This window comes from Salmo salar, chromosome 23, assembly GCF_965601325.2.
Source record: "Salmo salar chromosome 23, fSalSal1, whole genome shotgun sequence".
Classification (NCBI taxonomy): domain Eukaryota; kingdom Metazoa; phylum Chordata; class Actinopteri; order Salmoniformes; family Salmonidae; genus Salmo; species Salmo salar.
The window spans coordinates 11573597-11795483 of NC_138313.1; the positions used below are offsets into that span (position 1 = coordinate 11573597).

At 42.7% G+C, this 221887-nt stretch overlaps 6 protein-coding genes, 1 long non-coding RNA gene, 1 other non-coding gene and 1 pseudogene across 13 annotated transcripts; 3 read left to right on the plus strand and 6 right to left on the minus strand.

Moving 5' to 3' along the window:
* Positions 1-42085: 42085 nt before the first annotated feature.
* On the minus strand, positions 42086-61946 carry LOC106584050 (uncharacterized). The gene is made up of 6 exons (XR_001323682.3): positions 61833-61946; positions 58736-58762; positions 58288-58378; positions 56099-56180; positions 44868-45251; positions 42086-44751 (listed from the first exon to the last, which is right to left on the minus strand). It is a non-coding gene; the product is annotated as an uncharacterized LOC106584050 (long non-coding RNA).
* Positions 61947-81930: 19984 nt separating this feature from the next.
* LOC106584051 (G-protein-signaling modulator 2) lies at positions 81931-109798 on the minus strand. Of its 2 annotated transcripts, none has more exons than XM_082967913.1 (14): positions 109621-109798; positions 91873-92094; positions 90902-91037; positions 87702-87790; positions 87379-87502; positions 87086-87201; positions 86690-86845; positions 86327-86435; positions 85840-86011; positions 85352-85428; positions 84014-84211; positions 83599-83761; positions 83072-83304; positions 81931-82849 (listed from the first exon to the last, which is right to left on the minus strand). In XM_082967913.1, the coding sequence occupies exons 1-14, from the start codon at positions 109647-109649 to the stop codon at positions 82670-82672; spliced, it is 2004 nt and encodes a 667-aa protein (XP_082824039.1). In that variant the 5' UTR covers positions 109650-109798; the 3' UTR covers positions 81931-82669. The 2 variants fall into 2 exon arrangements, with proteins under 2 accessions (XP_082824039.1, XP_014024342.1); XM_014168867.3 differs by having other exon boundaries at positions 87702-87841.
* A 1214-nt stretch (positions 109799-111012) lies between these two features.
* Positions 111013-121878, minus strand: LOC106583993 (syntaxin-binding protein 3-like; annotated as a pseudogene).
* Positions 121879-132509: 10631 nt separating this feature from the next.
* On the plus strand, positions 132510-138312 carry LOC106584052 (fibronectin type III domain-containing protein 7). The gene is made up of 12 exons (XM_082967849.1): positions 132510-132526; positions 132760-133017; positions 133353-133613; positions 134306-134563; positions 134831-135089; positions 135382-135668; positions 136019-136276; positions 136455-136712; positions 136902-137156; positions 137462-137722; positions 138042-138071; positions 138234-138312. The coding sequence occupies exons 2-12, from the start codon at positions 132798-132800 to the stop codon at positions 138263-138265; spliced, it is 2379 nt and encodes a 792-aa protein (XP_082823975.1). The 5' UTR covers positions 132510-132526; positions 132760-132797; the 3' UTR covers positions 138266-138312.
* A 23875-nt stretch (positions 138313-162187) lies between these two features.
* LOC145850487 (uncharacterized) lies at positions 162188-163595 on the plus strand. The gene is made up of 2 exons (XM_082968311.1): positions 162188-162388; positions 163283-163595. The coding sequence occupies exons 1-2, from the start codon at positions 162199-162201 to the stop codon at positions 163429-163431; spliced, it is 339 nt and encodes a 112-aa protein (XP_082824437.1). The 5' UTR covers positions 162188-162198; the 3' UTR covers positions 163432-163595.
* A 4713-nt stretch (positions 163596-168308) lies between these two features.
* Positions 168309-173972, plus strand: LOC106583999 (coiled-coil domain-containing protein 17). The gene is made up of 4 exons (XM_014168729.3): positions 168309-168525; positions 171252-171474; positions 171727-171837; positions 173457-173972. The coding sequence occupies exons 1-4, from the start codon at positions 168338-168340 to the stop codon at positions 173601-173603; spliced, it is 669 nt and encodes a 222-aa protein (XP_014024204.2). The 5' UTR covers positions 168309-168337; the 3' UTR covers positions 173604-173972.
* A 1980-nt stretch (positions 173973-175952) lies between these two features.
* On the minus strand, positions 175953-188666 carry LOC106584054 (histone-binding protein N1/N2). Of its 4 annotated transcripts, none has more exons than XM_014168869.3 (15): positions 188474-188666; positions 186982-187026; positions 186701-186814; positions 181576-181656; positions 181088-181206; positions 180383-180730; positions 179987-180033; positions 179803-179870; positions 179626-179699; positions 179219-179407; positions 178606-178775; positions 177278-177376; positions 177070-177147; positions 176496-176615; positions 175953-176148 (listed from the first exon to the last, which is right to left on the minus strand). In XM_014168869.3, the coding sequence occupies exons 1-15, from the start codon at positions 188530-188532 to the stop codon at positions 176104-176106; spliced, it is 1656 nt and encodes a 551-aa protein (XP_014024344.3). In that variant the 5' UTR covers positions 188533-188666; the 3' UTR covers positions 175953-176103. The 4 variants fall into 4 exon arrangements, with proteins under 4 accessions (XP_014024344.3, XP_045561925.2, XP_014024346.3 ...); XM_045705969.2 differs by lacking the exon at positions 188474-188666 and adding an exon at positions 188228-188434; XM_014168871.3 differs by lacking the exon at positions 180383-180730.
* On the minus strand, positions 178877-179012 carry LOC123729965 (small nucleolar RNA SNORA16B/SNORA16A family). The gene has a single exon (XR_006761660.1). It is a non-coding gene; the product is annotated as a small nucleolar RNA SNORA16B/SNORA16A family (small nucleolar RNA).
* Positions 188667-196408: 7742 nt separating the features above from the next.
* Positions 196409-207769, minus strand: LOC106584055 (aldo-keto reductase family 1 member A1-B). Of its 2 annotated transcripts, none has more exons than XM_014168872.3 (9): positions 207636-207769; positions 206486-206587; positions 206205-206324; positions 200488-200639; positions 200035-200230; positions 197918-198117; positions 197322-197394; positions 197060-197146; positions 196409-196749 (listed from the first exon to the last, which is right to left on the minus strand). In XM_014168872.3, exons 2-9 carry the CDS (start codon positions 206579-206581, stop codon positions 196684-196686), a joined length of 990 nt encoding a protein of 329 aa, XP_014024347.1. In that variant the 5' UTR covers positions 206582-206587; positions 207636-207769; the 3' UTR covers positions 196409-196683. The 2 variants fall into 2 exon arrangements, with proteins under 2 accessions (XP_014024347.1, XP_014024349.1); XM_014168874.3 differs by lacking the exon at positions 207636-207769 and adding an exon at positions 207176-207430.
* Between the last annotated feature and the right edge of the window lie 14118 nt (positions 207770-221887).

Sequence of the window (221887 nt, forward strand, 5' to 3'; positions counted from 1 at the left end):
CCCTGTACTCTGTGGGAATCTCCCGGTGCACAACACTGCTTCGGGGACATTCCCAAAAGACAGCCCTCATCATAGTAGCCCTGTTGAGTGGCCCATCCCAAGTGGTAACATTACAATTATAAACACCTTCAGCAGTGAGTGAACATAGAATTCCAGATGATCCAGTGAAATTTGAGCTGTAAATGGTTTTGTAACTTTTTTGATTTAATGGGCGTTCGTGTGGCATTTTTGTTATGAACTAGGTTCATTACAGTGAAGCTTCAGGGTACAGAGTTTACCACACCAGTACTTCTGGTGACTGTAGTACTACTGTAGCCTGTGGGTATGCTTTTTATCACCCTGTGAAAAAAATCTATAATTCTCCCAGCGCTTTTGATTCAGTCTAAATCTAGATTGACATTTCAGCCCTTTTAGAGCAAGCCAAAGTTTTCATAGAGAATATCAAGTTGTATATCATTTCAGGTTATACTGTATTACGTGCTTGTCTGAGTGTCAAGTAGGCAACAGTTTGTCTCCGTGCCCTTAAGAAAGTTTTAAAGCTGTTATTTCAAGATATATAACTATGATGTAACTATATGAATAAGCAGGTAAGTGTTATAAAGTATTGTAAAGGTACACTGTCTACCAGCTCTCACAGTCTCACATCAGAATTTGATGTTCATCCATGTTTCTCAAACGTCAAATTTCAAAATGTTTAAGGTTAAATTTAGGCATTACCTCAACATTTTTAAGGTTTGGATTAAGTTCAGGCATTAACTCCAAATTCTTAAGGTTAGACATTAACTCAGAATGGTTAAGGTAAGTGTTAAGGTTTGGGATAGGCTTAAAACTAAAATATCAAAAATGACTTTCTATCACTGGATTTGAACTTGCAACCTTTGGAATCGGAGGCAGATGCAAGACCTACTTGAAAGTAACAATGCTCATTGTTGCCCATAGTGGCCACTTTCCATGTCATCTCCTGACGACCTCAGACATAGATGGATGTTGAATACGGACTTGTATCACGGTTGACCTGGCTGACACTGTCCTGTACACAGAACAATTTACTGATATCTTCCACTTTTATTTAGGTACAGTAGGCTACAGTTGGCAGACCCATAATCAAACATCAAAATTCTATTTTAAAACTATTTCCTAAACTTATAACGTTTGATCGCTTCCCCTTTGAAGTAGTTTTCTCTGTCATCTTAATGAAATAAGCAAATTGAAACTCCGTATGAGGAGACAAAGACCAGGTAGACATAACTCTAGTTTGTTTTGTCAGTGAGGGCCGCAGCCGTCACTTGATATCAGCCCGTCTGTTGGAGTGAACTCATCTATCTTTTGATCATTTTCTGGAGGGAGAGGGAGAAGGAGAGAGAGCGATATAGGTCTCTTTGAAACTAGGCCTACTCCATCCGTGTCCCTCAACCTCCCTAAACCCTCCTTAGATAAGCATCAGTGGCTACATTTAGATAGGCAGCCCAATTCTGATATGTTTTCCACTAATTAGTCTTTTTTACTTCAACTCTTTCCACGGCAGATCTTTTTCAGAGCTGATCTGGTTGATCAAAAGACCAATTACTGAATTTAAGATCAGAATTGTGCTGCCTGTGTAAACTCAGCCTCTGCGTGTGTTGCTTAAGCAACCCTCTCTCTCAAGGAGGAGAGGAGAGAAAAAAAAACACAACTTCAGTTAAGTATATTCTCAGAAGTCTAGAACAGGATTATTATACACTGCTCAAAAAAATAAAGGGAACACTTAAACAACACAATGTAACTCCAAGTCAATCACACTTCTGTGAAATCAAACTCTCCACTTAGGAAGCAACACTGATTGACAATAAATTTCACATGCTGTTGTGCAAATGGAATAGACAACAGGTGGAAATTATAGGCAATTTGCAAGACACCCCCAATAAAGGAGTGGTTCTGCAGGTGGGGACCACAGACAACTTCTCAGTTCCTATGCTTCCTGGCTGATGTTTTGGTCACTTTTGAATGCTGGCGGTGCTTTCACTCTAGTGGTAGCATGAGACGGAGTCTACAACCCACACAAGTGGCTCAGGCAGTTCAGCTCATCCAGGATGGCACATCAATGCGAGCTGTGGCAAGAAGGTTTGCTGTGTCTGTCAGCGTAGTGTCCAGAGCATGGAGGCGCTACCAGGAGACAGGCCAGTACATCAGGAGACATGGAGGAGGCCATAGGAGGGCAACAACCCAGCAGCAGGACCGCTACCTCCGCTTTTGTGCAAGGAGGAGCAGGAGGAGCACTGCCAGAGCCCTGCAAAATGACCTCCAGCAGGCCACAAATGTGCATGTGTCTGCTCAAACGGTCAGAAACAGACTCCATGAGGGTGGTATGAGGGCCCGACGTCCAGAGGTGGGGGTTGTGCTTACAGCCCAACACCGTGCAGGACATTTGGCATTTGCCAGAGAACACCAAGATTGGCAAATTTGCCACTGGCGCCCTGTGCTCTTCACAGATGAAAGCAGGTTCACACTGAGCACGTGACAGACGTGACAGAGTCTGGAGAAGCCGTGGAGAACGTTCTGCTGCCTACAACATCCTCCAGCATGACCGGTTTGGAGGTGGGTCAGTCATGGTGTGGGGTGACATTTCTTTGGGGGGCCGCACAGCCCTCCATGTGCTCGCCAGAGGTAGCCTGACTGCCATTAGGTACCAAGATGAGATCCTCAGACCCCTTGTGAGACCATATGCTGGTGCGGTTGGCCCTGGGTTCCTCCTAATGCAAGACAATGCTAGACTTCATGTGGCCGGAGTGTGTCAGCAGTTCCTGCAAGAGGAAGGCATTGATGCTATGGACTGGCCCGCCCGTTCCCCAGACCTGAATCCAATTGAGCACATCTGGGACATCATGTCTCGCTCCATCCACCAACGCCACGTTGCACCACAGACTGTCCAGGAGTTGGCGGATGCTTTAGTCCAGGTCTGGGAGGAGATCCCTCAGGAGACCATCCGCCACCTCATCAGGAGCATGCCCAGGCGTTGTAGGGAGGTCATACAGGCACGTGGAGGCCACACACACACTACTGAGCCTCATTTTGACTTGTTTTAAGGACATTACATCAAAGTTGGATCAGCCTGTAGTGTGGTTTTCCACTTTAATTTGGAGTGTGACTCCAAATCCAGACCTCCATGGGTTGATAAATTGGATTTCCATTGATTATTTTTGTGTGATTTTGTTGTCAGCACATTCAACTATGTAAAGAAAAACGTATTTAATACGATTATTTCTTTCATTCAGATCTAGGATGTGTTGTTTAAGTGTTCCCTTTATTTTTTTGAGCAGTATACATTACATCAAGTATTAATTAGAAAAAAAACACAGCATAAAAAAATCTCTCTGGTCACCGTTCAGAGAAGCAGAACTGGCACTGCGGGATGAACAGTGGGGATGAACCCCAGCACCAGTTCTGTTTACCAAAAGTGGCCTACTAGCAGCGGCATAACGTAGTTTCTCTGGACCGCCAAAAGGACAAAGTTTGCCTCCCTAAAATATCATCCAATTTCATGAAAAACCAGATCAAAGTATGATGACCAAAGTATGATTTTTTTTTTGCTTCTCCATTGATAAAGTTTGATCATAAAGTTACTAGTCCCTTCCCCCATGTCAAATACTTGCATTCAGGAGGCGGGATTATTAAGGGGATAGGGTGACATCACCCGCTCTCATTTTAATACACCAATGGTAACATGATATTCTCTTACCTAATTTAAACAAGTACAGCCTTGTAACCAACATCGGAGAAGCCATGTTTGAGGAGGGGCATGGTTTATGTAGCTAGATAGCTACTCTACTGGTGCCAAAATTTGACTGTGGGTGTCAGCAAATAAAAGTTTACACTATTCATATATGGCAAACACTTCTATGTCTTCCCGTTGATCTTTGTCTGGTGTTAGCTAGTTACGGGCTAGCTAGGTCTTCAGCCAGCATGGAACAAAAGAGGGGAAAAGATCATTCAAAACTCTGACACAGTTGTCATGTCAACACATCCGTCAGTGATGATGTAAAATGCATCACTAGAGACATGCCAAACGGGAGATGTATAAAAAAATATGATATCAATAGCTATGTTTCCATCCAATTGGTGACAGATTTTCATGTGAATGTTCTAAAATCCACATAACTGATAATAATCCGTAAGTGATGACGTAGAACTTTTTTGCTTAAGTTTTCATGTACCGAATAAAAGTCTAATAATGTTCCATCGCTTTTTCAACTCTACTGATAGTTTTGTTAAATAGCAAATATGCCTAGTCTGGTCTTGACACGTGCTCTAGCCAACAGTTCGCAGATACAGTGCGGGTAGGTTAGTCTACATGATGACATTATTATGGAATATTTACATTTTTCAAATGGCAGTCAAGCATCGATCATCATGTCACCACAATAAGACCCTCAACATTTATTGGAAAGGAGCATCAAGCTCATACAGTGCACTTTCACCATCCTTTGAAGTTCAGCATAACTTATTTCATCTGTAGCCTAATAAACTGCATGGTTTCCCAAGTCGTAGTGGGAGGAGCACACACCATATCATCGCGCGATGCCCCCCAAAAATTCTCCCAAAACATTATGGGTGGTATTTCAGTCAATCAAACGGCTATTTTACATGGGAATCAGAATGACTGTTCAGGACCTTTAATACAGTGCTCCATATACAAAATCTTACATGAAACAAATTCTGTACATGGAAAATATCATTGTTGAAAGATTGCATACACCTTAGTGCTAGTTAGATAACCAACTCAGACAATGTTGTACCTTTGATACAGGAGAACGGACTGTCGTTGGATAGGCTAGCTAATTATTCCCTGTCAGAGGTAAAATTGTATGTCTACCATAGACCATTTAAAATAGAACAACACTTCTACTCATGGGTGGCCAAAAATAAGTACTGAAAGCCACCCTCCCACTAAGCCATGCCTCAAATATAATGTGCCTCTATCATAGACCAGTTAAACTGGAACAGAAATTCCACTCACGGGTGGCCAAAATTAACTAACTGAAAGCCACTAAGCCACACCTCCAATATAATGACCCAGTGTGCCTTGCCTTTGTCGAGTGAATTGTAGAGTTACAGGCCACATCACGCCTGCAAGTAGGGTTGCAGGATTCGTGTGACTTTCCCAGATTTCCTGCTTATTCCCTTCCAATTGGGATTTCTGGAAGTCCTAGGAAATGTGGAAAACATATTAACATTTTACAACCATACCTGCAAGTCACATTATGCTGGCTTACAAAGTGAAGTGAAGTGTAATTGCTATTAGAATCCAACCAGTGTTATGATATCCAACAGTACATTTTTATTCAAGCGCAACCTGCATTCAAAATTGTGAGGAAACTACTTAAGCCATTTAAACTGGGCAACCATTTCAGTAACAGTTTCAACAAATCTGACTGATTGGATTAGTTTAGATACATGTATGTTATTTATCTTTGTGTAGCATAATATTAATAAATCAATCAATCAATGTACTTGCAAAAGCACAGACTGAAGAGGATGAGTTGAGGTGCCCTAATGACATAGGTGTAAAGTAAACTTTCACTCCCTCCTCTCTACATTCTCATCTTCTGTCTCTGCTGCTAAAGCCACTTTCTACCACTCTAAATTCCAAGCATCTGCCTCTAACCCTAGGAAGCTCTTTGCTACCTTCTCTTCCCTCCTGAATCCTCCTCCCCCTCCCCCCCCCCCCTCCCTCTCTGCGGATGACTTCGTCAACCATTTTGAAAAGAAGGTTGACGATATCCGATCCTCGTTTGCTAAGTCAAACGACACCGCTGGTCCTGCTCACACTGCCCTACCCTGTGCTTTGACCTCTTTCTCCCCTCTCTCTCCAGATGAAATCTCGCGTCTTGTGACGGCCGGCCGTCCAACAACCTGCCCACTTGACCCTATCCCCTCCTCTCTTCTCCAGACCATTTCCGGAGACCTTCTCCCCTTCCTCACCTCGCTCATCAACTCATCCTTGACCGCTGGCTACGTCCCTTCCGTCTTCAAGAGAGCGAGAGTTGCACCCCTTCTGAAAAAACCTACACTCGATCCCTCCGATGTTAACAACTACAGACCAGTATCCCTTCTTTCTTTTCTCTCCAAAACTCTTGAACGTGCCGTCCTTGGCCAGCTCTCCTGCTATCTCTCTCAGAATGACCTTCTTGATCCTAATCAGTCAGGTTTCAAGACTGGGCATTCAACTGAGACTGCTCTTCTCTGTGTCACGGAGGCTCTCCGCACTGCTAAAGCTAACTCTCTCTCCTCTGCTCTCATCCTTCTAGATCTATCTGCTGCCTTTGATACTGTGAACCATCAGATCCTCCTCTCCACCCTCTCCGAGTTGGGCATCTCCGGCGCGGCCCACGCTTGGATTGCGTCCTACCTGACAGGTCGCTCCTACCAGGTGGCGTGGCGAGAATCTGTCTCCGCACCATGCGCTCTCACCACTGGTGTCCCCCAGGGCTCTGTTCTAGGCCCTCTCCTATTCTCGCTATACACCAAGTCACTTGGCTCTGTCATATCCTCACATGGTCTCTCCTATCATTGCTATGCAGACGACACACAATTAATCTTCTCCTTTCCCCCTTCTGATAACCAGGCGGCGAATCGCATCTCTGCATGTCTGTCAGACATATCAGTGTGGATGACGGATCACCAGCTCAAGCTGAACCTCGGCAAGACGGAGCTGCTCTTCCTCCCGGGGAAGGACTGCCCGTTCCATGATCTCGCCATCACGGTTGATAACTCCCTTGTGTCCTCCTCCCAGAGTGCTAAGAACCTTGGCGTGATCCTGGACAACACCCTGTCGTTCTCCACTAACATCAAGGCGGTGACCCGATCCTGTAGGTTCATGCTCTACAACATTCGCAGAGTACGACCCTGCCTCACACAGGAAGCAGCGCAGGTCCTAATCCAGGCACTTGTCATCTCCCGTCTGGATTACTGCAACTCGCTGTTGGCTGGGCTCCCTGCCTGTGCCAGGGAGCCCCTACAACTCATCCAGAACGCCGCAGCCCGTCTGGTGTTCAACCTTCCCAAGTTCTCTCACGTCACCCCGCTCCTCCGCTCTCTCCACTGGCTTCCAGTTGAAGCTCGCATCCGCTACAAGACCATGGTGATTGCCTACGGAGCTGTGAAGGGAACAGCACCTCCATACCTTCAGGCTCTGATCAGGCCCTACACCCAAACAAGGGCACTGCGTTCATCCACCTCTGGCCTGCTGGCCCCCCTACCTCTGAGGAAGCACAGTTCCCGCTCAGCCCAGTCAAAACTGTTCGCTGCTCTGGCACCCCAATGGTGGAACAAGCTCCCTCACGACGCCAGGACAGCGGAGTCAATCACCACCTTCCGGAGACACCTGAAACCCCACCTCTTTAAGGAATACCTAGGATAGGATAAAGTAATCCTTCTAACCCCCCCCCCCCTTAAAAGATTTAGAAGCACTATTGTAAAGTGGTTGTTCCACTGGATATCATAAGGTGAATGCACCAATTTGTAAGTCGCTCTGGATAAGAGCGTCTGCTAAATGACAATGTAAATGTAAATGTAAGTAACAAACAGTACCCCCAAGATAGGTAAGATGGTGGATTGAACACAGCGGTGCAGATCGCCTCAAGATAAAAACGTAATATTCAATATCTGTATGTTAGACTAAATATTAGCACTTTACACTCTCATGGGTAATAACATTTCAATCTGGATAACAACACACACAAGGCTATAAAAATGTATCAAAAATGTTACGAAAACAAGCAATACCCAAACATGACGGAGAGTAAACAAGGAGAACCAATCTCCAAAAGAAAACCCTACTCCTCGACGAACACAGACAATGTATGCTTTCACCACCGGGAATGGTAATGGTGGAAAAAGATCTGTTAAAATTGATAAATGACAAACGGGGCATACTTGAATTAGTCAGTAAAGATATAAAGGAGTTGAAGGCAAAGCTCAAAGAAACAAACAAGCCTTAAGGGACAGTCAATAAGATTGAAAAGGACGTTAATGAACTTAAAAAAGGGAACATCTTTCTGTGAGAAGCCTTACTTGACATACAGACCAGATCTATGAGGTTAAATCTGGTACTTACTGGTATCCAAGAAAAAGATGGCGAAGTTCCTGAAAATGTTGTGAAGGAAATCTTTCTTTACCGTGCTTCAAATCCCACGCAAAGCTGTCGACAAAATCCAACTCGAACGTGTACACCGTTTCTGACAGAGAGGACAGGAATGCCAAAAAGATCAAGGACATCAACCACCCGAGCCACGGCCTGTTCACCCCGGTATCATCCAGAAGGCGAGGTCAATACAGGTGCATCAAAGCTGGGACCGAGAGACTGAAAAACAGCTTCTATCTCAAGGCCATCAGACTGTTAAATTGCAATCACTAACCGGCTACCACCCGGCTACGCAACCCTGCACCTTAGAGGCTGCTGCCCTACATACATAAACATGGAATCACTGGCAACTTTAATAATGGAACACTAGTCACTTTAATAATATTTACATACTGCTTTACTCATCTCATATGTATATACTGTATTCTATTCCAATGTATTTTAGTCAATGCCACTCCGACATTGCTCCTCCTAATATTTAGATATTTCTCTATTCCACTCTTTTACTTTTAGATTTGTGTATTGTTTTCAATTGTTAGATACTACTGCACTGTTGGAGCTTGGAACACAAGCATTTCGCTACACCCGGAATAACATCTGCTAAATTTGTGTATATGACTAATACAATTAGATTTGATTTGAACTGCATATTGATAACCAAATGTTCCGAGACAGAAAGACTACTCCATGGCTATTCTAAATATTACAAAATTCCCATAGAGGAGTCGAATAATGGAACACCCAGTACTAGCCATGGTAGGAATTGTAATAAAATATATACATAGAAAAGTAATAAAATACATACATAGAAAAGCAATAAAATACAACATTTGTTAAAGTAATAAACTACAACTACACCATACAATTTTTTTACTAGAATAAATTCATTTTCTGAACACCCCACAACATTAACTACATATGAAACCTTAAAGAAAACAGATTTTCCCACCTCAGGCTTTAAAGCCCTTTTATTATTGTCCATCTTTGTCTGATATGGAGACCAATTTTCTTCAACCCCATCACAGACAATATGGAAGTTGTCTGAATATGATTATAAAATATACTTGTTATAAAATCAACATGTATCTAATGCTCATGTGCACCCCAAAACCAATTCAATGATTATAAATATGAAATGATTTTGCTATATTGAACCCTGAAATAGAAACATTATGTGTCAGCGGGCTCATCATTTAAAAAAAAAAAATGCTTTCAATTCAGAATTTTAACATAAATCTAATCTCCTTGGGATTGTCCTTAACATTTCAGACTGAGCTCAGAAAACATCAAATTCATATTTATTCATCTTTGCCATTTTTTTGAACAAATATTGTCATTTGACGGGATTCGGACTAGGGTGACGGGGTTGAATACTGTAATGGGGTTGAAGAGACACATCGGTTTCCATATTAACTAGTCTAGTTTACTGTCAAAATCCCTCCATGATTTACCCCCAAAACATTGCATTTTATTGTATGCAACCATGTAATAAGGGCATTAGATATATTTAGAATAATCTGGGTTTTATTAACCGAACTGCAATAAATATTGAAACAAATAAAAACACATCAGGCATTAGAGTAATTAATAACATTCAACAGGTTTCATCAGAAAAGTTCAACGCGTCATCAAACTGTAGGAAAAGTTTCCAAGTTCAATTAGAACACTAGAACAGCTGTAACTACAGCACTAGTGTCAGCATGACTATCCTTCCTCTCAGGAGCTCCATATTCATTCATTCATGGTTTTCTTCCTGAGAGTCTGGCCCACACATCTATCTCAACCTCTACGTGGCGGGATGTCACACGCTGTGGGGGTGGAATCATCTCAAGGACTTCATCAAACTGATACCAGTCGATGTCATCTCGAGAAGGCCAGAGAAATCTGTTTGGTCCTACGCCATGCACACATTTCACTTGTACACTCATTTCATCCGTGCCGAGGATGATGCCTGGATAAAGGTCATCATCACATTACACTACAAACCACTGCCCAAGAAGACCTGGATTTCCCCACTGGATTTCGTCCACAGGTTGTGGATTTTCCTCATTGGCTGGCTGTTCTGGATCAGCCAGGACCTTCTGCCTGAAACTGAAGTGCTGTGTGTTAAAGCATGTACAGTTTAGGTCCTTCTTTGTTGAACAAAGGCAGCTGACATCATGAGACATCAGTTCACCAGGAGCAAGGGTGATGACCTGGTGTATTCTCATGGTGGAGGGCACTATTTTTATTGGGCTTGGCATCATCTCCATCGAACGTTCAACATCGGAACAGCTTCACTGATGTGTCTGTCTCACTGAGGGCATTGTAAAGCTCCTGTGCATCACTGATATCACGGCCCTTAGCCACCAACCTGTCCCCCGTTCTCTTCAACGTTCCTCCCACACCATCAGGAGCCACTTTTCCTCGGCATGACTCAAAAAAGTTCCATGTACCAACTTTGAATCCACGTTTGTGTAATTCTGTTGTGAAAAGCAGAACGTTGCCTCTCTGCTTATACTGTGCGCAAGGCTAAAAAAGTGCAGTACAGACACTTGTGGATCTAGAGCGACTTAAAGGAACAACTGAAGTTAAGAGCCTTGCCCAGCTCTCCTACCACTAGGTTACCTGCCTTAAAATATATTTTTTGTTCACATGGAACACATTACAGCATGTTTCATAAGTGAATATACACAATATATAATGTATAATATATTGAATAATTCATTTGTTTAGATGCAATATTCATAAATAAAGTAAATAACTCTACCCTGTCACAAATTTACAACCCCGTTACGATGAAACATGTGACAGGGTTGAGTGTGTCGGGGTTGAGTTTTTTTATTCAAAATGGCCTCTGCTCCTCTTGTGGTGAAGGACAGGAGACCGCATGGTGTGCATGAAATTAATAGATTGTATATTTTTTTCATGTAACTGGGTTGAGTTGGTCAGCTCGACGATCCCCACCTGACTTTAAAAAACAACAAACTACAGATATAAAAGAATGTGATTACTTGCCTGTTTCTGTACCATGCAGTTGAAAATTGTTGAATGATGTCACTTCCTGTTGATGATGGCACATAAGGGTGGACTGATCATTTTTATTGGCGGAGTTTTGTTGGCGTGACTGGGTTGAGTGTAGACTGAGGGACAGAGCTAAATTGTGTGATTTTAATCAATAATCATGCATTTATTTGATAAAAATACTTTCTCAACAAAAGAACACAAATATATGTTTGCATTAATGGCAAAAGTTATGAATTATGTGCACATATTAATATTAATTCCCCAAGTAAAAATTAAGTCAAAGGCCTGGGGACATGACACAATTTTTAGTGTTGGTTAAAAAATGGATTTTTTTATAATAAAGTTTAAATTAATGCTATGTCTATTTCAATTCATTATACTGGACATTTCAATTTATATATAAAATCTTTTAACATTTCATTTTGGTGACCCAATACTTGAAATATAATATAAAAAGTCAGAGGGACTGAAATATTACCCGAGCCCAAGAATTACCCATATTTAATGCAAATCAAGGTGAGGGCGATTGATCTGCTTCTGTTCTGTGAATGGCACTGTGTGCTCTTTTCGAAGGATGGGACCCGGTTTATTGGGGGCCCTGGGATCCAGGGGGATGTGGGTGGTCTGGGATGACAACCGAACTTGGGATGGGGAGGGGTTTTAGTGGGTGGAATAGTGGGGAAAGACTCATGTGAAGGCCCAATTACAGAGGAAGAACTATATTGTCTTGATGCACTGATTCCATGGCACATGGTTTATGAACTGACACGCAAAACGATGCTGGATTCAAAACTTTGAATTATTATTCAAAATTATTGCAACCAATATAATGTTATATATCTGAGGGATACAACCTTCCCAGCTCTGCAGATTTTGCTGCGAAGAGACAGAGTCATTAGATCATTTAATTTGGTACTGTCCATATGTAGCTCGTTTTTGGTAACATGTCCAGGAATACCTGACGAATAGCAAGATTTATCTGGAGCTAACTCTGCAGAGAGCACTACTGGGTGATTTGAAAAGTCATAGTCAATCGATCAATAATATAACAATACTTTTAACAAAAATATTTATCTTTAATTTACAATCTGTAGAAACTATGAGAATAGAAAGGTTCAGAACTTTTGTCAAACATCACAGCACAGTTGACAAATGTATGGCAAATAGAAATCCAATATGGATGGTGTTAAGAGATAGATGGGAGGGGTTGAATGGAGCTGGAAGGTGGGACCAATAACAACAAGATAACTAATGTAAAATATACTGTATCTGTAAAATATCTATAGGTTCAGAATGTTTGTGAAACAGCACAATTTAAAAATATGTGGCATATAGAAATCAAACTGGATGGACATCAGAAATAGATGGGAAAGATTGAGGATAAAGGAAAGACAGGACTAAAAACAAACAAAATATAACTATTGTAAAATAGAATGTGTCCGTAAAATGGAAATAGTATGTATAAGCTGGAAGTAGAAGCCTATGTGTTGTTGTTCATTAGATTACTCCAATTAGGGAAGGGATGATATGGTTAATGGAAAATAATAAAGGAAAATATATTTGAAAAATATATGTATATATATATATATGTGTGTATTTATATGCATGTATGTACATGTATGTGTATATGTATGTATATTTATGTATATGTGTGTATGTACAGTAAAAGTCAGAAGTTTGGACACACCTACTCTAATCAGTTTTTCTTTATTTGTACTATTTTCTACATTGTACAATAATAGTGAAGACATCAAAACTATGAAATAACACATATGGAATCATGTAGTAACCCAAAAAAAGTGTTAAACAAATCAAAATATATTGTATATTTCAGATTTTTCAAAGTAGACACCCTTTGCCTTGATGACAGTTTTGCACACTTTTGGCATTCTCTCAACCAGCTTCACATGGAATGCTTTTCCAACAGTCATGTAGGAGTTCTTGTTGGCTGCTTTTCCTTCACTCTGCGGTCCAACTCATCCCAAACCATCTCAATTGGGTTAAGGTCGGGTGATTGTTAGAAGGCAGGTCATCTGATGCAGCACTCCATCACTTTCCTTCTTGGTCAAATAGCCCTTACACAGCCTGGAGGTGTGTTGGGTCATTGTCCTGTTGAAAAACAAATGATAGTCCCACTAAGCGCAAACCAGATGGGATGGCGTATCGCTGCAGAATGCTCTGGTAGCCATGCTGGATCAGTGTGCCTTGAATTCTAAATAAATCACAAACGGTGGGAACCACACACGGTGAAAACCACACAAGCAGAGATCATCCGTTTACCTGCTCTGCGTCTCACAAAGACACGGCGGTTAGTACCAGAAATCTCAAATTTGGACTGATTAGACCAAAGGACAGATTTCCACCGGTCTAATGTCCATTGGTCCTGTTTCTTGGCCCAAGCAAGTCTCTTCTTATTATTGGTGTCCTTTAGTAGAGGTTTCTTTGCAGCAATTCGACCATGAAGACCTGATTCACGCATTTATTTGGGCTGCAATCTGAGGTGCAGTTAACTGATGAACTTATCCTCTGCAGCAGAAGTAACACTGGTTCTTCCTTTCCTGTGGCAGTCCTCATGAGAGCCAGTTCCATATTAGCGCTTGATGGTTTTAGCGACTGTACTTGAAGAAACTTTGAAAGTTCTTGACATTTTCCGGATTGACTGACACTCACATCTTAAAGTAAGGATGGGCTGTCATTTCTCTTTGCTTGTTTGAGCTGTTCTTGCCATAATATGGACTTGGTCTTTTACCAAATAGGGCTATTTTCTGTATACCACCCCTACCTTGTCACAACACAACTGATTGGCTCAAACGCATTAAGAAGGAAAGAAATTCCACAAATTAACTTTCAACAAGGCACACCTGTTAATTGAAATGCATTCAAGGTGGTGGAAGCTGGTTGAGAGAATGCCAAGAGTGTGCAAAGCTGTCATGAAGGCAAAGGTTGGCAACTTTTAAGAATATTAAATATCAAATAACACTTTTTATTTGTGTTATTTCATAGTGTTGAAGTCTTCATTATTATTCTACAATGTAGAAAACAGTAAAAAAATAAAGAAAAAACATGGAATGAGTAGGTGTGTCCAAATGTTTGGCTGGTACTGTATGTATGTATGTATGTATGTATGTATGTATGTATGTATGTATGTATGTATGTATGTATGTATGTATGTATGTACAGTGCATTTGAAAAGTATTCAGACGCCTTCCCTTTTTCCACATGTTGTTACGTTACAGCCTTATTTCAAAATGGATTACATTTTTTTCCTCATCAATCTAAGCAAAAACCATGCCATGAGGTTGAAGGAATTGTCCCTAGAGCGCCGACACAGGATTGTGTTGAGGCACAGATCTGGGGAATGGTACCAAAGAAAATCTGCAGCATTGAAGGTCCCCAAGAACACTGTGGCCTCAATCACTCTTAAATGGAAGAAGTTTGGAACCACCAAGACTCTCCTAGAGCTGGCCGCCCAGCCAAACTGAGCAATCGGGGGAGAAGATCCTTGGGCAGGGAGGTAACCCAGAACCCGATGGTCACTCTGACAGAGCTCCAGAGTTTCTCTGTGGAGATGGGAGAACCTTCCAGAAGGACAAACATCTTTGCAGCACTTCACCAATCAGGCCTTTATTGTAGAGTGGCCAGATGGAAGCCACTCCTCAGTAAAAGGCACATGATAACCCGCTTGGAGCTTCCAAAAGGCACCTAAAGGACTCTCAGGCCACGAGAAACAAGATTCACTAGTCTGTTGAAACCGAGAATGCCGAGCATCACGTCTGGAGGAAACCTGGCACCATCCCTAGGGTGAAGCACGGTGGTGGCAGCATCATGCTGTGGGAATGTTTTTCAGTGGCAACACTGGGAGACTAGTCAGGATTTAGGGAAAGACGAACGTAGCTAAGTACAGAGAGATCCTTGATTAAAACCTGCTCCAGAGCGCTCAGGACCTCAGATTGGGGTGAAGGTTCACCTTCCAACAGCACAACAACCCTAAGCACACAGCCAAGACAACGCAGGAGTGGCTTCGGGAAAAGTCTCTGAATGTCCTTGAGTAGCCCAAGCCCTGACTTGGAGAGACCGGAAAATAGCTGTGTAGTGATGCTCCTCATCCAACCTGACAGAGCTTGAGAGGATCTGCAGAGAAGAATGGGAGAAACTCCCCAAATACAGGTGTGCCACGCTAATAGCGTCATACCCAAGAATACTTGAGGCTGTGATCACTGCCAAAGGTGCTTCAACAAAGTATTGAGTAAAGGTTCTGAATACCTACAGTTTAAGTCGGCAGTTTACATACACTTAGGTTGGAGTCATTAAAATTCGTTCTTCAACCACTCCACAAATTTCTTGTTAAGAAACTATAGGTTTGGCAAGTCGGTTAGGACATCTACTTTGTGGTGACACAATTGTCTACAGACAGAATATTTCACTTATAATTCACTGTATCACAATTCCAGTGGGTCAGAAGTTTACATACACTAAGTTGACTGTGCCTTTAAACAGCTTGGAAAATTCCAGAAAATGATGTCATGGCTTAGAAGCTTCTGATAGGCTAATTGACATCATTTGAGTCAATTCAAGGTATACCTGTGGATGTATTTCAAGGCCTACCTTCAAACTCAGTGCCTTTTTCCTTGACATCATGGGAAAATCAAAAGAAATCAGCCAAGACCTTAGAAAAAAAATTCTAGACCTTCACACGTCTGGTTCATCCTTGAGAGCAATTCCCAAACGCTTGAAGGTACTACGTTCATCTGTACAAACAATAGAACGAAAGTATAAACATCATGGGACCACGCAGCCATCATAACGCTCAGAAAGTAGACGCGTTCTGTCTCCTAGATATAGATTAACGTACTTTGGTGTGAAAAGTGCAAATCAATCCCAGAACAACAGCAAATGACCTTGTGAAGATGCTGGAGGAAACAGGTACAAAAATATCTATATCCACAGTAAAAACACAGTTTTATATCGTAATAACCTGAAAGACCGCTCAGCAAGGAAGAAGCCACTACTCCAATACCGCCATCAAAAAGCCAGACTACGGTTTGCAACTGCACATGGGGACAAAGATGATGAAACAAAAAAAAAAATGTTTGACCATAAGGACCATCGTTATGTTTGGAGGAAAAAGGGGGAGGCTTGCAAGCCGAAAAACACCATCCCAACCGTGAAGCATAGGGGTGGCAGCATCATGTTGTGGGCGTGCTTTGCTGCATGAGGGACTGGTGCACTTCACAAAATAGATGGCATCATGAAGAATGAAAATGATTTGGATATATTGAAGCAACATCTCAAGACATCAGTCAGGAAGTTAAAGCTTAGTTGCAATTGGGTCTTCCAAATGGACAATGACCCCAAGCATACTTTCAAAGTTGTGGCAAAATGGCTTAAGGACAACAAAGTCAAGGTATTGGAGTGGCCATCACAAAGCCCTGACCTCAATCCTATAGAAAATGTGTGGGCAGAACTGAAAATGTGCATGCGAGCAAGGAGGCCTACAAACCTGACTCAGTTACACCAGCTCTGTCAGGAGGGATGGGCCAAAATTCACCCAATTTATTGTGGGAAGCTTGTGGAAGGCTACCCGAAACGTTTGACCCAGTTAAACAATTTAAAGGCAATGCTACCAAATACAAATTGTGTGTATGTAAACTTCTGACCCACTGGGAATGTGATGAAAGAAATCAAAGCTGAAATAAATCAGTCTCTCTACTATTATTCTGACATTTCACATTCTTAAAATAAAGTGGTCATCCAAACTTACCTAATGCAGGGAATTTTTACTAGGATTAAATGTCAAAATTGTGAAAAACTGAGTTTAAATGTATTTGGCTAAGGTGTATGTAAACTTCCGACTTCAACTCCCGTTAAGAGTGGGCTCCTAATCTCAGCTCATTACCTGTATAAAAGACACCTGGGAGCCAGAAATCTTTCTGATTGAGAGGGGGTCAAATAATTATTTCCTTCAATAGGACGACTATTAATCACATTTTACCCAAAGTCCTGCTTCCTTCTGATGTTTTTTGCTGGTCTTTTCTTCCTGCCGGCGGCAGCCCTGTTACTTGGAAGCTCATCTGAAGCCTGTAGAGCATATCTCTGATAAATCACTGACAGATTCCTCTGGTAGCTAGCTGTGTTCAGGAGCAGGTTGGTGAGATGAGAGGAGGAAGAGAGGAGGAGTGGAGAGGGGGTATAATTAGAGAAGATGAAGAAGATAGGAGATAAAGAGTAAAGAGTTGAAAGTAAAGAATGGAGAGAGGGGAGAACAGAGAAGGGGTGTGATGAGAGGGAGAAGAAAGGATGAGAGGAGACAGGGTTATATGGGGAGACGATGAGGACAAGAGGAAAGGGAGAGAGGAAAAAACAGAGAAGCGGCGCTTCTGATCCTGTGGTCGGTGCCACACAACATAGAGTAGCCCTGCTCGCTGTCTCCAAACTGGCCCCTCAACTATCCCCTAGCCTCTGAGGCTCCGCCACCATTTGTCTGTCACTCAGGACTAGTAAATTTCATTTTAATAAGGCTAATAATTCCTCTTAGAGGAATCACCCCTCTCTATCCCTCTCTATTTTTCTTTCCTCCTATCTCTCTCTATGTCTCTCTCTCCCTCTCTCTCCCCCTCCCTCTCTTACTCTCTCTCCCTCGCTCCCTTCTTCAGGAAAGCAATCTCCTTTCAGTGTGAGAACAGGATGAGGATCAGCGTTGGCTTCGGTGGGGATGAAGGAGAAAGCAAAGTGAACGGTAAGCTTTAAAATATCCCTTGACAGCTGCGTTGGTCTTTGTCATCGAGATTTGGACCCCTACAATTTGCAAGCGAAACATCTCAACTAGCGTCCACTTATTCACCACAAATTCTGGCTTCATTCCTTTCTCATACATTTGCCCCTGGCCTGATTGATACAATATTGGTTGTGGTGATGATTCAAGCCTCAGAGGAGGAAGTGCAGTGGTTTTGCTATTCCAGAATGCCTAGATGACACCACCCAGTCTCCTCTCAAAGTTCTGCTTAAATCGTCTCAGATCAGGTTACCCGGAGCGCACTGGGACTGTAAGGCAGGCGCCCACACACACACACACACACACACACACACACACACACACACACACACACACACACACACACACACACACACACACACACACACACACACACACACACACACACACACTGTGTGCCTCAGCTGTCAGCTTTATGGTGGATAGAGTAGGCCTAGACTTTAGTCAAAACTCAACATAGCTTTAAAAAGAGAAAATGAAAGGAGTCAAGAGGTAACAATCCATTCCAATACCTTGGCCACCTGATCTCTTATGGGTTCAAAGGTCAACTAATGAAATTTACCTCCCATCCCTGAGGGGGCTTTAGAGGAAACATGAGTGATTTATGTGTGGCAGCAAATTCATGATCAGTCTGTAAAATCAACTTAAGTGTTAAACACTTTACATTACAGTGTTGTTATTACTGTGTAATTACAGTACAATGTAAACAGTGTTGGCTGAGGGCTAGGGTTTAACCAGGATGTGGACATGAAGGTAGAGTTAGGGTTAGGGTTAGGGTTAGGGTTGTGGTTGACGCTAGGGCTAGAGTTGAACCAGGATGTCAACATTAAACTAGAGTTATGGTTGTGGTTGAGGCTAACGTTAGGGTTGAACCGGGATGTGGACATGAAGCCAGGGTTAGGATTTCCACGTCCTGGTTCAACGCTAAGCCTAACCTTAACCACAACCCAAATCCTAACCCTAACCCTATCATCATGCCCACATCCTGGTGTACATCTAACCCTATCCTCAACCCTAACCCTAGCTTAATGTCCACCTCCTGGTTCAACCCTAACCAACCACAACCCAAACCCTAACCCTAGGATGTGGACTGGGATGTGGATATGAAACTAGAGTTAAGGTTATGGTTGAACCGGGATGTGGGACATAAAGCTATGGGGGTTGCACAGGGAGGTCTAAATCTCTCTGCAAAAGGTCACTCCACACATTTCACACATGTTCATCTCAGCTCTTAGGCCCAGCTGCAGGGGCTATAGAATGTTTTTTATCAGGAATACTTGTCCTTGGAGAAAGTCATACTGAGGGACATGGGTCTGAGATCTGACATCCTACCCTAACCCACTGTTCAGTCTGACACCTTATAAGACACCCTGTGACCAGCAGGGTTGGGGTCAACTCCATTTCAGTTCATTTAATTGGAATTTCAGCTTACTTGCTGAGTTGAAATGGAATTGATCCCAATCCTGGTGTCCAGTGTTCAGTCTGATGTCTGATGCTTTCTGAGACCAGTGGCTCACCACCCACACCACTCATTTAACACAGTGCCACAAAGTGTCTATTCGATTGAAAATGTCATTTGTTACACTCTATATTTTCTATGTACACTATTGAAATCTGGATTTGTTTTCATTAAATTGTTCAGAAAACTGTGTGAATCTTGGTTTGCTTGCAGGTACATGCAGTGAAGAGAGAGCTTCCTCATAAATAATGAGTGAGTTTTTCACACATACACACATGTCTGCATAGCCATGGGAATTAGGGGTGCTGAGGGTGCTGCAGAATAAATAAAACAAAATTATTTCACAAAATTAGTGCACTGGGCCTTTACTAATTCTGTATTAGCGGACCGATATAGCCATCTGTAGCTTGGGAAAAAAAATAAAAAGAATTGCTTGAACTTTTTATGAATTTACCCTATGCAGGGGCTGGGTTTGAGATTGACAGTGATGCTTTTGGGAATAAATGGGGTGAGTTTGGTCTGGTTTGTTATGGGGGCACTCTTCCCTGGGGGGTGAAATAGGGAAACTGAAAAGAGAGGGACAGGGTTACATTTGAGGTCGAGATGGGTAAACAGCTCCATAGTCACCAGTGACAGGCGGTGGTTACCATGAAAGACACTGGAGGGAGGGAGGGAGGGAGGGAGGGAGGGAGGGAGGGAGGGAGGGAGGGAGGGAGGGAGGGAGGGAGGGAGGGAGGGAGGGCAATGGATGGATTAGGGGAGGGAGGGGATACTGCAAAATGCGGGGGCAGCTAGCTTTTGCCAGGTTGTCACGCCATGGGTCCGATACCATCTCTGAGCGAGCATAAAGAGGGAGAGGGAGAGGGAGAGGGAGAGAACGCAAGATAAATACACAGAGTATGAGAGAAAGCATGGAGAACACCAAGGTAAAGAATGTAAGGGATAGAATGTCGGACAGATGAAACGCCACACAGGGGACTTCACTCTCCATGACTTACTCACACGGACCTGTCAGAGAGAGGAGGTGGAAGGGGTGAGAGGGAGGAGGAGGGGTCAGTGAGGCAGGTGTAGGGGGGTCTGAGGGATGGGGCAGGCAGGCAGGCATCCATATGTCCCCCGAGCACCAACAAGCGAAGGGTGACAAAGGACCCCTCATATTCCCACCACTCTGTCCCCAACTCTCCCTGGGACCTGATCTGACTGCTGCACTCCCAGGCTGGCTATTGAATGTGCTCCAACATACATATATCTGTGGTTGTAACACAGTTATAATCTGCATTAATGCAGTTATGACACTGTTTCATAAGTTATAGTTGAGAAGCTCATGAGGGGATACTTGACTAAGCATACACAGGTTGGTGGTTGTAGTTTTAGAAAGTATGCATTGTCAAACTACATTGTTAAACCTACAGTCAAACACAGAAAGTATGCTGTAGCTGCTATCAAGATGGTCACGCTGTAGCCCTCACAGAACAGTAAACAACAACTCTCATAAACCCTTTGAACTCGCCAGAATCCCCCCCCCCCCCCCCCTCCAGAGAAGGAGCGTATTCATGTTGTCAGATTTTCCTCAGTTGATTTCTTCATCTAAGCATCTAAGCCACAGAGATTTCCCAAACATAAAAATAAGAGATCTGTAACTGCGAGACATCTGAAGAAACTACGGGGGGATGCTTTCCTTGCCTGGCCTGGGCTGCATTCCTATTTTATCACCGCTGGCAGCCTCTTGAGGTTTCTCCTCCAAATCCTGGGAAACAACGCAAGCAGGTGCTGGGCAGGAGGCCTGTAAATCTGATCTGTCAAATTAAGCCATTGGCTGGGACATTGTGCTGGCCTGGCCCTCGCTGCTAGCTGCTCTTAGTGGGGGTGTGGGGGTCCAGGGAAGGGGTAGGGAGGGGGTGGGGGGTAGAGGGTTGGGGGTTTCACAGGGAGGTCTAAATCTTTCTGCGAACTCCACACATTTCACACATGCTCATCTCAGCTCTTAGGCCCAGCTGCAGGGGCTAAAGAATGTTTTCAAGAGCCCACACACGTAACGCAAACACTTGCACGTCCAGACACACAAACACGCGTTTATCTTCACACACGAACATACACTCACTTAACACGTTTATTTTTACACATGCACGCACACACACCCCTGCTTGAAGTGGATGTGAACACTAAAGCGGCAGCGTGAAACCTCACATGACAGGAAGGCAAATAGGAGCGGATGAAAGCAGAGTCAGATGGAGACCGCAGTGCTGTGCTGGTAGGAGGACAGCAGGAGGTCACATAATGCCACAGTGTTGCCATGGACATACTTTCATCAAGAGACTGTTCTTTCTCACACCGCAACAGTGCTATGGTTGAATTTCAAGAGGTCTAATCTTGGCCCAAACCATAGCTTCATGTCCCACATCCCGGTTCAACCCTAACCTTAACTCTAGTTTCATATCCACATCCCAGTCCACATACTCCTTAGCAACAGGCCAGGACTAGCAAGTACAAATTCAGTGTGTGGTGTGAGTGAGAAAGTGAGAGAGTTTTTTTTTAATAAAGAGCATTTTGAATTTCAATCTTATCAGGGACAGACGAAAGAAAATCTAAACACATTTCTGAAAACAGTAATTACTGTGTTTGTTTTTACATTCTTGAGGTTGGCGTCTATGTAGCCTAGTCGTAAAAGTATTTGGTCTAGTCGGAATTTAATTTGTGTGGTTGTGTCTCCAACTGAGCGTAAAACAATGGGTGGATGAGAGAGATTTGTTTGAATTGAAAATAAATATATTCTCTAGCCCTAAGCTAGTCTTCGATCATCTTGACATTCATTTATGCCATAACAGTCATTTCGTTCTGTCTATTTGAGAGGAAAGAGAATAAATGAACATCATCTCTGAGCCAAATACGGTATAATTTCTGAACAAAAAGGATAAACGCAGGTTTCAATCATAATCACTGTCATCTTCCCTTATTGTTCTACAATGGTATATGGTTAAGATTAGCAGACATTCCATTTTGGGGTGGCAAAGATACATTAAGGTACAATTTGGGGGATGATTTAAATTGTGTTCCTTCATATGAGTTTAGGTTCTATCTCTAGGGCATCAGGCTGTTAAACTCATCCAGATTTCACAGTCTCATGTCAGAATTAGACATTCATCCATGTTTCTCAAAAATCAAATTTCGAAGTTGTTCCAAACGTCAAATCTCAGAGCGTTTATGGTTTGTTTATGCATTAACTCCAAGTTTTTAAGGTTAGGGTAACGTTTAGACATTAACTCTAAATTCTTAAGGTTAGGCATTAACTTTCAATGGCTAAGGTAAGGGTTAAGGTTTGAGACAGGCCTAAAACAAAATCTTGAACTTGCAAGCATTTTACGGCCATCCACAACACCCTAGCAAAACCGAAACCTACTTGAAGGTAACAGCAATCACTGTTGCCCCTAGTGGCCGGTTTCCACGTCATCTCCCGTCGTCATCAGACATGGAGGGACGTCGAATACTGACTTGTATCACGGGCACTTGCCTGGTTAAACAGCCATCACTAGCTGGCCTTGAACCTTAGAAACTGTCACTAGCCGGCTATCACCCGATACGCTACCCTGCGCCTTAGAGACTGACTGTTGCCGTAGGTACACAGAGTCATTTAACACTGGTCGCGTGAATAATGTTTACATAATGGTTATTGTTCTGAAATAGTTTCTGTAGTTAGATACAGATAAGATGAGCATTCCTGCAACATTATTCTGTTGAAATTGTATTTTATTTCTGAGAAATTAAGCTTATTGATTACTCACTTTATATGTACATACTGTATTCTCGAAATAGCTAATCCTATATAGCTACAACTGTACATACCTTTTTCCTACTTATACAGTCCACTCCCCTTGACTTTTTCCACATTTTGCTTCGTTATAGCCCTATTCTAAAATTGATTAAATAGTTTTTTCCCCTCATCAATCTACACACAATACACAATAATGACAAAGAAAAAACAGTTTTTTAGACATTTTTGCAAATGTATAAAAAAAATTCAACTGAAAAATCTAATTTACATAAGCATTCAGATCCTTTAGTCAGTACTTTGTTGAAGCACCTTTGCCAGCAATTGCAGCATTGAGTTTTCTAGTGTATGACACTACAAGCTTGGCACACCTGTATTTAGTGTGTTTCTCCCATTCTTCTCTGCAGATCCTCTCAAACTCTGTCAGGTTGGATGGGGAGCGTTGCTGCACAGCTATTTTCAGGTCTCTCCAGAGATGTTCGATCGGGTTCAAGTCTGTGCTCTGGCTGGGCCACTCAAGGACATTCAGAAACTTGTCCCAGAGCCACTCCTGAGTTGTCTTGGCTGTATGCTTAGGGTCGTTGTCCTGTTGGAAGGTGAACCTTCGCCCCAGTTTCAGGTCCTGAGCGCTCTGGAGCAGGTTTTCATCAAGGATCTCTCTATACTTTGCTCCTTTCATCTGTCCGTTGATCCTGACTAGTCTCCCAGTCCCTGCCGCTGATAAACATCCCTACAGCATGATGCTGCCACCACCGTGCTTCACTGTAGGGATGGTGCCATATTTCCTCCAGACGTAACGCTTTGCATTCAGGCCAAAGAGTTCAATCTTGGTTACATCAGAGCAGAGAATCTTGTTTCTCATGGTCTGAGAGTCTTTTTTTTAATGTCCAAGCGAGCTGTCATGTGGCTTTTACTGACAAGAGGCTTTCATCTCTCCACTCTACCATAAAAGTCTGATTGGTGGAGTGCTGCAGAGATTGTTGTCCTTCTGGAAGGTTCTCCCATCTCCACAGAGAACCTCTGGAGCTCTGTCAGAGTGACCATTGGTTTCTTGGTTACCTCTCTGACCAAGGCCCTTCTCCCCCAATTGCTCAGTTTGGAGGCCAGCTATAGGAAGAGTCTTGGTGGTTCCAAACATCTTCCATTTAGGAATGATGGAGGCCACTGTGTTCTTGGGGACCTTCAATGCTGCAGAATTTTTATGGTACCCTTCCCCAGATCTGTGCCTCAACACAATGGACAATTCCTTCGACCTCATGGCTTGGTTTTTGCTCTGACATGCACTGTCAACTGTGGAACCTTATATAGACAGGTGTGTGCTTTTCCAAATCATGCCCAATCAATTGAATTTACCACAGGTGGACTCCAATCAATTTGTAGAAACGTCTCAAGGATGATCAGAGGAAACAGGATGCACATGAGCTCAATTTTGAGTCTCATGGCAAAGGGTCTGAATACTTACGTGCATCTGCGCTCATTGGACTCACCTGGACTCCTTCACGTTTTGGTTGCCTTCCCTATGTCTGTCTGTTTCCTCTGTTTCATCCCCGTGTCAGCATTATTGTTGTTTTGTTTTCCCTTGTCCAGACACTGACCGTGTTCTGTTTCATGTCTGTTTATTATTTAAATGTTCGCTCCCTGTACTTGCTTCTCGTCTCCAAGCATCTGTCCTTACAGTAATGTAACAAAATGTGGAAAAAGTCAAGGGGTCTGAATACATTACGAATGCACTCTATAATGTCTATTCTGTCTATACACACCACATATTTATATTTTGGATTCTGACATTTCTCGTTCTGGTATTTCTACATTTCTTGTTCCTTCTTTTTTTTCTTACTATTTGAAATGCTTGTGTTTCTAGCTCCAGCAGTGCAGTTGAACAGTACAATAGTAATACACAACAACAACAAAAAGAAGAAGAAACAAGAAATGTAGACATTTAACTGCACTGCTGGAGCTAGAAACACTAACATGTCTCTGCACATGCTTTAACATCTGCTAATCTGTGTAGGTGAAAAAATCAACTTTGATTTGATTTGAAATGGTTACAGACTAAGTACTGTTTAATGAGAACGAGTGATTTACAGGGGAATATAACAAACCTCTCAAACAGCAAAGGTTGCTCAACAACAACTATGCTCACTAGACAGGTTGTTTAAAAAATGGGCAAGATCTTTTTTGCGGGTACAAAAGGTGAAATCTATGTATGTTATGCAGTGACCTTTGTTGAAATCACAGCCATTTGCCTGCCTTTCAGTTTTCACAGTTCTCAAAGTTTCCCACGCAAGCATCAGATAATGGATCTGATGGCTATGTGAAACCAGTTAGTTTGGAAAGGAGTGCTTTCCTTGGTCTGAAAACCACTGCTTTGCTTCAGTCCAAAGCAATCAATCTCCCTCTGATAGACTATTAGGTGGATGTCAATATTACACACTGTATATCTCTCCAGCTCGCTGCTACTGAGAATGAAATACCCAACAATGAAATAGTCGTGAGAGAGAACAGATTCCTGCTTCTCTCACACTCTGCTTGACTTTACAGAATTGGAGTAGCTAAGCACATCTGACTTTGGGTCGAGAAAATATTTTTGCAAGACATACAGTGTGAAGCAGATTGTCATCTTTATTAACTAATAATTTAAACATGCTGAGAGCAACGTGCTGTATAGGGAGCATATTTCCATTAATGTACAAACAAATAACCTCTGTCGACCCTGAAGCTATAGTGACACGAGACACAATTTATTATTAAGTAATCACATTACTGTGCCCTGCCAAAACGAGATGAGGGAACCAATCTCCTGTAATTGGCTATAAATTGCTGAATGGCTCAATACTTTAGTAGTGAGACTATTGTTGTATAGCAGCCATCTATTCCCAAGATAGTCTATGGCTTGTTTTGTTTCTTGACTGACCTCACCTGTGCTTAAACAAACTACATTATGATTAGGAAGATACAGTAATAGGAGATACTGTAGGTATTGTTTGAGACTCCACAGAGAACCCTTACAGAAAAAAACATGAATTTCACATGTGATTTCATGTGAAGTTAATGTGACAACATGTGAGCACATGTGAAAACATGATCTCGTGAAACGAATGTGAAATAAATGTGACACATGGGGATGCAAAATGTTAACATGTGATACCATAAAACTACACGAGACAACATTTGAGCACATGTGAAAACATGATCTAATGTGAAATAGTTCCCGATTTGTTCCTGGGACTTCCCCAATAACGTTTTTAGGATGTTCTTAGAACGTTATGTCATGGTCTCCTGGAGGTTTTTGTCTAGTTGCTGTAAAAAAAAATACAGTAAATCTACAACAAGTTACTGTGTTTTTACAGCTAAAGTAAGGTGTTAATGTTAATGGAAAGATTCACCCATTTTGAATGTTGTATTGTTTTTGTGCATTTCTGAGCGATGTTCTGTTCTATCGATTCCCGGGGTCATTTCATGTTTTCATGTGTATCTGAGCTATTTCTGTTCAAGCAAGCAAACAATGTTCTGATATAATGTAGCATTGAGATAAAGCTGCTCTCACTACACTGGAAGTTAATAGGAATACGACTTTGAGATTGCGAAAACGTCTATCATACATGTCAGATTTCAATACTGTCTTTTCTCGAATGAGCCATTGATCATATTTTTGCGATATTCCTACCTGGAGAAATATATAATTTAACAGGGTCCACCACATTTCTCCTATTTGTCTGCCTCTTCAGTCCAGGGTGCCTTGCATGGTGCCGTTACATGGACGTTGCCAATGTCAGACTCCACTCTGTGAGGCACATCGAACTGCAGGTTGAACATGGTGAGATTGTGGACTCCTAAATTGATAGTGCAGTTCGTTTAGGTGATTTCACAGCTAACTAGCTACTTCACATGCTGATATTGACTTTTGTATTATTGTGTATAGCTACGTTTGCTAGTTAGCTCACCAGCCAGCCCAGAGAGAGCATTGCATTGTAGGTTTAATATAATAAGGTTGCTACCAACCAAAGGCTAGAGCTGCTGCTTTCAAGGAGCGGGAGACTAATCCGGACGCTTATAAGAAATCCCGCTATGCCCTCAGACGAACCATCAAACAAGCAAAGTGTCAATACAGGATTAAGATTGAATCCTACTACACCAGTTCTGACGCTCGTCGGATGTGGCAGGGCTTGAAAACTATTACGTACTACAAAGGGAAACCCAGAAGCGAGCTGCTCAGTGACGCGAGCCTACCAGACGAGCTAAATGCCTTTTAAGCAGACCACCATAGTTCCTGTGCCCAAGGAAGCGAAGGTAACCTGCCTAAATGATTACCGCCCCGTGGCACTCACATCGGTAGCCATGAAGTGCTTTGAAAGGCTAGTCATGGCTCACATCAACAGCATCCTCCCGGACACCCTAGACCCAATCCAATTTGCATACCGCCCCAACAGATCCACAGATGACGCAATCTCAATCGCACTCCACACTGCCCTTTCTCACCTGGACAAAAGGAACACCTATGTGAGAATGCTGTTCATTGACTACAGCTCAGCATTCAACACCATAGTGCCCACAAAGCTCATCACTAAGCTAAGGACTCTGGGACGAAACACCTCCCTCTGCAACTGGATCATGGATTTCCTGACGGGCCGCCCCCAGGTGGTAAGATTAGGCAACAACACGTCTGCCACGCTGATCCTTAACACTGGGGCCCCACAGGGGTGTGTACTTAGTCCCCTCCTATATTCCTTGTTCATCCATGACTGCGTGGCCAAACACGACTCCAACACCATCAGTAAGTTTGCTGACGACACAACAGTGGTAGGCCTGATAACCGACAGTGATGAGACGGCCTATAGGGAGGAGGTCAGAGAACTGTCAGTGTGGTGCCAGGACAACAACCTCTCCCTCAATGTGAGCAAGACAAAGGAGCTGATTGTGGCCCCCATTAACATTGATGGGGCTGTAGTGGAGCAGGTCGAGAGATTCAAGTTCCTTGGTGTCCACATCACCAACGAACTACCATGGTCCAAACACACCAAGACAGTCGTGAAAACGCCACAACAAAACCTTTTTCCCCTCAGGAGACTGAAAAGATTTGGCATGGGTCCCCAGATCCTCAAAAGGTTCTACAGCTGCACCATCGAGAGCATCCTGACCGGTTGCATCACCGCCTGGTATGGCAACTGCTCGGCATCTGACCGTAAGGCGCTACAGAGGGTAGTGCGAATGGCCCAGTACATCACTGGGGCCAAGCTTCCTGCCGTCCAGGACCTATATAATAGGCGGTGTCAGAGGAAAGCCCATAAAATTGTCAGAGACTCCAGTCACCCAAGTAATAGACTGTTTTCTCTGCTACAGCACGGCAAGCGGCGCCAAGTCTAGCACCAAAAGGCTCCTACCCTTCTAGGACCAAAAGGCTTCTACCCCCAAGCCATAAGACTGCTAAACAATTCATAAAAATCGCCACCGGACAAATCCCCCTCTTGTACACTGCTGCTACTCACTGTTTGTTTGTTACCTATGCATAGTCACTTCGCCCCCACCTACATGTACAGATTACCTCAACTAGCCTGTACCCCTGCACACTGACTCAGTCCCAGTGCCCCCTGTATATCCTCTCCAGCGTCCCGTCCCGTCTGCGGGATCAAAATCCAGGGAAAACTCCTAGCGACATTAGCATAACGAAATTTAATTTTTATTTTTTTCAAATATAGGACTGTCTCATATCGTTTTATAGATACACCTCTCCTGAATCGACCCACGTCGTCCGATTTCAAAAAGGTTTTACAGGAAAAGCAAATCATTAGATTATGTTAGAGGAGTCCATCGTAAAAGCAGCAACATAGCCATTTTCCGACCAACCACATGCATCACAAATAACCAAAAAACAGCTAAATGCAGCACTAACCTTTTACAAACTTCATCAGATGACACACCTAGGACATCATGTTACACAATGCATGCATTCTTTTGTTCAATAAAGTTGATATTTATATATGAAAACAGCATTTTACATCGGCGTCTGGTTGACTAACTATTTTCCCGTCAAATGCATCCAGGGAAACAGGGATACAATTTACTGAATTACTATTCGAAAACATTTTTAAAATGTAATATTGTCATTCTAAGATTTATAGATGAATATCTCTTGAAAGCACCTGTCATACCAGATTTAAAAATAACTTTACTGGGTAATCACACTTAGCGATAAAAGGGGATGCGATACTCAGAAAATGAGCTAGTAAATACAGCTCGGCGCCATCTTGGAACAATCGCATATCACATCTAATGTTGTATAATATTGTCAATAATCCCTTACCTTTAGTTGTCTTCATCAGAAAGCACTTCCAGAAATCCCAGGTCCACAACAGATGTATTTTCGGTCGAAAAAGTCCATCCTTTATGTTCCATTAGCTTGCTGTTGTTAGCGCGTCTGAATGGTGTATCCAAAAACTCTGCCGGGCGCGCCACAGCCGTTTCGAAAAGAAAAAAAAAATTCTTCCCATTTAGGTTCGTTCAAACATGTCAAACGTTGTATAACATAAATCTTCAGGGCCTGTTTCAACAAGAGAGCCAATAAGATTCGAGGGGGATGATCGCATTGTGTTTCAAAACGTTTCCAAAGGTGGGGGTAGACAGGGCCGCCGGCGTCATAATGGTGATGGCCCTCCCCCTGTGACCAATTTCCAACGCGTCTCATTCACTGAGTTTCGACAGTAGAAGGCTCAAAACACTTTGTAAAGACTGGCGACATCTTGTGGAAGCAATAGGAAGTGCTCAATGAACGATGGCTCACGGTGTGATTAATAGGCAACAACGTGAAGTTGAGTCCACAATTCAGAATTCCACTTCCTGTTTCAATCGGTCTCGGGGTTTTGACTGCCATATGAGTTCTGTTATACTCACAGACACCATTCAAACAGTTTTAGAAACTTTAGGGTGTTTTCTATCCACAGGTATTAATTATATGCATATCCTAGCTTCTGAGTTTGATTAGTAGGCCGTTGAAAATGGGCACGATTTTTTTCCAAAATGCGCTGTGGCGCCCCCTATCCTAGGGTAACGTCAAGAGGATATAGTCTCATGTTGCTATTCTTATGCTGTTACTTTTTATTATATCTTTTTATTTTAGCCTACTTGGTAAATATTTTCTTCTTCTTGAACTGCGCTGTTGGATAAGGACTTGTACGTAAGCATTTTACGGTAAAGTCTACACTTGTTGTATTCGGCGCATGTGTTAAATAAAGTTTGATTTGATTTGATGGCCACCTTATCATCCCCAGCTTACAATTGGCTCATTCATCCCCCCTCCTCTCCCATGTAACTATTCCCCAGGTCGTTTCTGTAAATGAGAATGTGTTCTCAGTCAACTTACCTGGTTAAATAAAATAAAATAAATACTTTATGGAGTTCAAAATTACAATGTTTGTCTTTCATAATTTGGTCAGATACACTTGTATGTGTAATGTCAGCGTCTGTTGCTGGTATGTCATGTCTAAGTTTGCTAATCTTGCCAATGAAAAAAAGTATTAAAGTAGTTGGCAATATCAGTGGGTTTTGTGATGAATGAGCCATCTGATTCAATTAATGATGGAGCAGAGTTTGCCTCAACCTTTTCACACGTACCAACAAACAGGTGCGATCATTCTACAGTGGTCCCTGCAGCGAACGTTCATACCGGTGTGATTAGAATGCTTATTTAAAATGCCCAGTTTCAATCGACGCAACAGTCAGCATTTGAGCTAGCCACACTGTTTTTTTCACACAAACATTTTGCACAAACACAGTCCTTACAAAGTATGTCCTAAATGTGACCAATTTATTTTGGGATGCAATGTTCAGACATTCACAGAAGTAGCAACAGTATACACAATCATCTAAACTGAAAAATGTAGGCTACATTAGTCCTAGCGCCAACTGAGGAAAGATTGACATAACACAAGCGGTCATATTTAGAGAACTCTCGGCTGACAGAAACCACAATATGAATTAGCTAATAGCAATTACTATTTTTTTTGTAATTATTTTTTTAATTCATCACGTCACAGGTGAGCTCAACATTGATCGAAATAATTGAGTAAAACAATTTCTAGAAATCAAAAGTAATATGACGATGGGTAGTTTGTGCGCACTGCCATGTTTGTTTTTTCGTGTCAACCAAAGACAATAAGAGGAGACAAGATGAGTTTGGTCTGTTTGCAGTATGCATGTTGAAGGGGGTGTGTCGTCTACGATCATTCGCTTCCCTTCATTCACTTCTGGAGGTTTACTCGAAAAATAAGTGAACCATTCCTGCACCTCATTATAACATCTTTGGTCTGACAGACATTTACGTGACACACAGAATGCATTGTATAATGCCAACAAACATGGTGCCACATATAGCTGGAAAATAGCTTAGCATTAGCTCATTATAATCAGTACAACAAAATACCCCAAAAATATTTTACACAAATCATAGGTGTCCATTGCAATCTATGCAATAATCGGAATGCATTATTTGTCACCGGTACTTGAAAACATGTGAATAAAACTGTAAATACATTATGATCCATACATACATACTTACTGTATGGTACAATAGAAACGACAACACGATATACAGAAAATAAGGCACTTACTTTGATAGGAATGCACACATGTCCAAAGTTATTATTTGTAAGGAAAACAACAATGCTAGCGCCAGCCAAAAAATGTGCCAGTTCCTGCAAGACTGCGCAAATGTCTGCATACTTGATGTGCAGAAAAAATGGGGAAGGGCTCTCCTTGAAAAGGGACACTGAAATTGGCTACTTCTATGTGAATTAATGAGGAAGCGGAACACACCGCAATTCAAACTGTTGTTTGAAAATACAACTTGTTCAAAAATAATTTGAAATTGACAAGTTGAAACATAGCCTATAGATATTTAGCAGGCAGTGAGTGTTAACGGTTCTGTTGCGTAACAATCACATTTTGGAACAGTGAGTTCATTCTGATATCACATGCATAAAATAACTCACGCTGGGGTGACCGTTAGAGATATTTGAAACTCATGTGTGAAAAGGTTAAGGTGCTCCAAAGCTTTTTACTGTCATTCTTTATGTAATTTATCTTTGTTTCTTATTGTAGTTTCTTCTTCTTTTTATTCAGTTTAGTCACAGGATTTCTCAATTTGCAGCATATTGATTCTGTACCAGTACCCCTTGTATATAGCCTCGCTATTGTTATTTTACTTCTGCTCTTAATTATTTGTTACTTTTATTTCAGATTTTTTGTTGTTGGTATTTTTCTTAAAACTGCATTGTTGGTTAAGGGCTTGTAAGTATGCATTTCACTGTAAGGTCTACACCTGTTGTATTCTGCGCATGTGACAAATACAATTGTATTTTATTTTCCATTTCTTTTGCCTCATCCCTCTCAACCATACCATTTTTTAATTCCTCATCAATCCACAGGGATTTCAGTTTTTACAGTCATTTTCTTAATGGGTGCATGCTTATTAGTAACTGGGATAAGCAATTTCATAAATGTGTCAAGTGCAGCGTCTGGTTGCTCCTCATTACACACCACGGACCAACAAATATTCTTTACCTCAACAACATAGGAATTTCTACAAAAGTTATTATATGACGTCTTATACACTATATTAGGCCCAGCCTTTGGAACTTTGGTTTTCCTGTATATGGCTACTATATTGTGATCACTACGTCCGATGGATTTGGATACTGCTTTCAAACAAATTTCTGCAGCATTAGTAAAGATGTGATCAATACATGTTGATGATTTCATTCCTGTGCTGTTTGTAATTACCCTGGTAGGTTGATTGATAACCTGAACCAGTGTCACAACTTCCACCGAAGTCGGTTCCTCTCCTTGTTCGGGCAGCGTTCGGTGGTCGGCGTCACCGGTCTTCTAGCCATCGTCGATCCACTTTTCATTTTCCATTTGTTTTGTCTTGGTTCTTATTTCCCTCATTAAGTGTTGTGAATTTAACCCTCTGTTCTCCCCCATGTCTTTGTGTGGAATTGTTTGTTGTAAGTGTTTGTGCTTGTGCACATGCTTACTGGTGCGCAACGGGTTTTGTACCCATGTTTGTTATTCTTTATGCCGTTGTTTTTTTTCGATTGAACTGCTCCGGCTATTACCTAGTTCTGCTCTCCTGCGTCTGACTTCCCTGCCACCAGTTACGCACCCCCTTACAACCAGGTTGCAGGCACTAGTTACAGTTTGAAGCTTTTTCTTGAGTGGGCAGCCTGATGAAAGCCGGTCAATATTTCAATCACCCAGAAAATATACCTCTCCATTGATATCACATACATTGTCAAGTATTTCACACATGTTATCCAGATACTGACTGTTAGCACTTGGTGGTCTGTAGCAGCTTCCCACCAGAATGGGCTTTTGGTGAGGCAGATGAACCTGTAGCCATATTAATTCAACAGTATTTAACATGAGATCCTCTCTAAGCTTTACAGGAATGTGGATCTGAATATAAACAGCCACACCTCCACCTTTGGCATTTCTGTCTTTTCTTAATTAATTTCCCACTGAGCAAACAATTTCTGAACGTACAGTATTCATATAAATTCATTTTACACAGGTTTTTGCTTTGGCAGACCTTATTTGTTTTATTGACAACCTGACATTTGTCAATAAAACTCATGAAGGCAACTGTTTATGTCAAATTGTTTGTGTTCTACTTGTAGCCCTGGATGTCCTGAAAATATAATGGTAAAACACTGTGTTGTGAGGCTAAATTTAAGGGCTGGACAGATAAAAGAAAGTCATTCAAAGGAATAACACAAGGTAAACTGACCTTGGGCTCAGTAACTTAAAGTGTATTAATTCCATAACCTTCATCAAAGCTGGTTTTCTTGTTGATGTATCACCCAAGACAAAGGAACATCTTTTGGCCCCAGGGGCTTGGCAGCATATTGCAAACAGCTGACAGTCAACAAAGCTATTGGCCCTTCACTATCAGAGCCTTGTTTGGTTCTGTGACGGATCGTTAAAAACAGTGTGAAACCAGATAAGAGATAGCCGAGACGGTGTGGGCGGCCATGCCCCACTGATCACGGCGCTCCCTGATCCAAAGTAGAATCTGAGACAGTGCACACTCACACACATCATACACAAGCAGGTCATATGCAATGTACAGACACACACTCACACACACTGGAAAACACAATCCAAAAATAGTGTGTGCCCTGCACGGTCCATTACAAAGAGTAACCAGTCTCGTATCTGTTATATCTTTTATATCTTTCTCCTATGATTCCTGATTTAAAGACAGATTTTTCGGGGGCTTCCTGCCTTCACAGTTCAGTGTTCTGCTCACCTATGTTGCTTCAAGGTGATAGAAAAAAGGGTGGACATGAGAAGAGGAAAAGAAGACTAACAGCAAGAGAAATAAACAGAGGGAAGAGAGATGCTCACCTGCATTTCTACCTGTATGGTTGTCACAGGTGTTGTCTCGCAGGCTGAATTTCAAAGGGTTGTACTCTGCGTCGGTTTTGATCTTAGGCAGGGAAACCTGACATAACAGAGAGAATAGGCTTGACATCTACCTAATACCTTTAGAGAACTGTCAAACACACAGTACATTACTAAATCAGGCATATTTCATATATATTTGAAAAAAGAGTGAAACACTACTATCTTTCATTATGTTCTACTGTATTTGTAACTCAGACAGATTAGAAGTGGAGGGGAAGGTAGATGAGAAGGTAAGAATGGTTGACATGGGGGTTGAACCCTGGTCTCTGGGTTCACATTATATGTGCCAGGAGTGTTACCACTAAACAACAGGGTTTGTTAGAAACCAGTAATGCTACAGTATGTTATGCTGTACCCTGAATAGTGGTTTCCAGGTCGAGGTGCTTGAAGGTGTTGGGAACTCTGTGAGGATTCTCCAGGGGTTTCTCCACTTCCTTCCTCTGGTCGGCCATGGTCTGGGTTGCCACCCTCGGAGCACAGATGTCCCAAAACATCACACTGCTGGTGTCAGAGAGAGACAGAGAGACAGACAGAGAGACACAGACACAGACAGAGACAGACAGAGGGTAATTCAGTATTTCTTTTAAATAGGATGATTGTATTTAGTCAGATATTTTATGCTTATGTCACTTTGAGCATATAGTGTACCAGTCATTATCATGACACAAGGCGAGACCCAGATGCAGATGGTTGGAGTCTTACAATATTTATTAATCCAATTGGGTAAGGCAAACCAGACAGCACAATTTTCTTTCTTTTTTTATTGACGGATAGCCAGGGGCACACTCAAACACTCAGACATAATTTACATTTGTGTTTAGTGGGTCCGCCAGATCAGAGGCAGTAGGGATGACCAGGGATGTTCTCTTGTGCGTCAATTGGACCATTTTCCTGTCAAAATGTAACGAGTACTTTTGGGTGTCAGGGAAAATGTATGGAGTAAAATGTACATTATTTTCTTTAGGAATCTTTAGGAATGTAGTGAAGTAAAAGTTGGCAAAAATATAAATTGTAAAACAAAGTACAGATACCACAAAAAACTACTTAAGTAGTACTTTAAAGTTGTATTACTTAAGTACTATACACCACTGACCCTCTGAATATATATTCCATCATTGTTCTCCATCGGTACCCCCATTCTGGAGACCTTATCACAGAGAGAAAGAAAATGAATAAATATCTACTACATCACAGCACAGACTAGCAATTTCAGTCCTTGTCATGGTAAGTAATGCTTTCTCAGTTAGGGTTGAATCATCGTTCTAATAACAGAGCACTTGGGAGCATAGAATAGTGTGTGGATCTATTTTTGTTCTAGAGTAATGCTATCCATCCCTCCATGTTTTTAAATCAAATCAAATGTTATTGGTCGCATACACATATTTTTCAGATGTTATTGCTTATGTGCTTTTTATAGGGCTAGTTCCCTAGGGACACTTTAATGATTGCCTGGTTTTACTTAAACCACAGAGCGTCCGTGGATATTAATGAAACGTTTTACCACATACACACTTAACACAAAACAAGAGCCACACTTAATTAGGTAGTAGAAAATCCTTGCCTAATGAACTAATGTTCACTCCATGCAAGCATAGAGCATGAAGAAAGGGTTACCTTGTAAGTCTCCATTGCTATTATTAATGCACATACAGTACATTGTGTTTCAAAATCTTGCCTAACACCTCTTCTCTTCCTTGGTAAATGAAGCTGTGTGAAAGGCATGTAGCTAGTGATATCATTAGACAACAGCACTATAAAGTCATCATGACAAGTTACTTGAAGATGTGTCACCTGGTATTATATGCTCTGACCTGTTAGGGAGGCTCGTGTTGACAGGACCCCTGATGTAGATGGACCACAGTAATATGTCTAAAAGCCAATTGTGACATTCACCCTTGACCTGTCCTATAAACCTCTTACTATAGCCCTTCTCTGCTATAGCTGCTTTCACTGATTCACTATCTGAGATCCTGCTAAAATGAATTGTATAACGGTCAAAGTGCTTTTACGTCCGATTGGATTGTACTTTATACCGTCTCATCATTCCAAAATTAGACTCAGAAATCATTAGGTCGGTAAGAGGGCCTTGTTGACCCTTTTAACGTAAGTGTTTGAATATCATGCGTAAATTAGGGGTGAAAGCTTTAAAGCGTCGGCTTTGTGTTGAGTTGAGTAGTTCTCCCATTCTCTGGTATTTTGGGCACTTTGTTAGTGTTAGTGTTTAGATCTGATAAGGTGGGAACCGAGTGAGTTTGAAATGAGGAAAACTTTCAAGAATGTTTCATTTAGAAGTAGAAAAAAACACATCTAAGTCAAATAGCCAAGCACAAAGGACATTAGTATTTTCCCATGGTAAGAACCAACAAAAATGATAAATGTTTTTACATGATCTAATAGAAGATTTGTATTCTACAGTGAAAGCAGCATCCTGTCAAACTGTAAACTGTGGGAGCAGATTCTGGCCGGAGAGGGCCCATGGAGGAAGTCTGGTGAGGACCGGGAACGCTACCGGGGAACACGACTGGCATTTAAGCCCGAGAGGCAGCCCCAAGAATTTTTTTTGGGGGGGCACATGGGTAGTTTGGCTGGGCGAGGTTTGAGCCCCAGGCCAAATCCCCGTACCTTTTCTGGGCAACCAGGGAATGGACAGGTCCCGGGCTTCGGAGTAATGGGTACTGTGGCGAGGCCAAGTATTTTTAGGCCGGTACGCACAATACCAGCGCCCCGCATTTGCCAGGAGGAAGTGGGCATCCAGCCAGTTAGAGCGATGCCAGTTCTGCGCTCGAGACCACCAGTACGCCTCTACGGTCCAGTGCGTCAGCCCAGTCCGACTCGTCCTGTTCCCGCTCCCCGCACTAGCCCTGAGGTGTGTGTTCCCAGGCTGATACCTCCAGTACCAGCACCACGCATCAGGCTTCTAGTGCGTCAACCCAGTCCGACTCGGCCTGTCCCCGCTCCCCGCACTAGCCCTGAGGTGCGTGTTCCCAGGCTGATACCTCCAGTACCAGCACCACGCATCAGGCTTCCAGTGCGTCAGCCCAGCCTCGAGAGTTCGGCAATAGTGTGCGGTCCAGAGTATCCGGCACCAGTGTGCGGTCCAGAGTATCCGGCACCAGTGTGCGGTCCAGAGTATCCGGCACGAGTGTCTAGTCCGGAACCGAGGGAGACTGCCTGCGACCCGGAACCGAGGGAGACTGCCTGCGACCCGGAACCGAGGGGGTCTGCCTGCGACCCGGAACCGAGGGGGTCTGCCTGCGACCCGGAACTAAAAATGATTAACTATGTATTTAATGAGTCTGCCTACAGTGTGGAAAGGAAGAGGTCTGCCTACGATCCGGAACAAGGGGAGTCTGCCTACGGCCCGAAACTAATCAAGTCTGTCTGCATTCTGTAGGCCGGAGCCAGAACCACCTCCTGTAGGTGGGTTGGGGAGGGGGGGGGGTGTAGCCACCCTCCCTTCCCTCCCTTTAGTTTAGGGGGATTTTTTTGTTTTTTTTGTTTATTTATGAGGTGCATCCGGGGTCTGCACCTTTAGGGGGGGGGGGGGGGGGGGTACTGTCACGTCCTGACCAGTATAAGTTATTGTTATTTGTTATTGTAGTTTGGTCAGGACGTGGCAGAGGGTATTTGTTTTATGTGGTTCGGGGTGGTGGTTTATTTAGTAGGGCGTTTGATTTATTATTTCCGGGTTTTGGTGTTCTTGTAGAAGATTTGTATTCTACAGTGAAAGCAGCATCCTGTCAAACTGTAAACCTGTCACGTCCTGACCAGTATAAGGGTTATTTGTTATTGTAGTTTGGTCAGGACGTGGCAGAGGGTATTTGTTTTATGTGGTTCGGGGTGGTGGTTTATTTAGTAGGGCGTTTGATTTATTATTTCCGGGTTTTTGGGTAATGTTCTATGTTTGTATTTCTATGTGGTCTCTGGTCTCTTGTATTTCTATGTCTGGTTTATTGGGGTTGGACTCTCAATTGGAGCCAGGTGTTTTCTCGTTGCCTCTGATTGGGAGTTCTATATATGGGTAATTGTTTCTTGTTTTGCCTGTGTGAGCCTGACAAGACTGTTTTGTTGTTCTTGCGTTTTGTTTTGTTTGGTGTTCTTGTTATTTAAAATAAATATCAAGATGAGCATCCACATTCCTGCTGCGTTTTGGTCCTCCATTCCAGACGACAACCGTTACAAAACCACAATGGCTGTCATTACTCAATACTTTTGAGGAAACCCGTTGTACTTAATATATCTGAGTACAGTTACTTAAAGTGATTTTGTATTCTTTACTCAAACCGATAGTCACTGTGACCCTATAGGGTGTCCAAATTTGAGTTGTATCAACAAAAATGTAACGCTCCCACCAAGCCACAGATCCAATATAATTTCCCAGTGTGCCTTGCCTTTTCAAGTGAATTGTAGAGTTACTACCCATGACTGTATTTGTTAGTGACAGAGATATGGTTCTGTGGCCTTCATCCAAGGTGAACATTATCGTTGAACTCTTTATGACAATACATAACGCGTAAGGCCTTGTTGAGGCCTAGCTTTACTCTAGTACAGTGCCATGACATTTCTGGTTTATAGGCCACATTAAGCATGCAAATAGGGTTGCAGAATTCCAGTATCTTTAACCAAAATTCCCAGATTTTAATCTTCCAACAGGTATTTCTGGAAAACCTGGGAAATTCACCAGAATTCCACAATCATACCTGCAAGTCATATTATGCTGGCTTGCAAAGGGACATGTAATTCCAATTGGAATCCAGCCAGAGTTAGGATATCCAACAGTTGGAATTTTTATTGACCTGCAATCTTCATACTGCCAGAGACAGGGACAGTGTGAGGAGACTAGCTAAGCCATTAAAACTGGAACAACCATTTCAGTAACGGGTGCAAAAAATCCAACAAAATGAGTGGCTCTGTTTAGAAAAATGTATGTTATTTATCTTTGTGTAGCATAGGATTATTCAATCAATCACTCAATGTACATGCAAAAACACAGATATTAAAAACAATTCCTGAAAAAATGAACCTACAGTAGAGCATGCTGGATAAAAATAAATGTTATCCTGACTTAAAAAATGTACTTGATGTGACTTCTCATTTAGTTTTGAGTCAGTACCATATAAACATTTTAAGTAATAATTACTGTTCATTGACTTTGAGTTCAACTTACTATAAGTATTTGAGTTAAACATGCCTTGGGGTTTATAGTGTGGTAGTCATACAAAACAGCAGAGAACAAACCGCAAACTGCAGGATGTCATACACACTGAAAAGGTCAATCAATAGTCACCGTAACATAATACTATGGAAGATACAGAGTTGTAACTATAATATAAGCCACATTCTGGTTTGAATTTCCACTCGTAACAAAACAACTAAATGTACAGTATTGAATTCTCTCTTTAGAATAGATATTTATAAATACTTTATTGTAACAGAATGATCATTTCTATTCTATTATATTCCACCAAAGACAGAAATCAAACACTGTAGTTAGTTGCTTTGTTAACAGTGTAAATTAAACCAGAATGTGGTTTATATTACTGTACATACTGCCTAAAGCAGAGCATGCGATTAAACGTTTTACTTTGGCGACCACAGTCGTTGGCTCTGTTTCTCATGAGGGCTGAGATCACTGGATTATTGGAAAGAGATCTAGACTAAACAGTATAGCTGCATGCTTGGAGATGCTGTATATATTACTGTATGTCTACTGGATGGGCCTTGATGTATGTCACTGGATTCATCCCAAATGGCACCCTATTCCCTATACTGTGCACTATGTTTGATAAGTTAGTAACAGGTGCTAGTAAGAGCATACCTTTCAAAGCACTCATCGTTAATTGGCCTTTAGCTGATAGAACTAACACTGTTCGTTCTGTCAACACATAGGGGGAAATGTAATCAGATGTGTGTTTTATATCAGCCGTGTGTTTGTGTATGTGTGTGTGGTATCGGCTGTAACAGACCAATCAGGGGCTTAGTTAAGAGCTGGAGTGAGGTGTGTGTGAGTGTTGTTGACTCTGGATACTGGATGTTGACTGGAGCAAACAGAGCCACAGTGAATGAAGGGAGAGAAGATGCAGGCATTGAATTGAATAGCCCTGCTCAAGGGTTTTAGCCTTATGGTGGTTACATGCATTTATTTTCAGTCCTGTGGCCTTCACCAAGAGATATCCAAGGTGAATATATGTAGTTCAGCTAGTAATTTAAATACATTTAAATACAAAATCTTGGTAGTGTTTTCAGTAGTTAACTACTTTTTTGCCATGTAGCAGAGTAGCTCAATACTGGCAGTATGTACTGTAGCGCTTTTTTGCTAAAAGTGGGCAAGAATGTAATTTTTTGGGGGCATTAGACCTGCCTAATTCTCACCTAAAACATAGTTTTTGTGGTTAATAGTCTAAATTACACATTCTGTTAACGTCTGACTCTAGAGTGAACTGTTCTTGCAATCAGTAGTCTATGGCATTTCAAATGTAGATATCATTTATCATGAAGTAGCTTCCCCAACACTATACATACAGTGTTTTCAGAAAGTATTCATACCCTTTGACTTATTCCACATTTTGTTGTGTTGCAGCCTGAATTCAAAATGGGTTAAATCATTTTTTTCCCCTCACCCATCTACACACAATGCCCTATAATGACAAAGTGAAAACATGTTTTTATAAATATTTACAAATGTATTGAAAATGAAATACAGAAATATCTAATTTACATAAGTATTCAAACCCCTGAGTCAATACTTTGCAGAAGCACCTTTGGTAGTGGTTACAGCTGTGAGTCTTTCTGGGTAAGTCTCTAAGAGCTTTCCACACCTGGATTGCGCAACATTTTTATTTTACCTTTATTTAACTAGGCAAGTAAGTTAAGAACAAATTCTTATTTTCATTGACAGCCTAGGAACAGTGGGTTAACTGCCTTGATTAGGGGCAGAACAACAGATTTGTACCTTGTCAGCGCAGGGATTTGAACTTGCAACCTTTCGTTTACTAGTCCAACACTCTAAACACTAGGCTACCCTGCCCTATATTTTCCAAAATCCTTCAAGCTCTGTCAAATTGGTTGTTGATCATTGCTAGACAACACATTTCAGGTTTTGCCATACACTTTCAAGTAGATTTAAGTCAAAACTGTAACTCGGCCACTCAGGAACATTGACTGCCTTCTTGGTAAGCAACTCCAGTGTAGATTTGGCCTAGTGGTTTTGGTTATTGTCCTGCTGAAAGGTGAATTCATCTCCCAGTGTCTGGTGGAAAGCAGACTGAACCAGGTTTTCCTCTAGGATTTTGCCTGTGATTAGCTCCATTCTGTTTCTTTTTTATCCTGAAAAACCATAACATGATGCAGCCACCACTATGCTTGTGCTTGAGTGGTACTCGGTAATGTGTTTTATTGGATTTGCCCCAAACATAACACTTTGTATTCAGGACAAAAAGTTAATTGTTTTGCCATTTTTTTTGCAGTATTACTTTAGTGCCTTCTAGAAAAACAGGATGCATGTTTTGGAATGTTTTTATTCTGTACAGACTTCTTTCTTTTCACTCTGTCAATTAGGTTAGTATTGTGGAATTTTACATTTTAGTCATTTAGCAGACTCATATGCAGAGCGACGTACGGTAGTGAGTACATACATTTTCATTCGTACTGGTCCCCGGGGGAAATTAAACCCTGGCGTTGCAAGTGCCATGCCCAACCAACTGAGCCACACGGGACCACAACATTGTTGATCCATCCTTATCAACATTGTTGATCCATCCTTACCGTCTCCACACATACGTGTGGAGTACAGAGATAAGGTAGTCATTCAAAAATCATGTGAAACACTATTATTGCATACAGAATGAGTACATACAACTTATTATGTGACTTGTTAAGCAAATGTTTACTCCTGAATACTTATTGACTTAGACATTTCAGCTTTACATTTTTTATTAATTTGTAAAAATTTCAAAAAACCTTAATTACACTTTGACATTATGGGGTATTGTGTGTAGCCCAGTGACACATTTGTTTTACCCTAATACAGTGCCCTGAAGCTCATAGTTTACCAAACACATCAGGCCTAAAAGTTATGTTGGCTTGCAAAGGATGTGCAAAGGATGTGTAAATCCTAGTGCTGTTAAGTTTGATTCCTGAGCTGAGATGCATGCGTTGAAATCGCTGAGCAGTGTACTTCAAAGCACTTGATCAATGGTGTTTCATTTTTTTATTGTGAAACAAACAAGAAATAAGACAAAAAAACTGAAAACTTGAGTGTGCATAACTATTCACCACCCCAAAGTCAATACTTTGTAGAGCCACCTTTTGAAGCAATTACAGCTGCAAGTCTCTTGGGGTATGTCTCTATAAGCATGGCACATCTAGCCGCTGGGATTTTAGCCCATTCTTCAACTCAAAACTGCTCCAGCTCCTTCAAGTTGGATGGGTTCTGCTGGTGTACAGCAATCTTTAAGTCATACCACAGATTCTCAATTGGATTGAGGTCTGGGCTTTGACTAGGCCATTCCAAGACATTTAAATGTTTCCCCTTAAACCACTCAAGTGTTGCTTTAGCAGTAGGCTTAGGGTCATTGTCCTGCTGGAAGGTGAACCTCCGTCCCAGTCTCAAATCTCTGGAAGACTGAAACAGGTTTCCCGCAAGAATTTCCCTGTATTTAGCGCCACCCATCATTCCTTCAATTCTGACCAGTTTCTCAGTCCCTAACGATTAAAAACATCCCCCACAGCATGATGGTGCCACCACCATGCTTCACTGTGGGGATGGTGTTCTCTGGGTGATGAGAGGTGTTGGGTTGGTGAACACCAAACATGTTTGCTAATTTTTTTCTGGCCACTCTTCCGTAAAGCCCAGCTCTGTGGAGTGTATGGCTTAAAGTGGTCCTATGGACAGATACTCCAATCTCCACTGTGGAGCTTTGCATCTTCTTCAGGGTTATCTTTGGTCTCTTTGTTGCCTCTCTGATTAATGCCCTCCTTGCCTGGTTCGTGAGTTTTGGTGGGCAGCCCTCTATTGGCAGGTTTGTTGTGGTGCAATATTCTTTCCATTATTTAATAATGGATTTAATGGTGCTCTGTGGGATGTTCAAAGCTTCTGATAGTTTTTATAACCCAACCCTGATCTGTACTTCTCCACAACTTTGTCCCTGACCTGTTTGGAGAGCTCCTTGGCCTTCATAGTGCCTCTTGCTTAGTGGTGCCCCTTGCTTAGTGGTGTTGCAGACTCTGGGGCCTTTCAGAACAGGTGTATGCATACTAAGATCATGTGACACTTAGATTGCACACAGGTGGACTTTATTTAACTAATTATGTGACTTCTGAAGGTAATTGGTTGCACCAGATCTTATTTAGGGGCTTCATAGCAAAGGGGGTGAATACATATGCATGCACTACTTTTCCGTTTTTTATTTTATATAATCTTTTTGAAAAAAAGTATTTTTTTTTCATTTCACTTCACCAATTTGGACTATTTTGTGTATGTCCATTACATGAAATCCAAATAAAAATACATTTAAATAACAGGTTGTAATGCAACAAAATAGGAAAATCACCAAGGGGGTGAATACTTTTGCAAGGCACTGTAGATCTTTTTTGGCTACCCAGTAGATTAAATGTAATTCCTGTTCATCAGTTTTGTTGTACTGTCAAGTACATGCTAAGGCTGGATGCAAAGATTTGTAGTTCCAGTGATGTTTATAGAGGTGTATGTGTTACCACTTTATTACTATATGTAAACAGCAATGTTAATATTATTTATATTATACTGTATATTAAGTTAAACCATGTACACATTTCAATCAAGTTAAAAGATAATCAATAATTCAGTAAATAAACAGTTCAATAAATAATAAGGAATTACATCAATAAGTCATGAAATCATAGCAGAAAAATCTAATCAACTGCTCATCAAAAGGTATGCTGAAAAAAATGATGAACACCATAGAAAAATGTATATTCAGTGGCTGGGTGGAGGTGGCAGTTGTGGTGGCCAATGCTGTGTCCAGGGTTGACGAAGGGGCTGGTAACCATGGCTGGGTACCGGGTCTGTAGAGGGGAGGAAGAACAATCTGTGAAGTGAAGGTCTGTGTCTCGTTTCGTGGTCTGGTACTGGAAACCGGGAACTGAGTTGATGCTGGGACTGGTGCTGGAGGAAGTGCAAAGGCTGGACGCTGGAGGACAGAGGGAATAAACAGGGCTTAGACCCACCTGGCCACGGAGCACTCACAAACAGGTGGGAAGGGTGTTCAGTGTGAGTGCATCCGTGGGGGCAGTTCTCTCTACGTACCTTGTGGTATCTATGGATGGATTCCCTAGTGGGGATGTAAACATGAACAGCCATCTGGAGTGTGTCTTTCTGTTCTGATGGTATTTTCAGGGTCATGGTGATGGGTTACTGGGGTTGAGGGCTTCTGGCGGGTAGTTTATGTTATTCGGTGGTTCTTGGCTGTTCACAGGTCTTGGCATGCCTCACCACTGACTGCCTGGTGGCCCCCTGAACTGTCTTGGTGGAGGGATTGAGGGTGATATGAGTGGTGAAGGTGGCTCAGAGGGTCCGGGGGGACTAGACTGTTACCTTTCCTTCGTCCCCAGTCCTTCAGGTGTCGGAGAGGTCCATGGACTAGGGGAACAGCACCAGCCGCAGTCAAGCCACTGTTACTAGCACTGTCCCCTAGTCGGTCGAAAGAAAATAAAATCAAAGAGAGAGAAAAGCGTGCAGAGAGAGGAACACAAAAATGTTCAGTTTAGTAACTTAAACAGTCATTCTGATTCACATGCAAAATGTCAAAACATATGAGAACATTTATTTCTCTCTCATGGCTAACTACCAGGAAGTTGAAAAGACAGGCTGAGTGGGCGGAGACCTTATATTCATCAGCTCGACTGACAGCTCTTTGAAATGCCTATGACAAGAATAATGGATGTGGTGAGCATAGTTGCAGGAAAATCACCTCAAGCAACATTGCATCAATGATGACAATTATTTATTTTTTATACATTTCCCGTTTGGCATGTCTCTTGTTCAGCGGTTCACAGACGCAATGATGGATGTGTTGACATGACAACTGCGTCAGAGTTTTAAACTACCCTTTCCCCCCATTTTGTTCCATGCTGGCTGAAGACCTAGCTAGTCAGTAACTAGCTAACACCAGACACAGATGAAAGGGGAGACATATAGGTATCTTTGCCTTGGATAAATAGTGTCGCAAATGGCTTGGAGATAATAAGCTATCTCTGCACTTAGGGAAAACTGAAGCAATTATTTTTGGATCCAGACCTAAATTGTGTAGGTCGTCTGAAATCAGAGTGGAGTTAGGGGGTGAGGTGCTGACTACTAAAACCTCTGTTAGCTACTTGGGATGTATCCTTGATGGAAGCTTGGAAGGTGTGAGCATGGCCAATAAGATGCTAGGGAAGGTTAATGCCAGGACTAAGTTTTTGGCTAGAATGTCCAAGCTGCTTGATAAGGACTCAGTGAAAGTGCTAGCCAGTGCCCTCATTCAATGCCATTTTGACTATGCTAGTACTTCCTGGTTTGGGGGCTTATCTAAATGTATGAAGGGGAAGCTCCAGATAGCCCAGAATAAGCTGATCAGGGTAGTATTGAAGGTGAGTCCACGTACTCACATAGGCAGGAGCTGCTTCCAGGAACTAAACTGGCTGCCTGTTGAGGCTAGGGTGTCCCAGAATAGACTAGGTTTGGTTTACAGGAGTATTTATGGTCCTGCGCCCAGATATCTAAGTGATTACTTTCCTCGTGTAAGGGATGCACACAATCACAGCACCAGATCAGGTGTTGCTGATGTGTGCTTGTACAGGTTCAGGAGTAATGCTGGGAAAGATACTTTCTTGTATACTGGAGCCTCAGAATGGAATGAGTTGTCTCTGCCCATAAAAACAACATCCTCTCTGGGCAGCTTTAAAAATGAAGTAAAAATATGTTTGATGTCTTCTGTGCCAATATGAATAACCCCTATGATGTAACTGGAATGATGAGATAGATGTTCTTCTTCTCTGTTTTTGTTTTATTATTTCACTGCCATACTGTGTTCAATCTTGTCTAGCCATCTTGTCTCAAGAGGACCACAATGGAAATAAGTACCAGACTGTATTGTGTGTTATCCTCAATGATTTTATTCATGTTCATGTATGGCTTTTTTAAGTTTTATGTGTGCTTCTTTTTTTAAATGGTCAAATTAATAAACTAAACTAAAACTTTTAAAACGTTGAGTAGTTAATCTATTTTCTATACAATTGGCTGGAAACCATCAATGCTTGATGAAGGTTAATTTCCATTTCAGTACTTCTCAGATGTTGGAAGTACTTATTTAAATTAGGTAAGAGATTGTCATTATCATCTGCCCTTAACCAACACAAAAACATCCTGTGGCGTTCTGCATTAGCATCGAACAGCCCCCGTGATATGCAACTTTTCAGGGAAGTTAGAAACCAATATACACAGGCAGTTAGAAAAGCCAAGGCTAGCTTTTTCAAGCAGAAATTTGCTTCCTGCAACACAAACTCAAAAAAGTTCTGGGACACTGTAACGTCCTTGGAGAATAAGAGCACCTCCTCCCAGCTGCTCACTGCACCGAGGATAGGAAACTCTGTCACTACCGATAAATCCACTATAATTGAGAATTTCAATAAGCATTTTTCTACGGCTGGCCATGTTTTCCACCTGGCTACCCCTACCCCGGTCAACAGCACTGCACCCCCCACAGCAACTCGCCCAAGCCTTCCCCATTTCTTCTTCTCCATAATCCAGTAAACTGATGTTCTGAAAGAGCTGCAAAATCTGGACCCCTACAAATCAGCCGGGCTAGACAATCTGGACCCTTTCTTTCTAAAATGATCTGCCGGAATTGTTGCAACTCCTATTACAAGCCTGTTCAACCTCTCTTTCGTGTCGTCTGAGATTCCCAAAGATTGGAAAGCAGCTGCGGTCATCCCCCTCTTCAAAGGGGGTGACACTCTTGACCCAAACTGCTACAGACCTATATCTATCCTACCCTGCCTCTCTAAAGTCTTCGAAAGCCAAGTCAACAAACAGATAACCGACCATTTTGAATCCCACCGCACCTTCTCCGCTATGCAATCTGGTTTCCGAGCTGGTCATGGGTGCACCTCAGCCACGCTCAAGGTCCTAAACGATATCTTAACCGCCATCAATAAGACACAATACAGTGCAGCCGTATTCATTGACCTGGCCAAGGCTTTCGACTCTGTCGATCACCACATCCTCATCGGCAGACTCAATAGCCTTGGTTTCTCAAATGATTGCCTCGCCTGGTTCACCAACTACTTCTCTGATAGAGTTCAGTGTGTCAAATCGGAGAGCCTGTTGTCCGGGCCTCTGGCAGTCTCTATGGGGGTGCCACAGGGTTCAATTCTTGAGCCGACTCTCTTCTCTGTATACATCAATGATGTCGCTCTTGCTGCTGGTGAGTCTCTGATCCACCTCTACGCAGACGACAGCATTCTGTATACTTCTGGCCCTTCTTTGGACACTGTGTTAACTATCCTCCAGATGAGCTTCAATGCCATACAACTCTCCTTCCGTGGCCTCCAACTGCTCTTAAATACAAGTAAAACTAAATGCATGCTCTTCAACCGATCGCTGCCTGCACCCGCCCGCCCGTCCAGCATCACTACTCTGGACGGTTCTGACTTAGAATATGTGGACAACTACAAATACCTAGGTGTCTGGTTAGACAGTAAACTCTCCTTCCAGACTCACATCAAACATCTCCAATCCAAAGTTAAATCTAGAATTGGCTTCCTATTTCGCAACAAAGCATCTTTCACTCATGCTGCCAAACATACCCTCGTAAAACTGACCATCCTACCGATCCTCGACTTCGGCGATGTCATTTACAAAATAGCCTCCAATACCCTACTCAATAAATTGGATGCAGTTTATCACAGTGCCATCCGTTTTGTCACCAAAGCCCCATATACTACCCACCACTGCGACCTGTATGCTCTCGTTGGCTGGCCCTCGCTTCATACTCGTCGCCAAACCCACTGGCTCCAGGTCATATACAAGACCCTGCTAGGTAATGTTCCCCCTTATCTCAGCTCGCTGGTCACCATAGCAGCACCCACCTGTAGCACGCGCTCCCGCAGGTATATCTCTCTGGTCACCCCCAAAGCCAATTCCTCCTTTGACCGCCTCTCCTTCCAGTTCTCTGCTGCCAATGACTGGAACGAACTACAAAAATCTCTAAAACTGGAAACGCTTATCTCCCACACTAGCTTTAAGCACCAGCTGTCAGAGCAGCTCACAGATTACTGCACCTGTACATAGCCCATCTATAATTTAGCCCAAACAACTACCTCTTTCCCTATTGTATTTATTTATTTTGCTCCTTTGCAGCCCATTATTTCTATTTCTACTTTGCACTTTCTTCCACTGCAAATCTACCATTCCAGTGTTTTACTTGCTATATTGTATTTACCTTGCCACCATAGCCTTTTTTGCCTTTACCTCCCTTATCTCACCTCATTTGCTCACTTTGTATATAGACTTATTTTTCTACAATATTATTGACTGTATGTTTGTTTTACTCCATGTGTAACTCTGTGTTGTTGTATGTGTCAAACTGCATTGCTTTATCTTGGCCAGGTCGCAATTGTAAATGAGAACTTGTTCTCAACTTGCCTACCTGGTTAAATAAAGGTGAAATAAATAAATAAATCATGTTACCATTGGTGTATTAAAATGAGAGTTAGGGTGATGTCACCCTATCCCCTCAATAATCCCGCCTCCTGAATCCAAGTGTTTGACATGGGGGAGGGGCACAGTAACTTTATGATCGAACTTGATCAACATACCGTAGAAGCAACAGTCATTTTTTCTACTTTGATTTGGTTCATCCAAATATCATTCAATTTACTGAAAAACATGATTTTGACTGTTCATAACCTTTAACATTATGAACAGGAATGACATTTACACTCACGGGTAGCCAAAAGTAACTATCTGAATGCCAGATGTCCAATAAGCCACGCTTCCAATCTTATGATAGGGTGTCGCCACTACAATATATTATTAAAAAGGTAAAAAATGTTACCCCTCCCATCACAAAAAGGATTCTATTTGAACCTTTACATAGGGGTTCCTCAAATAGCGGCAGGCAGCCTACTGGTTAGTGCTTTGGGACAGTAAGCAAATGGTCAATGGTTTGAATACCTGAACCGACAAGGTGACAAATCTGTTGATGTGCCCTTGAGCAAGGCACTTAACCCTAATTTGCTCCAGTAGTGCTGAACTACTATTATGGCTGACCCTGCAAAACAACATATTTCACTGCACCTATCTGGTATATGTGACAATAAAAAACAACTGTGCGGCAATCTTTTGAACCCCAAAATGTTCTTTGAGGCTCTTTTACTTCTAAGTGTGTAATAAACAGCGATAGAGACTTATGAAGGTTGGATATTTATTTAATTTAACTAGGCAAGTCAGTTAAAAACAAATTCTTATTTACAATGACGGCCTACTCCACTGGCCAAACCCTCCCCTAATCCTGAAGACACTGGGCCAATTGTGCGCCGCCCTATGGGACTCCCGATCACGGCCGGTTGTGACACAGCCTGGGAACAAACCAGGGTCTGTAGTGATGCCTCTAGCACTGCAATCCAGTGCCTTAGACTGCTGCGCCACTCGGGAGACCACCTCCATATGGGATGGAGATGGCAATGGCTTTGGGCTCACCAGGTTGTATGGTTACAAAGCAAATTCTCCAGTGTTGGAAAACAAAATACACTGAGAGTGTTAAATCAACAAAGTGTGGAGTCTGTGGACCCATATAGACACTGGAAAAGTGTTACATTAACACACTGCTTAGTGTAAAGCCTTACTCAAGCCTTATTCGAGTGCCTTGCATTTTGAGTAAATTCTAGAGTTTACCACCCATGGCCTTACAGTATTTGTTAGTGACACAGTCATGGTTGTTGCATTCACCCTTTTTCAGTTCCATGGAATTCACGAAATTAGATCCTAAGTGAATATGCTGTCAATAAATAAAATACTTATTTAACACAATGCCATACGTATTTAACTAATACAGGGGCGTAAAAATCACACCCATCACTTTGAACCACATCCGTCATTATAATATTATCATTACCAGCATGCTCTACTGCAGGTATATTTTTATAATTGTTTGTTGTACCCTGTTCTCTGATGAGCATCTTTCTTTCTTTGTCTTCATACTTGATACTTGTTTCAAAATCTATGTTTGTGTTTGATTGATTCATTAATTAATCTTATGCTACTCAAATATAAATTACAAAAATGTTTCTAACTAATTCAATATGTTACTTGGATTTATTGCACCCGTTACTGAAATGGTTGTTTCAGTTTAGATGCTTTAGGCAGTCGCATAGCTTAGTCTTCTCCATGCTGTGACGCAGGACCGGTGGAAAGCATGGTGAAACAGAGAAGAAAGACACTGTCTGTCCTGCTGAGTTTTGGTGCAGAGTCTTTTCCTGACAAAGTCAAGTTAGACTGTGTCAGTTATTCCGCGCAAGCTTTTTTCCCAAACCCATCATGGTGTTTTAGGTGAAAAGCTTATGGTCACGTTGCAGCAGTGATGTGAAACGTGTGCAGGAGTGCATAAAAAAAGAATGTGTAGTTAACTGTTGCCTGAGTATGTGGGTTAGGTTTGGTTTGTTGTGATCATCAGGGTTGGCTTGAAAAGGACCATCAGGACCGTTGCATTCCCATTTAATTATTTTAAAGGCTGAGGACGAAGAGAAACTCAGTGAGCCACGAGCCAACTTATCATCATCACACTGTGTCACAGAGCTTTAACGCTAACTCTTAGAACTGGGGATCTAGACTGAAGTGAATATAATGAAACAGAAATGTGACTCCTGATAGACTTAACAATGACCTCACATGAGGTATACCACGGGGACCAAGTCAGTGTTTTTAGGACATTGGGTTGTACGTTAGTGTTCGTTGCGATGTTATTTCCACTGCTGGTGCGTGTACTCTGTAATTGTCCTACGTGGGCGGATATATCCCATAACACAACCTGAGATGACAACAGCACAAAGAAGTTTATTAGTCAGAGTGTGTCAACACCTGTATCTCAACACCTACAAAATGCTGGTTTAAAAACAACCCAATTTGTGTTCTTTGGTAACCCAGTGCTGGGTAAATATTGGACAGAGAAAAAAGAAATGTCTGCAACTCTGCTATGCTTCGATGGTGATTTAATCAGACACACAAAAAATAAAAAATGTTGATCCGAGTTAGATCTTCGTCATGACACGTACTTCTGTCAAGCACCTGATAAGTTGGATGTGGATATTTGTATATTTTTTCATTAATATTGGACAGAACACACGCTGGGTTATTTTTGACCCAGACAGTTGGGTTGCGTGAATAACCAAACATGTTGGCTTGTTGCGATTATACCAAACATGGGTTAATTTAACCATCAGTTGGGTATTTTTTACTTTCACGCTGGGTTGACAGAGCAGCTGGGTCATTTTTAATGTAATCCTTACACTGTTAGCCACTTTTGTAATTTGATCTGTCATTTACTGTATTAATCGATATTATGATACTGTATAAACTGAATACAGCAGATTACCGTATAATGCACCGTAAAATACCATACATTTGTTTTACAGCACACTGTAAGACCTCTCTGTAATTTCAAAAGTAAAACAATGTAGAATGAAAATGTTGTGTGTGCTGGAAAGAGTCTCTGGCTCATTAACATATTTTAAGGCGTGCCTTGTAAGTGGCTATATTTGTTGAACCCATGATTAAGAATTCTGTACCACCACACAAAATGGTAATATACTGTATTTTAGGACTTTTACTAAACCTAGTCCTGAAACTCTGTAGTAATTTACTGGCCTTACGAGTAATTTCATTCAGAATGCAGTACTCAGTTGTGATTTTAGCATGTAAATCTTGGTGGGGCAAAAAAAATGAAAGTGGGATGCATGCCAGCAAAGCCACTACACAACACTAAACAGTACATTAATTGCACTATAACAGTGACAAGCGGTGCCCACAAACTGTAAGGGCCTACATAAAGCTGTCCCAACAGCAGAGTCCCAACAGCAGAGTCCCAACAGCTTACCACTGCTACACCTGGCTATCAGCGGAGCCTTGTCTGGCAGTGAAACAATTCATTCAGCCTCGTCTTTTAAAAAAACATAGCTGATATGACTGACCATATCTCTCTGGCATATTACATAATTTATGTAGCAACATATAAGACATTTTTGGACTGACCTTGTTGTGAGCGGCGGTCCTTCATCAGCAAATTTTGTCATCAAAGAAAAAGATTTACAATTCCGAATTGGATGACCGTTCAAAACGTATTTTCCCAGTCTGAATTACCAGTTGCAATGCTTGTGGTTAGCCACTGTCACCTATTCCTTCCAACTCATTGTTGAATTTGTGCTGCAAACACTTCAGATGACTCTCGCTCCAAAGCCCCCTCATCCCACACAGCCACTATGAGCTGCATGAGTCAGACACATTATAAATGATGAGAATAGGAATGATGATATTCTTCATGAGCTGTTTTGAGTTTGATCATTTATTTTCATTTCATTATTCTTTATAATTCATTTATTTACAGTAGTAACATGTGATTGTCTACTGTATGTCACAGAGTATGTGCAGAATACACACTGTTTAAAAAAATATATTATTCTGGGGCGGAGCTAGCATGTTGGAGTGAACGGCTGTGTGTGAGAGGCTCCTGCAACTTTTTTGCGAAATAATCTAACCTAACCTACTTTATGGCACTTTTTACAACAAACGTTTCTTTCTAATACAATATTGTAACTTTCTATGTGAAAATGCCGAGTAATAAGCGACCAAAGGACAATAAATCCACTTCGGAGGCCTACTCCCCGCCAAACAACGAGACAGACATGGCGGAGGGCACAGGTAACAACGTGACACTTACAGACCTTACCCGGGCTTTGGGAGAACTACGTGTTGCTATAGCTGAGGATCTTAAGGCTACTATTGCTGGACTGGACACTAAAATTGAGAGCACCATTCGAACGGTCCCCTCGCAGGGCCAGAGTATTGTGGACCTTGAGAAAGCTTCTGAATTCAACGCTGGTAGGATCGACGAGTTAGAGAAGCTATGCACGTCATTGCAGGATAGTGTGCAGAGGCTTTCTGTGAAAGTGGTCGACCTGGAGGGCCGATCCAGACGTCATAACCTTTGCGTTGTTGGTCTGGCAGAGGGGGTGGAGGCAGGCTCTCGCCCCACCGACTTCTTCGCCAAGCTATTGAAGGATGCAATGGGATCGGATGTTTTGGCTTCAGGTCCCCAACTGGACCGTGCACATCGCGCCCTTGTCCCAGTGCCTCGACCGGGCCAACGTCCTCACCCAGTAATCATCTGTTTTCACAGTTTCAAGACCAAGGATCTTATCCTGCGTGTGGCTCGAATGAGGGGCAACCTGTTACATAAAGGGCACCCCTTCCGTGTATATGAGGATTATGCGCCCGATGTGGCAAAGCACCGCGCCGGCTACAGAGATGTCATGACCAAACTCTACAAACTCCATCTTCGCCCAGCCTTGCTCTTCCCTGCAAGACTAAGAATTACCCCGCCTTCTGGGGAGAAGATTTGGCTCTCCTCGGTATTGGACGCAGAGAAGTTTATCCGGGAATATACGCCAATCCCCCGTACGGGTTAGAGTATCTTGTCATTGTGTGTTAGGGTCTGCTCATGGACTCGAACCCATACTATACCATAACGGGTGAAACCGTACTAAACGGTCTCAACAAGGGCTGCCGAACATGTAACACGCTGAGTTGTCCAATGGAGGGCGGTCAGAGCTCTCATTTAACGTTAATTTCACTTTAATTCTGACTGGGTTCAGGGTGATGCCTGTTTGGGAGGCCTTCCAGGTCTGATCATTGACACTTTCGGATGGATATACTTATATTCCCCCATTTTTGTTTTGTTTCGTTATTTATTTTTCAATTCTTACATTATTCCTATTACCATACCATTTATTTATTGCTTGCGGGGGTCTGGGGGTGATGGCTGGGAAGGGGCAGACGCAGACACCTGGATAGCATGTTCATGTTTTGTGCTGTTCTGCCTTTGTCATAGCCTGGCCCGCTCTCACGATTAGATTCCCACCAGACCTCCGTGGTGCTTGTGTCTGTGTAGGTGTGCGTACATATAATTAGCATTTGTACTTTATTATTATTTTCTCTTAGCATTTTAGTATTAGGTATGTGTATATTTTAAATTAGCGTAGATTATTATTCTGGGGTGTGTATGTAGATGTGTGTGTATGGGTGTATGTATGTATGTATGTATGTGTGTGTGTGTGTGTGTGTATGTATCTGTATATATTTAAAAATATTTATTTTTATAAGTATATTTTTTTGTATGTGTGTGTATACATGTGTATGTATGTGTACGTAGGTGTGTATGTGCGTAAATGTATGTGTGTATGTATAGGGGGTGTGTGTGTGTGTGTGTGTGTGTGTGTGTGTGTGTGTGTGTGTGTGTGTGTGTGTGTGTGTGTGTGTGTGTGTGTGTGTGTGTGTGTATGCACGTATGTGGGTATGTGTGTATATACATGCGCGGTGTGTGTGTGTGTGTGTGTGTGTGTGTGTGTGTGTGTGTGTGTGTATGTAGGTATGCACATGTGTATATATGTGGATGTGTGTATGTGTGTATGTGTGCACATGTGTATGTGTATGTATGTATATGTATGTGTGTATGTATGTACGTATGTGTGTATGTCTGCATGTGTATGTATGTGTATGTATATATGTGTGTGTATGTATATAGATAGATATATATATATATATAGATCACTATTGTTTTTTAATTTTTAATTAAAAAAAATATATATATTTTATTAAAAAAAATAATAATAATAATTTGATTGGGGGGTACGTTCAATTTATCAAAATCCTTGTTCCCATCTCCTAACCCACAATATGTAATTGTACTGCTGTCTATGTCGGTTGCTGATGGTTTATGTTTAGACCGGCATTGCTTAGCAATGTAATCTTGTGATGCTATATCTTGCTTATCTCAGGGATTGACCCAAGATGAAGCTTAAGTGCACAATATGTTTAAGTTGCAACTTATTCTGTTTAGGTTTAATAGATGCTAACTGAACACTTCAATCGCGGGAGCCTCCTCAGTTCATATGTTAGTAGAAGTTCTAGGATAGTGAGAGGTGAACGTACAGTTGGGATTTTATTTTTGTTTTACCTCTTGTTCGAGGTCGCGCCGTGCTTTTTTGGCATCGGCCAGACAATGTGTTGATTATTTTTATTTTCATGTTTTTTTTCTCTCCTATTTGTGTATGCCTGTTAAATGTGGGTTGATGGGAGGGGTAAATGTTGGGGAAAGCAGGGGAACAGGGTGGAGAGTAAAGGTGCTTGCAGGGGGGGAGGGGTGGGTTGGATACTGATCGGGTGTAGGTGCTACATATGCTGATCGTGATGGTTTGGTGCGCTTTCTTACCTTTTTAGTAACTTACATGTTATGCAGGCCACCATAGGAACTACAAATGAGAGGAGGGCGGGGCTTACATTCACTTCCTGGAATGTCAAGGGTTTAACCTGTTGGGGATAGGGGGCAGTATTTACACAGCCGGATAAAAAACGTACCCGATTTAATCTGGTTACTACTCCTGCCCAGTAACTAGAATATGCATATAATTATTGGCTTTGGATAGAAAACACCCTAAAGTTTCTAAAACTGTTTGAATGGTGTCTGTGAGTATAACAGAACTCATATGGCAGGCCAAAATCTGAGAAGATTCCATGCAGGAAGTGGCCTGTCTGACAAATTGTGTTTCATCTTGGCTCTTTTTATTGAAGACTGAGGATCTTTGCAATAACGTGACACTTCCTACGGCTCCCATAGGCTCTCAGAGCCCGGGAAAAAGCTGAACGATATCGAGGCAGGCTCTGGCTGAAACACATTATCGCTTTTGGCAAGTGGCCGATCAGAGTACTATGGGCTTAGGCGTGTGCCCGAGTCGACCGAATGCTTTATTTTCTTTCGTCTGTTTACCTACGCAGATTCCCGGTCGGAATATTATCGCTTTTTTATGAGAAAAATGGCATAAAAATTGATTTTAAACAGCGGTTGACATGCTTCGAAGTACGGTAATGGAATATTTAGAATTTTTTTGTCACGAAATGCGCCATGCTCGTCACCCTTATTTACCCTTTCGGATAGTGTCTTGAACGCACGAACAAAACGCCGCTGTTTGGATATAACTATGGATTATTTTGAACCAAACCAACATTTGTTATTGAAGTAGAAGTCCTGGGAGTGCATTCTGACGAAGACAGCAAAGGTAATAACATTTTTCTTATAGTAAATCTGACTTTGATGAGTGCTAAACTTGCTGGGTATCTAAATAGCTAGCCCTGTGATGCCGGGCTATCTACTGAGAATATTGCAAAATGTGCTTTCACCGAAAAGCTATTTTAAAATCGGACATATCGAGTGCATAGAGGAGTTCTGTATCTATAATTCTTAAAATAATTGTTATGCTTTTTGTGAACGTTTATCGTGAGTAATTTAGTAAATTCACCGGCAGTGTTCAGTGGGAATGCTAGTGACATGCTAGTCACATGCTAATGTAAAAAGCAGTTTTTTTATATAAATATGAACTTGATTGAACAAAACATGCATGTATTGTATAACATAATGTCCTAGGGTTGTCATCTGATGAAGATCATCAAAGGTTAGTGCTACATTTAGCTGTGGTTTGGGTTTATGTGACATTATATGCTAGCTTGAAAAATGGGTGTCTGATTATTTCTGTCTGGGTACTCTGCTGACATAATCTAATGTTTTGCTTTCGTTGTAAAGCCTTTTTGAAATCGGACAGTGTGGTTAGATTAACGAGAGTCTTATCTTTAAAATGGTGTAAAATAGTCATATGTTTGAAAAATTGAAGTTTTTGCATTTTTGAGGAATTTGAATAACGCACCACGGGATTACACTGGCTGTTGAGTAGGTGGGACGCAAGCGTCTCACCTAGCCCATAGAGGTTAAACGAACCAATTAAGAGAGGCAAGGTCCTAGCCCACTTGAATGCACTCTCGTCTGATATTATATTCTTGCAAGAAACCCATCTGAAAAACAATTCTCATAACAGACTTAAATGTAAGTGGGTGGGGCAAGTGTATCACTCTAACTTCTCTGCCAAAACGAGAGGCACAGCGATTCTGGTACGGAAAGGAATTCCCTTTCTACATAAAACCACTATGTGGACAAAGAGGGTCGTTATGTGATCGTGATAGGAGAGATCCACTCTACTTCTGTAACTCTACTAAATATCTATGGGCCAAACATTGATAACCCCTCTTTTTTCAAAAGAGTCCTTGCCCTGATTCCAGATATCTCCCATACTAACCTGGTCATTGGAGGGGACCTTAACTGTGTACTAGACCAATATTTGGATAGATCCTCTACCCGGCGAACCCCTACCTCCTATTCAAGCGAATTCTTGAATACCTACATAAAAAATTCGAACTTATTTGATATATGGAGGATCTCTAACCCTACGGGTAGGGAATACTCCTTTTACTCTCATGTTCACAATGTTTATACTCGAATTGACTACTTTTTGGTTGATGCTAAACTACTCCCCTATACCTGTAATGTGAGATATCATGATATAATAATCTCTGACCACAGTCCACTCACCTTCTCCCTGAGATTGGGTGACATCGTACCAAACGAGAGGGTCTGGAGGTTGAATCCTCAGCTCCTCACAGAACCAACATTCTGTGAACATCTTAAAGACCAAATTACATTTTTCTTTGATACCAACGACAACACAGAGACTTCCCCAGCATTACTGTGGGAAATGCTGAAGGCTTATTTGAGACATTTTTACATTTACAGTTTAGTCATATAGCAGACGCTCTTATCCAGAGCGACTTACAGTAGGGAATACATACATTTCATTTTCATTTCATGCATTTTTTTTTTGTACTGGCCCCCCATGGGAATCAAACCCACAACCCTGGCGTTGCACACACCATGCTCTACCATCTGAGCCACAGGGAAGGCTGTATCATCTCCTTTCAGACCGCCAGGAGTAGGCAAAACAGAAGAGAATTGGTAGAACTGGAGGGACAAATTCACTTACTGGATAGGGAGAATGCTAGACACCCATCTAGGGAGAAACATAACAAAAATAATGTCTTTAAAATGTAAATACAATCAGATCCTCTCTGCTAAAATTGCTAAATCTTTTCTCTATGCCAAGCAAAAATATTTTGAGTTTGGTGACAAACCACACAAACTACTCGCCAGACAACTTCGAAAGAATGTGAGTGACCGAATGATTCACAAAGTTAAATCTGTATCTGGGGAATTACTCTCTTCCCCCAAAGACATATATGACAGATTCCGTCAGTTTTATGAGACTTTATATACATCTAAAGCGGATCCTAACCCCTTAATTATGCAAAGCTTTTTGGAGCACTGTAATCTTCCTGCCCTGAACCAGGAAGACTCTAACTTCCTGAATAAGGAAATATCTCTTGAAGAAATTAGAGAAACAATAAAATCTCTAAAGAGATGGATACCCTGGTGAATTCTACAAAACATTCAGCAACATGCTCTCTCCCTACCTACACAAAATGTTGGTTCAGGCCAACGAGGATGGAGCGCTCCACATCCACTTTGAATGAGATGTTTATTACAGTTATACATAAGAGGGGTAAGGATCCGGAAGAGGTAGGGTCATACAGACCAATATCCCTCCTTAATACAGACCAAAAGATTTTAGCAAAAACTTTGGCTAACAGGCTTAGCACTTTAATTGGCAAATTGGTCCATTCGGACCAGACTGGCTTTATCCCTAACAGAAACTCATTCTTCAATCTCAGGCGCCTATTCAACATTATGCATTCTCAGAGGTTACCTAACGTGGACCTTGCCGTTATATCTCTTGACGCCGAAAAGGCCTTTGACCAAGTTGAGTGGCCCTATCTATTCAAGGTCCTACAGAAATGTAATATTGGAGATGGGTTCATAAAGTGGATCCAACTTTTATATAGGAACCCCTGTGCGAGAATACTCACTAACCAATCATTGTCGCCCCGATTTAACCTTTACAGAGGGACAAGGCAGGGTTGTGCGCTGTCACCTATGCTCTTCGCCCTAATTATTGAACCTCTCGCTCAAGCGGTCAGATCTCATGCAGCAATACACGGCTATAATATTAAAGATACTCTAAATAAGATTTCCCTATACGCAGATGACATTCTCCTGTATGTAACAGAACCCCAAGATAGTGTTCCAGCTATTCTGGAGGTGATTAATTTGTTTGGTACCTTCTCGGGATACAGAATAAATTGGAACAAGAGTGAATTAATCTTCCAGTTAAGCTATCTTCAGAAAAATTTACCTACCTTGGAATTGTAGTTACCAAACAATACTCCTTACTATTTTAAAGAGAATTTCCCCTCTCTGATGCAAAAACTCAAGGCAAACATACAATTTTGGAGAACTCTCCCAATTTCTCTGCTCGGAAGAATTAATGCCATTAAAATGGTCTTCCTCCCACAACTGCTCTACCTATACCAGAACATCCCAATATTCATACCTAAATCCTTTCATAAACAACTGGACTCTATTATCAATCCTTTCATCTGGGATTATAAAACACACAGGATAGGTATAAAACACCTCTGTAAATCCAAGTTGGAAGGAGGATTGTCTCTCCCAAACTTTATATTTTACTACTGGGCCGCCAACCTCCGCGCTGTTACTTTTTTGCTGGATGACGCACACCCGCCACCCAGCTGGCTTAGTATGGAGCGTGAGGAGTGTCACCCCTTTTCTATTGGTGCTGTGATTTTGTCACCTGTCAATCTGGAGATGTCACTTTACCGTAACAATCCTATTATACATAGCACAGTCCGAATCTGGAAGCAAATTAAAGTCCACTTTGAGCTTAGACCAATATCATTCATGCTTCCTGTTGCCAGGAATCCCTCCTTTGCCCCCTCTAACCTTGATAACACCTTTGAGCGATGGGGAGAGTTGGGGATAAGTACCATAGGGGATTTATATACTGGAGCGACCTTTGCTTCCTTTGAATTGCTGAGGGAAACTTATAATCTTCCCAGAAGTAACTTTTTCAGATACCTACAGATTAGAGACTATGTTAGAAAACACCTCCCAACATTTGGGAATGCTAAACCTTCCATGTTTGACGGATGCATAAAAATATGCCCCAACTCAGACAAACTGATATCTCGTATATATGGCGCTTTTCAATCTGTTAGAGCACCCTCTACTGATGCCATTAAGGCAAAATGGGAGGAAGAACTAGGGACTGATATTTCGGTGGCAAACTGGGAGGATATAGTATATCCACACCTGCTCCATTAACTCCAGACATCGTCTCATACAATTCAAGGTACTACACAGATTACACTATTCCAAAACCAAACTGCATAGGATATTTCCTGGTACATCCCCTATGTGTGATAAATGTCAGGCTGAGCAGGGTACACTACTCCACTGCTTTGCGCTATGCTCTAACTTGTATGGGTATTGGTGTGGAATTTTTGGGGTCCTCTCTGAAGTTCTGGAGACTTCAATAGACCCAGACCCACTTCTGATAATCCTGGGAGTGTCCGATTCCCTAAACGGATTAACCAACTCCCAAAAACAACTCATCTTTTACAGTCTCATTTCAGCCAAAAAATTCATCTTGTTGTTTTGGAAAAAGAGAGAAGCGCCGTCTACCAAATTATGGCTCAGCGAATTGGCAAACACTGTACACTTAGAAAGAATTAGATATATTCTGAACAAAATATTATCAACATCCTTTCCTCTCTTACTTGGACCAGGTGGCGCTGTGAATTTGCACTTTTTAACGCACTCTCACTTGTCATATGGTAATCTACCTTTGGGCAGCATGTGCTGGCCCCGCCACCCGAGTAGTTGGGAGGGGAATAGGGTGGAATAAGGGGGGGTATAAGTGGGGGGTTACATCGACCCTTTTTTCTTTCTACCTGTCCTTGTTCTGTATGTCTTGTTTTGTAATATTTGTTTTGTGCCCAGAACTCTGGGTCTTTTGGTTAATGCCTGTTCTCTTATGTTTAGATAAGAACTGTAAACTTGTCTTTTATACCTATACACCATTCTTGTGTGTGTTCAATAAAAAATATTTCAACAAAAAAAAAAAATATTCTGACGAGAAGATTACTGGTAATAAATGGACTCACCTTTAGGTGCCTGTCCTTTGCTTCCACTTTTAGAAGCAGGTAGAAGCTGGATACGTAGATTAAGTCCCTGCCGTAGACCAGGAGGAGCTCATCCTAAGGGTAGTCCTGTTTTATCACACACAAGAAAGTTCATTGAGTGCACAGTGCACTGCACACAGGGAATTGCAGGTTTGCATAACATGCGGGTGTTAGAAATATGATACTTTTAAACCAGAGCAGAAGTACACTGACTAAAACAGTGATATCTATTTAAAACTTTAGACTCAACATAATTTTAACATTTGGTCATGATTTTTAACTCTAAATGATCAAAATGTGTGTCATTGTGAGTAAGACATTAACAGTATTAGCACAAGATCATTAACAAGGGCTGGGGGGTCTGGGTCAGTAAGAGCCTGAGTTGTTGTCACAGGGTGTTAGAGAGGACAAACAACCACCCACACGTCACCATGGAAACGGCACTACACCACACAGCGGAGTGATATTTAATGATCTAGTCTAGTGTTGGTGTCACGGTCGTCGTTGGTAATGGAGGACCAAAACGCAGCAGGTATGTGTACGCTCATCTTGACATTTATTAACTCAGAATGAACACACCAAAATGAAACGAACTTACGAACAACGAAACAGTCTTGAAAGGCACACTCAGCAAAACAAGAAACAATCTCCCACAAATACACAGACAAACACACCCAACTAATATAGGACTTCCAATCAAAGGCAACACCACACAGCTGCCTTCAATTGGAAGTCCACCCCAATTAACTCAACATAGAAATAGATTACCTAGACTAAACATAGAATTACATAAACAAGGAACAGTGCCCAAAAACCCCGGAATACATAAATCAAATGCCCTTTTTAGAAAAACCACCACCCCGAACCACATAAACCAAATACCCTCTGCCACGTCCTGACCAAACTACAATAACAATTAACCCTTATACTGGCCAGGACGTGACAGTTGGGGCATGCTACAAAACACAGGAAAGGTGGATGCTAGGTGGAGTAAGAAGTGTAAGATGGGTCTTTATATATTTTGACTCTATCAGAAATAGAGTGAAAGGTGGGTACTAGGTAGCCCTTTCCCAGACGTGTTTGTGCCGTCTTGCCATCTCTTATGGTTAAAAACAGAAACAGATCTGGGACCACAACCTGGTCTCAGAGCATTTCGTATTATTCTCTGCGTAAATCCGAGACCCTCGATTTAGTATAATATGTTACGTTTCGTATAGTATGTATTAATTGGGGGATGTCCATTTCGAACAATAGGTTACGAATTTGCAAAACGTACAATTTGCAAAACGTATAATATGTTACAAATTCTAGCTAGGTGGCAAACGTTAGCTAGCTGGCTAACATTAGCTAGGCTAGGAGTTAGGCTTAGGGGTTAGAGTTAAGGTTAGGGTTAAGTTTAGGAGTTAGGTTTAAGGGTTAGTGTTAGGGGAAGGGTTAGCTAAAAGGGTTAAGGTTAGGGTTAGAGTTAGCTAATATGCTAAGTAGTTGCGAAGTAGCTTAAAAGTAGTTGAAAAGTTGCTACCTAAAATGCTAAAGCTGTCCGCGATGAGATTCAAAATCGCAACCTTTGGGTTGCTAGACGTTTGCGTTATACCTAGACCCTAGACCTAATCATGAGATCTCTGATTCAACCATCATATTGGTTGGAAGGATATTGCATGAAAATAAGGACTTAGATCAGCCTACCAGCACCATCTGGTGGGCACAGCCGCCCTAATCACAGCCGCCCTAATCAGACACAGCCGCCCTAATCCTCATGTCCTGCACGATGTCCTCTTTTCTCAAGATCTTGTAGGGCTTGTCCCCAGTGACGTCCTCATCACAGCGACACCCAAACAGCTCCTGGGTGGCAGAGGTCAAAGTCATGGGGAAGTGAGAGGGACAAGGGTCAGACTGTTTATGGAATTTGTCCAATAAGAACACTTATTTATATTTTCCGTGGCAAAATGTTTTGCTATGGTGTGCCCTACTGAATATGACCCTAGAAGGTTCCTCTATGGCTAGTGGCAGATGAGTTTTGTTGATGCATGTGCTACAGATGGCTATATCGCTCTGCTAATACTTGTAAAGGCCCAGTGCACTACTTTTGTGAGCAAAACATTTTTTTGTCTACAATTTCTTTTTCTTTTTTTTTCTTTTTCAGTGGTTGCTGCAGCAACCCTACTTCCCGTGGCTAAGAACGCCCCCCCACAACAACAAAAAACAGTAGGTGAATCATATTGAATCATCATGTAGTTTAAATGCTCAACTATTGAACTTTGTCTAACACACCTTTTTAAATTACAAAAAACAGACCAAACATACTTAGCCTATAGCTTAAACTATTCTCCAGAGCAACTCCAACACATTATATTCTATAGGGCTGTGTCATACTGCATCAGCTAAGACGACCCTCCCAAGTGCATAACACTCTCATGTTCCCTTTACACAAGATCCGATGACCTAATCTAAAGTAAAAAGATACCCCTTTCCTCTGCTGGTCTGGCCTGCATTTGTTAAGACTTATAATTGAGACAGATTACCAAAAGCATGTTTGCAGGAGTGGCGTTGAAATACAGTACATGAAAGCAGCTCTGCCTCTGACAATGTAGGGATGAGATTGAGTTGTAAAAAAAAATATTATACCAGTAGTCATGTGTATGTCCACAGGGTCTGCAACAGTACACCCTTGCTCACATCAAAAGCATGCAGAGGGTATACAGGTTTTTTCCCCCACAAAGAGTCAGCACTGATGAGTATATCGTGCACATTACATCACTGTTTGAGAGTAAAATAGGCTCAGGCCTTAGGCTTCCTCTCGAACCCTTAGTATCTCTCTGAGTGAACGACATGTATCGTAGGAGCCAGGCCCTCTCACACAAATGGAAGTATTCATATACAGGCTTGCCATTCAATCAGGAGGGTACTTTGCAAAGAGCTGTTCTCTGTCCTGTTTGTTTTGGAACAGGAACACGTTAGAATACTGTGTTTATTTCTGCTGCGATAGTAATGTGAATTGATGAGAAACCAGATGTAGACCATGCTGTTGTTTATCAGACAGACTTGATCGTTCAGAGGGAAATGATGTCCTTATTACCAAATTGTAAATCAGTCAGGCTATAGTAAGATTCTACTATAGCGAAGGCCGCAGTAATTTAGGCAAAGCGTTTTTCACACAACCCTTTGTGTTAGAGACCCATCGCTGGCCTATTCGGAAAGCAGAATTCAGGTTGCTAATGGTTTATTGAATTTCATGGGAAACATCAGAAAAATAGTGTCAGTGGTCTACATTTCTGGAGCAGTAGAAGAGAGTCCAGTGAATTTCAGTGAACTCATGCCAGGGCAGTCCCCCGCTTATTTTTCTATATTTAAGTGTTAGCCATTGCAGTATCATGAGTTTGATCTACAGAAAATGAGCCAGGAACATTCAGGAAAATGTCTGTTAGCCTGTATAATGCAACAAATAAATTTTACCAGACCCTGCAACACATCCTACAGGAGACTCATCAGCCTTTTTGTCTACATGGATTCAAAACAGCAGAAATGTTCAATTGTCATACTTTATGTACTTTCATTTTACTTTTCATTTAAATTGCATTAGCATCATATAAAAAGGTGAATAAATATGGTGATCCAAAGTTATATGTACTCAAGAGGTTATACCATATACTTATTATATATGAGGGTCATACACACCTTTGGCCTTCCCCTTACTGTCCACACTGGCTGTGCTCTTGGGTCTCTTTGTGGACATCCCTGTAGTTAGGCCTAATCACAGAGATATTTGCTGTGGAGTATAAGGTATTGAGAGTTAATATGCTGTATCAAACACCTACTTTATTTACTCTGTTTTGTCTACTTTCTGTCTGGTGTGTGAAAAAAATCCATGGATATCGATGAGGCTTGTTCACAAGTCCTCAGTGTAATTTTCAACCCAGTTTACAGAGCCAGCTAGTCAGAACAAAACATGTGCTGTGGCGACATCTTATGGCAAATACTTGCTACTGTCTTAACTCTTAAAACTATTTGTAGAGACATTGGGTGACACATGGTGAAACTAAACAGGGTGTAGAAAAACACTTTGATGGATAGGATAGAAATGACAAAGTATGTAAACGAACTAGCTAGCGACGATGGGGAAAAAGGGTGACGTGGCTGTTCTTCTTTGGCTAGCTAAGGGTAACTCCTACTAATATTAAACATTATAGTAACGGTAGCAGACTAAACTCCACTCCGGTGAAGGTTGTTTCTGGTTAACTTCACCAATGGCATGGAGTAGAGGTCAGGCTTTGTGGAATCTAGCTCCAACTACATCGATTTGCCTAAGGTCATTACTTCAAAGTTGTTTTATTTAAGAAATGCCCACCTTGAACATACAGTTATAGTTGGAAGTTTACATACACTTATGTTGGAGTCGTTAAAACTTGTTTTCAACCACTCCACACATTTCTTGTTAACAAACTATAGTTTTGGCAAGCCGGTTAGGATATCTACTTTGTGCATGACACAAGTAATTTTTCCAACAATTGTTTACAGACAGATTATTTCACTTATAATTTCACTGTATTACAATTCCAGTGGGTCAGAAGTTTACATACACTAAGTTTAAACAGCTTGGAAAATTCCAGAAAATGATGTTATGCTTTAGAAGCTTCTGATAGGCTAATTGACATAATTTGAGTCAATTGGAGGTGTACCTATGGATATATTTCAAGGCCTACCTTCAAACTCACCTTGACATCATGGGAAAATCAAAATAAATCAGGCAAGACCTCAGAAAAAAATTGTAGACCTCCAGAAGTCTGGTTCATCCTTGGGAGCAATTTCCAAACACCTGAAGGTACCACGTTCATCTGTACAAACAATAGTACGCAAGTATAAACACCATGGGACCACGCAGCCGTCATACCACTCAGGAAGGAGACACGTTCTGTCTCCTAGAGATGAACGTACTTTGGTGTGAAAAGGACCTTGTGAAGATGCTGGAGGAAACAGGTACAAAAGTATCTGTATCCAGAGCAACTGCACATGGGGACAAAGATCGTACTTTTTGGAGAAATGTCCTCTGGTCTGATGAAACAAAAATAGAACTGTTTGGTCATAATGACCATCATTATGTTTGGAGGAAAAAGGGGGAGGCTTGCAAGCCGAAGAACACCATGCCAACCGTGAAACACAGGGGTGGCAGCATCATGTTGTGGGTGTGCTTTGCTGCAGGAGGTACTGATGCACTTCATAAAATAGATGACATCATGAGGAGGAAGATTATGTGGATATATTGAAGCAACATCTCAAGACATCAGTCAGTAAGTTAAAGCTTGGTCGCAAATGGGTCTTCCAAATGGACAATGACCCCAAGCATACTTCCAAAGTTGTGGCAAAATGGATTAAGGACAACAAAGTCAAGGTATTGGAGTGGCCATCCCAAAGCCCTGACCTAGATCCTATAGAACATTTGTGGGCAGAACTGAAAAAGCGTGTGCGAGCAAGGAGGCCTACAAACCTGACTCAGTTACACCAGCTCTGTCAGGAGGAATGGGACAAAATTCACCCAACTTGTGGAAGGCTACCCAAAACGTTTGACTTAAGTTAAAGAATTTAAAGGCAATGCTACCAAATACTAATTGAGTGTATGTAAACTTCTGACCCACTGGGAATGTGATGAAAGAAATAAAAGCTGAAATAAATCATTCTCTCTATTATTATTCTGACATTTCACATTCTTAAATTAAAGTGGTGATCTTAACTGACCTAAAACAGGGAATTTTTACTAGGATTAAATGTCAGGAATTGTTTAAAACTGAGTTTAAATGTATTTGGCTATGGTGTATGTAAACTTCCGACTTCAACTGTATATACCGTACAACTGGAAGTTTACATAGTGAACTCGTACACATTGTAAATATGAAAACAGAATATAGTATTTCAGAACGTGACCTACCACTTGAATGTCAATATCAGACTGAGAAGAATTGACATTTGCGATTTCCCCATATCTGCAAGCTTGACCAATGGCATAACACCTTATTTATATGTAAATTCAACTAACCAATAGAAATACCTAAACATAAAATACATATTTCTGCAGTGTCAAGTGGAAACATAACCAACCCTGTTTCATATACACAGGAAAATGAATATGTCTGCTCTGTAGCAATAAAAAATGTACTATTTTGAGTTCATGTGCATGACACATTGCAAAAATACTATGCATGAAACTAACTAAATGTAATAATTTGTATAGGGTATGGTGGCCATTGGCTCAACTTACCCCACTCTCCCCTACTTACTTTCCAAATGAATGATTGATGACAAACGCAGAAAGAATGTACAGAGAGAAACAATGTCATGATGATAGGCTACCAGTTACAGGGGTGTATTCATTACGCCGATTCTGTTGCAAAACATTTGGTCTGTTGCAGAAACCATTTAATTACTCCAAACGAAAAACGTTTTGCAACGTAAACAAGAGTTTCTATTGGACAAATTCAGGTAGGTCCCTCCCTGTTTCGTTTGCTCTGTTTGCTTCCGTTTGTTTCTTAAACGGTAAATGGTTTCTGTTGCAACACATATTGAATTGGGGACTTAAACAAGAGTTTCTACAGGACAAAATCAGGTAAGTCCCTCCCCGCTTCGTTCCGTTTTGCAACAGAATTGGCAGAATGAATACACTCCAGGTATGTCAGTGTCACCAAGAATGAGGAATAGCCACAGTGCAAAGCATTTAAGTTAGGCTATTATCATGGTAAAGTAAACTACATTTCTGGTGAACAGGTTCTGGTCCCACAGCATGTTTGGAAAGGATTTGTGAATAGCTATAGGGTTAGGCTACCTATTGTGTAAAAGTGAACGCTGAAAGAGAACTACTAGAACAGAAATAGATTATATTTCTATGGTTGGACATATTTTCTATTTCCTTCAGAGATGGAGAAGTTGGGTGGTTCATACAGCTCTGTGTATGAGTCGACTGGGCATGCTGCCTGGGCAGACCATCGGCAACATCAGGACCTGGAGACATCGGACTACCTCAAGGGAAATATCAAATACTTTTACATGAACCCCTGTGAGAAATACAGAGCACGGAGACGGAAACCATTGGAAACTGAGGCTCCACATCATCAAGATCACCATCATTACCATCATCATTACCATCCAGGCACTGACCAATGAGGGGATAGTCAACAGAGAGGCTTGTTGAAGTTTTTTTAGTTGTGAACTATTCCATATCCAAACCATAAAGACACAACATAGAAAGAGGCACAGATCCTGCCATTCCCTTATCATGCAAATGAGCAGTGTCATGGTTTCAAACAATTCCAACTGCCAGAATTACAGTATCTCATATCCAGTAATTTTACAAGAAATTTCATGCAATTCTACTCATTTTGCCATGGGGCAGAGAGAAATGTTCAGTTTTACAGATCTTTTCCTGCATTTCTACACATTTTGCGATGGGGAGGAGAGAAATGTTTGCATTTTCTAAACAATTTCATGAAATTCGACCTATTTTGCCATGACCTATGCCATGTTAATAATATGATATCTGAGTGAGAGTGGCTAACAAAATCAATGGGGGACCACTGGAGGTCAGGGCCCCTGCGCACGTGCCCCTTTGTGACTGGTCGGTAATTAAAACATGATTAGATAGCTGGCTAGGCTGGTTTACCAATCAACAACAAAGAATTGTTGACATGGGCTAATTGACTGAATATCAATGACTGGCATAACAAGAGGAAAACTGCTGATGCACAACCAAATTTTGAAATTGCTCCTTGTGTATTCTCCTAGCGGCTGGGGTCCATGCCCAGGGTTGGCCCCCAATTCTCATTGAGACAGTGACCACCAACTTTCGCATACATAGTGTAGGAAGCCACTATTATATTATATTGGAATGCATCCTGTGTGTGTAATACATAACTTTTATATTCCCAGTTCAAAGAGGAAAACCTCATGACATTCAAGCATCTCTTCCTAAATGAGGGGAAGGGATTATTTAAAATACTCTTTGAAGTGGTAGGGTTTCAGATGATTTCGGAAGATGGGCAGGGACTCTGCTGTCCTAGATTCAGGGGAAGCTGGTTCCACCATTGGGGTGCCAGGACAGAGAAGAGCTTTGACTGGGCTGAGTGGGAGCTGAACTCCTGTAGGGGTGGGAGGGCCAAGAGACCAAAGGTGGCAGAAAGTAGTGCTCGGGTTGACTCAAAATACTGTTCACCAAGCATATTTCCCTAGTCCCAACACATAGTAAACATTATTTTGCATCCTCAGGAACAATTTGAGTTCTATACGTGAAGTAGTTTGTATAGATCTGTTGTCTGAGGACTTTGTCCAGCACAGTACCTAGCTCCTTTCATTTTGATGCATTATTACTGGCAGTGTTTGTGGAGCATGATTCCACTGAAATACCTACCCAATGTCTGTTTCTTGTGCAGTTAATACAGGTAATGAGTGGAGAACAGGAGGGCTTCTTAAAGAAAAACTAACAGGTCTGTGAGAGCCGGAATTCTTACTGGTTGGTAGGTGATCAAATACTTATGTCATGCAATAAAATGCAAATTAATTACTTAAAAATCATACAATGTGATTTTCTGGATTCCGTCTCTCACAGTTGAAGTGTACCTATGATAAAAAATTACAGACCTCTACATGCTTTGTAAGTAGGAAAACGTGCAAAATCGGCAGTGTATCAAATACTTGTTCTCCCCACTGTAAATGTAGTCTGACATGTATGATGCATCATGTTTCGTTTTGCCTCCAACTTTTGTTCTGTCATAGCTTGATAGTTCCCTTAAGTTTATCCAATCCTCTCTTGTCAATAAAACATAATTTGAGTAAAGTACGTTACAGTTGATGTAGTATTCTCATCTGCGAAAAATCACCATTGGTAACCTTGTGTATGAGAAGAAAGGGGATATCCATTCTCGTCAGTCTCTGTGCCAGGAATCCTCAAGGAACGGAAGCATCGCACCAGCCAATTAGACCTTTGATATACTGTAGAAGCACAGATTGAAACTGGTAGGCTAATGGTTGCTGTATACTGTATACTAAATGTCACTTACAGTTTTTAGCCTTCAGTGGTGTGTAGGAGGTTGGATTTGCTTTAATCCCTTTGTCAGAAAGGTCTGAACAGAATGTTATGAATTGGACTGATGAGGTTTTTGATAAAACATTTCTGCAATAAAAAAAAAGATTGCTTAAGTCACTTGTTTGTTATTTACCCCCCAACAGAATGCCTTGAGAGTTTTCCTGTGTTCCCCATGGGAAGCACAACAGAGGAGCATCTGTTGAATTTCGTTGTGCATTTCAAAAGGTATCAGGCCCTAATATTAAATGTTTCATTTTTTCCTGCAAAAAAAAAAACATATTAAAACTATATTCATAAGTAGTATAACTGTATCAACTATATCCAATTCACAAAAACGTATTTTGCTTACAGTACATGGTTGTGGGGTGACAGCTCTGTAAACAAACATAATATTCACAGCTGGATCCCTCACGTTTTTGTCCTAAATGTAGGTTGTTGTACTTGTCAGTAATAGGCTACTGTGTTTGTCTTTGTGGCTTGCAGGTTGTTGAATGTGAAGATCAAGTTCACTCAATCAAATCAAATTACATTTTATTCATCACATGATTTGTTAACCACAGGTGTGGACTAAAAGTGAAATGCTTACTCATGGGCCCTTCCTAACAATGCAGAGATAAAGTAAATACAGAAACAATAGAAAAGTAAAACACATAATAATAGATACACAATGAGTAATGATAACTTCACTATATACAAGGGGTACTGGTACAGGGGTACGAGGTAATTGAGGTAGATTTGTACATAGAACTAGGAATAAAGTGACAGATAGTAAACAGTAGCAGCAGCGAGTCAAAGTTTGTGCAAAAAGGGTCAATGCAGACAGTCCGGGTAGCTTTTTATTTAACAAACTTTTTGGCAGTTTTATGGCTTGGGGGTACAGTGGCTTGTGAAAGTATTCATCCAGCTTGGCCTTTTTCCTATTTTGTTGCCTTACAAACTGGAATTAAAACTTTTTTTGGGGGGGGGTGTATGATTTGATTTACACAACAAGCCTACTGCTTTGAAGATGCAAAATATGTTTAATTGTGAAACAAACAAGAAATAAGACAAAAAAACTGAGAACTTGAGTGTGCATAACTATTCACCGCCCCAAAGTCAATACCTTGTAGAGCCACCTTTTGCAGCTGCAAGTCTGTTGGGGTATGTCTCTATAAGCATCGCACATCTAGCTGCTGGGATTTTAGCCCATTCTTCAACTCAAAACTGCTCCAGCAACTTCAAGTTGGATGGGTTCTGCTGGTGTACAGCAATCTTTAAGTCATACCACAGATTCTCAATTGGATTGAGGTCTGGGCTTTGACTAGGCCATTCCAAGACATTTAAATGTTTCCCCTTAAACCACTTGAGTGTTGCGTTAGCAGTATGCTTAGGGTCATTGTCCTGCTGGAAGGTGAACCTCCGTCCCAGTCTCAAATCTCTGGAAGACTGAAACAGGTTTCCCTCAAGAATTTCCCTGTAATTAGCTCCATCCATCATTCCTTCAATTCTGACCAGTTTCCTAGTCCCTGCCGATGAAAAACATCCCCACAGCATGATGCTGCCACCACCATGCTTCACTGTGGGGTTGGTGTTCTCAAGGGGGATGAGGTGTTGGGTTTGCACCAGACATAGCGTTTTCCTTGATGGCCAAAAAGCTCAATTTTAGTCTCATCTGGCCAGAGAACCTTTTTCCATATGGTTTTTGGCGAACACCAGACATGTTTGCTTATTTTTTTCTATAACCTGTTATGGATAGGGGGCAGTATTTTCACGGCCAGATAAAAAAACGGACCCGATTTAATCTGATTATTACTCCTGCCCAGAAACTAGAATATGCATATAATTATTGGCTTTGGATAGAAAACACTCCAAAGTTTCTAAAACTGTTTGAATGGTGTCTGTGAGTATAACAGAACTTATTTGGCAGGCCAAAACCCGAGAAGATTCCAAACAGGAAACGTCCTCTCTGACCATTTCTTGGCCTTCTTGATCATCTCTAACCAAAACAGGGGATCTCTGCTGTAACGTGACACTTCCTACGGCTCCCATAGGCTCTCAGAAGGCGGCAAAAAGCTGAATGGTGGCTTTGCAGGCCCTGGCTGAAAAACACTAGCGCATTTTGATAGTGGTCGATCAGAGAACGGAGACAGGAGGCGCGTGCACGAGGCGACCCCATGTTTTTATTCTTTCGTCTTTGAACGAAAACAACGACTCCCGGTAGGAATATTATCGCCTTTTTACGAGAAAAATAGCATAAAAATAGATTTTAAACAGCGGTTGACATGCTTCGAAGTACGGTAATGGAATATTTAGAATTTTTTTGTCACGAAACGCGTCGGTCGCGTAACCCTTCGTCACCCTTGGATAGTGTCTTGAACGCACGAACAAAACGCCGCTATTTGGATATAACTATGGATTATTTTGAACCAAACCAACATTTGTTATTGAAGTAGAAGTCCTGGGAGTGCATTCTGATGAAGAACAGCAAAGGTAATACAATTTTTCTTATAGTAAATCTGACTTTGGTGAGGGTCAAACTTGGTGGGTGTCAAAATAGCTAGCCTGTGATGCCGGGCTATCTACTCAGAATATTGCAAAATGTGCTTTCACCAAAAAGCTATTTTAAAATCGGACACCTCGATTGCATAAAGGAGTTCTGTATCTATAATTTTTAAAATACTTGTTATGTTTTTTGTGAACGTTTATCGTGAGTAATTTAGTAAATTCACCGGAAGTGTTCGGTGGGAATGCTAGTTCTGAACGTCACATGCTAATGTAAAAAGCTGGTTTTTGATATAAATATTAACTTGATTGAACAAAACATGCATGTATTGTATAACATAATGTCCTAGGCGTGTCATCTGATGAAGATCATCAAAGGTTAGTGCTGCATTTAGCTGTGGTTTTGTTTTTTGTGACATTATATGCTAGCTTGAAAAATGGGTGTCTGATTATTTCTGGCTGGGTACTCTGCTGACATAATCTAATGTTTTGCTTTCGCTGTAAAGCCTTTTTGAAATCGGACAGTGTGGTTAGATAAAGGAGAGTCTTGTCTTTAAAATGGTGTAAAATAGTCATATGTTTGAAAAATTGAAGTTTGGGGATTTTTGCGGAATTTGTAATTCGCGCCACGCCCATCATTGGATATTGGAGCAGGTGTTCCGCTAGCGGAACGTCTAGATGTTTAAGCAATTACTTTTTTTCTGGCCACTGTTCCGTAAAGCCCAACTCTGTGGAGTGTACGGCTTAAAGTGGTCCTATGGACAGACACTCCAATCTCCGCTATGGAGTTTTGCAGCTCCTTCAAGGTTATCTTTGGTTTCTTTGTTGCCTCTCTGATTATTGCCCTCCATGCCTGGTCCGTGAGTGCCATATTCTTAGAATTTTTTTAAATAATGGATTTAAATGGTGCTCCGTGGGATGTTCAAAGTTTCTGATATTATTTTATACCACAACCCTGATCTGTACTTCTCCACAAATTTGTCCCTGACCTGTTTGGAGAGCTCCTTGGTCTTGGTCGGAAGTTCACATACACCTTAGCCAAATACATTCAAACTCAGTTTTTCACAATTCCTAACATTTAATCCAAGTAAACATTCCCTGTCTTGGGTCAGTTAGGATCACCACTTTATTTCAAAAATGTGAAATGACAGAATGATAGTAGAGAGAATTATTTATTTCAGCTTTTATTTCTTTCATCACATTCCCAGTTGGTCAGAAGTTTACATGCAATCAATTAGTATTTGGTAGCATTGCCTTTAAATTCTTTAACTTGGGTCAAACGTTTTGGGTAGCCTTCCACAAGCTTCCCACAATAAGTTGGGTGAATTTTGGCCCATTCCTCCTGACAGAGCTGGTGTAACTGAGTCAGGTTTGTGGAGGTCTACAATTGTTTTTCTGAGGTCTTGGCTGAGGTCTTGGCACCCGCACGCCAACAAGCATCTACGATGCCACGGGCTAAAATAGAAGTTGTTCCTATTTCTGACGCAGATCGCACTGCAAGTCCTGCCTCTCCCATCTCCTCGTTGGTCTATAGAAGCAGGTACCCACGTGCCATCTCCTCATTGGGTATACCCATGCATTTCAGGTAAAATAACAACTCAATGTTTTTATCCCAGGACAAATTAGCTAGCAACAGCAAGCTAGCTAAATAGGACAAATTAGCTAGTAAGTGCAAGCTAACTAGCTAAATTGCCATACATCTTTAATGCTTTTCGACCTGTCCCCAAACGAATGTCATTGGTTCAGAGTTTGTTTTGATATTTTTACCTGTGTGTCGTGATCGCGTTTGGTTTAGGGGCACAAAATACATTTATGCACGATAGCGCAGCCGGTTTGGGTTCCGTGTTAGTGCATGTAAACTTCCGACTTCAACTGTGTGTGTGTATATATATATATACATACATACATACATACATACATACATACATACATACATACATACATACATACATACATACATACATACACACACTGAGATCATGTGACAGATCATGTGACACTTAGATTGCACACAGGTGGACTTTATTTAACTAATTATGTGACTTCTTCTGAAGGTAATTGGTTGCACCAGATCTTATTTAGGGACTTCATAGCAAAGGGGGTGAATACGTATGCACATACCACTTTTCTGTTTTTATTTTTTATAATTTTCTGAAACAAGTGATATTTTATCATTTCACTTCACCAATTTGGACTATTTTGTGTATGTCCATTACATGAAATTCAAATAAAAATCTATTTAAATGACAGGTTGTAATGCAACAAAATAGGAAAAACGCCAAGGGGGTGAATACTTTTGCAAGGCACTGTAGAAGCTGTTCCGGGTCCTGTTGGATCCAGACATGGTTCATCGGTACTGCTTGCCATAGGTAGCACAGAGAACAGTCTATGACTTGGGTGGTTGGAGTTTTTAAACATTTGTATGGCCTTCCTCTGACACCGCCTGTTATAGAGGTCCTGGATGGCCGGGAGCTCGGCCCCAGCAATGTACTGGGCAGTCCACACTACCCTCTCTAGCTCCTTGCGATTGAATGCCAAGCAGTTGCCATACCAAGCAGTGATGCACCCAGTCAAGATGCTCTCAATGGTGCAGCTGTATAACTTTTTGAGGATCAGCCTCCTGACCTCTTCACCACTGTGTTGGTGTGTTTGGACCATTATAGATCCTTAGTGATTTGGACACCGAGGAACTTGAAGTTCTCGACCCGCTGCATTACAGCCCCGTCATTGTGAATGGGGGTGTGCTCGGCCCTCTATTTCCTGTAGTCCACGATCAGCTCCTTCGTCTTGCTGACGTTGAGGGAGAGGTTGTTGTCCTGGCACCACACTGCTCCCAATTCATCGCTTTATTGACAACGTTTAGATCTAAAACAGATCTTCGTTAGGTCAAAAAGACTGTCCTCATATCCCAAAATATATAGTACCAGTCAAAAGTTTGGACAAACCTACTCATTCCATTGTTTTTCTTTATTTGTACTATTTTTTACATTGTGGAATAATAGTGAAGACATTAAAACTATGAAATAACACACATATGGAATCATGTATTAACAAAAAAAGAGTTAAATTCCGGTGGAAGATCAGACCTCACCACCATTTGACTGATGTCGGGGGTTTGTCTGGACTAACCGGAGGGGTTCTTTAAACGTCTTTTCCAGTTGTGGATCAGTGCTCAAGATGTGCCAGTGTTTTTTTCAACTTCTTCAGGATCGGTGGGATGGTTGAGCTAACGTAAGCTAATGCGATTAAAAGAGAAAGAATACCATGCTATTGTTTGAGGAGTGCACAGTTTTGAACATGAAAAGTTATTAATAAACAAATTAGGAACATTTGGGCAGTCCTGATACAACATTTAACAGAAATGCAATGGTTCAATGGATCAGTCTAAAACTTTGCACATACAAAGAACTAGATGGCAGCAGTGTATTATATTTTACCAAATCTAACGTGTTACATATAACACATTAGATCTGGTAAAAGAGAATACAAAGAAAAAATCTAACGTTTTTTTGTACCATCATCTTTGAAATGCAAGAGAAAGGCCATAATGTATTATTCCAGCCCAGTTGCAATTTAGATTGTGTCCACTAGATGGCAGCAGTGTATGTGCAAAGTTTCTTCTTCGGGTCCCGTTGATAGTCTGGAACGGAGCTCGTCCAGTTTGTTCTCCAGTTATTGTCGCCAATAGAAGAGAGGGTGGAGGTGGATTAGTTACGTCAGCCTTTACATCGCTGTTTCTTTCTCTTCCGACTGTCAGGGATTAGGGCCTGGTCCGGGGTGAGCAATATGTCCTGTGACGCCAACTGAAGTAGAAATCTTTATCCAAATCGAGGTTAGTGATCTCTGTTCTGATGTCCAGAAGCTCTTTCCAGTCATAGGAAACATGTCCAAGAAAACATTTTGTGTAAAAAAAAAAAAAAACACAAAATAGCAGAATTGGTCAGGAGCCCGTAAAAACAGACGTTATACATTCCAAAGCCATTCTCAGGCCATAAATCTACAGACAGTCAGACACAGAGAGCTGCCAAACTGCTATGACTTTAAAGTCACGGTATGCCATCTGACTTCAATCTGTTTGTCTACTTCACTTAACCTATTAGCTAGGCAGATTGCAGACAGATTCCCAGTATGACAATTTGTTTTCTATGTGTTCTTAGAAAAATGTATCCTTTCGGGTTTCACTGTATTTTAAAGTCGGTTAAGAACTACCCACTGCTCTCTGACTGTCTCATCATTGTAAGAGCCATCCCCTCCCTCACTCTGCACACACTCTGTGCTCAACAGGATTCAACTTCAGTTTGTAAGTCTACTGATATGATTACAAGAAAGTAATGTCTTCTTCTACACTATGTCATCATGGTAAATAAAAAATAGATACTGTATCTGTTTATGCATAATGATTAGACTTTTTCTTTTAGGAGTCTTATAGGATTCTTCTACAACTGGTTGGTCAAAACAAGCATTGTGATTGGTTGAGACGCGTTCGAAGCCAAAAACCTGTTTAGCACAGGTTAGCCTACGATGCAAAAATGTACATCTTGTTTTCTGTTCCATCTGAGAAATTCCTGCACATCCAGTGTCCTACCAGCTCAGCCAGCCAATTAATTAACTTGATCTCCACTGTAAAAAGCATCTAGATATTATTTCCCCTTGCTTCTAGCCTAACATTTGGTTTGGATCAACAGGCGGTTGTATAAACGTTGCTGTCTGTCTCTCGACATTTACAACATTGTTTCAATATTGAAATTCGATCTCCAATTGAGAATTAACATGTCAGGACAAGACGGACGTCTTTTCTCAGCCAGTCAGTCATGAATCCGCATATTTTTTTATATATAAAACTCAGCAAAAAAAGAAACGTCCCTTTTTCAGGACCCTATCTTTCAAAGATAATTCGCAAAAATCCAAATAACTTCAAAGATCATTGTAAAAGGCTTTAAACACTGTTTCCCATGCTTGTTGAATGAACCATAAACAATTAATGAACATGCACCTGTGGAACGGTCGTTAAGACACTAACAGCTTACAGACCATAGGCAATTAAGGTCAGTTATGAAAACTTAGTAGAAAGGCCTCTTTAGTGTCCTGACTCTGAAAAACACCAAAAGAAAGACGCCAGGGTCCCTGCTCATCTGCGTGAACGTGTCTTCAGCATGCCGCAAGGAGGCATGAGGACTGCAGATGTGGCCAGGGCAATAAATTGCAATGTCCGTACTGTGAGACGCCTAAGAGACAGTGAGTGCTACAGGGAGACAGGACAGACAGCTGATCGTTCTCGCAATGGCAGACCACGTGTAACAACACCTGCACAGGATCGGTACATCACACCTGCAAGACAGGTACAGGATGGCAACAACAAAAGCTGCCCGAGTTACACCAGGAATGCACAATCCCTCCATCAGTGCTCAGACTGTCCGCAATAGGCTGAGAGAGGCTGGACTGAGGGCTTGTAGGCCTGTTGTAAGGCAGGTCCTCACCAGACATCACCGGCAACAACGTCGCCTATGGGCACAAACTCACCGTTGCTGGACCAGACAGGACTGGCAAAAAGTGCTCTTCACTGACGAGTCGCGGTTTTGTCTCACCAGGGGTGATGGTCGGATTCGCGTTTATCGTCAAAGGATTGAGAGCTACACCGAGGCCTGTACTCTGGAGCGGGATCGAATTGGAGGTGGAGGGTCCGTCATGGTCTGGGGAGGTGTGTCACAGCATCATCGGACTGAGCTTGTTGTCATTGCAGGCAATCTCAATGCTGTGCGTTACAGGGAAGAAATCCTCCTCCCTCATGTGGTACCCTTCCTGCAGGCTCATCCTGACATGACTCTCCAGCATCGCAATGCCACCAGCCATACTGCTCGTTTTGTGCATGATTTCCTGCAAGACAGGAATGTCAGTGTTCTGCCATGGCCAGCGAGGAGCCCGGATCTCAATCCCATTGAACACGTCTGGGACCTTTTGGATTGGAGGGTGAGGGCTAGGGCCATTCCCACCAGAAATGTCTGGGAACTTGCAGGTGCCTTGGTGGAAGAGTGGGGTACCATCTCACAGCAAGAACTGGCAAATCTGGTGCAGTCCATGAGGAGATGCACTGCTGTACTTAATGCAGCTGGTGGCCACACCAGATACTGACTGTTCATTTTGATTTTGACCCCCCCCTCCTTTGTTCAGGGACATATTATTCAATTTCTGTTAGTCACGTCTGTGGAACTTGTTCAGTTCGTCTCAGTTGTTGAATCTTATGTTCATACAAATATTTACACGTTAAGTTTGCAGAAAATAAACGCAGTTGACAGTGAGGACATTTCTTTTTTTACTGAGTTTAGAAAGAAATGTCTGCCTGTGTAAATCTGTTTATGTAAATCGACAGTAGTACATAGACTTCTGTATAGTCCGCCAGTGTTGAGGTTCCATGGTCAGATAGACTGGAGTTTCTGAAAGTCTGGTATATCGTCATCGGCTCCATTCTCAAAATAGAAATCCAGACAAAGGTAAAGTTTTGTAATGTGTGTCTCATTAGCCTTCACACATTACATTCATGTTTCATTTGTGGTGACAGTGTTTCAGTTCTTTCCCCCATTAGATTCTGACCCATTACAATGTCTGCAGCATCTTTCTTGGGACAGGCACAGTTCTCATTTTGATGGGAGTCATACACTACATGGGCTACTTATTTCAAGAGATACAATGCAAGACACTCATGTTGAATTCAACACTTGATGCTTTGATCAATTCCACCAGAATTCCATTGATCTGTGTATTGTGCTTGGGTATTCCTAGATTCCCACTGACCCTGAGAGCAGCGTTTCGGTACCGGAATCATCTACCTGGGGTACCGTTTCTGTGGCTGGATCGTGCTCGGGCCCTGCCACATCATCAAACTGGGATTGATCTTTGTGTTTGGAGTGTTGCCACTCAACCACACAGGTGCAGGAGTTAACAGAAAAAGGAGACTTAACTGGGAAAACTTATTTTATTACCATAACCATTTTGTTTAGCTGTTAGTTTTGGAACACAGTATCAGAGTGCCTGTTCTCCTTGGCCAACAGAGATGACACATCCTATTTAAGGACATACAGCAGATGATTACTTGGTGTGGCTGTTCAGCAGAGTCTACCTCTACACATTCATCTCCGATACCTACGACACCAGCAAGGTTAGGATGCATTATAGGCAGTGTATACAGCCAGCAGACATGAACCCTTACCCTAACTTCAACTGATTTCTAAGCCTAATATTTTGATCTGCTGTTCGAATATGCACTTCTGTTATTACATTTCACCTGCTTTTTTTTCCCTTTTTCCAATTCTTTCTATTCAAAATATTCATCAGAACAATCCTCTTGTTTGTCTTGCAGCAACATGAGTGGATCCCAGTGTCAGCTCTGCCTGTGTTCATGTCAGAGTGCAAAGACCTGCCCACCTCAGCATGCTGCCAGGTCGAGGGGAGTCGGGCTCCAGTGCCTGTTCCTCCATAACCAGCTGCTTCCCCAAGTGAGATCAACCTGAGTGACATCACAGGGGTTAGATGTTACCTGTTAGATTTTTACTCAAAATCAACCAATGTAACTTAACTAACCTCTAAAAAGTTGTTTCCCCCCCGACTCACAAGAAAAACAGATCTGAATCAATAGACAGCCATAGTGGACCTTCATCTGTCTCCTGAAGTTAGTCATCTCTAAGAAACCTTACCGTGTACATAACCATGACCAGCACATTACTATATGGTTTAGCCCTGCAAAACTGTTATTGTCCTGAACTTCTAGACCCATTTTAAAATCGCATTTACCAGCCAACTCTCTAAGCAGTAGCGTCGAGCCTGGGGACGAGGTAGGACCTGTTATGAATAGTCACGGTGTAAAATGCCTGATAAAATGTACAGAAGTTGATGACCACATGATGATAGGCACTGATGAACATTACTGATATACACCAGCTTTATATTTGAGATGATTATTTGAATGTACTGTAAACATTAAATAGTGAATTGTTCAAAGACTTTCCACCATTCATTTGACTAATGTTGCCATAAGTTGCCTTTCCCTAAACATATTTTTCCTTAGCCCAGTAGATTGTAGCTTTTTAGCTGGAGTTCCAAAGGACATTTTGCTTCTAGTTATGAGCGAGCATTGAATTAAGAGTGGATTAGGCTACTGGAAACAGCTTGATGCTTCACTACAGACCCGGGTTCGATCCCAGGCTGTGTCACAGCTAAACACGACCGGAAGACCAATGAGGCGGCCCAGCGTCGTCCGGGTTAGGGAAGGGTTTGGCCGGCCGGGATTTCCTTGTCCCATCGCACTCTAGCGACTCCTTGTAGCGGGCACCTGCAAGCTGACTTCGATCGCCAGCTGGACAGTGTTTCCTCCAACACATTGGTGCGGCTGGCTTCCGGGTTAAGCGAGCAGTGTGTCAAGAAGCAGTGTAGCATGGCAGGGTCGTGTTTCGGAGGACACATGGCTGCCGAGTCCGTAGAGGACTTGCAGAGATGGGACAAGACTAACTACCAATTGGATATCACGAAATTGGGGAGAAAATGTGGAGGAAAAAAAGTGTTAAAATGAGGATTTATTTCCCCATGGTCAGCATAAACTGGAAGTAAAAAACATTGCTGACCTGTACATTTTATTTTTTTGCACATCATATTATTTTATCCTTCTATCAACATAAGCTTGTGTGTCACAAAATGTACAATTCATTAAAAGGTGTTTATGACATGTCCGGTAAATTGGTGTCAAAGTTCATTGTAATGTCTGGTTCAGCTGAAAGGCTGGGTCACCATAAAAAAAAATGAAACTCTGCCAGAATAACATTTCTGTACAGTAATAGAAAGTGTCAACTCAACCACTATGTATAGAAGTAAAAAAAAAAAATCTAACATTTCAGCAATAGTCAAGTTCATGTCGCTTCTTCCAACTCAAATCTGGTGATTCTAGAGTAGTGTGGGGGCTCAGATCATGATTCCCTGACAGAAGACTGTCCACTAATCCATTGAAAGTTGTGTGGAGTTGGAGAACCATGTAATTGACTGTCTGAGCCCGGCTGTGTGAATCCAGAGTGTAAAGCGAGTACTGTTGTGAATGTCTGGCAGAGGTTATTTGGGTTCACAGGGTAAATACATTTTCAGCTGTGGTAGAGGAAACCCTGTGATGATTGCATCAGTCTTGAGGAGCTCATGCCTGGGCAGGTAAAAGTGGGATAGAGTCAGTCTGGAACAGGCTGTGAGGAGTTCAGGGCTGAGCTGAAGTTAGAGGATAGGTAGGCGGACATATAGGGCATCAGTCTGGGCAGGGCTGGCTAGGGACAGCGTCAGAGCTGGGAGGTAGTGGGACCCGCTGCTCGTCCATCCTGTTGGCCTGGGATCGCAGGATGAGGCTTAAGAAGTCCTCATCTGGGACAGTAGAACCCCTAGTGGGGAGAGGGGGCTCTGTACACCGCTGGTCGTTCAGTCTAGAACCCTACACAGGCACATCAGAACAGACCAGATTTTGATCTCAAATCAACAGTGTCAGTCAATTTCTGATATATGGTATTTTTCAATAAATTTGGTCTATGAGTTACAATTCATCTTTACAATAGGTACTAAGGTGTAAGCAAATGAGGCTTTTACTAACTTCTGAATAGTCAAGTCATTTTCAGTGAACCAGCTAAAATAGCCTACTGTAGGCTGTCTTGATTACCTGGCACTTGACTAGCATGTCAAAGAAAACGTCATCAGCTTGAGGCTTGTCAGCACTGGTCATCAGGGGACTGATGGGGGGGCTGAGGGAATGATTGGAGGTGCAGAGACGTAGACCGGGGAAGCTGCTGCCCACGCTGGCTCTCTGCTCGTCCAGCCGACGGCCCTGGGAGGTGGCCAGCAGGTCCAGGAAATGCCCAGGCTCCAGGTTGGCCTCGCACGCGGAAGTAGTTACTTGAGGTAGCAGAGGACAGAGAGGTGAGAAAGGGGTGATGGTAGAAAGAGGGGGAAAAGGAAGGAGTAGTTTCAGTTTAGCCTGAAAGCTACATCTCCTTTGCCAAAGCAATAGTTTTTTTATTATGAACACAAAATTCAAGGAGGAAAATCACAAGTACATGAGCTCCTACCACCAGTGAATAGGATAAGGAAGGCACGTACAGGAAAGGCATTGGACGATGCGTAGGTCACAAAGTGCCAACCAGGAACATTGGTAGACATGGCATACAGAGGGGGGCGAGACTAACTTACATTTCCTCATGACTACGGGCGGGGTGGTACAGAGAGAGAAGGGGTCGGTAAGACTGCTCTGGTCATCCAATAAGGAGCATCTTTGGTCTTCCATTCTGCTGCCCTGGAAACGACTTAGGAGGTCGAAGAAGCCTTCATCACCCAGAGTGTCAGAACCTCCAATCTACAGGAGAAAAGAGGCACAAAACACCCACTTAAACCAGAAAAGTCTCAGATATAATGACAACCATAAAAAGGCTATCATTACTAAGACAAGAATGCTACAATAGACTGCACAACATGCCCAGCCTCCATGTTATCTACTGTAGTTAAACCCAAGTAGGCTGTTGAACCCGTAGGAATGCATTTAAAATAATAGCAAGACCAATTATATGATTACGCTACTATGTAGGCTTATCTCTATGGTTGAAGCTACCTTGGCTTCTGACTTCTGTGTGTCCATCTCTGGGGCTGTGGGTTTGTTGCTGGTGTCCTGGAGAACTCCGTCTCTGGTAGGAGAGCTGTGCTTCTTGTGTTTCTTCCCTCTGAGCCGGTTGATAAAGAACAGCTTGGAGGAGGCCTTGGCCATGCTGGATTTAGGATTAGGAGGCCTGAACACGCCTTCGTCCCAGTTCTGTTGTAAGGGCAGTACATGAAGACAAGAGTACCGGTACATGAAAAGAAACATGGAGGATAGGGGAGTGATAGGTGGTGTGTATAGGCAGTTTAGTTGAGACGTCGCCATCGCTATATAACCAATCAATAAAAACGGTATTTACATACACTACTGTTCAAAAGTCTGGGGTCACTTACACGTTTCCTTGTTCCTTGAAAGAAAAGCAAATTTTCTGTCCATTAAAATAACATCAAACTGATCAGAAATACAGTGTAGACATTGTTAATGTTGTAAATGACTATTGTAGCTGGAAACTGCTGAATTTGAATGGAATATCTACATAGGCGTACAAAGGCCCATTATCAGCAACCATCACTCCTGTGTTCCAATGGCACGTTGTGTTAGCTAATCCAAGTTCATCATTTTAAAAAGGCTAATTGATCATTAGAAAATCATTTTACAATTATGTTAGCACAGCTGAAAACTGAGGTGCTGATTAAAGAAGCAATAAAACGGGCCTTCTTTAGACTAGTTGAGTATCTGGGGCATCAGCATTTGTGGGTTCGATTACAGGCTCAAAATGGCCAGAAACATAGACCTGTCTTCTGAAACTCGTCAGTCTATTCTTGTTCTGAGAAATGAAGGCTATTCCACGCGAGAAATTGCCAAGAAACTGAAGATCTTGTACAACGCTGTGTACTACTCCCTTCACAGAACAGCACAAATTGGCTCCAACCAGAATAGAAAGAGGAGTGGGAGGCCCCGGTGCACAACTGAGCAAGAGAACAAGTTCATTAGTGTCTAGTTTGAGAAATAGACACCTCACAAGTCCTCAACTGGCAGCTTCGTTAAATAGTACCCGCAAAACACCAGTCTCAACGTCAACAGTGAAGAGGCGACTCCGGGATGCTGGCCTTCTAGACAGAGTTCCTCTGTCCAGTGTCTGTGTTCTTTTGCCCATCTTAAGCTTTTCTTTTTATTGGCCAGTCTGAGATATGGCTTTTTCTTTGCAGAAAGGACATTTCTAAGAGACCCCAAACTTCTGAACGGTAGTGTAAATCAATACAATAGTAACATGACAGATCGGGGATATTCCTGCTCATAAGCATATGTAAATGTCTTAATATGCATGTGTACTGTACGTTTTTCTGTACCCACCTCCACAGTTTTTTCAGGACTCAGTTCTACCACCTCCAAGTTCTCCATACTGTTCCTCCTTCCTTCTGACTTAACGCCTGAAACGAACACATCAGAAGAAGTCGGTGTGTGTGCCATATGTATCTATTTGCATGTGTCACTTTGCCAGGCTTTGGACCTGGACTGACTGAACTACAGATTTGTGTACGGTTCAGAATAATGAGTTCAAATGGAATAATGTTTTTTTTATACTAATATTATATGCAATTTAGCAGACGCTTTTACTCAAAGCGACTTACAGTACCCGTGTGCATACATTTTCGCATGGGTGGCCCCAGTGGGAATCAAACCCATGATCGATGTGGCAAGCGCCATGCTCTACTAACTGAGCCACACAGGACCATATTTATTTTCACTAAAATCAATATATATAGTACATCATAATAATGATAATAATGATAATAATAATGCTGTAGCATTGTTACTGGTAGGACGGCAAGGACTTGTACCTGGTAAGGTATTCTGCTTCCTGAGGTTCTCAGTCAGAACAGAGCTGTTGCTGTTAAAGTTGGAGCTGCTGTTGGTGTTGAGGCTTGAGCTTGGGTTCTGACCCATAACCAGCAATAACTTCAGATCTGACAAGGTCATCCTGGCTGTTGCCTCGCTATTTTTGTCTCCAGTCTGGACCAAATACAGGATTAGAAGTGTATTAGAGAGAGAAAAAAAACTGAGAACTGCATAAGAAGAACAACTCGAACACAGCAGGGGAATAATCTGGCCATATAGAGAGTCGAGGTGTTGTTGTCCTCACCCCTCCCCTAGGTACCGGAAGAGATTACCTCGTTTGTTTTATTCATACGGAATTCCTAGAGTTGTGACTTATTGGATAATAATGAGCAGGTTAATTCCATGTAGAAAGATCTGTGTCTAGATGACAGGTACTGATAACATCCATTAGATAGGGAGGTGGAGTAAACATTGACCAGGCAGTAACACCTCTTTGGATATCTCCAGATGTTTCTCAGTAAAGTGAATGGCATCCTGATGATTCCCCAGGGCCGTGTGGGCGTTTCCTAAACTCCAGCACGCTCTTCCCTCCCCGACTCTGAACAAACACAGAAGAACAGACAGAAGGGAGATTGAGTAATGCCAACTCAGAAAGTACACTTCCCTAGTGTGAACACTTTGCATAAGCCTTTTGAACAATGCACGTCTTAGGCAAAGAAGAACTTTGGTCTCTATAGCCATCAGAGGACTCATAATTAAAGAAGACGGTCATGATCCGAGGACTCATAATTAAAGAAGACGGTCATGATCATACACGATCGACAACCATAAGCAACCAAGTATTGTAAGTACCTGTCCTTGAGCTCCCGTGCAATGATGAGGTGTTTGAGGTGGTAGTCGATGGCTCTCTCGTAGTCGTGCAGCAGTGTGTAGGTGTTCCCCAGGCTGTAACAGGCCTGAGCTTCCACAGCCTTGTCCTTCAGCAGCCTGGCCAGCTGCAGAGTCCTCCTGGGGGACAGAGGTCAAGGGATGATAAGGAAGAGGTCACCAGAAACTAATCTTGCTTGCCCCTAACTGTGGGGCTTTGGTAAGAGATTTCCAGAAACATATTAGATTATAATTCCCCCCGACACTTTGAACTCTTTTTTGTTTTTATTCTTTCCCACATCCAAACATACTTGGCAGTAGTGTCTGAGAAATCCCTGGGCCTTTGATGGTCAATTGGTCAAAGGAAGTAAGTCCACTCACTTGTAATGTTCAGCTGCCACTCCAAACTGGCCCAGGAAGATGTAGGCGTTCCCTAGGTTACAGTAGGCCCTCCTCTCAGCCGCCCTGTCCCCAAACTCCTTAGCGATGAGGAGACGCTTCAAAACAAATCATGGAAGAATTTGAGTGGTCAGAGTGATATGTTCTCTTTTCTACTAAATAAAGTAATGAGAACATATAATATCATACAACAATATTCACACATGCATCATATATATAATAACCCTGATAGTCATGTACTGAGACTTGTGATGCCACTAATTTAGGGTATGTACCTGTTCATGGGCCCCCACAGTTTTCTGGAAGTTTCCGAGCAGATAGTATGCATTACCTAGGTTACCATAGGTTCGTCCCTGTGCTGCCCGATCCTCCAAGTCCATCACAATGGACAGGTTTAATCTATACAATAATAAGACGAAAAAGTGTTACAGGTAACACATTCACACACTGTCATTTACTATGTTATTTATCAGCTGACTCCATCATATAAAAGTATTAAAAAGGTCACAGAAATTCACAAAAGACATATTTATTCACCACTACGCTCTCTTTTACAGAATAGGCAGACTCTATATTAGAAGCCCACTGATTAACTCACTCGTAATACTCCGTGGCTTTGTTTAGCGCAAACTTGGCCTCCTCTGGGATTTCTCCTGGCTCCCCTCCAGTCCAGCAGATGCTCTTCCCCTTGGAGTAGTAAACGTTGCCAAAATTATACAGCGCTCGGGCCTGCCCAACCTCACACACACACACACACACACACACACACAGACCAACATTGTAAATACTTGCCCAGCACACAAACAGAGGTTTGGGCGTCAAACTAGTCTAGACATCAGCACACACAGTTGAAGTCTTAAGTTTACATAAAACTTAAGTTGGAGTCATTAAACTTGTTTTTCAACCACTCCACAAATTTATTGTTAACAAACTATAGTTTTGGCAAGTCGGTTAGGACATCTACTTTGTGCAAGAGAAGTCATTTTACCAACAATTGTTTACAGATTATTTCACTATCACAATTCCAGTGGGTCAGAAGTTCACATACACTAAGTTGACTGTTCCTTTAAACAGCTTGGAAAATTCCAGAAAAGGATGTCATGGCTTTAGAAGCTTCTGATAGACTAATTGACATAATTTGAGTCAACTGGAGGTGTACCTGTGGATGTATTTCAAGGCCTACCTTCAAACTCAGTGCCTCTTTGCTTGACATCATGGGAAAATCAAAATAAATCAGCCAATACCTCCACAAGTCTGGTTCAACCTTGGGAGCAAATTCCAAACGCCTGAAGGTACCATGTTCATCTGTACAAACAATAGTGCGCAAGTATAAACACTATGGGACCACCTAGCCGTCATACCGCTCAGGAAGGAGACACGTTCTGTCTCCTAGAGAACAGCAACAAAGGACCTTGTGAAGATGCTGGAGGAAACAGGTACAAAAGTATCTATATCCACAGTAAAATGAGTCCTATATCGACATAACCTGAAAGGCCGCTCAGCAAGGAAGAAGCCACTGCTCCAAAACTGCCATAAAAAAGCCGGATTACGGTTTGCAACTGCATATGGGGACAAAGATCGTACTTTTTGGAGAAATGTCCTCTGGTCTGATGAAACAAAAATAGAACTGTTTGGCCAAAATGACCATTGTTATGTTTGGAGGAAAAAGGGGGACGCTTGCAAGCCAAAGAACACCATCCCAATCGTGAAGCACGGGGGTGGCAGCATCATGTTGTGGGGGTGCTTTGCTGCAGGAGGGACTGGTGCACTTCACAAAATAGATGCTGCCACCCCCGTGCTTCACGGTTGGGATGGTGTTCTTTGGCTTGCAAGCATCCCCCCTTTCTCCTCCAATCATAACGATGGATGGCAACATGATGATGGGAAGTGATGTGGATATATTGAAGCAACATCTCAAGACATCAGTCAGGAAGTTAAAGCTTGGATGCAAATGGGTCTTCCAAATGGACAACGACCCCAAGCATAGTTCCAAAGTTGTGGCAAAATGGCTTAAGGACAACTGAGTCAAGCTATTGGAGTGGCCATCACAAAGCCCTGACCTCAATCCTATAGAAAATGTGAGCAGAACTGAAAAAGCGTGTGCGAGCAAGGAGCCCTACTAACCTGACTCAGTTACACCAGCTCTGTCAGGAGGAATGGGCCAAAATTCACCCAACTTATTGTGGGAAGCTTGTCGAAGGCTACCCAAAACGTTTGACCCAAGTTAAAGAATTTAAAGGCAATCCTACCAAATACTAATTGAGTGTATGTAAACTTCTGACCCACTGGGAATATGATGAAAGAAATAAAAGCTGAAATAAATCATTTTCTCTACTATTATTCTGAAATTTCACTTTCTTAAAATAAAGTGGTGATCCAAACTGACCTAAGCCAGGGAATGTTAACTACGATTAAATGTCAGGAATTGTGAAAAACTGAGTTTAAATGTATTTGGCTAAGGTGTATGTAAACTTCGACTTCAACTGTAATTATTAATCAGTTATTCTAGTTCCCCAACTATTTAGTAGTGGAAGAACAAGCTCCCTGTTATGGCCACAACCAGTGGTCTTTCGTTCCAGTCTAGCACTAAATCTTCATTAAGCAAGTTCTTGATGTTTTGATTGAACGTTTGAATAAGATATTAGTGTTGGGCTGGAACCAAGATTAGAATAGCATGTTGCTCTCCAGGACTGGGGTTGCTGAGTAGTGTTCATTACAATCCAAGAATATTATTTACTTGTGTTGGATTCTAGCTTGAAATATATTTATTCATGTTACCATACTAGAACTTATTGATTACTTTACATGGATGGTATACGTTGGGGGTCAATGGAGGTTGGATGAGAACTAGTTGAATGGAAAGTTACTGAGTGAGGAAGGGGGAGTGAATAAAGTTTACATTCTGTCAAAACATGGTATTGTTGGGCCTCCCGAGTGGCGCAGCGGTCTAAGGCCGTCACCACAGACCCGGGTTCAATCCCAGGCTGTATCACAACTGGCCGTGATTGGGAGTCCCATAGGGCGGCGCACAATTGGCCCAGCGTCATCCGGGTTAGGGGAGGGTTGGCTGGCAAGGCATTACTTGGCTTATTGCGTTCTAGCACCTCCTTGTGGCGGGCCGGGCGCCTGCAGGCTGACCGTTCAGTTGAACGGTGTTTCCTCCGACACATTGGTGCGGCTGGCTTCCGGGTTAAGCGGGCGGTTGCTAAAAAGTGCAGTTTGGCGGGTCATGTTTCGGAGGACGCATGACTCGACCGTCGCCTCCTGTGCCCGGTGGGGAGTTGCAGTGATGAGACGAGATCAAAATTGGCCAGAAAAGGGGGGTAAGAGAGACAAAAAACTAAAATAAGGTATTGTTAAATCTCATGGCTCCTAAGGAGGGAGGCAAAGGGCAACAGTTTGGTTTCAGTAACTGATAAGGTAGGACAGCCGTGGATTAGGGAGAAGTGAGGATTTTGGCGTCAGGTCAGGTGAAGTGACAAGGAACAGTCCTGTTACACACACATACTTACATGCACACGAAGGTTCTAGCAGGAGGCGGGGCCATGACTACACCAGCAAGAGGAACCAATTAAGTTCCTGACTAGCAACAGCGATGTATTGGCTGTCTAGATGTGGAAAGAGTTGACACCCCGCCTAGTAAGAGTGTATAAATATATGTGCTTGTGTAAACAGATAGCTGTTTGACCCAGTGGGTGAATAAACTTTGTTTGAGCTTTTCTTAGTCATCCGTTTGAGGTTTTTACTCTGTTCAGAACCTAACACTTGTGATTAAATGATTACGTTTGAATATCTCACCTTATCGTACATCCCTCTGGTAATGTCATAGTGTCTTTGGCAACAGACCACTGCTTCATCAAACCGTCCCAGAACCTTCAGGGTGTTTCCAAGGTTGCCACTGGCTTTTGCTTCTCCAAGTTCATCCCCAATGGTTCTGGAGAGAAATCACAGAATGAGAAACATCAATGGTTTACTGTACCATGACAGACATTCTTGACCCAGAAAGGAGAAATTAGAATTCGTTCCACAAATCAGAAATGTGTCTCCCTACTCTAGTAAGGCTCCCATTTCAGGTGAGAAATATTTCATCCCCACGGGATACTGTGACCTGGGTGCTTTGCTAATTTTCCACGCAAACCAACAAACTGATCACTTGGTCACTTTGCCATTCCCCCAGCTCTCATTTCTCTAGACCTTCACAGTTCACATGGTCCCGTGTGGCTCAGTTCGTAGAGAATGGCACTTGCAACGCCAGGGTTGTGGGTTTGATTCCCAAGGGGGAACAGTATGAACATGTATGCACTCTGGATAAGAACAACTGCTAAATTACTTAAATGTAAATTTAAGAGTGAAACAAAACCTCTCATTGGACCAGTTTATAAGGGCAGCAAAGTCTCACATCAGTCTTATGACGTCCTCACTTGGCCAAAGACAGTGGCTTAAGGCGGACCTTAGGTTCCTAAGGTCATGGTGGTAGTGTGCTCCTGGTCAGAGGTCATGGCGGTAGTGTGCACCCAAGTAGCCTCTGTAGAGTCCAATAACTCCATCTTAACTCCTCCACATTTACTGGATTGGTTGAGCAGTGCAGAAGAGAACCTCCCAACAGTTTTTTCCCCCTTCTCGTCAAGACCAGAATGTATGGAATTTAGTTTCACGTGCTTATTTTACGCCTGCAATATTAGGTTAGGTCAGAGAGGTTGTAGTGGTGTTCTGATGTCATGGTGGTGCTGTGCACCTGGTCAGTGTGAGGTCCTGCTAAGTGTGTGTACCTGGTGAGGGTGAGGTCATGGCAGTGGTATTCCAGAGCCTTGCTGTACTCCTGCAGGTGAAAGTAGGCGTTGCCCAGCTGGCTGTAGATGGCGCTGAGGATCTGGAGGTCCTCTGTGCCCACCTGGATGGCCGACTCGAAGAAGGAGACCGCAGCGCGGTAATCCCCCACCTTACACTGTCGCTCTCCCTTCAGGGCCAGCTCCAGACATGACATCTCCATCCTAGGAGAAAAACACTTTATAGCCCAATTTCTGTGTGTGCATACTTTTGTGATCAGACAGTCTAGGAACAGAAACTAATTTAGGAGGAAAGTTGGTGTACTTTCATCTGTTCTGAACTTTAGGTTGTTCAGGTGTGGAAATTATATATTCAAAAAGGATAAGGCGAACCACTTCTGTATTTTAAAATGTTTAATAAAACAGGGTGCAGAACAAAGGGGGAAGGCAGAAAATGTATGCAACAGAGTCTGTCACGTTCTCCCCTAAAAACTGTCATTATATGAAGATCCTTATCCGGTCATTCTCCCAGTGCCAGGCCCATTTAGTACAAAGTAGAGCATATATTACACATAGAATTATCTATTAAGACCCCTATAGCAGATTTCACAGCTAGAGACCCTTAACCTCAGAAGACGCCAAGTTCTGCCTATAGGTGCGTTAAATGTAACCAACACATCTTTATGAAAGGAATTTTTATTGCACCTGGACATTTTGTGCGGCAGACAGGGTAAAACAATATTAACACTAGAACCACATGGCCATTCAGCATATAAGTACCCGCTAGAAAACATTGCCTGGGCGTCCCCTTTAGCATACAACTCATTCGGAAAGTATTCAGACCGCTTGACTTTCTCCACACCCTTATTATAAAATAAATTCTCCCCCCCTACACAAAATTCCCCATAATGACAAAGCAAAAAATAATAACATTACATTTACATAAGTATTCAGACCCTTTAATCAGTACTTTGCTGAAGCACCTTTGGCAGCGATTACAGCCTCGAGTATGATGCTACAAGCTTGGCACAACTGTATTTGGGGAGTTTCTCTCATTCTTCTCTGCAGATCTTCTAAAGCTCTGTCAGGTTGGATTGGGAGCGTTGCTGCACAGCTATTTTCAGGTCTCTCCAGAGATGTTCGATCGGGTTCAAGTCCAGGCTCTGGCTGGGCCACTCAAGGACATTTAGAGACTTGTCCCGAAGCCACTCCTGCATCGTCTTGGCTGTGTCCTTAGGGTGGTTGTCCTGTTGGAAGGTGAACATTCACCCCAGTCTGAAGTCCTGAGCACTCTGGAGCAGGTTTTCATCAATGATCTCTGTATTTTGCTCCGTTCATCTTTGCCTTGATCCTGACAAGTCTCCCAGTCCCTGCCGCTGAAAGACCCCCACAGCATGATGCCGCCACCACCATAATTCAGCTCGGGATGGTGCCAGGTTTCCTCCAGAAGTGGCACTTGGATTCAGGCCAAAGAGTTCAATCTTGGTATCATCAGACCACATGGTCAGAGTCTTTAGGTGCATTTTGTCAAACTCCAAGAGGGCTGTGGTGCCTTTTACTGAGGAGTGGATTCCGTCTGGCCACTCTACCATAAAGGCCTGATTGGTGGAGTGCTGCAGAGATGGGATAACTTTCCAGAAGGACAACCATCTCCACAGAGGAACTCAGGAGCTCTATCAGAGTGACCAACAGGTTCTTGGCCAAGGCCTTTCGCACCCGATTTTTCAGTTTGGCCAGCTCTAGGAAGAGTCTTGGTGGTTCCAAACTTCTTCCATTTAAGAATGGCCATTGTGTTCTTGGGGACCTTCAATGCTGCAGAAATTGTTAAGTACCCTTCCCCAGATCTGTGCCTCAACACAATCCTGTCTCGAGCTCTACGGACAATTCCTTCAACCTCACGGCTTGGTTTTTACTCTGACAACTGTGGGAGCTTATTTAGACAGGTGTGTGCCTCTCCAAATCATGTCCAATCAATTGAATTTACCACAGGTGGACTCCAATAATTTGTAGAAACAATGAAGGATAATCAATGGAACCTGGATGCACCTGAGCTCAATCTCGAGTCTCACAGCAAAGGGTCTGAATACTTATTTACATAAGGCATCATTATTTCATTTTTATAAATTAGCAACAAAAAAAAAAAGGTTTTCGCTTTGTCATTATGGGGTATTGTGTGTAGATTGATGAGGGGAAAAAAAAACTATCGAATACATTTTAGAATAAGGCTGTAACATAAAATGTGGAAAAATTGAAGGGGTTTGAATACTTTCTAATCAAACTTAATTTGTCACATGCGCCGAATACAACAAGTGTAGACCTTAATGTGAAATGCTTACTTATACAAGCCCTTAACCAACAGTGCAGTTCAAGAACAATTAAGAAAATATTTACCAAATAAACAAAAAAAAAAACACAATAACAAATGCACTGTATTTGACAAAGTGTAATCGAAACTGCAGAATATGCTCATCAGATTGTCAATTGAATCTTGTCTACAGGCTAACTCATCATGTACAAAATTAGTTGCAGGCCGACTGGCATCGTTTGTTTTCTGCTCATCAAGATGGATAGAGTCAAGGATATGGTTTGTGTCATTCTGAAGGCCTAATGCAACACATAGCATGTTCCTGTTTCCCTTACAATAAATTAGATTAGTAATAGAATTACAGTAAATAAAATTGTCCTGTAACAGCTAAAACATAAAAGAGAATGGTATCAACCCTTAAAACCTGTTGAGGACAGATGTTCCAACAGCGGAACCCCGTTCCGCCAGCGGGACCCCTCGCCAACAGCCAATGGAATAGCAGGGCGCGAAATACAAAAACAAAAACAAAAATCTCATAATTCATATTTCTCAAACAATAAACTATTTTACACCATTTTAAAGATAAACTTCTCGTTAATCCAACCACATTGTCCGATTTCAAAAAGGCTTTACGGCGAAAGCATAACATTAGATTATGTTAGGACATCACCTTGACAAGAAAAACCACACAGCCATTTTCCAAGCAAGGAGAGGCATCACAAAAACCAGAAATACAGCTAAGATTAATCACTAACCTTTGACGATCTTCATCAGATGACACTCCCAGGACTCAATGTTACACAATACATGTATATTTTGTTCGATAAAGTTCATATTTATATCCAAAAACCCCATTTTACATTGGCACGTGATGTTCAGAAAATGTATTGCCTCCAAAACCTCCGGCGAATGAGCACATTAATTTACAAAAATACTCATCATAAACGTTGATAAAATTTACAACAGTTATTGAAAGAATTATAGATACACTTCTCCTTAATGCAACCGCTGTGTCAGATTTCAAAATAGCTTTACAGCGAAAGCACATTGTTTAATATTCTGAGTACAGAGCTCAGCCATCAAAGCAAGCTATACAGTTACCCACCAAGTTCTGGAGTCAACAAAACTCAGAAATAATATTATAAATCTTCACTTACCTTTGCTGATCTTCGTCGGAATGCACTCCCAGGACTCCCACAAGAAATGTTTGTTTTGTTCGATAAACTCCATATTTATGTCCAAATACCTCCATTTTGTTCACGCGTTCAGATCACTATTCCAAAGGCACAATGCGCGAGCACAAAACCATAGACGAAAAGTCAAAAAGTTCCATTACCGTTCGTTGAAACATGTCAAACGATGTTTACAATCAATCCTTAGGGTATTTTTATCATAAATATTAGATAATATTCCAACCGGACAATAGCGTATTCATTACAGAGGAAAAAGAAGGAACAGTGTGCCTGCGTAGTAAACAATTCATTGCTCTCAGGCAGTCCACTGGTTGAGACACCTCTTATTCTCTCCCCAGTAACAGTAGAAGCATGAAACAAGGTTCTAAAGACTGTTGACATCTATTGGAAACCTTAGGAAGTGCAAAATTACCCCACAGACACTGTAGTTTGGATAGGCAATCACTAGAAAAACTACAAACCTCAGATTTCCCACTTCCTGGTTGGATTTTTCTCAGGTTTTTGCCTGCCATATGAGTTCTGTTATACTCACAGACATCATTCAAACAGTTTTAGAAACTTCAGAGTTTTTCCTATCCAAATATTTGACTCTGGGCCCGAGTAGCAGGCAGTTTACTCTGGGCATGCTTTTCATCCAAAACGTGAAAATACTGCCCACTATCCGAAACAGGTTTTAAGGAACGCTGTCAAATTAACATGAGCGCCAAAGCTGATGAATAGGCATAAAACTCCTCATTACACTATTGGTGTTCTAAATGAAAAATCAACCTCATTATTCAGTTAGGCCCAACTTAAATTCAACTGTCAAGTAAGGTGAACAATTATCACCCCTTCATCCATTTGTGATTCATTCAGTGAGGAGAGAGTGACGCATTAGCGCGTGGCTGGGTACCAACGTCCCACAGCACATTGTCTTGGCGGATTATGTTAGAAATAGGTGTGGGAAACAAAGAGGTAAAAAGACCCTAAATACTTTTCGGTTATTGATTTAAAAATTTGGACAAATGAGTAGTGTAAAATACAAACATTTAGGAAAAGTCAGGGAAGGAGCAGGACATAGTTACAAAATCAAATATCAATGGCTGTTGGCCTATGGCGGTTCTAGTGTTAAAAGCCGACAACAACCACCACCACCAGAACAAATACACACATAAGATCGCAAATAGCAAACATATGAGTTAGAGGTCAGAGTGCTGTCCCTATCAGAGCATACCAGACCTAGCCTGGTCCCAGATCTGTTTGTGCTCATGATAATTGCTGTCATTTTCAAGCCAAACATGGCATGACAATAGTTGGCATGATAGCACAGACTGGCACTCAGGATACACTAGACCAATGACATGGACTGCTGAAATACATTTGTCATGTTGGTATACAGAACCAAACATCATTCCACGGAGACAGTTCGGCTCCACAGCACACCCATCCGTGTATATGGTTAGGATCTGCATCTATACTGTAGAACTTCACAGTCCACACCCTGCCACCATCAGCTTAAAAAACAGCTGTGGTTGGTTACTCCTCAAGGAAGTTATTTTGCCTTCTTAAAAAGTACAGCTTCAGGCTTCCTCTGATGCCACCATAGACAGAGGCAGCAAAACAACAACAGGCATTTCTATATGGTCTCTCCAGAAGAGTAGTGCCGTTCACCAGACTCTTCCTGGGTTAGCCTGAGGACGAGGTTACAGTACCTACCAGGAGAGTATACTGCTGAGGGAATGTAAACTATAGGATTATTATTACATCACAATTAACATGACTTTGTCCAAGCATGACTCCCCCACCTCCATATGGCACAGCATATAACACATGCTGTATGCACACGGCCTGAAGTGGCAAAAACATCGTCAACTCAATCCAACACCTGCAATACAGTAAACTCCTGCTCTCCTCACTACCAATCAAGCATTTTCCAGCATCCGATTCAAACTTCAATGAACATTAGCTGATAGGAAAATAGTACATTGATGAACAACCACAACCAATGTCCATCAAGACAAATCATTACTGTGATTAGAGTTCGATTACAATATAAAACGCCCGACACCCATGCAAAGCTAATCTGTCTTTGGGCCTGACATATGGGCCAGTCAAGAGCAGTCATCCAGAGACTTCAGTGATGCACCTATAGCTAACATACAGTACCTGCTGCCTCTCTTCATCCTAACCCACTCCCGGACCCTTGATAGGAAAGACATCTCAAGCTTCTTGATCACTCCGTCACTGGCTATGATCGAGACCGGCTCCTTCAGGGAGAGACAACTCAGTTGCTGTCCTTTGGCGTGCATACACATACCAACGGCGGTGAACCGTTAGCCAGCCCAGACCCCGTAAAAAAAAAAATATATATCCCCAGGAAGACTCCAACGCAGTCTCTAAAACCGTCTCTCTGACCTGCAGTAACAGCACAACTTCGGGCTATAAACCGCCTTCTGTCCTGGACTCCTGACCCCTCCCATTTGGACGTCCAGAGCGTCAAATCTTCTGTTGACAGTCTAGTCAGGGCTGCAGTCTCAAGGTAAAAGTAGGTTTCACATACAGGATATGGGTTCAGGGGTTGTGGTGGTGACTACACTAAGCAGGGCTAAGCCGACGGCAGCATATAGTCTCCTCCCTCCTCTTGGCCACCTGCTGGTGCGTGTCACATTTCATTAACCAGCAAGTTCAGAGGTAATTACAGGGGATAGCTAAATGGCTCCGGGATTGGCTAATGCCTTTTGTTACAAAATACCTGTCAACTCTGAGGCTGGGCATACTCACTCCTTATGGCACGCAGACAACTCAATGAATGTGGATCTAGAGTTCGTCTGTTGATCGTTCAGCACACTGTTTTAGGGACCAAATGCTGTGGTCCCTAAAAACAGAAAATTAGCATTCCTGCAAATTTATTTTGTTAATATAATTTGTTCTTTGAGAAATTAAGCTAATTGATTGCACCCAAATTGACCATGGTCATGGGTTCTGTTCCAAGTGCATCTGCCCACCTGCCAGTTTCTTCGCATGGAATCTTTGCTGCTGCTTTGGCCCTCATATGTCTCACGTAGCCCTGTGTGTCAGACTCATGAACAACACCCGTGCGTTGATAGCAGCCAAGTCAAGCATGTTGTAGAACAAGGCAACAGGCCAGCAGCAAGTTCCTCCTTTCACCAAGTACAGCCATGCCATCTGATGCGAAACATTATCCACACCACTCACCTGCGCCCACCGGCTGCAGCCTCACCTGGCTGCAGCCTTTCCCAGATATGGAAAGCCATTCAGCATGAATCAGAAATGACATCAGCCATTTCTGGATCATCGGAGACGTTTTCATTTAGATCTTGTAGCAACACGTAACGCAGCATGTGCATCCATTTGTCTTGGTCTTGCCATTGTAAATTACGCATGCACTCACTGTGTAGCATACTCCATTAAGGTCTAGAGGAAAATTCCACCCCAAAACTATCTTTTGGTATTTGTTTCACTACTCCATTGTTGACATAGTTCCCAAATGTTTTGCTTGTCAGCAATCAAGTTAAGATATTTTACTTTCAAAATAGGGAAATCATCCCCGTATGATGCATTTTGTATCATATGATGCAAAACAGCATCAGATGCAAAATATTTCTCAATGAGAAATACTGCACCAAACATCTTGGATGTAAAATTCCGCAACTAGGATCTCCTCGGGAAAAAAACATCAAAATGAATGACACATTTCTTAAATCTGACTATTTTGAGGGAGTGTATTCTGGCTATGGCATTTCAAAAATTGACAAAACGGTACTACTGACGCTTTTTTCATTTTTCAAGCAAAGGTCTTTAAAACATTTATTTATATCTCCCTTTAACTCCCCATTTCGTGAGTCCCGTACGGACTCGGGAAAGGTCGAGAGCCAGGCATCCTCCGAAACATGACACTGCCAAGCCGCACTGCTTCTTGACAAACTGCTCGCTTAACCCGGAAGCCAGCCGCATCAATGTGTCGGAGGAAACACCGTACAACTGGTGACTGCATCCGCATGCATGCACCCGGCCCGCCAAAGTCGCTAGAGCGTGATGGGACAAGGACATCCCGGCCAGCCAAACCCTCCCCTAACCCGGAGGATGCTGGGCCAATTATGCGCCGCCTCATGGGTCTCCCGGTTTCGGGCGGCTGTGACATGCCCCAGGATCAAACCCGGGTCTGTAGTGATGCCTTAGACCGCTGTGCCACTCGGGAGGCCCTCAAAAAGGTATTTTAAGGGAGTATGCAAGCACAATCGTTCAGGTCACCTACTAGGCGAACTGAAGCATGCTGACACCTTAATAAAACTGCTGGTATTTGGTGGACTGATATAGGGTACACCATTTTGAGATTATAATTAGAATAGATGAATGCAATAGAATGACCTGCCCTGTTCTTCATTCAAAAATTGGTGATTACATAATTATGCATCGTTCACTTCCCCTCGCTCATCAACAACCATTCTCCACCATCATATTTACTTAAAATAAATTAAGTATTGTTATATCTGTGAAATTAGTTTTGGTTCAGTTGAGGCAATTATGGGGGTAATTATCAACTGGGCACGGCACCTTCAACTCTCAGAAAAAGGAGTGGAGCAGGCCCTAACGTCAGGAGGAGGAGGGGCAATGGGGAAAACCATTCAAAAAAATTATATGTCCAAACTGGTTATAACTATTACATGTTTGTCATATTAAGATTCTAACAACGACAGTGTTATAGGGATGCACGATATATCAGAATCGGCCGATATTAGCTAAAAATGCTAACATCGGCCCGATGTCTAGTTTAACGCCGATGTGCAAAACTGATGTCAAAGCTGACATGCATACCGACATAACGTAGGTACATGACGTAATGACGCCACGTAAATTGTAGCGCTACACAGCATTCCTAACCTAGCCCACAATGTCTGCTGTGTGGATCGAGCAGTCAACAAGTCGAGCAGTCATTTGAAAAACAAACAATTTCAGCGAGACAACTCAAAGGCAAAATCCATTAACACCAAGATAATGGAAATCATTGCCCTTGACAATCAACTGTTCTCTGTCGCGGGTGATGTTGGCTCTTCGCCTACTGGTCGATCACCGGTACACACTACCAAGTGCGCTATTTTTCAAATATTGCCCTACCGGAGTTGCACAGTAATAGCGTTACTGCCATTAGCTTCACGACTGACATTTGGACCAGCGATATCAGCCCCATGAGCATTGCCGAGTCTGACAGCGCAGTGGGTCGTCGAGGATTTCGAACTGAAGTCGTATGTCATGCTCATGAATGTGCTAGCTGTCATACCGCTGCTGCCATTTCAATGGCATTTGAGAACATGAACACACTAGGTAGCTCCATTCGAACAACTGACTCGAGAAATAAACTCATCAATTGCGACTGCAGCAGACGTGACACCCTCTGTCATGGCATTTAAGCGCCTGCTCAACAAAACTGCCCACACAGGCTGTGAACAAGCGATTCAGTGGCATTCTCTTTACTGTGTCGCCACCATGCTCGATGCTATGTAAAAGGACCGCTACTTTGATGCAGACAAGAAACAGGGTTCACGTGAAATGTTACATACACAGCTGGACAAGATGGAAACAGACACAGTGACAGCGTGCACCGAGGAAGAGGACCCACGACAGAAGAGGCCACGGACAGACAGAACTGAAACTTCACTGCTTGACATGTATGATGAAATCCTGGTTGAGAACGAAACGACTGAACAAATGACCAACGAAACAGCACAGCAAGTAAGTGAAAGAAATAGGTTTTGATTATGTTTTACTGGTAATGGGGACATACGTAAATGCCAACAAAATAACTTTTTGGTCAGCGTGGTGTGTGTGTGTGTGTAACCTTTATTTAACTAGGCAAGTCAGTTAAAAACAAATTCTTACTTACAATGACGGCCTACCCCGGCCAAACACAGACGACGCTGGGCCAATTGTGCGCCACCCTATGGGACACAGATGTGATACAGCCTGGATTTGAACCAGAGACTGTAGTGACGCCTCTTGCACTGAGATGCAGTGACAGACCGCTGCGTCCAAGTGTATGTGTTAACTATTTAACAGTACTAGAATGCTTAAAAAATATTGGTTATCGGTATCTTTTTTTTGCAGGGAAAGTATTGGGTATTGGCCAAAAATGTAATATCGGTGCATCACTAGTGTGTTATATAGACCTTTTTAAGATAAGGACGAGGGGGACATGACTTTAAAAATGGCAGATTTAATAAACTAGGGGCAGTTCCACGGAGTTTAATTAAAATCGGGACTAGGCTAATTTTACTTCAATTCATCCAGATGAAAACAAATTGATTTCTGAGACCTTGGTTAATTTGAGATAGGCAGTCCAAGACTAAGGTAAGTAAGGACTAACCAGTTAATCTTTGTGAAGCCTGATTAGATTAACAATGTGCACTTGGTGCTGACCTGAGGATGCTTAAAAAAAAACAGGGATGGGACACAAATACAGAAGCATTGTGTGGAATTGGAGAAAGTTACCTAATGTAACAAACAATAGCATACATAATTACTAATATAATTTCTATGTTGTTTAGTCTGAGGTCCTGTGGAAAAACGAAGATCAACTTAAAAAAAGGCAAATGCTGTTGCTCGTAGGGAGCGTTTCAAGACCAGAGAAAGATGAGCTGGGGGACTTGTTGAACGGGATCATTGATAGCCAGCAACCCCTGGAAGGTATCCCTGATGAGGACCATCTGAACAGTTCAGATGGGGGACCGTTCCAATCCTCATTTGGTAGGAAACATTCTTTCAACATGTGCTATCCCTGGACTGCAATGAATATTATGTAATGAACTCAACTCATAAATAAATAAAATGTTCTCTAATGCAGCAATGTAATCATCACTTGTCTTAACAAAATGAAGGTCAACCCACTACATCTGCATCAGCCAGTAGGGGAGATTTTGTCCTCTGGCCCAGGTTAGTGAAACAGAGGCTGAGCATGCATGAAACTGGCCATGGAATTTCATGAGCGCAAACAAATGTATTTAAAAAGAGCATGATTTGAAGATGCAAATCCTTCATGTTGAGTTGGCTATGAAGGAAGAGGAGAGAAACATGAAGTAGCAGCAGGACGTACCAATGTTCTTCTCGAACCAGCACCAGTTAGGGTTCCCGATATTTCCATTTGTGAATCCATGGCTATTGTTTTCTTCAATCACTTGAGCTACACTAAATGAAAGTATGTGGACACCTGCTCGTCAAACATCTCATTCCACAATCATGGGCATTAATATGGAGTCAGTCCCCCATTTGCTCCCCGCTTTGTCCCCCCTTCTGGGAAGGCTTTTCACTAGATGATGGACCATTGTTGCGCTTCCATTCAGCCACAAGAGCATTAGTGAGGTCGTGGACTGATGTTGGGCGATTAGGCCTAGCTCACAGTCGGCATTCCAATTCATCCCAAAGGTGTTCGATGGGGTGAAAGGTCAGGGCTCTGTGCAGGCCAGTCAAGTTCTCAAACACTGATCTCGACAAACCATTTCTATACGGACCTCGCTTTGTGCACATGGGCATTGTTATGCTGAAACAGGAAAGGGTCTTCCCAAAACTGTTGTAACAAAGTTGGAAGCACTGAATCGTCTAGAATGGCATTGTACAGTCGTGGCCAAAAGTTGAGAATGACACAAATATTAATTTTCTGAAAATCTGCTGCCTCAGTGTCTTTAAATATTTTTGTAAGATGTTACTATGGAATACTGAATAATCAATGCTTGGAGTTTGTCAGAATTTGTGGGTTGTTTGTTTGTCCACCCGCCTTTTTAGGATTGATCACAAGTTCAATGGGAGTTTCCTGGCCATGGACCCAAAATATTGGTGTTTTGTTCCCCGAGCCACTTAGTTTTGCCTAATGGTAAGGTGCTCCATCATGCTGGAAAAGGCATTGTTCGTCACCAAACTGTTCCTGGATGGTTGGGAGAAGTTGCTCTCGGAGGATGTGTTGGTACCATTCTTTATTCATGGCTGTGTTCTTAGGCAAAATTGTGAGTGAGCCCACTCCCTTGGCTTGGAAGCAACCCCACACATGGTCTCAGGATGCTTTACTGTTGTCATGACACAGGACTGATGGTAGCGCTCACCTTGTCTTCTCTGGACAAGCTTTTTCCAGATGCCCCAAACAATTGGAAAGGGGATTCATCAGAGAAAATGACTTTACCCCAGTCCTCAGCAGTCCAATCCCTGTACCTTTTGCAGAATATCAGTCTGTCCCTGATGTTTTTCCTGGAGAGAAGTGGCTTCTTTGCTGCCCTTCTTGACACTAGGCCATCCTCCAAAAGTCTTCGCCTCACTGTGCGTGCAGATGCACTCACACCGGCCTGCTGCCATTCCTGAGCAAGCTCTGTACTGATGGTGCCCCGATCCCGCAGCTGAATTAAATTTCGGAGATGTTCCTGGCACTTGCTGGACTTTCTTGGGCACCCTGAAGCCTTCTTCACAACAATTGAACCACTCTCCTTGAAGTTCTTGATGATCCGATAAATGGTTAATTTAGGTGCAATCTTACTGGCAGCAATATCCTTGCCTCTGAAGCCCTTTTTGTGCAAAGCAATGATGACGGCACGTGTTTCCTTGCAGGTAACCATGGTTGACAGAAAAAGAACAATGATTCCAAGCACCACCCTCCTTTTGAAACTTCCAGTCTGTTATTCGAACTCAATCAGCATGACAGAGTGATCTCCAGCCTTGTCCTCGTCAACACTCACACCTCTGTTAACGAGAGAATCACTGACATGTCAGCTGGTCCTTTTGTGGCAGGGCTGAAATGCAGTGGAAATGTTTTTTGGGGGATTCAGTTCATTTGCATGGCAAAGAGGGACTTTGCAAGTAATTGCAATTCATCTGATCACTCTTCATAACATTCTGGAGTATAAGCAAATTGCCATCATACAAACTGAGGCAGCAGACTTTGAAAATGTATATTTGTGTCATTCTCAAAACTTTTGGCCACGACTGTATGCTGAAGTGTTAAGCTTTCCCTTCACTGGAAATAAGGGGCCGAGCCCAATCCAGGAAAAACAGCCCCAGACCATTATTCCTCCTCCAAACTTTACAGTTGGCACTGCATTCGGGCAGGTAGCATTCTCCTGGCATCCGCCAAACTCACTGCAATTAATGCAACGCAGCATCTTTTTGGTTGAAAGCTCAATGTTTGAGACACTGGAAACCACTCTTCCATATACCAAACATACGCCATCCTTCAAGCTGAGCATACAAAGAGGAGTTTGGGAAAATCCGTGAGACATGACTTTCACCTTTCCAACGCGCAACAATGCTGAAGAACTGCAAATTGGGAGTGCACACTTTGGACATTTATTTAGAACCAGTTAAGATTCCTGTACTCAGCATCTGAGGGACACTTGATGGGAATATGACATCCATCTATACAGCCAATGACGTCATGGAAGTTCCCAGAACTCTACCTTGCAGTTGGCTTGGGCATACAGTCAAGTTCACTTACACAACACAAATTTCCTGTTTCACAATTGAAGGTTCCAGATGCCAAAAACCTCAGTGTTCAATACTTGAAGGGAAGGAGGGATGGGCCTTCCCCAAAGAGAGTCAGATGAAAGTTATGACTCAAGCAAACAAATGTAGCTGTATTTTCTTTGTACATACAGAAACGGTCCCCGAAAATTGATTTCATCAAAATCATTCAGTTGGTTGCTCCTGTTTATAACCGCCTTTCTGTCTGGCATTGGTGGTGCTATTTGATCATCATCGAAACAGTCCAGGTGCCATTGGAGAGTTCCTCAATGAGCTTGACACCTTGATAAGCTAATTTCCTGATGGCTCACCGCTCTTCATACTGGGCGACTTCAACTTCCAGACATCTGCCTTCAATTAATTTCTTTCCATCTCTCTCTTTCCCCTCCTTGCCTCTTTTGACCTCACCCTTTCCCAAATCCCCTCCAACTCACAAGTCAATACGCTTGTCCTCATCTCTACTAGAGGCTGTTCGCGTAATCTCCTGTCCTCGGTTGCAACACTCACTACCGAGTTCCAAACTGCCTGTGGTAGCAACGTCAGCACAATAACTGTTCATCTGGAGCTTCATGAAATGGGTTTCCATGGCCGAGAAGCTGCACACAAGCCTAAGATCACCATGTGCAATGCCATGCGTCGGCTGGAGTGATGAATCACACTTTACCATCTGGCAGACCGATGGACTAATTTAGGATTGGCTGATGCCAGGAGAATGCTACGTGCCCGAATGTATAATGCCAACTGTAATGCTTGGTGGAGGAGGAATAATGGTCTGTGGCTGTTTTTCATGGTTCGGGCTAGGCCTCAGTTCCAGTGAAGGGAAATCGTAACGCTACAGCATACAATGACATTCTAGACGATTCTGTGCTTCCAACTTTGTGGCAACAGTTTGGGGAAGGGCCTTTCCTGTTCCAGCCTGACAATGACCCCTGTGCACAAAGCGAGGTCCATACAGAAATGGTGTTTGCGAGATCGGTGTGGAAGAACTTGACTGGTCTGCACAGAGCCCTGACCTCAACCCTATAAAACACCTTTGGGATGAATTGGAATGCAGACTGCGAGCCAGTCCTAATCGCCCAACATCAGTGTCGTACCTCACTAATGCCCTTGTGGTTGAATGGACGCAAGTCCCCGCAGCAATGTTTCAACATCTAGTGAAAAAGCCTTCCCAGATGAGTGGAGGCTGTTATAGCAGTAAAGGGGGACCAACTCCATATTAATGCCCATGACTTTGGAATGAGATGTTCGAAGAGCAGGTGTCCACATACTTTTGGTCATGTAGTGTAATACTGACTTGAAACAGATTATTAAAATTGGTGAAGATGAGATTCAGCGAACCCCTACACGAGTTTCAGTCACCCCTGATATGAACTTTGGAGAAAGGGTGGACTGACAGATATAATGAAGTCAAATGTCCATGATGGAGTTAGTTGTGCAGCCGTAGATACTACAGCAGCACATCAAAACAGGGTAAGAACTCCATTTCCTACAAGGCACTGTGGTGGCCCTCGACTTATCCTCCAGTCGGGTAAATAAGGCCAATCTGTAGAAATCCACTTGTCTGTATTTAGTGCATTAAGTCATTAAAACGGGTTGTTCCACCTCAAAAAGCACCAATTTTTGGGGGGATTGACACCCACCATCTCAGATTGTTTCTAACAGAAACAATTTCAGAACAGATAAGATTAGAATTCCTGCAACATTTTGTTGAAATATAAATTGAGTCGACCCAAAAATCGGCCATTTTAATTTATAGGATTAATATTCAATAAATATAGTCCCTAACATCTGATTTGTATCAAACATTTTTCTAACCAAGTTAGACATGAGGAATCCAAAGAAATGGTTAAAAGCTACCCAGGGACCCTCCATTCCCAACGCCAATCCCACCTCAACAACAAGTATATAGTATATCTATATCTATGTCTGAAAGGAATATGTCTAACTCACTGTCTAAAAACAAATGTTGGGTACTATAGTTATTAAACATTATATGAATCCTATAAATTAAAAATGGCCAATTTGGGTGCAATCAATTAGCTGAATTCTTAAGAGATTACATTATACTGACAAAATAACGTTACAGGAATGCGAATCTTAACCGTTTCTAAATACAGAAATTATTTCAGAACAATCTGAGGGTGGTGGCTGTCATGGCTTGGTGAAATGACATGGAACGACCGTAACGACTGTCCTGGCCCAAGGTGCCCTCGGCTTGGGTGTATGCTACGGTGAACCACTACGTTAACCTATTAGCTTTCACAGGGACAGGTGGAATCAAAGCACTGGTTTGGTCACACCTCCAGTCTAGGTTATATTGAATTAAAGTTTCAGTCATGCACATGGCAATGACAGATTATTTGTCTGTTGACCAGGATCTTTACTCCCAGTAAAATGGGGCGGGATATGTTTTTACAAGCAAGAGAGACGTTGCTATGTAATCTTCACTATACGGATATATCGGACCAGTTTGCTCCATTTCCAGGCAAACCGGTCTGCGGAATGACAGTTGGACATGTTTTGAAATGTGCTTCAGTTCAGAGACACGCTCCAAAATGGAGAGCAGAACATTCACAGTCTGCACTGTGGAGGACTGAGGCCAAACTATAAAGACAATAGAAAGCAAGGCATTCACTTGAGGGTTCTCAGTAATGTTTCATTCTGCTATTAAATATTGACAGGAACAAAACACTGCTTACAACCCAGGCCTGTTAAGGCTACTTCAACTCCATATCACTGGCCTCCCACTGGGATGTAGGTTTACTGAGACTGAAGGAGAGAATCGCCTACCTCCGGTCACTGTCACCACAGGGAACACAGATTGAACTAACCAATACATCAAATTACATTCCAAAAAGGGTGGCATAGTTACATGCCCAAAATGAGAGGAGAGAGCACACATACTTTATATATGTGGCGGGAATGAAGAGCTTGCGCCTCGTCCTGCGCACTAAGCAGAGAAACACTGCTGTCCATTTGGGTGCATAACAAGTACAGAAGTCCTTACGATCTAAATTAAAACCAGGCGGAGAAAAAGAGAGCTGGAGAGCATGGTGGAGGAATCACGACCAACAATACACACTTTGGGAGAAATAAAATGTAGTAGCTCAAATAAAAACTAAACCAGATGCAAACCTTTTCAAAAGGAAGTCAGGCAGCCACTGCTGTGTGAGTGCCAGAGGGTAAGTGAGACAGTGTGAGTGCCAGAGGGTAAGTGAGACAGTGGAAAAAAATATTTAAAAAAAACACACCACACAAACGTTTCACAAGGGGAAAACAACAGCAAAGACCTCACAAGTAAACCTCCCCCATCTCTCGATCACCCTCTCTCCTCCTCTCTGTTTTATTAGAGGGAAACTGGAGATGCTGGGTGAGAAAAAGGCTTTATTCTCCATGTGCAGCACAATAGCAACACAGACTCAGTGACACAGGTACAGTAGCAGCAACCAGAAGCGGAATCAGCTGGACAAAGCGGAATCAGCTGAGCAGTCTAAGAAACTCCACAACACCTGGAGTTTTTTTTTTTACCAGACTATAGAGTGGTCGGGCAAGACATTCAACAAAGGAATACACACATTCAGCGTGTAAAGGGTTGGGGGCTTGAACAGAACTGTGTACGCCAAAAGTCAAGGTCAGAGAGTTTCAAATATCAAGCCAGGCGTCACCTATAAACAAAACGGTTAGTTTGTTAAGCACACTAAATCCAATGTTATGGTGGATTAATAAAGAAAAGCATTCCAGTTACAATGTGCTCTCTCAGTAACTTAATGCAGTAACAACATACAGTAAGACCAGGCCTCGCACTGGAAGGATTAGGGCCAATATCCTGTAGAGCAGGGATGGGCAACCGCCCCCCTTTTTGTATGTCCGCAGATCAATTCCTCAAAAAGCAAAACAAAAAAACAATTGTCAGGGTCTCAATTTAGTGGGTTAGAATAGTATAATACACACATTTGGTTGTGCATCAGAAGTTTCTCTCTTGTTATTTTACTCACTCAAATAGCCCATGTCAGCTAAAACATGTTCCATTGGTAAATTGGCCGAGCCAGCTACCTGAATTTGTAATAATCATGTTCGAAATATAGACAGGGAGGCCCACATCGATTTTGTCACTCACTCTGGATGAGGGTACACAGACCGGCGAGCCACTACAGCCCCTCATGATGAGTTCAGATTTGTTGTGGCTGGTGTAGTTGTTGTGGCTGGTTTGGTTGGTGTAGGCCGTCATTGTAAATAAGAATTTGTTCTTAACTGACTTGCCTAGTTAAATAAAAGGTAAAAAAAAAATATATATATTTACATCATGAACATGCCCACCATGCTGGAGTCAGGAACTGGTACACAAAGTCAGATCTGACACACCACCTATTGCCCAATATCCTGTCCTATTCAGACAGTAATTAAACCTAATGAAATATACCAATTGATTTCGAAGTATATGACCTACCTTATAGATTAAAACTGTTTTACCCTTATCATTTTAGGACCTATCAAGCATTTTACTCCCTAATTTACATTTTGTTGGTTGGTCCACTTGGTAGTATGCCATTTTTCGCTGTTAGTGTATGTCAGATCAGTACAAAGCACGCAAGAGGCTTCTCAAGCACAGTACAGTAAAACATAGTTAGTGTAGCTTACATATTCATGCATTTAGACTTCAATTCCATGCACATTTCCATATGAGCCCCAAAGTTAATAAGAAACTGTTTTCATGCGTGGAGTCGTCTGGCACTTTCGCATTAGTAGCCTGAGCAAACTTACCTTATAATTGTGAATTCGGATTCGCCCATTCAATGTGGCTTAGACTTTAAAAACCTAACCGCAAATCCTATACATATTTTCAATTTCGCGGTAATGTAGATTTTTTTTAGCAAATAGACCGTATCATTGAAGTGAAAAATGTTTGCCTCACTACTTTCTCCAGTGCCCACCCCCCATAAAATACGAAATTGGCCAATGGCGCTAAACACAACTTGAAGCAAACCACGCCTTATTGTAACACTGTATCCTTACATTTCGACATACCTATAGTCTAGATATATTGTATTTTTACTTTACTGTTACTGTTTTCAAGGTCAATTTTGAAACAAAGGTGGCATTAGACTACTATCAATGGACTTGGTCTATAAACGAGTCTAGTGTGTTAGTCTATTAATGAGTCTAATATTTGAATAAGAAATGCAATCTGATTCACAAGACTCTCAATGAGGTAAATGGAAGAAATTACATGCATGTCCACCTAATGATCACTAATAATGCTTTATTGCTCAATTAATTTAGCAACAACAATTTGAGGAAGTCTTGTCCTCTGTAGTATCAATGATGTTCAATCTCCTGTTCTCTATTTATATACTGTGTTCAAAAACCGATTTGTGAGCCAAATTCTGCTCTCTCTCTCATACTAGGGATGGATCAGTCTCAATACTCTACAGCAGCTTCCTCTTACACGCTGATCTGAAAACCAAAGACGTGGAAACATTTTGTTAATATATTTTATGTTGTATATACACATCCTTATCAATTCATAAAGTGTTCTGTGCACTTATCCCCCAAAATTTGTCTGAAAAATTCAATATGGGGCACTAGTAGTATATGTAGCCTACACACCAATGCTGATTCACCAGCAACAATCAATTGACACAATGTAAAACATGGCTGTGATCCTGTATTCTTCAGAGACTGGCTAAACATATGACAGACTCGATATATTACATAACAGAAGCCTCATATTCTCAGAGAGGGGGAGACCCATTGTCTCCCTCAGTTATGAGGACACTTCGTCCACCCGATACCCATGTCCCAGCTCTGCCAGATACCAGTCAAAAACCCTGCTGCTCTTATTGTCCTCTCTATTGAACCTTTGCCTCTGCTTCCTGTCTGTAGTAGCCCACTGGAGGACTGGCTTTTGGTACAAGTGTTGCGAAGATCACATTACTGTTGTTCTGATGAGGCTTTCTGATAAAAAAAAAATTAAAAAAAAATCAACATTATATTGTGTGGTGATGAAACATACACATTCTATAAAAAACCTTGAGCAATATGAGTGTTCCAGTAAATGGCTTTAGCACTACAGTTTAGTTGTTTTTCACAGCAGAATTTTGACAAATTGAGCAATCACTCCAAAGAATAAGACACCATTGGACCACATCCATTTATTTATCAGTTATTCAATACAATAGAAATAATCTGTTAAAAACACAGTTGATAATCATAATATAGGTGAGAAAATATAAACAGTAAGAGCAGGGTGAGAGAGTTTAGCAAGCAGCAGACAGTGCTTACATCATATGTACAACATTAGCTTAGCTATTCTACATCTTATTTCCTCCAAATTACATCTCTAAGCATTTCTCACAGGCTTTCCAACATGGAACATTATGAGTGTTTTCAGGGGAGACAAAAACAAAACACAGGGTGCATCTCAAGTGGCACCCTATTCCCCAGCAGTACAACACATTTGACCAGAGCCCTATTATAAGGTGCCATTTGAGACGCACCCACACAGTTAGATTTGATGGAAAAAAAGTAATGACTGTACTTTAGGGTAGGGCACAACGGTTATGTTACAAATATGCAACAGGCTCAAAAGTGAAGTATTAATAACACACATAGCTAATGACTAGTATCTAGAATATGAATTCCTTTCGGTCATCCATTGAGGAAATTGAGCGCTTTGTGCTCATGGATTTTTTATTTTTATTTAACTAGGCAGGTCATGGGAGGTGGGGGAATGGTGTTACGTTCCAGGAAGGGGTACAGGGAAAAGGGGAGCAAGGTTGGTGTTACATTGGGGGAAGGGTTACAGGGTGGGTCACTCCTTCACTATTGTAAAGGACTCCTTGGTGGTGGTTGGTTTGCTCAGGGCCTGAATATCATCTACGAGCTTGATCGGGGTCACAATGTGGGATGATCCTGGAGATTTAATGAAAATTACATGTTTGTTTACTAACAAAATAATGTCATAACAATTACAGATGAAGAACATTCTGTAGTGTTGCTTTACCTGACATTAAAGACCATGACAGAAACATACTTTTGTACTGTGAATCATCATTTTCCATTCATTACTTGTTTTTTGTACTACCATTTATTTACAGCAGGGGGTGTCAAGCACTAGTACAGGTACTGACTGGGCTGTAAATAGGAACAATAACAATGGTTGGGTGAATCTCAAAAGTCTTCTCAATTCACCTTGGAAGCGATGAGAGAGGATGCAACTAACCGTGAATACTTTTGAGATTCACCCACTGCTGTTGGTACCCAGCTATGAGGACCTCACAGGACTTGACAGACTGTGTGACCTGGTAGGCACAGGGCATCTCTGAGTAGCTGATCCCTCCGATGACGAAAATGATGAGCCTGGAGCCACTCCTCCGCTCATCCTGAGAACTGGCCTTGTGTTTCTGACGGGCACTGGAACAGGAGAGAGGGATTAAGATATGGAGGGGGTGTGGAGAGAGAGAGTGTGTGTCTGAGATTGGAACTTATTATTATTAACTTATATTATCATATATATATATTTTTTTTTTCATTAATAAAATCACATCTGTATCTCTTCCATATCCGAGACCTAGACTATAAAAGCAGGGTTCCCCAACTGTCGGCTCAGAAAATGGTTTCTGAGCCCAAAACAAATCCATAAAATGATTTATATTTTCGGGGATTTTCATTCTTGGACATAAAAGCCTAACAATACCAGAAATCGTCTCCAAGGGATTTTCATTTTGGAAGTCTAGTCCCGAGTATTCCCAAGCGTTATAGAGAGATCATATACAAATGTAAGCAAGATTTGAAATGATGTTGTAGTTAAATATTATATCTGAGAATGTGGTCAATGTGGAGAATGTGGTTAATTATGTTCCGGCCCCACGACCAGCTGCTCTATAAATACATCGCTGAATCTAGTTGATGATTCCTGCTATAGAGTTCAGCTTGTATAACTGACATGCAGCAAAATAATGTGAACCACTCATTGTCACAAACTGGAATAACACACGCCAGGGATGGGAGAAGCCTCTGAGTTTGATTTGAGTGCCAACTGCCACTCCTTCGTTAACCCCCATAACCCCTTCCTCAACCCATCCTTTGGGTTGCAATTTATGGGTGGCAGGGTAGCCTAGTGGTTAGAGCGTTGGATAAGTAACTGAAAGGTTGCAAGTTCAAATCCCCGAGCTGACAAGCTACAAATCTGTCGTTCTGCTCCTGAAGCCATCATTGAAAATAAGAACTTGTTCTTAACCGACTTGCCTAGTTAAATAAAAAATATGAATGTCAACCTTGTGCACAAGGTTGTTGCCATGCTTTACCAAAAGCAAATACTGCAATTGTAACAATTAAAAAATCTTACTTGACCGCCCTAGATCTGTTCCATGCAGCTGGCACTTTGTCCAGCTTGTTCCCCAAAGCATCCTGGAACGCCACACAGTCTCAATACAGGATGTCAATCATAAACTTGAACTTTTACATTGAGACTAAATCTATTTAGAAAATGAGCCTGCATAATAATAAAAAAAAACATCAATAAGCAAGTATAGATAAACATAAATATACACATTAAATGCACATTAAGATACAAAACAGTTAATTAAAATAAACAAATTGTTCATTCTAAAAATCCTCTGTCAGCTGTCTGGATTACCCTAGGGACACCAAAGCATCCAAACGAAAAGTCTTTAAGAAATTAATCCAAACATAGGGTGCAAGGTGTTTTTTCTTTTAATTTTACCCCTTTTTCTCCCCAATTTTGAAGTATCCAATTGGTAGTTACAGTCTTGTCTCGTCGCTGCAACTCCCGTACGGACTCGGGAGAGGCGAAGGTCGAGAGCCGAACGTCCTCTGAAACACAACCCAGCCAAGCCACAGTGCTTCTTGATACAATGCCCGCTTAACCCGGAAGCCAGCCACACAAATGTGTCGAAAGAAACACTGTACACCGTGTCAGCGTGCATTGCGCCCGGCCCGCCACAGGAGTCACTAGAACGCGATGGGACAAGAACATCCCTACCGGCCAAACCCTCCCCTAACTCGGATGACACCAAAATAGTCTCAAGAGTGAACGGGTTTGATAACTTCACTGTTAAGATTTAAAATGACAAGTTATGTAAGTTGGAAGCTTGTGGAGCTGGGCTTTGTAAACAAAAAGAGCATAATGATGTGATCTACGCAACTTTAAAAGAGGTCCAGCTAACCTTTTGGTAAAGAATGCAGTGATGAGTAATAAAACTGTCGTCTCCTGTGATAAATCGAAGGGCGCTATGATAAAACGGCATCCAGGGGTTTAAGAGTAGTGGAGGCTGCAATTTGATAAATAGTCTTACCATAATCCCAAACAGGTAGAAAGGTTGACTGCACAATCTGCTTCGTGCTGACTAAAGATGGGCAAAATCTGTTCCTGTAAAAAAAGCCCACTTAAAATCTTCGCTTCTTAACAAGCTCATTTGTTTGTTTTTTAAACGTTAAATCATTGTAAATCAAAATAACAAAGGTATTTTTGTATGCAGGGACTTTTTCGATTATAGAACCATCTGATGAATGAAGATGTAATCCATTGAGACAATCTTACGATTGTATTTAGTTGCCTGTATTATGCACAAATATTAACATTTGTGGAGGATCCTCAGAGGAGGGAGGGAAGGACCATCCTCCTCAGTGAATTTCATAAAAATAAAATTGTAAAACATTGAAATAGTTATCCTTTTTAGATAAAACTATACTAAATATACTCACGTCACCAAATAATTGTTTAAAACACACTGTTTTGCAATGAAGGTCTACAGTAGCCTCAACTGCACTCTGTAGGGTAGAACCATGGTGTAGCTGGAGGACAGCTAGCTTCCTTCCTCCTCTTGGTACATTGACTTCAATACAAAACCTAGGAGGCGCTTGGTTCTCACCCCCTTCCATAGACTTACACAGTAATTATGACAACTTCGGAGGATGTCCTCCAACCTATCAGAGCTCTTGCAGCATGAACTGAAATGTTGTCCACCCAATCAAAGTATCAGAGAATGAATCTAGTACTGAAAGCATAGGCTACAGCTATCTAGCACTGCAGTGCATAACATGTGGTGAGTAGATGACTCAAAGAGAGAAAGACAATAGAACAGTTTAACAAATATTTTCTTCAAAAATGAAGGAGAAGCGAGAGAGAGTAGTTTTTCTTCACTTTCACTTACTTTGCTAGCAAATGCAGCTGGCTAATTTAGTTACTCTAACACCCGGCTCAAATAGAGGGATGCTATGTTAGCTAGCTGGCTATGACTATCAAACACAATACTGGAACTCTTCCAGTCAAGTCAAGGTAAGCTTTTGGTTTTATTAATTTATTGTCACCGGGGCCCGCCGGTGTAACTGCTTACTGACTACACACTGTAACGTTAGTGCACAATTAGCTAATATGGGGACAATGATGTAGATGGTTTGACTTGGAAAGGTTTTTCGCCTGGTCACACAGAGCTGATGTGTTGTTCATTGATGTCCACAAACGAAGGGAAAAGGTGAGAGGGAAGTGCATAGAGACGAGAAGGAATACAATGCTATGAAAGTGAACTGTGTTTATGCGTGATCAGGGGTGTAGTCATTCCTCCGATTCCGTTGAAAAACGTTTCTTAAACGGAAGCAATCGAAACGGGGATAAAAATAGAATTTGTTCAATAGAAACTCTCGTTTGCAACTGTTGGACTAATGATTACACCCTAGATAAGCTAGATGCAGGCAAAAGTGTGCAAGGCGGTATTGAATGTCACTCTGTCCACGTGTCACTGTCTGTCATCTCATTTTTCTCTGGATCGGTGTGCACCTAAATTGTAAACTCATCATAGGCTAGGTTCTAGCAAACTCATGATGGGTACAGGGAAAATGTGAGTATCATGTAGTAGCCTAAACCTATCGCTGTTACATTGAACTGTGTGAATGGAATATGAATGTACATTTAAAGATTCTCTTTAAAACTGTGAGGGCACAGGGTGAGTCAGAGCAGCAGACTTGCCGTTGAGGCTGAAGATGTAGAGGAGAACAGCTCTGATCTTGTCGTAGATGTCGTGGGGATGCAGCAGCACAGGAAGCAGTGTCCTCATCGGGTCCTTCACCTTCTGACCCTCCACATCAGACCCTACTGCCAGGTCCTACACAACAGTGAACACACAGCATCAGTCAGAAACCACAAGGTCATACATACATGGACAGTTTTCTGTGGTTGACATAGAAACATGGCTGAGAAAAACAGTCTAATATTTTATTCTAATATCAATACATTTTCCCACATGGCAGTATAAGTGAACAGCTTTCATTTCCATACAAACCCAGTCACATAGAGGACTGACCTGTTTTTCCACAGTATCATTTCCATAGCGAGCAGGTAGAAAAGAAACACCACAATATACTGGGCCTCAGAGGCATCACACCCAAACAGAGAAGACCAACTCAGGATGACAACCAAAACAGACCAGGTTACATGGTGCTACATACCTGAGTCACCTGCTTGCGGAAGTGGGGCATCTTCTTCATAAGCTGGGATAAGACACTTATTGTGATCTAGAAAACAGAAAATAATGATAAAAGCAATGATTTTACTTTATTTAACCAGGCAAGTCAATTAAGAACAAATTCTTATTTACAATGACGGCCTGGTAAGAGGCAAAAAGCCTCCTGTGGGGACGGGGGCTGGGATAAAAACGAACAAAAAAAAACAATTTAAGACAAACAGACAAAGACAGAAGACACTGGCAACAGCACAAAAACATCAGCAAAAAAACAGCAAGCCAGATACGGATATTTAAATTACTTACTAATACAAATGACCCCTACTAACCTTTTAACTAAATACATCAAGACAATGTCTAGGGCAGGGGTGTCAAGCTGCATTCAGTCTTCAACTAGGTCCGGATGGCCGCACTCATTTTTTTTTACAATGATTTCCTCGCCGTCACCCACTGGGCCGTAATTTTGACACCCCTGGTCTAGGGCCATGTCATTATAGTCTTCATGTCACCTATTGGCTGGTATCCGTCTTCTTTGATGATATCCATAATACATTTTCTGACGCACTAAGTTAAGTCCTTATTTATTGTGCCAACACCCTGCTAACAGCAGGCAAGATGGCCACCTCACCTTCTTCTTGTCGTTATCTTCCATCTCGTAATGCTGGGCCAGTTTGTTATCCACCAGCGCTGCTAGCTGCTTGGCATTATCCAGAGTGGTATTATCCAACATGGTCTCCATGATAGGAATATACATTGTCAGGCATGGGTTATACATTTTTTTTAAAATCATGGATATTATGGCAATATAAACATATATATATTTTTTTTACAATTTCTGTTCATTTTAGAAGGTTCTTACTCAAAGCTCAGTTGAGACAAAAAATGATATGTAAATGTGATATCATAATAGTTAGATGGCTATTCATCCAAGGGTTGTGGCAGTGACTGACTGTTTTCTGTGAGCAAACAATCAAGGTGTGGCTACAGAACACATATATAATTTATACATTACAGACATTTATATAATAACATTTTTATATCCGACGGTTATATAATGCAATTCTAAGAATGTGCTTGGGGGCTGCAGAGGAGTGACGCAGCAGTTCCTCCTGTGAAATTTGTAGCATTGGGAGGAAGGGGAGGGGGGGGTTAAAAGGGGTTCCACCCCCCTTGTTTTGGGGGTCTGAAAAAAAGGACAATCAATTGAAAAAAATGTATGAAAAGAATATTATGCTGACACCAAACTTGTATATATAGCCACAAATGAGCCCAATAGCATATTGGTAAATGTATTTGTTTAAATTACTTTTACATTTTGACCCATGCATATAGACTATGCACAGTCCATATTATCAGGTATGCTATTAGCAATGAGCATTATCACCTGTAGCCCAACTGATGCAGCATAGTTGCTATAAAAAAATAGGCTGAAGCATGGGGTTGCCTATCTGCATTTACCCTACTGAGCTTATCATTAGCTAGATCCCAAATGTGATATTTTAACTATTTAGCATCATACAGATGAATTGTATGTCCCAAAAAACACAGTTGTGTTGCATAAGCATAGTGAATATAATGTAGGCCTACCCATGGCACCTCTAAAAACTCTGGGGGTAAAATGCCACCCGGGGTACTCATGCCACCGCTAAAAACTCTGGGCTTAAACTGGTTCTGTTTGCGCATATTTATAGAGTTGAGAAGTAAATAAAGTAGGAATGGAAAGCTGGGATCCCTGAAAGCTGGGAAAGCTCTTTTTAAAGCACAAAAACAATCTGACTAGGTAACTAGATAAACTATTCTACTACGGGTTTGTCTGATTTTTCTATTCATTACTCGTTTTGTTTGCAGAGGAAAAGTAAATGTGGACTGTTCTAGCATCTTCAAAGTGCGCCTCGGCAGAAATATTTTTATATTCTATATTTTTTGGGCATGGCGGTAATGATTTTCCTATGGTGCAGCGCCACAGCTAAATGACTGCAGCAGAAACACTGGAGTGGTGTAAGGACAAGGGGTGTAAACTGAGAAAGCATAAGGAGCTCTGATCTCCTCTAACTGACTCACTTATTCTATCTGACCCCTGGGTACTCATCCAGCGTGGCACACATTGTGACAATCTGGGCTGCCAGAGTCTCTGGTGTCTACCCATTGTCCTGGCTACTGTGAGGGCTGTAGATACTGCGGAAGGCCAAGGGTTATCACAAGTGAACACCTGAAAGATAAAGGATTGGTTTACATCAGTTCATGTGGATTGGTATACATCAGTTCATATGTAATATACAGCACTGAGAATGGCGCCGAAGGAGATGGCTGACCGTATACGATCCCGTAACCAATTGTGCTATTGTGTATGTTTTTTCGCGTTATTTGTAGCATATTTTTTACATAATGTTTCTGCCACCATGTCTTATGACCGAAAAGAGCTTCTAGATATCAGGACAGCGATTACTCACCCCGTAATGGAGGAATACATTTTCTTCAATGAGTCAGACGGGAAGGATTTACTTCAGATGCCCGATAAGGCCCTCATCCCCGTCATTCGCAGGAGAAAGAGACGGAGGTGTCGAGGACGAAGGTCCAGGTGCCTTGTAAGGATCCGTCGCCGAGAAAGTAATCTACCTTTACCATCAGTCCTATTAGCCAATGTAAAATCACTCGATAATAAAATAGACAAACTACGATCATGTATATCCTACCAATGGGACATTAAAAACTGTAATATCTTATGTTTCACCGAGTCATGGCTGAACGACGACATGAATAACATACAGCTGGCGGGTTTTAAGCTTTTTCGCCAGGATAGAACAGCGGCCTCTGGTAAGACAAGGGGTGGCGGTCTATGTATATTTGTAAACAACAGCTTGTGCACAAAATCTAAGGAAGTCTCAAGATTTTGCTCACCTGAGGTAGCCACACTATTTACCAAGAGAGTTTATCTGTATTCAGTGCATGTGACCTAAAAATTAAATTTGGGAATACAACTTTATCTATAGATTCTGATCAGATATTCGAACAAGAAAATACTAAATTGGGACCAACATTTTATGTAGCTATGATCCTTTGTAAATGAACTTGGTGATTAGGAACTAGGACTCCCGAGTGGTGCAGCGATCTAAGGCACTGCATCTCAGTGCTAGAGGCGTCAATAACAGACCCTGGTTTGATTCCAGGCTGTATCTCAACCAGCCGTGATTAGGAGTCCCGCACAATTGGCCCAGCGTCATCCGGGTTAGGGTTTGGCCGGGGTAAGCAGTCATTGTAAATAAGAATGTGTTCTTAGCTGACTTGCCTAGTTAAATACATGTTAAATAAATAAAAAAAATACTACCCAGATTAACTTCATAAAAGGATTAAATATGATGTTAAACATGGATGAGAGGATGAGCATCCAGAAAAGTGTTTATGCCATTTATGAAAGCCAATAATTTTGACTGAGTTCATTGTGTTCAGCTTCACTCTCAATACTATGGGCCATCAACACACGGTAACTGATAATCTTCCCATGGTTCTGCATTCTTAAAAGCAGTTTTTTTAGAGGGATAAAACACACATAATAGAATCCAAGTCACACACCTCAAGCATTTTCTCCTGACAACAGAACAGGTCTTTTGAATAATGAAACCTACAAGTGTTACTGTATCCAGATATTCCGTTACAGAATCCTAGCAATGACAGATTGCCACATTGTATAACATCATATTCAGATTTTAGAGCAATGCCCTTCCAGGATTTTGTGTACCTTTTTGCTCTACGGAAATCCAGCACCAACAGACACTCACAGACCAACAAAAATGAATAACCTAACTAACATGGTGCAAGTTATTTTGTAAGGGAGAGTATCAGTTTCTTATGTGAATAGAAAATAAAAAAAACTTACTTGGGACTCCTGGGGCAAGAAGGAAATGTTTATTTCCTTGCAGACACGTATATATTTTGCACAGTACTGTTTCATCTTGCTGAACAACTCATCAGAACAATCTGAAGGGGGGAGAGTTCCAGAATTGACAATCAAAAAAGGGGTTTATAATAATAAAGACATAATATTTCTTCCCTCAGTATATACTTACAGTCAGTGAAATAAACATATGCTGCTTTGTTCTTAGGTTTCAGCTTGAAGTCACCAATGAAGGCATCCACACACTGTCAGCACAGAATGGAAATATTTCACTACAAATACACATTCACAGTCCTGTCAAACCTAGAACACGTGAAGAACAAGTTGTACTATTTTGTTTGTAATGATGATCAATATAGACGTTTTCATATTGAGGTGGAGTATGGTGTAGAGACATTTAATGATGTCGAACCTTTGCTGTCGGGGTCATGAAGTAGATGGCCTTCATTTCCGGTACAGGCTCTCTGCTTTTGTAGAGGTCCTCCACAACTAAGAGAAAATACAGTTTACTTTCAGTTCATGGCGCACATATCAATAACACCACTTTTAACTGCTTTAAACATGTTCGAAGTAGCCTTGGGTTATTTGTACTATTAATTGAGTACATAAGAAGTTCTATGCTAATGATATGTCAGTCTTGCTTATGCTGTTGTGGGGACACATTCTTATATCCATCTTGCATATAACAAAACAGACAGCCTTACAGGGATCTAATATTTTCATATCCCTTCTACATGAAACAGAAGCGTCACTTTGATGTGTGAAAACATCCACTTGCAATGTAATTCTCCAATTACAATCGAAGTCAACCACAGATTGTGCACAACCACAATTGCTGTCATATTGTTGGCCTGAAATCATGGTTACAATCCGCAACGGTCGGAAGTAAGACTAAACAGTAGACATCTATGAAAATTATAATTTCCATTAATGTGACATACTGGTGATTCCCTCCTGCATCAGGTCGGACATTTTGCAGCACGTGGACAGAAGCTTGGTGGTGAAGTGGTCCAGTGTCAACATCTGAGAAAGAAAATATGTATGTTATGACCTTGATATGATACCTTTTGATTAAGACACTGTGTTGAATGTTTCACATTAGACAAGAGAGATGTCCATCATAAGCACAGCATACAATGCATTCCCAAGCAGCAGTGTATCAAAACAATGACTGGGTTGTGTGCAGTCGGGAATACAGCACTTAACCCAATTACATGGTCTACGTGATGGAACGGTGAAGGAATGCAGTCAATACATTCAAGAACGCAACAGTGAGTGTTGTGTCAAAATAAACAGATCCAGTCCCATTACCTTCCATATTTCTGACTTCTTGCAATCCTCGATGATTGTTTCCTTTATTCCTAGTTGAAAGATGAATGGCAGATAGCTTAACTTTAGTATTTATTACGTTCTACTTGTCAATCCCTAGGCTACGTTATTGACTGTCAGAGCTGCCCCCTCCCACAAATGATCCAACTGGCAAAACAATCAATGAAAGATATTTCTCAGGCCATATAAAAATACTAAATATTGGAAAAGGTACCCTACACTCAAGTGCATTATATTTGTATATTTCTTGACAGTGCCACTGACCAATGATGTGTAGGCTATACACTGACCTAGCGGTCTGTCAAGGGGTGCAATCATTAGTCCAAACAGTTGCATGAGAGATCTTAACTTTTTCGCACACGTTTCCGCCATCCTTTCTACGAGGCTTTCTACTTCAGTGAGTCGGCGGCAAAGGACATTCTGCTCAGACCAGGCCCAAAACCCTGACACTCGAAAACGGAAGAGGCGGCATTATAGAGGCCAGCGTGCGGGATACCTGATGAGACTACGTCGGCGAGTGAATAAACGACCTCCATCCTCCATTCTATTGGCGAATGTGCAATCTGTCACAATCGTCGTTTTGAACAGACCAAGGCACAGCGTGTATAGTGCTCATCTTTAGAATTTTAATGAATGCACTTGAAACAACAAAATAACAAACGCGACCAACAGTTCCGTCAGGTACAAAAACTAAACGGAAAATAACCACCCACAAAACCCAAAGGAAAACAGGCTGCCTAAGTATGGCTTCCAATCAGAGACAACGAAAGACACCTGCCTCTGATTGGAAAGCATACTCGGCCACACTTGGAAAATGAAACATAGAAACAGAAAACTAGAACACATTCCCCTAGAAACAAACCAACACCAAAACACACAAAACAACCCCCCTGCCACACCCTGACCATACTACTATGGCAAAATGACCCTTTTCACTGGTCAGGACGTGACACAATCAGTGGAGAATAAACTGGACGACCTCCGTTCAAGACTATCCTATCAACGTGATTTGAAGAACTATAATATCCTTTGTTTCTCAGAGACATGGCTGAACAAGGACATGGAAAACATAAACCGAGCTGGTTTTCCTATACAATCGGCAGGACAGAACGGAAGCGTTGGTTAAACTCAGGGGGGTGGTGTGTGCTCTTAACAGTTGCGCAATCTCGAATATTATGGAAGATTTGAGGTTCTGCTCGCCTGAGTTAGAATACCTTATGATCAGCTGTAGACCAGGAGTACTCAAATCTTACCCTACGAGGTCCGGAGCCTGCTGGTTTTCTGTTCTACCTGATAAATAATTGCACACACCTGGTGTCCCAGGTCTAAATCAGTCCCTGATTATAGGGGAACAATAAAAAAATTCAGGGGAACTGGCTTTGAGGTCTAGAGTTGAGTTTCAGGGCTGTAGACAATACTATTTACCAAGAGAGTTTATCTATATTTTTCGTAGCTTTCCATTTACCAACACAAAACAATGCTGGCACTAAGAACACTCTGTACAGGGCCTTAAGCAAACAAGAAAATTCTCACCCAAAGGTGGTGGTCCTATTGGCCGGTGATTTTAATGCAGGATAACTAAAATCTGTGTTACCCAATTTCTATCAGCATGTCACCTGTGCAACTAGAGGCGGAAAAAAACTCTAGATCACCTTTACTCCACACACAGACACATACAAACCTCTTCCTCACCCTCCATTTGGCAAATCTGACCACAACTCTATCCTCCTTACAAGCAAAAACTCAAACAGGAAGTAACAGTCCTGCGCTCAATACGGAACTGGTTCAATGAAGAGGATGCTAAACTACTGGATTGTTTTGCTTGCAAACTGGAATAATTTCCGGGATTCACCCAATGACATTGAGGAGTTTACCACATCAGTCACCGGCTTCATTAATAAGTGCATCAACGACGACGTCGTCCCCACAGTGACCATACATAACCCAACCAGAAGCCATGGATTACAGGCAACATCCGCAGGCTAGATCTGACGCTTTCAAGGAGCAGGACAATAATCCAGATGCTTATAAGAAATCCCACTACGCCCTCCGACCAACCATCAAACAGGCAAATTATCCATACAGGACTAAATACCTTCTATGTTCGCTTCGAGGCAAGCAACACCGAACCATGCATGAGAGCACCAGCTGTTCCGGATGACTGTGTGATCACGTGTGATCACGGATGACTGTGTGATGACTGTGTGATCACGTAGCCGAAATGACTAAGGCCTTTAAAACAGGTTAACATTCACAAGGCCACAGGGCCAGACGGATTACCAGAACGCTTACTCAGAGCATGCGCTGACCAGCAGGCAAATGTCTTCACTAAGATTTTCAGCATCTCCCTGACCCAGTCTGTAATACCTACATGTTTTAAGCAGACCACCACAGTCAATGTGCCCAAGAACTCCAAGGTAACCTGTCTAAATGACTATTGCCCCATAGTAGAGTTATGCGCGGGACAGATTTCTTCATCCCGCTCCTGCCCGCACGCACAGATTTTCATACTGCACCCCGCCCACACCAGTTGGCTTTCTAGCTGACTTCCACTTGCTACCGCAAGAACTGGTCCCAAACCTAACCACCAACCGCAGTGCCCACAATGTTATTTTAGGTATATGTGACGCAGCTCACTTGCCAGCCATGGTCCCAGCAATTTTGCATCCTATAGGCAATATCAAATTTGCAAAAATAACTTAAGAAATAGGTTAAAATACCTATGATTCTCACAGTGGCCCATTATGTTAGGCTATCAGTATTACTGGGCTATATCAGCCAATATGCTAGATGTAGTTTGAATAGAGCAGAGTTGGAGAGACTTGCCCTTTCTCTTGAGCTATTTTTATAGCCTACCTTTAAGGATTGGGAAGATTTTCAGACAGAAATATTGGTGATCGATATGTATTTCTAGGCAACATAATAAACTATAATGCTCAAAAAAATAAAGGGAACACTTAAACAACACAATGTAACTCCAAGTCAATCACACTTCTGTGAAATCAAACTGTCCACTTAGGAAGCAACACTGATTGACAATAAATGTCACATGCTGTTGTGCAAATGGAATAGACAACAGGTGGAAATTATAGGCAATTAGCAAGACACCCCCAATAAAGGAGTGGTTCTGCAGGTGGTAAACACAGACCACTTCTCAGTTCCTATGCTTCCTGGCTGATGTTTTGGTCACTTTTGAATGCTGGCGGTGCTTTCACTCTAGTGGTAGCATGAGACGGAGTCTACAACCCACACAAGTGGCTCAGGTAGTGCAGCTCATCCAGGATGGCACATCAATGCGAGCTGTGGCAAGAAGGTTTGCTGTGTCTGTCAGCGTAGTGTCCAGAGCATGGAGGCGCTACCAGGAGACAGGCCAGTACATCAGGAGACGTGGAGGAGGCCGTAGGAGGGCAACAACCCAGCAGCAGGACCGCTACCTCCGCCTTTGTGCAAGGAGGAGCAGGAGAAGCACTGCCAGAGCCCTGCAAAATGACCTCCAGCAGGCCACAAATGTGCATGTGTCTGCTCAAACGGTCAGAAACAGACTCCATGAGGGTGGTATGAGGGCCCGACGTCCACAGGTGGGGGTTGTGCTTACAGCCCAACACCGTGCAGGACGTTTGGCATTTGCCAGAGAACACCAAGATTGGCTAATTCGCCACTGGCGCCCTGTGCTCTTCACAGATGAAAGCAGGTTCACACTGAGCACATGTGATAGACGTGACAGTCTGGAGACGCCGTGGAGAACGTTCTGCTACCTGCAACATCCTCCAGCATGACCGGTTTGGCGGTGGGTCAGTCATGGTGTGGGGTGGCATTTCTTTGGGGGGCCGCACAGCCCTCCATGTGCTCGCCAGAGGTAGCCTGACTGCCATTAGGTTCCGAGATGAGATCCTCAGACCCCTTGTTAGACCATATGCTGGTGCGGTTGGCCCTGGGTTCCTCCTAATGCAAGACAATGCTAGACCTCATGTGGCTGGAGTGTGTCAGCAGTTCCTGCAAGAGGAAGGCATTGATGCTATGGACTGGCCCACCCATTCCCCAGACCTGAATCCAATTGAGCACATCTGAGACATCATGTCTCGCTCCATCCACCAACGCCACGTTGCACCACAGACTGTCCAGGAGTTGGCGGATGCTTTAGTCCAGGTCTGGGAGGAGATCCCTCAGGAGACCATCCGCCACCTCATCAGGAGCATGCCCAGGCATTGTAGGGAGGTCATACAGGCACGTGGAGGCCACACACACTACTGAGCCTCATTTTGCCTTGTTTTAAGGACATTACATCAAAGTTGGATCAGCCTGTAGTGTGGTTTTCCACTTTAATTTTGAGTGTGACTCCAAATCCAGACCTCCATGGGTTGATAAATTGGATTTCCATTGATTATTTTTGTGTGATTTTGTTGTCAGCACATTCAACTATGTAAAGAAAAAAGTATTTAATAAGATTATTTCATTCATTCAGATCTAGGATGTGTTATTTTAGTGTTCCCTTTATTTTTTTGAGCAGTGTATAACTTAATCATATTTAGGAAGTAGATTTCCTTGGAAAGATACTGTATCTGCCCCGTGCTTCTCTGCCCATGTATAGGCTATAGCCTACTCAAATTACAAGCGCACCTGATCTCGCACGTATGGCTATTGAACTTAAAGCAGCAAAAACAATGACAGTGACACTTGCTACATTTTGCATATAGGATATAGACTACCTTGTTGGATAATTTGCAGGCAGAAAAATAAATGGGTAATCAATATTTATTCAAAATAAAAAGGTGCAACGCTCACTCACCATAGTAGCCTAAACAATGTGCAGGTTGTGCCTTTTCCTTTTTAATTATAATTAAAATGTCATTGCACCTCGAATCATGTTGGTTGAGCGCCCTCCACTTCTTTCCATTAATCATATTTGTTTACAGACACTGTTGTAAACTACAGTCTAATCATATTTAAGTTAATTTCATATTTATGTTAACTGCCACGTAATTCTCCACCCATGTAGGCAGCCTACTGTATTTCAATGAGACCACACACACTAGTCGCACTTGAACTCGCACACCCAGCTAGGAGAGGAAGGCTACTGAAGTCAAAGCAGTGATTTCTGTGTGTTAATAATGCAAAAAGTTGCTTTTACTATAATAGGTAGGCTTAGGTTATTGCATACAAAGCAGGTAGACAACCGTTTCCAAATAATCTGCGGGACAACAAAAATATTTTCACCCCAAAGTCGTCTGTCTGACCGCCTGCAGCAATAAAAAAATGCTGACCACGCCGCAATGATCTCTGTCAAGACCCGCAGGTGCAGCACTCTACCCCGTAGAACTCACATCTGTAGCCATGAAAAGCTTTCAAAGGCTGGTCATGGCTCACATCAACACCATCATCCCAGACACCCTGGACACACTCCAATTTGCTTATCGCCCCTACAGATCCACAGATGATGCTCTTTCTACTGCACTCCACACTGCCCTTTCCCACTTGGACAAAAGAAACACCTACTGTACATGAGAATGCTGTTCATTGACTACAGCTCAGCGTTCAACACCATAGCGCCCTCCAAGCCAAGCACATCACTAAGTTAGACCGTGGAACTGAATACCTCCCCCTCTGCAACTGGATCTCCTGACGGGCCACCCCCAGGTGGTGAGGGTAGGCAACAACACATCAGCCTCGTTGACCCTCAACACAGGGTGCATACTTAGTCCCCTCCTGTACTCTCTGTTCACCCATGACTGCGTGTCCGTGCACGACTCCAACACCACCATTAAGTTTGCCGACGACACGATGGAGGTAGGCCTGATAACCGATGACAATGAGACTGCCTATAGGGAGGAAGTCAGAGACCTGGCAGTGTGGTACCAGGACAACCTCTCCCTCAACATCAGAAAGACAAAGGTGCTGATCGTGGACTACAGGAAAAGGAGGGCCAAGCACACTTCCATTCACATCGACCGGGCTGTAGTGGAGCGGGTCGAGAGCTTCAAGTTCCTCGGTGTCCACATCACTAAGGACCTACCGTGGTCCAAACACACCAACACAGTCAGGAAGAGGGAATTATTGGAGGCTGAGAGCATCTTGACTGGCTGCATCACAGCCTGGCATGGCAACTGCTTTGCATCTGACCGCAAGGTGCTACAAAGGACAGTGCGCACGGCACTATACATCACTGGGGCCAAGCTCCCTGCCATTCAGGACTGCTATACCAAGCGGTGTCATAGGAAGCCCCTAAAAATCATCAGACTCCAGCCACCCAAGTCAGACTGTTCTTTCTGCTACCACATGGCAAGCTCTACCGGAGTGCCATGTCTGGGACCAAAAGGCACCTGAAGCCATAAGACTGCTGAACAGTTAACCAAGTGGCTACCCAGACTATTTGTATTGACATTCTTCTCTCCACACACACAGTTAGAGCGTTGGGCCAGTAACTGAAAGGTTGCTGGATCGAATCCCCAAGCTGACAAGGTAAAAATCTTTCGTTCTGCCCCTGAACAAGTCAGTTAACCCACTGTTCCTTGGTAGGCCATCATTGTAAATAAGAATTTGTTCTTAACCGACTTGCCTAGTTAAATAAAGGTAAAATAAAATAAATAAAACCCAGTAACCAGTGGCATGTAAATCTTGGTGGGCCAAAAAAAAGTGGCATGCATGCCAGCAAAGCCACTAAACAATACATGAATTGCACTAAAACTGTGACAGTGCCCATGTAACAGTATAGCTTCCGTCCCTCTCCTCGCCCCTACCTGGAATCGAACCAGGGACCCTCTGCACACATAGACAATAGTCGCCCTTGAAGCATCGCTACACAAAAGCCATGGACCTTGCAGAGCAAGGGGGACAACTACTTCAAGGTCTCAGAGCGAGTGACGGCACCGATTGAAACACTACTAGTGTGCACCCCGCTAACTAGCTAGCCATTTCACATCGGTTACACTCACCCCCCTTTTGACCTCCTCCTTTTCCACAGCAACCAGTGATCCGGGTCACGGCACCAATGTAACAGTATAGCTTCCGTCCCTCTCCTCCACCTGGGCTCGAACCAGGGACCCTCTGCACACATATACAACAGTCACCCTTGAAGCATCGCTACACATCACTCCACAAAAGCCACGGCCCTTGCAGAGCAAGGGGAACAACTACTTCAAGGTTTCAGAGTGAGTGACGTCACCAATTGAAACGCTATTAGTGCGCACCCTGCCAACTAGCTAGCCATTTCACATTAGTTACACCCACAAACTGTTTGGGCCTATATAAAGCTGTCCCAACAGCAGTCCCAACACCTTACCCCTGCTAGACCTGGCTTGTCTGGTAGCGAAACAGTTCATTCAGCCTCATTTACTGCCTTTAAAAAAAACATAGCTGATATGGCTGACTTGCTTAAACAAATGTTGTTTCTAATGACAATTTAGAAGTACAAACTATGGCATAAGGAGACAACAAGCAGATAAGAGGCAATCCGTAATTTCGATTAAGACATTAATGAGCGAGCTAGGACGGACGTAGTCAATATAACTATTTTTTAGCACTTTTAAAATGTACAGCCCCAGAATTCAGAACATGGGTCGTTCTTACAGTATTCTCCCTGTACACCAAGTCAGAACCGTAGGATAAATAAAGGGGGCATATAAGCAGACAATGAAAGCTCTTACAATTATTACATTTATCTAAAACAGGTTATAGGCTACATGTGCACCACCAAGTCAGAATAGTAGGCAAAATGAAGAGTGCTAAATAGACTAAATTATTAGGGTGAGAAACATGGTCTACTAACATCTTACTACACAACATACACTTAAAAACTGTAATATCTTATGTTTCACCACTAAACACCTCCCTCTGCAACTGGATCCTGGACTTCCTGACGGGCCGCCCCCAGGTGGTAAGGGTTGGTAACAACACATCCGCCATGCTGATCCTCAACATGGGGGCCCCTCAGGGGTGAGTGCTCAGTCCCCTCCTGTATTCCCTGTTCACTCATGACTGCATGGCCAGGCACGACTCCAGCACCATCATCAAGTCAGCTGATGACACAACGGTGATAGGCCTGATCACCGACAACGATGAGAAAGCCTATAAGGGGGGAGGTCAGAGACCTGCCCATGTGGTGCCAGGACAACAACCTCTCCCTCCACGTGATCAAGACAAAGGAGATGATTGTGGACTACAGGAAAAGGAGGCCCGAGCACACCCTCATTCTCATTGACGGGGCTGTAGTTGAACAGGTTGAGAACTTCAAGTTACTTGGTGCCACATCACCAACAAACTATCATGGTTCACACACACTAAGACAGTTGTGAAGAGGGCACGACAAAGCCTATACGCCCCCAGGAGACTGAAAAGATTTGGCATGGGTCCTCAGATCCACAAAAGGTTCTACAGCTACACCACCGAGAGCATCCTGACTGGTTGCATCACTGCCTGGTATAGCAACTGCTCTGCCTCCAACCGTAAGGCACTACAGAAGATAGTGCGTACGGCCCAGTACATCACTGGGGCCAAGCTTCCTGCTATCCAGGACCTCTATACCAGGCGGTGTCAGAGGAAGGCCCTAAAAATGGTTAAAGACTCCAGCCACCCTAGTCATAGACTGTTCTCTCTGCTACCACACGGCAAGCGGTATCGGAGCGCCAAGTCTAGGTCCAAAAAGTGTCTTAACAGCTTCTACCCCCAAGCCATAAGACTCCTGAACAGCTAATCAAATGGCTACCCAGACCCCTCTTTTACGCTGCTGCCACTCTCTTTTTATAATCTATGCATAGTCACTTTAACTCTACCTACATGTATATATTGCCTCAATTACCTCGACTAACCGGTGCCCCCGCACATTGACTCTGTACCGGTACCCCCTGTATATAGCCTTGCTTGTTATTTTACCGCTGCTGTTTAAGTATCTGTTACTTTTATTTTCTATTTTCTACTTATCTATTTTTTACTTATTAACACTTATTTTAAAAAAAATCGTAACTTCTTAAAGCATTGTTGGTTAAGGGCTTGTAAGTAAGCATTTCACTGTCAGGTCAACACCTGTTGTATTCGGCGCATGTGACAAATACAATTTGATTTGATTTGATTTGCAGCTTCAAAGAAAATAAAATGTTATTTATCACATGCGCCGAATACAACAGGTGTAGAACAGTGAAATGCTTACTTACAAGCCCTTAACCAACAATGCAGTTTTGCCTGCCAATGCATGTGTTGTCCCAATCAAGTACCCAAGCTAACTGGCTGAAGTTGACTAGCTTGCTAGCTACTTCCAGACACAAATGAGAGAACACCTCAATTACCCTTTTACTCGCCCTAGCAGAGCTGGTTAGGCTGTATACATGTTTTATAGAGCATTCGTGACTAATTATTACTTTTTTTGCCTACATTTACTGACACCAGTCATATTCAGTGGATCTTGTGTGTTTGTAAATTCATCAGTTATTCTGCACTCTGGCACACTCAAACAAGAGTGCTCTGAAATCAGAGTAGATAGCTAGCCAGAGTGAATTTGAGAACAAGAGATATGCTAACTGGATAACCGTCATTTAGCATAACTAGCAAAGCGATTCACATTTCTTGCCACCAAACCTGATGACACGTGCATCTCTAGCTGTGTAGCCATACGAGGGGGAAAAGTCTGTCACTCACCCACTCATCCAATGACATGATGTCCTCCTAGCAGCTAGCTAGCTAACGTTAGGCTATGGGTTTTTAGCTTGATCCATAATTGTTTATGCTGTTTTCTTGTGACATTTATTTGGATACATCAATAACAATGAGCCAATGAGGCGCGATTTCGCCTGGCAAGAAAATGTGCTTTCTTGTCAGGTCACTGTTGTTCAGAGGAGCTAGCCAACAACACAGCTAACACAATCACTTCAAACTAAAGCTGGAAAGACTGCAAACTAGCTGCACTTTGTTTCGTTTAAAAAAAAAATCAATTTACATTTCTTTGTATATATCCATAAAAATGATGCCAGCTGATTCATGATTTCGACTGGCTGCGAAATTCTGCCTGCCTGTCTGTCTCATCCCGACTCCCGACATGTTCATTACTATGGGACAGCTGGAGATCAAATTTAAATATTGAAACAATGTTGCAAATGTCAGAGAGACAGACAGCAAAGTTTATACAAATCTCCGCTGTTGAAAACTAAATGTTAGTCTAAAAGAAATGTGAGATAATGTCACACCCATATGGTCACACCCATATTGATCAGGCCACACCTCGCCACACCCACCAAACGGGAGCAAACCGGAAACGTACCCGTGCACCGTTTTGGGGGAAATGTGTCGTTCAATACAAATGTAGCAAACGTTGGAGCGAACTGAACACACCCCTGCCTGCAGGTAGCTGTTCTGGCCCTGCCAATGATTGGCTGCAGTGGGCGGGGTCACATATAGGTATTTCAGTCAACACAGACCAGAAATGTGTTAAAGAAAAGATGAAACATAGAACGTGAAGCAATTCTCAAATAGCTCCTTTCAACTAGTCGAGAGAAACCCCAGAGTGCAAGAAACAACAGAAAAGGATAACATCAAGAAGAAAAAAACAGAATGGGATTTATTAATTGGATGGTGATTTTTGCCTTGATAGGCAGAGGCTCTCAGGTAAGAAGGAGGACTTTTTTTTTTTTTTTACTGTGAAGCTATATACCTGTGCTATTTGTGTAGGACATAGCATATATTTCAAATACATTACTATTGCAATAACATCAGAAGAACATGAATAGTCTGTTGGAGGAAAAGGAATGAGCTATCTAGAGAGAACACTGCCTTATTGACTGGCATACCTGTCATCAGGTGTAAGATTAACCTTGAGTAGGGAACATTCATTCCAGGAAAGTGATTGTTTGAATTTTATAAAACTTCTCATGGTATGGACATTGTGTAATGTAATTTTTTTTTACATTCCCTTAAATTATTATATATATATTTTTCTGTTTTTACTTCCTTTTCTGTTTTTACTCCCAGAGTTCAGCTTCATCAGGTAAAACATTTATATTTTTGTCACATTACATGCACATTCCTAAACAGTCTATATTTTTCAACTGCAGAAAATGATGGTCGGATGAAAGTGGATTAAAATAATCCTGATTATTACACTGGAATGATCATGTAATATGTAGTACATGTATGCAATAGTAGTGCTATAATATGTTCTAATTTGATCCAGACATTAACCCAGTATTTGACAGTGATTCTGTCTCTCACCTCATATAGAAATCACAGTGTCGATATTCACCGTAACATCTAAGAGTATGACAGTGCAGTGGAGCAGATGCTCAGGAGCCAGTTCCTACAAGATCACAGCAACCTCCAAGAACTCCCTGGATGCCTCAGCATTCGCCCAGTTCGGTGCCAACTCTGTGATGGGCTCCATCAACTCTCTAACCCCCAACAACATGTACATCATCAGGGCTGAGGCCATGGATAACAGCCTGAATGTTTTGAGCCAGGCTGAAGTAGAAGAGACCACCGGTAAATCACTGTCTCCTATGTGACCCTAAGGAGATGATGGTGAAACAATAGGCTATACATTATGTTGTGATCTCGTAACATTCTGTTATTAATCTCCGCTCCAGGGCCAGTTCTGTTTTTCTCTCTCATAAGGGAATATAGAAAATCTGTCCTTAGAGCAATGTTAAGGGACAACCTCTCATAAGAAATATAAAGTATATTATTACAGTTGGCTTATAGTGAAAAATAAAACCAGTTATGATTATTGTGGTGTAACTGGTTACAATCCTTACATTTTCATGCGGGTATCTCCTTAAGTGAGTTTCAACAATTCCCTCTTCTTGTTTTTTCTGTAGCTTCTGAGGTGCCCACCATCAACATGGCAACATCAAAACAGAGTGAGAGCATGACCGTGGAGTTCACTCAGGTGTCCGGTGCCACTTCCTACATCCTGCGTGCCGAGACCGCCGACATGTCCTTCTTCTGCGAAACCGAGGTGTCCTCTTCCCCTGGGACCGTGCTCAACCTTCAGGCCTACACCGACTACACTCTCAGTGTCATGTCCGTCAACAGCGGAGGCAGAAGCCAGCCTTCCCTCCCTGTGGTAGCAAAGACAGGTATTGTCCCTTGTACCTCACATTCACATTCACCGTCTGTTGGGGAAAGAAAAAAACACAAGAGTATGAAAGCCTGGTATAAAGAAATTAGTCATTGACAGGGAAAACAGTAACAACCTTTATCTCCAGTGCCCCCACCATAAGTCACTCGATCTCTTTGCTGACGTAAATGAACCAAAGCCAGGAAGAGGATTGTAGCTACATACCTGACCTTAAAAACCTGATTTCAGATGAGGTATTGCAAATCCGGTACTTTCCTCTATTAGTGAGATGCTCTTGCTGCCCTGAGGAGGGAGGTATCCGCTGTAATTATATCTGACCCCTCTCCATACACAAAGAATAAACCTAACTGGGTTGACAACTGAGAACACTGCGTTGGTTACCCTGGGAATAGGACCTGAGTTAGTCAGCCTATCGGATATCTTCATGTACCAAAACAAGCCACCAGCAGTTTCATCCTATTGTGTTGTGGTTTGACCTTCTTTAGAAGGCAGAGGAGAGGGAGAGAATTTTGATCGTCTCAAATCTCAGTCATATAGTACATTGTAAAGTGATCCCACAGAACAGAAAATACAATTTAGAGCTTTCTGAATGATATCACACAATTAAAAGGCAAATCATGAACAGTCCCAACACAGACAAACAAATACACACCCTACATAACATGTCTCATTGCTGTCTCTCTCCTAAAGTGGTTGCTGCGCCCAAGCTCAGCTCCACCTCTCCCAGCAATGACACCATTGTGGTGGGGTGGGAGCCTGTGGACCACGTTCTCCTGTACACCATCAGCATCATCATGGAGGGCTCAGACAGCAGGGTGAAGCTCAACACCACCGACACCAGCGTGACCTTCTCTGGCCTGGAGGCCGGGACAACCTATTGCATCAAGGGCAACGCCTGGGACCCCGAGAAAAGACAGGGAGACGACTTCACCGTCTGCCAGATCACACGTAAGGAAGAGAGGGGGATTTTTGGTTAGCAAGTACACTCTTCAGTGTTACACTGCACTGTTACATTTTCTTCAGAAAATGGACCTTATCTAGCTTTATTTCAATTTCAGTTAATGAGGCTTTTTCAAGACCTGATAGGGATAGGGTGGAGCAAATGGCAAGCGAGAGCACCAATTTGTGCAGTATATTTGTAAGCACATTTAGGATTCATCTAGGTCTGTACCTAATTGTGTGTGTGCTCATGTTGTTTCTCTCTCCTCCCTCCAGGTCCATGCATCCCTGGGCTCACTGAGTTGGAGGTGAGGATGGTGGGCTCTGAAGCTGGTCTGTCTGTGTCCTGGGCTCCATCTCAGGGGGCAGGGGAGTACCTGGCCTTCAGCTCAGAGGGGCTGAACTGTACCTCTACCACCGGCACCTGCACCCTGGCCCCCGTGGGGTGTGGCCAGAGACACACCGTCACCGTGACAGCCATCAACGAGGGAGGACCCAGCATCCCTTCTTCTCCTGAGGAGTTCATCACCTGTGAGTAGACATATCAATCAGTCAGTCAATCAATCAATCAAACAAACAAATCGATTGTTTGTTTTATGGCAGGTTTATGGCAGGTTTGTGTTTGTCTTCTATCTAGTAATAGAAGACACAAACCTGCTATGTAAAGCACAGCATATTGATACACTTGAGATCATTCTACTATTTCATCAACACATGAGATGCATATGTAAGGTACTAACAACACAGGAATTCATTTAAAGTAACATGAATAACTTGACCTTTAGCCACTATTACAAACATCTAATAACCATATAATGAACATCTAATAACTGCACACCTGCCGAGTGTTTCCCTGCAGTCCCCTGCCCACCTGAGCCTCTGCATGTGGAGGAGACCAAGGCAGGTAATTGCTCTGTGTTGTGGGACGCCATACCCTACACCGACACCTACGTGGCCTTCATCAAGAGGGATGATGGTCAGGAGGAGAGGTGCAACACCAGCTCCACCAGCTGTAACTATCACTGCCAGTGTGGATACACCTACCTGATGACCGTGTTCGCCTTCAGCCTGTCCGGATCCAGCCCACCGGGCCCCGTGCTCAACTACACCACCTGTAAGTAGAAGCTTTAGCTCTACGGTCTAGCGGTGTGCCGATTCGAACCCAGTCATTCACATAACCACACACTCTACCCAGAGACCCAGTACACATAATGTGCCTCTGAAATCACGCCATTTAAAAAAAAAACAGCTCACACAAGTCTCATTCAGCTCATTGAATGGGGATCTTAATAAATATGAATGCTGATAGATGTTCTTCAGATATATCATTGTCAATATGAACTGACGTGGGCTAAGTACTGAAATAAATATATTCCATGTCTCTCTCTCTCTCTCTCTCTCTCTCTCTTTCTTTATCTCTTTCTTACTCTCTCCCTCTCTCTCTCTCTCTCTGTCCGTCCCCAGTACCCTGTTGTCCCGAGGATGTGTTCATCTCCCTGGCCTCCCCCGGCACCCTGGAGATCATGTGGTCAGCAGTGCGCGGGGCTGAGGTGTACGAGACGCGGGCGGTGGAAGGGTCAGAGGTCATCCTGTGTAACGACACGGCACCAGTGTGCGCTCTCTCCGACCTCACCTGTAACATGCCCTACAGTGTGGTGGTGATCCCCTGTAATGAGATTAGAGGGTGCAACCACACCTGCAGATCACACACCAAGGAGACGGGTAACACAAACATATTTTTTTTAAATTGCCACATAGACAAAGTGTCTGCTAACTAATCATATCATCAGTTTATTTGGATGAATGGGAAAACATGATGTGTGTCATTACACCCACAGGTAAAAGATCACGGTGACGCTAACCCTCCCCATGCCACTTCCTCTCTCCTTCACTTTCTCAGCTCCCTGTATGCCAGAGATCCTGAATGTGACCCAGATCAACACAACCAGTGTCAATGTCAGCTTTAGTGCTCCCAACAGAGCAGGTACCACCTACAAAGTGAGCGTAGTGGCCCAGGACAACAGAAACACCTGCACTTCCAGAGGAACTTCCTGTGAGATACTTGACCTGCCCTGTGGTGAGGTCTATGAGGTCAGCGCCATAGCCACCACCACCGTGGGCGACAGTTTTCCCAGCTACAGTATTCCACTGGAAACAGGTAGGGAACCATGGAAATTATATGGAGAAAGGGAAAGGTTTTGGTTAATTCGTTTGGACTACTGGTATCACTTGTTACTGGTGATGTTGTGGTGAAACTTTTATGAAGTTGTTCGTCCAGCTATCTGCAGATAGATAAAAAAAAATAAGTATACATTTCTCACAATTGTGCTTTCCATTCGTCCCCTAGCACCCTGTTGCCCGGCAACCCTTAACGTTGAACAGGTGACTCAGGCCATGACCAATGTCACCTGGTCGATGGCGAGAGGCACACACACCTACATGACCTCTCTGACCTCACCGAAAGGCAACGCCCGCTGCCACACCCTGGACACCCACTGCCTGATGGGATGCATCACCTGCGGAACAAACTACACCGTCAGCATGGAGGCCATCAGCCGCACTGGACACATGTCTGAGTGCACCTATCATGGCTTCTCATCCAGTAAGTGACAGATAGATTAATATATCCCAGCTTCTCATCCAATGAGTGAAAGACACAAGCACCTATCATAGCAACAATGGGACCACTGAGTCAGTGGAATGGAAAAATGGAAAACGTTCTAGGTGAAATACTGACTCTAGGTGAATTACTGACTCTAGGTGAATTACACACAATTAATTTCTATAGCATTAAGTTACAGAAGAGTGTCAGTTTGATCATAGCCAAGTACATTTTAACATCCACATACCATTGCACCCTGCACAGTTGCCACTCTAGTGCCATACTGAACTATCTTTCCCTCCCAGGTGCTTGTTGTCCATCGGGCGTGAAGCTGTACAGGATGGCCAACAACACACTGCGTGTATACTGGCGTTCCACTGGCGGTCTCCATAACTACACGGCCAAGATGGTTGGTAGCCAGTCCAACTACACCTGCACCCCTCCCCCCGGGGGCAACACCTGTGAAGTGCCGGAGATCATGTGTGGGGACGTCTACAACGTAGTGGTGGCCCCTCTCACCCAGGACGGAGCCATGGTCCAGTTCTGCCCCCAGAGGATGTACTCAGGTAGGCTACTCAATACCACAATACCACTTGAAAGATCTACATAGATAATCTAAAAGGAAATTACATTTCAGTCAAGTTCATTTTTCTTCGTTTGTATAGCATGGTTTTACAAAGTCATTGGCATATACCAGATTATTATGCTCTCTAGGCTTCTTCCTAGGTTTTTCCTAGCCACCGTGCTTCTACACCTGCATTGCTTGCTGTTTGGGGTTTTAGGCTGGGTTTCTGTACAGCACTTCGTGACATCAGCTGATGTAAGAAGGGCTTTGCAAATAAATTTGATTGATTGATTGATTAACATATTCTTGTCTGATTTCAGTTTCCTGCTCGGGAAGCAATGTTGGAATGGGTATGTTTTTGAGTACTTTTTCATAAATTATCTGTAGCCTAGTATTGGTTTTCACAGACTCAAGCCTATGGTATTTTGTGGGATAAAATGGAGGGGAAATTATGCATCAGTGCAAAATGTATTCACTTCTCTAACATTTCTCAAATATATTCTTTCCCATAGTAATCTATCGAGGAAAGAGAAGTCTGGACTAGCAGATGGTATGTATCATGCAATTTCTTATCAGTTTGAATCAGAGCACCTCTAGTACACAATCCAAACATACACTCATAATACTATAACTTCTGCATTTACCATTATCTCCCAAAGTAGCTCCCGTGTCATCCCAGCTGAACACACTCTAGGAATAAATAGCCTTTGAGTGGCGGATCGAATCACAGCAGAGCACAACAGGAAGCATTAAACTGAATTTATGGGTCAATAAAAAACGTCCTCAGCCTGTCAGAGTGAATAGGGTTTTCAGCCATAGACCTTTATATACAGTATTTATATGTTTAATTGTCACATACACATTTCACTGCATCTATCCAGTGTACCAGGTATGAAGGTAAAACCCAGATGCAGACAGCGTTGAATTAACAACGGGTTAATAATCCAACAGGTGCAGGCAATAGACAGGTCAAGGCTGGCAGGGGTCAGTAAACCAGAGGTGGGGCAACGGTACCGGATGGCAGGCAGGCAAAGGTCAATAATCCAGAGGTGGGGCAAAGGTACAGGTCAGCAGGCAAGCTCAGGGGCAGGCAGAATGGTCAGGCAGGCGGGCTCAGAGTCAGGACAGGCAAGGGTCAAAACCAGGAGGGCGAGAAAAAGATAGACTGGGAAAAGCAGGAGCAGAGAACAAAACGCTGGTTGACTTGACAAACAAGATGAACTGGCAACAGACAAACAGAGAACACAGGTATAAATACACTGGGGATAATGGGGAAGATGGGCGACACCTGGAGGGGGTGGAGACAATCACAAAGACAGGTGCAACAGATCAGGGTGTGACAAGGTGTTATTTTACAGGGACAGCCATAATACCGTTGAAGTAACATAATCGATACAGGGGAAATGAAACTGTCTATGAAATAGATAGTTGATATAAAACACTATTATGAGAATTACAAAAACTGACTCAGATAGCCACCTCCCTACTACAAGTCTCCACCTTACAACAGGAGCAGACTGGAAATCTGGCATTTCGTGCAAATGTTTTGCCCAATGGGCCTGTCTAACTTGTTTTTTGGGGGGGTTAAATTATAATTATCTGGCTAATAACACAGGCCTCAAGGGGGAAAAATGGTCCAGTGTGGGTGCCTCAAGGGAAAAATGGGCTGGTATGTTAGAAATGCCATAGCCAATTTCTGGTCCCAGTCTGCTCCTGCCTTACAATTACTAATGTGTGTAGGATGGGGGCCCTGCAAATATACTCATATCTTTAGGGTGTAAATGTGAGTCCTATGGAGTGCATTGCTGTAACGGTTCTCTCGGGATTAAGAGTAGCAGTTTCCCTCTGCTGGTCATACAGACATTGCAAGGAAGGCAACATTTTCACATTACATTTGAGTTCACAGTGAAATTTTCACTTCACTCTTTAAAAGTCAACTGCCCCTTTGAACAGCTCCGTGAAAACAGCGACATCATGCAAAAAGCTTCAAAATAAAATTCCTCCCTCTACTTGAACACAAGTTCACAAATCGTATATTTTGCTTGTGGGACACACTATTCAACAGCCAGTGAAATAGCAGGGCGCCAAATTCAAAACAACAAAAATCTCATAATTCAAATTTCTCACAGATACAAGTATTTTACACCATTTTAAAGATAATCTTCTCGTTAATCCAACCACATTGTCCGATTTCAAAAAGGCTTTACGGTGAAAGCATAGCATTAGATTATGTTAGGACATCACCATGACAAGAAAAACCACACAGCCATTTTTCAAGCAAGGAGAGGCGTCACAAAAACCAGAAATACAGCTAAAATGAACTCAACAATAAGCCTCAATGGCTCTAAAATAGCATGAGAACTAGAGGGTAGGATTAGAGAAACAGAACGCATCTTAAAGCAGCAATCAGCAGTAGAAAGAACAGCAAAGCGGCTTCCCCGGCCCTGGTTCAGTAAAAAGCTTAGGTATGGGGCTGGAGAAATTGTATCACTCAAATTCATAGACAGAGCTATGGACGCAAGGATTGACCATCAATGATATCAATGTTATAGTTTTAACCATGTTTTGAGGCTATATTTTATTTGTTTACATTTTCTTTGTTTACTAACATTGGAGTAAAAAAAGCTTATATTTTGGGTTCTGATGGGGAAAGACATTTGAACTAAACTTATGAGGCATCAATGGGTACATACAATTCATTTATATGTCCAAAAATGGATGTAGCAGCTGCTGATTAGCCCTTTAACTTCTCTAGGGTAGGGGGCAGTATTTTGACGTCCGGATGAAAGGCGTGCCCAAATTAAACTGCCTGCTACACAGGCTCAGAAGGTAGGATATGCATATTATTAGTAGATTTGGATAGAAAACACTCTGAAGTTTCTAAAACTGTTTGAATGATGTCTGTGAGTATAACAGAACTCATATGGCAGGCCAAAACCTGAGAAGATTCCATACAGGAAGTGCCCTGTCTGACAATTTGTTCTCCTTCTGTGGCATCTCTATCAAAAATACAGCATCTCTGCTGTAACGTGACATTTTCTAAGGCTTCCATTGGCTCTCAGAAGGCGCCAGAAAGTGGAATGACGTCTCTGCAGTCTCTGGGCGAAAAACAGTAGGAGTTTTTGTGAGTGGTCAGGCAGGGAACAATGACACTGGAGATGCGCATCCACGAGACGACTCCATGTGTCAGGGATTTCTTCGTCGTCAGACGATATGGCGAAATCATCGTCGGAAAATGAGGACCAATATGCAGCAGAGTTGAGATAGTTCATTTTGAACATATAATAAACTAAAAAATGAACATACAAAAATAACAAAACGAACTCACGATTACTAGACAGTCCTGTTAGGCTCACTCACGCTAAACAAGAAACAATCTCCCACAAATACACAGACAAACACACCCAACTAATATAGGACTTCCAATCAAAGGCAACACCACACAGCTGCCTTCAATTGGAAGTCCACCCCAATTAACCAAACATAGACATACAACCAGCTAGATCAACATAGAAATACGTAAACAAGGAACAGTGCCCAAAAACCCCGGAATACTTAAATCAAATGCCCTTTTAGAAAAAACACCACCCCGAACCACATAAACCAAATACCCTCTGCCACGTCCTGACCAAACTACAATAACAATTAACCCTTATACTGGCCAGGACGTGACACCATGTTTTTCTTTCAGTCTTTCAATGAATACAACGTCGCCCGGTTGGAATAATATCGCTATTTTACGAGAAAAATTGCATAAAAATTGATTTTAAACAGCGTTTGACATGCTTCGACGTACGGTAATGGAATATATTGACATTTTTTGTCACGAAATGCGCTCGCGCGTCACCTTTCGGATACTGACCTGAACGCACGAACAAAACGAAGCTATTTGAATATAACTATGGATTATTTGGAACCAAAACAACATTTGTTGTTGAAGTAGAAGTCCTGGGAGTGCATTCTGACGAAGAACAGCAAAGGTAATCCAATTTTTCTTATAGTAAATCTGAGTTTGGTGAGGGCCAAACTTGGTGGGTGTCAAATTAGCTAGCCGTAATGGCCGGGCTATCTACTCAGATTATTGCAAAATGTGCTTTCGCCGAAAAGCTATTTTAAAATCTGACACCGCGATTGCATAAAGGAGGTCTGTATCTATAACTCTTAAAAGAATTGTTATTTATTTTGTGAACGTTAATCATGAGAAATTTAGTAAATTCACCAGAAGTTTGCGGTGGGTATGCTAGTTCTGAACATCACATGCTAATGTAAAAATCTGGTTTTTGATATAAATATGAACTTGATTGAACAAAACATGCAGGTACTGTATAACATAATGTTCCACCTTGCCCAGGGAGGTTAACCAGGTAGGCTAGTTGAAAACAAGTTCTCATTTGCAACTGCGACCTGGCCAAGATAAAGCATAGCAGTTCGATATATACAACAACACAGAGTTACACATGGAATAAACAAACATACTACAAGCATACTACAATAATACAGTAGAAAAGTCTATATACAGCATGTGCAAATGAGGTAGGATAAGGGAGGTAAGGCAATAAATAGGGCATGGTGGCGAAGTAATTACAATATAGCAATTAAACACTGGAATGGTAGATGTGCAGAAGATGAATGTGCAAGTAGAGATACTGGGGTGCAAAGGAGCAAGATAAATAAATAAATAAAGTATGGGGATGAGGTAATTGTATGGGCTATTTACAGAAAGGCTATGTAGGGGTGCAGTGATCTGTGAGCTGCTCTGACAGCTGGTGCTTAAAGCTAGTGAGGGACATATGAGTCTCCAGCTTCAGTGATTTTTGCAGTTCGTTCCAGTCATTGGCAGCAGAGAACTGTAATGAAAGGCAGCCAAAGGAAGAATTGGCTTTGGGGGTGACCAGTGAGATATACCTGCTGGAGCGCGTGCTACGGATGGGTGCTGCTATGGTGACCAGTGAGCTGAGATAAGGCGGAGCTTTACCTAGCAGAGACTTGTAGATGACCTGGAGCCAGTGGGTTTGGCGACGAGTATGAAGCGAGGGCCAGCCAACGAGAGCGTACAGGTCGCAGTGTTGGGTAGTATATGGGGCTTTGGTGACAAAACGGATGGCACTGTGATAGCAAACTGGATGCAGTCTGAGTAGTGTTGGAGGCTATTTTGTAAATGACATCGCCGAAGTCGAGGATCGGTAGGATGGTCTGTTTTACGAGGGTATGTTTGGCAGCATGAGTGAAAGATGCTTTGTTGCAAAATAGGAAGGCGATTCTAGATTTCATTTTGGATTGGAGATGTTAATGTGAGTCTGGAAGGAGAGTTTACAGTCCAACCAGACACCTAGGTATTTGTAGTTGTCCACATAATCTAAGTAAGAACTGTCCAGAGTAGTGAGTGATGCTGGACGGGCGGGCAGGTGCGGACAGCGACCGATTGAAGAGCAAGCATTTAGTTTTACTTGCATTTAAGAGCAGTTGGAGGCCACGGAAGGAGAGTTGTATGGCATTGAAGCTCGTCTGGAGGTTAGTTAACACAGTGTCCAAAGAAGGGCCAGAGGTATACAGAATGGTGTCGTCTGCGTAGAGGTGGATCAGAGAATCACCAGCAGCAAGAGCGACATCATTGATGTATACAGAGAAGAGAGTCGGCCCGAGAACTGAACCCTGTGGCACCCCCATAGAGACTGCCAGAGGTCCGGACAACAGGCCCTCCGATTTGAACTCTATCAGAGAAGTAGTTGGTGAACCAGGCGAGGCAATCATTTGAGAAACCAAGGCTATTGAGTCTGCCGATAAGAATGTGGTGATTGACAGAGTCGAAAGCCTTGGCCAGGTCGATGAATACGGCTGCACAGTAATGTCTCTTATCGATGGCGGTTATGATGTCGTTTAGGACCTTGAGCGTGGCTGAGCTGCACCCATGACCAGCGCTGAAACCAGATTACATAGCAAAGAAGGTACGGTGGGATTCGAAATGGTTGGTAATCTGTTTGTTAACTTGGCTTTCGAAGACCTTAGAAAGGCAGGGTAGGATAGATATAAGTCTGTAGCAGTTTGGGTCTAGAGTGTCTCCCCCTTTGAAGAGGGGTATGACCGCGGCATCTTTCCAATATATATAGGAATCTCAGAAGATACGAAAGAGAGATTAAATGTAGGAGTTATGTTAAAGGGTTAAGGTTAAGGTTAGGGGAAGGGTTAGCTAAAAGGTTTAAGGTTACGGAAAGGGTTATCTAACATGCAAAGTAGATAAAAAGTAATAAGTAGTTGAAAAGTGAATTAGCTAAAATACTAAAGTTGTCCATGATAAGATTCAATCTTGTAAAGTTTTGGTTGCTAGACGTTGATTTTAAACAACCACCTTCCACCCCGAGCAACCACCCTTCTTTCGTTTTTGCCTTAAGTAACCATCTGTCTTATGTAACCATAGCAAACGCAACATATCAAACTAATTTGAGTCTCCCGGATGTATGTTTACGTCCAGTCTATGAGACCAGACTGCCATTTAAGCTAGCTACGAATAGGCTGCTATAGCCTACATATTTATTTAGTTTGGTGTTCTATCATTTTCATGGCATTTTAGTGGAAATTAGGCCTAAATATAATTTATTTAGAATTTATCAGAATGAATTTTCCATAAATTATTTTACCATGCAGCTCCGTGTATTCTCGAACTGAAAAAAATGACGCCTCTTCCTCCCGCTATGGCAGCACTACATCCCTGCTTATGACAGTATGTGATAACTGGCTATAGCCTACTAGGCTTACTAGTGATTTAACCCACCACTTGCATTAGCCCAGATCCATAGGCTACATTATATTCACATCAATCGACCAGTTGCATTCATAACCGCGGGAAGTAGGGGTGCTGAGGGTAGGGGTGCTGACCCTCACCCTCCCGGCTAGGGGATGAGCATTGACATTCAAGATAGCTTGGAGTGAAATTTCCTATCTTCAAAAGTCAGCAGACCTATAATAGATAGTGTGAAAGTTATAAAAAAACTAAACAGCACTGAAGCACAGTCACCACTCGCCAGTGACTTAATAAGTTGATTGTGGCCTGGCTGCTCAATGTCCCTGCTCGCTACTACTTGCTAGCTTCATTGACAAACAGTTGGAACTTAGCTAGCTATTAAGTGATTTTAGGCACCGATAAACAGTGTGTAGCTTGTGCTTTATTTATGATAGTTTTACAGCTTGCCGATGATGAAGTTGTAGACATGTTATTGTTCTCATAAATCAGTCCTGAGCACGCAACCAGACTTTCCCAACTCGATAGAATGCTAAGCAGTGCACTGACCAGTTTTTCATGCACGTTTTAACTTCAGAAATACTGCACCAAAGACCTTAGCTCGATGTCAAATTGCGCTACTAAGACCTCTAAAATGTCTAAATTAGTTACAGATTTTTTGATTGATGTTAGGTTAATTCTGACTATTTTAAGGAAGTGGCTATGCTGTTGCTATCGTGACTCAGGAGGGACAAACAGAACCTGCCAGGGTACAATATCCAAACATAACACACCCACATCAAACCACACCACCAAACTCTTGTTTGGCTTCAGTCATGGCCTCCATCATTACTTAATGAGCAATCTTCAAAACCGGGCCAAATCAGGAAGTGCAGTCGCCCTTTTAACATGCATAATTCATTTGATTGTTTAAAATGTTATTCTTCTCTGCTTTCACAGTTCCCAGTCCCGTAGATATCAGGAGGAGCAGAGACAAGCTTCTCATCCTCATTCCCCCAACATGTCTACCAATCCCAAAGAGGAAGTGAACCTCTCTACAAAATATCCCAGCCTAAATTATAGCTTCGTTTAAGACCTGTTTTTGGATGTGCAAAACATCTACAGTTACTGATCTGAACAAATATACTGAATTTAACAACAAATTCAACCTGAATAAGTAGCTTTATTTTTATTTTTATCTAACACTTTTTTTATTAAGTGTTTTCATCATTGTTTTTAATAAGAATGACAGATTAAATGCTTTTATTTGGATATATGTCCGCAAATGCAATAAAAAAGTACCTACTATTACTGCTACTTAAAAGATAAGTAGTTACCAGACTAAATGTGGATTAAATGTATTAAAGTAGATGTGTATTCAGAATTAAGGAGGTGAAATGTTCCACATTTAAATCCATGTATTGATTGTACATAAGTTTACAGAATTGTACATCATGCAAAGTAATTGAAATGATTGTTATTAAAACTGAAACTCAAATGGCAACTATCGATCATTAATTGGAAATGTAAAAAACAAAGATGAACAACATTTAATAAATGAAGTAGAGTAGCCTTTCCTGCAGTCAAATGACCAAATCGTCCTCTAATGGCCTCATGGGTGGAATGTTATTAATATTTTTTATAAGAAAAATTTAAGCCGAAAATCCAGTGTTTCTATGTCAAACAGTTTCGTTATAGTTTAGTCTTCTGTGATGTACAGTGCATTCGGAAAGTATTCAGACCCCTTGACTTTTTCCACATTTTGTTACATTACAGTCTTTTTCTAAAGTGGATTAAATAAAATGTTCCTCATCAATCTACACACAATACTCCATAATGACAAAGCTAAAACAGGTTTTTAGAAATGTTTGCAAATGTATTAAAAATAAAAAAGTATTCAGACCCTTTGCTATGAGACTCGAAATTGAGCTCGGGTGCATCCTCTTTCCATTGATCAGCCTTGAGATGTTTCTACAACTTGATTGGAGTCCATCTGTGGTAAATTAAATTGATTGGACATGATTTGGAAAGGCACACACCTGTCTATATAAGGTCACACAGTTGACAGTGCATGTCAGAGCAAAAACCAAGCCATGAGTTTGAAGAAATTGTCCGTAGAGCTTTGAGACAGAATTGTGTAGAGGCACAGATCTGGGGAAGAGTACCAAAACATTTCTGCAGCATTGAATGTCCCCAAGAACACAGTGTTCCCATAATTCTTAAATGGAAGAAGTTTGGAACCACTCTTCCTAGACCTGGCCGCCCAGCAAAACTGATCAATCGGGGGAGAAGAGCCTTGGTCAGGGAGGTGACCAAAAACCTGATGGTCACTGATTTAGCTCCAGAGTTCCTCTGTGGAGATGGGAGAACCTTTCAGAAGGACAACCATCTCTGTAGCACTCCACCAATCAAGCCTTTATGGTAGAGTGGCCAGATGGAAGCCACTCCTCAGTAAAAGGCACATGACAGCCTGCTTGGAGTTTGCCAAAAGGCACCAAAGGACTCTCAGACCATGAGATTGAACTCTTTGGCCTGAATGCCAAGCGTCACATCTGGAGGAAACCTGGCACCATCCCTACGGTGAAGCATGGTGGTGGCAGCAGCATGCTGTGGGACTGTTTTTCAGCGGCAGGGTCTCGGAAGACTAGTCAGGATTGAGGGAAATATGAACGGAGCAAAGTACAGAGAGATCCTCGATGAAACCCTGCTCCAGAGCGCTCATGACCTCAGACTGGGGCTACGGTTCACCTTCCAACAGGACAACGACCCTAAGCACACAGCCAAGACAACGCAGGAGTGGCTTCGGGACAAGTCTCTGAATGTCCTTGAGTGGCTCAGCCGTAGCTCGGACTTAAACCCGATCTAACATCGCTGGAGAGACCTGAAAATAGCTGTGCAGTGACGCTCCCCATCCAATCTGACAGAGCTTGAGAGGATCTGCAAAGAAGAATGGGAGAAACTCCCCAAATACAGGTGTGCCAAGCTTGTAGCATCATACCCATGAAGACTCGAGGCTGTAATCACCGCCAAAGGTGCTTCAAAAAAGTACTGAGTAAAGGGTCTGAATACTTATGTAAATGTGATATTTCAGTTAAAATTGTTGTATACATTTTCAAAAATTTCTAAAAACCTGTTTTTGCTTTGTTGTTATAGGGGATTGTGTGTAGATTGATGAGGGGAAAAAATGATTTAATCAATTTTAGAATAAGGCTGTAACGTAACAAAATGTGGAAAAAGTGAAGCGGTCTGAATACTTTCCGAATGTACTGTTTATAAAATATAATATTGGGACGCAAACTCAAAATTGAATGCATTCCAACTCTTTTTATTATTTTTTTATTGCGTAACCATGTGAGGTGTATACTTTCGTTTCAAAGTAGATTTGTTTAAGACTACCAAGGAACGCTCTGTGACCCTGATTTAGCCCACTGCAGTAAAAGATTACTCCCAAGTATTCTGCCTCCTGGGTGTATGTTATGGGTGTTGAATTGTGCAAATTAGACAAGAGGAGCAACCCAACAAACACACAACCACGACACAATGTTGCCATAACATTGCCTCAATGTTGTGTGGTGGTTGTACATTATTGCATCTTCCACCTGTCTGACTGTAAGCCCTCTCTGAGTTCTGTCATTTATTCCCAGGATGAACCATAAGAATAAAACTGTTTGGAGTATGTATTTTTTGGGTTGTATAAAACTGTTGCATATTCCTTTCAATAAAACACATTCCTTACATTAATTATTTGTTGTTTGGATATTTGTAATATAATTGGAGAGATTGATAAAAAGAGGTTAGGCTGTTATAGAAAAGTACTTTCCAAACCCAACCCCCATCATGCTTCACTTCCAGCACCACACTCCTTGATGGACTTGCAGACAATCCAATCACCACTCATTTCCCTTACACTCCCAATCAACCGTGGCTGGACTTCCTCTCACACTTCCTTCAATAAATGGACACATTTCTGAAGGTCCTATGGGTACTCAACTTTGAAGCTCTCAAAACCACAACCTGGCTGCAATCAATTCCAATATGTTCTTGCTGTGTTGTTCTTCATACAGCTTGAAATCTATTTAATTACATAATCAAATGCAAATTAGCATTTCGTACAAACATTAATGAAATAACTCCTAAAAAAGAAAGCGTATTCTGAAGTGATAAAACCTTTTTAACAAATGAATAATGTAATGTATTCATCATCTCTAGGGCCAGTAACCGGAGGGTTGTCGGTTCAAATCCCAGGGCTGACGGGGAAATTTGGTGGGAGTGAGCTGGCAACCAGTGGGTTTCTGACATCAAAATCTCAGGTGCCACCTGCTGCCGTTAAGCCCTTGACAAGACACTTAACCCTTAAACTGCTGCTCTGCCGCTGATTTTTTGGCTGCCTCCAGGGCCGTTAATTTACAGTCCTGGAGGGCCGAAAACACTGTTTTTTGTTTCTACCTCGTAGTTAATTACACTCACCTGGTGTCCCAGGTCTGAATTAGTCCCTTATTAGAAGGACAGGATGAAAACCCGAAGTGTGTCGGCCCTCCAGGACTGACATTGAACAGCCCTAGAGCCTCTCGTGTGTGCATGTGTGGTGCCTGGGGAATAGTATACATTTCCAATTCACATTGGACAATAAAGTTGTATTCTACATTGAAGTACGCTGGTCACAGAGGAATAGTCCTTTTGTCTTCCATTCCAGGAGAAACATGTGCTGCCTATTATCTTTTCAGGGAGTAAGTTTTGATTGGCATGGGTGGTTCCTGTTATGAACCTCATAACTAGCCTACAGATATTGTTGCACTCGCTTTGTCTAGGGGTCCTAGGCCTAGTGACATGGTCTGTAACCTAAATGAATGTGTGCTTTTACAGTGAAGTGAAAAAGTATTTGCCCCATTTCTGATTTTCTCTATTTTTGCATATTTTTGATACTGAATGTTATCAGATCTTCAAGCAAAACCTAATATTAGATAAAGGGAACATGAGTTTTCAAATAACAAAAACAATGTACACTTATTTTATTTAGTTAATTAACAATGTGATTAAACTGTTGCCCCTTGCTGAAACAAGCAAGGTGTTGAAGCAAAAGATGAATAGAATGGGCTTCCCAGCTAAATGTTTCTTAGAGCTTGGTAAGAGCGTGGTTGTCCTATGGTTATTTTGCATACAATCTTCCAACAACTTTCTGGGAATGGTGCAGGATAGTTGCTTGGCTTTGGAACATTCTCAGCACATTTAAGGAACTTGACAAAAAAACGTTATTTTAACTTTAACAGAAGATTTCCTACAAGTTAAAACATGGTTACGTTTTATACATTTTTTGGTAATGTTCTAGGAACGTTCTCCGACTGGTTTGACCTTGGATAATGTTCTCCAACAGTTCAGAGAAAGTTAACAAACAACGTTCTGCTGTGGGAATTTCAGTATCTCCGCATAACGTTTTCTTCAGGTTTCCTCATGGTTCTATTTAAAGTCATGTTCTCAGAACACGAAGAAAACTTACCATAAAATCTACAAGAAAACATTAGTAACTTTCAAAGAAAGTTCTAGCAATGTTATTGAAAAACATACATTCCATTCTCAACGTCAACAAAACTCTCTCTGTCCTCTATCTTGTTAAGTGTGCTCAGGTGTGTCGGCCGTGCCCACTAATTGGCCACACCTGATCTTAATGTATTTTGGTGTTTGTATTTTATTCTGGATCCCCATAGACCCTTTTCTGTGTGGCAGAGTTGGTGGCAGAACACTGGGAAGTTCTTCTAGAATGTGTAAGGGCTGTCTTCAGGAATGGACCAAAATGCAGCGGAGTTAGTATTCATCTTTCAATTTAATTAGAAAGAACACTATAACAAACAAACAAACAAAACAAGGAAACTGACAGCCAACAGTCCTGTCAGGTGCAAACACACTAAACAAGAAACAATTACCCACAAACCCCAGTGACAAACAACTCCTACATATGTGACTCCCAATCAGGAACAACGATTCCCAGCTGTTCCTGATCAGGAGTCACAAGACACACACCAGACTGCCACGTCCTGACCCCCAAACTACTACACCAGCTCCATCTGCTGGTCAGGACGTGACAGTACCCCCCCCCCTCAAGGTGCAGACCCCAGAATGCACCTAACCACAACAACAAAAAACCACCAACAAACAAAATCCCCAACAAAACCCTAAAACAGTAACCCTAAACAATAAGGGAGGGTGGCTGCCGTCAACGACGGCACTGTGCTACACCCTCCCTCCCCAACCCACCTATCCTGGAGGCGGCTCAGGCTCGGGCAGTCTGGCAGCTCGGGGCAGTCTGGCAGCTCGGGGCAGTCTGGGCAGTCTGGCAGCTCGGGGCGCTCGGGGAAGTCTGGCAGCTCGGGGCAGTTCAGGGCAGTCTGGCCAGTTCAGGGCAGTCTGGCCGCTCGGGGCAGTTCAGGGCAGTCTGGCCGCTCGGGGCAGTTCAGGGCAGTCTGGCCGCTCGGGGCAGTTCAGGGCAGTCTGGCCGCTCGGGGCAGTTCAGGGCAGTCTGGCCGCTCGGGGCAGTTCAGGGCAGTCTGGCCACTCCGGCAGTTCAGGGCAGTCTGGCCACTCCGGCAGTTCAGCGCAGTCTGGCCACTCCGGCAGTTCAGCGCAGTCTGGCCACTCCGGCAGTTCAGCGCAGTCTGGCCACTCCGGCAGTTCAGCGCAGTCTGGCCACTCCGGCAGTTCAGCGCAGTCTGGCCACTCCGGCAGTTCAGCGCAGTCTGGCCACTCCGGCAGTTCAGCGCAGTCTGGCCACTCCGGCAGTTCAGCGCAGTCTGGCCACTCCGGCAGTTCAGCGCAGTCTGGCCACTCCGGCAGTTCAGCGCAGTCTGACCTCTCTGGCGACTGTTGACTGGCGGGCAGCTCTGGCGACTGTTGACTGGCGGGCAGCTCTGACGACTGTTGACTGGCGGGCAGCTCTGACGACTGTTGACTGGCGGGCAGCTCTGACGACGACTGTTGACTGGCGGGCAGCTCTGACGACGACTGTTGACTGGCGGGCAGCTCTGACGACGACTGTTGACTGGCGGGCAGCTCTGACGACGACTGTTGACTGGCGGGCAGCTCTGACGACGACTGTTGACTGGCGGGCAGCTCTGACGACGACTGTTGACTGGCGGGCAGCTCTGATGACGACTGTTGACTGGCGGGCAGCTCTGATGACGACTGTTGACTGGCGGGCAGCTCTGATGACGACTGTTGACTGGCGGGCAGCTCTGATGACGACTGTTGACTGGCGGGCAGCTCTGATGACGACTGTTGACTGGCGGGCAGCTCTGATGACTGTTGACTGGCGAGGCTGGGTTGACACACTAGACTCCTGATGCGCGGGGCTGGTATAGGACGTGCCAGCCCGGAGACACGCACCTCCATGCTAGTGCGTCTGGCGGGAAACACCGGACCGAAAGGGCGCACTGGCGGTCTTGAGTGCAGGGTTGGCATCACCCCTTCCGGCTCGATGCTCCCCTTGCCCTGGCACCTGCGGGGCGCTGGTACTGGGCGAACTGGGCTGTGCGTCCGTATAGGCGAGATGGTGCGCACCTCAGCGTAACATGTCGCCCTCCACCTCGTACGCACCTCCCTGTAGTCACGGGTAGCTGGCTTACGGCTCTTCCCTGGCCTGGCCAAGCTACCCGTGTGCCCCCCCCAAAAAAAATCTTGGGGCTGCCTCTTGGGTTTCCTAGCCAACCGTGTTCCAGCGTAACTTTCCCGATGGTTCCTCTGTCCAGCTGCCTCCACTCTCCTGAGTGCCTCCACCTGTTCCCATGGGAGGCGATCCCTTCCGGCCAGGATCTCTTCCCAGGTGTAGACTCCCTTGCCGTCCAGGACGTCCTCCAATGTCCATTCCTCCCTTTTTCTCTCCTGTCGCTGCTCCTTCCTCTTCCGCTGCTTGGTCCTTGTTTGGTGGGTAATTCTGTAAGGGCTGTCTTCAGGAATGGACCAAAATGCAGCAGAGTTAGTATTCATCTTTCAATTTAATTAGAAAGAACAAACAAACAAACAAACAAACAAACAAACAAACAAACAAACAAACAAACAAACAAACAAACAAACAAACAAACAAACAAACAAACAAACAAACAAACAAACAAACAAACAAACAAACAAACAAACAAAACAAAACAAAACAAAACAAAACAAAACAAAACAAAACAAAACAAAACAAAACAAAACAAGGAAACTGACAGCCAACAGTCCTGTCAGGTGCAAACACACTAAACAAGAAACAATTACCCACAAACCCCAGTGACAAACAACTCCTACATATGTGACTCCCAATCAGGAACAACGATTCCCAGCTGTTCCTGATCAGGAGTCACAAGACACACACCAGACTGCCACGTCCTGACCCCCAAACTACTACACCAGCTCCATCTGCTGGTCAGGACGTGACAGAATGCCAGTAAAAAAAAGCCTAAATGTCCATGTTGCTTTTGAGGGCATTTCACACTACTTTTGGATTATAATTGGATTTTAAGGCTGGTATGAATGTCTTGCTTTATATAATGTTTGTGTGATCATCGCAAATCAACTGCATTATACTTAAAAAACACTTCAACTTCATCCAGTAAAATGGCTCTTTGGCTAGCTTTTGCTACAGCCTATATCAATGATTGTTAGCATTCTAGCTAACAACAGCTGTATCAAGACGAGTTATTTTGCAAAGATCACAACCAAATATAATCTTAGTGACTGTTCAAGCAAGAATCAAAACATCATTGTAAGCGTATGAAAAACCCCAAAAGTTATTTGTTTAGAATGAATAAAAACATCAATCTAGGATATGTTGAATGGGCGCAGCTTTCTTACTGCCGCCACGAGTCGCGCCTATCTATACATGATGTCAGTGTGTCATGTACTGGAAAAGTGTCTACTAGCTGCTGCAAAGGTAGCAGCTACTCTTCCTGGGGTCCAATCACAATGACATACAATAAAACAATACATAACAAAACACATTATTACACAGTACTCTACCATAACATATCTACAATACAAAATCAATAATACAGCAAAATAACAATATTAAAATGTACAGTACCAGTCAAAAGTTTGGACACCTACTCATTCCAGGGTTTCTCTTTACTTGTGCTATTATCTACATTGTAGACATCAAAACTAGGAAATATACTTATACAGTAAAAAGTAAGTTTCTGTCATTCCCTTGGTGTATGTCTGATATACCATGGCTTTCAAACAATCAGCATTCAGGGCTCAAACCACCCAGTTTATAATTGTAAATAAATCCTGTTTGCGCATGTGCATAACTATATATAAATCCAACAGGAGAGTTTGAGTGATGAAAGTTGGACAGAGGATCTCAATCTCTGTGCAAGAAACACTTGGACGAACTTGAAAATACGAATGTTAGGATATTTTCTGGCAATTGTGCTGTTATTATGTACCAAATGTTAAGACTAAAAACCGTTATAAATGGCCTATTTGCGAGACTGACTTATTTCAATAGGCATAGGCTACTGACTAAAATCTGGGTTCATATTTGCTATGGGTTGCTGAGCTACCTACAGGTAGCCTATAGCCCCTGATAGGGCAACATGCCAACATCTAATTTCAGAGAAAAGTCAATGAAACTGACATTAAATGTGGAGAATGATACATTTGCGATAGACCTGTGACCATGATCATAATTGATAACTTCCAATTGAATTAACTAAACATGGCCATTAATAATTGCATAATAACACAATGCTACAACAACAAAGTGAGTTATAGGCTATTTATTAAATCTGTTTGCCAACTCCAGGTAGGCTACACATGTAAGGCTTGACGCTGGTAGATGAGAAGCAGGTATGGGGAGAATATTTAATGAGCAACGGACATGGAACAGGACACGACAGCGTCTGGACAGGGGAAAAAAATAACGACATCAATGCTAAGAACAAACGGGAACAAATGGGGAAGCAGACAGTTATAGACGGGCAATCAACAAAGGGAAGGAGTCCAGGTGAGTCCAATGAACGCTGCTGTGCGTAATGATGGTGACAGGTGTGCATAATGAAGGACAGCCTGGCGCCCTCGAGTGCCAGAGAGGGAGAGCGGGAGCAGGCGGGACAGTACCCCTCCCCCCCCTAGGGGCACCACCCGGCGTCCCAACTGAGCGAGCCTGACGGGCCCGGCCGAGGCATGGGCGCTGGACAAGCCGGCTGGGGCGTAGAAGCTCATCGAACCGGCAGAGGCGTGGGAGCCTGGCAAGATGGCTCAGGCATGGGGACCTGACAATTCGGCTGACGCGTGAAAGCCTGACAATCCCGCTGAGGCGTGAGAACCCAACAAACCGGCTGAGGCGTGAGAGCCTGATAGGCCAGCTGAAGCATGAGGTGGGGTGGGTGCCTGCCGAGCCCACTGAGGCAAGAAGACCTCTAGAGGGTCTGGCACCCCAATGGTGGAACAAGCTCCCTCACGACGCCAGGACAGCGGAGTCAATCACCACCTTCCTGAGACACCTGAAACTAGGATAGGATAAAGTAATCCTTCTAACCCCCCCCCCCCCCCCTTAAAAGATTTAGATGCACTATTGTAAAGTGGTTGTTCCACTGGATATCATAAGGTGAATGCACCATTTTGTAAGTCGCTCTGGATAAGAGCGTCTGCTAAATGACTTAAATGTAATGTAAATGTAGAGCCAGCTAAGGCGTGGAAGCCCAACGAGCTAGCTGGGGCACCCCCGGTTCCCTCGGCAACGGCACCTTGAACCGACGTCACCAACCAAAATAAAAACGTATTTAGTGGTGTCAGCATTCTGTAAGGATCGATGCTGGTAGACGAGAAGCAGGTACAGGGAGAACATTTAATGAGCAACGGACATAGGACAGGACAGCGTCTGGACAGGGGAGAAAATAACAACAAACTGGTTACTACTCTTTCCCAGAAATGAGAATATGCATATTGTTAGTAGATTTGGATAGAAAACACTCTGAAGTTTCTAAAACTGTTTGAATGGTGTCTGTGAGTATAACAGAACTCATATGGCAGGCAAAAACCTGAGAAAATTCCAAGCAGGAAGTGGCCTGTCTGCGATTTTGTAGTTCTCCCTTTGCTTCTCTATCGAAACTACAGTGCCCGTGGGGTTATGTAGCACTTTCTAAGGCTTCCTTTGGCTCTCTAAAGCGTTCAGAAAGTGGATTGACGTGTCTCCTGTCTCCGGACAGAGTACAGGAGCACAGTTTGTCAGTGGACTGCCTGGTGGCTAAGAGATTGGAGATGTGCATTCACGAGACCTCGCCATTTTTTCTCTTCCTTTTTGAATGAATACAGCATTCTCTGGTTGGAATATTATCGCTATTTTACGAGAAAAATACCATAAAAAATGATTTTAAACAGCGTTTGACATGCTTCTAAGTACGGTAAAGGAACATATTGAAAATGTTTGTCTCGAAATGCGCTTGCACGTTACCCTTTGGATAGCGACCTGAACGCACGAACAAAACGGGGGTATTTGCACATAACTATGGATTATTTGGAACAAAAACAACATTTGTGGTGGAAGTAGCAGTCCTGGGAGTGCATTCTGACGAAGAACAGCAAAGGTAATCCAATTTTTCTAATTGTAATTCTGAGTTTAGGTTGCCCCGAACTTGGCGGGTGTCAAATTAGCTAGCCGTGATGGCTGAGCTATGTACTCAGAATATTGCAAAATGTGCTTTCGCCGAAAAGCTATTTTAAAATCTGACATAGCGATTGCATAAAGGAGTTCTGTATCTATAATTCTTAAAATAATTGTTATGTATTTTGTCAACGTTTATCATGAGTAATTTAGTAAATTCACCGGAAGTTTTGGGAATACAATTTCTGAACATCACACGCCAAAGTAAAAAGCTGTTTTTTGATATAAATATGAACTTGATTGAACAAAACATGCATGTATTGTATAACATAATGTCCTAGGAGTGTCATCTGATGAAGATCATCAAAGGTTAGTGCTGCATTTAGCTGTGTTTTGGGTTTTTGTGACATATATGCTTGCTTGAAAAATGGCTGTGTGATTATTTGTGTCTATGTACTCTCCTAACATAATCTAATGTTTTTCTTTCGCTGTAAAGCCTTTTTGAAATCGGACAATGAGGTTAGATTAACGAGAGTCTTATCTTTCAAATGGTGTAAAATAGTTGTATGTTTGAAATATTGAAATTATTGCATTTTTGAGGTATTTGTATTTCGCACCACGCAATCCCACTGGCTGTTGAATAGAGTGGGACGCTAACGTCCCACCTAGCCCATAGAAGTTAAGTATCAAAAGTAAATGTAATTTCTAAAATATACTTAATTATCCAAGGTAAAAGTAAAAGTATAAATCATATAAAATTCCTTATATGAATCAAATAAACTGAAAATGTATTTGTCACATGCACCAAATAAAACAGGTGCAGACCATACCATGAAATGTTTACTTATGAACCCTTAACCAACAATGCAGTTTTAAGAAAAAATAATAATAAATGATTTACTAAATAAACTAAAGTAACTAAAATAAATAAAAATACACAGAGCTGGGCTTTATGTAAGAGTGGCCAGAAAAAAGCCATTGCTTAAAGAAAAATATAAGCAAACACGTTTGGTGTTTGCCAAAAGGCATGTGGGAGACGCTCCAAACATGTGGAAGAAGGTACTCTGGTCAGATGAGACTAAAATTGAGCTTTTTGGCCATCAAGGAAAACACTATGTCTGGCGCAAACCCAACACCTCACATCACCCTGAGAACACCATCCAGCATCATGCTGTGGGGATGTTTTTCCATCGGCAGGGACTAGGAAACTGGTCAGAATTTAAGGAATGATGGATGGAGCTAAATACAGGGAAATTCTTGTGGGAAACCTGTTTCAGTCTTCCAGAGATTTGAGACTGGGATGGAGGTTCACCTTCCAGCAGGACAATGACCCTAAGCATACTGCTAATGCAACACTCGAGTGGTTTAAAGGGAAACATTTAAATGTCTTGGAATGGCCTAGTCAAAGCCCAGACCTCAATCCAATTGAGAATCTATGGTATGACTTAAAGATTGCTGTACACCAGCGGAACCTATCCAACTTGAAGGAGCTGGAGCAGTTTTGCCTTAAAGAATGGGCAAAAATCCCAGTAGCTAGATGTGCCATGCTTATAGAGACATACTCCAAGAGACTTGCAGCTGTAATTGTTGCAAAAGGTGGCTCTACAAAGTATTGACTTTCGGTGGTGAATAGTTATGCACACTCAAGTTTTAAATTTTTTTTTGTCTTATGTTGTTTGTTTCACAATAAAAATTCTTTTGCATCTTCAAAGTGGTAGGCATGTTGTGTAAATCAAATGATACAAACCCCCAAAAATGACATTTTAATTACAGTTTGTAAGGCAACAAAATAGGAAAAATGCCAAGGGGGGGAGGTAAATACTTTCGCAAGCCACTGTCAATGAATGGGTGGATTTGGTTATGCTAATCCACGGGGGTCTATGGCCCGTGACATGAACATGTAAAAGCAGTGAGGGAGGGTCGCCATTCTTAAATCAAACAGTAATCTGTGCCACTCAGTCATGTTGTCAACAAGGCAGCATGGTGCATCATCCAGAAACATATCTCTTTTCCATAAAATGGTTTTGAATTTCCAAACTAGTTTTCATTGGGAAGGCAGATTAAGTGTTTATCAAAAGCAATCACTTTTGCATGTGAAAACAACACAGAATCCTACTCACTACTCCATGTGCAACTTCTTCAGGATTGGTGGGTCCCCTGCGGGACGGTTGAGCTAACATAGGCTAATGCGATTAGCATGAGGTTGTAAGTAACAAGAAAATTTCCCAGGACATATGATATTGACAGAAAGCTTAAATTCTTGTTAATCTAACTGCACTGTCCAATTTACAGTAACTACTACAGTGAAAGAATACCATGCTATTGTTTGAGGCGAGTGCAGTTTTGAACATGAAAAGTTATTAATAAACAAATTAGGCACATTTGGGCAGTCTTGACACAACATTTTGAACAGAAATGCAATGGTTCATTGGATCAGTCTAAGACTTTGCACATACACTACTTCAATCTAGTGGCCAAAATCTAAAATGGACCTGGGCTGGAATAATACATTATGGCCTTTCTCTTGCATTTCAAAGAAGATGGTACAAAAAAAGCATGACTCGAACACCATCAAGTGTGCCAATGACACAACAGTGGTAGGCCTGATCACCGACAATGACAAGACAGCCTATAGGGAGGAGGTCAGAGACCTGGCTGTGTGGTGCCAAGACAACAACCTCTCCCCCAACGTGATCAAGACCAAGGAGATGATTGTGGACTTCAGGAAAAAGAGGACCGAGCACGCCCCCATTCCCATCGACACAGCTGCAGTGGAGCAGATTGAGAGCTTCAAGTTCCTTGGTGTCCACAAACTAATATGGTCCAAGCATACCAAGACAGTCGTGAAGAGGGCACGACAAAATCTATTCCCCCTCAGGAGACTGAAAAGATTTGGCTTGGTTCCTCAGATCCTCAAAAGGTTCTACAGCTGCACCATCGAGAGCACCCTGACTGGTTGCATCACTGCCTGGTATGGCAACTGCTCGGCCGCCGACCACAAGACACTACAGAGGGTAGTGCGTACTGCCCAGTACTTCACTGGGGTCAAGCTTCCTGCCATCCAGGACCTCTACACCAGGCGGTGTCAGAAAAAGGCCCTAAAAATTGTCAAAGACCCTAGCCACCCCAGTCATAGACTGTTCTCTCTGTTACCACACGGCAAGCGGTACCGGAGGGCCAAGTCTAGGTCCAAGAGGCTTCTTAACAGCTTCTACCACCAAGCCATAAGACTCCTGAACATCTAATCAAATGGCTACCCAGACTATTTGCATTGCCCCCCCTCCTCTTTTGCACCGCTGCAACTCTCTGTTATCTATGCATAGTCACAGTCACTTTAATAACTCTACCTACATGTACATATTACCTCAACTAACCAGTGCACCCGCATCATTGACTCTGTACCGGTAACCACCTGTGCATAGTCTCGCTATTGCTATTTTACTGCTGCTCTTGAATTACTTGTTACTTTTATTTCTTATTCTCACTCATATTTTTTTTAAACCCCGTTGGTTAGGGGCTCGTAAGTAAGCATTTCACTGTAAAGTCTACACCTGTTGTATTCGGCGCATGTGACTAATAAAATTTGATTTTGATTTGACATTCCTTATATTAAGCAAACCAGACGCCACAATTTTCTTGTTTTTAATTTACGGATAGCCAGGCCAGATCAGTGGCAGAATGGATGACCAGGGATTTTCTCTTGATAAGTGTGTGAATTTGACCATTTTCCTGTCCTGCTAAGCATTTGAAATGTAACCAGTTTTTTTGGTGTCAGGGAAAATGTATGGAGTAAAAAGTTGTCAAATACAAATTACAGATACACAAAAAAACTACTTAAGTAGTACTTCAAAGTATTTTTACTTAAGTACTTTACATCACTGCGCCCAGGAGGCAGCCCTGTTCCAAAACTAATGCAATCAACATTCACCCTGTGCAAAACTGTCTGTGTTTTCTAGTTGAAGAGGAACAGGTTTAGCCAGAACGGTGTTCACCTAAAGCCTCTTCTCAAGGGCCTGCCCCTGCTGTTGTCCTTGAGAAACCCTTTAGAGCCTGAATTAGAAGAGGTCACAGAGACCGAGAGCACCAGTAGCAGCCAGACATCAGATGACGACGCAGACACCTAACGTGGCTTTACACCCCTCCTCACGTCACGGTGCCTTGCTCAACTGCACTCTTCTTGCTCATTCACAAGAGACTGGTCATACAGACACTGGTGTGACAGAGGGTTCAGAGGTGACACCTTCCTGAGGGCTTTTCTTTCTTTCTGCTTTTTCTTTTCTTTCTTTCGATACGTTTTTGTCTTTTCCCAGGAGCTAAAATGTCAATTGAACACAAAACACATCAGAATTGTTATTTTGTTTTGGCAAATCAACAACGACGATTTTACTGTCAAATTACTTCATCAATCAATAGTTTATTTCGAAAAGTGGCTTTGACACCTGCTCTTGCTGAAACAATTTGTAGCATTTGTGTTGAGGAAACTATCATTGTGAGCAGTTGATATTGATTTTGCTTCCAGTCCCCTAAATAACCCTTCTATAAGGATTTAGGTTTGTTTTGGTTAATTTTTAAAGTCGACAAATGTTAATGCCTCTGTCTTATTTGAACAGTGTAAGGCATGCATTTGCTTATCATTATATTTCTCGTAAGCGGTAGAAAAACTGTAATTTGCAGTAATGGACCAGCATTTTATTTTAATACCATACTGATTTGAATGTAGCCAGTTAGGGCATAAACAATAAAACAAAGTTCAGAAGTAATGTCAGTTCCATGGTTAAGTCACACTTAATGTTGGTTCTCATCGTAGCTGTTGTCTTTTTAATTTTCAGACATGCAAAATTAAAGTTCTTTGGTTGCTATACTGTAAACTTAGTCCCCCAAATCCTCTTACTGCTTGTATTAAGATACAACTTGTTTGCTTTCTTAAATGAGGTACTGCTGTTGTAAAATGTATGCATTTACAGTACAAGATTTTGAAATTGAAACACTTTTCCTGGCTGGTATAATGTTCAGACCACAAACGTAATGCTCTTTGTTTTTTGTTCGAATTTAGTACCGTTGTGTAAAACGTTAATTTATTTTGTTTACATATTGTTCTTGCAGCCTTTATTCAAGGTGGATTGTAAAAAATATAAAATGTGAGTTTTGAAAGATTTCAGATTATTTTGATAACGTTATTTACAGATTTGGCGTCATGTACTGTACGAGAAAGAAACTACTGCATCTTGGAAAAAGAAAATCGCAATAAATATTTTGCATCAGATTGCCAAACAGTTGTCTGCTTCTCTGTATAAAATAATCAATCATACAGAAGTGATATGTTTAGTACTAGACTTATCCAGTGACACCTGTAAAAGCAATTTGCGTAGTCAAAGATTATAGAGTCGATTTGAGAATTCCATGTTGTGGCCCTCCGTCCTCCACAACACAGTCGTCGACATGGTGACAGTAACCAACAAACAGGGAAATCACCAGAAGCATATCCAGTCCTGTCACACACATGAGAAAAGTAACCGCATACCTATGTTTACTTGGGGGCGGTAAATAGTCTAATGATTATCGTTTAGCTCATTTAGGAGTACATTTAATTTTTCACTCTTGGGACATGTGGTGTTTGCCTTTTGTTGTTACCCTGCGAACTTGACTAAAACGGACGCAGTGATGGAGCCATTGGGAGAGTTCCGTTGTCGGGAGTGTAGTATGGCATTCCGCACCCTTGGACTTCTGGAGAAACATAAAGCATTATTCTGTATCGGGAGCAGCATTGGAGACCCTATGGTGCTGAGACAAGAGCAGCCTGAGCGAAAGGGACTCTATCCAAAGCCGGCACGCACCCCTGATCTTATAAGGGTAAGTGTGTTAGCTGTTATAGTGGCTCTTGTAGTGCGTCTGTCTAACATTGATTGTTCCTGGTAGCTGAGAGAGCAGCGGGGTATGCACCTGCAGAATATGCAGGGGAGGACCAATGACACAGAACGGAGAGCTGGGAAAGAAGATAACCTACGGGGCAGTGTGTCAGAGAGCCTAGCCTTGAGGAACCTTACTAATGAGGTGCCTACCAACACTTAATCTGAACCATCTAGACATGCAATATAACCTATTGCCACCTTTGTAGTCCCTTTAATATGACATAATATAAATTAACAGACTCAGACAAATGTCCTGCTTGAAATTATAGTTTCACAAGCTGAGGATGTCGATTGAGGGGAGTATGCCCAACCTGCCGAAATGGCCCACTGAGACCGAGGGTCTGGAGGACCAGGTCCAGGTGTTGGGGAGAAAGTGTGCCCACAGGGAGAGGATGAGAGAGATGGCAGAGCAGCACGAACAGCAGCTGGCAGAGATACAAACCCACAACCACCTCCTGGAGCAACAGAGAGAGGGTAAGGGGCCATAGAGATCCTCCAACACAAAGCGATATGGAGGAATGAATCTCTTACAGTTTTTCATGTAGAAAGGTTCAATTGGCTAATGTAATCAGTTACATGTAATCTGATTACAGATACAATAAAAAAACTAGATTACTGCCTCCCGAGTGGTGTAGCCAGTCTAAGGCACTGCATCGCAGTGCTAGAGGCGTCCCTACAGACCTAGGTATGATCCAACTGGCTGTGATTGGGAGTCTCATAGGGCGGCGCACAATTGTCTGGGTTAAGGGAGGGTTTGGCCGGGGGGCTTTACTTGGCTTATCACGGTCTAGTGACTCCTTGTGCTGGGCCAAGCGCCTGCAGGCTGACCTCGGTCGTCAGGTGAACGGTGTTCCACACATTGGTGCAGCTGGCTTCTGGGTTAAGCGGGTGGGTGTTAAAAAGCACAGTTTGGCCGGTCATGTTTCGGAGGTCGCATGACACGACCTTTGCCTCTCGAGCCCGTTGGGGAGTTGCAGTGATGAGACAAGATCGAAATTGGGGAGACAAAAGGGGTAAAAAAATAAAATAAAAAAGAGATTAATTCTTGTATCACTTTTTTATTCAGAAAGGATATTTGCAACAACAAAAAAATACATGATGATACTTTTCTGTTTTCTCAATGACAATCAAGTTAAATTCATTCCACCTGAGAGAGTCTGACCACAAGTCAGAGACCACTATCATGACACACCAAACGTGCTTGATGGTTAATTTTTGTGTTTTTCTTAAGGGGAAAGTAATCCAAAAGTAACAAAGTTTTCAGATTAAGTAACTGAGTTTGGGTAATCCCAAAATTAAGTTACTGATTAGAAATCTGGACAGGTAACTAGTAACTGTAATGGATTACATTTAGTATGTGTATGTCAGACATTGCATGGCAGCTTGGGGCCCTGGCAGGGCAGGGCAGCACGGCCCACCTGGAGACTTTGCTGCTGGAGCTGAGGGATCGGGAGGAGAGAAACGAAGAGGCTCTACAGCAGCTCAAAGACCACATCACTACCCTGCAGCCTGGGTGAGTCCACTAGACGGCAGCAAATGACCATCTCACACACTCACAGTACATACTGTACAGTTGAAGTCAGAAGTTTACATACACTTTAGCCAAATACATTTTAACTCCGTTTTTCACAATTCCTGTCTTTTAATCCTAGTAAAAATGACTTGTCTTAGGTCAGTTAGGATCACCACTTTATTTTAAGAATTTGAAATGTCAGAATAATAGTAGAGAGAATGATTTATTTCAGCTTTTATTTCTTTCATCACATTCCCAGTGGGTCAGAAGTTTACATACACTCAATTAGTATTTGGTAGCATTGCCTTTAAATTCTTTAACTTGGGTCAAACGTTTTGGGTAGCCTTCCACAATCTTCCCACAATAAATTGGGTGAATTTTTGGCCTCCTTGCTCGCACACGCTTTTTCAGTTCTGCCCACAAATTTTCTATAGGATTGAGGTCAGGGCTTTATGATGGCCACTCCAATACCTTGACTTTGTTGTCCTTAAGTCGTTTTGCCATAACTTTGGAAGTATCCTTGGGGTCATTGTCCATTTGGAAGACCCATTTGCGACCAAGCTTTAACTTCCTGACTGATGTCTTGAGATGTTGCTTCAATAAATGCTCATAATTTTCCATGCTCATGATGCCATCTAGTTTGTGAAGTGCACCAGTCCCTCCTGCAGTAAAGCACCCCCACAACATGATGCTGCCACCCCTGTGCTTCACGGTTGGGATGGTGTTCTTCAGCTTGCAAGCTTTCCCCTTTTTCCTCCAAACATAATGATGGTCATTATGGCCAAACAGTTCTATTTTTGTTTCATCAGACCACAGGACATTTCTCCAAAAAGTACGATCTTTGTCCCCATGTGCAGTTGCAAACCGTAGTCTGGCTTTTTTATGGTGGCTTTGGAGCAGTGGCTTCTTCCTTGCTGAGCGGCCTTTCATGTTATGTCGATATAGAACTCGTTTTACTGTGGATATAGATACTTTCGTACCTGTTTCCTTCAGCATCTTCACAAGGTCCTTTGCTGTTGTTCTGGGATTGATTTGTACTTTTCGCACCAAAGTACGTTCATCTCTAGGAGACAGAACGTGTTTCCTTCCTGAGTGGTATGACGGCTGCGTGGTCCCATGGTGTTTATACTTGCGTACTATTGTTTGTACAGATGAACGTGCTACCTTCAGGCGTTTGGTAATTGCTCCCAAGGATGAACCAGACTTGTGGAGGTCTACAATTTTTTTTCTTGGCTGATTTCTTTTCATTTTCCCATGATGTCAAGCAAAGGGCACTGAGTTTGAAGGTAGGCCTTGAAATACATCCACAGGTACTCTATCAGAAGATTCTAAAGCCATGACATCATTTTCTGGAACTTTCCAAGCTGTTTAAAGGCACAGTAAACTTCTGACCCACTGGAATTGTGATACAGTGAATTATAAGTGAAATAATCTGTCTGTAAATAATAGTTGGAAAAAGTACTTGTGTCATGCACAAAGTAGATGTCCTTACCGACTTGCCAAAATGAGTTTATTAACAAGAAATTTGTGGAGTGGCTGAAAAACGGGTATGTAAACTTCCGACTTCAACTGTAAGTGATGAGTTATAACAAGTTATAAATAGACATGGTTATAAACTAGAAGAAAAAAAAGTAACATACAAACAAAGATGTTCTTCTGTGCTTTTCATAGGGTCAAAGAGGTCACGTTTGACTCACCCAACCCTGACCACAGGAAGGGACATAATGTCAACTTTGACCTAATATCCTCTGTGGATGGACCCCTCTCCACCCAAATAAGGTAAGTCATATTTGTATGTCTTAGTGTAGCTACACCTCATAGAACAAAAAGTACACATTATTATTAGCACCATTGTTGGTGATATTAGAAGCTGTAATCATAGAGCAAGTAAGTAGCTGTCAGGTCATTATTCAAAAAGAAAATGTGCTCTCAATGACTTACCTGGTTAAATATACTGCTCAAAAAAATAAAGGGAACACTTAAACAACACATCCTAGATCTGAATGAAAGAAATAATTGTATTAAATACTTTTTTCTTTACATAGTTGAATGTGCTGACAACAAAATCACACAAAAATAATCAATGGAAATCCAATTTATCAACCCATGGAGGTCTGGATTTGGAGTCACACTCAAAATTAAAGTGGAAAACCACACTACAGGCTGATCCAACTTCAATGTAATGTCCTTAAAACAAGTAAAAATGAGGCTCAGTAGTGTGTGTGGCCTCCACGTGCCTATATGACCTCCCTACAACGCCTGGGCATGCTCCTGATGAGGTGGCGGATGGTCTCCTGAGGGATCTCCTCCCAGACCTTGACTAAAGCATCCGCCAACTCCTGGACAGTCTGTGGTGCAACGTGGCGTTGGTGGATGGAGCGAGACATGATGTCCCAGATGTGCTCAATTGGATTCAGGTCTGGGGAATGGGCTTGCCAGTCCATAGCATCAATGCCTTCCTCTTGCAGGAACTGCTGACACACTCCAGCCACATCAGGTCTAGCATTGTCTTGCATTAGGAGGAACCCAGGGCCAACCGCACCAGCATATGGTCTCACAAGGGGTCTAAGGATCTCATCTCTGTACCTAATGGCAGTCAGGCTACCTCTGGCGAGCACATGGAGGGCTGTGCGGCCCCCCAAAGAAATGCCACCCCACACCATGACTGACCCACCGCCAAACCGGTCATGCTGGAGGATGTTGCAGGCAGCAGAAGGTTCTCCACGGCGTCTCCAGACTGTCACGTCTGTCACGTGCTCAGTGTGAACCTGCTTTCATCTGTGAAGAGCACAGGGCGCCAGTGGCGAATTTGCCAATCTTGGTGTTCTCTGGCAAATGCCAAACGTCCTGCACGGTGTTGGGCTGTAAGCACAACCCCCACCTGTGGATGTCGGGCCCTCATACCACCCTCATGAAGTCTGTTTCTGACCGTTTGAGCAGACACATACACATTTGTGGCCTGCTGGAGGTCATTTTGCAGGGCTCTGGCAGTGCTTCTCCTGCTCCTCCTTGCACAAAGGCGGAGGTAGTGGTCCTGCTGCTGGGTTGTTGCCCTCCTACGCCCTCCTCCATGTCTCCTGATGTACTGGCCTGTCTCCTGGTAGCGCCTCCATGCTCTGGACACTACGCTGACAGACACAGCAAACCTTCTTGCCACAGCTCGCATTGATGTGCCATCCTGGATGAGCTGCACTACCTGAGCCACTTGTGTGGGTTGTACACTCCGTCTCATGCTACCACTAGAGTGAAAGCACCGCCAGCATTCAAAAGTGACCAAAACATCAGCCAGGAAGCATAGGAACTGAGAAGTGGTCTGTGGTCCCCACCTGCAGAACCACTCCTTTATTGGGGGAGTCTTGCTAATTGCCTATAATTTCCACCTGTTGTCTATTCCATTTGCACAACAGCATGTGAAATGTATTGTCAATCAGTGTTGCTTCCTAAGTGGACAGTTTGATTTCACAGAAGTGTGATTGAATTGGAGTTACATTGTGTTGTTTAAGTGTTCCCTTTATTTTTTTGAGCAGTGTAGTTGCTGTAGTGTTAGTAGTAGCAATGTACGTTATTACTATCCTGCAACATATCTGTATCTATGTCTGTGTTTGACTGTGTCTGTTGGTGTGACAGAGCTCTGAGGCTGGACTACATGCAGTCAGGTGGTTCTGATCCGGCTGTCCTGGCCCAGATGCATGACATGCAGGCAGAGGCCCACACTCTGGAGCAACAGGCCCAATCTGGGGCTGACAACAAAGGCAGGAGGAAGAGTGAGTGTCAATCCTGCATGGTCCTTCATTGGGGTATGGAGGATGTCACATTTGGTGCTTTGGTGCCACCTTGAATGATTTGTTTCTATTGTGCATGTTTATGTCTGTGCCTGCACCTATTTGTCTTTCTGTTGTCTTTAAGAGACAAAGAACTGTATACTGTTTGTTTTTTTAAGAAAAAAGTACTGTATCCTCTTAACTTTGATGCCTCTCTAACCACCCCTTCTATCCCACTCTCTCTGCCCAGGGATGAAGCCTCCTCAGCAGGCTGGGAACTCAGAGGTCCTGGCTGTGGAGCAAGAGAACCAGAGACTGGAGGAAGAGATCTTCAGAATCCAGTTGGCCAGAGACAAACACCGTCGGGAAGACGGTGGGTTGTCATCTCCATCTCATCTCTGTGATTAACATGCACATAATTATATACATAGACAAGCAACATTGCTGATAAACAATGGCAGTCAGGAGTAACCACATTCACAGTGACTACTATGGGATGTGTAGAATTAGAATCCATTCCAATGCTTCTAGAATCATTCTAATTCGATGGGATTCTATATTCCTCTGATCCAGTTGCAGTGGGGTCTGAGCTCCATCAGATCCAGAGAGAACACACCCACTACATGGCCAGCATTCAGGCTGAGCTCAAGAGCCTTCACAGGGAAGTAGAGCGAGCCAGAGAGGGCCCTAGGGACAGGAGGCTGCCCCCACCCCCTCCACCTCTGTTCCCTGCCCCGCCAGCCATGCATCCCCTTGCCCAGATATATTCCCCTCCAGCCCTGGTAAAGCTATGATGTTAATATTACTGTTTATATATCTGGTTTTCTCTGACGACATTAGGCCCATATAGTATATCCCCCATATGTTCTTGTTGCAGACCCAGCCCGGGCCCCATTCCTCGCTCAAGGAAAGGCATGTACTCGACTCCCTTGGGCCTGCGCCCTATGACCCTGCGTGAGTCCATTATGACTAGCACATCTATGTTGGCTATTTCAGTTTTCTATATGATTAAAATTAAACATTACCTTCACATACATTATTAGAGACACATTTATGTAACTAACTCAGATGTGCAGGTATGAAGTACCTCTAAACTACTCTAAACCCTTTTTGATTTGCAGGGCTGGTTTTGCTGTCTTTTATGACTTGATGCTTGGGGTAGATGCCACGCTGGGGGTTCTGCGTCCGGTGGCTGGTCTCTACTCTGGAGGCCAGGAGGTGGGGCGGCCTACCCCATTGCCCCCTACACAGTGCCAGCCTGGAGGGGGTCAGCCCTACAGCCAAACTGTGCCCCCTGGGAACTATGCCCTCCTGGCAGTCAAACAGCCTATGCCCAGGTAAGCAATGCACCCGGAGAAGAAAAAGTACCTGTGAAACTCGTCCATAGCATGTTGGCTGGAGTCTATCGGTGACAGCCCACCTTCCCTGAGATAAAAAGGCAATTGTTGCTCACTGAGTGACAGACTTGTCTCGTGCTCTGTTAGCTAAGGTTTCCTTTGAGTTGTGTGTGGTGTTCAGAAGGTTGCATGTTCACTACAACTTGGGGTGGAATGAAAATGCACTCTTTTACATTTGTCTAAGACAAAACTCTGCCTCCCGAGTGGCGCAGAGATCTAAGGCAGTGCATCGCAGTGCTAGAGGCGTCACTACAGACCCGGGTTTGATCCCGGGTCTGTAGCCAGCCGCAACCCGGGAGACCCATGAGGCGGTCTACAATTGGCCCAGCGTCGTCCGGGTTAGGGGAGGGTTTGGTCTGCCGGGATGGCCATGTCCCATCGCGCTCTAGTGACTCCTTGTGGCAGGCCAGGCACATGCACGCTGACTTTGGACACCAGCTGGATGGTGTTTCCTCCGACACATTGGTGCAGCTGGCTTCTGGGTTAAGTGAGCAGTGTGTCAAGAAGCAGTGCGGCTTGGCAGGGTCATGTTTTAGAATACGCATGGCTCTCGACCTTCACCTTCCTGAGTCCGAACGGGAGTTGGAGCGATGGGAGAAGACTAACTACCAATTAGATATCACGAAATTGGGAAGGAAAAGGGGTAAAATAAATAAATAAATATATATACATATATATAGTGGCAAGATAATTGGTCCTAAAATTAGATCCGATCTTCATCTAAGTCACAACAACGGACAAACACAGTCTGCTTAAACTAATAACACACAAATTATTGTATTTTTCTTGTCTATATTGAATACATCATTTAAACACTCACAGTGTAGGTTGGAAAAAGTATGTGAACCCTTAGGCTAATGACTTCTCCAAAAGCTAATTGGAGTCAGGAGTCAGCTAACCTGGAGTACAATCATTGAGACGAGATTGGAGATGTTGGTTAGAGCTGCCCTGCCCTATAAAAGACACTCACAAAACTTGAGTTTGCTATTCACAAGAAGCATTGCCCGCCTCGAACTTTAGAGATCGAAGACCCAATATTAAGAATTGTGGACTTGCATAAAGCTGGAAAGGGTTACAAAAGTATCTCTAAAAGCCTTGATGTTCATCAGTGACCTCAAGAGAGCGGTTCCCACCAGACATCCCAAGAATATTGCTGAACTGAAACAGTTTTGTAAAGAGGAATGGTCCAAAATTCCTCCTCCTGACCTACAGAAAACATTTGGTTGAGGTTATTGCTGCCAAAGGAGGGTAAACCAGTTACTGAATGAATGTTTCCACTGTGTGTTCAATAAAGACATGAAAACTTATAATTGTTTGTGTGTTATTAGTTTAAGCAGACTGTGTTTGTCTATTGTTGTGACTCAGATGAAGATCAGATAAAATTTGATGACCAAATTTATGCAGAAGTCCAGGTAATTCCAAAGGGTTAACATACTTTTTCTTGCCACTATATGTACACACACTACCGTTCAAAAGTTTGGGGTCATTTAGAAATGTCCTTGTTTTGAAAGAAAAGCAACAACAACAAACAATTGTCCATTAAAATAACATCAAATTGATCAGAAACAGTGTAGACATTGTTAATGTTGTAAATGACTATTTTAGCTGGAAACGGCAGATTTTTTATGGAATATCTACATATTCATATGTCTAGTTTGAGAAACAGATGCCTCAAGTCCTCAACTGGCAGCTTCATTAAATAGTACCTGCAAAACACCAGTCTCAACATCAACAGTGAAGAGGCAACTCTGGGATGCTGGCCTTCAAGGCAGAGTTGCAAAGAAAAAGCCACATCTCAGACTGGCCAATAAAAATACAAGATTAAGATGGGCAAAAGAACACAGACACTGGACAGAGGAACTCTGTCTAGAAGGCCAGCATCCCGGAGTCGCCTCCTCACTGTTGACGTTGAGACTGGTGTTTTGCGGGTACTATTTAACGAAGCTGCCAGTTGAGAACATGTGAGGTGTCGTTTTTTCTCAAACTAGACACTAATGTACTTGTCCTCTTGCTCAGTTGTGCACCGGGGCCTCCCACTCTTTCTATTCTGGTTAGGGCCAGCTTGCGCTGTTCTGTGAAGGGAGTAGTACACAGCGTTGTACCAGATCTTCAGTTTCTTGGCAATTTCTCACATGGAATAGCCTTCATTTCTCAGAACAAGAATAGACTGACGAGTTTCAGAAGACAGGTCTATGTTTCTGCCCATTTTGAGCCTGTAATCGAACCCACAAATGCTGATGCTTCAGATACTCAACTAGTGTAAAGGCCAGTTTTATTTCTTCTTTAAGCAGAAAAACAGTTTTCAGCTGTGCTAACATAATTGCAAAAGGGTTTTCTAATGATCAATTAGCATTTTAAAATGATAAACTTGGATTAGCTAACACAACGTGCCATTGGAACACAGGAGAGATTGTTGCTGATAATGGGCCTCTGTACACCTATGTAGATATTCCATAAAGAAATCATCCGTTTCCAGCTACAATAGTCATTTACAACATTAACTATGTCTACACTGTATTTCTGATCAATTTGATGTTATTTTAAATGGAGAAAAAAAAAAATGCTTTTCTTTCAAAACAAGGACATTTCTAAGTGACCCCAAACTTTTGAACGGTAGTATATATATATATATAATAATAATAAAAGACGAAACACTCTACCTTCAGGATGCAGCCGTCTCCCTCCCTGTCTCTGGTGGTTGAGCTTCAAGCTGCCGGAGCTCTGGACACCTACGGTCAGGAGGTCCAGAGGCTGGTGTCCCGGGGCTGGGCACGGCTGGAGCTCTTCGACCAGCACAACCAGGTCCAGAGCGGATACTGGAGAGTGCCAGTACGTGCCCTCCCAGTCCGACCATCCCTCAGTCCAGTCCAGCTCAACTCAGTCCCCCAGGTGAGGGTAGACACCAGTCTGGCTGACTGCTAGTGGTTAGAATGAAGCTGGATTGCATATCCATTATACATAATGTCTTAAAAATGACAATATCAGTTGAGGATGACATACATATACCATTTTTTCCAACAAATAAAATACTGTTATGTGTTAGGAAGTCATGAGGTGTGAAAGCCACGTGAGATGACATGACACATGATGAAACACACACTAAGGGGTCAGACGTCTAAGTCGTGTGTCTGTGTTCTCTAGGTGGGCAACATGGAGCTGTGTTTACGGGTGGTCAATGCTCGGGACTGGGACGTGCAATCCCTCGCTAAGATTGACCCAAGCAACACCAGCCACTATAAGTACCCCTCCATGGTACATTTCATAATGTTCTCCAAAAATCACCCTTCTCTGACCACATCATTGTACTGTTTCAATATGACTCTGTTTGCCAGTTGTGTGGTAACTTACAGTGCCTTCGGAAAGTATTCAGACCCCCTGACTTTTTACACATTTTGTTAGGTTACAGCCATATTCTAAAATGTCTAAAAATAATTTTTTCCCCCTCTCAATCTACACACAATACCCCATAATGACAAAGCGAAAACAGGTTTGTAAAAATAAAAAAACGGAAATATCACATTTACATAAGTATTCAGACCCTTTACTCAGTACTTTGTTGAAGCACCTTTGGCAGCGATTACAGCCTAGAGTCTTCGTGGGTATCACGCTACAAGCTTGGCACACCTGTATTTGGTGAGTTTCTCCCATTCTTCTCTGCAGATCCTCTCAAGCTCTGTCAGATTGGATGAGGAGCATTGCTGCACAGCTATTTTCAGGTTTCTCCAGAGATGTTAGATGGGGTTCAAGTCCAGGCTTTGGCTGGGCCACTCAAGGACATTCAGAGACTTGTCCTGTAGCCACTCCTGCGTTGTCTTGGCTGTGTGCTTAGGGTCGCTGTCCTGTTGGAAGGTGAACCGTCGCCCCAGTCTGAGGTCCGGAGCAGGTTTTCGTCAAGGAACTCTCTGTACTTTGCTCTGTTCATCTTTGCCTCGATCCTGACTAGTCTCCCAGTCACTGCTGCCACCACGCTTCACCGTAGGGATGATGCCAGGTTTCCTCCAGAAGTGATCCTCCAGAAGTGACGCTCAGCATTTAGGCCAAAGAGTTCTATCTTGGTTTCATCACACCAGAGAATCTTGTTTCTCATGGTCTGAGAGTCCTTTAGGTGCCAAGCGGGCTGTCATGTGCCTTTTACTGAGGAGTGGCTTCCATCTGGCCACTATACCATACAGGCCTGATTGGTGAAGTGCTGCAGAGATGATTGTCCTTCTGGAAGGTTCTCCCATCTCCACAGAGGGGAGAGTCTTGGTGGTTCCAAACCATTTAAGAATGATGGAGGCCACTGTATTCTTGGGGACCTTCAATGCAGACATTTGTTGGTACCCTTCCCCAGATCGGTGCCTCGACACAATCCTGTCTCGGAGCTCTACAGACAATTCCTTCAACCTCATGGCTTGGTTTTTGCTCTGTCATGCACTGTCAACTGTGTGACCTTATATAGACAGGTGTGTGCCTTTCCAAATCATGTCCAATAAATTGAATTCACCACAGGTGGACTCCAATCAAGATGTAGAAACATCTCAAGGATGATCAATGGAAACAGAATGCACCTGATCTCAATTTCAGGTCTCGTAGCAAAGGGTCTAAATACTTACGTGAATAAGGTTTTTATTTGCAAACATTTCTAAAAACCTGTTTTTGCTGTCATTTTGGGGTATTGTGCGTAGATTGCTGAGGATAATTTTTTGTGTAATACATTTTAGAATAAGGCTGTAACGTAACAAAATGTGGAACAAGTCAAGGGGTCTAAATACTTTCCGAAGGCACTGTATGCCTTAAAAAAAATGCTGTAGATCCTGACCTGGTGTGTTCAGAAAGCTTCAGAGTTTATTATATTGATAGTGGTTATTTTGTGTACTCTGTCATTACAGGTGTCCAATATCCCTGCAACTCTTCAAAGAAATAGACCCGTTTCCATGTCAACATTACAGCCCTCCGCAGCCAATCACTTTCTCTCTCTCCTTCCCTACACTGATCACGAAGACCCTCCCCCCATGGAGGAACCCAATCAGAGGTGATTGATGATTTTAGTGCATGGAAATCAGTAAAATAATCAATGTGATTATTTAGGAGAGAGAGTGGTGTACATGTTACTTCATTTGACCTTTTCCATTGATGGTTGTAAGTTGTCTGGATGTGTTGTTCATTTACAATGTGCAAATAAAGACAAATCCACGACTTTTTTTTCATTGTTTTCAATGATGGTATTTTGACAAAGACCGTTAACATACACTACACAAAAGTATGCGGATTTGGCCATTTCAGCCACACCCGTTGCTGACAGGTGTATAAAATCATGCACACAGCCATGCAATCTCCATAGAAAACATTTGCTTTAGAATGGCCTTACTGAAGAGCTCAATGACTTTCAACGTGGCACCGGCGTAGGATGCCACCTTGCCAAGTCAGTTTGTCAAATTTCTGCCCCAGTCAATTGTAAGTGCTGTTATTGTGAAGTGGAAACGTCTAGGCTGTGAAGTGGTAGACCACACAAGCTCACAGAACAAGACCGCCAAGTGCTGAAGCGCGTAAAAAAAAAATCTGTCCTCGGTTTTAATACTCACTACTGAGTTCCAAAGTGCCTCTGGGAGCAACGTCAGCACAAGAACTGTTCATCGGGAGCTTCATTAAATGGGTTTCCATGGCCGAGCAGCCACACACAAGCCTAAGATCAACATGCACAAAGCCAAGCTTTGGCTGGAGTGGTGTAAAGCTCGCCGCCATTGGTCTCTGGAGTGATGAATCACCATCTGGCAGTCTGACGGACGAAAGTTTGGTGGAGAAGGAATAATGGTCTGGGGCTATTTTTCATGGTTCAGGCAAGGCCCCTTAGTTCCAGTGAAGGGAAATTTTAATGCTGCAGCATACAATGACATTCCTGGTGGACATTCCTGCAGTCAGCATGCCAATTGCACGCTCCCTCAAAACTTGATACAGTGGGGGAAGAAAGTATTTGATCCCCTGCTGATTTTCTACATTTGCCCACTTACAAATAAATGATCAGTCTATCATTTTAATAGTAGGTTTATTTGAACAGTGATACAAAACGTTTATTCTTTCAGTGAAATATGGAACCGTTCCGTATTTTATCTAATGGTTGGCATCTATAAGTCTAAATATTGCTGTTACATTGCACAACCTTCAAAGGTATGTCTTAATTATGTAAAATTCTGGCAAATTAATTACAGTCGTTGTTGGGAAGAAATAGTCTTCACAGTTCGCAACGAGCCAGGCGGCCCAAACTGCTGCATATACCCTGACTCTGCTTGCACAGAACGCAAGAAAGTGACAATTTCCCTAGTTAAAAGAAATTCATATTAACAGGCAATATTAACTAAATATGCAGGTTTAAAAATATATACTTGTGTATTGATTTTAAGAAAGGCATTGATGTTTATGGTTAGGTACACATTGGTGCAACGACAGTTTTCACAAATGCGCTTGTTAAATCACCCGTTTGGCGAAGTAGGCTGTGACTCAATGAGAAATTAACAGGCACCGCATCGATTATATGCAACGCAGGACAAGCTAGATAAACTAGTAATATCAACCATGTGCAGTTAACTAGTGATTATGTTAACATTTATAAAAACCAGATAAGTTTAATGCTAGCTAGCACCTTACCTTGGCTCCTTGCTGCACTCGCATAACAGGTAGTCAGCCTGCCACGCTGTCTCCTCGTGGAGTGCAATGTAATCCAAAAATGACGATTATTGATTGTTATGAAAACTTGAAATTGGCCATGCCGTTTAAAAAAATAATAATAAAATAACAAAATATATATAAAATCGGTCAACCTCTAGTTAATATGAATAATTGGTTAACCTTTTCTTATCTACCTTACTGGAACGCAGACCAATTCTTGTTACCCGTTGACTATCTGGACTGCTACAGCCCCAAGCTAGCTCGTGACAGCCCGGCTATCGGCTCGGCTAATACACACCACCACCTCAATGCAGTCTTTCAACCGGTCTCCTCACAGTACATACAGGAGTGTTTCATTTACAGCAAGTTCTGAATAAAAACTAAATGGATGTGAGTTGAGCTAAAATAAATAAAATCACAAAAGCTCTGACAAAGGCCAATACGTAAGCTAGTGATACTGGCAAGAGCAGTGCACGAGTTTGTCTTGTGCTTTTTTAAATTAAGATCAGCAAGAGCATGACTCTCGCCCCCCTATAGGTAGTGTATCAGACCCTGGGAGAAACAGACTTCAACTGATGGGTCCATCTACACCCCAAATAAGTAGGCATTGGCACCTTTGTCACTTTAAAACTACCCAGACAAATGAGTAACCACTTTGTACCTATACGGGTTCAAATTATACTATAAGCGAAATAAGTGGTATTAATTCCAAAGACAAGTGATTCACATTTGCAAATACTCTAATGAAATTTTATTACAACAAGTATACAAAAACTGACAAACAAATGTGAAAAATTGTCATATTTACAGAAACAAAAGTGTAAATGGGCATAAGGGGCTGCTCTGCTGGCTGGAAGATCAGGAAGAGGAAGCTTACATCACACCGAGGATTCCACACGAGGCGGACAGCTTGCCGGGCTATACAAATAACGAGGGGAGGGAATAAAAAGTCATCCAATCTGACAGCAGAAGTAGATCAGAATGTTAAAATGCCTGGACTCTGCTTTAATCCACAGATACAAACCTGCCATTCTTATCAGGGGTCCATTAACACGGTAGAGATTAATCAGTTTAATCTTATGCCCCCTGTATGAGTCTTGGTCAAATATGTCATAGCACTCCAGTCTGTGCAAATCTTTCAAAAAAAAAAGGACACTAGCCAAGGGGGGGGGGGGGGGGGGTCCCTTTCACATGATGCCACCAATACCAACTTCCTCTGCTGCACCTAACCCTTCTGAGAATGAGTTATAAACCTATCAACTCGCCTCCTGTGCCCCTTTCTCCTGGACTCCATTGCTGCCAGAATCGCCGCTGCCATTAACTGTAGTTTCCTGCTTGGTCTTTTTAGCATCAGTGTCCTTTACGGGGCTCTCCTCAGTTTTCCTCTGTTCAGGAATACAAACCAAAGTCACTTCTCAACATGACCTCCCTGACCTCTACTGCAATCTACTCTATTACCACACAAATCACAAAAGCCACCGCTACACAATCACAACTATACACACACAGCCATCGGAATTCAAGCTCGATCAAAACACCTACTAAACATGCATAACGCTCAACCACAAAAGGGGAGCTTGGAATGGAAAGCAAAGTAGTCAAACACCATTAAAAAGAGGAGTGATCCTCACAACCAAGAGCAAGCAAGAAATTCATGCAACATGAGCATACTAGGAATGGGGGGCATGGACCGATTTGACAAAGGAGGGGTCTAGTACAAGCAGAGCACAGTAATGTACAGCATGATGTATAGACCAGGGTATGAGGAGCCTCGCCACCTGTTGCCCCAGGCTGGGATTGGGTGTAGTAGCACGCAGCGGTGGTGGGGAGGGATCTCACCTTTTTCCTGACCAGGTGGGAAATGTCTGATGCAGATTTGGAGGAGGATGCGCCATCGGCTGCCGATCTGACAGGGATCTAAAACACAGAACAAGGGAATTGGTCATGAGAGCCGCTGCTTACTGAAGTTAATGACATCCAAGTCATTTGTTTGAATTAGCACAAGGTTTCATTCCAGGTGCAAGGAAAATGTACAGACTGTAGTTACCTGACTGGTTCCGAATGCTGATGAACAGGAAGATCCACCATTTTCTGCAAACGCTGATGAGGAAGAGGATGGGAATGCTGGCAAAGTAGAAGCTCCAGCCTGGAAGAGATCAGACATGATCAGTAGAAGAAAGACAGTACATCCACAGATCAATGGCATAAACAAGCTGGCTAAATCCTCATGTCAACTTTCCTTCTCATTAGCAATTGAGAAGTGGACTGAACTTGTTCCTTGCTTGGTGATAAACATTTAGTAGACCTGCTATACTAAGTCATTCATTAGAACACGTATCAAAACACTTTACAACAGTAAATTAAGCCTCCTGCTGCGTTCCGGTCAAATTGGACCGATTCACAAGTTCTCTGAAAAATGTAGTTAATTTAATCTGATTGTCATAAGTTTCAATGACTTTGTCCACACAGGGGCATCTGAACACAAAATAGAGTTTGATGATTTTCATTACATTTTGGGTGTTTTATTTAACTTTAGTACACCTGTGGTGTTCCCGGTGTGAAGTGACTGGTCATTAGAAATGAATGGGTGAGACTACAATTAGAGTATAACATTGAGTTCAGGCACATTCCCATTCATCAGATGGACACACTTCCTCTTCCAGACTCCTACATGCATGTGTGTTTGAGCACACAGGCACTCCTCTTCTTGGCTTCCATGGCAACCCCCATGGGAACCTGTCCCCAATAGAATCTTTCCCACACAGGAACCATAACTGTTGGCAATCGCACAAACAATCGCAACATTATTGAAACAATATATAGAACTTTTCTCACAGCTCTGGTATATAAAGCTTTTGAGGCCTTGTTCACAATTCATTCTGTGGCAGCACAATGACCAAACAATATACTGTACGTGAGGCGCTTGATCATGACACTGGTGAGGAGAGAGTCCTTGTCAAACTTTGACACAAAGCAGCCTGTGATAAATAGCAAAGGTTCATCTGAGTATTTGTTACAGTGAAAATAATCCATACACCATGCTTTTTTTTACTCAAAAACAAGTTGTATGAGCTCAGGTCAATGAGGCCTACAGGCTATAAAATAGCAAATAGAAGTTCAAAACTCAATGTTCACAAGAACTTAAGTTGATAAAAATATCTAACAACATTAGGTGATAACATGTATTATTATGGATTTAGAATCAGCTATAATTGGGTGGTCATTTGGACCGGGAACACAGAATTAATCAACATCAAACGAACACAACAGGAGGGTTAAAAGGAACATTTAATGGACAAGTTCCTCCCAGTTTCAGTCTGTTTGGTGACTAATGAACACAACCCTGAGACGAGCCAGTATCCCACAGGGACTCACCAGGGTCTGCTGTATGGCCACAGAGGCTGATCCTGCCATACTCTGGCTCTCCTTGGCATCCTCTACCTTCTCAGCGACGTCAGGCAGCAGCTGCTTCAGCTCCTCCAGCTCGGTCTTCTCTTTGGCGCCGTCTTCACCTTCCGCCTTGTCTATCACCTCCTGGAGCATGGCTAGAAATCAGAAACAAGGTCTGTAAGTGACAGGTCAGAGGTTGACAAGTCATACCTAGTGCAGTAGTGACTGCGCAGGTAGCTTCGAATCAAGTGCAAAAAGTTGTTATTTCCCAAATTGTTGCTGAAAAGCTACAAGAGATCTGAACAGCGGCTGTCGGTAAAACATGTTTTTGGCTCCTTTGTTGACCGACTCCGCTGAGCGAGTATGCTAAATCGGCGTTGATGAGGGCCGGTCAGTTCCTTAGAACCTCAATTGCATACTTGTCACGTCCTCTCCTCCTTAAAGCCCATTGGAGAAGGTCAGAGGGGAGTCCCCTAGACCCCGCTATCCATCCTGTATGGCCAAATTGGTAACATGGCGCTAGCAACGGCTAGGTTGGAGGTTCAAATAATAAAATGCATAGACATGTGGCATGTATTATTATATTTATCCACCTTACCCAGGCGGCTCTCGATGACTTTGACAGAGCTGCTGTAGTGCTGGATGGCCTGGCTGTATTGGCCTGTGATGCAGTAGGTCATGCCCAGCTGGTAGTGGGTCTCGGCCACCAGGCGGCTGTGGGGGGGCAAGTGCTTCAGCTGCAGGGACAGGCAGTCCTGGAAGTCCTCCACAGCTGCAGGGTAGTTACCTAGAAGAGGGAAGGCCACGTGAATATGAAACAAACATCTGTAGTGTGTGGTGCAAGGGTCTAACACCTGAGGGAGGGGGAAGGGCAAGGTGATCAGAAATGGGATGGAGTATAAAGTCAACATAACTACGTGTATGTTCAGTAGGGCAAGCCGTAGCGAAACATTTTGCATTGAGCAAAAATAAATAAGTGCAAGAAACAGCACATGGAGATCATACCAGATTCTGCTCCAACTTCTCCCAGCTTCAGATAGGCCTGAGCAGCCATCAACTGGTCCTCCTTGTTCTCCTTTCTGTTTGTATAAGGAGAGAGGGAAACAGGTGAAAGGTATCCTATTGGAATAATGTATACCAAAACAAAGTTTGTGATGGTAGCTTTCTACAGGGAGCGTTTACCTTTTGTAGATGACCTTGGCGACCTCCAGCATTTCCCAAGCCAGCTGCAGGTTACCCACTTCCTCCTCCTACAAGAGATGGGAAGAAGCAAAAAAAAAAAAAAAAAAAGTTTGAAGTTTGTGTAATATTTTCATACGAAATAAGTACATTGTGACAAAGGGGCATTGTTTAAAGGACAACTTACCTTGTCTTCAGCAGTGCCTTCCCCGTCATCATCGTCATCGTCGTCATCTAAGAGTGGAGGCCAAGAGAATACAGTAAGCCTAAGCTGCAGCAGTTCTACACTTCAGGAAAACCAATGACCAACTGTACGAAACCAGAGTTTGATAGTTCACTAGGAAAGACAAGTGGAAGAGGAAGAGCTTGTGATTCCAGTAATAATGTGACAGCGGCCCTTCCCAACAGTGCAGCTTAAACTTCCATTAGCAAGAGAAGTGAGATTTCAGTTACAATCCCTTTACAGCCCCACTGCAGGTTCAACAACCATTTGTGTAAGAGCCATTCTTATGGTTCTTTAGTCCCAATCCACTTGGTGCACCCAAACAGATGATTCCTACACAGGACATAAGTTTAACTTCACCCTCTTCCTCCATCTTCTCCTCCACATTCTGCTCTTCAGAAGCCTTCACACCAATCTCCTTCACAGCTTCCTCTTCTTTTCTAGATTCATCTTCAGGAGCAAAAAGAGTCTCCTCCACCCCATCCACAGGAGGCTTAGACTTCTCATCACGCCCGTTCTTGGCAGGAGACTTGGCAGCGTCCTCTTCCTTTGCTTCCGTTTCCATGGTTTCTTTCTTCCCCTCTGCCACTGCCTCAGAGTCACCCTTCCCTTCCTCCTTTGGCTCAGCTTTGCCGTCCTCCCCATTAGTTGTTTTTTTCTCTGCCATTGCATCATAAACCTGCATTCGAAGCTCGTCCCTTGTTTTGTCTACACCAGAGATACATGGGGCATGAAAACTTAAGTTACATTGTTCTCCCCAAAAAGAGTGCATGTCAAAATAAATTCTCAATCTGTGACCATAGCATGAACCAGCCTTTTTCCTCACTGAACAGAGCTGACTGGGATGAATGTGTCATTCCCTCTTCCCCTGTCAGATAAGCCCATTGACAGGGGGCATGCCATTTCTTGATACCATGTTGAAGACACCTACTACTAATGCCAATGAAAAAAATAAACAATTGTTAGTTTTTGCTCCAGCACAAGTCCATTGTCCTAGCTAGCTAGTAGTTAAGTGACATGCAGCCATAAACAGTGATGGTCCGGTTAAGACGGGTTACTACTCACCTTCCAAGTTGTCAGCACTCTCAAACTTTGAGGTGTCCGGCTTCTCTCCCTCTCCTTCCTCCTCAGAGGACTCCTCGGGGACTCCCTCAAGAGCATTACCAAGGACAGTGTTCTCCACCCTGAAACATCCCACAGCCATTTAATTCAAATATTCATAACTCAGAGCTTGGTACTGGCAACAGCAGGCTTGTGAGTTTGAATCCCACATGGGCCACAATAATTATGTTTTTAAATAACCTTTATTTAACTAGGCAAGTCAGTTAAGAACAAATTCTTATTTACAATGACGGCCTACACCAGCCAAACCCCTTGTATACTGAATACACAAGTGACTCATTCGCAACAGTTCTTCCAGTCACTTTGGATAAAAGTCTGCTAAATGACCATACCATTATAAAAGCAATTATTCTAAAATGTAACTGCAAACTAAACACAGGTACAGAATGTGTCAAAGACCCATACAGTAACAGTATCATACTTCCACTTACCTGGCAAGCTCCAGTAGAGACTTCCCACACAGGAAGAAGGCCTCTCCACACTCATCTGCAGTGTCCCCATACCGCGCAGCCCTGAAGGACAAGAGATGTCAGATTAGCAGGACTGGTTGAGGTCAGGTAAAGAATAAATTAAAGTGCTCCTTGTAACATCAGAAATCAATACATGACCCTCATAGCATTACAAATCCACAGTCAATCCAAGCATGGACGTCACCATGACCTGGCTTTCGAGGGCTTTAGGCCCGAATAATTTTGGGTCAGGCCCAAATCTTTAGCGCTGCTGCAATGGTGTAAATAAATTGTAGTGTACTGAATGTGCCACTTAGCTCATAGAGCTCTGGCTACGTGAAACTCCCGAAGTCATCCAACCGTTATAATCAGGGGTGTAGTGCTGCCGGTGCACAGCGGAGCAATGCTCCGCCACATCTCAGAATGGAGCCGTGTCTTGCAAGATCACTTCATGATGAATTAGTATCCTACGTAACAAACCGAATACAATAGCGTGATCGTGTCAGGCTACTGTTCTACCAAAAACACCATGTAATTTATTATGACAATTTAGGATGATTGTGCTGAAATGTTGCATTTCCCCCCCCCCATCATGATGTGTCTGATTAACTCCATCTGCTCTAAAAAGTGGATTAGTTCAGCTGGTTAGCCACCCGTACATCATTCAAGAAGATCAAAATGCATATGCCCATTGTTGGAGTCGGGGTAAACTTTGAACATTGAGATATTAAAGACCTGATAGATCAGAAGCATAGAATATAAGGAGTGAAAGAGACTGGGTTTTATGTCAGAAGGTAATGGGTCTCTGTAGAAAGACAGATGGCTTTGGAATGTGTTGGGTGGACAGGAGTAGGTCACAGGATTGCTATAGGGGAAGCGGATGGACATCTGTGGATTAGGCGAAGTAGGGGTTGAGGTCAGATCCCCTGAAAGGAGAAATAATGGTTTATTATCCCGTTACCCTCTTCCTGTCGATTCATAAGATGTAAGGATTGGAGAGGAGGAGTGTCCAAAGTGGGGTGGGTGGGATTATATATATATATATATATACACACACACACACACTTGTGATGGTGAGAACATGTCTTTGTCTGAATTACAGCTGTAACGGCCCTTTGGGAAGAATTAAACTTGGTTAAGTTTCTCTAGTGTCCGTGAGTTATTTACTCTGAAAAATTAGAACCTAACACCATGAAACTGATTGTGATCAAATAGTTGGCATGTATGCAGCATGGACATTTCATCTGTACAACATAAAGAGTTCGACTGACAGTGAAGGCCTGATTTATAATAAGGTAGGCCTAATTTGGTGTTTTAGGATTAGTCACAGTATGTGTAGGCAATCATGCAATTTGGATGATGCATTGTATGTACCCTATATTCTAAAACGATTTTATAGAAGTTGGTACCAACTTTCAGAATGATGGCTTAATAATAATGCTCTGGTAGGCTACCTACTAAAAGAATACCCCTGGTTATAATAAATGTAACGCAACTGCCATGTGTGGTCAACTAATAATTCCAGCACTGCTTTGATTGGGACAGCATCATTGCGCTGCTTTGAGACCAGCGTCAATGTCCGATTTTTTACCCCACTGAATGTTTCAATATTTGGTTATACAGTGGGGCAAAAAAGTATTTAGTCAGCCACCAATTCTGCAAGTTCTCCCACTTAAAAAGATGAGAGGCCTGTAATTTATCATAGGTACACTTCAACTATGACAGACAAAATGAGAAGAAAAAAAATCCAGAAAATCACATTGTAGGATTTTTTATGAATTTATTTGCAAATTATGGTGGAAAATAAGTATTTGGTCAATAACAAAAGTTTCTCAATACTTTGTTATATACCCTTTGTTGGCAAAGACACAGGTCAAACGTTTTCTGTAAGTCTTCACAAGGTTCACACACTGTTGCTGGTATTTTGTCCCATTCCTCCATGCAGATCTCCTCTAGAGCAGTGATGTTTTGGGGCTGTCGCTGGGCAACACGGACTTTCAACTCCCTCCAAAGATTTTCTATGGGGTTGAGATCTGGAGACTGGCTAGGCCACTCCAGGACCTTGAAATGCTTCTTACGAAGCCACTCCTTCGTTGCCCGGGCGGTGTGTTTGGGATCATTGTCATGCTGAAAGACCCAGCCACGTTTCATCTTCAATGCCCTTGCTGATGGAAGGAGGTTTTCACTCAAAATCTCACAATACATGGCCCCATTCATTATTTCCTTTACACGGATCAGTCGTCCTGGTCCATTTGCAGAAAAACAGCCCCAAAGCATGATGTTTCCACCCCCATGCTTCACAGTAGGTATGGTGTTCTTTGGATGCAACTCTGCATTCTTTGTCCTCCAAACACGACGAGTTGAGTTTTTACCAAAAAGTTCTATTTTGGTTTCATCTGACCATATGACATTCTCCCAATCCTCTTCTGGATCATCCAAATGCTCTCTAGCAAACTTCAGACGGGCCTGGACATGTACTGGCTTAAGCAGGGGGACACGTCCGGCACTGCAGGATTTGAGTCCCTGGCGGCGTAGTGTGTTACTGATGGTAGGCTTTGTTACTTTGGTCCCAGCTCTCTGCAGGTCATTCACTAGGTCCCTCCGTGTGCTTCTGGGATTTTTGCTCACCGTTCTTGTGATCATTTTGACCCCACGGGGTGAGATCTTGCATGGAGCCCCAGATCGAGGGAGATTATCAGTGGTCTTGTATGTCTTCCATTTCCTAATAATTGCTCCCACAGTTGATTTCTTCAAACCAAGCTGCTTACCTATTGCAGATTCAGTCTTCCCAGCCTGGTGCAGGTCTACAATTTTGTTTCTGGTGTCCTTTGACAGCTCTTTGGTCTTGGCCATAGTGGAGTTTGGAGTGTGACTGTTTGAGGTTGTGGACAGGTGTCTTTTATACTGATAACAAGTTCAAACAGGTGCCATTAATACAGGTAACGAGTGGAGGACAGAGGAGCCTCTTAAAGAAGAAGTTACAGGTCTGTGAGAGCCAGAAATCTTGCTTGTTTGTAGGTGACCAAATACTTATTTTCCACCATAATTTGCAAATAAATTCATTAAAAATCCTACAATGTGATTTTCTGGATTTTTTTTCTCATTTTGTCTGTCATAGTTCACGTGTACCTATGATGAAAATTACAGGCCTCTCATCTTTTTAAGTGGGAGAACTTGCACAATTGGTGGCTGACTAAATACTTTTTTGCCCCACTGTAATTAGGCTGGAAAACGTTAGATAAATTGAGGTGAGTGCTCATGATCATTATTCTGATGATTCATTATACCCCTCCTGTGTCAGCCTCCATTACTTATGCTGCAGTAGTTTATGTGTCGGGGGGCTAGGGTCAGTCTGTTATATCTGGAGTATTTCTCTGGTCTTATCCAGTGTGAATTTAAGTATGCTCTCTCTAATTCTATCTTTCTTTCGTTCTCTCGGAGGACCTGAGCCCTAGGACCATGCCTCAGGACTACCTGGCACAATGACTCCTTGCTGTCCCCAGTCCACCTGGCCGTGCTGCCGCTCCAGTTTTAACTGTTCTGCCTGCGGCTATGGAACCCTGACCTGTTCACCGGACGTGCTACCTGTCCAAGACCTGCTGTTTTCAACTTTCTAGAGACAACAGGAGCGTTAGCGATACTCTCAATGATCAGCTATGAAAAGCCAACTGACATTTACTCCTGAGGTGCTGACTTGTTGCACCCTCGACAACTACTGTGATTATTATTATTTGACCATGCTGGTCATTTATGAACATTTGAACATCTTGGCCATGTTCTGTTATAATTTCCACCCGGCACAGCCAGAAGAGGACTGGCCACCCCTCATAGCCTGGTTCCTCTAGGTTTCTTCCTAGGTTTTGGCCTTTCTAGGGAGTTTCCTAGCCACCGTGCTTCTACACCTGCCATGCTTGCTGTTTGGGGTTTTAGTCTGGGTTTCTGTACAGCACTTTGAGATATCAGCTGATGTAAGAAGGGCTATATAAATACATTTGATTCTAGCAATTGAAAGCAATGCATATCTTCTCCACACAAACACTAGGTCTATAGCCTACCTGATGAGCTTTCCTGAACTTTGATACATTTCAGTCAGTTAGCCTACTGATGCAAATACACATTTGTACACTTACCATAAGCTATTCAAGTCATTTGATATGTTTGCATTGTTCAAAAATGCCTACATCGTTTCAGTAACAAAATAACTGAAACCACTATTGGCTTCATTGACTTAGAATTAATTCTCATAATTGTGGGCTAGGCTACTTGTTGATTATTTTAACAGTAGGCCTACCTACATAACCTCATATGGGGTTACTGACCACAATCGATTGAATTAATAAGTGTTGATTAATAACTTATTTGGCCTTAATTCAAAACATGGGGAAAAAAACTGTTGCAGAAAGGGGTGCTGGAAGTGCTGGAGATAAATTGAAATACATTTGTAAAATTATATAATTAGGCTACTCCTGTCTATTAATTAAATCATTGAAAATACTACACCAGCATAAGAGACACTAAGGATCAATAGCTTATTTAAAAAAAATTGCTGTAGATTGTGTTTTGTCACATTATGAGCACATAGGCCTAGTCTACAGTCAGGAATCCCGCAATTAGGCAGCCTGCGTGGGAAATATAAAACAGCTGATTGACAACCACAACTCAATGAACAGCAGGCAGCAGCTAGAAGCTGTTTGGCAATATTTCAAAATACAATTGCAGGAAAAATCTGTTTGAACAGGTGAGTGCCACTGGAAAGTTGGTGGACTATAATTTCCTCCTCATACTTTAGGCCTAACATCAGTGTATCCACTCTTTTTATTGGCCCATGCTATTGGCTACATTTAAGGCATGGGTCATTTGTTTTATTGATCTCAGTATGCAAATGTCAGGAAGAGCTTGTCATTTTGATCATTTGTGTGGTATAAAAAAGTATATATTGTAATGTCTGCAGTCATAAAATGACAGATTTCTAAGATAATTTCCTGCAAAGGCCATTTTTTCCTCAGACCCACAAACCCCTCCACCCCTGGTCTTCAGGACTGGGCTACGAATGTTATGAAACTCGGGTGACTGCCCTCGATCCAAGCCATTTGTTCTGAGTACTCACAGCATGCCACAAGCCTCCTGGAACACATGGACTGCAGAAACGACATCTCCCATCACCATGTGCCTGTTCCCAGCGCCGATCAGCTTCTTTGCTTCCGCCATCACATTGACAGAGCTGTGGTACAGACATGACAGCTACAATACATATTTTGTACTTCACTCAAACAAACCTACTGCATGATACATCACTGTGGAGTTGTGACTAAAAAAGGTACAAGAGGAACCCAGTCATAAAATATGTAAAAATTCAAACCAACAAAATCAAAAAGTGCAGTCCCTCACCTGTCTGCTGCCATAGCACTTGATGACCCAGGCTTTTCATCCATGCTGAAACAGTGACAAGTGCAGTCAAATATGGACTCAAGACTACAAAATATTGTCTAGTCAAGTAAGTTTAGGTACATTTACATTAGTGTGAACGCTAAATAGTTTAGCAGAGGTCATGAGGCTAGGGTTAAACATTTCCCGATGCAGGAGGGGTTAAAATGTCCTTCGAGCAACGTAGCCGTATTATTTTACAGTCAACAGACACCCCGCCCCCCGGTAATCTCAGTATGCCAGTGACTATCATTCTACCCTGTTTCGAACGGAAGTGTTGCTTCTAGGAGATAGGAGCCATCCAGGTAACGTTAGTGTTCGTAGAAAGAACAAAAAACACGTTTTGCACGTTGACACTGGCATATCTTGACTTGAGACAATAACGTTGAATTGAACTGGTGAACTGGATAGCTAAAAAAAAAAAAAATTTAAGTGGCGTTCCTTGCTCAGCTATAGAAAACTTTGGAAAATGTTCCTCGTTAGCATTATAGCCATGTCACGCCAGCAAGCACGTACATTTCTTGAGTACCAGGCAGTAGGCGAATTGCTTCATGCTTTGCTAGCTAGTTCACTAGCCAATTAGCAACGCAGCCAATTAGCTAACAATTTCGGGCTAACTAGTTACCTCTAGCTAACTTGGCGAAGAAAATTAACATTAGCTAGCAAGTGCAACAGATCGTCACGTCCAATTCGAGGTAGCTAGCTAATAATAGTTACCGTTAGCTAGAGGATAGTGTAACGCAGTTAACTAGCTAAGGTTAACCACCCACGAATAGCATCAATTGGGCTAACTAAGGGTGTGTTCGTAAATTCAATCTGGAGTGCGCTGTGGGCGTTCGTAAATTCAGAGCATTGTCAGATTGTCAGTTCGTAAAATTCACCGCGTTTCGCTATTGGAGCGCACACTGGACGCTCTAGCCGAGGAATAGGGGTTGATCCGAGCGTTCTGAGCTCAACGGCAGTCAAGCTAACGTTGGCTCACTGACCATCTTACTCACCCTAGCAGAGCTGGTTCCATGTTATCCTGAGTGTTGGCGACTAACTGTGTTTCTGGCAGCAATTTAATTACGCTTTGACGACGTTTACTGACACCGGCTATATTCAACGGGTGTTGAGCGTTCGTAAATTCATCAGTTATTCTGCGCTCTGTCTGGCACAAACGAGACTGTTCCGAAATTGGAGTATAGTTAGAGCGAATTTACATACTCACCTTAATGAGTAGCTGGTTGGGTGTTGGAGCGGAACTTGTTAGCTTGTTATTGCATTGTTTATAGAATGGGGACATGAACAAGTTTCGGCTAACTAGCTAGTACACAACGACTTAAAGACACTGGTGATTTGCTAGATAATGTAAGTAGTTATCAAAACAAGTGAGCTAGCTTCTAGCTAACACACAAGAGGGATAGGCGAGACCTAGACGAACGCACACAAACAAATGTCCTACAAAATGTCTCACCTTCCTGAGCTTGAACCAACTGCTGTTTCCTCCGACATGTTACGTGACTGACTCAGCATACAACGTAGTGTAAACTGTGTAACTAGCTAAATTAACAGATTTCCCAGGAAAATGTCAGGTTCTTTATTTCACTGACACTACTCTTTGTTGGCGCGTTTGCTGACACTGTGCACACTTCCGCTGAACTTTCAACTTGATTAAACGCGGGAGAAAATATTAAAGGGAAAGCAACATTTTTTTTATTTAACCAGGCAAGTTAGTTAAGAACAAATTCTTATTTACAATGACTTCCTATGAACAATGGGTTAACTGCCTTGTTCAGGGGCGTAAAGACAGATTTTTACCTTGTAAACTCGGGCATTCGATCTAGCAACCTTTCGGTTTACTGGCCCAACGCTCTAACCACTAAGCTACCTGCGAATGTAACGTTCTTAAATGATGTGAAAGAATGCTGTTCAAAGGGTCATTTTTTAAAAATATAAATCAATCCATTGCATGTAGAGGACTTTGTTTAAAAAAGGTGAATTTCTTCCTCTGTATGGGACTTTTACAGGGCTAAATGTGAAGGATATGTCATACATTGTAAATTATTATAATCCATCCGCGATCTCATGTTGCACAGACGATGAGCATTAAGGATACGTAAATATTCCTGAGGCCTCTAACCGTTTCCCCTGGAGAGGCATGCAAAAGGTAGAGGGTTGGTGTAGGTTATGGGGTCAGACTTTGTAACAGTATTGCTTCTGTCCCTCTCCTCGCTTGAACCAGGGACCCTCTAAACACATCGAAAAGACACCCTCGAAGCATCGTTACCCATCGCTCCAAAAAAGACGCGGCCCTTGCAGAGTAGGGAAACACCATTTTTTTTTATTATTATTAAAAACTATTTTTTTAACCACAAATCAATACAGGAAGTACATGTGGGAACACAAGTATATATTAATAATATACAATGGACAATTGGGCTAGGGGGTACAATTACACAAGGACCTTAAAACCTCTTACATCTAGACGTGGCGCGAAATACAAACTCCTCGAAAATCCGAAAACTTCAATTTTTCAAACATATGACTATTTTACAGCATTTTAAAGACAAGACTCTCCTTTATCTAACCACACTGTCCGATATCAAAAAGGCTTTACAACGAAAGCAAAACATTAGATTAAGTCAGGAGAGTACCCAGACAGAAATAATCAGACACCCATTTTTCAAGCTAGCATATAATGTCACAAAAAAAAACACAGCTAAATGCAGCACTAACCTTTGATGATCTTCATCAGATGACACTCCTAGGACATTATGTTATACAATACATGCATGTTTTCTTCAATCAAGTTCATATTTATATCAAAAACCAGCTTTTTACACTTCCGGTGAATTTACTAAATTACTCACGATAAACGTTCACAAAAAACATAACAATTATTTTAAGAATTATAGATACAGAACTCCTTTATGCAATCGCGGTGTCCGATTTTAAAATAGCTTTTCGGTGAAAGCACATTTTGCAATATTCTGAGTAGATAGCTCGCCATCACGGGCTAGCTATTTTGACACCCACCAAGTTTGGTACTCACCAAACTCAGATTTACTATAAGAAAAATTGGATTACCTTTGCTGTTCTTCGTCAGAATGCACTCCCAGGACTTCTACTTCAATAACAAATGTTGGTTTGGTTCCAAATAATCCATAGTTATATCCAAATAGCGGCGTTTTGTTCGTGTGTTCAAGACACTATCCGAAGGGTGACGCGCGGACGCGTATCGTGACCAAAAAATTCAAAATATTGCATTACCGTACTTCAAAGCATGTCAAACGCTGTTTAAAATCAATTTTTATGCGATTTTTCTCGTAAAATAGCGATAATATTCTGACCGGGAGTCGTTTTCGTTCAAAGACTGATAATCTAAAATGGACTCTTCACGTGCATGCGCACGCCCGTCTCATTGTTCTCAGATCGACCACTTACCAAATGCGCTACTGTTTTTCAGTCATGGGCTGCAAAGTCATCATTCAACGTTCTGGCGCCTTCTGAGAGCCTATGGGAGCCTTAGGAAGTGTCACGTTACAGCAGAGATCCTTTGTTTTGGATAGAGATGACAAAGAAGGCCAAGAAATGCTCAGACAGGGTACTACCTGTACAGAATCTTCTCAGGTTTTGGCCTGCAATTTGAGTTCTGTTATAGTCACAGACACCATTCAAACAGTTTTAGAAACTTTGGAGTGTTTTCTATCCAAAGCTACTAATTATATGCATATTCTAGTTTCTGGGCAGGAGTAATAACCAGATTAAATCGGGTACGTTTTTTATCCGGACGTGAAAATACTGCCCCCTATCCATAACAAGGGACATACATACACTTATAATTTTAACAGCTTTTTTTTGTTAGTAGAGTATTTAATTGTCTTAAAATATAGTTCAATTTATTTTTGTAAGGTAAGAAAATGTGTTTTTTTTTGTTTGTAAATTTACATTTGTGAATATGAAATTTGGCCAAAAGAATAATGAAATTAATTACATCAAAATGTTTCATTGTATTTCTATCGTAGGTCAAGAATCCAAACAGTACATCTCTCCACAATAGTGTAAGATCTTCATAAATGTGTTCAATTATATATCTAAGACGCAACACTGTTTCTGGGTGGTCATTACAAAAGGAGCAATTTGAGTTGATGTTTTCCTTCAACTTCTTCATATAGTGGTTGGCAGGATAATATTTATGAATAATTTTAAAGGAAACTTCCTTCATTTGGTTAACAAGTAGGTATGTGTGTGGCAACATCCAAACTTTTTTCCAACAGATATTATCAATAAATCCATTCCAATAAGGCATGACATAAGGATAGATTCAACATCCTACTGAAACAAGGTTTGTATCGCTCTGTTGTTGAATGGACCAAAAGAGAAACAAATCTTTCCTACTGATGAGTCAACAGGGTCTATGGAAGGTAAGCTCTGCGGGTCAGGTCTTGACACGTTCCTGAATAATAAAGCAACACTTGAGGGAATGGCATCTAAAACAATTGCAAAATCTTTAGGTGTTACAGGGACCTTGTAAAGTGATAAGAATTCCTTATAACTGAGTAAAAAACCCTCTGCATTTACCAGTTGGCTCACCAATAGGATATTATTTCGGAACCAATATTCTAAAAACAAAGAGGAATTTTTATACAATATATCCCGATTATTCTATATATAATATCTGTGTCGAGAAAAATTATGCTTATAAATTAAGGACCATGACAAGAAAACCTGCCGATGAAACGCAGAAAGTTTTACCGGAACTTTGTCAATATTATAATTGCAAACCAACATGAAGTTAAGGCCACCAAAAGTAGAGAAGACATGATGAGTAATAGAATTCCACATAGAAGTGGGTCTTCTTAGGAATTGTTTTATCCAATTGATCTTAAAAGTAATTTTTAAGGTAGTAAAGTCCAGAAAATTCAGACCACCATTCTCATAAGTGTTCATTACAACAGTTTTCCTAATGTAATGGGTACAGTTTCTCCAAAGAAAGTTGAAAAGCATCTGGTCTATCACCTTGCTTATTTTACTGTCAAGATATAAAGATAGAGCGCCATATGTTAGTCTAGAGATACCTTCGGCCTTGGTTATTAGGACTCTTTGTTTTAAAGATAAGTCCCTCTGTAGCCATTGATTTAGCTTCTTCTGGCTTTTTTTAATAAGAGGATTCAAATTTAGTAAGCCTCTAGACTTCTGATCCTTTGTAATGGTTATGTCTAAATATGTAAGTTCTTCTTTTACTGGAACACCATAATATGAAGGAGTCACACAATCTTTGACAGCCATGAGTTCACATTTATTAATGTTAAGATATAGACCAGACGCTTTGGAAATGGATTCTGAAATTGATCGATATGGGAATTTGGTTAGCATCTTTCAGAAAAAGTGTAGTATCATCAGCAAGCTGGTTTATAATAATTTCTTTACCAGCTATGGAAATACCTTGTACAGGACTATTATTTAAAGAATTTGTAAGAAGTTGGGTGATTAATAAAAACAGGTATGGAGAGATAGGACAACCTTGCCTAATTCCTCTCTTTAACTCAAATCTAGGTGAGGTGCCATATTTCAATTTGATAGAGCTGTTACCATTTGCATAGAGAGTCTTAATAGCGTTACAGAAGAAATCCCCAAAGCCAAGTCTCTCAAGGGAGTGGAAGAGGAACTGATGCTCTATTGTGTCAAATGCTTTATAAAAATCTAAAAATAATATGAAGCTATCCTCAGTTATTAGGTCTGAGTAGTCAAGTATGTCTAATACTAGTCTGACATCGTTAGAAATACACTGCTCAAAAAAATAAAGGGAACACTTAAACAACACAATGTAACTCCAAGTCAATCACACTTATGTGAAATCAAACTGTCCACTTAGGAAGCAACACTGATTGACAATACATTTCACATGCTGTTGTGCAAATGGAATAGACAACAGGTGGAAATTATAGGCAATTAGCAAGACACCCCCAATAAAGGAGTGGTTCTGCAGGTGGGGACCACAAACCACTTCTCAGTTCCTATGCTTCCTGGCTGATGTTTTGGTCACTTTTGAATGCTGGCGGTGCTTTCACTCTAGTGGTAGCATGAGACGGAGTCTACAACCCACACAAGTGGCTCAGGTAGTGCAGCTCATCCAGGATGGCACATCAATGCAAGCTGTGGCAAGAAGGTTTGCTGTGTCTGTCAGTGTAGTGTCCAGAGCATGGAGGCGCTACCAGGAGACAGGCCAGTACATCAGGAGACGTGGAGGAGGCCGTAGGAGGGCAACAACCCAGCAGCAGGACCGCTACCTCCGCCTTTGCGCAAGGAGGAGCAGGAGAAGCACTGCCAGAGCCCTGCAAAACGACCTCCAGCAGGCCACAAATGTGCATGTGTCTGCTCAAACGGTCAGAAACAGACTCCATGAGGGTGGTATGAGGGCCCGACGTCCACAGGTGGGGGTTGTGCTTACAGCCCAACACCGTGCAGGACTTTTGGCATTTGCCAGAGAACACCAAGATTGGCAAATTCGCCACTGGCGCCCTGTGCTCTTCACAGATGAAAGCAGGTTCACACTGAGCACGTGACAGACGTGACAGAGTCTGGAGATGCCGTGGAGAACGTTCTGCTACCTGCAACATCCTCCAGCATGACCGGTTTGGCGGTGGGTCAGTCATGGTGTGGGGTGGCATTTCTTTGGGGGGCCGCACAGCCCTCCATGTGCTCGCCAGAGGTAGCCTGACTGCCATTAGGTACCGAGATGAGATCCTCAGACCCCTTGTGAGACCATATGCTTGTGCGGTTGGCCCTGGGTTCCTCCTAATGCAAGACAATGCTAGACCTCATGTGGCTGGAGTGTGTCAGCAGTTCCTGCAAGAGGAAGGCATTGATGCTATGGACTGGCCCGCCCGTTCCCCAGACCTGAATCCAATTGAGCACATCTGGGACATCATGTCTCGCTCCATCCACCAACATCACGTTGAACCACAGACTGTCCAGGAGTTGGCGGATGCTTTAGTCCAGGTCTGGGAGGAGATCCCTCAGGAGACCATCCGCCACCTCATCAGGAGCATGCCCAGGCGTTGTAGGGAGGTCATACAGGCACGTGGAGGCCACACACACTGCTGAGCCTCATTTTGACTTGTTTAAAGGACATTACATCAAAGTTGGATCAGCCTGTAGTGTGGTTTTCCACTTTCATTTTGAGTGTGACTCCAAATCCAGACCTCCATGGGTTGATCAATTGGATTTCCATTGATTATTTTTGTGTGATTTTGTTGTAAGCACATTCAACTATGTAAAGAAAAAAGTATTTAATAAGATTATTTCTTTCATTCAGATCTAGGATGTGTTGTTTTTTTGAGCAGTATGTCTGTTCCTCATAAAGCCAGACTGTTTCATCAATGATTGCATCCAGGACTTCTTAAATTCTTTTTGCAAGTAGTAAGGCTAATATCTTATAGTCATTATTAAGAAGACACATTGTACGCCAGTTATCGATGAGCAGCACTTCTTTTTTAGGCTTAGGTATCAGTGTTATTAACCCCTGACACATTGTAGGAGGGAGAACATTGTTTTTAATACTCTCTAAAAAGACTTCAAATAGGAAGGGAGCAACTTGTTCAGAAAATAATTTGTAAAATTCTGATGTAATTCCATCAACACCTGGTGATTTGTTCTTTAGACGTTTGATACTCTATAATCTCTTCAACTTTGATGGGTTCATCACACTGTTTAGATTCTATATCACTGATAGGGTGAACATTATTCAGTATTCAAAAAACATCTGTGGATTCCTGACAGTACGTAGAATTTGCTACAGTATTTAACAATACATTTTTGGTCATCTGTAATAACAGCATCAATGTTTTTACATTTTACCATGAATGTTTAACTTATGGATAGTGTTATTTTTAGAGTGAAATTTCTGAAGTCTAAAGAAATAGGATGAATTCTGTTCTCCCTCAATCCATTTTTTCCTAGATCTAATAAAGGCTCCTTCTGCTTTTAATCTATATTTATTATCCAGTTTATTTTATAACTCAATTAGTTCCATCTTCTCCTCCTCCGAGAGGCCGCTTGGGGACCTCTGAGAAAGGGAAGTTATCTTAATGATCACCTTTTCCTCCTCAGCTCTTCAGGTCTTAGCAAGATTACTACCATATTTTCTAAGGTATTTGGACACCTCAAATTTAAAGAGCTCCCAGTTCTTACAATAAGATTTTTCTTCACAAGCCCTTTCCCAAAAGTGTGAAAGCAGATCTTTAACCTCAAACTTAACTATATCATTATTTAATAGTAGGGAAACGCCTACTTCCAAGGTCTTAGAGCGAGTGACGTCACCGATTGAAACGCTATTGGCGCGCACAGCCAAGTACCCCTGACCGCAGCGTGCTCCGGTCAGGGGCATCTCCGCACCGCTAACTAGCTAGCTATTTCACACCGGTTACACTCACCCCCTTCTTTCCGCAGCAACCAGTGATCCGGGTCAACAGCAAAGGGATCAACTTTTTTTATTTTTTTTTTTATTAATACGACTACGCGTGAGAACCATTTTTTAAACTACAAATCGCTTTCTACCGTGATAATTTTCTGTGTGTGAGAACTTCGTCTAGGCGTTGTCTTTTTCTTGTCAAATTCCTGCCAAAAGTTAGGTGAGCGCTAAGCGCTTCCAAATATGGAGTTGCAGGTTTGCCATGTCATGTTCGCACCCATCTCTCCTATGCAAATCTTTATGGCATTAATTTTACTGAAGGCCCTCGATTTACAAATCAAAAGGTGTTTGTGGATAGTGAATTGCATGTGGATAGCGATTTAACATTTGGCATGATATTGATACCATATTGGCGCCCCCTGACAATGTAATTTTACACGGCTGACTACGGATCATTAGATTGTAGGTTCGACTCCTGGCTTTCTCATACATTTTTCACTTTCCAACTGGTCTTTACGTAGATGGGAATAATCAAAATGTACATTTGAACGTGCAACATTTATATAAAAAGCTCCTCACCTAGCACGATTTATAAAATAAACCAAAACAACTCTTCAGAATCCTTCTTTCCATCCAGGTGACCGGGTTTGTGGTGTGCAACATGAAGTCCCCAACAGAATATCTGTCTGTCTAGCTGGGATATCTTCTGTCTGGGTCAAGAGGATAAAACTGCTGCAGCTGTGTACTAGTCTCTACATATACATATGTTGAGTTGGTGGGATGTAGGTACTGGGCTTGGTGAAAGATTGGATAAATACATTACAAAACACAGCTGTAAAATGTTTTATAACACTGCATTTCCATAACATTTCACGTCAGAGCTTTTGTGCAGCCTGAGTAAGAAAGCAGATTAGTTTAGTGTTTACACTATTGTTTAGACTAGTTTTCCCTCCAAGTAAAGATGCATTTTAATTACCAATCAGTCAAAGCAAATAATTCAAGGGCAGTAACAAAACATTTTTATTACGAAGAACACAGATGCTATGTCCTAATACACTCTATCTCCACCACCCCACCACCATGACAACTGATCTGACAGGAGCTGGACTTTCTACCAACCTTTCCCCTAAAAAAAAAAAAAAAAAAAAAAAAAACACTTCTCAGGAGGATTATGACAAAAGAAAGCCATTTAATTGGGACACAGCCTAGGATGGGGTTGAGGAAGGGGAGGGGGTTCCCAAGGCACAAGTGGGCAGCAGTTCGGGATTTACTCAGTAGGGGTCAATGAAGGGGTAGTGTGGATGTCCTGCATCCCTGGGGACGGGCTTCCCATCAACCTGCAACAACAATTGGAAAAAAGTCACGAGCTAGCCAGGAGTCGGCCATAGAATCTTCTGATCGGTAGTCGGACGCGTAATCCATTGCCCCACTAGCCCACTGACAACTGCTATGGTAGAATATCAACAGAGACACTACATTTTGGTTGCTTAATTCAACCAACTGATTACATATATAGTATTAGCCCTCTATGAAACATTTAACCATTGTGAGCTGGCTATCACATAACCCATAGAACTTCAATCACATTCTCTGGTCTCACAGCCATTGTACACATATACCAGTAGAGGGAGCTCTAAAGTCACTCACTGTGATGGTTGGTACAATATAGCGCCATCCTTTGTTCAATGCCGTTATACACTTCATCTCTTCTGCTGCAAGGGTAAAGTCAAACACCTGAGGATACACACGCATTTTAGATTACGAGTCCACTCAGTAGTCAAATAATTACATGGGACTTATGAAAACAGTTTTGATGGGTAGAAATAGTAATAGAGCTTTGGTTTCTTGCTGTAGTAGACTGAATTGTGCAGCAATTTACAATTATAGATCGTCAAACAGAACAACCCACCTGGATATTCTCTTTGATCCGAGTCTCTGTCACACTTTTAGGGATCGTCACCACTCCTCGCTGCGTCTGCCATCTAGCAAAGAGAAGATGTACATGGTTTGGTTTGAGACCAAATAGGTTACATGAAAAGCAAGATCTGATCACTAGACCATATGTGTTTATTAATTTATTTTATGAATTATTGTGCTAAAAATCAGGAGGTCTTGATATATCGTACTGATACATTTATCCTGCCTACCTAAAGAGAAATTGGGATATTGAAAAAAAGTCACGATTTAAACAGGAGTCAAATCTAGAAACTTCTGATCTGTAATCAGACACATTGTTATCCATTGGGTCAAGGCAAGGTGTGTGTTTTTGTTTGTTTGTTGTGTATTTATTTTACACCTGTTTCACTGTACAGACGCAAGAGGATGGGTTCATCACCTTTAAGTTGTGGAAAACATGGCATCACTATCCTGCTGATAGGCTCATGGCATAATATCAGTTTATATTCCAAACATAATCAATGTGTTACTGGTGTCTTTATTTCTGGAATTTGATATGACATGGGGATGCTGGGTTATCATTGAGTGCTAGGCTAGAACATTACTCACCTAATGATAATTTGTGCTGGGGACTTGTTGTACTTCTTGGCCAGGGTGCCGATGGCTGGTTCATCCAGGAGGACGGGCTCGTCAGGATGCTTCCATGCCCGATCCGGTGACCCCAGTGGGCTGTACGCTGTCATCACCAGGCCCCTGTCCCGGCAGTGTTGCAGCAACTCCACCTGAGCCAGATACGGATGGCTTTCCACCTGAATAACAGAAACCACAACTGTCAGCGGGCTAGCAATGGATGACTACGGATCAGAATATTCTAGGTTTGACTCCTGTCTAGCTCTTAAACTTTACCAACTGATCTTTAGGTAAGGAGGAATAATGTACACACAGCACATGCCACATGTCAAGACATCCCTATCTAGCAAAATTCAAATCAAACAAAAACAAACTCATGTTCTAATATTTAACTGTCAACAAACAAACACTTGCTGTATTTCTGACAGGGACACGAAGAGACAGTAGGGGGAGGGTTGTATGCAAGGATATTGGAGGAGCGATGGACTGTGAGAAGACTGGTTGTGGTAGTGACAAACATACAAACACCACCCCTTTCACCGGGCTAGTGGCGCAATGGATAACGCGCCTGACTACGGATCAGAACATTCTAGGTTTGAATCTTTGCTCCCGAGTGGCACAGCAGTCTAAGGCACTGCATCGCAGTGCTAGAGGTGTCACTACAGACCCTGGTTGGATCCCGGGCTGTATCACAACCGGCCGTGATCGTGAGTCCCAAAGGTCGGCCACAATTGGCCCAGCGTCATCCGGGTTAGGGGAGGGTTTAGCCAGGTTAGGCCGTCATAGTAAATAAGAATTTGTTCTTAATTGAAATTCTGAACAGACTTGCCTAGTTAAATAAACGTAAAAATAGTTTCTAAACTGATCTTCAGGTAGGTAGCTAGCAGGGTTTCCGTTAGCTGATAACAGCCGGCTTGTAGCCGTTTAATGCTTTTAGCCTTTCATTGATTGGAACACATTTGACCGGTCATGCTTATCAGTCTATGGGTTAATTTGCATAATTCTGTGGAATGTTTATTCGTTATGCATCTTATTTATCTCATGCACAGCATACAGATACAGAGCCTTCAAGCAGAAAATCTGTCAGACATTGTTTTAAGCACAACAATTCTAATTGCAATTGTGTGTTAAAAATAGTTTGGGGCGCGATTAAAAATAGCTAATATTTGTATTGCTCAACTGGTAATTGAGGCATTCTTCCCATTCGCCACTCAAATGCATAGTCAACGGAAGGCAGGCTTCATCAGCGCATCACACCTCTTTGGATGAGCTGGTGGCAGTATGCATTTTTAAAACATATAGCTACTTAAATTGTTTGAAACCTGAACGTTTTACAAAATATTATGAGGCATGTTTTACCTTGCTTCAAAGTAGCCTAGGCAAAATCTTACCATATCCGTGGAGGCAATTTTATATAGACTTCCATATGCCATTGAAACCAGTAGCCTATTTCTCTCATGTTCTTTTGTTTTTAATTTCTATTTCATTGTCCGGTAGCCAGACATTTGGAACGTAAATGGCTATTGCTGTAAAGAGGAGACAATGAAAAGACATGTCTTTTCGTAATAAAAATTCTCAACTTAATTGAGCGAACAACAGTAGGCCTATAGCCCATCTTGACACCAACTGAGAGCATCGGCTACATCCCCGGTGAGTGTGCACTGCGCACACTCACTATCATTGTTGGGTCAGTGCCACTTAAACGTTTTTGGACAATAATTTCCTCCTCCAGTTAACAAAAACGAAAAATTGCTTCCCCAAACTTGAAAGTCGTGCGCCGCCTATGCATACAGTAGGCTACTGATTTTTCTGTTTGTTACTCCTCTTGTTGGCTGAGGAAAAGTAAATATGGACAGTTATACTATCTTCAAAATGTGCAGTAAAGACATCTCATTGCATCCTCGACTTGCATGTTCTGTTAAGATGAATTACCATAATATAAAATGTGATTTCTATCATTCTGAGCATCGTGGGTGGAAACCCTAATTAGGGTCTGGTACATTTCTCAACTGTCCGGTAAATTAAAATGCATTTTCATAACAGAAATCCTGGTAGCTAGGTATAATGTACGCACAGTCAACACATCTTCTCCTTACCTGAAGCACAGTGGGTTTGATGTTGGCTACAGACAGCACGTCGTCTATCTGTCTGCTGTTGAAGTTGGACAGGCCGATAGCCCTGATCATGCCCTTCCCCACCAGCTTCTCCATGGCAGCCCATGTCAGCTTGTAGTCGATGTCGTCATACAGCAGGGTGCCGTCCTCTGACTTAGGGAAAGGAGCGTCACCTTGTCTGTGGGAAAGGTAAGGGGAAGTACGGGCACAATGTTACCACTGAACAGTACAGGATGTCCATACAGTTTGTGTAGTTACCCAACCCCTGTAATGTGAATTGATCATTGTAGAAATTATTAAAGCAAGTTTAATACCCAGATTGAAATTAATTTAAAAAGGAAATTCTGCTAGTGTCTGGCAATCCTATAAATGTTTTGCTGTATCATGTTCAGTGAGGCTAGTGCCTCTCCAGAACCCATGATGGAGGCTACTCACTGGAAAGCGTAGGGCCAGTGGATGAGGTAGAGATCCAGGTACTCCAGCCTCAGCTCTTTCAGTGTCTTAAGCAGAGCGGGCTCAACATCCTCTGGGTGATGCTGTGTGTTCCACAGCTTAGAGGTAATAAACACATCCTCTCGCCTCAGGGCCTGTATACAGAGACAGGTGTAAACAGAGAAACACATACCCCTTTACGTGACACCATCATCGAGCTAGTGGCACAAAGGATAACTTGTGTGACAAGTCCCAAAAAATAAATATATAATAAATATACATACTGTTGAAGTCAATTGTACATACACTTACGTTGGAGTCATTAAAACATATTTTTCAACCACTCCAAAAATGTCTTGTTAACAAACTGTAGTTTTGGCAAGTCGGTTAGGACATCTACTTTGAGCATGACACAAGTACTTTTTCCAACAATTGTTTACAGACAGATTATTTCACTGTATCGCAATTCCAGTGGGTCAGAAGTTTACATACACTAAGTTGACTGACTTTAAACAGCTTGGAAAATTTCAGAAAATGTCATGGCTTTAGAAAATTCTGATATGCTAATTGACATAATTTGAGTCCATTGGATGTATACCGGTGGATGTATTTCAAGGCCTACCTTCCAACTCAGTGCCTCTTTGCTTGACATCATGGGAAAAATCAAAAGAAATCAGCCAAGACCTCAGAAAATAATTGTAGACCTCCACAAGTCTGGTTCATCCTTGTAAGCAATTTCCAAACGCCTGTTCATCTGTACAAACAATAGCACGCAAGTATAAACACCATAGGGCCACGCAGCCGTCATACCACTCAGGAAGGAGACGCGTTCTGTCTCCTAGAGATGAACGTACTTTGGTGCAAAAAGCGCAAATCAATCCCAGAACAGCAAAGGACCCTGTAAAGATGCTGGAGGAAACAGGTACAAAAGTACCTATATCCACAGTAAAACGAGTCCTATATCTGAAAGGCCACTCAGCAAGGAAAAAGCCACTACTATAAAACCGCCTTAAAAAAGCCAGACTACGGTTTGCAACTGCACATGGGGACAAAGATCGTACTTTTTGGAGAAATGTCCTGTGGTCTGATGAAACAAAAATAGAACTGTTTGGCCATAATGATCATCGTTATGTTTGGAGGAAAAAGGGGGAGGCTTGCAAGCCGAAGAACACCATCCCAACCGTGAAGCACGGGGGTGGCAGCATGTTGTGGGGGTGCTTTGCTGCAGGAGGGACTGGTGCTCTTCAAGGCATGGCATCATGAGGATGGAAAATAGTGTGGATATATTGATGCAACATCAAGTTATCAGTCAGGAAGTTAAAGCTTGGTTGCAAATGGGTCTTCCAAATGGACAATGACCCCAAGCATACTTCCAAAGTTGTGGCAAAATGGCTTAAGGACAACAAAGTCAAGGTATTGGAGTGGCCATCACAAAGCCCTGACCTCAATCCTATAGAAAATTTGTGGGCAGAACAAAAGCACGTGCGAGCAAGTGTAACCGATGTGAAATGGCTAGGTAGTTAGCGGGGTGCGCGCTAATAGCGTTTCATTCGATGATGTCACTTGCGCCGAGACCTTGAAGTTGTTCCCCTTGCTCTGCAAGGGCCGCGGCTTTTGTGGAGTGTAACGATGCTTCGAGGATGGCTGTTGATGAGTGCAGAGGGTCCCTGGTTCAAGCCCAGGTAGGGGTGAGGAGAGGGATGGAAGCTATACTGTTAGACAAGGAGGCCTACAAACCTGATTCAGTTACACCAGCTCTGTCAGGAGGAATGGGCCAAAATTCACCCAACTTATTGTGGGAAGCTTGTGGAAGGCTACCCGAAACGTTTGACCCAAGTTAAACAATTTAAAGGCAATGCTACCAAATACTAATTGAGTGTATGTAAACTTCTGACCCACTGGGAATGTGATGAAAGAAATAAAAGCTGAAATAAATCTTTCTACTATTATTTTGACATTTCCCATTCTTAAAATAAAGTGGTGATCCTAACTGATCTAAGACAGGGAATTTTTACTAGGATTAAATGTCAGGAATTGTGAAAAACTGAGTTTGTATTTGGCTAAGGTGTATGTAAACTTCAACTGTACATACATTTATATTTTAGTTATGTATATAACATGTAAAAAGTGTTGGTCCCATGTTTCATGAGCTGAAATAAAAGATCAGACATTTTCCATACACACCAAAAAAATCTGTGGCATATCAAGACGCTGATAAAACAGCATGATCATTAGACAAGTGCACCTTATGCTGGGGACAATAAAAGGCCACTCTAAACTGTGCCGTTTTGTCACACAATAGTGCCACATATGTCTCAAGTTCAGGGAGCGTGAAATTGTCATGCTGGTGGCAGGAATGTTCACCAGAGCACTTGCCAGACAATTTAAAATGTTCATTTCTCTACCATAAGCCACCTTCAATGCGTTTTAGAGAATTTGGCAGTACGTCCAACCGGCCTCAACTGCAGACCACGTGTCAGCACGCCAGCCCAAGACCTCCACATCCGGCTTCTTCACCTGCGGGATCGTCTAAGATCAGCCACCTGGACAACTGATTAAACTGTGGATTTGCACAAATGAAGAATTTCTGCACAAACTGTCAGAAACCATTTCAGGGAAGCTCATCTGCGTGCTCATCGTCCTCCCCAGGGTCTTGAACTGACTGCAGTTTGGTGTCGTAGTCAACTTCCGTGGGCAAATGCTCACCTTCGATGGCCACTGGCACGCATCTTCATGGATGAATCCCAGTTTCAACTTAACCGGGCAGACGGCGTGTAGGGAGTCCTGTGGGTGATGGGTTTGCTGATGTCAGCAATCGCGTTCTGTGAGCTTGTGTGGCCAACCACTTTGTGGCTGAGCCGTTGTTGCGCCTAGACGTTTCCACTTCACAATAACAGCACTTACAGTTGCCCGGGGCAGCTCTAGCAGGGCACTCTTTGATGAAATGACTTGTTGGAAAGGTGGCATCCTATGACAGTGCCACATTAAGTCACTGAACTCAATTTTACACAACTGTCAGCAACTGCAAACACATTTTGAAGGGGCGTCCACATACTTCGGTACACGTGTGTGTGTATGCAGCAGCGCGCTGACAGATATATTATATATATATATATATATACATATATATATATATATATATATATATATATATACATATATACATATATATACATATATATATATATATATATACACACACACAGTGGGGGAAGAAAGTATTTGATCCCCTGCTGATTTTGTACGTTTGCACACTGATAAAGAAAGGATCAGTCTATAATTTTAATGGTAGGTTTATTTGAACAGTGAGAGACAGAATAACAACAAAAATATCCAGAAAAACGCATGTCAGAAATGTTATAAATTTATTTGCATTTTAATGAGGGAAATAAGTATTTGACCCCCTCTCAAACAGAAAGATTTCTGGCTCCCAGGTGTCTTTTATACAGATAACGAGCTGAGATTAGGAGCACACTCATAAAGGGAGTGCTCCTAACTGCAGCTTGTTACCTGTAAAAAAGACCCCTGTCCACAGAAGCAATCAATCAGATTCCAAACTCTCCACCATGGCCAAGACCAAAGAGCTCTCCAAGGATGTCAGGGACAAGATTGTAGACCTACACAAGGCTGGAATGGGCTACAAGACCATCACCAAGCAGCTTGGTGAGAAGGTGACAACAGTTGGTGCAATTATTCGCAAATGGAAGAAACACAAAAGAACTGTCAATATCCCTCAGCCTGGGGCTCCATGCAAGATCTCACCTCGTGGGGTTGCAATGATCATGAGAACGGTGAGGAATCAGCCCAGAACTACACGGGAGGATCTTGTCAATGATCTCAAGGCAGCTGGGACCATAGTCACCAAGAAAACAATTGGTAACACACTACGCCGTGAAGGACTGAAATCCTGCAGCGCCCGCAAGGTCCCCCTGCTCAAGAATACATATACATGCCCGTCTGAAGTTTGCCAATGAACATCTGGATGATTCAGAGGACAACTGGTGAAAGTGTTGTGGTCAGATGAGACCAAAATGGAGCTCTTTGCCATCAACTCAACTCACTGTGTTTGGAGGAGGAGGAATGCTGCCTATGACCCCAAGAACACCATCTCCACCGTCAAACATGGAGGTGGAAACATTATGCTTTGGGGTGTTTTTCTGCTAAGGGGACAGGACAACTTCACCGCATCAAAGGGACGATGGACGGGGCCATGTACCGTCAAATCTTGGTTGAGAACATCCTTCCCTCAGCCAGGGCATTGAAAATGGGTCGTGGATGGGTATTCCAGCATGACAATGACCCAAAACACACATCCAAGGCAACAAAGGAGTGGCTCAAGAAGAAGCACATTAAGGTCCTGGAGTGGACTAGCCAGTCTTCAGACCTTAATCCCATAGAAAATCTGTGGAGGGAGCTGAAGGTTCGAGTTGGCAAATGTCAGTCTCGAAACCTTAATGACTTGGAGAAGATCTGCAAAGAGGAGTGGGACAAAATCCCTCCTGAGATGTGTGCAAACCTGGTGGCCCACTACAAGAAACGTCTGACCTCTGTGATTGCCAACAAGGGTTTTTCCACCAAGTACTAAGTCATGTTTTGCAGAGGGGTCAAATACTTATTTCCCTCATTAAAATGCTAATCATTCTATAACATTTTTGACATGCGTTTTTCTGGTTTTTTTTTGTTATTCTGTCTCTCACTGTTCAAATAAACCTACCATTGAAATTATAGACTTATCATTTCTTTGTCAGTGGGCAAACATACATAATCAGCAGGGGTTAAAACACTTTTCCCCCCCCTCACTGTACATACTAACTCAAATAACCGGTGCCCCCGCACATCGACTTTGTATCGGTACCCCCCTCTATATAGTCTCGCTATTGTTATTTCACTGCTGCTCTTTAATTACTTGTAACTTCTCTCTTATTCTTATCTGTACTTTTTGAAACTGCATTGTTGGTTAGGGGCTCGTAAGTAAGCATTTCACTGTAAGGTCTACACCTGTTGTAGTCGGCGCATGTGACTAATACAATTTGTGTAAAAATCTCAGCAATACACACACAATACCCCATAATGACAAGCAAAAACAGTTTATAAATTTGCGCAAATGTATAAAAAAATCATATACCTTATTTACATAAGTATTCAGACCCTTTGCTTATGAGACTCAATTGAGCTCAGGTGCATCCTGGGAGAAAAAAACGAATCCATTTTAGAATAAGACTAACGTAACAAAATGTGTAAAAATTCAAGGGGTCTGAATACTGTTAATTCTAAATAGTATAATCTAATCTGTTCAAAACAGTGGCAGCAAATGCTGCAATTGTCATTCAGCTTGACATGCAAAAGTGAAATATGTGTATTTATGCTGTTGTTCAAATGCACAGATCGATTTATATATCTTCTCAAACTACCAGTAGTTCGAAAACTTGGCATCATTATTCTGTCATGCTGCTTTGTTGACAACTCCAACCACCTCACACCCCGGGTATTCAGCCAATCAGCAGCAACCGCCTGACTAGCACATCTCTGTCCTTCTCAGTATCTCCCGCTGATGTCTATGGTATCCACATTGATAAGCCTTAGATACTATACTTGTAGCTCTGGGCCAGGGTGATAAGTGTTTGCTTGAGCCTTCTTCAACGACCATTGAATAAGAAGACGACTCAAGCCGCATGTAACGCCCTGGACCAGAGCTACCACGTTCCTTGGTGTTGGCTTACTTTGTCAGGGCCAAGCGTCTCCTGCAGAGCCTCGCCAATCTCCACCTCGTTGCCATAGATGGCAGCACAGTCGATGTGACGGTATCCAGCCTGCAAAGCCCACACCACTGCCTGTTTCACCTGGAATACAGCACAACCCAAGAAGACAGCCATTGTTACAAAGACCCCAACAGCAAGCCCATATTGATACTACACTCCATTTTGATACAAACCTAAATTAGTCAGGATAAATATTTGATTCAAAAGATGAATGGTTAATCAATCACGTGTGAGGCACCTACCTTGCCAGGTTCGCTCTTCCATGTTCCTAGCCCGAGGAGAGGCATTTTCCGCCCGGTGTTGAGAACAGCAAAGTCATTTTTACCTGCCACTGCCATGTGTACCTGAAAGACAGGGCAGAAGACAGATGCCACAGCCGTTGGGATATTCACATTGAGCATCTCAATAGTGTTAAGTAGCTATTATTGTGTCCTCTCCATGTTCATGTTGAAAACCTAACCAGTACATTCACCTGCTGGTGGTAAAGAAAAGGTGACAATGAAAGGACCCAAATATCCTGCCCAGCACTCCCCCTGGCCTGATCCTCCTGCCTCTGGTTCATAGGACTTCTGACTGTCAGCTAATTTCGATTAACCAGAACTAAAGGCTTGCGTAATTGGCCAGCTGCTTAATTACAGTTCTATGGTACCAGTTATGTTAGCATAGATCTGTCCACAAGAGAGTAACTGTCAGCGCGCTGCTGTTTCCACAGATGCACGAGATTTGAGTCCACACCTGGACCGTCTCAGTCACTGGTCTAGAACTACTTCCTTCGCCATGCAGTTGAGTTTAGTCAGCTAGAATCACTGGCTACAATAGGCTAGCCTATTGCACCTTTTGTTAGCTAATACTCCATACTAGAAATAAGACCAGTTTCTAATAGATGGAACTAAAAGTCACAGTGAAATTAGTCCAATAATAGCTCCACTTACCCAGTAGAAATGGTGACTTAAAAATCAAGGTGTGCAATCGGAAGTCGGCTACAGTCAAACAAAGCCTGTCTGCAATCAACTTGCAATTAACGGGGTAGGGTGGACCACTGTAACTGTTGCGGTCTGCCAGTTATTAGGCAATCCTCCAACAAACGGACACGCAATGGCACTGTATCGTGCAATAATCATGCATACTGGAATAAGTAACCCAAATGTCAGTACATGATGATGTTTTCGATGTCATTTAATTTCACTGACATTCCCTTCGCCATTACGTTTAACGTAATGTATCTCTTTAATCATCTCACCTGTTTTACATTACATTTTACACGATTGAGAACAGAATCTATTCCAATGATATTTTAGCAGATTTTTTGCCCAGTTCCACCGACAGTAATTGAAATCAAAACACTGCCATAACAAAACGACAAGCAGCTGTATTCATACAGTTCCCACTTACTGTTACAGATACCAATCTGCAAAACAACCTATATATTCTTCAATGGCCCGGTCACAAATATAAAATGATTAGCTGTTTAAAAAATCCGAACTCATTTTTCTAAGATTTCCGTTTCCGGGGTTTGATCGCATTTTTATCCTGGTGCAGTTATAATGCGCGTTCAAAATAACTGGGAATTCGCAAAAAGCGAGCTCCGACTGGGAAAATTGATTTGAACGGTCATCCAACTCGAGAACTCGGGCCTCTTTCTGGAGGTCCGATTTTCCAACCTGAAGATCACTGATTTGAACTCGGAAAAAAAGAGGTCAAATCATGACGTCAGTGACCTTCAGGTCGGAAAGTTGGAGCTCTCGAAAGAGGCCAAAGTTCCCGACTTGGATTTCCGAGTTGTATGACCATTAAAACGATTTTACCAGTTGGAGTTAGTTTTTTTTCTCCGTTTTTTCGAGTTCCCAGTTGATATGAATGCGGCATAAAGAACGATCGTACACAGTCCACAGATAGGGCTAAATTTGTCTCCACTGTGCAAGGAACAGGAAGTGGTCATGGGTAGACGGGATCCAACTTTTGTCTTGGCTAGAAGGGATCCAATATTTGTCAAATTAACGTCAGATTTGACTTTTCGTATTCGAACACACCGACTGTTATTGCGTTTTGATACACCTGAAGTACATTCATTTCCAATGGAACGCTACGTTTGCCTTGCAGCATTGCGTTGCAGAGGCAGTTGCAGTGCGTTCTGTGTGGTGCATACCTTGGATTTATCGAACGTATGCATCAAATTGTATGTGTATACTTACTTGACAGAAAGCAGCAAAATGTGAATGTTGAATTTTTGTTGCACACATATCCAGTAAACAAATGTGGGATAACATAATAAAAACAGTTTGACTGTAGAATTTCTTCACATTTTTTATTCATTCATTTGCCAAGTATATTATTTATTCGATGACATCCACAAATGAATTATGAGAGCCTATAATATAATTTCCCTCCAAAATGCAGTTTTGGAGCGAAATGCAATAATAAATATTCAAGATAGCTCTTTCAACAATGAGACCAACGTTGAGGAAGGTGGTCTTGATCGCGCTGATGGGCCGGGAACAGTCCCGCAGGTCTGTGTAGGTCCAGAGATGATTAAAGTCCCGAAAGCAGACAGGGGAGTTCCACCGTCTCATTCAAGAGCTTCGACTGTTTGTAGAGGAATTCCGACGTTACTTTCGTCTGGACCGAAGCCAGTTCGATCACCTGCTCCAGATGGTTGGAGCCAGGTTCGCCCGGGAGTCCATCAGCCCAGTTGAACGCCTGGTGATTTGTCTCAGGTAAGCTAAATTCAAGTACACTTTTAAAGCATTTGATACCATAATTGATTGATATTTGATACATTGTTTTTATGTGCAACCTAGCTAGCTAAAGGGCTCTCTAGTTAATAGTCCCTATTTGACATCAGATGTACTTTTACAGAATGAATGTTCATTAGGACTATAACTTTTCCCAAAGTTGGTTTATAATTATTTTTTAATTATGCAATGTTACCAAATGAAAACATAGTTGAGGTGCCTTCTGCCCTGATGAAGGTAGGCTAGTCTTCTCCAGGACCCATTGTTGTTCAAGACAGTTACAGTCATTCATTACGTTCTTATTGGACTTACATACACTCTTAGAGAAAAAGGTCCCAAAAGTGTCCTACAGCTTTCCACATTGGATAACCCTTTTTGGTTCCAGGTATAACCCTTTGGGGAAAAGGTTATACATGGAACCCAATAGGGTTCTACTTGGTTCTACTAGATGTAGTAGGGGAACATCAGACATGGCCATAAAGAGAGAGAGGGCATGGCACTGGAGATCTGAGGTACAGAGAGGAATGGAGGAGAGGTGTGTGTGTCTCTGGCTCTGTCTCTGAAAAAAAGAAAATAATGTGCAGCCATAACACAGCTAAACAAACAAATGGCCCCCGGATGTCATGGACCAGTCAATGGAACATAACTTCACAAACAGTTTCAACACCCTGGTTTTCAAGTGGTTTTAAATGAAAGAAACAGCCGGAGAACCCTTTTAAGTAGATTGTACCATTCTTTCTAAGAGTAGAGTTGGCCTGGGCTACAGTTTATTGATATAGTCATAGACTGAATTGTACTGTTTCAAGACATTGTTAATGATGGTTGATGAGTATTACAATATAATTAGTAGAGCATAATAAACAGTAATGAGGTAGATATATGAGTAGATAGAATATGTGGGTGGAATTCAAGTTACACACAATATTGATCATTATTTGGAATTATATTTTAGATTCTTGGCGACAGGGGACTCCTACAGGACCATTGGATTCTGCTTCCGAGTTGGACGGTCCACGGGTGGCAGGCATTGTCCCCTCTGTAGCACAAGCCATTTGGGACTGTCTGGTTGGTGAATACATGCCTGTCCCCAAGGAGGAAGACTGGAGGGCCCTCGCTGCAGAGTTCCTGGAGAGGTGGAATTTCCCCAACTGTCTTGGCTTCATTGACGGGAAACATGTAGTAATCCAGGCTCCACCGTGCTCAGGTTCGCAATTCTACAACTACAAGGGTACATATTCAGTTGTACTCTTGGCTGTAGTAGATGCCATCTACTATTTCCGTGTTGTTGATGTTTGTGCTTATGGCAAGGGAAGTGTTGGCGGGACCCTCCGGGACTCTGCCTTCGGCCAGGCACTTCAGGATGGCACCCTGGAGATTCCACCACCTGCATCACTCCCTGGGGCTGAAGACCTTCGGACCTGTTCCCCACATCTTCGTCGGCGACGAGGCCTTCCCTTTGAGACCCAACCTCATGAGGCCCTACAAGGTTAGTTGTTGAATGCGCCTTTGGAATTCTGACAGCCCGGTGGAGAATGCATTGGAGAGTGCTTGGTCTCAGCCCCTCAAATGTCGGTGCCTGCGTGAAGGCCACATGTGTTCTCTGCAACTACCTGCGGAGGTCATTCCAGGAGCCGCTCCGGATGGAGATGGGCACGCCAAATGGTCACCTACCTGATGTCACCAGGGCAGGTGCCAACAACGCCCCCAGACAGGCACTCCAGGTGAGGGAGAAGCTGACCACCTACTTCTCATCGCCAGCAGGTGAAGTCCCATGGCAGTATGCCGTGGAGTAAAACTGCTCTTTTAAGAGTCCCCTAACACAAAGTTTTTTTTATAATTACCATCCACCGTTGTCCATTAAATAGCATTTTTTCCCTAGATTACTTTATGTATCATTGTCTCTCTTCATTTGGAAGTTATATTTAAGTGAAATTTGGGAGTAAAGACCACACCTTAAAACCCCTTCCCTCTCTCATTAACGTCAGTATTATACACACCTGGCATGGTACTAAAGGTGAGCGGGAGCACTAATTAAGGTTATACGACATACTGTTAGTATGATAACAAAGGGAAAGGGTAACCTAGGGTCCATACAAATAGTTCAGCTTACCACCATGTTCACTGGCCTGACAAAATACAGGTGGGAAAAAAAAGGAATTAGGAAGAGAATGTGTTTTTACTTCCATCTTGTCTTAGATCTGCAAAGGTGTAGGGAAGAAATAAGCAGATTAAGTCTAAATGAGATATTAATAAACAACTGACTATGAAAACATAATTTAATAAGTATTCAAGTACAGGAAAGAACATGACAGGTATATGAGTTGTAAAAATGTTTTAAAAAATGTAACTATTGAAAGAGGAGTGTGTGTGTATGTGCGTGTAAAAATAAAAAATAAATGAATGTGTAGCCTATAATCTGTATGTCACGTCCTGACCAGTAATAGGGGTTATTTGTTATTGTAGTTTGGTCAGGACGTGGCAGGGGGTATTTGTTTTATGTGGTTCGGGGGTTATGTGTATGTAGAGGGGTGTTGTATTTATGTGTTCCGGGGTTTTTGGTGTATGTTCTTGCTTTGGTATTCTAGGTTGTGTATTTCTTTGTTGGCCTGGTGTGGCTCTCAATCAGGAACAGCTGTACATCGTTGTTTCTGATTGAGAGTCATACTTAGGGAGATTGTTTTCACCTGTCCCTTTGTGGGTAGTTGTATTCTGTTTTGTGTTCTTCACCTGACAGAACTGTTAGTGTCGTTTTTGTAATTGTATACGTGTTTCATTTTGTTTCACCTTCTTCAATATTAAAAAAAATAAGATGAGTATATACTTCCCTGTTGCGTCTTGGTCCTCCACACAAGACACTCGTTACACTGTAAGAGAACAACAAGAGCATGTATTTTTGGCACAACTGCAGACCCATACAGGGACTACTCATAAAGCCTAGACGTCGTAGGGGAACATCAGACATGGCCATAAAGAGAGAGGGCATGGCACTGGAGATTTGAGGTACAGAGAGGAATGGAGGAGAGGTGTGTGTGTGTGTCTCTCTGTCTCTGAAAAAAAGAAAATAATGTGCAGCCATAACACAGCTAAACAAACAAATGGCCCCTGGACGTCATGGACCAGTCAATGGAACATAACTTAAACAGTTTCAACACCCTGTTTTTCAAGTGGTTTTAAATCAAGATTAAGATTGATTGTTTTTTATAAAATTACGTTTAATGCTAGCTAGCACCTTACCTTGGCTCCTTGCTGCACTCGCATAACAGGTAGTCAGCCTGCCACGCAGTCTCCTCGTGGAGTGCAATGTAATCGGCAATGATTGGTGTCCAAAAATGCCGATTACCGATTCTTATGAAAACTTGAAATCAGCCCTAATTAATCGGCCATTCCGATTAATCGGTCGACCTCTACTTATGACACTACCTGTGATGTGGAGGAGAAAAAAACGTACCATTGAACTCGGCTTCGAAAAGCAGCTGATTTTATCCTTGACTGCTGCTTTTCTTTGCTGAGGCAGCCTCTTCAGTGTTGGCACCAGGCTCATGACAAAGAGGGTCTTTTCATCCTCCTTCCTGTGAGCATCACGTTGGGCTGCATCCCTCTCGACGACTTGGAGGAGCCTCTGCTGAAATGAGTTGAGTGGATCTGGGGGCTGGTACCTCCGATGACGCCTGTGTGACGGCAACGTTGTTCCTCTTCGTTTCTCTCTCTGTTTCTCTCCACGGCCACATCCTGTTCAATGAGGTCCTCAGTGGTCACTTTCTTGAGGTTCATAATAATCTCAGGTGGTCCTAGATCCAGAGGTGCTTCCTCCATTTCATCATCTTCCATGGCTGCACCGGTGGTGGTCATACTTGTGGCTGGTGTAGACATTGTAGAGGGTCTCGCTCCACCGGTGGAGGCGATGGTCGCACTTGTAAGTGACGTTGAGGGTCTTGATGCACCGGTGGCGACAACACTTGTGGATGACGTTGTAGATGGTCTGGCTGTAAAATTGCCACTCGTTGCCCTAGGCACAATAAATGGATCCAGAAAAGAAAGAATGTGGCAGAAGCGCCAAGGCTGCTGGCCTGAAGCTGCTGACCCAGACCTCTTCTTCCCTTTCTCTGCCTGTTATGTATGGTACGACGTGCTGTACGTCATACTGTACGTTGTTATGGTTTACGACAGTGTGCTGCTTTATGGATGAATGGGTTGTCAGGATGAGTGGCACATGTCATTAAACGACAGAGTGATGTACAATGTGAAACCGTGCAGACGTGCGTTCTTCTACAGCTAGGCTAGATATAACATTGGCGACGAAGATGGCTGAATTCAGTTTACCACCGCCGGCACCATTCCTCGCCGTGCCTGGCGAACCTCCAGTCCCGTGGAATAACTGGCTTGATAGCTTTAACACTTCTATCGAAGCTATGGACTTTTCTACAATCTCCGACAAGCGGAGGACAGCACTGCTCCGTCACTGCCTCGGTACAGAGGGACAAAGGATTTTCAGAGCGCTTGGATCTGCTCCTACATTCACTGCTGCAGTCAGCCTCCTACGGAACCATTTCGCCGGGAAAGAGCGAGTGCTCCTCCGACGCTACCGGCTACGGAAGAGACACCAACGGCCGGGTGAGTCCATTCAAAGCTACGTGGCTAATCTGAGGGCTTTGGCTAGCTCTTGTAACTATGGGACACTTCAGGACGAGATCATCAGGGATCAGTTGATAGAGGGGACGTTATGTGAAAAGACAAGGGAGAAACTGCTTTTGGAATCGGATAATTTACAACTAGATGGAGCTATTAAAATAGCACTCCAGGTTGAAGCGGCGTTGGAATGCTCTACTATGCTAACAGACATATCTGCAGCATACACTCGGCCCCCAGCCATTCTCACACAGCAGCTTCAGCCCGAGCAGGCGCACTACAACGATCACGCGCTGTGCATGGCCTCCCACGTTGATAGCTGCATGGACACAGACACCGGCATGCCCGTGCAGCAGGCACACAGACAAACGAACAGAAGTAGCTGTGGCAACTGCGGGGCTAGCTCTCACAATTCAAGGGCTTCAAACTGCCCAGCCCGTGGGAAAATATGCAAGAACTGTTCAAAATACAATCACTTTGCAAAAGTGTGTCGTTCTGCCCCAGCTACTAGCTCCACCCAGCACAGGCCCTTAGTTTCATCTCACTCTCAACATGAACGCACGGAAATCCGAACTGTCTCCACCAACCATGTGTCATTCAGGACATGCACTGTGCAGCTGGGTGAGGTGGGTTTGCCTTTGCTGCTGGATACTGGCGCTGCGGTGTCGTTGCTCAACCTTGCCACTTACTACAAGTTTTTCAGTCACCTACCACTCCAACAGCCCTCCACTGCCCTGTGTGGGTACGGTAGATCCAAGATAGACATTGTAGGCACCCTCCAGGTCCCAGTACACTACGGCACCAAGCATCTGCCATCATTCACATTTCATGTTGCAAAGCGGGGTGCCAACCTCTTGGGCCTCGACCTCTTCACAGGCTTGGGATTCACGCTGAGAGATGACAGTGGGTCAGCTATCCACCAGGTTACCTGCACATGGCAACAGAACTGGCCAACTCTTTTTGATGGACTGGGCTGCCTCACAGCCTTTACTCACAGGCCCCTAGTGAATCCGGAAGTGACCCCAGTCATGCAGCCCCTGCGGCGCATTCCCTTTGCACTGCGTGATGACGTCACAAAAGATCTCCAGGCACAGTTGGATGCAGGCATCAGTCAACGCTGCCCCCTGGATTTCAAACTTAGTCATTGCAACCAAAAAGTCAGGTGGAATCCGGACCTGCGTGGATCTTCGTGCTGTGAACAAGGCCGTTGTCCCGGATAAGTACCCGTTGCCTACAGCTGAGGAGCTGACCGCACAATTCCATGGCTCCAAGATCTTCACGAAGCTTGACCTTCGTCAGGGTTATCTTCAGGTACCCCTCCATGCAGCTAGCAGAGATCTCACTACCTTTGTCACACATGCTGGTGTGTTCAGATATACACGCATGCCTTTTGGACTTAACTCCGCCCCCAGCTGCTTCCAGAAGGTGATGAGCACCATCCGCGCTGGAATACCTGGGGTGGCGGTCTATCTGGATGACATCGTGGTCCACGGTCCTGACCTCCACATCCATGATTATCGACTCCACAGAGTATTCAGCGCTCTACTGCAGAACAACCTGACCCTTAACGGTGGAAAGTGCACCTTTGCAGCTCCAGCCGTCGAGTTTGTGAGGTTCCGCCTGTCGGCCAAAGGCATTGCCCCACTCATGTCGAACATTGAAGCCGTCCACAGGATCCCGGAACCGACCTCAGCCTCTCAGGTGGCATCATTCTTGGGCATGACAGCCTACTACCTCCGGTTTCTGCCCCACTACTCCCAGACCACAGCGCCCCTTCGCCAGCTCCTCAAGAAGGATGAGCCATGGGCCTGGACGGCAGCCTGCTCAGACGCGGTCCGCTCACTGAAGAGCCAGCTCACCACAGCCCCAGTCTTGGCTCACTTTGACCCCGTCTGCCCCACCATTGTCACATGTGACGCCTCAGCTGGAGCACTAGGAGCTGTCCTCTCACAGCTGCAGAATGGCATTGAGAGGCCCGTCGCCTTCGCCTCAAGGGCCCTGAGCCCCACAGAACAACGGTACTCTGTGGGCGAACGAGAAGCACTGGCCTGTGTCTGGGCGTGCGAAAGGTGGCACCTCTACCTCTATGGCCGTCTGTTCACGCTCCGAACCGACCACCAGTCCCTCACAACGCTACTGTCGGCATCAGGAACTGGCCACAAGCCACTTCGGCTGCACAGATGGGCCGACCGCCTCAGACAGTACGACTATCAGCTGAAGTTCACTCCAGGGAGGGATAACGTGGTGGCAGACCTCCTCTCACGCTCCTTTGACGCTCCTACTCCGACCGTCTTGCCAGACGACAACGAAACAGAGCTTGTACAAATGCTTTACGCTCCTCTTCAGTCAGTTGTCTCACTGGAGGAGCTGAAGCAAGCATCGGAACAGGATCCCACACTGTCTACCCTGCGCACCTACATACGCACTGGATGGCCAGCACACGTGCCGGAAGAGCTGGCGACTTTCGCCAGGGTGAAGCACGAACTGTCTTGCTGGGAAGAAGTCTGTGTCTCTCGAGGGTTTTGCACTGTGGTCCCAAGTGGTCTGCGTGTGCGTGTTCTATCCATGGCGCACGAGGGGCACTTGGGCATAGTGAAGGTCAAACAGCGATGTCGAGACCTTGTGTGGTGGCCAGGCATCGACCACAACATTGAAGCCCTGGTCATGGATTGTGTTGCATGCCTCCTCAGTGGGAAAACAGGACAGTCCGCCCCAACCCACCTGCAGCCTCTCGCATGGCCGTCCCGCCCCTGGGAGCACATCCAACTGGACATCTGTGGCGAGATCCATGGTCACGCAGTCCCTCACCATCAGCGCTTCCTGGTGGTGGTGTGTTACCTCCACTCTAAGTGGCCAGAAGTGGTTCCTGTCGGAACTGTCACAGCACAGGCCATCGTGGACATCCTAGACAGCCTGTTCACAAGGTGGGGCCTGCCCCTCACCCTTACCACGGACAATGGGCCCCAGCTAATCTCTGCCGAGTTCTCCTCATATCTCAGCAACAAGGGAATCAAACACATCCGCACGGCCTACTACAACCCACAAGCTAACGGAGGGGTGGAACGCTTCAACCAAACGCTGAAGAACGGCATCAGAGCAGACATGGTCCAGGGGTGCACGTTCCAAACTGCTTTGAATCAAACGCTAATGCACTACAGAGCAAGCAAACGCACAACAACACAGGCCTCCCCGGCATCCCTCATGCTAGGTCGTGAGATGGAACTGCCACTGGACAGACTCAGAACACAGAGAGTTGCAGAACCGGCGACTAGGTGCACCCAAGAACAGCAGGCAGTGACCAGGCACCAAAGAGCAATGAAACAGCGTTTTGACAAGGCACACAGGGTGAAGAAGTCGATCATCCAAGTGTCTGACTGGGTCCGAGCCCGACGGCCTCAGCGGTGCAACAAAATGGCCTCATTCTGGTCGCAACCCCTGCAGGTCAGTCGACAACTGGGGCCCGCCACATTCATGTTGAGCAATGGATCACGCTAGCACGCCAGCCGCCTCAGGAAAGTCCCTGCTCCTCAAGGAATACGAATGCACACAGAACAGACATGCAGGCCAGAGACGCCACCGGATGGACCTCCCCCACCACTACCACCCGAGCCCCAGCCTCTACGGGCTCCCCAAGGGCCAGAGCCACAAGCGGTGGCGGTTGAAGAAAGGCCTATGCGGCACGAACTCGCCCTGCTCATCTGGGGGACTACTTAACCTCTTTTCATTCTTAGGCTCCGGTAGGTGTCTTAGTCAACCTCCAGGTTAATGGACTGAACTGGTTAGTTTGGAGAGTCCTTCTGTTTAAAGGTTAATGTTTTATTTCTTACAGGTATCACTCTAGGTTCTTGCCCTATGGACATTTTATATATGGTACCAGTCCCTGGTTTTGGAAAGGGGGGGGAAATGTTATGTATGGTACGACGTGCTGTACGTCATACTGTACGTTGTTATGGTTTACGACAGTGTGCTGCTTTATGGATGAATGGGTTGTCAGGATGAGTGGCACATGTCATTAAACGACAGAGTGATGTACAATGTGAAACCATGCAGACGTGCGTTCTTCTACAGCTAGGCTAGATATAACACTGCCCTTCGCTCTCTCTCTCTGATACCTGTCTCTGAGTCCTCTCCGCTTCCTCCTACAGTCTTCTTCTACATAGATATGAACATGATAAGCCAAACCATTACCTAGCATAACTATAGTTATTAGATAGCTATCATGGACACACACACACGGTTATCTGACCAAATTATCAGGGGTACAGTAGTATCTACCATTTCTATTACTATTTATCTGACATTCACACTCTTTCAAACATTATTATTTGGTAAAGTTATCAGGGTAGTAACTAGCATTATTTATTTGACTATTTCTTTCACACACACACACACACACACACACACACACACACACACACACACACACACACACACACACACACACACACACACACACACCTCATTGGCTAGGTTAGCAAGCTAGGTTAGCTAGCTAGCCACATCTAGCACAAGCTCACTACTAAACTGACCTGGCAATCCTACTATCGTGGACACTTGTCTCCAAGCAGCATTTTTTTGTGTTTATGTCCCTGTAGATGTCAGCAGTTGTGTCAAAAAGACACGGTTTTGAGGATACTGCAAAAATGATTCTCTCCTCCATGTGTCCAACCGCATGCGACCATCTGCAAAAGATACCTGCATCAGTATAGTTGCCTAGCTGCGCAAAATGTTATGCAGCAGTGATGCAATGACACAGTCGGTGTGTTCGAAGCGTTAGGAGAATTTACGCAGCAGGTTAGGATAATTAATGTAACAGGTTAGAATAATTAGGCTTGTGAAAATGGTTAGGTTTGCTAAAATGCAAAACATTTCAACTTTTGACTTCAAATCTGCAATATGTAACTTTTTGAGCAACCCGACTAAATTCACATAGACTGAGTTATAAATCTGTAATTCTCGTTGAAAGCAAGTCTAAGAAGCAGTAGATATGTTCTATATGCACTATTTCTTTGCTTCCCAGTCTTAAGTTTCGTTTTTGCATCTTTTACTTTCAGTTTTGGACACCAGCTTCAAACAGCTGAAAATACAATATTTGGGGTTTATTGAAAGTATATTTCACAGCGGTTTAGATGGTACAATGATTCTCTACAGTCTCGCTGCTTGTTTTGTCACATAAATTGAAATAAGCAAACTATTAGAATTTTAGCAACCAGGAAATTAGCGATTTCTGCATGGTGCATCTTTAATTAGGCAAAATCGGGATCCTTCTAGCCATGACCAGAGTAAGTTGCCGCCACTATTTCGATGTAGTTTCCTGTACTAGAGAGGAAATGCACGTTTAGGTTCCGAAGAATGAGTTTACCACAAGCATAAAGTAAAAATGGGCTATATCGTCAAAATGTATGCAAACAAAAATGTGCTTTTTGGTCTAAATGTAAGGTTATGGATTATGACTGACTTTTTATGACTTCGGAAGAATGATGAAGGTTACTTCACAGGAGGTTTGTGGATCTTAATTGGTATAGGCGGGCTCGTGGTATTGACTGGAGCGGAATTAGTGGAATGGTATCAAATACATCAAGCACATGGTTTGATGCCATTCCATTTGCTGTATTTGATACCATTCCACTTGCTATGTTCCAGACTTTTTTTATGAGCCATCCTCCCCTCAGCAGCCTCCACTGCTACTTATTCATATTCACAAATTGGGTGTGGGAATCTCCACATGGAGTTGATAAACATCAAGTAGGGCACTGACAGCTATCACTGTAGCGAGCTAGCATTAACCTTATCTGGTTAGGTATCTTGCTAACTTTATCTAGATAGTTATCTGTGGTTGCTTGTTTTTTTTTTACTACACCATATTCCAAAGATTAGCCAGCTTGATCTATGGCTGGCTCTGGAGCTGGAATTGATTTAGGGAAAACTTCACCACAGATGGAAACCACTGGCCTTGCCAGAAGATACCAACTCTACCGTTATGCTTGTTTACACTGAGCTGCACTGGGGTCGGAACGCAATTATGGTTACATTAAGACACCATCAAATTTGGAGTATAGTGGCATATCCCATCCCTGCATTGAGGTATGTTTTCCGACCAATATCTTGCACCGGCTCCACGGTGTCAATGTAACCATGAATGCATCCTGACCCCAATGCAGCTCCGTGTAAACAAGTTTTTGACTTTGCTATCTAGTGTTATCTCAAGTTTTGGCATCTTCCATGAATTCCGTCCGCGAATCCATAGAAATAGTTAGGAAGAATATGGTGAAGCTCCGGAAATATGGATAATTATTGAAAGATAGCTGATATGCGTTTTTCTACATTGTAATGTACACAGTGCAACCTTTGGTAGGTATGCTGCTGGCAGGCTTTGGCTGCACTACAGCAAAGCCAAGTTAGCCTGTCTTTCTATTCAAAGCAAAAGGTCGGCGGACCAGCCAAAATGCTGCAGTAACAGTGTCCATCATACAATGTGAGCGTCTGGTCGGATAGGCCCTGGCCCAGAACTCTCTCACCATAGAAAACAAAAACGGATAATTGCCTGTGTGTGTGAAAATGTAAGTGTCCATTGCCCTAGGCAAACACAACACACTGGGGAAAGCCCCTAGTTCCCCTGCAACAGCGAGAGGGGAGTATGTGGACAACTGTAAATGGCCGGTTAACGTGTTTGTCAGACAGAACCCTTGGCCAGAATGAGGGGTTAGGATGGAGGTTGACACTTCTTTAATCTGAACTCATTCGGAAACATTCAACCTGGGCGTCAACACTAAAAGACCCTGAGACATTAGAGGCACCAGAACTATAGTGGTGGACGGAATAGGAGTGCATAGCCTTCCGCCACTGTATTTGGTACCAATAGGGTACACTTGCCTCTCTCAGTTTGGCCTTTGGGCCTGTGAGAAGGTGCCAATGCCGATGGCAAGCACGTCAGGATGACTGCCGAGTGCCACCTTTCTTAAAACGCAGTCCGCTGCCTGTGGGCAGGGACACCTTGCATTTCTCGAGGCGAAACGCAGTACTGGATATGGTAGTTTCGCTCTGTGGAAAGAAGAGATGGGTACTGATGCCCTTCAGTGTAACAAAAGAATATGGCAACCCCAACAACACACTGCATAAGACCAGCAGTATAATCTAGCTGTTATATGAGTTAAGGGAAACTAGGATAGTTACTGTCTGTACTGTAAAGTAAGGTAACAGAACTATAGTTAACCCAGCTATACACTGAAACCCTCAGTGTAAAAGAGCTAAGTTGTGAGTTTCCAAGGGAAACTAGCTAGGATAGTTACTGTTTGTACTGTAAAATATTGTAACAAAACACTATCGCAACCCAGCAACTGTTTGAAAAAAAAACAACAGTGCAATCTCACCTTGGTTTGGCTAACATAAACTCAGCCCAAGACTGGAAAATGAAGCCAACAGTGTAATAATACTGTCTATAGTATACACTGTGCAAAACTGTATGAAAATATAGAATGGGACGTGGGATGAGAGCATGATGAGCAAACCGAGGCAAAAAAACCCTCTTGAGCCAGTTAAGGCCTGGAAGCGTGACGAGCCAGCTGAGGCACCTGTTCCTTCGGCAGCGGCACCTGGACCCGACGTCACCAACCCCAACAAAAAAAACAGAAAAAAACTCCCTGATGCTTCCAATATTGGTGTCAGCATTCTGTGAGGACAGACGCTGGCATACAAGAAGCAAGTACAGGGAGTGAACATTTTAATGAATAACAGACATGAAACGAAACAAGGACTGCATCTGGACAGGGAGAACAAAACAATATTAATGCTGACACGGGGATCAAACTGAGGATAAGACAGATTTAGATGAGGCAATCAACAAAGTGAAGGAGTCCAGGTGAGTCCAATGGAGAGCTGATGCGCGTAATGATGGTAACAGGTGTGCGTAATGATGGCCCGCCTGGTGCCCTCAAGCACCAGAGAGGGGTAGCGGGAGCAGGCGTGATAATTATATCTGTTTGGGCTTCTTGTAGTCAATTTGTCGTCTACAATTATTTGTAATTATGTCCTGGCCCCCCGACCATCCGCTCAAGAAAAAAATCGTCCTGCGGCTGAATCTATATAGAACTAAACTATAAACTCAACATGCAACAATTTCAACGATTCTACTGAGTTACAGTTCATATAAGGAAATCACTCAATTGAAATAAATTAATATGGCCCAAATCTATGGATTTCACATGACTGGGCAGGGGCGCAGCCATGGGTGGTTTAAGTGTCAAGTTTATGGGCATGTTGCAGCAGTGTGTATGAGGGAGATGCCTA

Bases quoted from the DNA above. Each gene is read 5' to 3' on its own strand.
- LOC106583999 (XM_014168729.3), top strand. From the start codon at position 168,338: ATGCTTGGGGTAGATGCCACGCTGGGGGTTCTGCGTCCGGTGGCTGGT. The intron at 171,475-171,726 runs GTGAGGGTAGAC...TGTGTTCTCTAG, and splicing joins AGCTCAACTCAGTCCCCCAG to GTGGGCAACATGGAGCTGTG. The intron at 171,838-173,456 runs GTACATTTCATA...CTGTCATTACAG, and splicing joins ACTATAAGTACCCCTCCATG to GTGTCCAATATCCCTGCAAC.
- LOC106584055 (XM_014168872.3), bottom strand. From the start codon at position 206,581: ATGGCAGTGGCAGGTAAAAATGACTTTGCTGTTCTCAACACCGGGCGG. The intron at 200,231-200,487 runs GTGAGTAGCCTC...CCTTTCCCACAG, and splicing joins CACTGGCCCTACGCTTTCCA to ACAAGGTGACGCTCCTTTCC. The intron at 196,750-197,059 runs GTGAGTGACTTT...TTGTTGTTGCAG, and splicing joins ATATTGTACCAACCATCACA to GTTGATGGGAAGCCCGTCCC.
- LOC145850487 (XM_082968311.1), top strand. From the start codon at position 162,199: ATGTCGATTGAGGGGAGTATGCCCAACCTGCCGAAATGGCCCACTGAG. The intron at 162,389-163,282 runs GTAAGGGGCCAT...TGTGTATGTCAG, and splicing joins CCTGGAGCAACAGAGAGAGG to ACATTGCATGGCAGCTTGGG.
- LOC106584052 (XM_082967849.1), top strand. From the start codon at position 132,798: ATGACAGTGCAGTGGAGCAGATGCTCAGGAGCCAGTTCCTACAAGATC. The intron at 133,614-134,305 runs GTATTGTCCCTT...TCTCTCCTAAAG, and splicing joins CCCTGTGGTAGCAAAGACAG to TGGTTGCTGCGCCCAAGCTC. The intron at 136,277-136,454 runs GTAACACAAACA...TCACTTTCTCAG, and splicing joins ATCACACACCAAGGAGACGG to CTCCCTGTATGCCAGAGATC.
- LOC106584054 (XM_014168869.3), bottom strand. From the start codon at position 188,532: ATGCTGAGTCAGTCACGTAACATGTCGGAGGAAACAGCAGTTGGTTCA. The intron at 179,408-179,625 runs GTATGATCTCCA...TCCCTCTTCTAG, and splicing joins AGAAGTTGGAGCAGAATCTG to GTAACTACCCTGCAGCTGTG. The intron at 177,148-177,277 runs GTAACTACAGTC...TCTGTGTTTTAG, and splicing joins CAGCATTCGGAACCAGTCAG to ATCCCTGTCAGATCGGCAGC.
- LOC106584051 (XM_014168867.3), bottom strand. From the start codon at position 109,649: ATGGGCGAATCCGAATTCACAATTATAAG. The intron at 87,503-87,701 runs GTGAGTTAATCA...ATTATTGTATAG, and splicing joins AAAGCCACGGAGTATTACGA to ATTAAACCTGTCCATTGTGA. The intron at 82,850-83,071 runs GTAATCAAGACA...GTGCCTGTGTAG, and splicing joins ACATGCTAGTCAAGTGCCAG to GGTTCTAGACTGAACGACCA.